This window comes from Oncorhynchus keta, unplaced genomic scaffold (assembly GCF_023373465.1).
Source record: "Oncorhynchus keta strain PuntledgeMale-10-30-2019 unplaced genomic scaffold, Oket_V2 Un_scaffold_16732_pilon_pilon, whole genome shotgun sequence".
Classification (NCBI taxonomy): Eukaryota; Metazoa; Chordata; class Actinopteri; order Salmoniformes; family Salmonidae; genus Oncorhynchus; species Oncorhynchus keta.
Genome location: NW_026290813.1, coordinates 22740 through 291389, shown reverse-complemented (window position 1 = coordinate 291389; position 268650 = coordinate 22740). Strand labels below are relative to the sequence as shown.

The 268650-nt window shown below is 44.9% G+C and overlaps 1 protein-coding gene across 1 annotated transcript; it reads right to left on the bottom strand.

Moving 5' to 3' along the window:
- Positions 1–39652: 39652 nt before the first annotated feature.
- LOC127927650 (contactin-5-like) lies at positions 39653–254301 on the bottom strand. Its single transcript, XM_052514261.1, has 8 exons — positions 254083–254301; positions 230105–230228; positions 191939–192114; positions 142188–142283; positions 110120–110323; positions 59304–59406; positions 47970–48151; positions 39653–39777 (listed from the first exon to the last, which is right to left on the bottom strand). The coding sequence occupies exons 1-8, from the start codon at positions 254246–254248 to the stop codon at positions 39653–39655; spliced, it is 1176 nt and encodes a 391-aa protein (XP_052370221.1). The 5' UTR covers positions 254249–254301.
- Between the last annotated feature and the right edge of the window lie 14349 nt (positions 254302–268650).

The following is a 268650-nucleotide window of genomic DNA, read 5'->3' as shown; positions in this document are numbered from 1 at the left end:
TAGACTGTGGATCTGCTATGAACATGGCTTATTGGCTACAGACTCTGTTCTCCTTTCAGTGACTGACAGTCCGACCGACACATAAGTCCTTTCCAAACTTCCTTTTATGTATGCAGATTTTCAATCCCATTATATTTGAGCTTGGACCTCAGGAATATAGATTAATATTTACAAAGTCATAATTTTTTATAAAAAATGAATTTTTCAATTCAAAAACAAACAGATATTATCTGAATGACATTGGCTGGGAGAAAGGGGGAGAGAGAGGGTCTCTTGGCTCCTGTCTAAGTTGCCTTCCAGTCAGGCAGGAACTCATCAAGGCAAAACAGAATCTTCATAAGAGACTGAAGCTTGGAGACATTCTTCAAATTAGGAAAGAGAGCACACATCCACAAAGGATGGAAGAGGCAGGAAGGAAGACCACATGCTAGTTGGGTATACAGCACTATGCAAATGAAACCAACCTGACAGAGAGAAAATAAATGGCTATGTGATAGAATAACTTGTTTTATTGTTTTATCATCTCATAATAACAATAAGAGAATGGGGATTTTATTAGGTCTGATTTAAGAACAAGGTTTTCTAAGAATGAAATAAATTAAAATGGTATTCGAATACTAATGTGTTTGATAATGTTTATGAAACACTAGATAATTATGCCCACTCTTCTGTCTGTCTGTCTGTCTGTCTGTCTGTCTGTCTGTCTGTCTGTCTGTCTGTCTGTCTGTCTGTCTGTCTGTCTGTCTGAAACTAACAGTGACTTTCCATTAAGGAGACAACAACGCAGAACATTAGCGGAAATCCATGTTAATTACAAACATTCATTAAGTCAGCACAGCTGTCAATGTCTGATAAACACTAACGGATGTAGCTGCTTCCACTCCTCTACCCCTCTACACCCCTGCTCTGCCAGAATGTAACTTCTCGCCCTCCCTGCCTCCACAGAGGTCTTTCTTGCCAATCGTTAATGTCAGAGAATCTTCTGAAAGACATGGAGACGCATCAGTCTTCTGTATATCTCAGTTCAGCTGAAGGAGGATCATCTCTCAAGGCGGTAATGAGAAGCATTATGGACATTTACCTTCGGTATCAGAGATGTATGTCTGTACTTTCAGAAATCAGCCCTCAGACACTGTTCAGTAGGCTGCAACAGATTTCCCTGTGAAAATAGAATTAGCATAATAAAAAAATCCCCATCAGAATCCATCTGTTTAAGATCAGATTTGTTTTATTGGCTGCGTCTCAATCCACGGCCAGATAACATGTTGTCCTTTCGAATATATGGTGGAAGGTGACAGAGTTACAGGGGTGTTTGTTAGACCAGGAGACATCCCGAAAATCGTTTTTTTTCTCGCAAAAACGTCTGTAGCGTCCAAACAGTTTGGGCTACAAACTAGTATGATCCCACTATGGAAAGTTGAGACTCCTTAGGGCTAAGCCTCTTTTTCCACCTGACTGACGTGCCCAAAGTAAACTGCCTAATAGCCAGCATAGTTTCTCATGGAACTAATAGCCAGCATAGTTTCCCATGGAACTCATAGCCAGCATAGTTTCTCATGGAACTCATAGTCAGCATAGTTTCTCCCATGGAACTCATAGCCAGCATAGTTTCCCATGGAACTCATAGTCAGCATAGTTTCTCCCATGGAACTCATAGCCAGCATAGTTTCTCCCATGGAACTCATAGCCAGCATAGTTTCTCATGGAACTCATAGCCAGCATAGTTTCCCATGGAACTCATAGTCAGCATAGTTTCTCCCATGGAACTCATAGCCAGCATAGTTTCTCTCATGGAACTAATAGCCAGCATAGTTTCCCATGGAACTCATAGCCAGCATAGTTTCCCATGGAACTCATAGTCAGCATAGTTTCTCCCATGGAACTCATAGCCAGCATAGTTTCTCCCATGGAACTCATAGCCAGCATAGTTTCTCCCATGGAACTCATAGCCAGCATAGTTTCTCCCATGGAACTCATAGCCAGCATAGTTTCTCCCATGGAACTCATAGCCAGCATAGTTTCCCATGGAACTCATAGTCAGCATAGTTTCCCATGGAACTCATAGCCAGCATAGTTTCCCATGGAACTCATAGCCAGCATAGTTTCTCCCATGGAACTCATAGCCAGCATAGTTTCTCCCATGGAACTCATAGTCAGCATAGTTTCTCCCATGGAACTCATAGTCAGCATAGTTTCTCCCATGGAACTCATAGTCAGCATAGTTTCCCATGGAACTCATAGTCAGCATAGTTTCTCCCATGGAACTCATAGTCAGCATAGTTTCCCATGGAACTCATAGTCAGCATAGTTTCTCCCATGGAACTCATAGCCAGCATAGTTTCTCCCATGGAACTCATAGTCAGCATAGTTTCTCCCATGGAACTCATAGCCAGCATAGTTTCTCCCATGGAACTCATAGTCAGCATAGTTTCCCATGGAACTCATAGTCAGCATAGTTTCCCATGGAACTCATAGCCAGCATAGTTTCTCCCATGGAACTCATAGCCAGCATAGTTTCACATGGAACTCATAGCCAGCATAGTTTCCCATGGAACTCATAGCCAGCATAGTTCCCCATGGAACTCATAGTCAGCATAGTTTCCCATGGAACTCATAGCCAGCATAGTTTCTCCCATGGAACTCATAGCCAGCATAGTTTCACATGGAACTCATAGCCAGCATAGTTTCCCATGGAACTCATAGCCAGCATAGTTCCCCATGGAACTCATAGCCAGCATAGTTTCCCATGGAACTCATAGCCAGCATAGTTCCCCATGGAACTCATAGTCAGCATAGTTTCCCATGGAACTCATAGCCAGCATAGTTTCTCCCATGGAACTCATAGCCAGCATAGTTTCACATGGAACTCATAGCCAGCATAGTTTCCCATGGAACTCATAGCCAGCATAGTTTCTCCCATGGAACTCATAGCCAGCATAGTTTCCCATGGAACTAATAGCCAGCATAGTTTCCCATGGAACTCATAGCCAGCATAGTTTCTCCCATGGAACTCATAGTCAGCATAGTTTCTCCCATGGAACTAATAGCCAGCATAGTTTCTCCCATGGAACTAATAGCCAGCATAGTTTCTCCCATGGAACTCATAGCCAGCATAGTTTCTCCCATGGAACTAATAGCCAGCATAGTTTCTCCCATGGAACTCATAGTCAGCATAGTTTCTCCCATGGAACTCATAGCCAGCATAGTTTCTCCCATGGAACTCATAGCCAGCATAGTTTCCCATGGAACTCATAGTCAGCATAGTTTCCCATGGAACTCATAGCCAGCATAGTTTCCCATGGAACTAATAGTCAGCATAGTTTCTCCCATGGAACTAATAGTCAGCATAGTTTCTCCCATGGAACTCATAGCCAGCATAGTTTCTCCCATGGAACTAATAGTCAGCATAGTTTCTCCCATGGAACTAATAGTCAGCATAGTTTCTCCCATGGAACTAATAGTCAGCATAGTTTCCCATGGAACTCATAGTCAGCATAGTTTCCCATGGAACTCATAGTCAGCATAGTTTCCCATGGAACTCATAGCCAGCATAGTTTCCCATGGAACTCATAGCCAGCATAGTTTCCCATGGAACTCATAGTCAGCATAGTTTCTCCCATGGAACTCATAGTCAGCATAGTTTCTCCCATGGAACTCATAGTCAGCATAGTTTCTTCCATGGAACTCATAGCCAGCATAGTTTCTCCCATGGAACTCATAGCCAGCATAGTTTCTCCCATGGAACTCATAGTCAGCATAGTTTCTTCCATGGAACTAATAGCCAGCATAGTTTCCCATGGAACTCATAGTCAGCATAGTTTCTCCCATGGAACTCATAGCCAGCATAGTTTCTCCCATGGAACTCATAGTCAGCATAGTTTCTCCCATGGAACTCATAGTCAGCATAGTTTCTCCCATGGAACTCATAGCCAGCATAGTTTCTCCCATGGAACTCATAGCCAGCATAGTTTCTCCCATGGAACTCATAGTCAGCATAGTTTCTTCCATGGAACTAATAGCCAGCATAGTTTCCCATGGAACTCATAGTCAGCATAGTTTCCCATGGAACTCATAGTCAGCATAGTTTCCCATGGAACTCATAGTCAGCATAGTTTCCCATGGAACTAATAGCCAGCATAGTTTCCCATGGAACTCATAGCCAGCATAGTTTCCCATGGAACTCATAGTCAGCATAGTTTCCCATGGAACTCATAGCCAGCATAGTTTCCCATGGAACTCATAGTCAGAATAGTTTCCCATGGAACTCATAGTCAGCATAGTTTCTCCCATGGAACTCATAGCCAGCATAGTTTCTCCCATGGAACTCATAGTCAGCATAGTTTCTCCCATGGAACTCATAGTCAGCATAGTTTCCCATGGAACTCATAGCCAGCATAGTTTCTCCCATGGAACTCATAGTCAGCATAGTTTCTCCCATGGAACTAATAGCCAGCATAGTTTCTCCCATGGAACTCATAGCCAGCATAGTTTCTCCCATGGAACTCATAGTCAGCATAGTTTCCCATGGAACTCATAGTCAGCATAGTTTCTCCCATGGAACTCATAGCCAGCATAGTTTCCCATGGAACTCATAGCCAGCATAGTTTCCCATGGAACTAATAGTCAGCATAGTTTCCCATGGAACTCATAGCCAGCATAGTTTCCCATGGAACTCATAGTCAGCATAGTTTCCCATGGAACTAATAGCCAGCATAGTTCCACATGGAACTCATAGCCAGCATAGTTTCCCATGGAACTAATAGTCAGCATAGTTTCTCCCATGGAACTAATAGTCAGCATAGTTTCTCCCATGGAACTCATAGCCAGCATAGTTTCCCATGGAACTCATAGCCAGCATAGTTTCTCCCATGGAACTAATAGCCAGCATAGTTTCTCCCATGGAACTCATAGCCAGCATAGTTTCTCCCATGGAACTCATAGCCAGCATAGTTTCTCCCATGGAACTAATAGTCAGCATAGTTTCTCCCATGGAACTCATAGCCAGCATAGTTTCCCATGGAACTCATAGTCAGCATAGTTTCTCCCATGGAACTCATAGCCAGCATAGTTTCCCATGGAACTAATAGTCAGCATAGTTTCTCCCATGGAACTCATAGTCAGCATAGTTTCCCATGGAACTCATAGCCAGCATAGTTTCTCCCATGGATCTCATAGTCAGCATAGTTTCTCCCATGGAACTCATAGTCAGCATAGTTTCTCCCATGGAACTCATAGCCAGCATAGTTTCCCATGGAACTCATAGCCAGCATAGTTTCTCCCATGGAACTAATAGCCAGCATAGTTTCTCCCATGGAACTAATAGTCAGCATAGTTTCTCCCATGGAACTCATAGTCAGCATAGTTTCTCCCATGGAACTCATAGCCAGCATAGTTTCTCCCATGGAACTAATAGCCAGCATAGTTTCTCCCATGGAACTAATAGTCAGCATAGTTTCTCCCATGGAACTCATAGCCAGCATAGTTTCTCCCATGGAACTAATAGCCAGCATAGTTTCTCCCATGGAACTCATAGCCAGCATAGTTTCTCCCATGGAACTCATAGTCAGCATAGTTTCTCCCATGGAACTCATAGCCAGCATAGTTTCTCCCATGGAACTAATAGCCAGCATAGTTTCTCCCATGGAACTCATAGCCAGCATAGTTTCTCCCATGGAACTCATAGTCAGCATAGTTTCTCATGGAACTAATAGCCAGCATAGTTCCACATGGAACTCATAGCCAGCATAGTTTCCCATGGAACTCATAGTCAGCATAGTTCCACATGGAACTCATAGCCAGCATAGTTTCCCATGGAACTCATAGCCAGCATAGTTTCCCATGGAACTCATAGTCAGCATAGTTTCCCATGGAACTCATAGCCAGCATAGTTTCTCCCATGGAACTCATAGCCAGCATAGTTTCTCCCATGGAACTAATAGCCAGCATAGTTTCCCATGGAACTCATAGTCAGCATAGTTTCCCATGGAACTCATAGCCAGCATAGTTTCCCATGGAACTCATAGTCAGCATAGTTCCACATGGAACTCATAGCCAGCATAGTTTCCCATGGAACTCATAGTCAGCATAGTTTCTCCCATGGAACTCATAGCCAGCATAGTTTCTCCCATGGAACTAATAGCCAGCATAGTTTCCCATGGAACTCATAGTCAGCATAGTTTCCCATGGAACTCATAGTCAGCATAGTTCCACATGGAACTCATAGCCAGCATAGTTTCCCATGGAACTCATAGCCAGCATAGTTTCCCATGGAACTCATAGTCAGCATAGTTTCCCATGGAACTCATAGCCAGCATAGTTTCTCCCATGGAACTCATAGTCAGCATAGTTTCTCCCATGGAACTCATAGCCAGCATAGTTTCTCCCATGGAACTCATAGTCAGCATAGTTTCTCATGGAACTCATAGCCAGCATAGTTTCTCCCATGGAACTCATAGTCAGCATAGTTTCTCATGGAACTCATAGTCAGCATAGTTTCTCCCATGGAACTCATAGCCAGCATAGTTTCTCCCATGGAACTAATAGTCAGCATAGTTTCCCATGGAACTCATAGTCAGCATAGTTTCTCCCATGGAACTAATAGCCAGCATAGTTTCCCATGGAACTCATAGCCAGCATAGTTTCTCCCATGGAACTAATAGTCAGCATAGTTTCCCATGGAACTAATAGTCAGCATAGTTTCTCCCATGGAACTAATAGCCAGCATAGTTTCTCCCATGGAACTCATAGCCAGCATAGTTTCCCATGGAACTAATAGTCAGCATAGTTTCTCCCATGGAACTCATAGCCAGCATAGTTTCTCCCATGGAACTCATAGCCAGCATAGTTTCTCCCATGGAACTCATAGTCAGCATAGTTTCTCCCATGGAACTAATAGTCAGCATAGTTTCTCCCATGGAACTCATAGCCAGCATAGTTTCTCCCATGGAACTCATAGCCAGCATAGTTTCTCCCATGGAACTAATAGCCAGCATAGTTTCTCCCATGGAACTAATAGCCAGCATAGTTTCTCCCATGGAACTCATAGCCAGCATAGTTTCTCCCATGGAACTAATAGCCAGCATAGTTTCTCCCATGGAACTAATAGCCAGCATAGTTTCTCCCATGGAACTCATAGTCAGCATAGTTTCTCCCATGGAACTAATAGCCAGCATAGTTTCTCCCATGGAACTCATAGTCAGCATAGTTTCCCATGGAACTAATAGTCAGCATAGTTTCTCCCATGGAACTCATAGCCAGCATAGTTTCCCCCATGGAACTCATAGCCAGCATAGTTTCTCCCATGGAACTCATAGTCAGCATAGTTTCTCCCATGGAACTCATAGTCAGCATAGTTTCCCATGGAACTAATAGTCAGCATAGTTTCTCCCATGGAACTCATAGCCAGCATAGTTTCTCCCATGGAACTCATAGCCAGCATAGTTTCTCCCATGGAACTCATAGCCAGCATAGTTTCTCCCATGGAACTAATAGTCAGCATAGTTTCCCATGGAACTCATAGTCAGCATAGTTTCTCCCATGGAACTCATAGCCAGCATAGTTTCCCATGGAACTCATAGCCAGCATAGTTTCTCCCATGGAACTCATAGTCAGCATAGTTTCCCATGGAACTCATAGCCAGCATAGTTTCCCATGGAACTCATAGCCAGCATAGTTTCCCATGGAACTCATAGCCAGCATAGTTTCTACCATGGAACTAATAGTCAGATTAGTTTCTCCCATGGAACTCATAGCCAGCATAGTTTCCCATGGAACTCATAGCCAGCATAGTTTCTCCCATGGAACTCATAGTCAGCATAGTTTCTCCCATGGAACTAATAGCCAGCATAGTTTCCCATGGAACTAATAGTCAGCATAGTTTCCCATGGAACTCATAGCCAGCATAGTTTCTCCCATGGAACTAATAGCCAGCATAGTTTCCCATGGAACTCATAGCCAGCATAGTTTCTCCCATGGAACTCATAGCCAGCATAGTTTCTCCCATGGAACTAATAGCCAGCATAGTTTCCCATGGAACTAATAGTCAGCATAGTTTCCCATGGAACTCATAGTCAGCATAGTTTCTCCCATGGAACTAATAGCCAGCATAGTTTCTCCCATGGAACTCATAGCCAGCATAGTTTCTCCCATGGAACTAATAGTCAGCATAGTTTCTCCCATGGAACTCATAGTCAGCATAGTTTCCCATGGAACTCATAGCCAGCATAGTTTCTCCCATGGAACTCATAGTCAGCATAGTTTCTCCCATGGAACTAATAGTCAGCATAGTTTCTCCCATGGAACTCATAGTCAGCATAGTTTCTCCCATGGAACTCATAGCCAGCATAGTTTCTCCCATGGAACTCATAGCCAGCATAGTTTCTCCCATGGAACTAATAGTCAGCATAGTTTCTCCCATGGAACTCATAGCCAGCATAGTTTCCCATGGAACTCATAGCCAGCATAGTTTCTCCCATGGAACTCATAGTCAGCATAGTTTCTCCCATGGAACTAATAGCCAGCATAGTTTCTCCCATGGAACTCATAGCCAGCATAGTTTCTCCCATGGAACTCATAGTCAGCATAGTTTCCCATGGAACTCATAGCCAGCATAGTTTCCCATGGAACTAATAGTCAGCATAGTTTCCCATGGAACTCATAGTCAGCATAGTTTCTCCCATGGAACTCATAGTCAGCATAGTTTCTCCCATGGAACTCATAGCCAGCATAGTTTCTCCCATGGAACTCATAGTCAGCATAGTTTCTCCCATGGAACTCATAGTCAGCATAGTTTCCCATGGAACTCATAGTCAGCATAGTTTCCCATGGAACTCATAGCCAGCATAGTTTCCCATGGAACTCATAGTCAGCATAGTTTCTCCCATGGAACTCATAGCCAGCATAGTTTCTCCCATGGAACTAATAGTCAGCATAGTTTCCCATGGAACTCATAGCCAGCATAGTTTCCCATGGAACTCATAGCCAGCATAGTTTCTCCCATGGAACTAATAGTCAGCATAGTTTCCCATGGAACTCATAGCCACCATAGTTTCCCATGGAACTCATAGCCAGCATAGTTTCTCCCATGGAACTCATAGCCAGCATAGTTTCTCCCATGGAACTAATAGTCAGCATAGTTCCACATGGAACTCATAGCCAGCATAGTTTCTCCCATGGAACTCATAGTCAGCATAGTTTCTCCCATGGAACTCATAGCCAGCATAGTTCCACATGGAACTCATAGCCAGCATAGTTTCTCCCATGGAACTCATAGTCAGCATAGTTTCTCCCATGGAACTAATAGCCAGCATAGTTTCTCCCATGGAACTCATAGCCAGCATAGTTTCCCATGGAACTAATAGCCAGCATAGTTTCTCCCATGGAACTCATAGCCAGCATAGTTTCTCCCATGGAACTCATAGCCAGCATAGTTTCTCATGGAACTCATAGCCAGCATAGTTTCTCCCATGGAACTAATAGCCAGCATAGTTTCCCATGGAACTCATAGTCAGCATAGTTTCCCATGGAACTCATAGCCAGCATAGTTTCTCCCATGGAACTCATAGCCAGCATAGTTTCTCCCATGGAACTAATAGCCAGCATAGTTTCTCCCATGGAACTCATAGCCAGCATAGTTTCTCCCATGGAACTCATAGCCAGCATAGTTTCCCATGGAACTCATAGCCAGCATAGTTTCCCATGGAACTCATAGCCAGCATAGTTTCCCCATGGAACTCATAGTCAGCATAGTTTCCCATGGAACTCATAGCCAGCATAGTTTCCCATGGAACTCAATAGCCAGCATAGTTTCCCATGGAACTCATAGCCAGCATAGTTTCCCATGGAACTCATAGCCAGCATAGTTTCCCATGGAACTAATAGCCAGCATAGTTTCCCATGGAACTCATAGCCAGCATAGTTTCCCATGGAACTCATAGTCAGCATAGTTTCCCATGGAACTCATAGTCAGCATAGTTTCCCATGGAACTCATAGCCAGCATAGTTTCTCCCATGGAACTAATAGTCAGCATAGTTTCCCATGGAACTCATAGCCAGCATAGTTTCCCATGGAACTCATAGCCAGCATAGTTTCTCCCATGGAACTCATAGCCAGCATAGTTTCTCCCATGGAACTAATAGTCAGCATAGTTCCACATGGAACTCATAGCCAGCATAGTTTCTCCCATGGAACTCATAGTCAGCATAGTTTCTCCCATGGAACTCATAGCCAGCATAGTTCCACATGGAACTCATAGCCAGCATAGTTTCTCCCATGGAACTCATAGTCAGCATAGTTTCTCCCATGGAACTAATAGCCAGCATAGTTTCTCCCATGGAACTCATAGCCAGCATAGTTTCCCATGGAACTCATAGCCAGCATAGTTTCTCCCATGGAACTCATAGCCAGCATAGTTTCTCCCATGGAACTCATAGCCAGCATAGTTTCTCATGGAACTCATAGCCAGCATAGTTTCTCCCATGGAACTAATAGCCAGCATAGTTTCCCATGGAACTCATAGCCAGCATAGTTTCCCATGGAACTCATAGTAGTTTCCCCATGGAACTCATAGCCAGCATAGTTTCTCCCATGGAACTCATAGCCAGCATAGTTTCTCCCATGGAACTAATAGCCAGCATAGTTTCTCCCATGGAACTCATAGCCAGCATAGTTTCTCCCATGGAACTAATAGCCAGCATAGTTTCCCATGGAACTCATAGCCAGCATAGTTTCCCATGGAACTCATAGCCAGCATAGTTTCCCATGGAACTCATAGTCAGCATAGTTTCCCATGGAACTCATAGCCAGCATAGTTTCCCATGGAACTAATAGCCAGCATAGTTTCCCATGGAACTCATAGCCAGCATAGTTTCCCATGGAACTCATAGCCAGCATAGTTTCCCATGGAACTAATAGCCAGCATAGTTTCCCATGGAACTCATAGCCAGCATAGTTTCCCATGGAACTCATAGTCAGCATAGTTTCCCATGGAACTCATAGTCAGCATAGTTTCCCATGGAACTCATAGCCAGCATAGTTTCTCCCATGGAACTCATAGCCAGCATAGTTTCTCCCATGGAACTAATAGCCAGCATAGTTTCCCATGGAACTAATAGTCAGCATAGTTTCCATTGGAACTAATAGCCAGCATAGTTCCTCCCATGGAACTCATAGCCAGCATAGTTTCTCCCATGGAACTCATAGCCAGCATAGTTCCACATGGAACTAATAGCCAGCATAGTTTCTCCCATGGAACTCATAGCCAGCATAGTTCCACATGGAACTAATAGCCAGCATAGTTTCCCATGGAACTAATAGCCAGCATAGTTCCTCCCATGGAACTCATAGCCAGCATAGTTTCTCCCATGGAACTCATAGTCAGCATAGTTCCACATGGAACTCATAGCCAGCATAGTTTCCCATGGAACTCATAGCCAGCATAGTTTCCCATGGAACTCATAGCCAGCATAGTTTCCCATGGAACTCATAGTCAGCATAGTTTCCCATGGAACTCATAGCCAGCATAGTTTCTCCCATGGAACTCATAGCCAGCATAGTTTCCCATGGAACTAATAGCCAGCATAGTTTCTCCCATGGAACTAATAGCCAGCATAGTTTCTCATGGAACTCATAGCCAGCATAGTTTCCCATGGAACTCATAGCCAGCATAGTTTCCCATGGAACTCATAGTCAGCATAGTTTCCCATGGAACTCATAGCCAGCATAGTTTCCCATGGAACTAATAGCCAGCATAGTTTCCCATGGAACTCATAGCCAGCATAGTTTCCCATGGAACTCATAGCCAGCATAGTTTCCCATGGAACTCATAGCCAGCATAGTTTCTCCCATGGAACTAATAGCCAGCATAGTTTCTCCCATGGAACTCATAGCCAGCATAGTTTCCCATGGAACTAATAGCCAGCATAGTTTCTCCCATGGAACTCATAGCCAGCATAGTTTCTCCCATGGAACTCATAGCCAGCATAGTTTCTCATGGAACTCATAGCCAGCATAGTTTCTCCCATGGAACTAATAGCCAGCATAGTTTCCCATGGAACTCATAGTCAGCATAGTTTCCCATGGAACTCATAGCCAGCATAGTTTCTCCCATGGAACTCATAGCCAGCATAGTTTCTCCCATGGAACTAATAGCCAGCATAGTTTCTCCCATGGAACTCATAGCCAGCATAGTTTCTCCCATGGAACTAATAGCCAGCATAGTTTCCCATGGAACTCATAGCCAGCATAGTTTCCCATGGAACTCATAGCCAGCATAGTTTCCCATGGAACTCATAGTCAGCATAGTTTCCCATGGAACTCATAGCCAGCATAGTTTCCCATGGAACTAATAGCCAGCATAGTTTCCCATGGAACTCATAGCCAGCATAGTTTCCCATGGAACTCATAGCCAGCATAGTTTCCCATGGAACTAATAGCCAGCATAGTTTCCCATGGAACTCATAGCCAGCATAGTTTCCCATGGAACTCATAGTCAGCATAGTTTCCCATGGAACTCATAGTCAGCATAGTTTCTCCCATGGAACTCATAGCCAGCATAGTTTCTCCCATGGAACTCATAGCCAGCATAGTTCCTCCCATGGAACTCATAGCCAGCATAGTTTCTCCCATGGAACTCATAGCCAGCATAGTTCCACATGGAACTCATAGCCAGCATAGTTTCTCCCATGGAACTCATAGCCAGCATAGTTCCACATGGAACTAATAGCCAGCATAGTTTCCCATGGAACTAATAGCCAGCATAGTTCCTCCCATGGAACTCATAGCCAGCATAGTTTCTCCCATGGAACTCATAGTCAGCATAGTTCCACATGGAACTCATAGCCAGCATAGTTTCCCATGGAACTCATAGCCAGCATAGTTTCCCATGGAACTCATAGCCAGCATAGTTTCCCATGGAACTCATAGTCAGCATAGTTTCCCATGGAACTCATAGCCAGCATAGTTTCTCCCATGGAACTCATAGCCAGCATAGTTTCCCATGGAACTAATAGCCAGCATAGTTTCTCCCATGGAACTAATAGCCAGCATAGTTTCTCATGGAACTCATAGCCAGCATAGTTTCTCATGGAACTAATAGCCAGCATAGTTTCTCATGGAACTCATAGCCAGCATAGTTTCCCATGGAACTAATAGCCAGCATAGTTTCCCATGGAACTCATAGCCAGCATAGTTTCCCATGGAACTCATAGCCAGCATAGTTTCCCATGGAACTCATAGCCAGCATAGTTTCCCATGGAACTCATAGCCAGCATAGTTTCTCATGGAACTAATAGCCAGCATAGTTTCTCATGGAACTCATAGCCAGCATAGTTTCCCATGGAACTAATAGCCAGCATAGTTTCCCATGGAACTCATAGCCAGCATAGTTTCCCATGGAACTCATAGCCAGCATAGTTTCCCATGGAACTCATAGCCAGCATAGTTTCCCATGGAACTAATAGCCAGCATAGCTGTAATGGAGAGTTATACCTGGTAATGCTTCTTTCAGATCTTGGAATGTACTCAAATCAGTACTATCCATGACATCGCCAAGGGTACGGATACAGCATTTTGACCATTGGGGCGATGTGAAAGTAAGTCCTCCAGATCACAAGGCATTGTTGTTAAATAATGGAGTCAGGGCATGCCTGTAAGGTCCTGGGTGTCGTGAGGGTGAAATCAGGCGCAGGATAGCAGAGTTCAATAAAGTGCTTCTTTAACTAAGGCTGTATCTGTGCGGTGGTGGGCACAAAAAACAGTTTGGAATTTAAAAAAAAATAGTTGCCACTTCAAAAGTTATTTTGCTGTTTGAAAACCACATTTCTCCAGAATTTTGTTTAAGGATGGAAGATTGGAGATTGACCGAAAATTGCTTATAGATGAAGAATCGAGATGACTTTTCACCAGAAGGGGTTTCACTATAACAGTTTTGAGTGCAGTGGGGAAAGTGTCTGTGAACAGGGAATGATTAACAATAGCTTGCACTTCAGATATGCAATTAAAAACTGTTTTGTAGAAGGTGGTGGGGATAGGATGGAGAAGGCAGGTAGAAGGTGGTGGGGATAGGATCTAGAAGGCAGGTAGAAGGTGGTGGGGATAGGATCTAGAAGGCAGGTAGAAGGTGGTGGGGATAGGATCTAGAAGGCAGGTAGAAGGTGGTGGGGATAGGATCTAGAAGGCAGGTAGAAGGTGGTGGGGATAGGATCTAGAAGGCAGGTAGAAGGTGGTGGGGATAGGATCTAGAAGGCAGGTAGAAGGTGGTGGGGATAGGATCTAGAAGGCAGGTAGAAGGTGGTGGGGATAGAATCTAGAAGGCAGGTAGAAGGTGGTGGGGATAGGATCTAGAAGGCAGGTAGAAGGCTTAAGTTGTGATGTCAATTTCCTGACCATGTCTATGTCAACCAGGAAAATAAATCCATAGGGTCTTTGCGTGGTAGGCTAGGACACATATCATCAAACTTCTCATTAGGTCTTGCTTGTCTGATACCCAGCCTAATGTTTGCTATCGCTGAAATATGCCGCAAACTCATGACATTTACATGTGGAGGAAAGTTCACATAGGTTTGTGGGGGTAGGATTTATCAGGCCATCAACGGTCAAGAAGATACCTCTCTTGTTAGTGATCAAGTTCGTCAAATGAGACCATATGGCATTTTTAATGGCCTTGTTATATATACACAAAGTTGCTCTCTTAGAATATCATAAAAGACCTGGCAAAATGTAAAGTATGGGCCCCTGAGTGGCACAGCTGTATAAGGCACCATCTCAGTGCAGGAGGTGTCAGTACAGTCCCTGGTTTGAATACATGCTGTATCACATCCGCCTGTGATTGGGAGTCCCATAGGGCGGCCCACAATTGGCCGGGTAGGCCGTCATTGTAAATAAGAATTTGTTCTTAATAACTGACTAGTTGAATAAAATAGTAACACTTTAGGACTAATGAACAGTGACAGTAGGACTAATGTAATGTGACATGTTAGGACTAATGTAATGTGACATGTTAGGACTAATGTAATGTGACATGTTAGGACTAATGTAATGTGACATGTTAGGACTAATGTAATGTGACATGTTAGGACTAATGAACAGTGACAGTAGGACTAATGTAATGTGACATGTTAGGACTAATGTAATGTGACATGTTAGGACTAATGTAAAGTGACAGTAGGAGAAATGAACAGTGACATGTTAGGGCTAACGAACAGTGACATGTTAGGACTAATGTAATGTGACATGTTAGGACTAACGAACAGTGACATGTTAGGACTAATGTAATGTGACATGTTAGGACTAACGAACAGTGACATGTTAGGACTAATGTAATGTGACATGTTAGGACTAATGTAATGTGACATGTTAGGACTAATGTAATGTGACATGTTAGGACTACTGAACTGGGACAACGGCTGGAGTGTCGAAATATAAGGGGGTAAACTACATAAGGTACTACACCCCTCTGCTCCAACCTCTCTGCTCCGACCTCTCTGTTCCGACCTCTCTGCCCCGACCTCTCTGCCCCGACCTCTCTGCCCCGACCTCTCTGTTCCGACCTCTCTGTTCCGACCTCTCTGCCCCTCACCTCTCTGCCCCTCACCTCTCTGCCGCAACCTCTCTGCTGCAACGTCTCTGCTGCAACGTCTCTGCTGCAACCTCTCTGCTGCAACCTCTCTGCTGCAACCTCTCTGCTGCAACGTCTCTGCTGCAACCTCTCTGCTGCAACCTCTCTGCTGCAACCTCTCTGCTCCAACCTCTCTGCTCCAACCTCTCTGCTCCAACCTCTCTGCTCCAACCTCTCTGCTCCAACCTCTCTGCTCCAACCTCTCTGCTGCAACGTCTCTGCTGCAACGCTCTCTGCTGCCACCTCTCTGCTGCAACCTCTCTGCTGCAACGTCTCTGCTGCAACGTCTCTGCTGCCACCTCTCTGCTGCAACGTCTCTGCTGCCACCTCTCTGCTGCAACCTCTCTGTTTCAACCTCTCTGCTCCAACCTCTCTGCTTCAACCTCTCTGCTGTAACCTCTCTGTTCCAACCTCCAACCTCTGCTCCAACCTCCAACCTCTCTGCTCCAACCTCCAACCTCTATGCCCCAACCTCTCTGCTCCAACCTCTCTGCCGCAACGTCTCTGCTGTAACCTCTCTGTTCCAACCTCCAACCTCTGCTCCAACCTCCAACCTCTCTGCTCCAACCTCCAACCTCTATGCCCCAACCTCTCTGCTCCAACCTCTCTGCCGCAACGTCTCTGCCGCAACCTCTCTGCCGCAACCTCTCTGCTGCAACCTCTCTGCTGCAACTTCTCTGCTCCAACCTCCAACCTCAACCTCTGCTCCAACCTCCAACCTCTCTGCTTCAACCTCTCTGCTCCAACCTCCAACCTCTGCTCCAACCTCCAACCTCTCTGCTCCACCCTCCAACCTCTCTGCTCCAACCTCTCTGCTCCAACCTCTCTGCTCCAACCTCTCTGCTCCAACCACTCTTCTCCAATCTCTCTTCTCCAATCTCTCTGCTCCAACCTCTCTGCTCCAACCTCTCTGCTCCAACCTCCAACCTCTCTGCTCCAACCTCCAACCTCTCTGCTCCAACCTCTCTGCCCCAACCTCTCTGCCCCAACCTCTCTGCTCCAACCTCTCTGCTCCAACCTCTCTGCCCCAACCTCCAACCTCTGCTCCAACCTCTGCTCCAACCTCCAACCTCTCTGCTCCAACCTCTCTGCTCCAACCTCTCTGCTCCAACCTCCAACCTCTCTGCTCCAACCTCCAACCTCTCTGCTCCAACCTCAAACATCTCTGCTCCAACCTCTCTGCCCCAAACTCTCTGCTCCAACCTCTCTGCTCCAACCTCTCTGCTCCAACCTCTCTGCTCCAACCTCTCTGCTGTAACCTCTCTGCTCCAACCTCCAACCTCAACCTCTGCTCCAACCTCCAACCTCTCTGCTCCAACCTCTCTGCTCCAACCTCCAACCTCTGCTCCAACCTCCAACCTCTCTGCTCAAACCTCCAACCTCTCTGCTCCAACCTCTCTGCTCCAACCTCTCTGCTCCAACCTACAACCTCTCTGCCCCAACCTCTCTGCTCCAACCTCCAACCTCTCTGCTCCAACCTCTCTGGTCCAACCTCCAACCTCTCTGCTCCAACCTCTCTGCTCCAAACTCCAACATCTCTGCTCCAACCTCTCTGCTCCAACCTCTCTGCTCCAACCTCCAACCTCTCTGCTCCAAACTCCAACCTCTCTGCTCCAACCTCTCTGCTCCAACCTCCAACCTCTCTGCTCCAACCTCTCTGGTCCAACCTCCAACCTCTCTGGTCCAACCTCCAACCTCTCTGCTCCAACCTCTCTGCTCCAACCTCCAACCTCTCTGCTCCAAACTCTCTGCTCCAACCTCTCTGCTCCAACCTCTCTGCTCCAACCTCTCTGCTCCAACCTCTCTGCTCCAACCTCCAACCTCTGCTCCAACCTCCAACATCTCTGCTCCAACCTCTCTGCCCCAACCTCTCTGCTCCAACCTCTCTGCTCCAACCTCCAACCTCTCTGCTCCAACCTCCAACCTCTCTGCTCCAACCTCTCTGCTCCAACCTCCTCTCTGCTCCAACCTCTCTGCTCCAACCTCTCCAACCTCTCTGCTCCAACCTCTCTGCCTCCAACCTCTCTGCTCCAACCTCTCTGCTCCAACCTCTCTGCTCCAACCTCTCTGCTCCAACCTCCAACCTCCAACCTCTCTGCTCCAACCTCTCTGCTCCAACCTCTCTGCTCCAACCTCTCTGCTCCAACCTCTCTGCTCCAACCTCTCTGCTCCAACCTCTCTGCTCCAACCTCTCTGCTCCAACCTCCAACCATTTTAGAGGACTGGGATAAAACAAAAGTGACATTTCCATTTAACCTTTGTGTTGGAAAATAAAATAATTTTAGGGGTTGGTTTCCCACAAACACATTAGCCTAGTTCTGTACTAAAAAGCAAGCTCAATGGATAATCTCCATCGGAAATACTGTTTTAGACCAGGACTAAGCTATATTGTTGTCTGGGAAACTACCCATAAACCTTGTTGCTTCTTTTCAAATTCCATCCATACCTTCTGCTGGGATGAATGCGTCTGTCTCCTCTCCTCCATGTTACTCTAGGCTTGGGAGATGCTCGGGGTTTACACTCCAACAACACGTCCTTCCCCAACGTGGCGATCAGACGGACAGGGTTAAGGCTGAAGACTGGGGGCGATGCTGTGGAACAGGCCAAAGTACAATACTATCAAGTTAAAAGAGACGCAGAACCGTTCAACATGATGGAATATTTTACCAAATAAATATCATAATAATTGTTTTGGTCCATTTAACAATTATCAAGAGCTACAACAAGAGCTACAACAAGAGGTACCTCAAGACAATTTAGAACCAGGAACAGATATAACCCTTGGTTCACTGCAGACCTGTCTGCCCTTGACCAGCACAAAAACATCCTGTGGCGTTCTGCATTAGCATGAAATAGCCCCCGTGATAGGCAACTTTTTAGGGAAGTTAGGAAACAATATACACAAGCAGTTAGGAAAGGCTAGCTTTTTCAAGCAGAAATTTGCATCCTGTAGCACACACTCATAACAGTTCTGGGAAACTGTAAAGTCCATGGAGAATAAGAGCACCTCCTCCAAGCTGCCCACTGCACTGAGGCTAGGAAACACTTTCACCACCGATAAATCCACGAAAATTGAGAATGTCAAAAAGCATTTTTCTATGGCTGGCCATGCTTTCCACCTAGCTACCCCTACCAAGGTCAACTAACTGCCACCCCCCACAGCAACTCACCCAAACCTCCCCAATTTCTCTTTCACCCAAAACCAGATAGCTGATGTTCTGAAAGAGCTGCAAAATATGGACCCCTACAAATCAGCCGGGCTAGACAATCTGGACCCTCTCTTGCTAAAATGATCTGCCAAAATTGTTTCAACCCCTAGCCTGTTTGGTATCGTCTAAGATCCCCAAAGATTGGAAAGCTGCCGCGGTCATCCCCCTCTTCAAAGGGGGAGACACTGTAGACACAAACTGCTACAGACCTATATCTATCCAACCCTGCCATTCTAAGGTCTTCGAAAGCAGCAAAGTTAATAAACAGATCACTGACCATTTCAGCCTCTATGGAGGTGCCACAGGGATCAATTCTCGGGCCGACTCTCTTCTCTGTATACATCAATGATGTTGCTCTTAATGCTAGTGATTCTCTGATCCACCATGCAGACGACACCATTCTGTATACTTCTGGCCCTTCTTTGGACACTGTGCTAACTAACCTCCAGACGAGCTTCAATGCCACACAATGCAATAGGCATCGCCAATCCAAAATTATATCAAGAATCGGCTTCCTATTTTGCAAACAAGGCATCCTTCACTCATGCTGCCAAACATACCCTCGTAAAACTGACCATCCTACCGATCCTCGACATCGGCGATGTCATTTACAAAATAGCCTCCAGCACTCTACTCAGCAAATTGGATGCAGTCTATCACAGTGCCATCTGTTTTGTCACCAATGCCCCATATACTACCCACCACTGCGACCTGTACACTCTCGTTGGCTGGCCCTTGCTACAAACTCGTCACCAAACCCACTGGCTCCAGGTCATCTATAAGTCTTTGCTAGGTAAAGCCCCACCTTATCTCAGCTCACTGGTCACATAGCAGCACCCACCCACAGCACGCGCTCCAGCAGGTATATATCACTGGTCACATAGCAGCACCCACCTGCAGCACGCGCTCCAGCAGGTATATCTCACTGGTCACATAGCAGCACCCACCTGCAGCACGCGCTCCAGCAGGTATATCTCACTGGTCACATAGCAGCACCCACCTGCAGCACGCGCTCCAGCAGTTATATCTCACTGGTCACCCCCAAAGCCAATTCCCCCTTTGGCCGCCTTTCCTTCCAGTTCGAACGAACTGCAAAAATCGCTGAAGCTGGAGACTCATCTCCCTCACTAAGTTCAAGCACCAGCTGTCAGAGCAGCTCACAGATCATTGCACCTGTACACAGCCCATCAGTAGATCGCCCATCCAACTACCTCATCCCCATACTGTATTATTATTATTTGTTTGCTCCTTTGCACCCCAGTATCTCTACTTGCACATTCGTCTGTTGCACATCGACCACTCCAGTGTTTAATTGCTATATCGTAATTACCTCGCCACTATGCCCTATTTTACTGCCTTACCTCCCTTATCTGACTTCATTTGCACACACTGTATATGTCCTTTTTCCTATTGTATTATTGACTGTATGTTTGTTTTACTCCATGTGTAACTCTGTGTTGTTGTACAGTGCCTTGCGAAAGTATTCGGCCCCCTTGAACTTTGCGACCTTTTGCCACATTTCAGGCTTCAAACATAAAGATATAAAACTGTATTTTTTTGTGAAGAATCAACAACAAGTGTGACACAATCATGAAGTGGAACGACATTTATTGGATATTTCAAACTTTTTTAACAAATCAAAAACTGAAAAATTGGGCGTGCAAAATTATTCAGCCCCTTTACTTTCAGTGCAGCAAACTCTCTCCAGAAGTTCAGTGAGGATCTCTATCGCTTTATCTTGGCCAGGTTGCATTTGTAAATGAGAACTTGTTCTCAACTGGCCTACCTGATAAAAATAAAGGTGATCTGGCCTACCTGGTTAAATAAAGGTGATCTGGCCTACCTGGTTTAATAAAGGTGAAATAAAACACATTTAAAAATGAACTACATCAAGAAAAAATATAACATGTTAAGCATCACTTTCTACAGTATGGATAATACAGTATGGATAATACAGTATGGATAATAAAGTATGGATAATACAGTATGGATAATACAGTATGGATAATACAGTATGGATAATACAGTATGCATAATACAGTATGGATAATACAGTATGCATAATACAGTATGGATAATACAGTATGCATAATACAGTATGGATAATACAGTATGGATAATACAGTATGGATAATACAATATAGATAATACAGTATGGATAATAGAGTATGGATAATACAATATAGATAATACAGTATGGATAATAGAGTATGGATAATAGAGTATGGATAATAGAGTATGGATAATAGAGTATAGATAATACAGTATGGATAATACAGTATGGATAATACAATATAGATAATACAGTATGGATAATAGAGTATGGATAATACAGTATGCATAATACAGTATGGATAATACAGTATGGATAATACAGTATGGATAATACAATATGGATAATACAGTATGGATAATAGAGTATAGATAATACAGTATAGATAATACAGTATGGATAATACAGTATGGATAATACAATATAGATAATACAGTATGGATAATACAGTATGGATAATACAATATAGATAATACAGTATGGATAATAGAGTATGGATAATAGAGTATGGATAATAGAGTATAGATAATACAGTATGGATAATAGAGTATGGATAATACAATATAGATAATACAGTATGGATAATAGAGTATGGATAATAGAGTATGGATAATAGAGTATGGATAATACAGTATGGATAATACAGTATGGATAATACAGTATGGATAATACAGTATGGATAATAGAGTATGGATAATACAGTATGGATAATACAGTATGGATAATAGAGTATAGATAATACAGTATGGATAATACAGTATGGATAATACAGTATGGATAATAGAGTATAGATAATACAGTATGGATAATACAGTATGGATAATACAGTATGGATAATACAGTATGGATAATACAGTATGGATAATAGAGTATAGATAATACAGTATAGATAATACAGTATGGATAATAGAGTATGGATAATACAGTATGGATAATACAGTATGGATAATAGAGTATAGATAATACAGTATGGATAATACAGTATGGATAATGCAGTATGGATAATACAGTATGGATAGTTTTACAGTACATGTTCTCTGAGAAATATGCAGTCATAATTATCCAGTCCATAAATACTAAAGTGTTCTACCAGAGATAAAACAAATCCAGGCTAAATGATCAAAATGATTCAACCATCCCTCTCTCATCTTCAACATGTACAGTTAATTACTGCTGCTGTTTCCCCAGGGAATCCTTCTGACCAATCAGATGACTCAAATGTTTTCCAAGCCAACTGATCAAATCATGGACTTAATTGAGTTGACATTTGAAAACGCTGTCTCAAATGACACCCTATTCCCTTTATCAGGCACTACTTGTGGCACTATATAGGAAACACTATTCCCTTCATAGGGCACTACTTTAGGCACTATATAGGAAACCCTATTCCCCTTCATAGGGCACTACTTTAGGCACTAAATAGGAAACCCTATTCCCTTCATAGGGCACTACTTTAAGCACGGTATAGGAGATAGGATGCCATCATTGCGTGCAACGTGTGCCATAAGCGAGGGAACATGTGGAAGGTCACGCAGATGACAGACAGGTTGTTATTTGGTCTCTAATTTGTCAACGTGCTGTAAAATCTTCTGTCAAAACAATTAGTATATAGCATTTACAGTTTCCTGCTGTCACGTCCGTTGGATAGTGTATGTCGAGATAGTTCCCCAAACAATAGACATTTAGATAAATACAATGAAAAACTAAAACATTTCTGACACAGTTTGATTCTCATTTGAAAATATATTGTGTATTTTTCTCTCAGTTTAGTACCAAAATAATTACAAACAATTTCAAACTGTGTCACGAAGCTAACGTATACAATGTGAAACATCATCAGGATCATCTGAGCACAAACGATATGCAGCAGTAGTTGTGCATGCTTCAAGGTCACCCACTTGAGAACTGTCTAAATAGGAGACATTGCTTCAAAGTAAAGTTCTCTGTCTGCATACACTAATGCAGTGAGCAGGGCTCTGGGGCCCAGGGTCTATAAGCTGGGAGGCTTTGTCACCACCGGTTATTTAAAAACTGACTGATGCTTTGGAGGTGACAGAGATGAGGACCTCTCCTAGTCAGCTAGCGCTGGTTCCTGACTGTTGGCCAGCCCCTACCCCTTTCTATCCCTCATGCCATCCATCCCCCTCTCCATCGCTCCCAGCATCCCTCTCTCCATCCATCCCTCCCTCCCTCCATCCCCCTCTCCATCCCTCCCAGCATCCCTCTCTCCATCCCTCCCTCCCTCCATCCCCCTCTCCATCCCTCAGTCTGTCCCCCCCTGTTTCCCCTCTCTTCCAGCAAGCCCCTGCACCATCTACCACCCACTCCATCCCTCCATCCCTCCGTTCCCTCTCTCTTCTCCTAGCATTGACAGAGACCAGTCTGACTGTGGCAGGGATGGCACAGATCCCCTAGGCCATGGAAACCACCAGGGAGAAAACACAGCACTTGCTGTGAGGGAGGGGTAGGAATCTCGATCTCAGTCAAGAGAGAGAGAGGGAGGGAGGAAAGAGGGGGAGGGAGGAGGAGGGGGAAAAGAGGGGGAGTAGGGAGGGAGGAGAGGGGAGTAGGGAGGGAGGGATGGTGGGTAGGCATCTTCCTATCCGCCAAGTGAGAGTTGGGGGAAGGTGGAGAGAGTTGGAGGAGTGAGGGAGGGTGGGGTATGCTGGAGAGGAGAGGAGATGAGAGGGGAGAAGAACACGTATGGTCCCATATTGAAGCTGACAGGGAGAAAATGAGTGTATCAACAGAGAGAAGTGGACAGAGAGAGAGAGAGATGTAGTATGATGGAGAAGTAGACATTTATCATTTCTCTCAGGCCTTTCAATTCACCAGAGACACTGTCACAACTGACGAGCAGAATCTCCAAAGAACTACACTGAACAAAAATATAAACGCAAGCAGCAACAATTTCAAAGATTTTACTGTGTTACAGTTCATATAAGGAAATCAGTCAATTGAAATCAATTCATTAGGACCTTATCTTTGGATTTCAAATGACTGGGAATACAGATATGCATCTGTTGGTCACCTTTAAAAAAGTTATTGAAGCAGCATCTCAAGACATCAGTCAGGAAGTTAAAGCTTGGTCGCAAATGGGTCTTCCAATGACCCCAAGCATACTTCCAAAGTTGTGGCAGAATGGCTTAAGGACAACAAAGTCAAGGTATTGGAGTGGCCATCACAAAGCCATGACCTCAATCCTATAGAAAACTTATGGGCAGAACTGAAAAAGCGTGTGCGAGCAAGGAGGCCTAAAACATGACTCAGTTACACCAGCTCTGTCAGGAGGAATGGGCCAAAATGCACCCAACTTATTGTGGGAAGCTTGTGGAAGGCTACCTGAAACGTTTGACCCAAGTTAAATAATTTGAAGTCAATGCTACCAAATAGTGATTGAGTGTATATAAAGTTCTGACCCACTGGGAATGTGATGAAAATAAATAAAAGCTGAAATAAATCATTATCTCTACGATTATTCTGACATTTCACATTCTTTAAATGAAGTGGTGATCCTAACTGACCTAAGACAGGGGATTTTTACTAAGATTAAATGTCAGGAATTTAAATGTATTTGGCTCAGGTGTATATGGACTTCAACTGTATATACAGGGGGTATGGGTACAGAGTCAACGTGGAGGCTGAAATAATTTGTCTGTAAACAAATGGATAAAACATTACTTGTGTCATGCACAAGGTAGACATCTAACCGACTTGACAAAACTATAGTTTGTTAGCAAGAAATGTGTGGAGTGGTTGAAAAACTTGTTTTAATGACTCCAACTCTGTACGGGTACCCCTGTATAAAGCCTCCACATTGACTCTGTACCGGTACCCCCTGTATATAGCCTCCACATTGACTCTGTACTGGTACCCCCTGTATATAGCCTCCACATTGACTCTGTACCAGAACCCCCTGTTCTTAGCCTCCACGTTGACTCTGTACTGGTACCCCTGTATATAGCCTCCACATTGACTCTGTACTGGTACCCCTGTATATAGCCTCCACATTGACTCTGTACTGGTACCCCCTGTATATAGCCTCCACATTGACTCTGTACTGGTACCCCTGTATATAGCCTCCACATTGACTCTGTACGGGTACCCCTGTATATAGCCTCCACATTGACTCTGTACGGGTACCCCTGTATATAGCCTCCACATTGACTCTGTACGGGTACCCCTGTATATAGCCTCCACATTAACTCTGTACGGGTACCCCTGTATATAGCCTCCACATTGACTCTGTACGGGTACCCCCTGTATATAGCCTCCACATTGACTCTGTACTGGTACCCCTGTATATAGCCTCCACATTGACTCTGTACGGGTACCCCTGTATATAGCCTCCACATTGACTCTGTACGGGAACCCCTGTATATAGCCTCCACATTGACTCTGTACTGGTACCCCTGTATATAGCCTCCACATTGACTCTGTACTGGTACCCCCTGTATATAGCCTCCACATTGACTCTGTACGGGTACCCCCTGTATATAGCCTCCACATTGACTCTGTACTGGTACCCCTGTATATAGCCTCCACATTGACTCTGTACCAGTACCGTAATACCCTGTATATAACCTACACATTGACTCTGTACCAGTACCCCTGTATATAGCCTCCACATTGACTCTGTACTGGTACCCCTGTATATAGCCTCCACATTGACTCTGTACCGGTACCGTAATACCCTGTATATAACCTACACATTGACTCTGTACCAGTACCCCTGTATATAGCCTCCACATTGACTCTGTACCGGTACCCCCTGTATATAGTCTCCACATTGACTCTGTACTGGTACCCCTGTATATAGTCTCCACATTGACTCTGTACTGGTACCCCCTGTATACAGCCTCCACATTGACTCTGTACTGGTACCTCCTGTATATAGCCTCCACATTGACTCTGTACCGGTACCCCTGTATATAGCCTCCACATTGACTCTGTACCGGTACCCCTGTATATAGTCTCCACATTGACTCTGTACCGTAACACCCTGTATATAGCCTCCACATTGAGTCTGTACCGTAACACCCTGTATATAGCCTCCACATTGACTCTGTACCGTAACACCCTGTATATAGCCTCCACATTGACTCTGTACCGGTACCCCTGTATATAGCCTCCACATTGACTCTGTACCGTAACACCCTGTATATAGCCTCCACATTGACTCTGTACCGTAACACCCTGTATATAGCCTCCACATTGACTCTGTACCGTAACACCCTGTATATAGCCTCCACATTGACTCTGTACCGGTACCCCTGTATATGGCCTCCACATTGACTCTGTACCGTAACACACTGTATATAGCCTCCACATTGACTCTGTACTGGTACCCCTGTATATAGCCTCCACATTGACTCTGTACCAGAACCCCTGTTCTTAGCCTCCACGTTGACTCTGTACTGGTACCCCTGTATATAGCCTCCACATTGACTCTGTACTGGTACCCCTGTATATAGCCTCCACATTGACTCTGTACTGGTACCCCTGTATATAGCCTCCACATTGACTCTGTACTGGTACCCCTGTATATAGCCTCCACATTGACTCTGTACGGGTACCCCTGTATATAGCCTCCACATTGACTCTGTACGGGTACCCCTGTATATAGCCTCCACATTGACTCTGTACGGGTACCCCTGTATATAGCCTCCACATTGACTCTGTACGGGTACCCCTGTATATAGCCTCCACATTGACTCTGTACGGGTACCCCTGTATATAGCCTCCACATTGACTCTGTACTGGTACCCCTGTATATAGCCTCCACATTGACTCTGTACGGGTACCCCTGTATATAGCCTCCACATTGACTCTGTACTGGTACCCCTGTATATAGCCTCCACATTGACTCTGTACTGGTACCCCTGTATATAGCCTCCACATTGCCTCTGTACGGGTACCCCTGTATATAGCCTCCACATTGACTCTGTACTGGTACCCCTGTATATAGCCTCCACATTGACTCTGTACCGGTACCCCTGTATATGGCCTCCACATTGACTCTGTACCGTAACACCCTGTATATAGCCTCCACATTGACTCTGTACCGTAACACCCTGTATATAGCCTCCACATTGACTCTGTACCGTAACACCCTGTATATAGCCTCCACATTGACTCTGTACCGTAACACCCTGTATATAGCCTCCACATTGACTCTTACCGGTGCCCCTGTATATAGCCTCCACATTGACTCTGTACCGTAACACCCTGTATATAGCCTCCACATTGACTCTGTACCGTAACACCCTGTATATAGCCTCCACATTGACTCTGTACCGTAACACCCTGTATATAGCCTCCACATTGACTCTGTACCGGTACCCCTGTATATGGCTATGGCCTCCACATTGACTCTGTACCGTAACACACTGTATATAGCCTCCACATTGACTCTGTACTGGTACCCCCTGTATATAGCCTCCACATTGACTCTGTACCAGAACCCCCTGTTCTTAGCCTCCACGTTGACTCTGTACTGGTACCCCTGTATATAGCCTCCACATTGACTCTGTACTGGTACCCCTGTATATAGTCTCCACATTGACTCTGTACTGGTACCCCTGTATACAGCCTCCACATTGACTCTGTACTGGTACCTCCTGTATATAGCCTCCACATTGACTCTGTACCGGTACCCCTGTATATAGCCTCCACATTGACTCTGTACCGGTACCCCTGTATATAGTCTCCACATTGACTCTGTACCGTAACACCCTGTATATAGCCTCCACATTGAGTCTGTACCGTAACACCCTGTATATAGCCTCCACATTGACTCTGTACCGTAACACCCTGTATATAGCCTCCACATTGACTCTGTACCGGTACCCCTGTATATAGCCTCCACATTGACTCTGTACCGTAACACCCTGTATATAGCCTCCACATTGACTCTGTACCGTAACACCCTGTATATAGCCTCCACATTGACTCTGTACCGTAACACCCTGTATATAGCCTCCACATTGACTCTGTACCGGTACCCCTGTATATGGCCTCCACATTGACTCTGTACCGTAACACACTGTATATAGCCTCCACATTGACTCTGTACTGGTACCCCTGTATATAGCCTCCACATTGACTCTGTACCAGAACCCCTGTTCTTAGCCTCCACGTTGACTCTGTACTGGTACCCCTGTATATAGCCTCCACATTGACTCTGTACTGGTACCCCTGTATATAGCCTCCACATTGACTCTGTACTGGTACCCCTGTATATAGCCTCCACATTGACTCTGTACTGGTACCCCTGTATATAGCCTCCACATTGACTCTGTACGGGTACCCCTGTATATAGCCTCCACATTGACTCTGTACGGGTACCCCTGTATATAGCCTCCACATTGACTCTGTACGGGTACCCCTGTATATAGCCTCCACATTGACTCTGTACGGGTACCCCTGTATATAGCCTCCACATTGACTCTGTACTGGTACCCCTGTATATAGCCTCCACATTGACTCTGTACGGGTACCCCCTGTATATAGCCTCCACATTGACTCTCTACGGGTACCCCTGTATATAGCCTCCACATTGACTCTGTACTGGTACCCCTGTATATAGCCTCCACATTGACTCTGTACTGGTACCCCTGTATATAGCCTCCACATTGCCTCTGTACGGGTACCCCCTGTATATAGCCTCCACATTGACTCTGTACTGGTACCCCTGTATATAGCCTCCACATTGACTCTGTACCGGTACCCCCTGTATATAGCCTCCACATTGACTCTGTACCGTAACACCCTGTATATAGCCTCCACATTGACTCTGTACCGTAACACCCTGTATATAGCCTCCACATTGACTCTGTACCGTAACACCCTGTATATAGCCTCCACATTGACTCTGTACCGTAACACCCTGTATATAGCCTCCACATTGACTCTGTACCGGTACCCCCTGTATATAGCCTCCACATTGACTCTGTACCGTAACACCCTGTATATAGCCTCCACATTGACTCTGTACCGTAACACCCTGTATATAGCCTCCACATTGACTCTGTACCGGTACCCCTGTATATGGCTATGGCCTCCACATTGACTCTGTACCGTAACACACTGTATATAGCCTCCACATTGACTCTGTACTGGTACCCCTGTATATAGCCTCCACATTGACTCTGTACCAGAACCCCTGTTCTTAGCCTCCACGTTGACTCTGTACTGGTACCCCTGTATATAGCCTCCACATTGGCTCTGTACTGGTACCCCTGTATATAGCCTCCACATTGACTCTGTACTGGTACCCCTGTATATAGCCTCCACATTGACTCTGTACTGGTACCCCCTGTATATAGCCTCCACATTGACTCTGTACGGGTACCCCTGTATATAGCCTCCACATTGACTCTGTACGGGTACCCCTGTATATAGCCTCCACATTGACTCTGTACGGGTACCCCTGTATATAGCCTCCACATTGACTCTGTACGGGTACCCCCTGTATATAGCCTCCACATTGACTCTGTACGGGTACCCCTGTATATAGCCTCCACATTGACTCTGTACTGGTACCCCTGTATATAGCCTCCACATTGACTCTGTACGGGTACCCCTGTATATAGCCTCCACATTGACTCTCTACGGGTACCCCTGTATATAGCCTCCACATTGACTCTGTACTGGTACCCCTGTATATAGCCTCCACATTGACTCTGTACTGGTACCCCTGTATATAGCCTCCACATTGACTCTGTACGGGTACCCCCTGTATATAGCCTCCACATTGACTCTGTACTGGTACCCCTGTATATAGCCTCCACATTGACTCTGTACCGGTACCGTAATACCCTGTATATAACCTACACATTGACTCTGTACCAGTACCCCTGTATATAGCCTCCACATTGACTCTGTACTGGTACCCCTGTATATAGCCTCCACATTGACTCTGCAGGACCGGTACCGTAATACCCTGTATATAACCTACACATTGACTCTGTACCAGTACCCCTGTATATAGCCTCCACATTGACTCTGTACCGGTACCCCTGTATATAGTCTCCACATTGACTCTGTACTGGTACCCCTGTATATAGTCTCCACATTGACTCTGTACTGGTACCCCCTGTATACAGCCTCCACATTGACTCTGTACTGGTACCTCCTGTATATAGCCTCCACATTGACTCTGTACCGGTACCCCTGTATATAGCCTCCACATTGACTCTGTACCGGTACCCCTGTATATAGTCTCCACATTGACTCTGTACCGTAACACCCTGTATATAGCCTCCACATTGACTCTGTACCGTAACACCCTGTATATAGCCTCCACATTGACTCTGTACCGTAACACCCTGTATATAGCCTCCACATTGACTCTGTACCGTAACACCCTGTATATAGCCTCCACATTGACTCTGTACCGGTACCCCCTGTATATAGCCTCCACATTGACTCTGTACCGTAACACCCTGTATATAGCCTCCACATTGACTCTGTACCGGTACCCCCTGTATATAGCCTCCACATTGACTCTGTACCGGTACCGTAATACCCTGTATATAACCTACACATTGACTCTGTACCAGTACCCCTGTATATAGCCTCCACATTGACTCTGTACCGGTACCCCTGTATATGGCCTCCACATTGACTCTGTACCGTAACACCCTGTATATAGCCTCCACATTGACTCTGTACCGTAACACACTGTATATAGCCTCCACATTGACTCTGTACCGTAACACACTGTATATAGCCTCCACATTGACTCTGTACCGGTACACCCTGTATATAGCCTCCACATTGACTCTGTACCGTAACACCCTGTATATAGTCTCCACATTGACTCTGTACGGGTACCCCTGTATATAGCCTCCACATTGACCCTGTACTGGTACCCCCTGTATATAGCCTCCACATTGACTCTGTACCGGTACCGTAATACCCTGTATATAACCTACACATTGACTCTGTACCGGTACCCCCTGTATATAGTCTCCACATTGACTCTGTCTGTACTGGTACCCCTGTATATAGTCTCCAAATTGACTCTGTACTGGTACCCCCTGTATACAGCCTCCACATTGACTCTGTACTGGTACCTCCTGTATATAGCCTCCACATTGACTCTGTACCGGTACCCCTGTATATAGCCTCCACATTGACTCTGTACCGGTACCCCTGTATATAGCCTCCACATTGACTCTGTACCGTAACACCCTGTATATAGCCTCCACATTGACTCTGTACCGTAACACCCTGTATATAGCCTCCACATTGACTCTGTACCATAACACCCTGTATATAGCCTCCACGTTGACTCTGTACCGTAACACCCTGTATATAGCCTCCACATTGTCTCTGTACCAGTACCCCCTGTATATAGCCTCCACATTGACTCTGTACCGGTACCCCTGTATATAGCCTCCACATTGACTCTGTACTGGTACCCCCTGTATACAGCCTCCACATTGACTCTGTACCGTAACACCCTGTATATAGCCTCCACATTGACTCTGTACCGTAACACCCTGTATATAGCCTCCACATTGACTCTGTACCGTAACACCCTTTATATAGCCTCCACATTGTCTCTGTATCGTAACACCCTGTATATAGCCTCCACATTGACTCTGTACCGTAACACCCTGTATATAGCCTCCACATTGACTCTGTACCGGTACCCCCTGTATATAGCCTCCACATTGACTCTGTACCGTAACACCCTGTATATAGCCTCCACATTGACTCTGTACCGTAACACCCTGTATATAGCCTCCACATTGACTCTGTACCGTAACACCCTGTATATAGCCTCCACATTGACTCTGTACCGGTACACCCTGTATATAGCCTCCACATTGACTCTGTACCGGTACACCCTGTATATAGCCTCCACATTGACTCTGTACCGTAACACCCTGTATATAGCCTCCACATTGACTCTGTACCGTAACACCCTGTATATAGCCTCCACATTGACTCTGTACCGTAACACCCTGTATATAGCCTCCACATTGACTCTGTACTGGTACACCCTGTATATAGCCTCCACATTGACTCTGTACCGGTACCCCCTGTATATGGTCTCCACATTGACTCTGTACCGGCTGTATATAGCCTCCACATTGACTCTGTACCGTAACACCCTGTATATGGCCTCAACATTGACTCTGTACCGTAACACCCTGTATATAGCCTCTACATTGACTCTGTACCGTAACACCCTGTATATAGCCTCCACATTGACTCTGTACCGTAACACCCTGTATATAGCCTCCACATTGAATCTGTACCGTAACACCCTGTATATAGCCTCCACATTGACTCTGTACCGTAACACCCTGTATATAGCCTCCACATTGACTCTGTACCGTAACACCCTGTATATAGCCTCCACATTGACTCTGTACCGTAACACCCTGTATATAGCCTCCACATTGACTCTGTACCGTAACACCCTGTATACAGGCTCACTACTGTTATTATACTGCTGCTCTCACTATTTGTTATTTTTTACTTATCTATGTTTTTAATTTAAACTGGATTGTTGGTTAAGGGCTTGTAAAGTAAGCATTTCACTCCACACCTATCGTATGGGGCGCATATTCGGCGCAAGCCTACCAATGAATATTGCAGAAAAGACAACGCTGTAATAGAAGCCTACCAGTGAATACTGCAGGACAGACAAACAGCTTTAATAGAAGCCTACCAGTGAATACTGCAGGACAGACAAACAGCTTTAATAGAAGCCTACCAATGAATATTGCAGAAAAGACAACGCTGTAATAGAAGCCTACCAATGAATATTGCAGAAAGACAACGCTGTAATAGAAGCCTACCAGTGAATACTGCAGGACAGACAAACAGCTTTAATAGAAGCTACCAGTGAATACTGCAGGACAGACAAACAGCTTTAATAGAAACCTACCAGTGAATACTGCAGGGCAGACAAACAGCTTTAATAGAAGCCTACCAGTGAATACTGCAGCACAGACAAACAGCTTTAATAGAAGCCTACCAGTGAATACTGCAGGACAGACAAACAGCTTTAATAGAAGCCTACCAGTGAATACTGCAGGACAGACAAACAGCTTTAATAGAAACCTACCAGTGAATACTGCAGGACAGACAAACAGCTTTAATAGAAGCCTACCAGTGAATACTGCAGGACAGACAAACAGCTTTAATAGAAGCCTACCAGTGAATACTGCAGGACAGACAAACAGCTTTAATAGAAGCTAACCAGTGAATACTGCAGGACAGACAAACAGATTTAATAGAAGCCTACCAGTGAATACTGCAGGACAGACAAACAGCTTCAATAGAAGCCTACCAGTGAATACTGCAGGACAGACAAACAGCTTTAATAGAAGCCTACCAGTGAATACTGCAGGACAGACAAACAGCTTTAATAGAAGCCTACCAGTGAATACTGCAGGACAGACAAACAGCTTTAATAGAAGCCTACCAGTGAATACTGCAGGACAGACAAACAGCTTTAATAGAAGCCTACCAGTGAATACTGCAGGACAGACAAACAGATTTAATAGAAGCCTACCAGTGAATACTGCAGCACAGACAAACAGCTTTAATAGAAACCTACCAGTGAATACTGCAGGGCAGACAAATAATTTTTGTACAAAACACAAAATATTGTTCACTAGTGTTGTGGTCGTTCAGGATAAATCACCAACATCTTTCTCCTTTCTCCTCCTGTCATCTTTCCCCTTGAGCATCTAACCCTCTAAGTCACTGTTATCCATTCCTCCTCTGAAATAGAGACAAAATAAACTACTCTGGGCTGCCAACCTTCAGTCTGATGCATACAGACATCTCATTGCATATAACCACAAGGCTCTGCATGCATCCCAAATGGAACTCCGTTCCCTAAATAGTGCACTTTTTTTGATCGGAGCCTTATGGACATAGTGCACTATATAAGGAATAGGGTACAATTTGGGACACATCCTCTTTCTTTCTTCTATTCATGGGAACAACTGTTCAGGTTCCATCAGGCTCCATTGATTGCCAATTAGCCTTCTCAACATTTAGTTTTATTCTCGTGTTGCTATCTTTCTCCCTTATCAGGCTGTGGCCTATTTCATGTTGCTATGCCAGTTTCACTGTTTATAGAGTCAAAGAAAAGACTAGGCTTACCTTTGTGGATGAGCAGGCCATTTTAAATGAACCTTTGTGGATGAACAGACCATTTTAAATGAACCTTTGTGGATGAACAGACCATTTTAAATGGACCTTTAAAGAGATTTTATCTTAATTAGAAAAACCTTTATGAATAAAGGTTAAATAAACCTTCCTTTAACATAATGCCAAACACACCAGAAAAGACCTTCCCTTTTACAAACAGCAACAAACCAGAGAGAGCTGGTGGGTACACAGCTGTGGTTGGTTCAGGAAGCAAACTGAAATTACAAGCAAAGAGGAACATTTGAATTTCTGTTTATTTCCTGAATTGACTGAATTGAAATGGAATAGACTCCAACCCTGGTTTGCTGTGGGGCTTTTCCCAGTTCACATTATTCTTTTCTTGTATTAATTTCCATTTAGTACCAATAACTAAAGGCACACATAGTGTTACAAGGAATATAACAACAACAACAACAACAACAGGAGTAAAACAACAGCATACAACTTGAGTTCTGCACGGCAGTAGATGGCTCCGTATTTGTTCTCAAACACTGGTACATCCCAGAGTCAGCCTGTTGGACCTTCTGGAGATGAGCTCTCCATTCACCATCTCCACCCTGCTCTGAAACACAACATACTCCATTCACCATCTCCACCCTGCTCTGAAACACAACACACTGGTACATCCCAGAGTCAGCCTGTTGGACCTTCTGGATGATGAGCTCTCCATTCACCATCTCCACCCTGCTCTGAAACACAACATACTCCATTCACCATCTCCACCCTGCTCTGAAACACAACATACTCTATTCACCATCTCCGCCCTGCTCTGAAACACAACACACTCCATTCACCATCTCCACCCTGCTCTGAAACACAACACACTCCATTCACCATCTCCACCCTGCTCTGAAACACAACATACTGGTACATCCCAGAGTCAGCCTGTTGGACCTTCTGGATAATGAGCTCTCCATTCACCATCTCCACCCTGCTCTGAAACACAACACACTGGTACATCCCAGAGTCAGCCTGTTGGACCTTCTGGATAATGAGCTCTCCATTCACCATCTCCACCCTGCCCTGAAACACAACACACTGCTACATCCCATCAGCCTGTTGGACCTTCTGGATAATCTCTCCATTCACCATCTCCACCCTGTTCTAAAACACAACATACTCTATTCACCATCTCCACCCTGCTCTGAAACACAACACACTGGTACATCCCAGAGTCAGCCTGTTGGACCTTCTGGATAATGAGCTCTCCATTCACCATCTCCACCCTGTTCTAAAACACAACATACTCTATTCACCATCTCCACCCTGCTCTGAAACACAACACACTGGTACATCCCAGAGTAAGCCTGTTGGACCTTCTGGATAATGAGCTCTCCATTCACCATCTCCACCCTGCTCTGAAACACAACACACTGGTACATCCCAGAGTAAGCCTGTTGGACCTTCTGGATAATGAGCTCTCCATTCACCATCTCCACCCTGCTCTGAAACACAACACACTGGTACATCCCAGAGTAAGCCTGTTGGACCTTCTGGATAATGAGCTCTCCATTCACCATCTCCGCCCTGCTCTGAAACACAACACACTCCATTCACCATCTCCACCCTGCTCTGAAACACAACACACTCCATTCACCATCTCCACCCTGCTCTGAAACACAACATACTGGTACATCCCAGAGTCAGCCTGTTGGACCTTCTGGATAATGAGCTCTCCATTCACCATCTCCACCCTGCTCTGAAACACAACACACTGGTACATCCCAGAGTCAGCCTGTTGGACCTTCTGGATAATGAGCTCTCCATTCACCATCTCCACCCTGCTCTGAAACACAACACACTGGTACATCCCAGAGTCAGCCTGTTGGACCTTCTGGATAATGAGCTCTCCATTCACCATCTCCACCCTGCTCTGAAACACAACACACTGGTACATCCCAGATTGGACCTTCTGGATAATGAGCTCTCCATTCACCATCTCCACCCTGTTCTGAAACACAACATACTCTATTCACCATCTCCACCCTGCTCTGAAACACAACACACTGGTACATCCCAGAGTAAGCCTGTTGGACCTTCTGGATAATGAGCTCTCCATTCACCATCTCCACCCTGTTCTGAAACACAACACACTGGTACATCCCAGAGTCAGCCTGTTGGACCTTCTGGATAATGAGCTCTCCATTCACCATCTCCACCCTGCTCTGAAACACAACATACTGGTACATCCCAGAGTCAGCCTGTTGGACCTTCTGGATAATGAGCTCTCCATTCACCATCTCCACCCTGCTCTGAAACACAGCATACTCCATTCACCATCTCCACCCTGTTCTGAAACACAACACACTGGTACATCCCAGAGTCAGCCTGTTGGACCTTCTGGATAATGAGCTCTCCATTCACCATCTCCACCCTGCTCTGAAACACAACATACTGGTACATCCCAGAGTCAGCCTGTTGGACCTTCTGGATAATGAGCTCTCCATTCACCATCTCCACCCTGTTCTGAAACACAACATACTCTATTCACCATCTCCACCCTGCTCTGAAACACAGCATACTCTATTCACCATCTCCACCCTGCTCTGTAACACAACATACTCTATTCACCATCTCCACCCTGCTCTGTAACACAACATACTCCATTCACCATCTCCACCCTGTTCTGAAACACAACATACTCGTCTTATCAAGGGCATATCACATTGGCTGAGTTCCAGGGGACACCCCATTCCCTCTATATGGCACTACTAACATTAATAGACAAGAACAGCTCAAGGACAGAACTACGTACATTTTATTAAAATGTAGACAGTCTACATATCAGTACAAACACACCAACTATCTAGGTCCAATAGGGGAGAGGCGTTGTGTCGAGGTGTTACTGTATCTGTTTACACCCCCCTTGGCATTTTTCCTATTTTGTTGCATTACAACCTGTAATTTAAATATATTTGTATTTGTATTTCATGTAATGGACATACACAGAATAGTCCAAATTGGTGAAGTGAAATGAAAAAAATTACTGTTTCAAAAAATATATAAAAAATAAAGTGGTGTGTGTATATGTATTCACCCCTTTGCTATGAAGCCCCTAGATAAGATCTGGTGCAACCAATTACCTTCAGATGTCACATAATTAGTTAAACAAAGTGTTAAATAAAGTCCACCTGTGTGCAATCTAAGTGTCACATGATCTGTCACATGATCTCAGTATATATTTTTACATTACATTTAAGTCATTTAGCAGACCTCTTATCCAGAGCGACTTACAAATTGGTGCATTCACCTTATGACATCCAGTGGAACAGTCACTTTACAATAGTGCATCTAAATCTTAAAAGGGGGGTGAGAAGGATTACTTATCCTATCCTAGGTATTCCTTAAAGAGGTGGGGTTTCAGGTGTCTCCGGAAGGTGGTGATTGACACCCACCATTGGGGGCCAGAGCAGCGAACAGTTTTGACTGGGCTGAGCGGGAACTGCACCTGTTCTGAAAGGCCCCAGAGTCTGCAACACCACTAAGCAAGAAGCACCACCAAGCAAGTGGCACCATGAAGACCAAGGAGCTAAACAGGTCAGGGACAAAAGTACAGATCAGGGTTGGGTTATAAAAAAATCCGAAACTTTGAACATCCCACGGAGCACCATTACACCCATTATAAAAAAATTGAAAGAATATGGCACCACAACAAACCTGCCAAGCGAGGGCTGCCCACCAAAACTCACAGACCAGGCAAGGAGGGCATTAATCAGAGGCAACAAAGAGACTAAATATAACCCTGAAGGAGCTGCAAAGCTCCACAGTGTAGATTGGAGTATCTGTCCATAGGACCACTTTAAGCTGTACACTCCACAAAAGCTGGGCTTTACGGAAGAGTGGCAAGAAAAGAAATAGCAAACATGTTTGGTGTTCGCCAAAAGGCACGTGGGAGCCTCCTCAAACATATGGAAGAATGTACTCTGGTCAGGTGAGACTATAATTTAGTTACACTATGTCTGGCGCAAACCCAACACATCACGTCACCCGAGAATACCATCCCCACAGTGAAGCATGGTGGTGGCAGCATCATGCTGTGAGGATATTTTTCATCGGCAGGGACTGGGAAACTGATCAGAATTGAAGTAAAGATGGATGGAGCTAAATACAGGGAAATGCTTGAGGGAAACCTGTTTCAGTCTTCCAGAGATTTGAGACTGGGACATAGGTGGCTCTAAAAAGTATGGATTTTTTTAGGGGGGGGGTGAATAGTTATGCACGCTCAAGTTTTCCGTTTTTTGTCTAATTTCTTGTTTGTTTCACAACAAAAAATATTTGGCATCGTCAAAGTGGTAGGCATGTTGTGTAAATCAAGTGATGCAAACCCACCAAAAATCTATTTTAATTCCAGGTTGAAAGGAAACAAAATAGGAAAAATGCCAAGGGGGGTGAATACTTTCACAAGCCATTGTAAACAAAACAACAAATTTCACATTTTGAAAAATCAAAAAACAGATTGACGCTATTTTATATTTTAAATGTCTCTGCTGTGTATTCTAGAACTGGTTATTTTGCTGAAATGATGCTGTGTATTCTAGAACTGGTTAGTTTGCTGAAATGATGCTGTGTATTCTAGAACTGGTTATTTTGCTGAAATGATGCTGTGTATTCTAGAACTGGTTATTTTGCTGAAATGATGCTGTGTATTCCAGACCTGGGTATATTGCTGAAATGATGCTGTGTATTCTAGAACTGGGTATATTGCTGAAATCATGCTGTGTATTCTAGAACTGGGTATATTGCTGAAATGATGCTGTGTATTCTAGAACTGGGTATATTGATGAAATGATGCTGTGTATTCTAGAACTGGTTATATTGCTGAAATGATGCTGTGTATTCTAGAACTGGGTATATTGCTGAAATGATGCTGTGTATTCTAGAACTGGGTATATTGCTGAAATGATGCTGTGTATTCTAGACCTGGGTATATTGCTGAAATGATGCTGTGTATTCTAGAACTGGGTATATTGCTGAAATGATGCTGTGTATTCTAGAACTGGGTATATTGCTGAAATGATGCTGTGTATTCTAGAACTGGGTATATTGCTGAAATGATGCTGTGTATTCTAGAACTGGTTATTTTGCTGAAATGATGCTGTGTATTCCAGACCTGGGTATATTGCTGAAATGATGCTGTGTATTCTAGAACTGGGTATATTGCTGAAATGATGCTGTGTATTCTAGAACTGGGTATATTGCTGAAATGATTCTGTGTATTCTAGAACTGGGTATATTGCTGAAATCATGCTGTGTATTCTAGAACTGGGTATATTGCTGAAATCATGCTGTGTATTCTAGAACTGGGTATATTGCTGAAATCATGCTGTGTATTCTAGAACTGGGTATATTGCTGAAATCATGCTGTGTATTCTAGAACTGGGTATATTGCTGAAATGATGCTGTGTATTCTAGAACTGGGTATATTGCTGAAATGATGCTGTGTATTCTAGAACTGGGTATATTGCTGAAATGATGCTGTGTATTCTAGAACTGGGTATATTGCTGAAATGATGCTGTGTATTCCAGACCTGGGTATATTGCTGAAATCATGCTGTGTATTCTAGAACCTGTGTGTAGTACCTGTGGTGTGATCATGCTGTCCATTCTAGAACTAGGGTATATGGGTCTAAATGATCCCTGTGGCCTTGCACTCCCATGCAGCTGATCTCCACTGTCTTCTGGCTGTCGTTTATGATGCTGATCCACTGGGGGAAGGCTGAGGAGGAGAGAACAGATGAAGTAGGAAGGCATATAATCATGCATGCCTAGAACTGGGTACCAGCATGCACCACACTATGTTGTCCTGACCTGATATTGTGAGAACACTACCAGCATTCACCACACTTATATTGTCTGAAATGATTGCTGTGAGAACACTACCAGCATGCACCAATATGTTGTCCTGACCTTGGTGAGAACACTACCAGCATCCACACTATGTTGTCCTGACCTTGGTGAGAACACTGAAAGCATGCATGTGTATGCTGACACGTGAGCACACTGCCTCATCAATCCCTCTGTCATTCAGACACACAGACACAGCACACAACACATGCACACACATTCACAGACCTGGGTACACACACACACACACACACACACACACACACACACACACACACACACACACACACACACACACACACACACACACACACACACACACACATCATTTTGCACCACACTATGTTGTCCTGACCTTGCAGTATTTAGCCCAGTGTTTAACCCTGCAATGACTGTTATGTTGTCCTGACCCTGCAGCTATTTCCAGTGTTTAACCCTGGCTGACTGTTATGTTGTCCTGACCACTGGGGACAGTATTTAGGAGTGTTTAACCCTGCAATGACTGTTATGTTGTCCTATACCCAGCATGCCTATTTAGCCCAGTGTTTAACCCTGCAATGACTGTTATGTTGTCCTGACCCTGCAGTATTTAGCCCAGTGTTTAACCCTGCAATGACTGTTATGTTGTCCTGACCCTACTGTATTTATCCCAGTGTTTAACCCTGCAATGACTGTTATGTTGTCCTGACCCACAGTATTTAGCCCAGTGTTTAACCCTGCAATGACTGTTATGTTGTCCTGACCCTACAGTATTTAGCCCAGTGTTTAACCCTGCAATGACTGGTATGTTGTCCTGACCCTACAGTATTTAGCCCAGTGTTTAACCCTGCAATGACTGTTATGTTGTCCTGACCCTGCAGTATTTAGCCCAGTGTTTAACCCTGCAATGACTGTTATGTTGTCCTGACCCTACAGTATTTAGCCCAGTGTTTAACCCTGCAATGACTGTTATGTTGTCCTGACCCTGCAGTATTTAGCCCAGTGTTTAACCCTGCAATGACTGTTATGTTGTCCTGACCCTGCAGTATTTAGCCCAGTGTTTAACCCTGCAATGACTGTTATGTTGTCCTGACCCTGCAGTATTTAGCCCAGTGTTTAACCCTGCAATGACTGTTATGTTGTCCTGACCCTGCAGTATTTAGCCCAGTGTTTAACCCTGCAATGACTGTTATGTTGTCCTGACCCTGCAGTATTTAGCCCAGTGTTTAACCCTGCAATGACTGTTATGTTGTCCTGACCCTGCAGTATTTAGCCCAGTGTTTAACCCTGCAATGACTGTTATGTTGTCCTGACCCTACAGTATTTAGCCCAGTGTTTAACCCTGCAATGACTGGTATGTTGTCCTGACCCTGCAGTATTTAGCCCAGTGTTTAACCCTGCAATGACTGTTATGTTGTCCTGACCCTGCAGTATTTTCCCAGTGTTTAACCCTGCAATGACTGTTATTCTTGCCTGACCCTGCAAAACTAAATGAGACTGTTATAACCCTGCAATGACTGCTATGTTGTCCAGACCCTGCAGTTTTAGCCCAGTGTTTAAACCAGGTTCAGTAAACCCCATTAACACCAGGTTCAGTTACCTGAATCAGTAACTGACCAGGTTAGATAACCCAGGTTCATTAACAGCACAGTAATACCACAATAGCACCAGGTTCAGTAACACCACAGTAACACCACAGGTACCAGGGTTCAGTAACAGCACAGTAACACCAGGATCCTAGTAACACCACAGTAACACCAGGTTCATTAACACCAGGTTCAGTAACACCAGGTTCAGAACAGTGGTTAATGTTGGACAATAACACCAGGTTCAGTAACACCACAGTAACACCCGGATCAGTAAAACCAGGTTCAGTAACACCACAGTAACACCCGGATCAGTAAAACCAGGTTCAGTAACACCAGGATAGTAAAATCAGGTTCAGTAACACCACAGTAACACCAGGTAGTAAAACCAGGTTCAGTAACACCACAGTAACACCAGGTATCAGTGTTTAGGTTCAGTAACACCACAGTAACACCAGGATCAGTAAAACCAGGTTCAGTAACACCAGGTTCAGTAACACCAGTAACATCAGGTTCAGTAACAGCACAGTAACACCACAGTAACACGTTGGATCAGTAACACCAGGTTCAGTAACACCACAGTAACACCAGGATCAGTAAAACCAGGTTCAGTAACACTGGACAGTAACACCAGGATCAGTAACACCAGGTTCAGTAACACCACAGTAACACCAGGTATCAGTAAAACCAGGTTCAGTAACACCAGGTTCAGTAACACCACAGTAACACCAGGTTCAGTAACAGCACAGTAACACCACAGTAACACCAGCAGGTAGTGGTTAGGACAGTAACACCAGGTTCAAAAACACTACAGTAACACCAGGTTCAGTAACGTTGGACAGTAACAGCAGGATCCTAGTAACACCAGGTTCAGTAACACCACAGTAACACCAGGATATTTAACACGGTTCAGTAACACTAGCAGTAACCCAGGTTCAGTAACGTTGGACAGTAACACCAGGCTCAGTAACACCACAGTAACACCAGGTTCTAGTAACACCAGGTTCAGTAACACCGGGTTGGACTAGTAACACCAGGTTCAGTAACAGCAAAGTAACAGCACAGTAACAGCACAGTAACACCAGGGTTAGTAACACCACTAGTAATACCAGGTTCAGTAACACCAGGTTCAGTAACAGCATGTTCAGTAACACCAGGTTCAGGTAACACCAGGTTCAGTAACGTTACACCATAGTAACACCATAGTAACACCAGGTTCAGTAACACCACAGTAACACCACAGTAACAACCGGGTTAGTAACACCACAATAATCAAAGGTTCAGTAACAGCACAGTAACACCACAGTTACACCATAGTAACACCATAGACGTGGTTGCTTGGAATTCGGCCTGCTGGCTGGTTTAGCCTAGTGGTTAGACTGTTGGACTTGTTTACCCTGGCCTACTAACTGTTAGCTTGTTAGCACAGGCCTTGGACTAACCAGCAGGAATCCTAGTGGTTAAACACTTGGACCCATATTTACTTTAGCTTTTCAATGTTTTATTTGTTTATACCAAAAGGTTGCAACCTGAATCCCCAATGTGATAAGGAATCGCCATTATTTTTAATTTTCCACTCAAGAACCTCCAGAAGCTAACCAGCTAACTGCTCCAAGCTATTTAGTCATTGTTAGCCACTGCTAACTGTTTTTTAACCTGGATAACACTCGCCAGTCCAGCTTCCCTGCCCCTTCCTGTTTGCCCCCTGGACACTGATCACTTGGCTACATAGCTGATGCGTGCTAGACTGTCCATTAATCACGGTTTTCCATTCTTTTGTTTCTGTTAGTTTGGTCTGATTAGTTACTTGTTTGTTTTATCTGTCGGCCCCAGCCGCACTCAGGCTCTGTGTGTAGTTAATTCTATTTTTCCCCTTTAGTCCTGTTTGTTTGGACTGCCATTTTATGCACCTGCTGTTGTTGTGCTAGCTGATTAGCTGTTGTCTCACCTACTGTTTTAGCTACTGTTTTAGCTAGCTCTCCCAATTCAACACCTGTGATTAGTATGTCTCTCTCAAATGTCAATATGTTGTATCATTTTGTTCAGGTTAGTTATCATTGTTTTAGTTTACAATGGAGCCCCTAGATCCACTCTTCATACCCCTGATACCTCCTTTGTCCCACCTCCCACACATGCAGCTGCACCCATTACAACCAGCATGTCCAGAGATACAACCTCTCTCATCATCACCCAGTGCATGGGCTTACCTCCGCTGTACCCACACCCCACCATACCCCTGTCTGCGCATTATGCCCTGAATATATTCTACCATGCCCAGAAATCTGCTCCTTTCATTCTCTGTCCCCAACGCTCTAGGTGACCAGTTTTGATAGCCTTTAGCCGCACCCTCATACTACTCCTCCTCTCTTCCGCGGGTGATGTGGAGGTAAACCCAGGCCCTGCATGTCCCCAGGCACCCTCATTTGTTGACTTCTGTGATCGAAAAACCTTGGTTTCATGCATGTAAACATCAGAAGCCTCCTCCCTAAGTTTGTTTTACTCACTTCTTTAGCACCAGGTTGCTAACCCTGATGTCCTTGCCGTGTCTGAATCCTGGCTTCAGGAAGCCCAGGTTCAAAACCTGAGATTTCCATAACCCAACTATAACATCTTCCGTTCAAGATAGAACTGCCAAACACCAGGTTGCAGTCTACTGCAGGGATAGCCTGCAAAGTTCATGTCATACTTTCCAGGTCCATACCCAAACAGTTTGAACTACTAATTTTGAAAATTACTCTTCAGAAATAAGTCTTTCACTGTTGCCGCCTGGTTCGACCCCCTCAGCACCCAGCTGCTTTTTTAACCCTGGACACCATTTGTGAATTGATTGCCCCCATCTAGCTTCAGAGTTTGTTCTGTTAGGTGACCTAAACTGGGATATGCTTAACACCCCGGCAGTCCTACAATCTAAGCTAGATGCCCTCAATCTCACACAAATCATCAAGGAACCCACCAGGTACAACCCTAAATCTGTAAACAAGGTTCATAACGTTATCCTGACCAACTGGCCCTCCAAATACACCTCCGTTCTTCAATCAGGATCTCAGCTATCACTGCCTCATTGCCTGTATCCGCTAACAGCCGCAGTCAAACGACCACCCCTCATCACTGTCAAAGGTTCCCTAAAACAGGTTCTGTAAGCAGGCCTTTCTAATCGACCTGGCCCGGGTATCCTGGAAGGACATTGACCTCATCCCGTCAGTTGAGGATGCCTGGTCATTCTTTAAAACAGTAACACCTCACATTTTAGATAAGCATGCTCCGTTCAAAAAATGCAGAACCAAGAACAGATAAAGCCCTTGGTTCACTCCAGACCTGACTGCCCTCGACCAGCACAAAAACATCCTGTGGCGGACTGCAAGTAGCATCGAACAGTCCCCAGGATATGCAACTGTTCAGGTTCAGGAACCAAGTAACACCAGGTTCAGTCAGGAAAGCAAGGCCACCTTCTTCAGGCAGGTTTGCATCCTGTAGCTCCAACTCCAAAAGGTTCTGGGACACTGTGAAGTCCATGGAGAACAAGAGCACCTCCTCCCAGCTTCCCACTGCACTGAGGCTAGGTAACACGGTCACCACCGATAAATCCATGATTATCGAAAACTTCAACAAGCATTTCTCAACGGCTGGCCATGCCTTCCACCTGGCTACTCCAACCTCAGTAACCAACAGCTCCAGTAACCCCACAGCTAACACGCCCAAGCCTCTCCAGGTTCTCCTTTACCCAAATTCCAGATAGCAGATGTTCTGAAAGAGCTGCAAACCTGGACCAGTAACAAAATCAGCTGGGCTTGACAATCTGGACCCTCTATTTCTAACACTACAGAAACTATCCGCCGCCATTGTCACCGCAACCCCTATTACCAGCCTGTTCAACCTCTCTTTCACAATATCGTTCTGAGATCCCCAAGGATTGAAAACAGCAGGTTCAGTCATCCCCCTCTTCAAAGGGGGAGACACCCTGGTTCCAAACTGTTACAGACCTATATCCATCCTGCCCTGCCTTCTAAGGTCTTCCAAAGCCAAGTCAACAAACAGGTCACTGACCATCTCGTAATCCCACCGCACCTTCTCAAATCTGGTTTCAGTAGCAGGTCACGGGTGCACCTCAGCCACACCAAGGTACTAAACAATATCATAACCGCCTTGCGCTAAAAGACAGTACTGGCTGGTTTAGCCTTGCCAAGGCTTTCGACTCGGTCAATCAACATATTCTTAGCGGCAGACTAACTGTAGCCTGGTTTTTCAGATGACTGCCTTGCCTGGTTCACCAATTACTTTGCAGACAGAGTTCAGTGTGTCAAATCGGAGAGCATGCTGACCGGTCCTCTGGCAGTCTCTATGGGGTGCCACAGGGTTCAATCCTCGGGCCAACTCTTTTCTCTGTATATATCAATGATGTTGCTCTTGCTGCAGGCGATTCCCTGATCCACCTCTACGCAGACGACACCATTCTATATACTTCCGGCCCGTCCTTGGACACTGTGCTATCTAACCTCCAAACGAGCTTCAATGCCATACAACACTCCTTCCGTGGCCTCCAACTGCTCTTAAACGCTAGTAAAACCAAATGCATGCTTTTCAACCGTTCACTGCCTGCACCCGCACGCCTGACTAGCATCACCACCCTGGATGGTTCCAACCTTGAATATGTGGACATCTATAAGTACCTAGGTGTCTGGCTAGACTGTAAACTCTCCTTCCAGACTCATATCAAACATCTCCAATCGAAAATCAAAGCAAAAGTCGGCTTTCTATTCCGCAACAAAGCCTCCTTCACTCACGCGCCAAACTTACCCTCGTAAAACTGACTATCCTACCGATCCTCGACTTTGGCGATGTCACCTACAAAATTGCTTCCAACACTCTTCTCGGCAAACTGGATGCAGTTTATCACTGTGCCATCCGTTTTGTCACTAAAGCACCTTATACCACCCACCACTGCGACTTGTACGTTCTCTAGTCGGCTGGCCCTCGCTACATATTCGCCGCCAGACCCACTGGCTCCAGGTCATCTACAAGTCCATGCTAGGTAAAGCTCCGCCTTATCTCAGTTCACTGGTCACGATGGCAACACCCATCCGTAGCATGCGCTCCAGCATGTGTATCTCACTGATCATCCCTAAAGCCAACACCTCATTTGGCCGCCTTTCGTTCCAGTTCTCTGCTGCCTGTGACTGGAACGAATTGCAAAAATCGCTGAAGTTGGAGACTTATCTCCCTCACCAACTTCAAACATCTGCTATCTGAGCAGCTAACCGATCTCTGCAGCTGTACATAGTCTATCGGCAAATAGCCCACCCATTTTTACCTTCCTCATCCCCATACTGTTTTTATTTATTTACTTTTCTGCTCTTTTGCACACCAATATCTCTACCTGTACATGACCATCTGATCATTTATCACTCCAGTGTTAATCTGCTAAATTGTAATTATTCGCCTACCTCCTCATGCCTTTTGCACACAATGTATATAGACTCCACTTTTTTTTTCCTATTGTGTTATTGACTTGTTAATTGTTTACTCCATGTGTAACTCTGTGTTGTCTGCTCACACTGCTATGCTTTATCTTGGCCAGGTCGCAGTTGCAAATGAGAACTTGTTCTCAACTAGCCTACCTGGTTTAATAAAGGTGAAATAAATAAAAAAAAATTAAAAACACCACAGTCACATATTAACGCCACAATCACAGATGAACGCCACAGTCACAGACTAACACTACAGTAACATATTAACACCACGGTAACATATTAACACCACGGTAACATATTAACACCACAGTAACATATTAACACCACAGTAACATATTAACACCACAGTAACATATTAACACCACAGTAACATATTAACACCACAGTAACATATTAACACCACAGTAACATATTAACACCACGGTAACATATTAACACCACGGTAACATATTAACACCACGGTAACATATTAACACCACAGTAACATATTAACACCACAGTAACATATTAACACCACGGTAACATATTAACACCACAGTAACATATTAACACCACAGTAACATATTAACACCACAGTAACATATTAACACCACAGTAACATATTAACACCACGGTAACATATTAACACCACAGTAACATATTAACACCACGGTAACATATTAACACCACAGTAACATATTAACACCACAGTAACATATTAACACCACAGTAACATATTAACACCACAGTAACATATTAACACCACGGTAACATATTAACACCACAGTAACATATTAACACCACAGTAACATATTAACACCACGGTAACATATTAACACCACAGTAACATATTAACACCACAGTAACATATTAACACCACAGTAACATATTAACACCACAGTAACATATTAACACCACAGTAACATATTAACACCACAGTAACATATTAACACCACAGTAACATATTAACACCACAGTAACATATTAACACCACAGTCACAGATGAACAAACAAACAAAAACAACATGTAGCTCCAGTCCTCCTTAACTTACTGTAGATCTGGATGTGTCCTTTGAAAGCTGTTCCTCCCCTGGGGTTCTCCGCTTTACACTCGTAGGTCCCAGTGTCCTCAAGCTGTACATTAGGGATCTCCAGAACAGCCTGGGACTTCCTCAGACGAGCCTTCTTAGGGATGTTACCATTCATCTTCCTCCACGTTATGGTTGGGACGGGACTTGGAGGAAGAGAGTGGAGAGGGTCGATAATATTTACAGCATGTGAACTCATACATAATACATGTGTGATATACAGGACAAGGAGAGCAGAGAGTTGATTGTTGTGTCATGACTAGGAAGAGAAAGTTAATTTGACAACTCCAAAATCTAATTCCAGCCAGACAAGTGGATACATTTACAACCAGAATATAGTAAAGGACAAGCAGAAGAGGAATGTGGAAAGTCGGGGATTCAGTTCCCACGTTGGCACACAGACCTATCCTGGCTATATAAACTGATACTTAATATACCGTATGTGACTGTGTTTTGTGTCCATCTACACACTAAAACACCTCTAAATCATTTACTGTGCCATTATCCAGAGTGACCTTGTCTCTCTGAGTCTCTCTCTGCCCAAATGACCTCCAACTGAGAACGATGTCATTGACTACATGATATATTCAGATCAGGTTACCACCAGCCCAACTAATCATCATGATTTCTATGATTAGTGTGTGTGTGGCTGTTCATCACCCGTTTGTTGATGCTCCTCTATGCCCTTGTGACTTCTCTGCTCTCTCCATGATAGATGGGTTGAACATGTAGCAGGAGAACGTCATACTATACTATATCAGCAAGGCTCTGTGTATGACAGCTCCATTTGACAGCTCTCAGAAAGATGGAAATGTGACACCCCTGGAAATCCCCAGTGCTCCCATCCATCACTCGGCATGAAAATGAAAATGTTACATCGCTTTTTTATCACTTCCAAATTCACAAAGACATTTTAATATCGCTCAGAGTCCCAGTTGCCATGGTCTCTGTGAGTTAGATTCAGAGCACGTTCAGAACTAACCACAGCCGTTACAGCTCAAAATCACTCCTGGACACCATGGACACTAAGGGAGTGAAGGGATGTCTGGACACCATGGACACCATGGGCACGAAAGGATGTCTGGACACCATGGGCACTAAGGGGGTGAAGGGATGTCTGGACACCATGGACACCATAGACACCATGGGCACTAAGGGGGTGAAGGGATGTCTGGACACCATGGGCACTAAGGGGCTGAAGGGATGTCTGGACACCATGGGCACTAAGGGGGTGAAGGGATGTCTGGACACCATGGGCAATAAGGGAGTGAAGGGATGTCTGGACACCATGGACACCATGGGCACGAAAGGATGTCTGGACACCATGGGCACTAAGGGGGTGAAGGGATGTCTGGACACCATGGACACACACTTTGAGATATCAGCTGATGTACAAAGGGCTATATAAATAAATTTGATTTGATTTGATTTGACACCATGGACACCATGGGCACTAAGGGGGTGAAGGGATGTCTGGACATCATGGGCACTAAGGGGGTGAAGGGATGTCTGGACACCATGGGCACTAAGGGGGTGAAGGGATGTCTGGACACCATGGGCACTAAGGGAGTGAAGGGATGTCTGGACACCATGGGCACTAAGGGGGTGAAGGGATGTCTGGACACCATGGGCACTAAGGGGGTGAAGGGATGTCTGAACATCATGGGTTCTAAGGGGGTGAAGGGATGTCTGGACACGGTGTCAGGATGGTAGGTTGGTGGTTGAAGATATCCCTCTAGTAGTGTGGGGGCTGTGCTTTAGCAAAGTGGGTGGGGTTATATCCTTCCTGTTTGGCCTTGTCCGGGGGTGTCCTCGGATGGGGCCACAGTGTCTCCTGACCCCTCCTGTCTCAGCCTCCAGAATTTATGCTGCATTAGTTTATGTGTCGGGGGGCTAGGGTCAGTTTGTTATATCTGGAGTACTTCTCCTGTCTTATCCGGTGTCCTGTGTGAATTCAAGTATGCTCTCTCTAATTCTCTCTTTCTCTCTTTTTTTCTCTCTCTCGGAGGACCTGAGCCCTAGGACCATGCCTCAGGACGACCTGGCATGATGACTCCTTGCTGTCCCCTGTCCACCTGGCCATGCTGCTGCGGCTATGGAACCCTGACCTGTTCACCGGATGTGATACCTGTCCCAGACCTGCTGTCTTCAACTCTCTAGAGACAGCAGGAGCGGTAGAGATACTCTTAATGACCGGCTATGAAAAGCCAACTGACATTTACTCCTGAGGTGCTCACTTGCTGCACCCTCGACAATTACTGTGATTATTATTATTTGACCATGCTGGTCATTTATGAACATTTGAACATCTTGGCCATGTTCTGTTATAATCTTCACCCGGCACAGAAGAGGATTGGCCACCCTTCATAGCCTGGTTCCTCTCTAGGTTTCTTCCTAGGTTTTGGCCTTTCTAGGGAGTTTTTCCGAGCCACCGAGCTTCTACACCTGCATTGCTTGCTGTTTGGGGTTTTAGGCTGGGTTTCTGTAGAGCACTTTGAGATATCAGCTGATGTAAGAAGGGCTATATAAATACATGTGATAAGGGGGTGAAGGGATGAGGGGGTGAAGGGATGTCTGGACACCATGGGCAATAAGGGGGTGAAGGGATGTCTGGACACCATGGGCAATAAGGGGGTGAAGGGATGTCTGGACACCATGGGCACTAAGGGAGTGAAGGGATGTCTGGACACCATGGGCACTAAGGGGCTGAAGGGATGAAGGGATGTCTGGCAACATAGATTGCATCATCTGTGGATCTGTTGATAATATATAATAATAATATATGCCATTTAGCTGACGCTTTTATCCAAAGCGACTTACAGTCATGTGTGCATACATTCTACGTATGGGTGGTCCCGGGAATCGAACCCACTACCCTGGCGTTACAAGCGCCATGCTCTACCAACTGAGCCACAGAAGGACCACATGTGGTGATGTGTTGCGCAAATTGGAGTGGGTGTAGGGTTTCTGGGAAAATTCTGTTGATGTGAGCCATGACCATCCTTTCAAAGCACTTCATGGCTACAGATGTGAGTGCTACGTGTCGGGAGTCATTTAAGCAGGTTACCTTCGTGTTGGTGGGCACAGGAACTATAGTGGTCTGCGTCGGAGCCGGTGTAGTACGATTCGATCTTTGCCTGTTTGATGGTTCGTAGGAGGGCATAGCTGGATTTCTTATAAGCTTCCAGGTTAGAGTCCCGCTCCTTGAAAGTGGCACCTCTACCCTTTAGCTCAGTGCAGATGTTGCCTGTAATCCATGGCTTCTGGTTGGGGTATGTACATACAGTCACTGTGGGGACGTCATCGATTCACTTATTGATGAAGCCAGTGACTGATGTGGTGTACTCCTCAATGCCATCGGAAGAATCCCGGAACATATTCCAATCTGTGCTAGCAAAACAGTCCTGTAGCTTAGCATCTGCTTCATCTGACCACTATTTTAGTGGCCTGGTGCTTCCTGCATTAATTGTTGCTTGTAAGCAGGAATCAGGAGGATAGAAATGTGGTCAGATTTACCAAATGGAGGGTGAGGGAGAGCTTTTTACGCATCTCTGTGTGTGGAGTAAAGGTGGTTTAGAGTTTTCCCCCTCTGGTTGCACATTTAACATGCTGGTAGAAATGAGGTAAAGCAGATGTAAGTTTCCCTGCATTAAAGTCCCCGGCAATAGGAGTGCTGCCTCTGTATGAGCGTTTTCCTGTTAGCTTATGGCCTTTTACAACTCGTTGAGTGTGGTCTTAGTGCCAGCATCTGTTTGTGGTGGTAAATAGACAGCTACGAAGAATATACATAAACACTCTCTTGGTAGATAGTGTGGATTACAGCTTATAATGAGATACTCTTCCTCAGGTGAGCAAAGCCTTGAGACTTCCTCAGATATCGTGCACCAGCTGTTGTTTACCGATATACATAAACCTTCACCCTTGTCTTACCAGAGGCTGCTGTTTTATCCTGCCAATACAGAGTATGACCTGCCAGCTGTATGTTATTCAAGTCATCGTTCAGCCATGACGAGGTGAAACATAAGACATCACTGTACCAAGAGTTATAATGCTCAGAAGGAGAAAACACAGTATTCCCTTTCAGCCAGGAACCAAAACTCCTCCATAGTAAAATGTGAATGTGTTTTCTGCAGCATTCAGTCACATGAGGTCTCTCTAGAGATGAATGCTCGATCAGCTCTTCAATTTCACTTACCATCATATCAACTTAGCCAGGATCACAGTCAAACAGATTTAGCTGATTTGGTAGATCTGATCTGCAAGCCTTCAGTTTGTTCAGTTTCCCAAATATGTTAGTTACATAGACAAGAAGACACATTTTCTTTTCATTACACAGAATGTCAATAAAGCCTTTATTTTTTACATCCATTCCGAATGACAACAGTTCCTCTCCCAATTCAAAAAATCTTTCCAACACTCCCCCTCGATAACCACCAAGCCTCTGTGTGGAATAGAACACTGTCATGCTCTGATCCCGTATCTCCACATAGTTTTGCATGATGTAGTTTATGATGTAGTTTACAATCAAAGTTACCTGTTGCATGTCTGAGACCAGTTTTTTTGCCACCAGTTGCTCTCGGTGTATCCATTATACCTCAGTGGGTGTATCATACAATGCATCCGTATGGCAAAGGGAGACACGGTCATATCCGAACTGTGGAGGGGCCTGCCCGCCGTCCTGTGAATAATGGAGCCCCATCTGTGCAACAGCCAACCATTTGATGCCATGGAATCTGTTTTTTGTCAATATAGTCAAGCAGTAGACTGAACATTAACAATGAACATCCCCCTTGCCGTTTCATGCTGGGGAATCGTTAGACAGAGCAATATGTCCTAGTGAACAGCATCCTACGACATTTATAGCGAATGAAAGTCAATGCATCTCGGCACTCCCAGCTAACGTCCATTTGGAGAGCATAAGGGGGGGAGTTTGAGTCATTTAGTCAGTTTCCTCTTGATTGCTAGCTATAGCATCAATTCATAGTTTCACAGTGTTATCTGACAAATGTATTGATGTGAGTTTCTGATACTCTGCCTCCCCACACATTGTTTTCATCATATCAATTGCAGCCGGTAATATCAAAGTCTCTACAATATCGTGTGGTTTAATAGTGTAGAAGGCTTAGCCATTCACTGTGGGAATGAATCCAGTGCAACGGTCAAGTGTGGCATTTTCCCCTAGTTTTAGAAGACATAAGCATTAATTTCTTGGGGATAGGGGGCAGAGTTTTGCATAAATAGCGTGCCCAATTTCAACTTCCTGCTACTCATGCCAAGAATATAAGATATGCATATTATTCATAGATTTGGATAGAAAACACTCAGTTTCTAAAACTGTTTGAATCATGTCTGTGAGTAAAACAGAATTTATGTAGCAGGGAAAACCCTGAGGACTGTTCTGATTTTTGTTCCCCCTCTATTGATTGCCCCGTCTACAATTTGATTGATTATTAACGTTTAAAAATACCTAACTTTGTATTACAACTTTATAAATGGACATGTTCGATATATATGGATGTAATTAATCAAACAAAATAACCAAATGTGATGTTTATGGGACATATTGGAGTGCCAACAAAAGAAACTTGTCAAAGGTAATGCATATTTTATATTTTATTTCAGCGTTTTGTGTAGCGCCTGCTACGCTAGCTCCTTTGTTTACTGCTGGTGCAGATGGGTGCATGCTATCAGATAATAGCTTACATTTACATTTAAGTCATTTAGCAGACGCTCTTATCCAGAGCGACTTACAAATTAGTGCATTCACCTTATGACATTCAGTGGAACAGCCACTTTACAATAGTGCATCTAAATCTTTTAGGGGGGTGAGAAGGATTACTTATCCTATCCTAGGTATTCCTTAAAGAGGTGGAGTTTCAGGTGTCTCCGGAAGGTGGTGATTGACTCCGCTGTCCTGGCGTCGTGAGGGAGTTTGTTCCACCATTGGGGGCCAGAGCAGCGAACAGTTTTGACTGGGCTGAGCGGGAACTGTACTTCCTCAGTGGTAGGGAGGCGAGCAGGCCAGAGGTGGATGAACGCAGTGCCCTTGTTTGGGTGTAGGGCCTGATCAGAGCCTGGAGGTACTGAGGTGCCGTTCCCCTCACAGCTCCGTAGGCAAGCACCATGGTCTTGTAGCGGATGCAAGCTTCAACTGGAAGCCAGTGGAGAGAGCGGAGGAGCGGGGTGACGTGAGAGAACTTGGGAAGGTTGAACACCAGACGGGCTGCGGCGTTCTGGATGAGTTGTAGGGGTTTAATGGCACAGGCAGGGAGCCCAGCCAACAGCGAGTTGCAGTAATCCAGACGGGAGATGACAAGTGCCTGGATTAGGACCTGCGCCGCTTCCTGTGTGAGGCAGGGTCGTACTCTGCGGATGTTGTAGAGCATGAACCTACAGGAACGGGCCACCGCCTTGATGTTAGTTGAGAACGACAGGGTGTTGTCCAGGATCACGCCAAGGTTCTTAGCGCTCTGGGAGGAGGACACAATGGAGTTGTCAACCGTGATGGCGAGATCATGGAACGGGCAGTCCTTCCCCGGGAGGAAGAGCAGCTCCGTCTTGCCGAGGTTCAGCTTGAGGTGGTGATCCGTCATCCACACTGATATGTCTGCCAGACATGCAGAGATGCGATTCGCCACCTGGTCATCAGAAGGGGGAAAGGAGAAGATTAATTGTGTGTCGTCTGCATAGCAATGATAGGAGAGACCATGTGAGGTTATGACAGAGCCAAGTGACTTGGTGTATAGCGAGAATAGGAGAGGGCCTAGAACAGAGCCCTGGGGGACACCAGTGGTGAGAGCGCGTGGTGAGGAGACAGATTCTCGCCACGCCACCTGGTAGGAGCGACCTGTCAGGTAGGACGCAATCAAGCGTGGGCCGCGCCGGAGATGCCCAACTCGGAGATGGTGGAGAGGAGGATCTGATGGTTCACAGTATCGAAGGCAGCCGATAGGTCTAGAAGGATGAGAGCAGAGGAGAGAGAGTTAGCTTTAGCAGTGCGGAGCGCCTCCGTGATACAGAGAAGAGCAGTCTCAGTTGAATGACTAGTCTTGAAACCTGACTGATTTGGATCAAGAAGGTCATTCTGAGAGAGATAGCGGGAGAGCTGACCAAGGACGGCACGTTCAAGAGTTTTGGAGAGAAAAGAAAGAAGGGATACTGGTCTGTAGTTGTTGACATCGGAGGGATCGAGTGTAGGTTTTTTCAGAAGGGTGCAACTCTCGCTCTCTTGAAGACGGAAGGGACGTAGCCAGCGGTCAGGGATGAGTTGATGAGCGAGGTGAGGTAAGGGAGAAGGTCTCCGGAAATGATCTGGAGAAGAGAGGAGGGGATAGGGTCAAGCGGGCAGGTTGTTGGGCGGCCGGCTGTCACAAGACGCGAGATTTCATCTGGAGAGAGGGGAGAAAGAGGTCAGAGCACAGGGTAGGGCAGTGTGAGCAGAACCAGCGGTGTCGTTTGACTTAGCAAACGAGGATCGGATGTCGTCGACCTTCTTTTCAAAGTGGTTGACGAAGTCATCTGCAGAGAGGGAGGAGGGGGGGAGGATTCAGGAGGGAGGAGAAGGTGGCAAAGAGCTTCCTAGGGTTAGAGGCAGATGCTTGGAATTTAGAGTGGTAGAAAGTGGCTTTAGCAGCAGAGACAGAGGAGGAAAATGTAGAGAGGAGGGAGTGAAAGGATGCCAGGTCCGCAGGGAGGCGAGTTTTCCTCCATTTCCGCTCGGCTGCCCGGAGCCCTGTTCTGTGAGCTCGCAATGAGTCGTCGAGCCACGGAGCGGGAGGGGAGGACCGAGCCGGCCTGGAGGATAGGGGACATAGAGAGTCAAAGGATGCAGAAAGGGAGGAGAGGAGGGTTGAGGAGGCAGAATCAGGAGATAGGTTGGAGAAGGTTTGAGCAGAGTGAAGAGATGATAGGATGGAAGAGGAGAGAGTAGCGGGGAGAGAGAGCGAAGGTTGGGAAGGCGCGATACCTTCTGAGTAGGGGCAGTGTGGGAAGTGTTGGATGAGAGCGAGAGGGAAAAGGATACAAGGTAGTGGTCGGAGACTTGGAGGGGAGTTGCAATGAGGTTAGTGGAAGAACAGCATCTAGTAAAGATGAGGTCGAGCGTATTGCCTGCCTTGTGAGTAGGGGGAAGGTGAGAGGGTGAGGTCAAAAGAGGAGAGGAGTGGAAAGAAGGAGGCAGAGAGGAATGAGTCAAAGGTAGACGTGGGGAGGTTAAAGTCGTCCAGAACTGTGAGAGGTGAGCCGTCCTCAGGAAAGGAGCTTATCAAGGCATCAAGCTCATTGATGAACTCTCCGAGGGGACCTGGACCACATTGATAAATCATTCATTTGTTGGTGTAGAGGGGTAAAGTCACCAGGATCACCATGCCAATGACAGCAATCAGGCCCAAATTAGTGAAGAGACCGGGTCTGCCTCCCAAATGGCACCCTATACCACTATGGGTCCTGGTCAAAAGTAGTGCACTACAAAGTGAATAGGGTATCATTTGGGATGTAGGCAGGGAGAGCAGGTCAAGGTCTACTGCAGTCTGTTTGCTGAGCTCCTGTATAAGTTTTAATAGAATAAAGTCAAGCAGAGGAGATGGGAGAGTAAGCATGCAGTCAGGGCAATGTCTATAGGCTTTGGTAATTACTTATTATTCTAATGTAAATCATTCATTGTAAATGACTGACTCAGACAGCAACCCCTTGAAAGCATTGTAAATAATTACTAGGTCCTTCAGTGGTAGCGTCAGATTAGAGGCTGTTTGCACTCTAGTTGGGAATCGGTTAAGCATTATTCAACACACAACATCATTATAAACAACATAAGAAGTAGGAATGAAACAGGATTATGTTTGGATAGGAACAATTATCTTGCTATGCAAAACAATCCTTTTAAGCTTTGCCTTGGGAGATCAACAAGAGGGTGTAAACATCTTTAACCAACTCTGTTGTTGGTGTGATCGCCTGTCTCTGTCTGTCTGATGCTCTACAGATTTATTCAATTACATGTTTATTTGATATTTGTATTTATTTTCAAAGTGCTGCCTGTTCTACATCCAAAATCCATTAGGGCAACATCAAGCTTTTACAGAATGATCATTATTATCACACAGTATACAGCAGCAGTTAAAACTCCACCCTTCATGTCATGCTGCTTTGTAAACCAAGAAACCAGGCACCGTAGGTGACACTCAGCAGCATAGACAAGTGGTCCTGGTCTCTGTGATGTTGGCCTGTACCGTGCTGACAAATGTGAGTGTGTTTTTCCCTCTTGGCAGTCCGCTGGTGGTGGCTCTATCTTTCACAGCCTTAACCTTGGCTTCCACGCTACACAACAGACATTAAAAACACCCTGCAAACACTGGTTGGCATTACTTTCCATTATCAGAACACATGGCTCCCCAGGGCTCAGTTTCCTCTCCACTCCTGCTTCCACCAGCACGAACAAGCCATCTAGCCGGCCATGATGGCTCAAACTGGTAATACAGTGGCTCAACATCCAGCCTGGAGTGAATGTTAATATAGGAAAGGTTTTTGGCTCTTATAGACATTTACAATAGTGAGTGGATGTGTAGCCGAGTCATAGCCTACACAACAGTGTTCTGTACATGGTCATAAGTCTCATAGCCTTCTCCATGTTTGTATATGGCTCTGAATTGTAGTGTGTTGCTGTTTAGGGTTTGGTTAACCCAGTTTACAAGAAACATAGCAATTAGTATCAGTAGTGTACGGGAATGATTTCATCTAGAAAATGTTTTAATACAACCATTATGAAAATGTATTTAATCAAGCATATTGTTACACTGAATAAGGGATGACAATCAATTAATCTAGTGGTGGTTGTTGATAGTGTTGAATAAGGGATTATAGTAAATTAATCTAGTGGTGGTTGTTGATAGTGTTGAATAAGGGATTATAGTAAATTAATCTAGTGGTGGTTGTTGATAGTGTAGAATAAGGGATTATAGTAAATTAATCTAGTGGTGGTTGTTGATAGTGTTGAATGAGGGATTATAGTAAATTAATCTAGTGGTGGTTGTTGATAGTGTTGAATAAGGGATTATAGTAAATTAATCTAGTGGTGGTTGTTGATAGTGTTGAATGAGGGATTATAGTAAATTAATCTAGTGGTGGTTGTTGATAGTGTTGAATAAGGGATTATAGTAAATTAATCTAGTGGTGGTTGTTGATAGTGTTGAATAAGGGATTATAGTAAATTAATCTAGTGGTGGTTGTTGATAGTGTTGAATAAGGGATTATAGTAAATTAATCTAGTGGTGGTTGTTGATAGTGTAGAATAAGGGATTATAGTAAATTAATCTAGTGGTGGTTGTTGATAGTGTTGAATAAGGGATTATAGTAAATTAATCTAGTGGTGGTTGTTGATAGTGTTGAATAAGGGATTATAGTAAATTAATCTACTGGTGGTTGTTGATAGTGTTGAATAAGGGATTATAGTAAATTAATCTAGTGGTGGTTGTTGATAGTGTAGAATAAGGGATTATAGTAAATTAATCTAGTGGTGGTTGTTGATAGTGTTGAATAAGGGATTATAGTAAATTAATCTAGTGGTGGTTGTTGATAGTGTTGAATAAGGGATTATAGTAAATTAATCTACTGGTGGTTGTTGATAGTGTTGAATAAGGGATTATAGTAAATTAATCTAGTGGTGGTTGTTGATAGTGTTGAATAAGGGATTATAGTAAATTAATCTAGTGGTGGTTGTTGATAGTGTTGAATAAGGGATTATAGTAAATTAATCTAGTGGTGGTTGTTGATAGTGTTGAATAAGGGATTATAGTAAATTAATCTAGTGGTGGTTGTTGATAGTGTTGAATAAGGGATGACAATCAATTAATCTAGTGGTGGTTGTTGATAGTGTTGAATAAGGGATTATAGTAAATTCATATTGTGGTGGTCGTTGATAGTATTGAATGAGGAATGGTAACAACAAGATCTACCAGAGGTTGTTAGAGTGTTGAATGAGGGATGTTGGGGAATGGTTCTACTGGTGGTTGTTGATAGTGTTGACAGATATATGATAGTCAGTGAATCTACTGGGGGTTCTTGCTAGCATTTTACTTAGAATTCCAGTAATGTTCCCAAATTTTCCTAGTTATTCCCACAATGCCTGTTGGAGAGTTCCTGGATTTCCTTTTAATTCCTTCCCATTCCAGGAATCTTCCAGCTGGGATTTCTGGAAAACTGGGGAATTTGAGGAAAGTAACATTAACTCTGTAACACTAAATTCCACCATAACGGAGATATGTGGATGTTCAGAGGATCAAACAGCTTGGATGTTTCTGTACTTACTTCCCCAGGGCGAAACACTCCAGACTCACGGTGACTCCTCTGGCAGCCAGGACAGACTGGGGGAAATGCACCTCGATTTTAGGCTCATATTCTCCCATTATACCTGTAAATCAAAAGATGACAGAAGAGAGAAGTGATATCAAGTTTAGTGATCAGCAGGACATCAAACACCATCCATTCCCCAGCCATGCCATCTCCCCTAGCTAGAAGTTACACAGACAGCGGCTGAAGAAAGACTGTCTGGGACATGTGAGATAAAAATTGTATGTTAACCACACAACAACAACAACCACAACACACACACACACACACACACACACACACACACACACACACACACACACACACACACACACACACACACACACACACACACACACACACACACACACACACACACACACACACACACATCTGGAATCACACCCCCCATCACCACTCTGTGTTGAATCTGTAGTACAGATGTTAAGATGACAAAGACGCAGAAGTGCATTGGGTAGAAATGTACTGATGATGCTTGGCGCCTGGGGTATCCTAGTGTGTGTGCATGTCTGTTTGTGTATTTGTATCTGCCAAGGCAGCAGCTTCTCTTCCTGGGGTTAAGCTAAGTTAAGGCAGTGTGTGTGTGTAGGAGGGTTAACAGGCCTGCTTGGGTCTCGTTACTCATGCGGAACACTAAATAATACACAAGCCTATGTATTACTCTTCTGCTGCTAGCATCCATTACTAACACCTTCTGCTGCTAGCATCCATTACTAACACCTAGCATCCATAACATCTAGCATCCATTACTAACACCTTCTGCTGCTAGCATCCATTAATAACACCTTTCTGGAAAACTGCTGCTAGCATCCATTACTAACACCTAGCATCCATTACTAACACCTTCTGCTGCTAGCATCCATTACTAACACCTAGCATCCATTACTAACACCTAGCATCCATTACTAACACCTAGCATCCATTACTAACACCTTCTACTGCTAGTATCCATTACTAATTACTAACACCTAGCATCCATTACTAACACCTAGCATCCATTACTAACACCTAGCATCCATTACTAACACCTAGCATCCATTACTAACACATCCTGCTGCTAGCATCCATTACTAACACCTAGCATCCATTACTAACACCTAGCGTCCATTACTAAAACATTCTGCTGCTAGCATCCATTACTAACACCTAGCATCCATTACTAACACATCCTGCTCCTAGCATCCATTACTAACACCTAGCATCCATTACTAACACCTAGCATCCATTACTAACACATCCTGCTGCTAGCATCCATTACTAACACCTAGCATCCATTACTAACACCTAGCATCCATTACTAACACCTAGCATCCATTACTAACACCTAGCATCCATTACTAACACCTTCTGCTGCTAGCATCCATTACTAACACCTAGCATCCATTACTAACACCTAGCATCCATTACTAACACCTAGCATCCATTACTAACACCTAGCATCCATTACTAACACCTTCTACTGCTAGTATCCATTACTAACACCTAGCATCCATTACTAACACCTAGCATCCATTACTAACACCTAGCATCCATTACTAACACCTTCTACTGCTAGTATCCATTACTAACACCTAGCATCCATTACTAACACCTAGCATCCATTACTAACACCTAGCATCCATTACTAACACCTAGCATCCATTACTAACACCTAGCATCCATTACTAACACCCATTACTAACACCTAGCATCCATTACTAACACCTAGCATCCATTACTAACACCTTCTGCTGCTAGTATCCATTACTAACACCTAGCATCCATTACTAACACCTAGCATCCATTACTATCACCTTCTGCTGCTAGCATCCATTAATAACACCTAGCATCCATTACTAACACCTAGTATCCATTACTAACACCTTCTGCTGCTAGTATCCATTACTAACACCTAGCATCCATAACACCTAGCATCCATTACTAACACCTTCTGCTGCTAGCATCCATTACTAACACCTAGCATCCATTACTAACACCTAGCATCCATTACTAACACCTAGCATCCATTACTAACACCTAGCATCCATAACACCTAGCATCCATTACTAACACCTTCTGCTGCTAGCATCCATTACTAACACCTTCTGCTGCTAGCATCCATTACTAACACCTAGCATCCATAACATCTAGCATCCATTACTAACACCTTCTGCTGCTAGCATCCATTACTAACACCTTCTGCTGCTAGCATCCATTACTAACACCTAGCATCCATTACTAACACCTTCTGCTGCTAGCATCATTACTAACACCTTCTGCTGCTAGCATCCATTACTAACACCTTCTGCTGCTAGCATCCATTACTAACACCTTCTGCTGCTAGCATCATTACTAACACCTTCTGCTGCTAGCATCCATTACTAACACCTTCTGCTGCTAGCATCCATTACTAACACCTTCTGCTGCTAGCATCATTACTAACACCTTCTGCTGCTAGCATCATTACTAACACCTTCTGCTGCTAGCATCCATTACTAACACCTAGCATCCATAACATCTAGCATCCATTACTAACACCTTCTGCTGCTAGCATCATTACTAACACCTTCTGCTGCTAGCATCCATTACTAACACCTAGCATCCATAACATCTAGCATCCATTACTAACACCTTCTGCTGCTAGCATCCGTTACTAACACCTTCTGCTGCTAGCATCCATTACTAACACCTTCTGCTGCTAGCATCCATTACTAACACCTAGCATCCATAACATCTAGCATCCATTACTAACACCTTCTGCTGCTAGCATCCATTACTAACACCTAGCATCCATAACATCTAGCATCCATTACTAACACCTTCTGCTGCTAGCATCCATTAATAACACCTTCTGCTGCTAGCATCCATTACTAACACCTAGCATCCATAACATCTAGCATCCATTACTAACACCTTCTGCTGCTAGCATCATTACTAACACCTTCTGCTGCTAGCATCCATTACTAACACCTAGCATCCATTACTAACACCTAGCATCCATTACTAACACCTAGCATCCATTACTAACACCTCCTGCTGCTAGCATCCATTACTAACACCTAGCATCCATTACTAACACCTAGCATCCATTACTAACACCTAGCATCCATTACTAACACCTAGCATCCATTACTAACACATCCTGCTCCTAGCATCCATTACTAACACCTAGCATCCATTACTAACACCTAGCATCCATTACTAACACATCCTGCTGCTAGCATCCATTACTAACACCTAGCATCCATTACTAACACCTAGCGTCCATTACTAACACCTAGCATCCATTACTAACACCTTCTACTGCTAGCATCCATTACTAACACCTAGCATCCATTACTAACACCTAGCATCCATTACTAACACCTAGCATCCATTACTAACACCTAGCATCCATTACTAACACCTTCTGCTGCTAGCATCCATTACTAACACCTAGCATCCATTACTAACACCTAGCATCCATTACTAACACCTAGCATCCATTACTAACACCTTCTACTGCTAGTATCCATTACTAACACCTAGCATCCATTACTAACACCTAGCATCCATTACTAACACCTAGCATCCATTACTAACACCTAGCATCATTACTAACACCTAGCATCCATTACTAACACCTTCTACTGCTAGTATCCATTACTAACACCTAGCGTCCATTACTAACACCTAGCATCCATTACTAACACCTAGCATCCATTACTAACACCTAGCATCCATTACTAACACCTAGCATCCATTACTAACACCTAGCATCCATTACTAACACCTAGCATCCATTACTAACACCTAGCATCCATTACTAACACCTAGCATCCATTACTAACACCTAGCATCCATTACTAACACCTAGCATCCATTACTAACACCTAGCATCCATTACTAACACCTAGCATCCATTACTAACACCTAGCATCCATTACTATCACCTTCTGCTGCTAGCATCCATTAATAACACCTAGCATCCATTACTAACACCTAGTATCCATTACTAACACCTTCTGCTGCTAGTATCCATTACTAACACCTAGCATCCATAACACCTAGCATCCATTACTAACACCTTCTGCTGCTAGCATCCATTACTAACACCTAGCATCCATTACTAACACCTAGCATCCATTACTAACACCTAGCATCCATTACTAACACCTAGCATCCATAACACCTAGCATCCATTACTAACACCTTCTGCTGCTAGCATCCATTACTAACACCTTCTGCTGCTAGCATCATTACTAACACCTTCTGCTGCTAGCATCCATTACTAACACCTTCTGCTGCTAGCATCCATTACTAACACCTAGCATCCATTACTAACACCTTCTGCTGCTAGCATCCATTACTAACACCTTCTGCTGCTAGCATCCATTACTAACACCTTCTGCTGCTAGCATCCATTACTAACACCTTCTGCTGCTAGCATCATTACTAACACCTAGCATCCATTACTAACACCTTCTGCTGCTAGCATCCATTACTAACACCTTCTGCTGCTAGCATCATTACTAACACCTTCTGCTGCTAGCATCATTACTAACACCTTCTGCTGCTAGCATCCATTACTAACACCTAGCATCCATAACATCTAGCATCCATTACTAACACCTTCTGCTGCTAGCATCCATTAATAACACCTTCTGCTGCTAGCATCCATTACTAACACCTAGCATCCATAACATCTAGCATCCATTACTAACACCTTCTGCTGCTAGCATCCGTTACTAACACCTTCTGCTGCTAGCATCCATTACTAACACCTTCTGCTGCTAGCATCCATTACTAACACCTAGCATCCATAACATCTAGCATCCGTTACTAACACCTTCTGCTGCTAGCATCATTACTAACACCTTCTGCTGCTAGCATCCATTACTAACACCTTCTGCTGCTAGCATCCATTACTAACACCTAGCATCCATAACATCTAGCATCCATTACTAACACCTTCTGCTGCTAGCATCCATTACTAACACCTTCTGCTGCTAGCATCCATTACTAACACCTAGCATCCATAACATCTAGCATCCATTACTAACACCTTCTGCTGCTAGCATCCATTACTAACACCTAGCATCCATAACATCTAGCATCCATTACTAACACCTTCTGCTGCTAGCATCCATTAATAACACCTTCTGCTGCTAGCATCCATTACTAACACCTAGCATCCATTACTAACACCTAGCATCCATTACTAACACCTAGCATCCATTACTAACACCTAGCATCCATGACTAACACCCAGCATCCATTACTAACACCTTCTGCTGCTAGTATCCATTACTAACACCTTCTGCTGCTAGCATCCATTACTAACACCTAGCATCCATTACTAACACCTAGCATCCATTACTAACACCTAGCATCCATTACTAACACCTTCTGCTGCTAGCACCCATTACTAACACCTTCTGCTGCTAGCATCCATTACTAACACCTAGCATCCATTACTAACACCTAGCATCCATTACTAACACCTAGCATCCATTACTAACACCTAGCATCCATCCACCTTACTCCAACACCTAGCATCCATTACTAACACCTTCTGCTGCTAGCATCCATTACTAACACCTTCCATGCTAACACCTAGCATCCATTACTAACACCTAGCATCCATTACTAACACCTAGCATCCATTACTAACACCTAGCATCCATTACTAACACCTAGCATCCATTACTAACACCTTCTGCTGCTAGTATCCATTACTAACACCTAGCATCCATTACTAACACCTAGCATCCATTACTATCACCTTCTGCTGCTAGCATCCATTAATAACACCTAGCATCCATTACTAACACCTAGTATCCATTACTAACACCTTCTGCTGCTAGTATCCATTACTAACACCTAGCATCCATAACACCTAGCATCCATTACTAACACCTTCTGCTGCTAGCATCCATTACTAACACCTAGCATCCATTACTAACACCTAGCATCCATTACTAACACCTAGCATCCATTACTAACACCTAGCATCCATAACACCTAGCATCCATTACTAACACCTTCTGCTGCTAGCATCCATTACTAACACCTTCTGCTGCTAGCATCCATTACTAACACCTAGCATCCATAACATCTAGCATCCATTACTAACACCTTCTGCTGCTAGCATCCATTACTAACACCTTCTGCTGCTAGCATCCATTACTAACACCTAGCATCCATTACTAACACCTTCTGCTGCTAGCATCCATTACTAACACCTTCTGCTGCTAGCATCCATTACTAACACCTTCTGCTGCTATCCATTACTAACACCTTCATTACTAACACCTAGCATCCATTACTAACACCTTCTGCTGCTAGCATCCATTACTAACACCTTCTGCTGCTAGCATCATTACTAACACCTTCTGCTGCTAGCATCATTACTAACACCTTATGCTGCTAGCATCCATTACTAACACCTAGCATCCATAACATCTAGCATCCATTACTAACACCTTCTGCTGCTAGCATCATTACTAACACCTTCTGCTGCTAGCATCCATTACTAACACCTAGCATCCATACATCTAGCATCCATTACTAACACCTTCTGCTGCTAGCATCATTACTAACACCTTCTGCTGCTAGCATCCATTACTAACACCTTCTGCTGCTAGCATCCATTACTAACACCTAGCATCCATAACATCTAGCATCCGTTACTAACACCTTCTGCTGCTAGCACATTACTAACACCTTCTGCTGCTAGCATCCATTACTAACACCTTCTGCTGCTAGCATCCATTACTAACACCTAGCATCCATTAACATCTAGCATCCATTACTAACACCTTCTGCTGCTAGCATCCATTACTAACACCTTCTGCTGCTAGCATCCATTACTAACACCTAGCATCCATAACATCTAGCATCCATTACTAACACCTTCTGCTGCTAGCATCCATTACTAACACCTAGCATCCATTACTAACACCTAGCATCCATTACTAACACCTAGCATCCATTACTAACACCTTCTGCTGCTAGCATCATTACTAACACCTAGCATCCATTACTAACACCTAGCATCCATTACTAACACCTAGCATCCATGACTAACACCCAGCATCCATTACTAACACCTTCTGCTGCTAGTATCCATTACTAACACCTTCTGCTGCTAGCATCCATTACTAACACCTAGCATCCATTACTAACACCTAGCATCCATTACTAACACCTAGCATCCATTACTAACACATCCTGCTGCTAGCATCCATTACTAACACCTAGCATCCATTACTAACACCTAGCGTCCATTACTAACACCTAGCATCCATTACTAACACCTAGCATCCATTACTAACACCTAGCATCCATTACTAACACCTAGCATCCATTACTAACACATCCTGCTGCTAGCATCCATTACTAACACCTAGCATCCATTACTAACACCTAGCATCCATTACTAACACATCCTGCTGCTAGTATCCATTACTAACACCTTCTGCTGCTAGCATCCATTACTAACACCTTCTGCTGCTAGCACCCATTACTAACACCTGTTGCATCCATTACTAACACCTAGTATCCATTACTAACACCTAGCATCCATTACTAACACCTTCTGGCTATCCATTACTAACACCTTCTGCTGCTAGCATCCATTACTAACACCTTCTGCTGCTAGCATCATTGTTGCTAACACCTTCTGCTGCTAGCACCCATTACTAACACCTAGCATCCATTGAACACCTAGTATCCATTACTGACACCTACATCCATTACTAACACCTAGCATCCATTACTGACTGTACATGTTGAGATATGGGGGACTGACTGTACATGTTGAGATGTGGGGACTGACTGTACATGTTGAGATGTAGGGGACTGACTGTACATGTTGAGATGTGGGGGACTGACTGTACATGTTGAGATGTGGGGACTGACTGTACATGTTGAGATGTGGGGGACTGACTGTACATGTTGAGATGTTGACTGTACATGTTGAGATGGGGGACTGACTGTACATGTTGAGATGTTGGGGACTGACTGTACATGTTGAGATGTAGGGGACTGACTGTACATGTTGAGATGTGGGGGACTGACTGTACATGTTGAGATGTGGGGACTGACTGTACATGTTGAGATGTGGGGGACTGACTGTACATGTTGAGATGTTGACTGTACATGTTGAGATGGGGGACTGACTGTACATGTTGAGATGTGGGGGACTGTACATGTTGAGATGTAGGGGACTGACTGTATGTTGAGATGTAGGGGACTGACTGTACATGTTGAGATGTGGGGACTGACTGTACATGTTGAGATGTGGGGGACTGACTGTACATGTTGAGATGTAGGGACTGACTGTACATGTTGAGATGTGGGGACTGACTGTACATGTTGAGATGTAGGGGACTGACTGTACATGTTGAGATGTGGGGGACTGACTGTACATGTTGAGATATGGGGGACTGAATGTACATGTTGAGATGTAGGGGACTGACTGTACATGTTGAGATGTAGGGGACTGACTGTACATGTTGAGATGTGGGGACTGACTGTACATGTTGAGATGTAGGGGACTGACTGTACATGTTGAGATGTAGGGGACTGACTGTACATGTTGAGATGTAGGGGACTGACTGTACATGTTGAGATGTAGGGGACTGACTGTACATGTTGAGATGTAGGGGACTGACTGTACATGTTGAGATGTAGGGGACTGACTGTACATGTTGAGATGTGGGGACTGACTGTACATGTTGAGATTGAGATGTGGGGGACTGACTGTACATGTTGTGATATAGGGGACTGACTGTACATGTTGAGATGTAGGGGACTGACTGTACATGTTGAGATGTGGGGGACTGACTGTACATGTTGAGATGTAGGGGACTGACTGTACATGTTGAGATGTAGGGGACTGACTGTACATGTTGAGATGTGGGGACTGACTGTACATGTTGAGATGTGGGGGACTGACTGTACATGTTGAGATGTAGGGGACTGACTGTACATGTTGAGATGTGGGGACTGACTGTACATGTTGAGATGTAGGGGACTGACTGTACATGTTGAGATGTAGGGGACTGACTGTACATGTTGAGATGTAGGGGACTGACTGTACATGTTGAGATGTGGGGGACTGACTGTACATGTTGAGATGTAGGGGACTGACTGTACATGTTGAGATGTAGGGGACTGTACATGTTGAGATGTGGGGACTGACTGTTGTTGAGATGTGGGGACTGACTGTACATGTTGTGATGTGGACTGACTGTACATGTTGAGATGTAGGGGACTGACTGTACATGTTGAGATGTGGGGACTGACTGTACATGTTGAGATGTGGGGACTGACTGTACATGTTGAGATGTGGGGGACTGACTGTACATGTTGAGATGTGGGGACTGACTGTACATGTTGAGATGTAGGGGACTGACTGTACATGTTGAGATGTAGGGGACTGACTGTACATGTTGAGATGTGGGGGACTGACTGTACATGTTGAGATGTAGGGGACTGACTGTACATGTTGAGATGTAGGGGACTGACTGTACATGTTGAGATGTAGGGGACTGACTGTACATGTTGAGATATAGGGGACTGACTGTACATGTTGAGATGTAGGGGACTGACTGTACATGTTGAGATGTGGGGGACTGACTGTACATGTTGAGATATAGTGGACTGACTGTACATGTTGAGATGTAGGGGACTGACTGTACATGTTGAGATGTAGGGGACTGACTGTACATGTTGAGATGTAGGGGACTGACTGTACATGTTGAGATGTAGGGGACTGACTGTACATGTTGAGATGTAGGGGACTGACTGTACATGTTGAGATGTAGGGGACTGACTGTACATGTTGAGATGTGGGGGACTGACTGTACATGTTGAGATGTAGGGGACTGACTGTACATGTTGAGATGTGGGGGACTGACTGTACATGTTGAGATATGTAGGGACTGACTGTACATGTTGAGATGTAGGGACTGACTGTACATGTTGAGATGTGGGGGACTGACTGTACATGTTGAGATGTGGGGACTGACTGTACATGTTGAGATGTGGGGACTGACTGTACATGTTGAGATGTGGGGACTGACTGTACATGTTGAGATGTGGGGACTGACTGTACATGTTGAGATGTGGGGACTGACTGTACATGTTGAGATGTTTGGGACTGACTGTACATGTTGAGATGTGGGGACTGACTGTACATGTTGAGATATAGGGGACTGACTGTACATGTTGAGATGTAGGGACTGACTGTACATGTTGAGATGTGGGGACTGACTGTACATGTTGAGATGTAGGGGACTGACTGTACATGTTGAGATGTGGGGACTGACTGTACATGTTGTGATATAGGGGACTGACTGTACATGTTGAGATGTGGGGGACTGACTGTACATGTTGAGATGTGGGGACTGACTATACATGTTGAGATGTGGGGACTGACTGTACATGTTGTGATATAGGGGACTGACTGTACATGTTGAGATGTAGGGACTGACTGTACATGTTGAGATGTGGGGGACTGACTGTACATGTTGAGATATAGGGACTGACTGTACATGTTGAGATGTGGGGGACTGACTGTACATGTTGAGATGTGGGGGACTGACTGTACATGTTGAGATATAGGGGACTGACTGTACATGTTGAGATGTGGGGACTGACTGTACATGTTGAGATGTGGGGACTGACTGTACATGTTGAGATATAGGGGACTGACTGTACATGTTGAGATGTAGGGGACTGACTGTACATGTTGAGATGTGGGGACTGACTGTACATGTTGAGATGTAGGGGACTGACTGTACATGTTGAGATGTAGGGACTGACTGTACATGTTGAGATGTAGGGGACTGACTGTACATGTTGAGATGTAGGGGACTGACTGTACATGTTGAGATGTGGGAACTGACTGTACATGTTGAGATGTGGGGACTGACTGTACATGTTGAGATGTAGGGGACTGACTGTACATATTGAGATGTGGGGGACTGACTGTACATGTTGAGATATGGGGGACTGACTGTACATGTTGAGATGTAGGGGACTGACTGTACATGTTGAGATATAGGGGACTGACTGTACATGTTGAGATGTGGGGACTGACTGTACATGTTGAGATGTGGGGACTGACTGTACATGTTGAGATGTGGGCGACTGACTGTACATGTTGAGATGTAGGGGACTGACTGTACATGTTGAGATGTGGGGACTGACTGTACATGTTGAGATGTGGGGACTGACTGTACATGTTGAGATGTGGGGGACTGACTGTACATGTTGAGATGTTTGGGACTGACTGTACATGTTGAGATGTGGGGACTGACTGTACATGTTGAGATGTAGGGGACTGACTGTACATGTTGAGATGTGGGGACTGACTGTACATGTTGAGATGTAGGGGACTGACTGTACATGTTGAGATGTGGATGACTGTACATGTTGAGATATATGGGACTGACTGTACATGTTGAGATGTAGGGGACTGACTGTACATGTTGAGATGTAGGGGACTGACTGTACATGTTGAGATGTAGGGACTGACTGTACATGTTGAGATATAGGGAACTGACTGTACATGTTGAGATGTGGGGGACTGACTGTACATGTTGAGATGTAGGGACTGACTGTACATGTTGAGATGTGGAGGACTGACTGTACATGTTGAGATATGGGGGACTGACTGTACATGTTGAGATGTAGGGGACTGACTGTACATGTTGAGATATAGGGGACTGACTGTACATGTTGAGATGTGGGGGACTGACTGTACATGTTGAGATATGGGGACTGACTGTACATGTTGAGATGTAGGGAACTGACTGTACATGTTGAGATGTGGGGACTGACTGTACATGTTGAGATGTAGGGGACTGACTGTACATGTTGAGATGTGGGGACTGACTGTACATGTTGTGATATGGGGGACTGACTGTACATGTTGAGATGTGGGGGACTGACTGTACATGTTGAGATGTGGGGACTGACTGTACATGTTGAGATGTAGGGGACTGACTGTACATGTTGTGATATAGGGACTGACTGTACATGTTGAGATGTAGGGAACTGACTGTACATGTTGAGATGTGGGGACTGACTGTACATGTTGTGATATAGGGGACTGACTGTACATGTTGAGATGTTGACTGACATGTTGAGATGTGGGGACTGACTGTACATGTTGAGATGTGGGGACTGACTGTACATGTTGAGATGTGGGGACTGACTGTACATGTTGAGATGTGGGGATTGACTGTACATGTTGAGATGTAGGGGACTGACTGTACATGTTGAGATGTAGGGACTGACTGTACATGTTGAGATGTGGGGACTGTACATGTTGAGATGTGGGGACTGACTGTACATGTTGATTTGTAGGGGACTGACTGTACATGTTGTGATATAGGGAGTGACTGTACATGTTGAGATGTGGGGACTGACTGTACATGTTGAGATGTGGGGACTGACTGTACATGTTGTGATATAGGGAGTGACTGTACATGTTGAGATGTGGGGACTGACTGTACATGTTGAGATGTAGGGGACTGACTGTACATGTTGAGATGTGGGGGACTGACTGTACATGTTGAGATGTGGGGACTGACTGTACATGTTGAGATGTGGGGACTGACTGTACATGTTGAGATGTAGGGGACTGTACATGTTGAGATGTAGGGGACTGACTGTACATGTTGAGATGTAGGGACTGACTGTACATGTTGAGATGTAGGGGACTGACTGTACATGTTGAGATGTGGGGACTGACTGTACATGTTGAGATGTAGGGGACTGACTGTACATGTTGAGATGTAGGGGACTGACTGTACATGTTGAGATGTGGGGACTGACTGTACATGTTGAGATATAGGGGACTGACTGTACATGTTGAGATATAGGGGACTGACTGTACATGTTGAGATGTAGGGGACTGACTGTACATGTTGAGACGTAGGGGACTGACTGTACATGTTGAGATGTAGGGGACTGACTGTACATGTTGAGATATAGGGGACTGACTGTACATGTTGAGATGTGGGGACTGACTGTACATGTTGAGATGTAGGGGACTGACTGTACATATTGAGATGTGGAGGACTGACTGTACATGTTGAGATATGGGGACTGACTGTACATGTTGAGATGTAGGGGACTGACTGTACATGTTGAGATATAGGGGACTGACTGTACATGTTGAGATGTGGGGACTGACTGTACATGTTGAGATGTGGGGACTGACTGTACATGTTGAGATGTGGGGACTGACTGTACATGTTGAGATGTGGGGACTGACTGTACATGTTGAGATGTGGGGACTGACTGTACATGTTGAGATGTAGGGGGACTGACTGTACATGTTGAGATGTGGGGGACTGACTGTACATGTTGAGATGTTTGGGACTGACTGTACATGTTGAGATGTGGGGACTGACTGTACATGTTGAGATATGGGGACTGACTGTACATGTTGAGATGTAGGGAACTGACTGTACATGTTGAGATGTGGGGGACTGACTGTACATGTTGAGATGTAGGGGACTGACTGTACATGTTGAGATGTGGGGGACTGACTGTACATGTTGTGATATAGGGGACTGACTGTACATGTTGAGATGTGGGGACTGACTGTACATGTTGAGATGACTGACTATACATGTTGAGATGTGGGGGACTGACTGTACATGTTGTGATATAGGGGACTGACTGTACATGTTGAGATGTAGGGACTGACTGTACATGTTGAGATGTGGGGACTGACTGTACATGTTGAGATATAGGGACTGACTGTACATGTTGAGATGTGGGGGACTGACTGTACATGTTGAGATGTGGGGGACTGACTGTACATGTTGAGATGTAGGGACTGACTGTACATGTTGAGATGTGGGGGAGATGTTGAGATGGGGGACTGACTGTACATGTTGAGATGTAGGGACTGACTGTACATGTTGAGATGTAGACTGACTGTACATGTTGAGATGTGGGGGACTGACTGTACATGTTGAGATGTGGGGACTGACTGTACATGTTGATTTGTAGGGGACTGACTGTACATGTTGAGATGTAGGGGACTGACTGTACATGTTGAGATGTGGGGACTGACTGTACATGTTGAGATGTGGGGACTGACTGTACATGTTGTGATATAGGGGACTGACTGTACATGTTGAGATGTAGGGACTGACTGTACATGTTGAGATGTGGGGACTGACTGTACACGTTGAGATGTGGGGACTGACTGTACATGTTGAGATGTGGGGACTGACTGTACATGTTGAGATGTGGGGACTGACTGTACATGTTGAGATGTAGGGGATTGACTGTACATGTTGAGATGTAGGGGACTGACTGTACATGTTGAGATGTAGGGGACTGACTGTACATGTTGTGATATAGGGGACTGACTGTACATGTTGAGATGTGGGGACTGACTGTACATGTTGAGATGTGGGGACTGACTGTACATGTTGAGATGTGGGCTACTGACTGTTCATGTTGAGATGTACTGACTGTACATGTTGAGATGTGGGGACTGACTGTACATGTTGAGATGTGGGGACTGACTGTACATGTTGAGATGTAGGGGACTGACTGTACATGTTGAGATGTAGGGGACTGACTGTACATGTTGAGATGTAGGGGACTGACTGTACATGTTGAGATGTGGGGACTGACTGTACATGTTGAGATGTGGGGACTGACTGTACATGTTGAGATGTAGGGGACTGACTGTACATGTTGAGATGTAGGGGACTGACTGTACATGTTGAGATGGGGGGGACTGACTGTACATGTTGAGATGTAGGGGACTGACTGTACATGTTGACTGACTACATGTTGAGATGTGGGGACTGACTGTACATGTTGAGATGTAGGGGACTGACTGTACATGTTGAGATGTAGGGACTGACTGTACATGTTGAGATGTAGGGGACTGACTGTACATGTTGATATGGGGACTGACTGATGTTGTGATATAGGGGACTGACTGTACATGTTGAGATGTGGGGACTGACTGTACATGTTGAGATGTAGGGGACTGACTGTACATGTTGAGATGTGGGGACTGACTGTACATGTTGTGATATAGGGGACTGACTGTACATGTTGAGATGTAGGGGACTGACTGTACATGTTGAGATGTAGGGGACTGACTGTACATGTTGAGATGTAGGGGACTGACTGTACATGTTGAGATGTGGGGACTGACTGTACATGTTGAGATGTGGGGACTGACTGTACATGTTGAGATGTAGGGGACTGACTGTACATGTTGAGATGTGGGCTACTGACTGTACATGTTGAGACTGACTGACTGTCCATGTTGAGATGTAGGGGACTGACTGTACATGTTGAGATGTAGGGGACTGACTGTACATGTTGAGATGTGGGGGACTGACTGTACATGTTGAGATGTGGGGGACTGACTGTGAGATGGGGGACTGACTGTACATGTTGAGATGTGGGGACTGACTGTACATGTTGAGATGTAGGGGACTGACTGTACATGTTGAGATGTGGGGACTGACTGTACATGTTGAGATGTAGGGGACTGACTGTACATGTTGAGATGTGGGGACTGACTGTACATGTTGAGATGTGGGGACTGACTGTACATGTTGTGATATAGGGGACTGACTGTACATGTTGAGATGTGGGGACTGACTGTACATGTTGAGATCTGGGGATTGACTGTACATGTTGAGATGTAGGGGACTGACTGTACATGTTGAGATATAGTGGGGTTGAGATGTGGGGACTGACTGTACATGTTGAGATGTAGGGGACTGACTGTACATGTTGAGATGTAGGGGACTGACTGTACATGTTGAGATGTAGGGGACTGACTGTACATGTTGATATAGGGGATGGGACTGACTGTACATGTTGAGATGTGGGGGACTGACTGTACATGTTGAGATGTAGGGGACTGACTGTACATGTTGAGATGTGGGGACTGACTGTACATGTTGAGATGTAGGGGACTGACTGTACATGTTGAGATGTAGGGACTGACTGTACATGTTGAGATGTGGGGACTGACTGTACATGTTGAGATGTGGGGACTGACTGTACATGTTGAGATGTGGGGGACTGACTGTACATGTTGAGATGTGGGGACTGACTGTACATGTTGAGATGTAGGGGACTGACTGTACATGTTGAGATGTGGGGACTGACTGTACATGTTGAGATGGGGACTGACTGGGGATGTAGGGACTGACTGTACATGTTGAGATGTGGGGACTGACTGTACATGTTGAGATGTAGGGGACTGACTGTACATGTTGAGATGTAGGGGACTGACTGTACATGTTGAGATGTAGGGACTGACTGTACATGTTGAGATGTAGGGGACTGACTGTACATGTTGAGATATGGGGACTGACTGTACATGTTGAGATGACTGACTGTACATGTTGAGATGTAGGGGACTGACTGTACATGTTGAGATGTAGGGACTGACTGTACATGTTGAGATGTGGGACTGACTGTACATGTTGAGATATGGGGGACTGACTGTACATGTTGAGATATAGGGGACTGACTGTACATGTTGAGATATAGGGGACTGACTGTACATGTTGAGATGTGGGGGACTGACTGTACATGTTGAGATGTGGGGACTGACTGTACATGTTGTGATGTAGGGACTGACTGTACATGTTGAGATGTGGGGACTGACTGTACATGTTGAGATGTGGGGACTGACTGTACATGTTGAGATGTGGGGACTGACTGTACATGTTGAGATGTAGGGGACTGACTGTACATGTTGAGATGTAGGGGACTGACTGTACATGTTGAGATGTGGGGACTGACTGTACATGTTGAGATGTAGGGGACTGACTGTACATGTTGAGATGTGACTGTACATGTTGAGATGTAGGGGACTGACTGTACATGTTGAGATGTGGGGACTGACTGTACATGTTGAGATGTGACTGTACATGTTGGATGTACTGACTGTACATGTTGAGATGTAGGGGACTGACTGTACATGTTGAGATGGGGACTGACTGTACATGTTGAGATGGGGGACTGACTGTACATGTTGAGATATAGTGGACTGACTGTACATGTTGAGATGTGGGGACTGACTGTACATGTTGAGATGTGGGGACTGACTGTACATGTTGAGATGTAGGGGACTGACTGTACATGTTGAGATGTAGGGGACTGACTGTACATGTTGTGATATAGGGGACTGACTGTACATGTTGTGATATAGGGACTGACTGTACATGTTGAGATATGGGGACTGACTGTACATGTTGAGATGTAGGGGACTGACTGTACATGTTGAGATGTGGGGACTGACTGGGGACTGACTGTACATGTTGAGATGTAGGGGACTGACTGTACATGTTGAGATGTGGGGACTGACTGTACATGTTGAGATGTAGGGGACTGACTGTACATGTTGAGATGTGGGGACTGACTGTACATGTTGAGATGTGGGGACTGACTGTACATGTTGAGATGTGGGGACTGACTGTACATGTTGAGATGTGGGGACTGACTGTACATGTTGAGATGTGGGGACTGACTGTACATGTTGAGATGTAGGGGACTGACTGTACATGTTGAGATGTGGGGACTGACTGTACATGTTGAGATGTGGGGACTGACTGTACATGTTGAGATGTGGGGGACTGACTGTACATGTTGAGATGTGGGGACTGACTGTACATGTTGAGATGTGGGGACTGACTGTACATGTTGAGATGTAGGGACTGACTGTACATGTTGAGATGTAGGGGACTGACTGTACATGTTGAGATGTTGAGATGTTGAGGGGGGGACTGACTGTACATGTTGAGATGTAGGGGACTGACTGTACATGTTGAGATGTAGGGGACTGACTGTACATGTTGACTGTACATGTTGAGATGTAGGGGACTGACTGTACATGTTGAGATATAGGGACTGACTGTACATGTTGAGATGTGGGGACTGACTGTACATGTTGAGATGTGGGGACTGACTGTACATGTTGAGATGTGGGGACTGACTGTACATGTTGAGATGTAGGGGACTGACTGTACATGTTGTGATATAGGGGACTGACTGTACATGTTGTGATATAGGGGACTGACTGTACATGTTGAGATGTGGGGACTGACTGTACATGTTGAGATGTAGGGGCTGAGATGTGGGGGACTGACTGTACATGTTGAGATGTGGGGACTGACTGTACATGTTGAGATGTAGGGGACTGACTGTACATGTTGAGATGTGGGGACTGACTGTACATGTTGAGATGTGGGGACTGACTGTACATGTTGAGATGTGGGGACTGACTGTACATGTTGAGATGTGGGGACTGACTGTACATGTTGAGATGTGGGGACTGACTGTACATGTTGAGATGTGGGGACTGACTGTACATGTTGAGATGTGGGGACTGACTGTACATGTTGAGATGTAGGGGACTGACTGTACATGTTGAGATATGGGGACTGACTGTACATGTTGAGATGTGGGGGACTGACTGTACATGTTGAGATGTAGGGGACTGACTGTACATGTTGATATATAGGGACTGACTGTACATGTTGAGATGTGACTGGGGGGGACTGACTGTACATGTTGAGATGTGGGGACTGACTGTACATGTTGAGATGTAGGGGACTGACTGTACATGTTGAGATGTAGGGGACTGACTGTACATGTTGAGATGGGGGACTGACTGTACATGTTGAGATGTGGGGACTGACTGTACATGTTGAGATGTAGGGGACTGACTGTACATGTTGAGATGTGGGGACTGACTGTACATGACTGTAGATGTAGGGGACTGACTGTACATGTTGAGATGTAGGGGACTGACTGTACATGTTGAGATGTAGGGGACTGACTGTACATGTTGAGATGTGGGGACTGACTGTACATGTTGAGATGTAGGGGACTGACTGTACATGTTGAGATGGGGGACTGACTGTACATGTTGAGATGTATAGGGACTGACTGTACATGTTGAGATGTGGGGACTGACTGTACATGTTGAGATATAGGGGACTGACTGTACATGTTGAGATGTGGGGGACTGACTGTACATGTTGAGATGTAGGGGACTGACTGTACATGTTGAGATATAGGGACTGACTGTACATGTTGAGATGTGGGGACTGACTGTACATGTTGAGATGTGGGGGACTGACTGTACATGTTGAGATGTAGGGGACTGACTGTACATGTTGAGATGTAGGGGACTGACTGTACATGTTGAGATGTAGGGGGGACTGACTGTACATGTTGAGATGTGGGGACTGACTGTACATGTTGAGATGTGGGGACTGACTGTACATGTTGTGATATAGGGGAGTGACTGTACATGTTGAGATGTAGGGGACTGACTGTACATGTTGAGATGTGGGGACTGACTGTACATGTTGAGATGTGGGGACTGACTGTTCATGTTGAGATGTAGGGGACTGACTGTCCATGTTGAGATGTAGGGGACTGACTGTACATGTTGAGATGTGGGCTACTGACTGTACATGTTGAGATGTAGGGGACTGACTGTCCATGTTGAGATGTAGGGGACTGACTGTACATGTTGAGATGTAGGGGACTGACTGTACATGTTGAGATGTGGGGACTGACTGTACATGTTGAGATGTGGGGGACTGACTGTACATTTTGAGATGTAGGGGACTGACTGTACATGTTGAGATGTGGGGACTGACTGTACATGTTGAGATGTAGGGGACTGACTGTACATGTTGAGATGTGGGGACTGACTGTACATGTTGAGATGTAGGGGACTGACTGTACATGTTGAGATGTGGGGACTGACTGTACATGTTGAGATGTGGGGGACTGACTGTACATGTTGTGATATAGGGACTGACTGTACATGTTGAGATGTAGGGGACTGACTGAGATCTGGGGGATTGACTGTACATGTTGAGATGTAGGGGACTGACTGTACATGTTGAGATATAGTGACTGATATACATGTTGAGATGTGGGGGACTGACTGTACATGTTGAGATGTAGGGGACTGACTGTACATGTTGAGATGTAGGGACTGACTGTACATGTTGAGATGTAGGGGACTGACTGTACATGTTGAGATATAGGGGACTGACTGTACATGTTGTGATATAGGGGACTGACTGTACATGTTGAGATATGGGGACTGACTGTACATGTTGAGATGTAGGGGACTGGCTGTACATGTTGAGATGTGGGGACTGACTGTACATGTTGTGATATAGGGGACTGACTGTACATGTTGAGATGTAGGGGACTGACTATACATGTTGAGATGTGGGGACTGACTGTACATGTTGAGATGTAGGGGACTGACTGTACATGTTGAGATGTGGGGACTGACTGTACATGTTGAGATGTGGGGACTGACTGTACATGTTGAGATGTGGGGACTGACTGTACATGTTGAGATGTGGGGACTGACTGTACATGTTGAGATGTGGGGGACTGACTGTACATGTTGAGATGTAGGGGACTGACTGTACATGTTGAGATATGGGGACTGACTGTACATGTTGAGATGTAGGGGACTGACTGTACATGTTGAGATGTAGGGGACTGACTGTACATGTTGATATATAGGGGACTGACTGTACATGTTGAGATGTGGGGACTGACTGTACATGTTGAGATATGGGGACTGACTGTACATGTTGAGATATAGGGGACTGACTGTACATGTTGAGATATAGGGGACTGACTGTACATGTTGAGATGTGGGGGACTGACTGTACATGTTGAGATGTGGGGGACTGACTGTACATGTTGTGATATAGGGGACTGACTGTACATGTTGAGATGTGGGGACTGACTGTACATGTTGAGATGTGGGGACTGACTGTACATGTTGAGATGTGGGCTACTGACTGTTCATGTTGAGATGTAGGGGACTGACTGTCCATGTTGAGATGTAGGGGACTGACTGTACATGTTGAGATGTGGGCTACTGACTGTACATGTTGAGATGTAGGGGACTGACTGTACATGTTGAGATGTGGGGGACTGACTGTACATGTTGAGATGTGGGGGACTGACTGTACATGTTGAGATGTGGGGGACTGACTGTACATGTTGAGATGTGGGGGACTGACTGTACATGTTGAGATGTAGGGACTGACTGTACATGTTGAGATGTGGGGACTGACTGTACATGTTGAGATGTGGGGGACTGACTGTACATGTTGAGATGTGGGGACTGACTGTACATGTTGAGATGTAGGGACTGACTGTACATGTTGAGATGTAGGGGACTGACTGTACATGTTGAGATGTGGGGACTGACTGTACATGTTGAGATATAGGGGACTGACTGTACATGTTGAGATGTAGGGGACTGACTGTACATGTTGAGATCTGGGGGATTGACTGTACATGTTGAGATGTAGGGGGTACATGTTGAGATATAGTGGACTGACTATACATGTTGAGATGTGGGGACTGAGATGTACATGTTGTTGAGATGTAGGGGACTGACTGTACATGTTGAGATGTAGGGGACTGACTGTACATGTTGAGACTGACTGTACATGTTGGACTGACTGTACATGTTGAGATGTGGGGGACTGACTGTACATGTTGAGATGTAGGGGACTGACTGTACATGTTTAGATGTAGGGGACTGACTGTACATGTTGAGATGTAGGGGACTGACTGTACATGTTGAGATGTAGGGGACTGACTGTACATGTTGAGATGTAGGGGACTGACTGTACATGTTGTGATATAGGGGACTGACTGTACATGTTGAGATATGGGGGACTGACTGTACATGTTGAGATGTAGGGGACTGGCTGTACATGTTGAGATGTGGGGGACTGACTGTACATGTTGTGATATAGGGGACTGACTGTACATGTTGAGATGTGGGGGACTGACTGTACATGTTGAGATGTGGGGGACTGACTGTACATGTTGAGATATAGGGGACTGACTGTACATGTTGAGATGTGGGGACTGACTGTACATGTTGAGATGTGGGGGACTGACTGTACATGTTGAGATGTAGGGGACTGACTGTACATGTTGAGATGTGGGGACTGACTGTACATGTTGAGATGTGGGGGACTGACTGTACATGTTGAGATGTAGGGGACTGACTGTACATGTTGAGATGTGGGGGACTGACTGTACATGTTGAGATGTATGGGACTGACTGTACATGTTGAGATGTGGGGACTGACTGTACATGTTGAGATGACTGTACATGGGGGGGACTGACTGTACATGTTGAGATGTAGGGACTGACTGTACATGTTGAGATATAGGGGACTGACTGTACATGTTGAGATGTGGGGACTGACTGTACATGTTGAGATGTGGGGGACTGACTGTACATGTTGAGATGTGGGGGACTGACTGTACATGTTGTGACTGTACATGTTGAGATGTAGGGGACTGACTGTACATGTTGAGATGTAGGGGACTGACTGTACATGTTGAGATGTAGGGGACTGACTGTACATGTTGAGATGTAGGGGGTACATGACTGTACATGTTGAGATGTGGGGACTGACTGTACATGTTGAGATATAGGGACTGACTATACATGTTGAGATGTGGGGGACTGACTGTACATGTTGAGATGTGGGGACTGACTGTACATGTTGAGATGTAGGGGACTGACTGTACATGTTGAGATGTAGGGGACTGACTGTACATGTTGTGATATAGGGGACTGACTGTACATGTTGTGATATAGGGGACTGACTGTACATGTTGAGATATGGGGGACTGACTGTACATGTTGAGATGTAGGGGCTGGCTGTACATGTTGAGATGTGGGGACTGACTGTACATGTTGTGATATAGGGGACTGACTGTACATGTTGAGATGTAGGGGACTGACTATACATGTTGAGATGTGGGGACTGACTGTACATGTTGAGATGTAGGGGACTGACTGTACATGTTGAGATGTGGGGACTGACTGTACATGTTGAGATGTTGAGGGGGGACTGACTGTACATGTTGAGATGTAGGGGACTGACTGTACATGTTGAGATGTGGGGACTGACTGTACATGTTGAGATGTGGGCTACTGACTGTACATGTTGAGATGTAGGGGACTGACTGTCCATGTTGAGATGTAGGGGACTGACTGTACATGTTGAGATGTGGGCTACTGACTGTACATGTTGAGATGTAGGGGACTGACTGTACATGTTGAGATGTAGGGGACTGACTGTACATGTTGAGATGTAGGGGACTGACTGTACATGTTGAGATGTAGGGGACTGACTGTACATGTTGAGATGTGGGGGACTGACTGTACATGTTGAGATGTAGGGGACTGACTGTACATGTTGAGATGTAGGGGACTGACTGTACATGTTGAGATGTAGGGGACTGACTGTACATGTTGAGATGTGGGGGACTGACTGTACATGTTGAGATGTAGGGGACTGACTGTACATGTTGAGATGTGGGGGACTGACTGTACATGTTGAGATGTAGGGGACTGACTGTACATGTTGAGATATAGGGGACTGACTGTACATGTTGAGATGTAGGGGACTGACTGTACATGTTGAGATGTGGGGGACTGACTGTACATGTTGAGATGTAGGGGACTGACTGTACATGTTGAGATATAGTGGACTATACATGGACTGACTGTACATGTTGAGATGTGGGGACTGACTGTACATGTTGAGATGTAGGGGACTGACTGTACATGTTGAGATGTAGGGGACTGACTGTACATGTTGTGATATAGGGGACTGACTGTACATGTTGAGATGTGGGGGACTGACTGTACATGTTGAGATGTAGGGGACTGACTGTACATGTTGAGATGTAGGGACTGACTGTACATGTTGAGATGTAGGGACTGACTGTACATGTTGAGATGTAGGGGACTGACTGTACATGTTGATATAGGGGACTGACTGTACATGTTGAGATGTGGGGACTGACTGTACATGTTGAGATATGGGGACTGACTGTACATGTTGAGATATAGGGGACTGACTGTACATGTTGAGATATAGGGGACTGACTGTACATGTTGAGATGTGGGGACTGACTGTACATGTTGAGATGTGGGGACTGACTGTACATGTTGTGATATAGGGGAGTGACTGTACATGTTGAGATGTGGGGACTGACTGTACATGTTGAGATGTGGGGACTGACTGTACATGTTGAGATGTGGGCTACTGACTGTTCATGTTGAGATGTAGGGGACTGACTGTCCATGTTGAGATGTAGGGGACTGACTGTACATGTTGAGATGTGGGCTACTGACTGTACATGTTGAGATGTAGGGGACTGACTGTCCATGTTGAGATGTAGGGGACTGACTGTACATGTTGAGATGTAGGGGACTGACTGTACATGTTGAGATGTGGGGACTGACTGTACATGTTGAGATGTGGGGGACTGACTGTACATTTTGAGATGTAGGGGACTGACTGTACATGTTGAGATGTGGGGACTGACTGTACATGTTGAGATGTGGGGGACTGACTGTACATGTTGAGATGTAGGGGACTGACTGTACATGTTGAGATTTGGGGACTGACTGTACATGTTGAGATGTAGGGGACTGACTATACATGTTGAGATGTGGGGACTGACTGTACATGTTGAGATGTAGGGGACTGACTGTACATGTTGAGATGTGGGGACTGACTGTACATGTTGAGATGTGGGGGACTGACTGTACATGTTGAGATGTGGGGGACTGACTGTACATGTTGAGATGTGGGGACTGACTGTACATGTTGAGATGTGGGGACTGACTGTACATGTTGAGATGTAGGGGACTGACTGTACATGTTGAGATATGGGGACTGACTGTACATGTTGAGATGTAGGGGACTGACTGTACATGTTGAGATGTAGGGACTGACTGTACATGTTGATATATAGGGGACTGACTGTACATGTTGAGATGTAGGGGACTGACTGTACATGTTGAGATATGGGGACTGACTGTACATGTTGAGATATAGGGGACTGACTGTACATGTTGAGATATAGGGACTGACTGTACATGTTGAGATGTGGGGGGACTGACTGTACATGTTGAGATGTGGGGACTGACTGTACATGTTGTGATATAGGGGAGTGACTGTACATGTTGAGATGTGGGGACTGACTGTACATGTTGAGATGTGGGGACTGACTGTACATGTTGAGATGTGGGCTACTGACTGTTCATGTTGAGATGTAGGGGACTGACTGTCCATGTTGAGATGTAGGGGACTGACTGTACATGTTGAGATGTGGGCTACTGACTGTACATGTTGAGATGTAGGGGACTGACTGTCCATGTTGAGATGTAGGGGACTGACTGTACATGTTGAGATGTGGGGACTGACTGTACATGTTGAGATGTGGGGACTGACTGTACATGTTGAGATGTGGGGACTGACTGTACATGTTGAGATGTGGGGGACTGACTGTACATGTTGAGATGTAGGGGACTGACTGTACATGTTGAGATGTGGGGACTGACTGTACATGTTGAGATGTGGGGACTGACTGTACATGTTGAGATGTATGGGACTGACTGTACATGTTGAGATGTAGGGGACTGACTGTACATGTTGAGATGTGGGGACTGACTGTACATGTTGAGATGTAGGGGACTGACTGTACATGTTGAGATATAGGGAACTGACTGTACATGTTGAGATGTGGGGACTGACTGTACATGTTGAGATGTAGGGGACTGACTGTACATGTTGAGATGTGGGGACTGACTGTACATGTTGAGATATGGGGACTGACTGTACATGTTGAGATATAGGGGACTGACTGTACATGTTGAGATGTGGGGACTGACTGTACATGTTGAGATGTAGGGACTGACTGTACATGTTGAGATGTAGGGGACTGACTGTACATGTTGAGATGTGGGGACTGACTGTACATGTTGAGATGTGGGGACTGACTGTACATGTTGAGATGTGGGGACTGACTGTACATGTTGAGATGTGGGGGACTGACTATACATGTTGAGATGTAGGGGACTGACTGTACATGTTGAGATGTGGGGACTGACTGTACATGTTGAGATGTGGGGACTGACTGTACATGTTGAGATGTGGGGACTGACTGTACATGTTGAGATGTGGGGACTGACTGTACATGTTGAGATGTAGGGACTGACTGTACATGTTGAGATGTAGGGGACTGACTGTACATGTTGAGATGTGGGGACTGACTGTACATGTTGAGATATATGGGACTGACTGTACATGTTGAGATGTAGGGGACTGACTGTACATGTTGAGATGTAGGGGACTGACTGTACATGTTGAGATATAGGGACTGACTGTACATGTTGAGATGTGGGGACTGACTGTACATGTTGAGATATGGGGACTGACTGTACATGTTGAGATGTAGGGGACTGACTGTACATGTTGAGATGTAGGGGACTGACTGTACATGTTGAGATGTAGGGGACTGACTGTGCATGTTGAGATGTAGGGGACTGACTGTACATGTTGAGATATAGGGGACTGACTGTACATGTTGAGATGTAGGGGACTGACTGTACATGTTGAGATATAGTGGACTGACTGTACATGTTGAGATGTGGGGACTGACTGTACATGTTGAGATGTAGGGGACTGACTGTACATATTGAGATGTGGAGGACTGACTGTACATGTTGAGATATGGGGACTGACTGTACATGTTGAGATGTAGGGGACTGACTGTACATGTTGAGATATAGGGGACTGACTGTACATGTTGAGATGTGGGGACTGACTGTACATGTTGAGATATGGGGACTGACTGTACATGTTGAGATGTAGGGGACTGACTGTACATGTTGAGATGTAGGGAACTGACTGTACATGTTGAGATGTAGGGGACTGACTGTACATGTTGAGATGTAGGGGACTGACTGTACATGTTGAGATCTGGGGATTGACTGTACATGTTGAGATGTAGGGGACTGACTGTACATGTTGAGATATAGTGGACTGACTATACATGTTGAGATGTGGGGACTGACTGTACATGTTGAGATGTGGGGACTGACTGTACATGTTGAGATGTAGGGGACTGACTGTACATGTTGAGATGTAGGGGACTGACTGTACATGTTGTGATATAGGGGACTGACTGTACATGTTGAGATATGGGGACTGACTGTACATGTTGAGATGTAGGGGACTGACTGTACATGTTGAGATGTAGGGGACTGACTGTACATGTTGTGATATAGGGGACTGACTGTACATGTTGAGATGTGGGGACTGACTGTACATGTTGAGATGTAGGGGCTGGCTGTACATGTTGAGATGTGGGGACTGACTGTACATGTTGTGATATAGGGACTGACTGTACATGTTGAGATTTGGGGGACTGACTGTACATGTTGAGATGTAGGGGACTGACTATACATGTTGAGATGTGGGGACTGACTGTACATGTTGAGATGTAGGGGACTGACTGTACATGTTGAGATGTGGGGACTGACTGTACATGTTGAGATGTGGGGACTGACTGTACATGTTGAGATGTGGGGGACTGACTGTACATGTTGAGATGTGGGGACTGACTGTACATGTTGAGATGTAGGGGACTGACTGTACATGTTGAGATGTGGGGACTGACTGTACATGTTGAGATGTGGGGACTGACTGTACATGTTGAGATGTGGGGACTGACTGTACATGTTGAGATGTGGGGACTGACTGTACATGTTGAGATGTGGGGACTGACTGTACATGTTGAGATGTATGGGACTGACTGTACATGTTGAGATGTGGGGACTGACTGTACATGTTGAGATGTGGGGACTGACTGTACATGTTGAGATGTAGGGGACTGACTGTACATGTTGAGATGTGGGGACTGACTGTACATGTTGAGATGTGGGGACTGACTGTACATGTTGAGATGTGGGGACTGACTGTACATGTTGAGATGTGGGGGACTGACTATACATGTTGAGATGTAGGGGACTGACTGTACATGTTGAGATGTGGGGACTGACTGTACATGTTGAGATGTGGGGACTGACTGTACATGTTGAGATGTGGGGGGACTGACTGTACATGTTGAGATGTGGGGGACTGACTGTACATGTTGAGATGTAGGGGACTGACTGTACATGTTGAGATGTAGGGGACTGACTGTACATGTTGAGATGTGGGGGCTGACTGTACATGTTGAGATATATGGGACTGACTGTACATGTTGAGATGTGGGGGACTGACTGTACATGTTGAGATGTAGGGGACTGACTGTACATGTTGAGATATAGGGGACTGACTGTACATGTTGAGATGTGGGGACTGACTGTACATGTTGAGATATGGGGACTGACTGTACATGTTGAGATATAGGGGACTGACTGTACATGTTGAGATGTAGGGGACTGACTGTACATGTTGAGATGTAGGGGACTGACTGTACATGTTGAGATGTAGGGGACTGACTGTACATGTTGAGACGTAGGGGACTGACTGTACATGTTGAGATGTAGGGGACTGACTGTACATGTTGAGATATAGGGAACTGACTGTACATGTTGAGATGTGGGGACTGACTGTACATGTTGAGATGTAGGGGACTGACTGTACATATTGAGATGTGGAGGACTGACTGTACATGTTGAGATATGGGGACTGACTGTACATGTTGAGATGTAGGGGACTGACTGTACATGTTGAGATATAGGGGACTGACTGTACATGTTGAGATGTGGGGACTGACTGTACATGTTGAGATATGGGGACTGACTGTACATGTTGAGATGTAGGGGACTGACTGTACATGTTGAGATGTAGGGGACTGACTGTACATGTTGAGATATAGTGGACTGACTATACATGTTGAGATGTGGGGACTGACTGTACATGTTGAGATGTGGGGACTGACTGTACATGTTGAGATGTAGGGGACTGACTGTACATGTTGAGATGTAGGGGACTGACTGTACATGTTGTGATATAGGGGACTGACTGTACATGTTGAGATATGGGGGACTGACTGTACATGTTGAGATGTAGGGGACTGACTGTACATGTTGAGATGTAGGGGACTGACTGTACATGTTGAGATGTAGGGGACTGACTGTACATGTTGAGATGTGGGGGACTGACTGTACATGTTGAGATATAGGGGACTGACTGTACATGTTGAGATGTAGGGGACTGACTGTACATGTTGAGATATGGGGGACTGACTGTACATGTTGAGATATAGGGGACTGACTGTACATGTTGAGATATAGGGGACTGACTGTACATGTTGAGATGTGGGGACTGACTGTACATGTTGAGATGTGGGGACTGACTGTACATGTTGTGATATAGGGGAGTGACTGTACATGTTGAGATGTGGGGACTGACTGTACATGTTGAGATGTGGGGACTGACTGTACATGTTGAGATGTGGGCTACTGACTGTTCATGTTGAGATGTAGGGGACTGACTGTCCATGTTGAGATGTAGGGGACTGACTGTACATGTTGAGATGTGGGCTACTGACTGTACATGTTGAGATGTAGGGGACTGACTGTCCATGTTGAGATGTAGGGGACTGACTGTACATGTTGAGATGTAGGGGACTGACTGTACATGTTGAGATGTGGGGACTGACTGTACATGTTGAGATGTGGGGGGACTGACTGTACATTTTGAGATGTAGGGGACTGACTGTACATGTTGAGATGTGGGGACTGACTGTACATGTTGAGATTTGGGGGACTGACTGTACATGTTGAGATGTAGGGGACTGACTATACATGTTGAGATTTGGGGACTGACTGTACATGTTGAGATGTAGGGGACTGACTATACATGTTGAGATGTGGGGGACTGACTGTACATGTTGAGATGTAGGGGACTGACTGTACATGTTGAGATGTGGGGACTGACTGTACATGTTGAGATGTGGGGACTGACTGTACATGTTGAGATGTGGGGGACTGACTGTACATGTTGAGATGTGGGGGACTGACTGTACATGTTGAGATGTGGGGACTGACTGTACATGTTGAGATGTAGGGGACTGACTGTACATGTTGAGATATGGGGACTGACTGTACATGTTGAGATGTAGGGGACTGACTGTACATGTTGAGATGTAGGGGACTGACTGTACATGTTGATATATAGGGGACTGACTGTACATGTTGAGATGTGGGGACTGACTGTACATGTTGAGATATGGGGGACTGACTGTACATGTTGAGATATAGGGGACTGACTGTACATGTTGAGATATAGGGGACTGACTGTACATGTTGAGATGTGGGGGACTGACTGTACATGTTGAGATGTGGGGACTGACTGTACATGTTGTGATATAGGGGAGTGACTGTACATGTTGAGATGTGGGGACTGACTGTACATGTTGAGATGTGGGGACTGACTGTACATGTTGAGATGTGGGCTACTGACTGTTCATGTTGAGATGTAGGGGACTGACTGTCCATGTTGAGATGTAGGGGACTGACTGTACATGTTGAGATGTGGGCTACTGACTGTACATGTTGAGATGTAGGGACTGACTGTCCATGTTGAGATGTAGGGGACTGACTGTACATGTTGAGATGTGGGGACTGACTGTACATGTTGAGATGTGGGGACTGACTGTACATGTTGAGATGTGGGGACTGACTGTACATGTTGAGATGTGGGGACTGACTGTACATGTTGAGATGTGGGGGACTGACTGTACATGTTGAGATGTGGGGACTGACTGTACATGTTGAGATGTGGGGACTGACTGTACATGTTGAGATGTATGGGACTGACTGTACATGTTGAGATGTAGGGGACTGACTGTACATGTTGAGATGTGGGGACTGACTGTACATGTTGAGATGTAGGGACTGACTGTACATGTTGAGATATAGGGAACTGACTGTACATGTTGAGATGTGGGGACTGACTGTACATGTTGAGATGTAGGGGACTGACTGTACATGTTGAGATGTGGAGGACTGACTGTACATGTTGAGATATGGGGACTGACTGTACATGTTGAGATATAGGGGACTGACTGTACATGTTGAGATGTGGGGACTGACTGTACATGTTGAGATGTGGGGACTGACTGTACATGTTGAGATGTAGGGGACTGACTGTACATGTTGAGATGTGGGGGACTGACTGTACATGTTGAGATGTGGGGACTGACTGTACATGTTGAGATGTGGGGACTGACTGTACATGTTGAGATGTGGGGGACTGACTATACATGTTGAGATGTAGGGGACTGACTGTACATGTTGAGATGTGGGGACTGACTGTACATGTTGAGATGTGGGGGACTGACTGTACATGTTGAGATGTGGGGACTGACTGTACATGTTGAGATGTGGGGGACTGACTGTACATGTTGAGATGTAGGGGACTGACTGTACATGTTGAGATGTAGGGGACTGACTGTACATGTTGAGATGTGGGGGCTGACTGTACATGTTGAGATATATGGGACTGACTGTACATGTTGAGATGTGGGGACTGACTGTACATGTTGAGATGTAGGGGACTGACTGTACATGTTGAGATATAGGGGACTGACTGTACATGTTGAGATGTAGGGGACTGACTGTACATGTTGAGATGTGGGGGACTGACTGTACATGTTGAGATATAGGGGACTGACTGTACATGTTGAGATGTAGGGGACTGACTGTACATGTTGAGATGTAGGGGACTGACTGTACATGTTGAGATGTAGGGGACTGACTGTACATGTTGAGATGTAGGGGACTGACTGTACATGTTGAGATGTAGGGGACTGACTGTACATGTTGAGATATAGGGGACTGACTGTACATGTTGAGATGTGGGGACTGACTGTACATGTTGAGATGTAGGGGACTGACTGTACATATTGAGATGTGGAGGACTGACTGTACATGTTGAGATATGGGGACTGACTGTACATGTTGAGATGTAGGGGACTGACTGTACATGTTGAGATATAGGGGACTGACTGTACATGTTGAGATGTGGGGACTGACTGTACATGTTGAGATATGGGGACTGACTGTACATGTTGAGATGTAGGGGACTGACTGTACATGTTGAGATGTAGGGAACTGACTGTACATGTTGAGATGTAGGGGACTGACTGTACATGTTGAGATGTAGGGGACTGACTGTACATGTTGAGATCTGGGGATTGACTGTACATGTTGAGATGTAGGGGACTGACTGTACATGTTGAGATATATGGGACTGACTGTACATGTTGAGATGTAGGGGACTGACTGTACATGTTGAGATGTGGGGGACTGACTGTACATGTTGAGATGTAGGGGACTGACTGTACATGTTGAGATGTAGGGGACTGACTGTACATGTTGTGATATAGGGGACTGACTGTACATGTTGAGATATGGGGGACTGACTGTACATGTTGAGATGTAGGGGACTGACTGTACATGTTGAGATGTGGGGGACTGACTGTACATGTTGTGATATAGGGGACTGACTGTACATGTTGAGATGTGGGGGACTGACTGTACATGTTGAGATGTAGGGGACTGACTGTACATGTTGAGATGTGGGGGACTGACTGTACATGTTGTGATATAGGGACTGACTGTACATGTTGAGATTTGGGGACTGACTGTACATGTTGAGATGTAGGGGACTGACTATACATGTTGAGATGTGGGGACTGACTGTACATGTTGAGATGTAGGGGACTGACTGTACATGTTGAGATGTGGGGACTGACTGTACATGTTGAGATGTGGGGACTGACTGTACATGTTGAGATGTGGGGACTGACTGTACATGTTGAGATGTGGGGACTGACTGTACATGTTGAGATGTAGGGGACTGACTGTACATGTTGAGATGTGGGGGACTGACTGTACATGTTGAGATGTGGGGACTGACTGTACATGTTGAGATGTGGGGACTGACTGTACATGTTGAGATGTGGGGACTGACTGTACATGTTGAGATGTGGGGGACTGACTGTACATGTTGAGATGTATGGGACTGACTGTACATGTTGAGATGTGGGGACTGACTGTACATGTTGAGATGTGGGGACTGACTGTACATGTTGAGATGTAGGGGACTGACTGTACATGTTGAGATGTGGGGACTGACTGTACATGTTGAGATGTGGGGGACTGACTGTACATGTTGAGATGTGGGGACTGACTGTACATGTTGAGATGTGGGGACTGACTGTACATGTTGAGATGTAGGGGACTGACTGTACATGTTGAGATGTGGGGGACTGACTGTACATGTTGAGATGTAGGGGACTGACTGTACATGTTGAGATGTAGGGGACTGACTGTACATGTTGAGATGTGGGGGACTGACTGTACATGTTGAGATGTAGGGGACTGACTGTACATGTTGAGATGTAGGGGACTGACTGTACATGTTGAGATGTGGGGGGCTGACTGTACATGTTGAGATATATGGGACTGACTGTACATGTTGAGATGTAGGGGACTGACTGTACATGTTTAGATGTAGGGGACTGACTGTACATGTTGAGATGTAGGGGACTGACTGTACATGTTGAGATGTAGGGGACTGACTGTACATGTTGTGATATAGGGGACTGACTGTACATGTTGAGATATGGGGGACTGACTGTACATGTTGAGATGTAGTGGACTGGCTGTACATGTTGAGATGTGGGGGACTGACTGTACATGTTGAGATGTAGGGGACTGACTGTACATGTTGAGACGTAGGGGACTGACTGTACATGTTGAGATGTAGGGGACTGACTGTACATGTTGAGATATAGGGAACTGACTGTACATGTTGAGATGTGGGGACTGACTGTACATGTTGAGATGTAGGGGACTGACTGTACATATTGAGATGTGGAGGACTGACTGTACATGTTGAGATATGGGGGACTGACTGTACATGTTGAGATGTAGGGGACTGACTGTACATGTTGAGATATAGGGGACTGACTGTACATGTTGAGATGTGGGGACTGACTGTACATGTTGAGATATGGGGACTGACTGTACATGTTGAGATGTAGGGAACTGACTGTACATGTTGAGATGTAGGGGACTGACTGTACATGTTGAGATGTAGGGACTGACTGTACATGTTGAGATGTGGGGACTGACTGTACATGTTGTGATATAGGGGACTGACTGTACATGTTGAGATGTGGGGACTGACTGTACATGTTGAGATGTGGGGACTGACTGTACATGTTGAGATGTGGGCGACTGACTGTACATGTTGAGATGTGGGGTACTGACTGTACATGTTGAGATGTAGGGGACTGACTGTACATGTTGAGATGTGGGGGACTGACTGTACATGTTGAGATGTGGGGGACTGACTGTACATGTTGAGATGTGGGGGACTGACTGTACATGTTGAGATGTGGGGGACTGACTGTACATGTTGAGATGTAGGGGACTGACTGTACATGTTGAGATGTAGGGGACTGACTGTACATGTTGAGATGTAGGGGACTGACTGTACATGTTGAGATGTAGGGGACTGACTGTACATGTTGAGATGTAGGGGACTGACTGTACATGTTGAGATGTGGGGACTGACTGTACATGTTGTGATATAGGGACTGACTGTACATGTTGAGATGTGGGGACTGACTGTACATGTTGAGATGTGGGGGACTGACTGTACATGTTGAGATGTGGGCGACTGACTGTACATGTTGAGATGTGGGGGACTGACTGTACATGTTGAGATGTAGGGGACTGACTGTACATGTTGAGATGTGGGGACTGACTGTACATGTTGAGATGTGGGGACTGACTGTACATGTTGAGATGTGGGGGACTGACTGTACATGTTGAGATATGGGGGACTGACTGTACATGTTGAGATGTAGGGGACTGACTGTACATGTTGAGATGTAGGGACTGACTGTACATGTTGAGATGTGGGGGCTGACTGTACATGTTGAGATATATGGGACTGACTGTACATGTTGAGATGTGGGGGACTGACTGTACATGTTGAGATGTAGGGGACTGACTGTACATGTTGAGATATAGGGGACTGACTGTACATGTTGAGATGTAGGGGACTGACTGTACATGTTGAGATATGGGGGACTGACTGTACATGTTGAGATATAGGGGACTGACTGTACATGTTGAGATGTAGGGGACTGACTGTACATGTTGAGATGTAGGGGACTGACTGTACATGTTGAGATGTAGGGGACTGACTGTACATGTTGAGATGTAGGGGACTGACTGTACATGTTGAGATGTAGGGGACTGACTGTACATGTTGAGATATAGGGGACTGACTGTACATGTTGAGATGTGGGGACTGACTGTACATGTTGAGATGTAGGGGACTGACTGTACATATTGAGATGTGGAGGACTGACTGTACATGTTGAGATATGGGGACTGACTGTACATGTTGAGATGTAGGGACTGACTGTACATGTTGAGATATGGGGACTGACTGTACATGTTGAGATGTAGGGAACTGACTGTACATGTTGAGATGTAGGGGACTGACTGTACATGTTGAGATGTAGGGGACTGACTGTACATGTTGAGATGTGGGGACTGACTGTACATGTTGTGATATAGGGACTGACTGTACATGTTGAGATGTGGGGACTGACTGTACATGTTGAGATGTGGGGACTGACTGTACATGTTGAGATGTTTGGGACTGACTGTACATGTTGAGATGTGGGGACTGACTGTACATGTTGAGATGTAGGGGACTGACTGTACATGTTGAGATGTAGGGGACTGACAGTACATGTTGAGATGTGGGGACTGACTGTACATGTTGAGATGTGGGGACTGACTGTACATGTTGAGATATATGGGACTGACTGTACATGTTGATATGTAGGGGACTGACTGTACATGTTGAGACGTAGGGGACTGACTGTACATGTTGAGATGTAGGGGACTGACTGTACATGTTGAGATATAGGGAACTGACTGTACATGTTGAGATGTGGGGACTGACTGTACATGTTGAGATGTAGGGGACTGACTGTACATGTTGAGATGTGGAGGACTGACTGTACATGTTGAGATATGGGGACTGACTGTACATGTTGAGATGTAGGGGACTGACTGTACATGTTGAGATATAGGGGACTGACTGTACATGTTGAGATGTGGGGACTGACTGTACATGTTGAGATATGGGGGACTGACTGTACATGTTGAGATGTAGGGAACTGACTGTACATGTTGAGATGTAGGGGATTGACTGTACATGTTGAGATGTAGGGGACTGACTGTACATGTTGAGATGTGGGGACTGACTGTACATGTTGAGATGTGGGGACTGACTGTACATGTTGATTTGTAGGGGACTGACTGTACATGTTGTGATATAGGGGACTGACTGTACATGTTGAGATGTGGGGACTGACTGTACATGTTGAGATGTGGGGACTGACTGTACATGTTGAGATATAGGGGAGTGACTGTACATGTTGAGATGATGACTGTACACGTTGAGATGTGGGGACTGACTGTACATGTTGAGATGTGGGGACTGACTGTACATGTTGAGATGTGGGGGACTGACTGTACATGGAGATGTGACTGACTGTACATGTTGAGATGTGGGGGACTGACTGTACATGTTGAGATGTGGGGACTGACTGTACATGTTGAGATGTAGGGGACTGACTGTACATGTTGAGATGTAGGGGACTGACTGTACATGTTGAGATGTAGGGGACTGACTGTACATGTTGAGATGACTGTACATGTTGAGATGTACTGACTGTACATGTTGAGATGTAGGGGACTGACTGTACATGTTGAGATGTAGGGACTGACTGTACATGTTGAGATGTTGACTGTACATGTTGAGATATAGGGGACTGACTGTACATGTTGAGATGTAGGGACTGACTGTACATGTTGAGATGTAGGGGACTGACTGTACATGTTGAGATGGGGACTGGGGATGTAGGGGACTGACTGTACATGTTGAGATGTAGGGGGGACTGACTGTACATGTTGAGATGTGGGGGACTGACTGTACATGTTGAGATGTACATGGGATGTACTGACTGTACATGTTGAGATGTGGGGACTGACTGTACATGTTGAGATGTGGGGACTGACTGTACATGTTGAGATATAGGGGACTGACTGTACATGTTGAGATGTAGGGGACTGACTGTACATGTTGAGATGTGGGGGACTGACTGTACATGTTGAGATGTAGGGGACTGACTGTACATGTTGAGATATAGGGGACTGTTGAGATGTGGGGACTGTGTACATGTTGAGATGTGGGGGACTGACTGTACATGTTGAGATGTAGGGACTGACTGTACATGTTGAGATGTAGGGGACTGACTGTACATGTTGTGATATAGGGGACTGACTGTAGTTGAGATATGGGGACTGACTGTACATGTTGAGATGTGGGGCTGGCTGTACTGACTGTACATGTTGAGATGTGGGGGACTGACTGTACATGTTGTGATATAGGGGACTGACTGTACATGTTGAGATGTGGGGGACTGACTGTACATGTTGAGATATGGGGGACTGACTGTACATGTTGTGATATAGGGGACTGACTGTACATGTTGAGATATGGGGGACTGACTGTACATGTTGAGATATAGGGGACTGACTGTACATGTTGAGATGTGGGGGACTGACTGTACATGTTGAGATGTAGGGGACTGACTGTACATGTTGAGATGTAGGGGACTGACTGTACATGTTGAGATGTAGGGGACTGACTGTACATGTTGAGATGTGGGGGACTGACTGTACATGTTGTGATATAGGGGACTGACTGTACATGTTGAGATGTAGGGGACTGACTGTACATGTTGAGATGTAGGGGACTGACTGTACATGTTGAGATGTGGGGACTGACTGTACATGAGATTGGGGAGATGTACATGTTGGGGGACTGACTGTACATGTTGAGATGTGGGGATGACTGTACATGTTGAGATGTAGGGGACTGACTGTACATGTTGAGATATAGTGGACTGACTGTACATGGTGAGATGTGGGGGACTGACTGTACATGTTGAGACGTAGGGGACTGACTGTACATGTTGAGATGTGGGGGACTGACTGTACATGTTGCCTACAAGACATTTTACAATGCTTGTCCCAAACCACTCTTCTATGTCAATCTCATTCCACACACTTATATGGCTGCAAAGAAGCACTCTTCTTTTAATAAATGTGCAATATTTCACCTGTTTTATTTCACAATATATTCAATTTCAAAAATCTGCAGAGCCAGAGCATTTAAATAATGGAATGCTTTCTGGGTTTTGTGAAAAACACAAATTGTGACTGACTGTTTTATGTCCCAATTGATTTATTAAGCCTAAATGTATTTGTTTTTGTTTTTGATTGCCTTCCTGTTTCTGTCAAGCCGTTCAACCAATTGCATGATACAATCTGTGTGAGCCAGTCAAAGCCCCTTTAAATCCCAGTCTTGATCAAAGTAGACCTTAGTCTTCCTTTGGTCTGTATGACTGCAGTCAACAGGATGAGACGACCTTGGTCAATATGAGTGTTTCACAAACAACTGGATTATTCTCACAGACCTGTGTATGTGCATCTCAACACACAAACACACAGAAACTCACTAAAGTACAGTAACGCACACACACACACACACACACACATTGGAACCATTGGAGAAAATCTAAAATGAACACCAAGAAACGCTTACTGACCCAAATAACATCGTATAGTAAGACAACTAACTAGTGTGGAGATTTTCAACCACCATCAGCATTTTCAACCACTATTCAATTATTTGGTTTAAACATGTGACATTCAACCACTGTTAACATTTTCAACAACTATTAAATTATATAGTTTAAATATGTGATATTCAACCACTATTAATACAATTTTGTTAATAACAAAAACGTACATTTTCCAAACAAACACAATAAATAGACTGAACAACAATATATGTGAAGTGTTGGTGCCATGTTTCATGAGATGAAATAAAAAAATCCCAGAAATGTTCCATACGAACAAAAATCTTCTATCTTTTTGGGTACACATTTGTTTACATCCCTGTTAATAAGCATTTATCGTTTGCCAAGGTAATCCATCCCCCTGACAGGTGTGGCATATCAAAAATCTGATTAAACAGGAGGATCAATACACAGGTGCACTTTGCGCTGGGGACAATATAAGGCCACTCTATTAAATGTGCAGTTTTGTTACACAACACAATGCCATAGATATATCAAGTTTTGAAGGAGCATGCATTTGCCATGCTGTCCACAGGAATGTCCGCCAGAGCTGTTGCAAGATAATTGAATGTTAATTTCTTTATTATAAGTTGCCTTCAACGTCGTTTCAGAGAATTTGGCAGTACGACCAACTGGCCTCACAACCGCACACCACGTGCAACCACGCCTGCCCAGGACCTCCACACTGCAAGATCGTGTGACCAGCCACACCACGTGCCCAGGACCTCCACACTGCAAGATCGTGTGACCAGCATCCCAACAGCTGATGAAACTGTGGGTTTAAAATAAAAATACACCATATGGACACACATACACATGATAGGACAGACACTACACACACTACACATGATAGGACAGACTCTACACACACTACACATGATAGGACAGACACTACACACACTACACATGATAGGACAGACTCTACACACACTACACATGATAGGACAGACACTACACACACTACACATGATAGGACAGACTCTACACACACTACACATGATAGGACAGACTCTACACACACTACACATGATAGGACAGACTCTACACACACTACACATGATAGGACAGACTCTACACACACTACACATGATAGGACAGACTCTACACACACTACACATGATAGGACAGACTCTACACACACTACACATGATAAGACAGACTCTACACACACTACACATGATAGGACAGACTCTACACACACTACACATGATAGGACAGACTCTACACACACTACACATGATAAGACAGACACTACACACACTACACATGATAAGACAGACACTACACACACTACACATGATAGGACAGACTCTACACACACTACACATGATAGGACAGACACTACACACACTACACATGATAGGACAGACTCTACACACACTACACATGATAGGACAGACACTACACACACTACACATGATAGGACAGACACTACACACACTACACATGATAGGACAGACTCTACACACACTACACATGATAGGACAGACTCTACACACACTACACATGATAGGACAGACTCTACACACACTACACATGATAGGACAGACTCTACACACACTACACATGATAGGACAGACTCTACACACATACACATGATAGGACAGACTCTACACACACTACACATGATAGGACAGACTCTACACACACATACACATGATAAGACAGACTCTACACACACATACACATGATAGGACAGACTCTACACACACATACACATGATAGGACAGACTCTACACACACTACACATGATAGGACAGACACTACACACACTACACATGATAGGACAGACTCTACACACACTACACATGATAGGACAGACTCTACACACACATACACATGATAGGACAGACACTACACATGATAGGACAGACTCTACACACACATACACATGATAGGACAGACACTACACATGATAGGACAGACACACTACACATGATAGGACAGACTCTACACACACTACACATGATAGGACAGACTCTACACACACTACACATGATAGGACAGACTCTACACACACTACACATGATAGGACAGACACTACACACACTACACATGATAGGACAGACACTACACACACTACACATGATAGGACAGACTCTACACACACTACACATGATAAGACAGACACACTACACATGATAGGACAGACTCTACACACACTACACATGATAAGACAGACACTCGACACACACTACACATGATAAGACAGACACTCTACACATGATAAGACAGACACTCTACACATGATAAGACAGACACTCTACACATGATAAGACAGACACTCTACACACACTACACATGATAAGACAGACACACTACACATGATAAGACAGACTCTACACACACTACACATGATAAGACAGACACTCTACACATGATAAGACAGACACACTACACATGATAAGACAGACACTCTACACACACTACACATGATAAGACAGACACTCTACACATGATAAGACAGACACACTACACATGATAGGACAGACTCTACACACACTACACATGATAAGACAGACACTCTACACATGATAAGACAGACACTCGACACACACTACGCATGATAAGACAGACACTACACACACTACACATGATAAGACAGACACTACACACACCACACATGATAAGACAGACACTACACACACCACACATGATAAGACAGACACTACACACACCACACATGATAAGACAGACACACTACACATGATAAGACAGACACTCTACACACACTACACATGATAAGACAGACACTCTACACATGATAAGACAGACACACTACACATGATAAGACAGACACTCTACACATGATAAGACAGACACACTACACATGATAAGACAGACACTCTACACACACTACACATGATAAGAAAGACACTCTACACACACCACATATGATAAGACAGACACGCGACACACACTACACATGATAAGACAGACACGCGACACACACTACACATGATAAGACAGACACTACACACACATACACATAAGACAGACACTACACATGATAAGACAGACACTACACACACATAAGACAGACACTACACACACATACACATAAGACAGACACTACACATGATAAGACAGACACTACACACACTACACATGATAAGACAGACACTACACACACTACACAAGATAAAACAGACAGATATGTTGCTTAAAGCTTATTTCTTTACTCAATGTTTTAAATGTTTACTGCATCAGGGATCGCGTTCACAGACGTTTCGGTATTTGACGTCCATCCATGTCTGAGGATGATGGGAGAGGACGTGGACACCGACCACTAGGGGAAACAGTGAGCTCTGTTACCTTCAAGTAGGTTTCGGATTTGCTAGGGTGTTGTGGACGAGGATGGCGGATGGCCGTTAGCATCTGCTTCTGGTGACAATGTTCGAATCCACAGATTGTTGTTTTAAGCCTATCCCAAACCTTAACCATTCAGTGTTAATGCCTAAACATAACCCTAACCTTAAAACAACTTAAAAATTGGACTTTTGAGAAACATGGATGGTTTAATTCTGATGTGCGACTGTGAGACCTAGTTGCATAGATTTGGAAGACATTTTTAGAAAGGAATTTTTTTCTCAGACCTGCAAATGCAACGATATATTCATGCAATGCTTTTACTATAAAGGAAATGTTTCCACCCCTGCTCTTGTCCACAGTGGTCTGCGAACCCACAGCATTCTGGCCCGCAGTCCTGTGTGCTAATCATAATTCCTGCTTTGTCATGTAACGCTTAGAGGATGAAGAACAGTTTCTAAAACTGTCTCAGAAAACTGTTTCTAAAACTCCCAGAAGTGAACTAAAACGGTAGTTCTCTGTAATCCACTTTGTTTTCATGAATATTTTGGATATAAGGGATGGTCACTTGTATTTCTTCAAACATTCAGGGAGGTTTTCATTAGAATATATTTAGCTAGAGTGAGGGCCATTTCGATAGAATATATTTAGTTGAAGTGAGGGCCATCCATTTCAATAGAATATATTTAGCTGAAGTGGGGGCAGAGAGGTCAGATTATCTACATGTAGCCCTTTTATTTTTTTAAAATACAACCCACTAGAAGCTCAGACTGGAGTATAGATTGCAATCAAAACAGTATCAAAATGGATGAGCCATTTATATTAAGCAGTGCCTTGCATAAGTTCCCAACCCCCTGCACGACATTATCTGCAACACTTTTACAACTCCAATGTCTCCTAACAAATTAATCTCCCAGTGGGAGCTGTGTGCTCCCACTCTGACACTCTGTCCCTAACACAGGAACTCATCAATCCTGTCTGTCTGTCTAACTGCCCATCTCTTCCATTCTCCTAATTTCCTCCTGTTGCGTTGTGAAGGGAAGATCCATGACTTTACCGCAGGGGTGTAACAGAGCCCAGATGCAGTGAGGCGGGTTTGATTAAGAGTGTTAGAACCTGGACAGGACAGAGGTGAGGCAACATACAGATCCAGCTTGAGCTTCTAAACCTCTAAGGTAATTACCATCCACTTGCTCTGGGGCACAGATACCAGCATCTCATTGGTCAGCGGCATAGATTGCACGCTCCAATTGGTCAGATTCCAGCAGCTGTGGGCAGACACAGCTTGCAGGCCCCGAGGGGTTCAGAGTAAGGTGTGCCAATGTCATTTTCAGCCTTTTAGACACAGATTCTCAGTACATAAGGCCGAGGCTGAATAAGTGGGTGGCTTACCAAAAACTGTGGCTGTCAAGAAAATGTTTGGTGTAATGGGCTGTACAGCCTTGAATTAGACACGTTTTTGTTCCGGATGAGAGATGCTACCCTTAGTACCCACACTACCCCGAGCACACCCTGTACTCAAGTACCCCTCCTCAAGAACCTCACCAGACCATGATATCTAAACAGGACTGCCAGCCTGTTTACGTGAGCAGGTCCCCTTCTCATTTTCCATCTTTGTAAATGAGAGGAACAATCCAATTTACTATGGTAACTAGTTTAGAATTCTGTACATCTCTAAGGAGCATTTCACAACAACAAGATTATGCAAATCCAGTCAGAAAGAGAGAGGAGCTGGAAGGGACATTGTATCTCATAAATACATCCTGCCACATCAACCACTTCCGCCAACCGCTACCTGCTTTCCGGGCATGAAAGTCCTTTTCATCAAAACGCATTGGGAACCTGGGAACGCATTCTCAATGGTCCTCTGAAACCTTGACAATGACAAGCTCCTGTGATGTGCTAGGTGCTGATGGACGGTCCTCTGAAACCTTGACAAGCTCCTGTGATGTGCTAGGTGCTGATGGACGGTCCTCTGAAACCTTGACAAGCTCCTGTGATGTGCGAGGTGCTGATGGACGGTCCTCTGAAACCTTGACAATGACAAGCTCCTGTGATGTGCTAGGTGCTGATGGACGGTCCTCTGAAACCTTGACAATGACAAGCTCCTGTGATGTGCTAGGTGCTGATGGATGGTCCTCTGAAACCTTGACAATGACAAGCTCCTGTGATGTGCTGAGGTGCTGATGGACGGTCCTCTGAAACCTTGACAAGCTCCTGTGATGTGCTAGGTGCTGATGGACGGTCCTCTGAAACCTTGACAAGCTCCTGTGATGTGCGAGGTGCTGATGGACGGTCCTCTGAAACCTTGACAATGACAAGCTCCTGTGATGTGCTAGGTGCTGATGGACGGTCCTCTGTTTAGTCAAACGTATTAAGACCCTGAGATGAGAGAGCGAGAGACACCTTAATCGAACACCTCTCCTCTCTCCAGGACCACCGTCCCAGCCTAGACCCCTGAGAGGCTTTTATAAAAGACCTAGGATCCCATTTACCACTGACGACCATTGATTCAGTTTATTTTATGCAGGAGAGATGATTTCCCTGATGGCTGGTTTCATCAAAGCACATTGTGTGTGTGTGTGTATTTGTATACTAATGATACAGCTTCCCTGACTATCTATTTAGAGTTTCTATATTGTTCCTGTGCTATTGCCAATTGTGTCCCTCTCTACGGCATGCAGAGCTGCGGCCCTCAGCAAAACAAGAGGAACATCCCCACATCCTTTCAAATGAATATCTGATTTCATGTTTGATAGAGGAAATTATGGTTGAAATGACTAATTATGTATACATTCCAATCAGAACTGACTAGTCCAAATGCTATAATGTACTGTACATGTGAATTTTCTCTCTTGCTCCCTTTTTTGTATATAATGTAGTCAGGAGTTTAGTAACAATGAAGGTCTGTTCCTTAGTTCATTCAGTTGTACAAATCTCCAGGTGGTGGGAACGGGCCATCTCCAGATTGTCGAGAATGTTGATTTATACTGACTGGCCTTGACTTCGTGCTGATAACGCGAAGGCTCAAAAGCTAGGGGGCCCCTCTGCTTGTGAAATAGAACGTTTGGAAAACGCTGACGTCATTTTCAGTTTATAACCTGTGGAAATGAGTGTATGCATTGAGTACTCTCTGGAATTAAACGCTCTTACCTGACTTTTAAGACTGGTCTCAATCTACTTCATACATAATTAATGAACTTACACCTCATTAATGAATTAGAAACCATAAGGAATTATAGAAATTCCACTATCAATGCTTATGTACACATAAGTGTGTGAAATATTAGATCATTTGCAGGTGGCGTACCTGAGTGTTCATGCACTACAGATCTAAATCTGCCATTAGGTTTCCACCTGGGAATCAAGTCATGAAGTCAGTCAATCTGCCATTAGGTTTCCACCTGGGAATCACATCATGATGTCAGTCAATCTTCCATTAGGTTTCCACCTGGGAATCACGTCATGATGACAGTCAATCTGCCATTAGGTTTCAAACCTGGGAATCACATCATGATGACAGTCAATCTGCCATTAGGTTTCCACCTGGGAATCACGTCATGATGACAGTAAATCTGCATTTAGGTTTCCACCTGGGAATCACGTCATGATGATGGTGAATCTGCCATTAGGTTTCCAACCGGGAATCACGTCATGATCAGGTGTTGATGACAGGGAGAGAGAAGACCTGCTCTTTCATTGAGAAGAGGAAGTCAATGTTAAAATGAATGAAAGAGTTTAGAGGTGAAGGAAATCAATCTGACATTTTTCAGTTTCAAAGCTTTCCCTAGGGTCCATCATTAAATCACACCTGGTTTATATAAGGGCATGATAAAGGTTAGAGTCTAACAACACTATTGATCCATACACAGCACTCACACAAACACATGGTTCATGTTCTGGAAATGGCAGGGCTTAGAAGGGTGCAGTGTGTGAAACCAAACACTTGGTAGTGTCACTTCAACCTGGGTAACGTTAAAGAGTTGTCTGGGGCTGATGGGAGTATTGTGTCTGTCTAAAGCTGTAGTCTATAGGGCTGATGGAAATAATATGTTTGTCTAAAGCTGTAGTCCATAGGGCTCGTTTAATGCAGGGAAACTTACATCCACTTTACTAAATGTTTATCAGCATGTTATTAAATGTGATTCCAGAGGGAAAGGAACTCTGGACCACCTTTACTCCACACAGCGACGCGTACAAAGCTCTCCCTCTCCCTCCATTTGGCAAATCTGGACATAATTCTATCCTCATGATTCCTGCTTACAAGCAAAAATTAAAGCAGGAAGCACCAGTGACTCGGTCAATAAAAACGTTTTCAGAGGAAGCAGATGTTAAGCTACAGGACTGTTTTGCTAGCACAGACTGGAATAAGTTCCGGGGAGTACACCACATCAGTCATTGGCTTCATCAATAAGTGCATCGATGACATCATCCCCACAGTGACTGTACGTGCATACCCCAACCAGAAGCCTTGGATTACAGGCAGCATCCACACTGAACCAAAGAGTAGAGCTGCCGCTTTCAAGAAGCAGGACTCTAACCTGGAAGCTTTTAAGAAATCCCTATACCCTCCGACGAACCATCAAACAGTCAAGGCATCAATACAGGACTAAGATCTAATCGTACTGTATCGGATCTGACGCTCGTCGGATGTGGCAGGGCTTGCAAACCATTACAGACTACAAAGGGAATCACAGCCGAGAGCTTCCCAGTGACACAAGCCTACCAGATGAGCTAAACTACTTCTATGCTCGCTGCAAGGCAAATAACACTGAAACATGCATGAGAGCACCAGCTGTTCCAGAAGACTGGGATCACACACTCCGTAGCCAATGTGATTAAGACCTTTAAACATGTCAACATTCACAAGGCCGCTTGGCCAGACGGATAACCAGGACCTGTCCTGCGAGGATGCGCTGACCAACTGGCAAGTGTCTTCACTGACATTTTCAACCTGTCCCTGTCTGAGTCTGTAATACCAACATGTTTTAAGCAGACCACCATAGTCCCTGTGCCCAAGAACACTAAGGTAAGATGCCTAAATTACAACCAACCCATAGCACTTACATCTGTAGCCATGAAGTGCTTTGAAAGGCTGGTCATGGCTCACATCAACACCATCCTCCCAGAAACTCTAGACCCACTCCAATTGGCATACTGCCCCAACAGATCCTCAGATGATGCAATGTCTTTTGCACTTCACACTGCCCTTTCACACCTGGACAAAAGAAACACCTATGTGAGAATGCTATTCATTGACTATAGCTCAGCGTTCAACATCACAGTGCCCTAAAAGCTCATCAATAGGCTAAGGACTCTGATACTAAACACCTCCCTTTGCAACTGGATCCTTTTTAATGGGCCGCCCCCAGGTGGTAAAGGTAGGTAACAACACACCCGCCACACTGATCCTCAACACAGGTGCCCCTCAGGTGTGCATACTCAGTCCCCTCCTGTACTCCCTGTTCACTCATGACTGCATGGCCCGGTACGACTCCAACACCGTCATTAAGTTTGCTGTGATGACACAACAGTGGACACCTGATCACCGACAACAATGAGACAGCCTATAGGGAGGAGGTCAGATACCTGGTGGTAGGCCTGATCACCGACAACGATGAGACATACTATAGGGAGGAGGTCAGAGACCTGACCATGTGGTGCCAGGTCAACAACAGTGGTAGGCCTGATCACCGACAACAATGAGACAGCCTATAGGGAGGAGGTCAGAGACCTGGCCATGTGGTGCCAGGTCAACAACAGTGGTAGGCCTGATCACCGACAACAATGAGACAGCCTATAGGGAGGAGGTCAGAGACCTGACCATGTGGTGCCAGGTCAACAACAGTGGTAGGCCTGAACACCGACAACAATGAGACAGACTATAGGGAGGAGGTCAGAGACCTGGCCATGTGGTGCCAGGTCAACAACTTCCCCCTCAGCGGGACCGAGACTAAGAAGATGATTGTGGACTAGAGGAAAAAGAGGACTGAGCGCGCCCCCATTCTCATTGACGGGGTTGCAGTGGAGCAGGTTGAGAGCTTCAAGTTCATTGGTGTCCACATCACATTACACATCACATCAGATCCTCAAAAGGTTCTACAGCTGCACCATCCTGACTGGTTGCGTCACTGCCTGGTATGGCAACTGCTCTGCATCCGACCGCAAGGCACTACAGAGGGTAATAGCTCCCTGCAATCCAGGACCTCTATACCAGGCTGTGTCAGAGGAAGGCCACCCTAGTCATAGACCGATCTCTCTGCTACTGCACGGCAAGCGGTACCGGAGCATCAAGTCTAGGTTTAAGAGGCTTCTAAACAGCTTCTTTCCCCAAGCCATAAGACTCCTGAACATCTGGTCAAATGGCTGCCCAGACTATTTGCAAAGAGGGTTGAGGAGGGTCCAGGGAGAGGGGTGAGGAGGGTCCAGGGAGAGGGTTGAGGAGGGTCCAGGGAGAGGGGTGAGGAGGGTCCAGGGAGATGGGTGAGGAGGGTCCAGGGAGAGGGGTGAGGAGGGTCCAGGGAGAGGGGTGAGGAGAGTCCAGGGAGGCGGGTGAGGAGGGTCCAGGGAGAGGGGGGAGGAGAGTCCAGGGAGAGGGGGAGGAGGGTCCAGGGAGAGGGGGGAGGAGGGTCCAGGGAGAGGGGTGAGGAGGGTCCAGGGTGAGGGTTGAGGAGGGTCCAGGGAGAGGGGTGAGGAGGGTCCAGGGAGAGGGCTGAGGAGGGTCCAGGGAGAGGGGTGAGGAGGGTCCAGGGAGAGGGGGGAGGAGGGTCCAGGGAGAGGGCTGAGGAGGGTCCAGGGAGAGAGGGGAGGAGGGTCCAGGAAGAGAGGGGAGGAGGGTCCAGGGAGAGAGGGGAGGAGGGTCCAGGGAGAGGGGTGAGGAGGGTCCAGGGAGAGAGGGGAGGAGGGTCCAGGGAGAGGGGTGAGGAGGGTTCATGGGGAGTAGGGAGGATGATCCATTTTGCTGCGCAAAACTTCAACATCAAACAATGAACACTGGGACAATACATTTCAACATCCGAATTTTGGGAATGATGAGAGATGGAATATGGAAAGTTCATTTGTATTTTGTGATCTCATTAAAACTTGTTTAAAGACTTTATAATGAAAACATTGTAACTTGAAGAGCTTTTACACGGTATATATCAGGTTTACATCCTATACGTTGTATAGCAAATATCAAGGAAAAAGAGAATGTTTTTGTGATGATAGGATTGTGATTTTAGACCTCTAATGAGATCATTGTAATTAAGAAACTTTGCCTCGTAACCCAGTGCCCAGGGAGCAAAGAGAGTGTGTCAGCATGATGAAACCCCCCCTTTCTTACCCAAGGGTATAAACCCAAGGGTATAAACCTGAGGGTATAAAAGATTGAGTTAAGAATGAACATATCAGACTAAACGGACCACAAGCTGCAGCTAGGTACACATTAACCCTAACCCCACATTAACCATGACCCTAACCCTAACCCTAACCCTACATTAACCATGACCCTAACCCTAATCCTAACCCTACATTAACCATGACCATAACCCTAACCCTAACCCTACATCAACCATAACCCTAACCCTACATTAACCATAACCCTGAGAATCAACACAGGGTTGAAAAAGACAAAGGAACCTCTAACAATCATTGTTACGGTTGAGTAGCAGTTCTAAGTACTGTATCTTAGAAGGTGAATTTAAGTAGGACCATCCGGTTATTCTCTCAGAATCATCGTCGCCTACACTGCTCTCATCACCACTCTGGGGATCATCAACACGGCTGACTAGCCGTCCTCAGGAGACCACTCTTCCAGAACGAGTTCAAGTAAACAGACAACCAAGAAGAAGGACATTGTGACTTCTTGTGGACAATCAGAGACTTAGACCAGAGAACTAATGAAAAAGCCATCTGAAGAAGAAGGGCCAAGCATCCCGGAGTCGCCTCTTCAATGTTGACGTGGAGACTGGTGTTTTGTGGGTACTCTTTAATGAAGCAGCCAGTTGAGGACTTGCGATGCGTCTGTTTCTCAAACTAGACACTCTAATGTACTTGGTCGTTTGCTCAATTGTGCACCAGGTCCTCCCACTCCTCTTACCTTTCTGGGCAGAGCCAGTATGCGCTGTTCTGTGAAGGGAGTAGTACAAAGCGTTGTACGAGATCCTCAATTTCTTGCCAATTTCTCGCATGGAATATCCTTAACTTCTCAGAACAAGAATAGACTGACGAGTTTCAGAAGAAAATCCTTTGTTTCTGGCCATGTTGAGCCTGTAATCGAACCCACAATTGTAAATGCTCCAGATACTCAACTAGTCTAAAGAAGGCCAGTTTTATTGCTTCTTTAATCAGACAAACAGTTTTCAGCTGTGAAAACATAATTGCGAAAGAGTTTGCTAATGATTAATTAGCCTTTTAAAATTATAAACTTGGATTAGCTAACACAACCTGCCATTGGAACACAGGAGTGATGGTTGCTGATAATGGGCCTCTGTACACCTATGTAGATATTCCATAAAAAAATAATTTGCAGTTTCCAGCTACACCAGTCATTCACAATATTAACAATGTCTACACTGTATGTCTGATCAATTTGAAGTTATTTTAATGGACAAAAATGTGATTTTCTTTCAAAAACAAGGACATTTATAAGTGATCCCAAACTTTTGAACGGCAGTGTAAATTCATGAGTTAATTCGGTAACTCGTTAAACAACTTCTCCCATGGTGCCCCAAATTCCTAATGAGATAATTGTTACATTATTTAATCGGGTAACAATTAAACATAGTAGGTAATTATTCGATAAATAACAGTCATCACATTAATGGGAGTCTCAACAGGGGTGTGAAGGGTGTGAGTCTCACCATCTGTTCTGAGTGTGAGTGGAGTGGGCGGGCTGAGGACCCTGGCGTTGGTCATCGTGTTCTTCACCAGACAGATGTAGCTGCCCACGTCGCTAGGCTGCACCTTGGAGACATACAGGTTGCCCGTTACCTGTGAGATAAACCGCCGGCTGTCCTCGGCAACAAATGACGGGAACTCGTTGAAAACCCAGTTGTAGATAATCTCTAGGGAAGAGAGGACAAAATGAGCTAGACACACACACACACAAGATGAGCTAGAAACACACACACACACACACACACAGTGTGTACTATAACAAATTCCCAAGCTGGCATGAAACAAAACTATGTGTTTCTATCTGTGTGTGTGTGTGTGTGTGTGTGTGTGTGTGTGTGTGTGTGTGTGTGTGTGTGTGTGTGTGTGTGTGTGTGTGTGTGTGTGTGTGTGTGTGTGTGTGTGTGTGTGTGTGTGTGTCCATCATAGTACAGATAAAGACTGTCGTCTGCACGGACACAATCATTTGTTCATCACCGATTCATCTACAATATAATTTTTGCATGAATTTCATAGCTCATTGATTTCAGTGTTTAAAATGTGTACATACTTCAGGTTGTGTGAACCAGACTGATACACCACTGAAGAAAATGTAGGTGTTAATCCCAAATGGCACCCTATTCCTTTTATAGTGCACTACTTATGGTGCCATTAGCGATCTGGGCATAAGTAGTGCACTGTATTGGGAATAGGGTGCCATTTGGGATTCACATTGCAACTCTTTAAATGCTTCACCAATAACTGTTGTGTTAATGAAGCTCTGACTCCTCCAAGGCAAAGCATGTCTGTTATTCTATAGCATGTCTGTTATTCTATAGAATGTCTGTTATTCTATAGAATGTCTGTTATTCTATAGAATGTCTGTTATTCTATAGAATGTCTGTTATTCTATAGAATGTCTGTTATTCTATAGCATGTCTGTTATTCTATAGAATGTCTGTTATTCTATAGAATGTCTGTTATTCTATAGAATGTCTGTTATTCTATAGCATGTCTGTTATTCTATAGAATGTCTGTTATTCTATAGAATGTCTGTTATTCTATAGCATGTCTGTTATTCTATAGAACGTCTGTTATTCTATAGAATGTCTGTTATTCTATAGAATGTCTGTTATTCTATAGAATGTCTGTTATTCTATAGAATGTCTGTTATTCTATAGCATGTCTGTTATTCTATAGAATGTCTGTTATTCTATAGAATGTCTGTTATTCTATAGAATGTCTGTTATTCTATAGAATGTCTGTTATTCTATAGAATGTATGTTATTCTATAGAATGTGTGTTATTCTATAGAATGTCTGTTATTCTATAGAATGTCTGTTATTCTATAGAATGTCTGTTATTCTATAGAATGTCTGTTATTCTATAGAATGTCTGTTATCCAATAGAATGTATGTTATCCAATAGAATGTATGTTATCCAATAGAATGTCTGTTATTCTATAGCATGTCTGTTATTCTATAGAATGTCTGTTATTCTATAGAATGTCTGTTATTCTATAGAATGTCTGTTATCCAATAGAATGTATGTTATCCAATAGAATGTATGTTATCCAATAGAATGTCTGTTATTCTATAGCATGTCTGTTATTCTATAGAATGTCTGTTATTCTATAGAATGTCTGTTATCCAATAGAATGTATGTTATCCAATAGAATGTATGTTATCCAATAGAATGTCTGTTATTCTATAGCATGTCTGTTATTCTATAGAATGTCTGTTATTCTATAGAATGTCTGTTATTCTATAGAATGTCTGTTATCCAATAGAATGTATGTTATCCAATAGAATGTCTGTTATTCTATAGCATGTCTGTTATTCTATAGAATGTCTGTTATTCTATAGAATGTATTGTATGTTATCCAATAGAATGTATGTTATCCAATAGAATGTATGTTATCCAATAGAATGTCTGTTATTCTATAGCATGTCTGTTATTCTATAGAATGTCTGTTATTCTATAGAATGTCTGTTATTCTATAGAATATCTGTTATTCTATAGCATGTCTGTTATTCTATAGCATGTCTGTTATTCTATAGCATGTCTGTTATTCTATAGCATGTCTGTTATTCTATAGAATGTCTGTTATTCTATAGAATGTACTGTTATCCAATAGAATGTACTATATCAATAGAATGTATGTTATCCAATAGAATGTATGTTATCCAATAGAATGTATGTTATCCAATAGAATGTATGTTATCCAATAGAATGTATGTTATCCAATAGAATGTATGTTATCCTATAGAATGTACTGTATGTTATCCAATAGAATGTACTGTATGTTATCCAATAGAATGTATGTTATCCAATAGAATGTATGTTATCCAATAGAATGTCTGTTATTCTATAGAATGTCTGTTATTCTATAGAATGTCTGTTATTCTATAGAATGTACTGTATGTTATCCAATAGAATGTATGTTATCCAATAGAATGTATGTTATTCTATAGAATGCCTGTTATTCTATAGAATGCCTGTTATTCTATAGAATGTATGTTATTCTATAGAATGTGTGTTATTCTATAGAATGTATGTTATTCTATAGAACGTATGTTATTCTATAGAATGTATGTTATTCTATAGAATGCCTGTTATTCTATAGAATGCCTGTTATTCTATAGAATGTCTGTTATTCTATAGAATGAACTGTATGTTATCCAATGTACTGTATGTTATTCTATAAAAATGTCTGTTATTCTATAGAATGCCTGTTATTCTATAGAATGTCTGTTATTCTATAGAATGAACTGTATGTTATCCAATGTACTGTATGTTATTCTATAAAAATGTCTGTTATTCTATAAGAATGTCTGTTATTCTATAGAATGTCTGTTATTCTATAGAATGTCTGTTATTCTATAGAATGTCTGTTATTCTATAGAATGTCTGTTATTCTATAGAATGTATGTTATTCTATAGAATGTGTGTTATTCTATAGAATGTCTGTTATTCTATAGAATGTCTGTTATTCTATAGAATGTCTGTTATTCTATAGAATGTCTGTTATTCTATAGAATGTCTGTTATCCAATAGAATGTATGTTATCCAATAGAATGTATGTTATCCAATAGAATGTCTGTTATTCTATAGCATGTCTGTTATTCTATAGAATGTCTGTTATTCTATAGAATGTCTGTTATTCTATAGAATGTCTGTTATCCAATAGAATGTATGTTATCCAATAGAATGTATGTTATCAATAGAATGTCTGTTATTCTATAGCATGTCTGTTATTCTATAGAATGTCTGTTATTCTATAGAATGTCTGTTATCCAATAGAATGTATGTTATCCAATAGAATGTATGTTATCCAATAGAATGTCTGTTATTCTATAGCATGTCTGTTATTCTATAGAATGTCTGTTATTCTATAGAATGTCTGTTATTCTATAGAATGTCTGTTATCCAATAGAATGTATGTTATCCAATAGAATGTCTGTTATTCTATAGAATGTGTTATTCTATAGAATGTCTGTTATTCTATAGAATGTATTGTATGTTATCAATGAATGTATGTTATCCAATAGAATGTATGTTATCCAATAGAATGTCTGTTATTCTATAGCATGTCTGTTATTCTATAGAATGTCTGTTATTCTATAGAATGTCTGTTATTCTATAGAATATCTGTTATTCTATAGCATGTCTGTTATTCTATAGCATGTCTGTTATTCTATAGCATGTCTGTTATTCTATAGCATGTCTGTTATTCTATAGAATGTCTGTTATTCTATAGAATGTACTGTATGTTATCCAATAGAATGTACTGTATGTTATCCAATAGAATGTATGTTATCCAATAGAATGTATGTTATCCAATAGAATGTATGTTATCCAATAGAATGTATGTTATCCAATAGAATGTATGTTATCCAATAGAATGTATGTTATCCTATAGAATGTACTGTATGTTATCCAATAGAATGTACTGTATGTTATCCAATAGAATGTATGTTATCCAATAGAATGTATGTTATCCAATAGAATGTCTGTTATTCTATAGAATGTCTGTTATTCTATAGAATGTCTGTTATTCTATAGAATGTACAATCCAATAGAATGTATGTTATCCAATAGAATGTATGTTATTCTATAGAATGCCTGTTATTCTATAGAATGTATGTTATTCTATAGAATGTGTGTTATTCTATAGAATGTATGTTATTCTATAGAACGTATGTTATTCTATAGAATGTATGTTATTCTATAGAATGCCTGTTATTCTATAGAATGCCTGTTATTCTATAGAATGTCTGTTATTCTATAGAATGAACTGTATGTTATCCAATGTACTGTATGTTATCCAATGTACTGTATGTTATTCTATAAAAATGTCTGTTATTCTATAGAATGCCTGTTATTCTATAGAATGTCTGTTATTCTATAGAATGAACTGTATGTTATCCAATGTACTGTATGTTATTCTATAAAAATGTCTGTTATTCTATAAGAATGTCTGTTATTCTATAGAATGTCTGTTATTCTATAGAATGTCTGTTATTCTATAGAATGTCTGTTATTCTATAGAATGTCTGTTATTAGTGTGTAACAGTGTGTTTAGGCTTGAACATTACTGGAAAAGATTACCAGTTAACTAATGGGGTGATATATCCAATGTGTATTCACTAGTGTTATTGTGTGATATATCCAAGATGGATTCATTTTTGACGCAATGTTCAGATGAAAACAAATCACTAAATTCACTTGAATGTTGAATGATAAGGAATACATTTCCAATTAAGTACAAGCAAAGGACTGATTGGCACAACTGAGGCAAACTGCTGCAACTAATATACACAAAGGTCATCTAGTAGTTAATAACTTCACAGAAGCATCTTCTCATTGATCAAGAACAGAACAGAACAACTCCCCATACAGAGCCAAAGCCATAAAATTGAAAATAATAACCTTTTTTCACATTCCACTGCATCCAAAGTATTTTCAATTACCTCACTGTTCTAATTTCCCTGTCTCACTGTTCTAATTTCCCTGTCTCACTGTTCTAATTTCCCTGTCTCACTGTTCTAATTTCCCTGTCTCACTGTTCTAATTTCCCTGTCTCACTGTTCTAATTTCCCTGTCTCACTGTTCTAATTTCCCTGTCTCACTGTTCTAATTTCCCTGTCTCACTGTTCTAATTTCCCTGTCTCACTGTTCTAATTTCCCTGTCTCACTGTTCTAATTTCCCTGTCTCACTGTTCTAATTTCCCTGTCTCACTGTTCTAATTTCCCTGTCTCACTGTTCTAATTTCCCTGTCTCACTGTTCTAATTTCCCTGTCTCACTGTTCTAATTTCCCTGTCTCACTGTTCTAATTTCCCTGTCTCACTGTTCTAATTTCCCTGTCTCACTGTTCTAATTTCCCTGTCATCTCCACATGTTAATAGCTTTTAATCCTCCAACACAATCCAAATAATGAAATATAAATCAACCTCTACATTTGCTTCATTTCCCTTTATAAAGTGTATAATTATCCTCACTTTCATAACACCTCTAAATAGTATTACTCATTAAACTCCCAAATATTTAAAAGGGGTAAACTGCATTTCAAACAACAGCAAAGTTACCATCCCACCACTGTTTTGGCACATTTCTGAGGGATGGAGAAATGTAACCACTCTCAAATTCATAGACAGAGCTACGTATGCAAGGACTGACCATCCATGATATCAACATTACAGTTAGAAACATGTTTTGAGGCTATACAGTTGTTGTTGTTTTTTACAATTAGATGGTTTACAAAAAAATAAGCTTATAAAACAAGTTTATAGTTTGAGTTATGATGGGGTACTAGTTAGTCATTTAATAGTTATATTCTTCCAGAATATATGACTGTATATTATTAATATATACCAAAAAAGATATACATGTACACACATATTGCCCCTTTAAACAAGCTTGCAAATATGAAATGGATACTATTCATGACTACGTCAGTCCATCCTCAACCTTCACAAGGCTATGCAGTATCCACAGGATCAAACCTCCATTGTGATAACTTGACATACAAGCCCAGTGTTATGTAGTCAACTCGACATGAAATGCTAAGTATTCATTTATTCAATGTATACCATATTGATCGAGTCAATCAAACGATTCCTGCTACATTCTCTGTACCAAACAATCAATCAACCAAATGTATTTGTAAAGCGCTATTTACATCAGCCAATGTCACAAAGTGTTATAAGGAAACCCAACCGAAAACCTAAACAGCAGAAACCCAGTCTAAAGCCCTAAACAGCAGAAACCCAGCCCAAAACCTAAAGATCAGAAACACAGCCTAAAACCTAAAGATCAGAAACCCAGACTAAAACCCCAAACAGCAGAAACCCAGCCTAAAACCCCAAACAGCAGAAACCCAGCCTAAAACCCCAAACAGCAGAAACCCAGCCTAAAACCCCAAACAGCAGAAACCCAGCCTAAAACCCCAAACAGCAGAAACCCAGCCTAAAACCTAAAGATCAGAAACCCAGCCTAAAACCCCAAACAGCAGAAACCCAGCCTAAAACCCCAAACAGCAGAAACCCAGCCTAAAACCCCAAACAGCAGAAACCCAGCCTAAAACCTAAAGATCAGAAACCCAGCATAAAACCCCAAACAGCAGAAACCCAGCCTAAAACCCCAAACAGCAGAAACCCAGCCTAAAACCTAAAGATCAGAAACCCAGCCGAAAACCCCAAACAGCAGAAACACAGTCGAAAACCCCAAACAGCAGAAACCCAGCCTAAAACCCCAAACAGCAGAAACCCAGCCTAAAACCCCAAACAGCAGAAACCCAGCCTAAAACCTAAAGTTCAGAAACCCAGCATAAAACCCCAAACAGCAGAAACCCAGCCTAAAACCTAAAGATCAGAAACCCAGCATGAAACCCCAAACAGCAGAAACCCAGCCTAAAACCCCAAACAGCAGAAACACAGCCGAAAACCCCAAACAGCAGAAACCCAGCCTAAAACCCCAAACAGCAGAAACCCAGCCTAAAACCCCAAACAGCAGAAACCCAGCCTAAAACCTAAAGTTCAGAAACCCAGCCTAAAACCCCAAACAGCAGAAACCCAGCCTAAAACCCAAACAGCAGAAACCCAGCCTAAAACCCCAAACAGCAGAAACCCAGCCTAAAACCTAAAGATCAGAAACCCAGCATAAAACCCCAAACAGCAGAAACCCAGCCGAAAACCCCAAACAGCAGAAACACAGCTGAAAACCCAAACAGCAGAAACACAGTCGAAAACCCCAAACAGCAGAAACCCAGCCTAAAACCCCAAACAGCAGAAACCCAGCCTAAAACCAAAACAGCAGAAACAGTCTAAAACCCCAAAGACCAGAAACGCAGCCTAAAACCCCAAACAGCAGAAACCCAGCCTAAAACCCCAAACAGCAGAAACCCAGCATAAAACCAAAACAGCAGAAACAGTCTAAAACCCCAAAGACCAGAAACGCAGCCTAAAACCCCAAACAGCAGAAACCCAGCATAAAACCAAAACAGCAGAAACAGTCTAAAACCCCAAAGACCAGAAACGCAGCCTAAAACCCCAAACAGCAGAAACCCAGCCTAAAACCCCAAACAGCAGAAACCCAGCCTAAAACCCCAAACAGCAGAAACCCAGCCTAAAACCCCAAACAGCAGAAACCCAGCCTAAAACCTAAAGATCAGAAACCCAGCCTAAAACCCCAAACAGCAGAAACCCAGCCTAAAACCCCAAACAGCAGAAACCCAGCCTAAAACCCCAAACAGCAGAAACCCAGCCTAAAACATAAAGATCAGAAACCCAGCATAAAACCCCAAACAGCAGAAACCCAGCCTAAAACCCCAAACAGCAGAAACCCAGCCTAAAACCTAAAGATCAGAAACCCAGCCGAAAACCCCAAACAGCAGAAACACAGTCGAAAACCCCAAACAGCAGAAACCCAGCCTAAAACCCCAAACAGCAGAAACCCAGCCTAAAACCCCAAACAGCAGAAACCCAGCCTAAAACCTAAAGTTCAGAAACCCAGCATAAAACCCCAAACAGCAGAAACCCAGCCTAAAACCTAAAGATCAGAAACCCAGCATGAAACCCCAAACAGCAGAAACCCAGCCTAAAACCCCAAACAGCAGAAACCCAGCCTAAAACCTAAACAGCAGAAACCCAGCCTAAAACCTAAACAGCAGAAACCCAGCCTAAAACCCCAAACAGCAGAAACCCAGCCTAAAACCCAAACAGCAGAAACCCAGCCTAAAACCCCAAACAGCAGAAACCCAGCCTAAAACCTAAAGATCAGAAACCCAGCATAAAACCCCAAACAGCAGAAACCCAGCCGAAAACCCCAAACAGCAGAAACACAGCTGAAAACCCAAACAGCAGAAACACAGTCGAAAACCCCAAACAGCAGAAACCCAGCCTAAAACCCCAAACAGCAGAAACCCAGCCTAAAACCAAAACAGCAGAAACAGTCTAAAACCCCAAAGACCAGAAACGCAGCCTAAAACCCCAAACAGCAGAAACCCAGCCTAAAACCCCAAACAGCAGAAACCCAGCATAAAACCAAAACAGCAGAAACAGTCTAAAACCCCAAAGACCAGAAACGCAGCCTAAAACCCCAAACAGCAGAAACCCAGCATAAAACCAAAACAGCAGAAACAGTCTAAAACCCCAAAGACCAGAAACGCAGCCTAAAACCCCAAACAGCAGAAACCCAGCCTAAAACCCCAAACAGCAGAAACCCAGCCTAAAACCCCAAACAGCAGAAACCCAGCCTAAAACCTAAAGATCAGAAACCCAGCATAAAACCCCAAACAGCAGAAACCCAGCCTAAAACCTAAAGATCAGAAACCCAGCATGAAACCCCAAACAGCAGAAACCCAGCCTAAAACCCCAAACAGCAGAAACCCAGCCTAAAACCTAAACAGCAGAAACCCAGCCTAAAACCTAAACAGCAGAAACCCAGCCTAAAACCTAAACAGCAGAAACCCAGCCTAAAACCTAAACAGCAGAAACCCAGCCGAAAACCCCAAACAGCAGAAACACAGCCTAAAACCCCAAACAGCAGAAACCCAGCCTAAAACCCCAAACAGCAGAAACCCAGCCTAAAACCCCAAACAGCAGAAACCCAGCCTAAAACCCCAAACAGCAGAAACACAGCCGTAAACCCCAAACAGCAGAAACACAGCCTAAAACCAAAACAGCAGAAACACAGCCTCAAACCCCAAACAGCAGAAACACAGCCTAAAACCTAAAGATCAGAAACCCAGCCTAAAACCTAAACAGCAGAAACACAGCCTAAAACCTAACGATCAGAAACACAGCCTAAAACCAAAACAGCAGAAACACAGCCTAAAACCTAACGATCAGAAACACAGCCTCAAACCCCAAACAGCAGAAACACAGCCTAAAACCTAAAGATCAGAAACACAGCCTAAAACCTAAACAGCAGAAACCCAGCCTAAAACCCCAAACAGCAGAAACGCAGCCTAAAACCCCAAACAGCAGAAACACAGCCTAAAACCCCAAACAGCAGAAACCCAGCCTAAAACCTAAAGATCAGAAACCCAGCCTAAAACCTAAACAGCAGAAACACAGCCTAAAACCTAACGATCAGAAACACAGCCTCAAACCCCAAACAGCAGAAACACAGCCTAAAACCTAAAGATCAGAAACCCAGCCTAAAACCTAAACAGCAGAAACACAGCCTAAAACCTAACGATCAGAAACACAGCCTAAAACCAAAACAGCAGAAACACAGCCTAAAACCTAACGATCAGAAACACAGCCTCAAACCCCAAACAGCAGAAACACAGCCTAAAACCTAAAGATCAGAAACACAGCCTAAAACCTAAACAGCAGAAACCCAGCCTAAAACCCCAAACAGCAGAAACGCAGCCTAAAACCCCAAACAGCAGAAACACAGCCTAAAACCCCAAACAGCAGAAACGCAGCCGAAAACCCCAAACAGCAGAAACCCAGCCTAAAACCCAAACAGCAGAAACACAGCCTCAAACCCCAAACAGCAGAAACACAGCCTAAAACCCAAACAGCAGAAACACAGCCTCAAACCCCAAACAGCAGAAACCCAGCCTAAAACCCAAACAGCAGAAACACAGCCTCAAACCCAAACAGCAGAAACACAGCCTCAAACCCCAAACAGCAGAAACAGAAACCCCAAACAGCAGAAACAGCCTCAAACCCCAAAACAGCAGAAACACAGCCTCAAACCCCAAACAGCAGAAACAGCCTAAACCCCAAACAGCAGAAACCTAGCCTAAAACCCCAAACAGCAGAAACACAGCCGAAAACCCCAAACAGCAGAAACCCAGCCTAAAACCCCAAACAGCAGAAACGCAGCCTAAAACCCCAAACAGCAGAAACCCAGCCTAAAACCCCAAACAGCAGAAACTCAGCCTAAAACCCCAAACAGCAGAAACACAGCCTAAACCCCAAACAGCAGAAACGCAGCCTAAAACCCCAAACAGCAGAAACCCAGCCTAAAACCAAAACAGCAGAAACACAGCCTAAAACCCCAAACAGCAGAAACCCAGCCTAAAACCAAAACAGCAGAAACACAGCCTCAAACCCCAAACAGCAGAAACGCAGCCTAAAACCCCAAACAGCAGAAACCCAGCCTAAAACCTAAAGATCAGAAACCCAGCATAAAACCAAAACAGCAGAAACACAGCCTCAAACCCCAAACAGCAGAAACCCAGCCTAAAACCCCAAACAGCAGAAACGCAGCCTAAAACCCCAAACAGCAGAAACCCAGCCTAAAACCCCAAACAGCAGAAACGCAGCCTAAAACCCCAAACAGCAGAAACCCAGCCTAAAACCCCAAACAGCAGAAACCCAGTCTAAAACCCCAAAGACCAGAAACACAGCCTAAAACCCCAAACAGCAGAAACCCAGCCTAAAACCCCAAACAGCAGAAACCCAGCCTAAAACCCCAAACAGCAGAAACCCAGCCTAAAACCCCAAACAGCAGAAACCCAGCCTAAAACCTAAATATCAGAAACCCAGCATGAAACCCCAAACAGCAGAAACCCAGCCTAAAACCCCAAACAGCAGAAACCCAGCCTAAAACCTAAACAGCAGAAACCCAGCCTAAAACCTAAACAGCAGAAACCCAGCCTAAAACCTAAACAGCAGAAACCCAGCCTAAAACCTAAACAGCAGAAACGCAGCCAAAAACCCCAAACAGCAGAAACACAGCCTAAAACCCCAAACAGCAGAAACACAGCATAAAACCCCAAACAGCAGAAACCCAGCCTAAAACCCCAAACAGCAGAAACGCAGCCTAAAACCCCAAACAGCAGAAACCCAGCCTAAAACCAAAACAGCAGAAACACAGCCTAAAACCCCAAACAGCAGAAACCCAGCCTAAAACCTAAAGATCAGAAACCCAGCATGAAACCCCAAACAGCAGAAACCCAGCCTAAAACCCCAAACAGCAGAAACCCAGCCTAAAACCTAAACAGCAGAAACCCAGCCTAAAACCTAAACAGCAGAAACCCAGCCTAAAACCAAAACAGCAGAAACGCAGCCTAAAACCCCAAACAGCAGAAACACAGCATAAAACCCCAAACAGCAGAAACCCAGCCTAAAACCCCAAACAGCAGAAACGCAGCCTAAAACCCCAAACAGCAGAAACCCAGCCTAAAACCAAAACAGCAGAAACACAGCCTAAAACCCCAAACAGCAGAAACCCAGCCTAAAACCAAAACAGCAGAAACACAGCCTCAAACCCCAAACAGCAGAAACCCAGCCTAAAACCCCAAACAGCAGAAACCCAGCCTAAAACCTAAAGATCAGAAACCCAGCATAAAACCAAACATAGCTTCTGCGTGCATATCAGCTAGAAAGATGTGTCCAGCCTAAAACTCTGGCCCCCTCCCAGTTAGGGGGAGTGATGAGCTCTAAGCAGAGTCTCACAACTCAATCGCTGGTTGAAAACTGTTTTCTGCCCCTCCCAAAAGATAGAATTTGTAGATAACCCAGCCTAAAACTCACCCACAAACAGGACCAAGCCTGACCTGCCTGAAACCTCCATCCTAGCTGGAGGGGTGCTCTCATCTTATCTGCCAACATAGACAGGGCTCTAACTCCTCAAGCTCCACAATGAAATAGAGGCCAGGCAGCAGGCTATTAGCCAGCCTGCCAGCATAGTGGAGTCTGCCACCCATAGTCAGTGTAAAGCCAGCATCACCATTGAGACCGTGTCTGTGCCTCAACCTAGGTTGGGCAAAACTAAACATGGCGGTGTTCGCCTTATCTCACTAGGATAAAGACCACCTCCATTCCTGTCATTACTGAAAGAGATCATGATACCTCACATCTCAAAATAGGGCTACTTAATGTTAGATCCCAGCCTCAAAGGCAATTATAGTCAATGAACTAATCACTGATCATAATCTTGATGTGATTGGCCTGAAAACATGGCTTAAGCCTGATGAATTTACTGTGTTAAATGAGGCCTCACCTCCTGGCTACACTAGTGACCATATCCCCGTGCATCCCCAAACAGAGGTGTTGCTAACATTTATGATAGCAAATTTCAAAAAAAAAAAAAAAATGACGTTTTCGTCTTTTGAGCTTCTAGTCATGAAATCTATGCAGCCTACTCAATCACTTTTTATAGCTACTGTTTACAGGCCTCCTGGGCCATATACAGCAGAAACTGAGTTCCCTGAAACCCTATCAGACCTTGTAGTCATTGCAGATAATATTCTAATCTTTGGTGACTTTAATATTCACATGGAAAAGTCCACAGACCCACTCAAAAGGCTTTTGGAGCCATCATCGACTCAGTGGGTTTTGTCCAACATGTCTCTGGACCCACTCACTGTCACAGTCATACGCTGGACCTAGTTTTGTCCCATGGAATAAATGTTGTGGATCTTAATGTTTTTCCTCATAATCCTGGACTATCGGACCACCATTTTATTAAACCAAATTGCAGCAAATAATCTGCTCAGACCCCAACCAAGGAACATCAAAAGTCGTGCTATAAATTCACAGACAACACAAAGATTCCATGCCTCAAGACTCCCTCTGCCTACCCAAGGACGCCAGAGGACAAAAATCCGTTAACCACCTAACTGAGGATCTCAATTTAACCTTGATCAGAAACCCAGATGCAGTTGCACCAAAAACTAAAAAAATGTCTCATAAGAAACTAGCTCCCTGGTACACAGAAAATACCCGAGCTCTGAAGCAAGCTTCCAGAAAATTGGAACGGAAATGGCGCCACACCAAACTGGAAGTCTTCCGACTAGCTTGGAAGGACGGAACCGTGCAGTACCGAAGAGCCCTTACTGCTGCTCGATCGTCCTATTTTTCTAACTTAATTGAGGAAAATAAGAACAATCCGAAATTCCTTTTTGATACTGTGGCAAAGCTAACTAAAAGCAGCATTCCCCAAGAGAGGATGACTTTCACTTTAGCAGTGATAAATTCATGAACTTCTTTGAGGAAAAGATTATGATTATTAGAAAGCAAAACGGACTCAGCCTTTAAACCTGCGTATTCCTCCAAACCTCAGTTGTCCTGAGTCTGCACAACTCTGCCAGGACCTAGGATCAAGAGAGACGCCAGCCTTTAGTACTATATCTCTTGACACAATGATGAAAATAATCATGGCCTCTAAACCTTCAAGCTGTATACTGGACCCTATTCCAACTAAACTACTGAAAGAGCTGCTTCCTGTGCTTGGCCCTCCTATGTTGAACATAATAAACGGCTCTCTATCCACTGGATGTGTACCAAACTCACTAAAAGTGGCAGTAATAAAGCCTCTCTTGAAAAGCCAAACCTTGACCCAGAAAATATAAAAACTATCGGCCTATATCGAAAACTTCCATTCCTCTCAAAGATTTTAGAAAGGCTGTTGCAGAAACTCACAGCCTTCCTGAAGACAAACAATGCATACGAAATGCTTCAGTCTGGTTTTAGACCCCATCATAGCACTGAGACGGCACTTGTGAAGGTGGTAAATGACATTTTAATGGCATCGGACCTAGGCTCTGCATCTGTCCTCGTGCTCTAAACCCCAGTGCTGCTTTTGATACCATCGATCACCACATTCTTTGGAAGATTGGAAACCCAAATTGGTCCCCAAACAAGTTCTGGCCTGGTTTAGAACCTTATCTGTCGGAAAGATATCAGTTTGTCTCTGTGAATGGTTTGTCCTCTGACAAATCAACTGTACATTTCGGTGTTCCTCAAGGTTCTGTTTTAGGACCACTATTATTGTTTTCACTATATATTTTACCTCTTGGGGATGTTATTCTAAAACATAATGTAAAATTTCACTGCTATGCGGATGACACACAGCTGTACATTTCAATGAAACATGGTGAAACCCCAAACCCTCGCAGAAACATGTGTTTCAGACATAAAAGTGGATGGCTGCAAACTTTCTACTATTAAACCCCAAAACAGAGATGCTTGTTCTAGGTCCCAAGAAACAAAGAGATCTTCTGTTGAATCTGACAAAATCTTAATGGTTGTACAGTCGTCTCAAATAAAACTGTGAAGGACCTCGGCGTTACTCTGGACCCTGATCTCTCTTTTGAAGAACCATCAAGACCATTTCGAGGACAGCTTTTTTCCATCTACAAACATTGCAAAAATCAGAAACTTTCTGTCCAAAAATGATGCAGAAAAATTAATCCATGCTTTTGTCACCTAGGTTAGACTACTGCAATGCTCTATTTTCCGGCTACCATAAAGCACTAAATAAACTTCAGTTACTAAATACAGCTAGAAACCTGACTAGAACCAAAAAATTTGATCATATTACTCCAGTGCTAGCCTCCAACACTGGCTTCCTGTCAAAACAAACTGATTTCAAACGTTTTACTGCTAACCTAAAAGCATTACATGGGCTTGCTCCTACCTACCTCTCTGATTTGGTCCTGCAGAAACCTACACGTCTAAAACAAAGACAAGACGCAGGCCTCCTAATTGTCCCTAAATTTCTAAGAAACAGCTGGAGGCAGGGCTTTCCAAACTATAGAGCTCCATTTTTAAAACCTGCCTAACCATGTCAGAAACGCAAAACCCTCAACCTTTAAGTCTTTACTGAAGACTCATCTCTTCAGTGGGTCATATGATTGAGTGTAGTCTGGCCCAGGAGTGGGAAGGTGAACCCCAAACTGGAGCAGAAACCCCTTGCTGTCTCTGCCTGGCCCCCCTCTTTCCACTGGGATTCTCTGCCTCTAACCCTAAACAGGGCTGAAACACTGGCCTGGGGCTCTAAACGTGCCGTCCCTGGGGGTGCCACCTGGGTGGGTTGACCACTGTTGTGGTCGGCCTGTCTGCAGAAACCCCCCTTGCCTAAAGATCTTTGTGGGCTATACTCGGCCTTGTCTCAGGATGGTAAGTTGGTGGTTGAAGATATCCCTCTAAAACCTGGGGATGTGCTTTGAAAGTGGGTGGGGTTATATCCTTCCTGTTTGGCCCTGTCCGGGGTGTCCTCGGATGGGGCCACAGTGTCTCCTGACCCCTCCTGTCTCAGCCTCCAGTATTTATGCTGCAGAAGTTTGTGTCACAGGGGCTAAAACAGTTTGTTATATCTGGAGTAACTCCTGTCCTATTCGGTGTCCTGTGTGAAAAGTGTGCAGCTCTAATTCTCTCCTTCTCTCTTTCTTTCTTCTCTCGGAGGACCTGAGCCCTAGGACCATGTCCCAGGACTACCTGACAGAGGACTCCTTGCCCCCAGTCCACCTGGCCATGCTCCTGCTCCAGTTTCAACTGAAACCTGAGCCCTAGGACCGTGCCCCAGGACTACCTGACATGAAGGCCCTTGCCTCCCCCCACCTGGCCATGCTCCTGCTCCAGTTTCAAAACTGTTCTGCCTTACTATTATTCAACCATGCTGGTCATTTATGAACATTTGAACATCTTGGCCACGTTCTGTTATAATCTCCACCCGGCAAGCCAAAAGAGGACTAAAACCCCAAATATGCAGAAATTCTCTCTTTCTTTCTCTCTCTCTCTCGGAGGACCTGAGCCCTAGGACAGTGCCCCAGGACTACCTGACATGATGGCTCCTTGCTGTCCCCATTCCACCTGACTGCTGCTGCCCAGTTTCAACTGTTCTGCCTTAACCCCATGCTGGTCATTTATGAACATTTGAACATCTTGGTCATGTTCTGTTATAATCTCTACCCGGCACAGCCAGAAGAGAAACCCCACATAGCAGTTCCTAAAGGTTTCTTCCTAGGTTTTGGCCTTTCTAGGAGTTTTTCAGCCACCGTGCTTTTACACCTGCATTGCCTGTTTGGGGTTTTAGGCTGGGTTTCTGTACAGCACTTTGAGATATCAGCTGATGTACGAAGGGCTATATAAATAAATTTGATTTGATTTGATTTGATTTTAAAACCCCAAACAGCAGAAACCCAGCCTAAAACCCCAAACAGCAGAAACGCAGCCTAAAACCCCAAACAGCAGAAACCCAAAACCCCAAACAGCCTAAAACCCCAAACAGCAGAAACCCAGCCTAAAACCCCAAAAAAACCCCAAAGACCAGAAAACCCAGCCTAAAACCCCAAACAGCAGAAACCCAGCCTAAAACCCCAAACAGCAGAAACCCAGCCTAAAACCCCAAACAGCAGAAACCCAGCCTAAAACCCCAAACAGCAGAAACCCAGCCTAAAACCTAAATATCAGAAACCCAGCATGAAACCCCAAACAGCAGAAACCCAGCCTAAAACCCCAAACAGCAGAAACCCAGCCTAAAACCTAAACAGCAGAAACCCAGCCTAAAACCTAAACAGCAGAAACCCAGCCTAAAACCCAAACAGCAGAAACCCAGCCTAAAACCTAAACAGCAGAAACGCAGCCGAAAACCCCAAACAGCAGAAACACAGCCTAAAACCCCAAACAGCAGAAACACAGCATAAAACCCCAAACAGCAGAAACCCAGCCTAAAACCCCAAACAGCAGAAACGCAGCCTAAAACCCCAAACAGCAGAAACCCAGCCTAAAACCAAAACAGCAGAAACACAGCCTAAAACCCCAAACAGCAGAAACCCAGCCTAAAACCTAAAGATCAGAAACCCAGCATGAAACCCCAAACAGCAGAAACCCAGCCTAAAACCCCAAACAGCAGAAACCCAGCCTAAAACCTAAACAGCAGAAACCCAGCCTAAAACCTAAACAGCAGAAACCCAGCCTAAAACCTAAACAGCAGAAACCCAGCCTAAAACCTAAACAGCAGAAACGCAGCCGAAAACCCCAAACAGCAGAAACCCAGCCTAAAACCCCAAACAGCAGAAACACAGCATAAAACCCCAAACAGCAGAAACCCAGCCTAAAACCCCAAACAGCAGAAACGCAGCCTAAAACCCCAAACAGCAGAAACCCAGCCTAAAACCAAAACAGCAGAAACACAGCCTAAAACCCCAAACAGCAGAAACCCAGCCTAAAACCAAAACAGCAGAAACACAGCCTCAAACCCCAAACAGCAGAAACGCAGCCTAAAACCCCAAACAGCAGAAACCCAGCCTAAAACCTAAAGATCAGAAACCCAGCATAAAACCAAAACAGCAGAAACACAGCCTCAAACCCCAAACAGCAGAAACCCAGCCTAAAACCCCAAACAGCAGAAACGCAGCCTAAAACCCCAAACAGCAGAAACCCAGCCTAAAACCCCAAACAGCAGAAACGCAGCCTAAAACCCCAAACAGCAGAAACCCAGCCTAAAACCCCAAACAGCAGAAACCCAGTCTAAAACCCCAAAGACCAGAAACGCAGCCTAAAACCCCAAACAGCAGAAACCCAGCCTAAAACCCCAAACAGCAGAAACCCAGCCTAAAACCCCAAACAGCAGAAACCCAGCCTAAAACCCCAAACAGCAGAAACCCAGCCTAAAACCTAAAGATCAGAAACCCAGCATGAAACCCCAAACAGCAGAAACCCAGCCTAAAACCCCAAACAGCAGAAACCCAGCCTAAAACCTAAACAGCAGAAACCCAGCCTAAAACCTAAACAGCAGAAACCCAGCCTAAAACCTAAACAGCAGAAACCCAGCCTAAAACCTAAACAGCAGAAACCCAGCCTAAAACCTAAAGATCAGAAACACAGCCTCAAACCCCAAACAGCAGAAACACAGCCTAAAACCTAAAGATCAGAAACCCAGCCTAAAACCTAAACAGCAGAAACCCAGCCTAAAACCTAAACAGCAGAACCCCAGCCTAAAACCCCAAACAGCAGAAACGCAGCCTAAAACCCTAAACAGCAGAAACACAGCCTAAAACCCCAAACAGCAGAAACCCAGCCTAAAACCCTAAACAGCAGAAACACAGCCTAAAACCCCAAACAGCAGAAACACAGCCGAAAACCTAAACAGCAGAAACCCAGCCTAAAACCCCAAACAGCAGAAACACAGCCTAAAACCCCAAACAGCAGAAACCCAGCCTAAAACCCCAAACAGCAGAAACCCAGCCTAAAACCCCAAACAGCAGAAACACAGCCTAAAACCCCAAACAGCAGAAACACAGCCTAAAACCTAAACAGCAGAAACCCAGCCTAAAACCCCAAACAGCAGAAACCCAGCCTAAAACCCCAAACAGCAGAAACCCAGCCTAAAACCTAAAGATCAGAAACCCAGCATAAAACCCCAAACAGCAGAAACCCAGCCAAAAACCTAAACAGCAGAAACCCAGCCTAAAACCTAAACAGCAGAAACACAGCCTAAAACCTAAACAGCAGAAACCCAGCCTAAAACCCCAAACAGCAGAAACCCAGCCTAAAACCCCAAACAGCAGAAACCCAGCCTAAAACCCCAAACAGCAGAAACCCAGCCTAAAACCCCAAACAGCAGAAACCCAGCCTAAAACCCCAAACAGCAGAAACACAGCCTAAAACCCCAAACAGCAGAAACACAGCCTAAAACCCCAAACAGCAGAAACCCAGCCTAAAACCCCAAACAGCAGAAACCCAGCCTAAAACCCCAAACAGCAGAAACCCAGCCTAAAACCCCAAACAGCAGAAACCCAGCCTAAAACCCCAAACAGCAGAAACCCAGCCTAAAACCTAAAGATCAGAAACCCAGCATAAAACCCCAAACAGCAGAAACCCAGCCAAAAACCTAAACAGCAGAAACCCAGCCTAAAACCTAAACAGCAGAAACCCAGCCTAAAACCTAAACAGCAGAAACCCAGCCAAAAACCTAAACAGCAGAAACCCAGCCTAAAACCTAAACAGCAGAAACCCAGCCTAAAACCTAAACAGCAGAAACCCAGCCGAAAAACCAAAACAGCAGAAACAGTCTAAAACCCCAAAGACCAGAAACCCAGCCTAAAACCTAAACAGCAGAAACCCAGCCTAAAACCCCAAACAGCAGAAACCCAGCCGAAAACCCCAAACAGCAGAAACACAGCTGAAAACCCCAAACAGCAGAAACACAGTCGAAAACCCCAAACAGCAGAAACCCAGCCTAAAACCCCAAACAGCAGAAACCCAGCCTAAAACCAAAACAGCAGAAACAGTCTAAAACCCCAAAGACCAGAAACGCAGCCTAAAACCCCAAACAGCAGAAACACAGCAGAAAACCCCAAACAGCAGAAACCCAGCCTAAAACCAAAACAGCAGAAACAGTCTAAAACCCCAAAGACCAGAAACGCAGCCTAAAACCCCAAACAGCAGAAACCCAGCCTAAAACCCCAAACAGCAGAAACCCAGCCTAAAACCCCAAACAGCAGAAACACAGCCTAAAACCCCAAACAGCAGAAACACAGCCTAAAACCTAACGATCAGAAACACAGCCTCAAACCCCAAACAGCAGAAACACAGCCTCAAACCCCAAACAGCAGAAACACAGCCTCAAACCTAAAGATCAGAATCCCAGCCTTAAACCTAAATAGCAGAAACCCAGCCCAAAACCGCAAAGAGCAGAAACGCAGCCTAAAATCCTAAACAGCAGAAACACAGCCTCAAACCCCAAACAGCAGAAACACAGCCTCAAACCCCAAACAGCAGAAACACAGCCTAAAACCTAAAGTTCAGAAACCCAGCATAAAACCCCAAACAGAAAACACAGCCTCAAACCCCAAACAGCAGAAACACAGCCTCAAACCCCAAACAGCAGAAACACAGCCTCAAACCCCAAACAGCAGAAACACAGCCTCAAACCCCAAACAGCAGAAACACAGCCTCAAACCCCAAACAGCAGAAACACAGCCTCAAACCCCAAACAGCAGAAACACAGCCTCAAACCCCAAACAGCAGAAACACAGCCTCAAACCCCAAACAGCAGAAACACAGCCTCAAACCCCAAACAGCAGAAACACAGCCTCAAACCCCAAACAGCAGAAACACAGCCTCAAACCCCAAACAGCAGAAACACAGCCTAAAACCCCAAACAGCAGAAACCCAGCCTCAAACCCCAAACAGCAGAAACACAGCCTAAAACCCCAAACAGCAGAAACACAGCCTAAAACCCCAAACAGCAGAAACACAGCCTAAAACCCCAAACAGCAGAAACCCAGCCTAAAACCCCAAACAGCAGAAACACAGCCTCAAACCCCAAACAGCAGAAACACAGCCTCAAACCCCAAACAGCAGAAACACAGCCTCAAACCCCAAACAGCAGAAACACAGCCTCAAACCCCAAACAGCAGAAACACAGCCTCAAACCCCAAACAGCAGAAACACAGCCTCAAACCGAAACACAGCCTCAAACCCCAAACAGCAGAAACCCAGCCTAAAACCCTAAACAGCAGAAACACAGGCTGAAACCCCAAACAGCAAGCAATGCAGATGTAGAAGCACTCATGCCTGATTGCACTTCCGACAATCCTACTCCATTTTTATACTCCTGTTCTGTGTTCCAAATGGCACCATATTCCCTATATACAGTAGTACACTACTTTTGAAAAGAGCCTTATGGGCCATAGTCAAAAGTCATACACTATGAAGGGAATATGATGCCATTTGGAACACAGCCATTTTCTGAGTGAGTAAATAGGCTCTAACGGACATGACATAATAGATCTCCTTTTACAACCTGGCAGGCCAAATCATTGTTTAGCACAGATATAAACACTCAGAGCCATGAGGGAGAAGTCCTGCTGAACACTCAGAGCCATGAGGGAGAAGTCATTCTGAACACTCAGAGCCATGAAGGAGAAGTCCTGCTGAACACTCAGAGCCATCAAGGAGAAGTCCTGCTGAACACTCAGAGCCATGAAGGAGAAGTTCTGCTGAACACTCAGAGCCATGAAGGAGAAGTCATTCTGAACACTCAGAGCCATGAAGGAGAAGTCCTGCTGAACACTCAGAGCCATGAAGGAGAAGTCCTGCTGAACACTCAGAGCCATGAAGGAGAAGTCCTGCTGAACACTCAGAGCCATGAAGGAGAAGTCTTGCTGAACACTCAGAGCCATGAAGGAGAAGTCCTGCTGAACACTCAGAGCCATGAAGGAGAAGTCCTGCTGAACACTCAGAGCCATGAGGGAGAAGTCATTCTGAACACTCAGAGCCATGAGGGAGAAGTCATTCTGAACACTCAGAGCCATGAAGGAGAAGTCCTGCTGAACACTCAGAGCCATGAAGGAGAAGTCCTGCTGAACACTCAGAGCCATGAGGGAGAAGTCATTCTGAACATTCAGAGCCATGAAGGAGAAGTCCTGCTGAACACTCAGAGCCATGAGGGAGAAGTCATTCTGAACATTCAGAGCCATGAAGGAGAAGTCCTGCTGAACACTCAGAGCCATGAGGGAGAAGTCATTCTGAACATTCAGAGCCATGAAGGAGAAGTCATTCTGAACACTCAGAGCCATGAGGGAGAAGTCATTCTGAACATTCAGAGCCATGAAGGAGAAGTCCTGCTGAACACTCAGAGCCATGAGGGAGAAGTCATTCTGAACATTCAGAGCCATGAAGGAGAAGTCCTGCTGAACACTCAGAGCCATCAAGGAGAAGTCATTCTGAACACTCAGAGCCATGAAGGAGAAGTCATTCTGAACATTCAGAGCCATGAAGGAGAAGTCCTGCTGAACATTCAGAGCCATGAAGGAGAAGTCATTCTGAACACTCAGAGCCATGAAGGAGAAGTCCTGCTGAACACTCAGAGCTATGAAGGAGAAGTCATTCTGAACACTCAGAGCCATGAAGGAGAAGTCCTGCTGAACACTCAGAGCCATCAAGGAGATGTCCTGCTGAACACTCAGAGCCATGAGGGAGAAGTCATTCTGAACATTCAGAGCTATGAAGGAGAAGTCCTGCTGAACACTCAGAGCCATCAAGGAGAAGTCCTGCTGAACACTCAGAGCCATGAAGGAGAAGTCCTGCTGAACACTCAGAGCCATGAAGGAGAAGTCCTGCTGAACACTCAGAGCCATGAGGGAGAAGTCATTCTGAACACTCAGAGCCATGAAGGAGAAGTCCTGCTGAACACTCAGAGCCATGAAGGAGAAGTCTTGCTGAACACTCAGAGCCATGAAGGAGAAGTCCTGCTGAACACTCAGAGCCATGAAGGAGAAGTCCTGCTGAACACTCAGAGCCATGAGGGAGAAGTCATTCTGAACACTCAGAGCCATGAGGGAGAAGTCATTCTGAACACTCAGAGCCATGAAGGAGAAGTCTTGCTGAACACTCAGAGCCATGAAGGAGAAGTCCTGCTGAACACTCAGAGCCAACACTGAGGCCATGAGGGAGAAGTCATTCTGAACACTCAGAGCCATGAGGAGAAGTCATTCTGAACACTCAGAGCCATGAAGGAGAAGTCCTGCTGAACACTCAGAGCCATGAAGGAGAAGTCCTGCTGAACACTCAGAGCCATGAGGGAGAAGTCATTCTGAACATTCAGAGCCATGAAGGAGAAGTCCTGCTGAACACTCAGAGCCATGAGGGAGAATTCATTCTGAACATTCAGAGCCATGAAGGAGAAGTCCTGCTGAACACTCAGAGCCATGAGGGAGAAGTCATTCTGAACATTCAGAGCCATGAAGGAGAAGTCATTCTGAACATTCAGAGCCATGAAGGAGAAGTCATTCTGAACACTCAGAGCCATGAGGGAGAAGTCATTCTGAACATTCAGAGCCATGAAGGAGAAGTCATTCTGAACACTCAGAGCCATGAGGGAGAAGTCATTCTGAACATTCAGAGCCATGAAGGAGAAGTCCTGCTGAACACTCAGAGCCATGAGGGAGAAGTCATTCTGAACATTCAGAGCCATGAAGGAGAAGTCCTGCTGAACACTCAGAGCCATCAAGGAGAAGTCATTCTGAACACTCAGAGCCATGAAGGAGAAGTCATTCTGAACATTCAGAGCCATGAAGGAGAAGTCCTGCTGAACATTCAGAGCCATGAAGGAGAAGTCATTCTGAACACTCAGAGCCATGAAGGAGAAGTCCTGCTGAACACTCAGAGCCATGAAGGAGAAGTCATTCTGAACACTCAGAGCCATGAGGGAGAAGTCATTCTGAACATTCAGAACTATGAAGGAGAAGTCCTGCTGAACACTCAGAGCCATGAAGGAGAAGTCCTGCTGAACACTCAGAGCCATCAAGGAGAAGTCCTGCTGAACACTCAGAGCCATGAGGGAGAAGTCATTCTGAACATTCAGAGCTATGAAGGAGAAGTCCTGCTGAACACTTAGAGCCATGAAGGAGAAGTCCTGCTGAACACTCAGAGCCATCAAGGAGATGTCCTGCTGAACACTCAGAGCCATGAGGGAGAAGTCATTCTGAACATTCAGAGCTATGAAGGAGAAGTCCTGCTGAACACTCAGAGCCATGAAGGAGAAGTCCTGCTGAACACTCAGAGCCATGAGGGAGAAGTCATTCTGAACATTCAGAGCTATGAAGGAGAAGTCCTGCTGAACACTCAGAGCCATGAAGGAGAAGTCCTGCTGAACACTCAGAGCCATGAGGGAGAAGTCATTCTGAACATTCAGAGCTATGAAGGAGAAGTCCTGCTGAACACTTAGAGCCATGAAGGAGAAGTCCTGCTGAACACTCAGAGCCATGAGGGAGAAGTCATTCTGAACATTCAGAGCTATGAAGGAGAAGTCATTCTGAACACTTAGAGCCATGAAGGAGAAGTCCTGCTGAACACTCAGAGCCATCAAGGAGATGTCCTGCTGAACACTCAGAGCCATGAGGGAGAAGTCATTCTGAACATTCAGAGCTATGAAGGAGAAGTCCTGCTGAACACTCAGAGCCATCAAGGAGATGTCCTGCTGAACACTCAGAGCCATGAAGGAGAAGTCTTGCTGAACACTCAGAGCCATGAGGGAGAAGTCATTCTGAACATTCAGAGCTATGAAGGAGAAGTCCTGCTGAACACTCAGAGCCATCAAGGAGAGGTTCTGCTGAACACTCAGAGCCATCAAGGAGATGTCCTGCTGAACACTCAGAGCCATCAAGGAGATGTCCTGCTGAACACTCAGAGCCATGAAGGAGAAGTCTTGCTGAACACTCAGAGCCATGAAGGAGAAGTCGTTCTGAACATTCAGAGCTATGAAGGAGAAGTCCTGCGGAACACTCAGAGCCATCAAGGAGATGTCCTGCTGAACACTCAGAGCCATGAAGGAGAAGTCCTGCTGAACACTCAGAGCCATGAAGGAGAAGTCTTGCTGAACACTCAGAGCCATCAAGGAGAGGTTCTGCTGAACACTCAGAGCCATCAAGGAGATGTCCTGCTGAACACTCAGAGCCATGAAGGAGAAGTCTTGCTGAACACTCAGAGCCATGAAGGAGAAGTCCTGCTGAACACTCGGAGCCATGAAGGGAAAGTCCTGCTGAACACTCAGAGCCATCAAGGAGAAGTCCTGCTGAACACTCAGAGGCATCAAGGAGAAGTCTTTAGCTCTATAGACCTAGACGTTGACTTATTCATCATACTGTGTTCAAACTGTTTTCAATCTTTTTTTCTCTCAGTGAACATCTGTGCAGTGGCTGATTTCTCCCCTCTCCACCATGACATGCATTCTGGCATGGAGGTATAGAGGCATGGAGGAGGGGATGGGGGAGGTGGAAAGAGAGAGTTGAGGAGAAGAGAGGAAGGGAGAGGAGAGCAGTCGTGTGTATCCATGGATTCCAAAAATAAAATAAAAAAACATAAAATAAACGATCTTTCGTCTCTCTGTGTTTCATAATTTTCCTTCAATTCACAAGAGGCTGAATGTATCCCACTGAAGAAAGCATCTGAGCAAAACAGTGCACCTCTCTCTCCTTAAGTGTAGCCTATCTATCTGATGTTGTCTGATCAAACATATGAACTTTTTTCCGCTGTAACATTGAATGCAAGGGAAGCCAGCGAGCATTTGGCATCCCTTGATAAAAAAATATATAATAATAATAGCCAATCAACGTTGAGTTTAGGGTTGTTATGGTGACCGTATTACTGCCACACCAGCGGTCACAAGTCCTAACCACAGTTAAATTCCACATGACTGTTTAGTCACTGTAATCAGGCTTCTCCAATCTCTGATGCTGCTGATGGTAATTAGTAGCTTACCAAAAGGCTAACTGTCTGGTACTCAGAACTCTATTGTCCCACGAATTACTGACATCAATGCAAATGTAACCGAAAATCAAATCAAACACTTCATAAGAGCCCATGAGCTCATGTTTGCGCAACATTTCTATAGGCTATGCAATTGCACAAGAAAACAGAGTGATGGCCTCTATTAACAAGAGGAGGATCCCATCAGCGTTCTATAGGTTAGGCCTTCTTTATTTATTTGTCAACTTTCTTAATATTAAGCACATTGCTTTTCTTTACAACAGGAGTATAGCCTACCAGGCTGGCATGAAAATTAACCATGGCAAAAGCGTCCTCCATTCGCTATTTAAATGCATAGATGAAAAGTAACTGGCATACACAGGCGGTGCGTGAGTTTCAAATTTGGGGAAGATAATTTTCTCCATAAAAATGCACCATTAATTATAAAACATTACGTGCATAATCACATTTGCAGTTACTTTAGATCAAGGACATCAACCACCCAAGCCACGGCCTGTTCACACCGCTATCATCCAGAAGGCGAGGTCAGTAAAGGTACATCAAAGCTGGGACCGAGAGACTGAATGACAGCCGTCAGACTGTTAAACATCCATCACTAGCACATTAGAGGCTGCTGCCTATATGCATAGACTAGGAATCACTGGCCACTTTAAGTAATGGAACACTAGTCACTTTAATAATGTTTACATATCTGGCATTACTCATCTCATATGTATATACTGTATTCTATACTTTGCTACTGTATCTTAGTCCGTTCCGCTCTGACATCGCTCGTATGTACAGTTCAATAGATATTATGTGAACCCTTTGGAATTACCTGAATTTCTGCATAAACTGGTCATTCAGTTTGATCTGATCTTCATTTAAGTCACAACAATAAAATAACACAGTCCGCTAAAACTAAAAACACAAACAATTATACTTTTTCATGTCTTTATTGAACACACCGTGTAAACATTCACAGTGCAGGGTGGGAAAAGTTTGTGAACCCGAGGATCCTGACCCTCCTTTGGCAGCAATAACCTCAACCAAACGTTTTATGTAGTTGCGGATCAGACCTGCACAACAGTCCGGAGGAATTTTGGACCATTCCTCTTTACAAAACTGTTTCAGTTCAATACTATTCTTGGGATGTCTGGTGTTAACAGCTTTCTTGAGGTCATGCCACAGCATCTCAAATCGGGTTGATGTCAGGACTGGGCCACTCCAGAAGGCGTATTTTCTTCTGTTGAAGCCATTCTGTTGTTGATTTACTTCTGTGTTTTGTGTCGTTGTCCTGTTGCATCACCCAACTTCTGTTGAGCTTCAATTGGCGAACAGATAGCCTTACATTCTCCTGCAAAATGTCTTGGGAAGTAATTTTTTTCTGTTGATGATCACAAGCTGTCCAGGCCCTGAGGCAGCAAAACAGCCCCAAACCATGATGCCCCCTCCACCATACTTTACAGTTGGGATGAGGTTTAGATGTTGGTGTGCTGTGCCTTTTTTTCTCCACACATAGTGTTGTGTGTTCCTTCCAAACAACTCAACTTTAGTTTCATTTGTCCACAGAATATTTTGCCAGTAGCGCTGTGGAACATTCAGGTGCTCTTTTCTCAAACTTCAGACAGTAATGTTTTTTTTGTACAGCAGTGGATTTTTCCGTGGTGTCCTCCCATGAACACTATTCTTACTTAGTGTTTTACCTATCGTAGTTCCGTCAACAGAGATGTTAGCATGTTCCAGAGATTTGTGTGTCTTTAGCTGACACTCTAGGATTCTTCTTAACCTCATTGAGCATTCTGCGCTGTGCTCTTTCAGTCATCTTTGCAGGACGGCAACTCCTAGGGAGTTTAGCAACAGTGCTGAACTTTCTTCATTTACAGTGAGGGAAGAAAGTATTTGATCCCCTGCTGATTTTGTATGTTTGCCCACTGACAACGAAATGATCAGTCTATAACTTTAATGGTAGGTTTATTTGAACAGTGAGAGACAGAATTACAACAAAACATCCAGAAAAACGCATGTCAAAAATGTTAGAAATTGATTTGTATTTAATGAGGGAAATAAGTATTTGAACACTCTGCAAAACATGACTTAGTACTTGGTGGCAGAACCCTTGTTGGCAATCAGAGGTCAGACGTTTCTTGTAGTTGGCCACCAGGTTTGCACACATCTCAGGAGGGATTTTGTCCCACTCCTCTTTGCAGATATTCTCCAAGTCATTAAGGTTTCGAGGCTGACGTTTGGCAACTCGAATCTTCAGCTCCCTCCACAGATTGTCTATGGGATTAAGGTCTGGAGACTGGCTAGGCCACTCCGGGACCTTAATGTGCTTCTTGTTGAGCCACTCCTTTGTTGACTTGGCCGTGTGTTTTGGGTCATTGTCATGCTGGAATACCCATCCACGACCCATTATCAATGCCTTGATTTGACGGTACATGGCCCCGTCCATTGTCCCTTTGATGCGATGAAGTTGTCCTGTCCCCTTAGCAGAAAAATACACCCAAAGCATAATGTATCCACCTACATGTTTGGCGATGGGGATGGTGTTCTGGGGTCACAGGCAGCATTCCTCCTCCTCCAAACACGGTGAGTTGAGTTGATGTCAAAGAGCTCCATTTTGGTCTCATCTGACCACAACACTTTCACCCAGTTTTCCTCTGAATAATTCAGATGTTCATTGGCAAACTTCAGACATACATGTATATGTGCTTTCTTGAGCAGGGGGACCTTGCGGGCACTGCAGGATTTCAGTCCTTCACGGCGTAGTGTGTTACCAATTGTTTTCTTGGTGACTGGGGTCCCAGCTGCCTTGAGATCATTGACAAGATCCTCCCTTGTAGTTCTGGGCTGATTCCTCACCGTTCTCATGATCATTGCAACTCCACGAGGTGAGATCTTGCATGGAGCCACAGGCCCGAGGGAGATTGATTTTTCCATTTGTGAATAATTGCACCAACTGTTGTCACCTTCTCACCAAGCTGCTTGGTGATGGTCTTGTAGCCCATTCCAGCCTTGTGTAGGTCTACAATCTTGTCCCTGACATCCTTGGAGAGCTCTTAGGTCTTTGCCATGGTGGAGAGTTTGGAATCAGATTGATTGATTGCTTCTGTGGACTGGTGTCTTTTATACATGGTAACAAACTGAGATTATAAGCACTTCCTTAAAGAGCGTGCTCCTAATCTCAGCTCGTTACCTGTATAAAAGACACCTGGGAGCCAGAAATCTTTGATTGAGAGGGGGTCAAATACTTATTTCCCTCATTAAGATGCAAATCAATTCATAACATTTTTGACATGCGTTTATCTGGATTGTTGTTGTTATTCTGTCTCTCACTGTTCAAATAAACCGGTACAATTATAGACTGATCATTTCTTTGTCAAATAAACCGTTACAATTATAGACTGATCATATCTTTGTCAGTGGGCAAAAATCAGCAGGGGTTCAAATCCTTTTTTCCCTCACTGTATAGACCATTTGTCTTACTGTGGTCTGATGGACTGATGGACATCATGGCATTTAGATATACTTTTGTAAGCCTTTCCATCTTTATGCAAGTCATCCATTCTAAATCTTAGGTCTTCTGAGATTTCTTTTGGAGAAGTCGTTAGCCTAGGGGTTCAAATGCTTTTTTCAGCCTACACTGTGAATGTTTAAATGATGTATTCAATATAGACAAGAAAAATATAATACTTTGTGTGTTATTAGTTTAAGCACACTGTGTTTGTCTATTGTTTTGACTTAGATGAATATCAGATCAAATTTTATGACCAATGTGTGCAGAAATCCAGGTAATTCCAAAGGGCTAACATACGTTTTCTTGCCACTGTATATAGTGTTAATTCATTCCTACTTATATTTGTGTGTATTTTGTATATGTTGTGTAATCTGTTAGATATTACTTGTTAAAACTAACACTAAAAGTGTATGACAGAGTCATAGACCGTCATGAAAGATAGGAGGATGGATTTGGCATTTCTCTATAAGTACTGTGTCAACATTTTGTTTTCTACTTGCACTCACAGACACACACACATAAATCAGTCCCTTGGACAGCCACATCATTTGATTGGACTAAATTGTTTTTGGTATATTTACGTTGTCACTCTATTAAACTAAGCATAAGTGATTTGATGATGTTGAAATGTTGAAGTTGAAATGGTGCTGGCAGCTCCTGTTTTCTAAATCAATAGTTGTTTAGTAAAAAAAAATGGAAAGATGAACTTGCTTGACCATGCTGTAGGTCATGTAACTGTTTGTTACATACAATATGCTTTGTGGACTCCACCGGACAGATGTTGTTCTCTGGTTTTATGATGAAATAAAGGTGTGGTTGAATTTATTCTGCCACTGTGTTTTCTTACTGTCTATGCATTTAGGAGATGAGATGAGATGAGAGTAAGAGGAGAGTAAGAGGAGAGTAAGAGGAGAGGAGAGGAGAGTAAGAGGAGAGTAAGAGGAGAGGAGAGGAAGAGGAGAGGAGAGGAGAGGAGAGGAGAGGAGAGGAGAGGAGAGAGGAGAGGAGAGAGAGGAGAGGAGAGGAGAGGAGAGGAGAGGAGAGGAGAGGAGAGGAGAGGAGAGGAGAGGAGAGGAGAGGAGAGGAGAGGAGGGAGAGGAGAGGAGAGGAGAGGAGAGGAGAGGAGAGGAGAGGAGATGAGATGAGATGAGATGAGATGAGATGAGATGAGATGAGATGAGATGAGATGAGATGAGATGAGATGAGATGAGATGATGAGATGAGATGAGATGAGATGAGATGAGATGAGATGAGATGAGATTAAGAGGAGATTAAGAGGAGATTAAGAGGAGATTAAGAGGAGAGTAAGAGGAGATTAAGAGGAGAGGAGATTGAGATGAGATGAGATGAGATGAGATGAGATGAGATGAGATGAGATTAAGAGGAGAGGAGATTGAGATTGAGATGAGATGAGATGAGATGAGATGAGATGAGATGAGAGGAGAGGAGAGGAGAGGAGAGGAGAGGAGAGGAGAGGAGAGGACAAGAAGAGATGAAGAGGGAGAGTAAGAGGAGAGGAGAGGAGAGGAGAGGAGAGGAGAGGAGAGGAGAGGAGAGGAGAGGAGAGAGATGAGATGAGATGAGAGATGAGATGAGATGAGATGAGATGAGATGAGATGAGAGGAGAGGAGAGAGAGAGATGAGATGAGATGAGATGAGATGAGATGAGAGAGATGAGATGAGAGAGAGAGATGAGAGGAGAGAGAGAGGAGAGAGATGAGATGAGATGAGAGAGATGAGAAGAGAGGAGAGGAGAGGAGAGGAGAGGAGAGGAGAGGAGAGGAGAGAGAGATGAGAGAGAGAGAAGACAAGAAGAGAGGAAGAGGGAGAGAGGAGAGAGGAGAGGAGAGGAGAGGAGAGGAGAGGAGAGGAGAGGAGAGGAGAAGGAGAGAGGAGAGGAGAGGAGAGGAGAGGAGAGGAGAGGAGAGGAGAGGAGAGGACAGGAGAGGAGAGGAGAGGAGGAGAGGAGAGGACAGGAGAGGAGAGGAGAGGAGAGGAGAGGAGAGGAGAGGAGAGGAGAGGAGAGGAGAGGAGAGGAAAAGGAGTGGAGAGGAAGAGGGAGTGACCTGGCTGTCCATAAACAGATGAAAGATCTTAATTTGATCTCTATTTTGTGTATTTGAGTTTCAAAAAGGCTTCTAAAGTTAATAATTTCCACTTTTTGACGTGATTTTCCCTAACAAAAAATGGATCAACCCTTAAAACAATGTTGATGAATTATAATCCACATGATCATTCACCTTTCCTGTTTCTGCAGGATTATTTTCCTATTGTACCAAACTGGCTCAAATGAAGATCCTACATTGGTATATAGCTGATTAAAGCAGTATGTGATGATGAAGATATCTTGTGACAATACACATGCACCTGCATCATCTGCCTGTTTGGGATGCTGAGGCTAAATAATCATACCTGGTGAATGAGGGGGTGAAGTATACATGAGCAGGGTTAGGGGTTAGGGGTCAGGGGCCAGGGTCTCAGGGTCTTACCTGGTGAATGAGGGGGTGGAGTACACATGAGAAGGGTTAGGGGTTAGGGGTCAGGGGTCAGGGTCATACCTGGTGAATGAGGGGGTGGAGTATACATGAGAAGGGTTAGGGGTCAGGGTCTTGTCCTGGTGAATGAGGGGGTGGAGTATACATGAGAAGGGTTAGGATCTTACCTGGTGAATGAGGGGGTGGAGTATACATGAGCAGGGTTAGGGGTTAGGGGTCAGGGGTCAGGGTCTTACCTGGTGAATGAGGGGGTGGAGTATACATGAGAAGGGTTAGGGGTCAGGGTCTTGTCCTGGTGAATGAGGGGGTGGAGTATACATGAGAAGGGTTGGGGGTTAGGGGTCAGTGGTCAGGGTCTTACCTGGTGAATGAGGGGGTGGAGTATACATGAGCAGGGTTAGGGGTTAGGGGTCAGGGGTCAGGGTCATACCTGGTGAATGAGGGGGTGGAGTATACATGATAAGGGTTAGGGGTCAGGGTCTTGTCCTGGTGAATGAGGGGGTGGAGTATACATGAGAAGGGTTAGGGGTCAGGGTCTTACCTGGTGAATGAGGGGGTGGAGTATACATGAGAAGGGTTAGGGGTCAGGGTCTTACCTGGTGAATGAGGGGGTGGAGTACACATGAGCACCACTCCTTGTCCTTCCCTTACAGACACGCCTCCTCTCGTCCTCCCACTGAAGGACTCCAGATCTGCAACATACAGCATTTACAGTTACCAGACTATTCTGTACACACAGTTACCAGACTATAATATACACACAGTTACCAGACTATAATATACACACAGTTACCAGACTATAATATACACACAGTTACCAGACTATAATATACACACAGTTACCAGACTATAATATACACACAGTTACCAGACTATAATATACACACAGTTACCAGACTATTCTGTACACACAGTTACCAGACTATAATATACACACAGTTACCAGACTATAATATACACACAGTTACCAGACTATAATATACACACAGTTACCAGACTATAATATACACACAGTTACCAGACTATAATGTACACTAGTTACCAGACTATTATGTACATACAGTTACCAGACTATTCTGTACACACAGTTACCAGACTATAATATACACACAGTTACCAGACTATAATGTACACACAGTTACCAGACTATTCTGTACACACAGTTACCAGACTATTCTGTACACACAGTTACCAGACTATAATGTACACACAGTTACCAGACTATAATATACACACAGTTACCAGACTATAATGTACACACAGTTACCAGACTATTCTGTACACACAGTTACCAGACTATTCTGTACACACAGTTACTAGACTATAATATACACACAGTTACCAGACTTTAATGTACACACATTACCAGACTATAATGTACACACAGTTACCAGACTTTAATGTACACAGTTACCAGACTATAATGTACACACAGTTACCAGACTATAATGTACACACAGTTACCAGACTATTATGTACACACAGTTACCAGACTATTCTGTACACACAGTTACCAGACTATAATATACACACAGTTACCAGACTATAATGTACACACAGTTACCAGACTATAATATACACACAGTTACCAGACTATAATATACACACAGTTACCAGACTATAATATACACACAGTTACCAGACTATTATGTACATACAGTTACCAGACTATTCGTACACACAGTTACCAGAATATTATGTACACACAGTTACCAGACTATTATGTACAAACAGTTACCAGACTATTATGTACACACAGTTACCAGACTATAATATACTTACCAGACTACTGTACACAGTTACCAGACTATAATATACACACAGTTACCAGACTATAATATACACACAGTTACCAGACTATTCTGTACACACAGTTACCAGACTATAATATACACACAGTTACCAGACTATAATATACACACAGTTACCAGACTATTCTGTACACACAGTTACCAGACTATTCTGTACACACAGTTACCAGAGTGAGGGATAGAGCTGTCCCAAAAAGCTTTGTAGCCAACGTAACACATGACTTCTATTGGAAACCCAACTGCACTGCCGTGAAAGAGTAAACGTTTTAAAGTTACTGTTTGAAGGTGCAATCTACAACCTGAACGAGTTATTCTGTCTGTCCCCATAGGAAAACCCTTTGAAGAACCCTTTTTGGTTCCAAATATAATATTTTTGAGTTCCATGTAGAACCATTTACACAGAGGGTTCTACATGGGTTATCCTATGGGGACAGCCAAACAACCCTTTTGGAACCCTTTTTTCTAAGAGTGCAGTCAGTGTGTGTCCAAAATGGTACCCTATTCACTATACAGAGCACTACTTTGGACCAGAGTGTGGGAAGCATAACCAATGGAAAGATGTCAACTGGTTGACCCATGACAGAACTGTAATATAACTGGTTGATCCATAACAGAACTGTAATATTACTGGTTGACCCATAACAGAACTGTAATATAACTGGTTGATCCATAACAGAACTGTAATATAACTGGTTGATCCATAACAGAACTGTAATATAACTGGATGATCCATAACAGAACTGTAATAATATATATAATAATAATAATAATATATGCCATTTAGCAGACGCTTTTATCCAAAGCGACTTACAGTCATGTGTGCATACATTCTACGTATGGGTGGTCCCGGGAATCGAACCCACTACCCTGGCGTTACAAGCGCCATGCTCTACCAACTGAGCTACAGAAGGAATATTACTGGTTGATCCATAACAGAACTGTAATATAACTGGTTGATCCATAACAGAACTGTAATGTAACTGGTTGACACATACCAGAACTGTAATATAACTGGTTGACCCATAACATAACTGTAATATAACTGGTTGTGTAATATAACTGGTTGATCCATAACAGAACTGTAATATAACTGGTTGATCCATAACAGAACTGTAATATAACTGGTTGATCCATAACAGAACTGTAATATAACTGGTTGTGTAATATAACTGGTTGATCCATAACAGAACTGTAATATAACTGGTTGATCCATAACAGAACTGTAATATAACTGGTTGATCCATAACAGAACTGTAATATAACTGGTTGATCCATAACAGAACTGTAATATAACTGGTTGATCCATAACAGAACTGTAATATAACTGGTTGTGTAATATAACTGGTTGATCCATAACAGAACTGTAATATAACTGGTTGACCCATAACAGAACTGTAATATAACTGGTTGTGTAATATAACTGGTTGATCCATAACAGAACTGTAATATAACTGGTTGACCCATAACAGAACTGTAATATAACTGGTTGATCCATAACATAACTGTAATATAACTGGTTGTGTAATATAACTGGTTGATCCATAACAGAACTGTAATATAACTGGTTGATCCATAACAGAACTGTAATATAACTGGTTGATCCATAACAGAACTGTAATATAACTGGTTGATCCATAACATAACTGTAATATAACTGGTTGTGTAATATAACTGGTTGATCCATAACAGAACTGTAATATAACTGGTTGATCCATAACAGAACTGTAATATAACTGGTTGACCCATAACAGAACTGTAACATAACTGGTTGATCCATAACAGAACTGTAATATAACTGGTTGTGTAATATAACTGGTTGAGTGTCTGTCAGGTGTTAGGTGTTGAGTGTCTGTCAGGTGTTTAGTGTTGAGTGTCTGTCAGGTGTTAGGTGTTGAGTGTCTGTCAGGTGTTAGGTGTTGAGTGTCTGTCAGGTGTTGAGTGTCTGTCAGGTGTTTAGTGTTGAGTGTCTGTCAGGTGTTGAGTGTCTGTCAGGTGTTGAGTGTCTGTCAGGTGTCAGGTGTTGAGTGTCTGTCAGGTGTTGAGTGTCTGTCAGGTGTTGAGTGTCTATCAGGTGTTAGGTGTTGAGTGTCTGTCAGGTGTTGAGTGTCTGTCAGGTGTTAGGTGTCTGTCAGGTGTTAGGTGTTGAGTGTCTGTCAGGTGTTAAGTGTTGAGTGTCTGTCAGGTGTTGGGTGTTGAGTGTCTGTCAGGTGTTAAGTGTTGAGTGTCTGTCAGGTGTTGAGTGTCTGTCAGGTGTTGGGTGTTGAGTGTCTGTCAGGTGTTGAGTGTCTGTCAGGTGTTGAGTGTCTGTCAGGTGTTAAGTGTTGAGTGTCTGTCAGGTGTTAAGTGTTGAGTGTCTGTCAGGTGTTGAGTGTCTGTCAGGTGTTGAGTGTCTGTCAGGTGTTGAGTGTCTGTCAGGTGTTAGGTGTTGAGTGTCTGTCAGGTGTTGAGTGTCTGTCAGGTGTTGAGTGTCTGTCAGGTGTTGAGCGTCTGTCAGGTGGTGAGGGTTGAGTGTCTGTCAGGTGTTGGGTGTTGAGTGTCTGTCAGGTGTCAGGTGTTGAGTGTCTGTCAGGTGTTGAGCGTCTGTCAGGTGGTGAGGGTTGAGTGTCTGTCAGGTGTTGGGTGTTGAGTGTCTGTCAGGTGTTGAGTGTCTGTCAGGTGTCAGGTGTTGAGTGTCTGTCAGGTGTTGAGTGTCTGTCAGGTGTTGAGTGTCTGTCAGGTGTCAGGTGTTGAGTGTCTGTCAGGTGTTGAGTGTCTGTCAGGTGTTGGGTGTTGAGTGTCTGTCAGGTGTCAGGTGTTGAGTGTCTGTCAGGTGTTGACTGTCTGTCAGGTGTTAGGTGTTGAGTGTCTGTCAGGTGTTGACTGTCTGTCAGGTGTTGAGTGTCTGTCAGGTGTTGAGCGTCTGTCAGGTGGTGAGGGTTGAGTGTCTGTCAGCTGTTGAGTGTCTATTGAGTGTTGAGTGTCTGTCAGGAGTTGAGTGTCTGTTGAGTGTTGAGTGTTGAGTGTCTGTTGAGTGTTGAGTGCCTGTCAGGTGTTGAGTGTCTATTCAGTGTTGAGTGCCTGTCAGGTGTTGCGTGTCAGTCAGGCATGGGGAATAGGGACAAGGCCTCTAAATTGTCAGATTCTATGTAATAATAGTATGGGAATAATAATGTATTATATTTTGTAAAGTGGTTTCTTGCATCAAACAACACTCCCATTCCCCAGGCGCTCTCATTTGTTAACTTCTGTAAGCGTAAAAGCCTTGGTTTCATGCATGTTAATATTAGAAGTTTGTTTTATTCACAGATTTAGCACACTACGCCAACCCGGATGTCCTAGCCTTGTCTGAATCCTGGATTAGGAAGGTCACCAAAAATCCTGATATTTCCATCCCAAACAACAACATGTTCCGACAAGAGAGAACTGCCAAAGGGGGCGGAGTTGCAATCTATTGCAGCTATACTATCCAGGTCTGTGCACAAACAATTCACGCTTCTACTTTTAAAAATCCACCTTTCTAGAAACGAGTCTCTCACCGTTGCCACTTGTTATAGACCCCCTACAGCCCCCAGCTGTGCCATGGACACCATAAATGAATGAATCGTCCCCCATCTATCTTCAGAGTTGATACTGTTAGATTACCTAAACTGGGACATGCTTAACACCCCGGCATTTCTTACCTCAATCGCACACAAATGATCAATGAACCTACCAGGTACAACCCTAAATATGTAACCATGGGCTCCCTCTTCAATATCATCCTGACCAACTTGCCCTCTAAAAACACCTCTGCTGTCTTCAAACAGGATCTCAGCGATCACTGAGTAATTGCCTGCGTGCGTAATGGGTCAGCGGTCGATCATCAATGTCAAACGCTCCCTAAAACACTTCAGCGAGCAGGCCTATCTAATCGACCATGCCCGGGTATCCTGGAAGGATATTGACCTCATTCCGTCAGTAGAAGATGCCTGGTTGCTCTTCAAAAGTGCCTTCCTCACCACCTTAAATAAGCAAGCCCCATTCAAAAAATAGTTAGAACTAAGAACAGATATAGCCCTTGGTTCACCCCAGACTTGATTGCCCTTGACCAGCACAAAACCATCCAACTTTAAATAATGCCGCTATATATGTTTACATGTACATAGTATGAACTGTAGAGACTGGTTCAGCTATACATAGTGTGATCTATAGAGACTGGTTCAGCTATAGAGACTGGTTCAGCTATAGATAGTGCGATCTATAGAGACTGGTTCAGCTAAAGAGACTGGTTCAGCTATACATAGTGTGATCTATAGAGACTGGTTCAGCTATAGATAGTGTGATCTATAGAGACTGGTTCGGCTATACATAGTGCGATCTATAGAGACTGGTTCAGCTAAAGAGACTGGTTCAGCTATACATAGTGTGATCTATAGAGACTGGTTCAGTATACATAGTGTGGTCTATAGAGACTGGTTCAGCTATACATAGTGTGATCTAGAGACTGGTTCAGCTATAGAGACTGGTTCAGCTATAGATAGTGCGATCTATAGAGACTGGTTCAGCTAAAGAGACTGGTTCAGCTATACATAGTGTGATTTGTAGAGACTGGTTCAGCTATACATCGTGTGGTCTGTAGAGACTGGTTCAACTATACATAGTGTGATCTGTAGAGACTGGTACAGCTATACATAGCGTGATCTATAGAGACAAGTTCAGCTATACATAGTGTGATCTATAGAGACTGGTTCAGCTATACATATTGTGGTCTGTAGAGACTGGTTCAGCATACAAAGTGTGCTCTATAGAGACTGGTTCAGCTATACATAGTGTGGTCTGTAGAGACTGGATGGGCTATAGAGACTGGTTCAGCTATACATAGTGTGATCTAAAGAGACTGGTTCAGTATACATAGTGTGATCTAAAGAGACTTGTTCAGTATACATAGTGTGATCTAAAGAGACTGGTTCAGCTATACATCGTGTGGTCTGTAGAGACTGGTTCAACTATACATAGTGTGATCTGTAGAGACTGGTTCAGCTATACATAGTGTGATCTGTAGAGACTGGTTCAGCTATAGAGACGGGCTCAGCTATACATAGTGTGATCTATAGAGACTGGTTGTATCTATACATAGTGTGATCTGTAGAGACTGGTTCAGCTATCCATATTGTGGTCTGTAGAGACTTGTTTTGTATACATAGTGTGATCTATATAGACTGGTTCAGCTATAGAGACTGGTTCAGGTATACATAGGGTGATCTATAGAGACTGGCTCAGCTATACATAGTGTGATCTATAGAGACTGGTTCAGCTATAGAGACTAGTCAGCTATACATCATGTGATCTGTAGAGACTGGATTCAGATATACATAGTGTGATCTATAGAGACTGGTTCAGCTATACATAGTGTGATCTAGAGACTGGTTCAACTATATATAGTGTGATCTATAGAGACTGGTTCAGCTATACATAGTGTGATCTAGAGACTGGTTCAGCTATACATAGTGTGATCTATAGAGACTGGTTCAGCTATACATAGTGTGGTCTATAGAGACTGGTTCAGCTATAGAGACTGGTTCAGTATACATAGTGTGATCTATAGAGACTGGTTCAGCTATACATAGTGTGATCTATAGAGACTGGTTCAGCTATACATAGTGTGATCTATAGAGACTGGTTCAGCTATACATAGTGTGATCTAGAGACTGGTTCAGCTATAGAGACTGGTTCAGTATACATAGTGTGGTCTATAGAGACTGGTTCAGCTATACATAGTGTGATCTATAGAGACTGGTTCAGCTATACATAGTGTGATCTATAGAGACTGGTTCAGCTATACATAGTGTGATCTATAGAGACTGGTTCAGCTATACATAGTGTGATCTGTAGAGACTGGTTCAGCTATACATAGTGTGATCTATAGAGACTGGTTCAGTATACATAGTGTGGTCTATAGAGACTGGTTCAGCTATACATAGTGTGGTCTATAGAGACTGGTTCAGCTATACATAGTGTGATCTAGAGACTGGTTCAGCTATAGAGACTGGTTCAGTATACATAGTGTGAACTATAGAGACTGGTTCAGCTATACATAGTGTGATCTATAGAGACTGGTGCAGCTATAGAGACTTGTTCAGCTAAACATAGTGTGATCTATAGAGACTGGTTCAGTATACATAGTGTGAACTATAGAGACTGGTTCAGCTATACATAGTGTGATCTATAGAGACTGGTTCAGCTTTAGAGACTGGTTCAGTATACATAGTGTGATCTATAGAGACTGGTTCAGCTATACATATTGTGGTCTGTAGAGACTGGTTCAGCTATACATAGTGTGATCTGTAGAGACTGGCTCAGCTCTACATAGTGTGATCTGTAGAGACTGGTTCAGCTATCCATATTGTGGTCTGTAGAGACTTGTTTTGTATACATAGTGTGATCTATAGAGACTGGTTCAGCTATACATAGTGTGATCTATAGAGACTGGTTCAGTATACATAGTGTGAACTATAGAGACTGGTTCAGCTATACATAGTGTGAACTATAGAGACTGGTTCAGCTATACATAGTGTGATCTATAGAGACTGGCTCAGTTCTACATAGTAAAGAGGAGAGATCAAAAACAAAGCTTTCCTTAAAAATATAAAATGGCTCCTGCAGTGAGAAGAAAAGCTAGTATACCTGGAGCCCTGGAAAGTTAGAGGCAATATTAATATTAGACACACATTTTGTAGCTACATTTTATTTAACAATTCATGAAGGTTAGCATATCCATTTTGAAGCATTATGAAGAGTACTGGGTCCCCACCGACAAAAACAATATTAAAATGTTTTTCATTTTGATTGAATCATTCTCAAGAGGCTTAACAGTGAACAAGAATGTCAGTGTTTAGGCTACCATCTTCCGCAGCAGCTCACTATGTGAAACCTAAGAAATGTTGAGTAGGGTTGAAAAATGTTTTACTACAATGTGCTCTGCTAGAGTGAAGGAATGGAAAGCCTTTATCTGAATAGCACTGCCACTGTGGTGGCTATGAACTGATCAGCTTCTGGCTGTGTCTTAAATGGCAAGCTGTTCACTCTATAGTTCACTACTAATGACCAGAGCCCTATGAGGTTAAAGCACTATATCAGGAATAGGGTGCATGTGGGACACCAGTGACTCACATAAATAAATAAAGTATCACCATGAGGATTGGGTGTTGAGGAGAGGCTGTACCAAAGGGTTGAGGAGAGGCTGTACCGAAGGGTTGATGAGGGGCTGTAACGAAGGGTTGAGGAGAGGCTGTACCGAAGGGTTGAGGAGAGGCTGTACCGAAGGGTTGAGGAGGGGCTGTAACGAAGGGTTGAGGACAGGCTGTAACGAAGGGTTGAGGAGAGGCTGTACCGAAGGGTTGAGGAGAGGCTGTACCGAAGGGTTGAGGAGGGGCTGTAACGAAGGGTTGAGGACAGGCTGTACCGAAGGGTTGAGGAGAGGCTGTACCGAAGGGTTGAGGAGAGGCTGTACTGAAGGGTTGAGGAGAGGCTGTACTGAAGGGTTGAGGATGGGCTGTACTGAAGGGTTGAGGATGGGCTGTACTGAAGGGTTGAGGAGAGGCTGTACCGAAGGGTTGAGGAGAACCTGTACTGAAGGGTTGAGGAGGGGCTGTACTGAAGGGTTGAGGAGGGGCTGTACTGAAGGGTTGAGGAGGGGCTGTACCGAAGGGTTGAGGAGGGGCTGTACTGAAGGGTTGAGGAGGGGCTGTACCGAAGGGTTGAGGAGAACCTGTACTGAAGGGTTGAGGAGGGGCTGTACTGAAGGGTTGAGGAGAGGCTGTACTGAGGGGTTGAGGAGAAGTTGTACCGAAGGGTTGAGGAGGGGCTGTACCGAAGGGTTGAGGAGAACCTGTACTGAAGGGTTGAGGAGGGTTGTAACGAAGGGTTGAGGAGAGGCTGTACTGAAGGGTTGAGGAGAGGTTGTACCGAAGGGTTGAGGAGGGGCTGTAAACGAAGGGTTGAGGAGAGGCTGTACTGAAGGGTTGAGGAGAGGCTGTACCGAAGGGTTGAGGAGAGGCTGTACTGAAGGGTTGAGGAGAGGCTGTACCGAAGGGTTGAGGAGAGGCTGTACTGAAGGGTTGAGGAGAGGCTGTACTGAAGGGTTGAGGAGAGGCTGTACCGAAGGGTTGAGGAGAACCTGTACTGAAGGGTTGAGGAGGGGCTGTACCGAAGGGTTGAGGAGGGGCTGTACCGAAGGGTTGAGGAGGGGCTGTACTGAAGGGTTGAGGAGGACCTGTACTGAAGGGTTGAGGAGAGGCTGTACTGAGGGGTTGAGGAGAGGTTGTACCGAAGGGTTGAGGAGGGGCTGTACCGAAGGGTTGAGGAGAACCTGTACTGAAGGGTTGAGGAGGGGTTGTAACGAAGGGTTGAGGAGAGGCTGTACTGAAGGGTTGAGGAGAGGTTGTACCGAAGGGTTGAGGAGGGGCTGTAAACGAAGGGTTGAGGAGAGGCTGTACTGAAGGGTTGAGGAGAACCTGTACTGAAGGGTTGAGGAGGTTGTACCGAAGGGTTGAGTAGCGGCTGTAACGAAGGGTTGAGGAGAGGCTGTACCGAAGGGTTGAGGAGAGGCTGTACCGAAGGGTTGAGGAGAGGCTGTACTGAAGGGTTGAGGAGGGGCTGTACTGAAGGGTTGAGGAGAGGCTGTACCGAAGGGTTGAGGAGGGGCTGTACTGAAGGGTTGAGGAGGGGCTGTACTGAAGGGTTGAGGAGGGGCTGTAACGAAGGGTTGAGGAGGGGCTGTACCGAAGGGTTGAGGAGGGGCTGTACCGAAGGGTTGAGGAGGGGCTGTACTGAAGGGTTGAGGAGGGGCTGCAATGAAGGGTTGAGGGGAGGCTGTACTGAAGGGTTGAGGAGAGGCTGTACTGAAGGGTTGAGGAGGGGCTGTACTGAAGGGTTGAGGAGAGACTGTACTGAAGGAGTGAGGAGGGGCTGTACTGAAGGGTTGAGGAGAGGCTGTACTGAAGGGTTGAGGAGAGGCTGTACTGAAGGGTTGAGGAGAGGCTGTACTGAAGGGTTGAGGAGGGGCTGTACTGAAGGGTTGAGGAGGGGCTGTACTGAAGGGTTGAGGAGAGGCTGTACCGAAGGGTTGAGGAGGGGCTGTACTGAAGGGTTGAGGAGGGGTTGTACTGAAGGGTTGAGGAGGGGCTGTACTGAAGGGTTGAGGAGAGGCTGTACTGAAGGGTTGAGGAGAGGCTGTACCGAAGGGTTGAGGAGGGGCTGTACTGAAGGGTTGAGGAGAGGTTGTACTGAAGGGTTGAGGAGGGGCTGTACTGAAGGGTTGAGGAGAGGCTGTACTGAAGGAGTGAGGAGAGGCTGTACTGAAGGGTTGAGGAGGGGCTGTACTGAAGGGTTGAGGAGAGGCTGTACTGAAGGGTTGAGGAGAGGTTGTACCGAAGGGTTGAGGAGAGGCTGTACTGAAGGGTTGAGGAGGGCTGTAACGAAGGGTTGAGGAGAGGCTGTACTGAAGGGTTGAGGAGAGGCTGTACTGAGGGGTTGAGGAGAGGCTGTACTGAGGGGTTGAGGAGAGGTTGTACCGAAGGGTTGAGGAGGACCTGTACTGAAGGGTTGAGGAGAACCTGTACCGAAGGGTTGAGGAGAGGCTGTACCGAAGGGTTGAGGAGGGGCTGTACTGAAGGGTTGAGGAGGGGCTGTAACGAAGGGTTGAGGAGGGGCTGTACCGAAGGGTTGAGGAGGGGCTGTACTGAAGGGTTGAGGAGGGGCTGTACCGAAGGGTTGAGGAGGGGCTGTACTGAAGGGTTGAGGAGGGGCTGCAATGAAGGGTTGAGGGGAGGCTGTACTGAAGGGTTGAGGAGAGGCTGTACTGAAGGGTTGAGGAGGGGAGAAGAGAGTCAAATGTGTTGAGCGGCTGACTACAGCTTTATTTCCTTTCTTTTTATTACAATACCCTCTCATGTGTCTCTGGACCAATCAGATCTCTTTTTATTGCAATAACCTCTCATGTTTCTCTAGACCAATCAGATCTGTTTTTATTGCAATAACCTCTCATGTTTCTCTAGACCAATCAGATCTCTTTTTATTACAATACCCTCTCATGTGTCTCTGGACCAATCAGATCTCTTTTTATTACAATACCCTCTCATGTGTCTCTGGACCAATCAGATCTCTTTTTATTGCAATAACCTCTCATATTTCTCTGGACCAATCAGATCTCTTTTTATTGCAATACCCTCTCATGTTTCTCTGGACCAATCAGATATCTTTTTATTGCAATAACCTCTCATGTTTCTCTGGACCAATCAGATCTCTTTTTATTACAATACCCTCTCATGTTTCTCTGGACCAATCAGATATATATTTTTTGCAATAACCTCTCATGTTTCTCTGGACCAATCGGATCTTTGCAATGTAAAGTCATGTTTCTCTGGACCTATCGGATATATCTGTAATGTGAAAGTCAAGTCAGGAGATAAATATGAATGTGTTAACAATGCAACAACCATGGATGTGTTATTAGATAAGAATGGAAGAGAATAATTACGCCATTTGAATAAGTATCTGCCAATCTACTGACTGGTTCTCTGAAGACTAGTCCATAGCCTGAACAGTGCTCAAAGCATAACCTCATTATTATTCAATATGGACAATCAGTATGAAAAAGGTAAGGGCATAAAAGACAGAATATTCATGGCTCAGTATGCGTCTCTGTTAACCCCATTGTTCAGTTGTGGTTCATTTTCCTTGAGATCATGTGATCTTACCTGTGTCTGCATTCACAGAATGCAGAATCACTTTCATCTACATCTTAATGGACAATAGACTAGTGGAGATAGAACCTGCTATTGCTCTGATGTCAATGGAGCTGACTAGACCTATTTCTACTGTAGTTATAGAGCCCACAGTGACAAAATACCTGACTCGTATCCTCATAGAGGCCGTGGAATGGGGGAGACAGAGGGAGAGCGAGAGAGAGGGGGAGGGAGAGAGAGAGATAGAGGGAGAAAGAGAGAGAGGGTAGGATCTCAATCGGGAGTCAGATCACATGTCTCCCCTCCCTCTCCTCTCCATCTCTCCCCTCCCCTCCCTCTCCCTCTCCACTCCATCTCCTCCCTCTCCTCCCTCCCATCCATCTACTCCATCTCCTCCCCTCCATCCCCTCCCTCTTCTCCCCCCTCCTTCTCTTCCCTCTCCTCACTCCCCCCCATCTCCTCACTCCCCCCTCCATCTCCTCCATCTCTCCCCTGCATCTCCTCCATCCATCTCCTCCCTCCCCTCGGGCTGCTACTACTGCTTTTGATGCAATCAGGAAGTTTGACAGCCTGCCGCCCCAGCCTCCTCCAACCTCCAATCTAGATCCCTGGAAGTGCTGAAGAAATGCTTCTAGCTACAGTACAAATCAAATTGTATTTGTAACATGCGCCAAATACAAATGCTTACTTACAAGCCCTTGACCAAAAATGTTAGATTTAAGAAAATAAGTACTAAATAAACTAAAGTCAATGTAAATAGTCTGGTGGCTGTTTGGGGTGGAAGCTGTTAAGGAGCCTTTTGGACCTAGACTTGGCGCTCTGGTACCACTTGCCTTGTGGAAGCAGAGAGAACAGTCTATGACTAGGGTGGCTGGAGTCTTTGACAATTTTTTCTTCTGATTGCAGGAAGCTTGGTCCATTGACGTACTAGGCTGTACACACTACTCTCTGTACTGCCTTGCTGTCGGAGGCCGAGCAGTAGACATACCAGTGATGCAACCAGTCAGAACGGTCTTGATGCTGCAACTGTAGAACTATTTGAGGATCTGAGGACCCATGCCAAACATTTCCAGTCTCCTGAGGGGAAATAGGCATTGTCTTGGTGAGTTTGGACCATGATAGTTTGTTGGAAATGTGGACACCAGCTCTCGACCTGCTCCACTACAGCCCTGTTGATGTGAATGTGGATCGGCCCCCCTTTATCTGTAGTCCACTATCACGTCCTTTGTCTTGCTCATATTGAGGGAGAGGTTGTTGCCACGTCTCTGACTTCCTCCCCTCAAACTTAATGATGGTGTTGGAGACGTGCTTGGCCACACAGTCGAGGGTGAACAAAGAGTACAGGAGCGGACTAAGCATGCAAACCTGAGGGCCCCCCCTGTTGAGGATCAGCGTGGTAGATGTGTTGTTGCCTACCCTTACCACCTGGTGGCAGCCAGTCAGGAAGTCCAGGATCCAATTGCAGAGGGAGGTGTTCAGTAATAGGGTCCTTCGCTTAGTGATGAGCTTTGAGGGCCCTATGGTGTTGAACGATGAGCTGGAGTCAATGAACAGCATTCTCACGTAGGTGTTCCTTTTGATAGGGCAGTGTGGAGTGCAATATAGATTGCATCATCTGTGGGTCTAGGGGCAATATGTTGGGTAATATGCAAATTAAAATGGGTCTAGGGTTTACGGGAGTATGGTGTCGATGTAAGCCACAACCAGCCTTTCAAAGCACTTCATGGCTACAGATGTGAGTGCTACGTGTCGGGAGTCATTTCAGCAGGTTCTAGGCGTTCTTGGGCACAGGGACTATGGTGGTCCGCTTGAAACACGTAGAAATTACAGACTCGGTCAGGGAGAGGCTGAAAATGTCAGTGAAGACACTGGCCAGTTGGTCAGCGCATGCTCTGAGTACACGTCGTGGGAGTTCGTCTGACCTGTTTAAAGGTCTTGCTCACACCGGCTACAGAGAGCATGATCACACAGTCGTCTGGAACATCTGGTGCTCTCATGCATGTTTCAGTGTTGCTTGCCTCGAAGTGCGCATATGAGTAATTCAGCTTGTCTTGTAGGCTCGTGGCACTGGGCAGCTCACAGCTGGGCTTCCCTTTGCATGCCCTGCCACACCTGATGAAAATCAGATCCGGTGTAGTAGGATTCAATGTTAGTCCTGTATTGACACTTTGCCTGTTTGATGGTTCATCGGAGGGTGAAGTGGGATTTCTTATAAGCGTTCGGGTTAGTGCGGATGTTGCCTGTAATCCATGGCTTCTGGTTGGGGTTACGTATTGTCACTGTGATGTCATCGAAGCACTTATTGATGAAGCCGATGACTGAGGTGGTGTACTCTTCAATGCCATGGGATGAATCCCGGAACATATTCCTGTCTGTGCTGGTAAAACTGTCCTGTAGCTTAGCATCTGCGTCATCTGACCACTTCCGTATTGAGTGAGTCACTGGTACCTTCTTGCTTTAGTTTTTGCTTGTAAGCAGGAATCAGGAGGATATAATTATGGTCACATTTGCCAAATGGAGGACAAGGGAGAGCTTTGTACGCGTCTCTGTGTGTCAAGTAAAGGTGGTGTAGATTTTTTTCCCCATATGTGACATACTGATAGAAATGAGGTAAAACAGATTTCAGATTTTCATTAAGGTCCCCGGCCACTAGGAGTGCCGCCTCTGGATGAGCATTTTCTTGTGTGCTTGTTGAGTGCGGTCTTAGTGCCAGCATCGGTTTGTGGTGGTAAATAGACGGCTACCAACCCAGGCCCTGCATGTCCCCAGGTACCCTCATTTGTTGACTTCTGTGATCGAAAAAGTCTTGGTTTTATGCATGTCAACATCAGAAGCCTCCTCCCTAAGTTTGTTTTACTCACTGCTTTAGCACACTCTGCTAACCCTGATGTCCTTGCCGTGTCTGAATCCTGGCTCAGGAAGGCCACCAAAATTCAGAGATTTCCATACCCAACTATAACATCTTCCGTCAAGATAGAACTGCCAAAGGGGGCGGAGTCGCAGTCTACTGCAGAGATAGCCTGCAAAGTAATGTCATACTTTCCAGGTCCATACCCAAACAGTTTGAACTACTAATTTTGAAAATTACTCTCTCCAGAAACAAGTCTCTCACTGTTGCCGCCTGCTACCGACCCCGTCAGCTCCCAGCTGTGCCCTGGACACCATTTGTGAATTGATCGCCCCCATCTAGCTTCAGAGTTTGTTCTGTTAGGTGACCTAAACTGGGATATGCTTAACACCCCGGCAGTCCTACAATCTAAGCTAGATGCCCTCAATCTCACGCAAATCATCAAGGAACCCACCAGGTACAACCCTAACTCTGTAAACAAGGGCACCCTCATAGACGTCATCCTGACCAACTGGCCCTCCAAATATACCTCCGCTGTCTTCAACCAGGATCTCAGCGATCACTGCCTCATCGCCTGTATCCGCCACGGAGCCGCAGTCAAACGACCACCCTCATCACTGTCAAACGCTCCCTAAAACACTTCTGTGAGCAGGCCTTTCTAATCGACCTGGCCCGTGTATCCTGGAAGGACATTGACCTCATCCCGTCAGTTGAGGATGCCTGGTCATTCTTTAAAAGTAACTTCCTCACCATTTTGGATAAGCATGCTCCGTTCAAAAATGCAGAACCAAGAACAGATACAGCCCTTGGTTCACTCTTCACTCCAGACCTGACTGCCCTCGACCAGCACAAAAACATCCTGTGGCGGACTGCAATAGCATCGAATAGCCCCCGTGATATGCAACTGTTCAGGGAAGTCAGGAACCAATACACGCAGTCAGTCAGGAAAGCTAAGGCCAGCTACTTCAGGCAGAAGTTTGCATCCTGTAGCTCCAACTCCAAAAAGTTCTGGGACACTGTGAAGTCCATGGAGAACAAGAGCACCTCCTCCCAGCTGCCCACTGCACTGAGGCTAGGAAACACGGTCTCCACCGATAAATCCATGATTATCGAAAACTTCAATAAGCACTTCTCAACGGCTGGCCATGCCTTCCGCCTGGCTACTCCAACCTCGGCCAACAGCTCCGCCCCCCCCGTAGTTCCTCACCCAAGCCTCTCCAGGTTCTCCTTTACCCAAATCCAGATAGCAGATGTTCTGAAAGAGCTGCAAAACCTGGACCCGTACAAATCAGCTGGGCTTGACAATCTGGACCCGCTATTTCTGAAACTATCTGCCGCCATTGTCGCAACCCCTATTACCAGCCTGTTCAACCTCTCTTTCATATCGACTGAGATCCCCAAGGATTGAAAGCTGCCGCAGTCATCCCCCTCTTCAAGGGGAGACACCCTGGACCCAAACTGCTATAGACCTATATCCATCCTGCCCTGCCTATCTAAGGTCTTCGAAAGCCAAGTCAACAAACAGGTCACTGACCATCTCGAATCCCACCGTACCTTCTCCGCTGTGCAATCTGGTTTCCGAGCCGGTCACGGGTGCACCTCAGCCACACTCAAGGTACTAAATGATATCATAACCGCCATCGATAAAAGACAGTACTGTGCAGCCGTCTTCATCGACCTCGCCAAGGCTTTCGACTCTGTCAATCACCAAATTCTTATCGGCAGACTCAACAGCCTGGGTTTTTCGGATGACTGCCTTGCCTGGTTCACCAATTACTTTGCAGACAGAGTTCAGTGTGTCAAATCAGAGGGCATGCTGTCCGGTCCTCTGGCAGTCTCTATGGGGGTGCCACAGGGTTCAATTCTCGGGCCGACTCTTTTCTCTGTATATATCAATGATGTTGCTCTTGCTGCGGGCGATTCCCTGATCCACCTCTACGCAGACGACACCATTCTATATACTTTCGGCCCGTCATTGGACACTGTGCTATCAAACCTCCAAACGAGCTTCAATGCCATACAGCACTCCTTCCGTGGCCTCCAACTGCTCTTAAACGCGAGTAAAACCAAATGCATGCTTTTCAACCGATCGCTGCCTGCACCCGCATGCCCGACTAGCATCACCACCCTGGATGGTTCCAACCTTGAATATGTGGACATCTATAAGTACCTAGGTGTCTGGCTAGACTGCAAACTCTCCTTCCAGACTCACATCAAACATCTCCAATCAAAAATCAAATCCAGAGTCGGCTTTCTATTCCGCAACAAAGCCTCCTTCACTCACGCTGCCAAGCTTACCCTAGTAAAACTGACTATCCTACCGATCCTCGACTTCGGCGATGTCATCTACAAAATGGCTTCCAACACTCTACTCAGCAAACTGGATGCAGTCTATCACAGTGCCATCCGTTTTGTCACTAAAGCACCTTATACCACCCACCACTGCGACTTGTATGCTCTAGTCGGCTGGCCCTCACTACATATTCGTCGCCAGACCCACTGGCTCAGGTCATCTACAAGTCCATGCTAGGTAAAGCTCCGCCTTATCTCAGTTCACTGGTCACGATGGCAACACCCATCCGTAGCACGCGCTCCAGCAGGTGTATCTCACTGATCATCCCTAAAGCCAACACCTCATTTGGCCGCCTTTCGTTCCAGTACTCTGCTGCCTGTGACTGGAACGAATTGCAAAAATCGCTGAAGTTGGAGACTTTTATCTCCCTCACCAACTTCAAACATCAGCTATCCGAGCAGCTAACCGATCGCTGCAGCTGTACATAGTCTATAGGTAAATAGCTCACCCTTTTTCACCTACCTCATTCCCATACTGTTTTTATACTGTTTTTATTTATTTACTTTTCTGCTCTTTTGCACACCAATATCTCTACCTGTACATGCCCATCTGATCATTTATCACTCCAGTGTTAATCTGCAAAATTGTATTATCCGCCTACCTCCTCATGCCTTTTGCACACATTGTATATAGACTGCCCATTTTTTTCTACTGTGTTATTGACTTGCTAATTGTTTACTCCATGTGTAACTCTGTGTTGTCTGTTCACACTGCTATGCTTTATCTTGGCCAGGTCGCAGTTGCAAATGAGAACTTGTTCTCAACTAGCCTACCTGGTTAAATAAAGGTGAAATAAAAAAATAAAAAATAAAAAAAACAAGAAAATAGATGAGAACTCTCTTGGTAGATAGTGTGGTGAACAGCATTCATGATGTACTCTACCTCAGGAAAGCAAAACATAGAGACTTACTTAAAATTGGACCACCAGCTAATGACACAGACACACACCATCACCCCTTAATATTAGGCCACCAGCTGTTAATGACACACACACACCACCACCCCTTAATATTAGGCCACCAGCTGTTAATGACACAGACACACACCACCACCCCTTAATATTAGGCCACCAGCTGTTAATGACACACACCACCACCCCTTAATATTAGGCCACCAGCTGTTAATGACACACACCACCACCCCTTAATATTAGGCCACCAGCTGTTAATGACACAGACACACACCACCACCCCTTAATATTAGACCACCAGCTGTTAATGACACACAGACACACACCACCCCCCCTTAATATTAGTCCACCAGCTGTTAATGACACAGACACACACCACCACCCCTTAATATTAGACCACCAGCTGTTAATGACACACAGACACACACCACCACCCCTTAATATTAGGCCACCAGCTGTTAATGACACACACCACCACCACCCCTTAATATTAGACCACCAGCTGTTAATGACACACACCACCACCCCTTAATATTAGACCACCAGCTGTTAATGACACAGACACACACCACCACCCCTTAATATTAGACCACCAGCTGTTAATGACACACACCACCACCCCTTAATATTAGACCACCAGCTGTTAATGACACACAGACACACACCACCACCCCTTAATATTAGGCCACCAGCTGTTAATGACACAGACACACACCACCACCCCTTAATATTAGACCACCAGCTGTTAATGACACACACCACCACCCCTTAATATTAGACCACCAGCTGTTAATGACACACACCACCACCCCTTAATATTAGGCCACCAGCTGTTAATGACACACACCACCACCCCTTAATATTAGGCCACCAGCTGTTAATGACACACACCACCACCCCTTAATATTAGACCACCAGCTGTTAATGACACACACCACCACCCCTTAATATTAGACCACCAGCTGTTAATGACACAGACACACACCACCACCCCTTAATATTAGGCCACCAGCTGTTAATGACACACACCACCACCCCTTAATATTAGACCACCAGCTGTTAATGACACAGACACACACCACCACCCCTTAATATTAGGCCACCAGCTGTTAATGACACACACCACCACCCCTTAATATTAGGCCACCAGCTGTTAATGACACAGACACACACCACCACCCCTTAATATTAGACCACCAGCTGTTAATGACACAGACACACACCACCACCCCTTAATATTAGGCCACCAGCTGTTAATGACACACAGACACACCCACCACCCCTTAATATTAGGCCACCAGCTGTTAATGACACAGACACACACCACCACCCCTTAATATTAGGCCACCAGCTGTTAATGACACACACCACCACCCCTTAATATTAGGCCACCAGCTGTTAATGACACAGACACACACCACCACCCCTTAATATTAGACCACCAGCTGTTAATGACACAGACCACCACCCCTTAATATTAGACCACCAGCTGTTAATGACACACACCACCACCCCTTAATATTAGGCCACCAGCTGTTAATGACACAGACACACACCACCACCCCTTAATATTAGACCACCAGCTGTTAATGACACAGACCACCACCCCTTAATATTAGGACACCAGCTGTTAATGACACACACCACCACCCCTTAATATTAGGCCACCAGCTGTTAATGACACAGACACACACCACCACCCCTTAATATTAGGCCACCAGCTGTTAATGACACACACCACCACCCCTTAATATTAGACCACCAGCTGTTAATGACACACACCACCACCCCTTAATATTAGACCACCAGCTGTTAATGACACACACCACCACCCCTTAATATTAGGCCACCAGCTGTTAATGACACACACCACCACCCCTTAATATTAGACCACCAGCTGTTAATGACACACACCACCACCCCTTAATATTAGACCACCAGCTGTTAATGACACACACCACCACCCCTTAATATTAGGCCACCAGCTGTTAATGACACACACCACCACCCCTTAATATTAGACCACCAGCTGTTAATGACACACACCACCACCCCTTAATATTAGGCCACCAGCTGTTAATGACACACACCACCACCCCTTAATATTAGGCCACCAGCTGTTAATGACACATAGACACACACCACCACCCCTTAATATTAGGCCACCAGCTGTTAATGACACACACCACCACCCCTTAATATTAGGCCACCAGCTGTTAATGACACATAGACACACACCCCTTGTCGTACAGGACGTAGCTGTTCTGTCTGCCGATGGAAAGTAAAACCCAGCCAACTGTATTTTATCCATGTCATAGTTCAGCCACAACTCGGTGAAACATAAGATATTACAGTTTTTAATGTCCCGTTGGTAGGATAGTCTCGAACAGCATTCATCTAGTATATTCTCCAATGATTGCATGTTGGCCAATAGGACAGATGGTAGAGGCGGGTTACCCACTTGCCGAATAATTCTCACAAGGCACCCGGATCGGTGTCCCTTGTATCTACGTCTTTTCTTCACACGACTGATGGGGATTTGGGCCTGGTCCAGGAGCAGCAGTTTATCTGGTCCAGGAGCAGCAGTTTATCTGGTCCAGGAGCAACAGTTTATCTGGTCCAGGAGCAGCAGTTTATCTGGTCCAGGAGCAGCAGTTTATCTGGTCCAGGAGCAGCAGTTTATCTGGTCCAGGAGCAGCAGTTTATCTGGTCCAGGAGCAGCAGTTTATCTGGTCCAGGAGCAGCAGTTTATCTGGTCCAGGAGCAGCAGTTTATCTGGTCCAGGAGCAGCAGTTTATCTGGTCCAGGAGCAGCAGTTTATCCTTTGCGTCCTTCGAGACTTTAGAGATGCTTCTAGCTACAATACACTGGATAGAAAGGAGAGCAGTGGAGTTCAACACACTAGAGTAGCACAGATTCTTAGCAGAGTCAAGTAGATAAGTAGCAACAGGAAAACCCTCAATAAGGGACTGCTAATGGACAAGCCTTTTACAGTATGACACCTGACCTTCCTCCTCAATAAGGGACTGCTAATGGACAAGTATTTTACAAGATGACACCTGACCTTCCTCCTCAATAAGGGACTGCTAATGGACAAGCCTTTTACAGTATGACACCTGACCTTCCTCCTCAATAAGGGACTGCTAATGGACAAGCCTTTTACAGTATGACACCTGACCTTCCTACTCAATAAGGGACTGCTAATGGACAAGCCTTTTACAGTATGACACCTGACCTTCCTCCTCAATAAGGGACTGCTAATGGACAAGCCTTTTACAGTATGACATCTGACCTTCCTACTCAATAAGGGACTGCTAATGGACAAGCCTTTGACAGAATGACACCTGACCTTCCTCCTCAATAAGGGACTGCTAATGGACAAGCCTTTTACAGAATGACACCTGACCTTCCTCCTCAATAAGGGACTGCTAATGGACAAGTATTTTACAGTATGACACCTGACCTTCCTACTCAATAAGGGACTGCTAATGGACAAGCCTTTTACAGTATGACACCTGACCTTCCTCCTCAATAAGGGACTGCTAATGGACAAGTATTTTACAAGATGACACCTGACCTTCCTCCTCAATAAGGGACTGCTAATGGACAAGCCTTTTACAGTATGACACCTGACCTTCCTCCTCAATAAGGGACTGCTAATGGACAAGCCTTTTACAGTATGACACCTGACCTTCCTCCTCAATAAGGGACTGCTAATGGACAAGCCTTTTACAGTATGACACCTGACCTTCCTCCTCAATAAGGGACTGCTAATGGACAAGCCTTTTACAGTATGACACCTGACCTTCCTCCTCAATAAGGGACTGCTAATGGACAAGCCTTTTACAGTATGACACCTGACCTTCCTCCTCAATAAGGGACTGCTAATGGACAAGTCTTTTACAGTATGACATCTGACCTTCCTACTCAATAAGGGACTGCTAATGGACAAGCCTTTTACAGTATGACACCTGACCTTCCTCCTCAATAAGGGACTGCTAATGGACAAGCCTTTTACAGTATGACACCTGACCTTCCTACTCAATAAGGGACTGCTAATGGACAAGCCTTTTACAGTATGACACCTGACCTTCCTCCTCAATAAGGGACTGCTAATGGACAAGCCTTTTACAGTATGACACCTGACCTTCCTCCTCAATAAGGGACTGCTAATGGACAAGCCTTTTACAGTATGACACCTGACCTTCCTCCTCAATAAGGGACTGCTAATGGACAAGCCTTTTACAGAATGACACCTGACCTTCCTCCTCAATAAGGGACTGCTAATGGACAAGCCTTTTACAGTATGACACCTGACCTTCCTCCTCAATAAGGGACTGCTAATGGACAAGCCTTTGACAGAATGACACCTGACCTTCCTCCTCAATAAGGGACTGCTAATGGACAAGCCTTTTACAGAATGACACCTGACCTTCCTCCTCAATAAGGGACTGCTAATGGACAAGCCTTTTACAGTATGACACCTGACCTTCCTCCTCAATAAGGGACTGCTAATGGACAAGCCTTTTACAGTATGACACCTGACCTTCCTACTCAATAAGGGACTGCTAATGGACAAGCCTTTTACAGTATGACACCTGACCTTCCTCCTCAATAAGGGACTGCTAATGGACAAGCCTTTTACAGTATGACACCTGACCTTCCTACTCAATAAGGGACTGCTAATGGACAAGCCTTTTACAGTATGACACCTGACCTTCCTCCTCAATAAGGGATTCCACATTCTCAAGCATATTATGGATACAATAAAATAAATCCACCCAGTTTTATGTCATGCAATATGATTTTTGTTTTCACAAACTATGTCGTAACTGATACAATGTATCTTACCACAAAGTGATTACCAAGCAACACTAATAACAATTAAACCAACAACCCACCAAATTTGGACACATTAGAGAAGCACAGAGTTCTGTGGTTCTGTCTAAACTTCACATGCATGAAGGTGAATACATTCATTAGCACACTTCAGAAAGATTATATGGTCTTACTGTTTTCTTATTCTAAAACATTCCCCTACAAGATGTTTCATCGTAAATCACAGGTTTTACTGTGGGTGGTCTGTTAACACGCAAGATTCAATGCATAAGATTTTAACATGGACAAACCTTGAGATTCACAGAGATTGAAAAATGGTGGCCATTCATTATGCCGAGAGGGAGAGAGAGATTATTGTAATAAATAGGGAATAGCTTGCCATTTGGGACACATGACAAGAAGTAAGACGATGTCACGACTTCCTCCGAAGTTGGCTCCTCTCCTTGTTCGGGAGGCGATCGACGTCAACGGCTTTCTAGCCATCACCACTCCATTTCTCATGTATCCATTTGTCTTGTTTCCATACACACCTGGTTTCAATCTACTTGTATTTAACCCTCTGGTTCTCATCATGTTTTGTGTGTAATTGTTTTCATGTTAAGTGGTGTTAGTTTACGCGCTCTACTTTTATGTTCCGTTTTTTGAGCTCGTTTGATTTATGTGGTGCTCTCGTTTTTGGAACTATAATAAAAGTGCGCCTGTTCATTATAATCTGCCGTCCTCCACCTGTCTTCGCCTCCAATACACCTTTGACAGACGAACATACTTCACTAATAAATACTCCAGGAGGAAGAAAATCATGTTTTTAAGAGATCTGATCAACTTTCAACAGATTATATAAGATAACGCTGATGCGTTGTAATAGGACTGTATAAAGTTGTTGGGAAGACACAAGGTCACACACACACACACACACACACACACACACACACACACACACACACACACACACACACAGATGCACACACACACACACACACACACACACACACACACACACACACACACACACACACACACACACAGATGCACACACACAGGACAACACACACACACACACACACACACACACACAGATGCACACACACAGATGCACACACGCAGGACAACACACACACACACACACACACACACACACACACACACACACACACACACACACACACACACACACACACACACACACACACACACACACACACACACACGCAGGACAACACACACACACACACACACACACACGCAGGACAACACACACACACACACACACACACACACACACACACACACAGATGCACACACGCAGGACAACACACACACACATGGAAAAAACACACTGGCATACAAAGGCGAGCGCACAGACACCAGCACACACAGACGCAGATGCACACTATTCCTCCCTATTCCTCCCTATACCTCCCTATTCCTCCCTATAACTCCCTATTCCTTCCTATTCCTCCCTATTCCTCCCTGTACCTCCCTATACCTCCCTATTCCTCCCTATAACTCCCTATAACTCCCTATACCTCCCTATACCTCCCTATACCTCCCTATACCCCCTATAACTCCCTATAACTCCCTATACCTCCCTATTCCTCCCTATAACTCACTATTCCTCCCTATTCCTCCCTATACCTCCCTATTCCTCCCTGTGCCTCCCTGTTCCTCCCTGTACCTCCCTGTTCCTCCCTGTACCTCCCTGTACCTCCCTATACCTCCCTATAACTCCCTATACCTCCCTATACCTCCCTATACCTCCCTATTCAACCCTGTACCTCCCTATACCTCCCTATACCTCCCTATTGGTCCCTACTCCTACCTATACCTCCCTATTCCTCCCTATTGGTCCCTACTCCTACCTATACCTCCCTATTCCTCCCTATTCCTCCCTATTCCTCCCTATTCCTCCCTATTCCTCCCTATTCCTCCCTATTCCTCCCTATTCCTCCCTATACCTCCCTATTCCTCCCTATACCTCCCTATTCCTCCCTATAACTCCCTATACCTCCCTATACCTCCCTATACCTCCCTATTCAACCCTGTACCTCCCTATACCTCCCTATTGGTCCCTACTCCTACCTATACCTCCCTATTCCTCCCTATTGGTCCCTACTCCTACCTATACCTCCCTATTCCTCCCTATTCCTCCCTATTCCTCCCTATTCCTCCCTATTCCTCCCTATTCCTCCCTATACCTCCCTATTCCTCCCTATTCCTCCCTATTGGTCCCTACTCCTACCTATACCTCCCTATTCCTCCCTATTCCTCCCTATTCCTCCCTATTCCTCCCTATTCCTCCCTATACCTACCTATTCCTCCCTGTACCTACCTATTCCTCTCTATACCTCCTTATTCCTCACTACCCCTCCCTATACCTCCCTCTTCCTCCCCATAACCCCTGTACCTCCCTGTTCCTCCCTACACCTCCCAATTCCTTCAGGACAGGGGCGTTAGCTACTATAGTCACGCGCGAGCAGCTAGCTAGCAGCGATGATCCGATGCAAAGGTCCAGAGCTTACAGCAAGGATCCGGTTGAGTAGTGGAATTCTAGCCGTGTTGGGGAAGAGTCTGGGAGGAATCAGCTGTGTAACCGAGTGATCACTGAGCGGGCTGGGAGGTGGGCCTGGCTCATAGCTAGCTTCGGGGCTGGGCCACTCGGTGGCAGCTAGCTAGCTGTGATGATCAGGAGTAATGGTCCAGGGCTTACAGCAGAAATCCGGCGTTGTGGTGGAGAAAACAGTCCGATACCGGCAGGCTGGCAAGTGTTATCCAGGCTAAGAGCGACTGGAGTCTGTGCCGAAGGTAAAGGCCGCTAGCAGTGGCTGACAATGACTAAATAGCTAGTAGCTAATTAGCTGGTTAGCTTCTGATGGCTAGCTTCTGATAGAGGTTCTGATGGCGAGCTTCTGATAGAGGTTCTGATGGCGAGCTTCTGATGGAGGTTCTGATGCGAGGTTCTGATGGAGGTTCTGATGCGAGCTTCAGATAGAGGTTCTGAAGGCGAGCTTCTGATGGAGGTTCTGATGGCGAGCTTCTGATAGAGGTTCTGATGCGAGCTTCTGATGGAGGTTCTGATGCGAGCTTCTGATGGAGGTTCTGATGCGAGCTTCAGATAGAGGTTCTGATGGCGAGCTTCTGATGGAGGTTCTGATGGCTAGCTTCAGATAGAGGTTCTGATGGCTAGCTTCAGATAGAGGTTCTGATGGCGAGCTTCTGATGGAGGTTCTGATGGCTAGCTTCAGATAGAGGTTCTGATGGCGAGCTTCTGATGGAGGTTCTGATGGCTAGCTTCAGATAGAGGTTCTGATGGCTAGCTTCAGATAGAGGTTCTGATGGCTAGCTTCAGATAGAGGTTCTGATGGCTAGCTTCAGATAGAGGTTCTGATGGCGAGCTTCTGATAGAGGTTCTGATGGCGAGCTTCAGATAGAGGTTCTGATGGCGAGCTTCTGATGGAGGTTCTGATGGCTAGCTTCAGATAGAGGTTCTGATGGCGAGCTTCAGATAGAGGTTCTGATGGCGAGCTTCTGATGGAGGTTCTGATGGCTAGCTTCAGATGGAGGTTCTGATGGCTAGCTTCAGATATAGGTTCTGATGGCTAGCTTCAGATAGAGGTTCTGATGGCTAGCTTCTGATAGAGGTTCTGATGGCGAGCTTCAGATGGAGGTTCTGATGGCTAGCTTCAGATGGAGGTTCTGATGGCTAGCTTCAGATAGAGGTTCTGATGGCGAGCTTCTGATGGAGGTTCTGATGGCTAGCTTCAGATAGAGGTTCTGATGGCTAGCTTCAGATAGAGGTTCTGATGGCTAGCTTCTGATGGAGGTTCTGATGGCGAGCTTCTGATGGAGGTTCTGGCTAAAAGGTCTGAAAAATAGCAGATCCGTATCACATTGGGTGAAGCGGGTTACCGGAAGGTATATTCAATTTAAAAATTGAAAAGAGTTAAATAAATATATTGAAATATATACAAAAATTGACAAAAAATACAAAATGTAGAGAAGAGAATGATAAACCACGTCTGCACTGCTACGCCATCTTGGATCATATTGGATTAGAAATATATGGAAACATATGCTGTCATTGTGTTAGATTGGATTTGACCATGCAGTGTAGAGGTCATCCTGTAGTTACAGGAGGATAAAGGAGGCCCTGTATCAAATCACCTCATGGCAAGACAGCGTTGTCAACCCTAAACCCACACAGACAAGACAAAGTGAACGGTGGAGAACCAGTCACACATCGCCATGGTTTTAGGCAAATCTGAGTGTTCCTCCGAGTAGAGGGCAGGAAGGAAGGACGATAACAAGCCCACCAAAACCCTTTTCTTCAGCTCAGTAAACACGGACTGCGTAATAGCCAAACAGTTGTTACTATAAGAACCACCAAAACCCTTTTCTTCAGCTCAGTAAACACGGACTGCGTAATAGCCAAACAGTTGTTACTATAAGAACCACCAAAACCCTTTTCTTCAGCTCAGTAAACACAAACTGTGTATTAGCCAAACAGTTGTTAGTATAAGAACCAATGTATCACTTTTCACCTGGATCTATGACCCCTTAAACAACAACATACAGTCTCTCTGGACTAAAACCTAATTATGATAAGTGTACAATATTAACAGTATTGGATCTTTAAAAAATACAACTTTTACATTACCCTGCAGTTTACCTACAAAATGAGCTGATGGTGAATTAGACATACTCGGTATTCATATCACAAAATATATAACTGAGCTCTCCACCATGCATTTCAATAGAAAACTTGTAAAAAATAGACAAGATCCTGCAACTATGGAGAGGTAAATACCTGTCTTTTTATGTATAAATAGCCCTGATTAAATCCTTAGTCATATCTCAGTTTACTCACTTACTTATGGCGCTGCCTACTCCTGGTGATTCATTTTTCAAATCATATGAGCAAAACATATTTCTCTCTATCTGGGAAGCTAAACCAGACAAAATAAAGTGTGCATATCTGTATAATGAATATGAACTGGATGGGTTGAGATGATTAAATATAAAAGCACTAAACCTCTTTAGAAGCTTCACTCATTCAAAAGTTTTACTTGAACCCTACATGGTTCTCAAGTAGATTACTAAGAAAAGCTCATCCATTGTTTGAAAAAGGCCTTTGTGCAGTGTGCAGATTTTCATGTCTAATTTTCGATTAATTGAAAATTGTACTTTTTTCAAAGTAACTCTCTTTTTCAAACAAGCATTGCAGAGCTGGCTACAATTTCAATGTCATCCCCCTGAAAAGATAGAACAAATATTCCCCCTGAAAATATGTAATATTTATATAAATGTGCTGGTTGATAAATACCCGTATTTAGGGGAAAGATGTTTGAAAATGGTATTCTGTTCTTAAATTATATTGTAAATTGTAATGGAAGAGTTATGTCCTTCATGGAGTTATCAGAATTGTACGGGAAGGTCTGCTCAATCCAAGAGTACAACCAATTGATTACAGCATTACCCCAAATATGGAGGAGGCAGGTGGCAGTGGGAGGAGGTAGGGAACTGGTCTGTCTGCCCAATATAAAGGATCAATACTGGAGGAGGAGGCGGGAAACTGGTCTGTCTGCCCAATATAAAGGATCAATACTGGAGGAGGAGGCGGGGAACTGGTCTGTCTGCCCAATATAAAGGATCAATACTGGAGGAGGCGGGGAACTGGTCTGTCTGCCCAATATAAAGGATAAATACTGGAGGAGGCGGGGAACTGGTCTGTCTGCCCAATATAAAGGATAAATACTGGAGGAGGCGGGGAACTGGTCTGTCTGCCCAATATAAAGGATCACAACTGAGGGAGGAGGGTGGCAGTGGGAGGAGGTAGGGAACTGGTCTGTCTGCCCTATATAAAGGATAAATACTGGAGGAGGCGGGGAACTGGTCTGTCTGCCCAATATAAAGGATCAATACTGGAGGAGGCAGGGAACTGGTCTGTCTGCCCAATATAAAGGATCAATACTGGAGGAGGCAGGGAACTGGTCTGTCTGCCCAATATAAAGGATCAATACTGGAGGAGGTAGGGAACTGGTCTGTCTGCCCAATATAAAGGATCAATACTGGAGGAGGAGGGTGGCAGCGGGAGGAGGGAGGGAACTGGTCTGTCTGCCCAATATAAAGGATCAATACTGGAGGAGGCAGGTGGCAGCGGGAGGAGGGAGGGAACTGGTCTGTCTGCCCAATATAAAGGATCAATACTGGTGGTGGCAGCGGGAGGAGGTGGGGAACTGGTCTGTCTGCCCAATATAAAGGATCACAACTGGAGGAGGAGGGTGGCAGTGGGAGGAGGTAGGGAACTGGTCTGTCTGCCCAATATAAAGTAGTTCAAGACTAGTCATTCAACTGAGACTGCTCTTCTCTGTATCACGGAGGCGCTCCGCACTGCTAAAGCTAACTCTCTCTCCTCTGCTCTCATCCTTCTAGACCTATCGGCTGCCTTCGATTGTCACGGTTCATGAATCCACTGTCTCTCTCTCTCTCTCTCTCTCTCTCCCGTGTTTGTGTGGGCGTGGTTCCCAATCTCGGCCTGATTGTCTGCGCCAGCTGGAACCACTTATCTTCCCTTTATATGTTCTGTAACCAGTGTTTCTTGTTGTCAGATCGTTGTTACTTCCCTGAGGTTGTGTCGTGTGTCTGTGCTCTTCTCTCGCCGTCCTTGTGTGGATTATCTGCTGTGCTCCTTCCTACCCATCCGGACACACTCCCCTGGATTTCTCAGCACGCTATCATTGGAAGATGCGCCCTAGTCCCTGGGTCGGATTCCGTCTAAGTACAGTCTGTCGGTCCTGTTGCTGTTGTAAACTGTATTCATTAAACCATCGTTGCTTGCATCTTGCATCCGCCTCTGTGTTGTCACAGAACGATCTGACCAGACCATGGATGCAGCGAGTTCAACGAGTCTGACCGAATTCATTTCCCGCAGTATCACGAGAATGGATCAACAAGAGGAGAACATCTCCAGCACCGGTCAGGCAGTACAAGCCCTTGCGACGCAGGTAGCCCAGCTGATCCAACAATTACACCATCTGAGGGGTTCCGCCACGCCACCTACACCGGCAGTTCAACCCGCCCCGCCAGAGCCGGATTCCCAGCTAGAGCCACGGCTACCGACACCAGAGGGTTATTCAGGTGATCCTGACTATTGCAGAGCCTTTCTTACGAGATGTTCCATGCATTTCGTTGCAGCCACGGACCTTCAACCGTGAACAGTCTAAGGTAGCATTCGTACTCACACTGCTATCAGGCAAAGCGGCCCTTTGGGGAACGGCGGTGTGGGCAAACCAGGACCCATGCTGCACCTCTTTCCAGACACTCTCCGAGGAGATGAGAAGGGTCTTCGATCGGGCCGTGGCGGGTAGGGAGGCGGCCAGACTACTCGCTGACCTTCGCCAAGGAGACCGTTCAGTATCGGAATACTCCATCCAATTCCGCACTCTGGCCGCAGAGTGTCAGTGGAACGAGGAGGCGCAGTGGGACATGTTCCTGCATGGGCTGGAGGACCGGATCCAGAAGGAGATTTATGTTCTGGACCTTCCCAGGAGTTTAAACGGACTAGTGGAACTAGCCTTGAGGGTCGACGCTCGTCTGAGTCGTATTGGCCGCCGAGCATGCCCTAACAGACCGTATAACGACACGGAGGGCGGGCATGCCAGCGGCGGGAACACGGCCAGTTCAGCCTCCGCTCACGAACCCATGCAGCTGGGGAGAGCTCGCCTCTCCCGGGAAGAGAGGGAGAGGCGGAGATCCCAAGGACTCTGTCTCTACTGTGGTAGAGCGGGCCACTTTATCCACTCCTGCCCGGTAAAAGATCAGGCCCGGTAGTAAACATGAGGCTACTATCGGGTGGTGTCACCACAGAGAAGACCTCATCATCTACTCTCCTCCCGGTAAGACTAAGATGGGCCACCCACACACGACACCCAAGCCTTACTGGACTCAGGAGCAGAGGGTAATTTCATGGACTTCAAGCTCGCTCACAAACTCCAGATTCCTATCACCTCACTCACGCACAAGATATCCGTCAACGCTCTCAATGGTCAAGAACTCCCCAACATTTCTCACACCAATATATGCCATTTAGCTGACGCTTTTATCCAAAGCGACTTACAGTCATGTGTGCATACATTCTACATATGGGTGGTCCCGGGAATCGAACCCACTACCCTGGCGTTACAAGCGCCATGCTCTACCAACTGAGCCACAGAAGGACCACTGAACCTATCACACTCATCACTTCTGGCAATCACACTGAGACACTATCATTTCTACTCATGGACTCACCCCTTGCACCATTAGTCCTCGGCCACCCTTGGCTCACCCAACACAACCCCAGAGTTGACTGGGGTCATAACTCTATATCCATGTGGAGTAACAAGTGTCTTGAGTCCTGTTTAGTGTCTGCCTGTTCGTCTGTGTCTGATTCTGTGTTTCTAGAGGAGGCAGTGGATTTGTCTAACGTGCCCGTTGAATACCTCGACCTGAAGGAGGTGTTCAGTAAGTCCCGTGCTGCTCCTCTTCCTCCGCATCGTCCCTATGACTGTGCAATAGAATTATTGCCAGGTGAGTCTCCGCCTAAAGGCAAGTTATATTCACTCTCTGTTCCTGAGAGGGAGGCTATGGAGAGATACATCTCTGATTCTCTGGCATCTGGATTCATTCGTCCTTCCTCTTCTCCAGCGGGGGCGGGGTTCTTCTTTGTGGGGAAGAAGGACGGATCTCTGCGTCCTTGCGTTGATTACCGTGGGTTGAATAACATCACAGTGAAGAATACCTATCCCTTACCGTTGATGTCCTCAGCCTTTGAAAGGTTACAGGGAGCATCCGTGTTCACTAAGTTGGATTTACGTAATGCATATCATTTGGTTCGCATAAGGGGGGCGAATGGAAGACCGCGTTTAACACCCCCAGAGGGCACTTCGAATATTTGGTCATGCCTTTTGGGCTATCCAACTCCCCAGCGGTTTTCCAGGCACTCGTCAATGACGTGCTGAGAGATATGATTGATCAGTTCATATATGTTTACCTGGATGACATACTGATTTTTTCTTCTTCTCTCCAGGAACACGTTCAGCACGTCAGACGAGTGCTTCAGAGGTTGTTGGAGAATGGACTTTTTGTCAAGACGGAGAAATGCATTTTTCATGCACAATCCGTTCCATTCCTAGGTTACATCGTCTCGACTGAAGGTATTCGCATGGATCCTGACAAGGTTAAGGCTGTGGTGGATTGGCCAAGCCCAGATTCCCGTAAGGCCCTACAGAGGTTTCTGGGATTCGCCAATTTCTACCGGCGTTTCGTTCGCAACTTTAGTCAGATAGTCGCTCCTCTTACCGCCTTAACCTCCCCCAGAGTGACGTTCAGGTGGTCCGATACAGCCGAGGCTGCATTCGCCAAACTCAAGAGCCGCTTTGTTTCGGCTCCCATCCTCATAGCTCCCGATCCCTCGCGTCAGTTCGTAGTAGAGGTGGACGCTTCAGAGGTGGGGGTAGGTGCGGTACTTTCCCAACGTTCCTCTTCTGACGACAAGATGCACCCTTGTGCGTTCCTTTCCCATCGGTTATCACCTGCGGAACGCAACTACGACATTGGCAACAGAGAGTTGTTGGCAGTGAAGTTAGCACTGGAGGAGTGGCGCCATTGGTTAGAGGGTTCGGGGTACCTTTTATAGTTTGGACCGATCACAAAAATTTGGAATATATCAGAACCGCCAAGCGACTCAACTCCAGGCAGGCGCGGTGGGCACTCTTTTCGGACGTTTTGACTTCTCTCTCTCGTATCGCCCGGGTTCCAAGAATGTCAAACCCGATTCCCTTTCTCGCATTTTTGACCATTCCGAACGCCCATCCACTCCCGAGTGCATCCTACCCGGGACCCTAGTAGTATCCACACTCACATGGGAGGTTGAATCGAGGGTCAAAACGGCCTTAGAAGGGGTCACGCCTCCGCCCGGTTGCCCGCCTAATCGGTTGTTTGTGCCGGAGGGTGTCGGTCCGATGTTATTTGGTGGGGGCATTGCTCCAACGTAGCGTGTCATCCAGGAGTCAGCCGCACTAGCTTTTGGTTAAGCAACGCTTTTGGTGGCCACTGATGGCTCGTGACATTCACAGTTTTGTCTTGGCTTGCTCGGTTTGTGCCACTGGGAAGACTTCTAATCGACCCCCAGATGGGTTACTCCAACCGCTGTCGGTCCCTTCGAGACCCTGGTCCCACATCGCGCTAGATTTTGTTACCGCCCTCCCGCCCTCCCAGGGCAAGACGGTGGTGTTGACCGTGGTGGACCGGTTCTCGAAGGCAGCTCATTTTATTCCCTTGCCTAAATTACCATCTGCCAAGGAGACAGCAGTAGCTGTCGTCGATCACGTCTTTCGCTTACATGGCCTGCCGATGGACGTAGTTTCTGACAGGGGGCCCCAATTTGTGTCCAAGTTTTGGCAAGAGTTTTGTAGGTTACTGGGAGCGAGTGTCAGCCTGTCTTCAGGGTTTCATCCCCAGAGCAACGGTCAAACGGAGAGGGCCAACCAAGATTTGGAGAGAGTGTTGCGATGTTTGGTTTCTAAGAATCCCTCTTCCTGGAGCCAACAACTCTCTATGGTTGAGTACGCTCACAATTCGTTGCCAGTGGCAGCTACGGGTCTCTCTCCGTTTGAGTGTAGTTTAGGTTACCAGCCACCTATCTTTCCCAGTACGGAGTCCGAGGTCACTGTTCCTTCCGCTCATGCTTTCATCCAGAGGTGCCGTCACGCATGGAGCAGAGCCCGTGAGACTCTTCTCCGGGTGGGGGCGCGCACCAAGGCTAAGGCCGATCGCCACCGGTCGAAGCCTCCGGTATACGTCGTTGGCCAAAGAGTGTGGCTTTCTACTAAGAACATTCCACTCCGATCCGTTTCGAACAAGCTTGCCCCCAAATTTATCGGCCCGTTCAAAGTCATCAGGATCATTAGTCCGGTGGCGGTCCGGCTCAAGCTTCCTCCAGCGTATAGGAGAATTCATCCTACCTTTCATGTGTCTAAAATAAAACCTGTGTTTCAGGCACGCATTAACCCGCCGGTCCCGGTTCCCCCGCCGCCACGACTTGTTGATGGGGAACCCACCTTTTCTGTCAATCGTATTTTGGACTCTAGAAGGAGGGGACGCGGATTCCAGTACCTGGTGGACTGGGAGGGTTACGGCCCGGAGGAGAGAAGTTGGGTACCTGCTAGGGACATTCTGGATCACTCCCTTATCGATGATTTCAATCGACAGGTAAATTCGCCTGGGAACGCCAAGAGGCGTTCCTAGGGGGGTATTGTCACGGTTCATGAATCCACTGTCTCTCTCTCTCTCTCTCTCTCTCCCGTGTTTGTGTGGGCGTGGTTCCCAATCTCGGCCTGATTGTCTGCGCCAGCTGGAACCACTTATCTTCCCTTTATATGTTCTGTAACCAGTGTTTCTTGTTGTCAGATCGTTGTTACTTCCCTGAGGTTGTGTCGTGTGTCTGTGCTCTTCTCTCGCCGTCCTTGTGTGGATTATCTGCTGTGCCCCTTCCTACCCATCCGGACACACTCCCCTGGATTTCTCAGCACGCTATCATTGGAAGATGCGCCCTAGTCCCTGGGTCGGATTCCGTCTAAGTACAGTCTGTCGGTCCTGTTGCTGTTGTAAACTGTATTCATTAAACCATCGTTGCTTGCATCTTGCATCCGCCTCTGTGTTGTCACATCGATACTGTGAACCATCAGATCCTCCTCTCCACCCTCTCCGAGTTGGGCATCTCCGGCGCGGCCCACGCTTGGATTGCGTCCTACCTGACAGGTCGCTCCTACCAGGTGGCGTGCCGAGAATCTGTCTCCTCACCACGCGCTCTCACCACTGGTGTCCCCCAGGGCTCTGTTCTAGGCCCTCTCCTATTCTCGCTATACACCAAGTCACTTGGCTCTGTCATAACCTCACATGGTCTCTCCTATTATTGCTATGCAGACGACACACAATTAATCTTCTCCTTTCCCCCTTCTGATGACCAGGTGGCGAATCGCATCTCTGCATGTCTGGCAGACATATCAGTGTGGATGACGGATCACCACCTCAAGCTGAACCTCGGCAAGACGGAGCTGCTCTTCCTCCCGGGGAAGGACTGCCCGTTCCATGATCTCGCCATCACGGTTGACAACTCCATTGTGTCCTCCTCCCAGAGCGCTAAGAACCTTGGCGTGATCCTGGACAACACCCTGTCGTTCTCAACTAACATCAAGGCGGTGGCCCGTTCCTGTAGGTTCATGCTCTACAACATCCGCAGAGTACGACCCTGCCTCACACAGGAAGCGGCGCAGGTCCTAATCCAGGCACTTGTCATCTCCCGTCTGGATTACTGCAACTCGCTGTTGGCTGGGCTCCCTGCCTGTGCCATTAAACCCCTACAACTCATCCAGAACGCCGCAGCCCGTCTGGTGTTCAACCTTCCCAAGTTCTCTCACGTCACCCCGCTCCTCCGCTCTCTCCACTGGCTTCCAGTTGAAGCTCGCATCCGCTACAAGACCATGGTGCTTGCCTACGGAGCTGTGAGGGGAACGGCACCTCAGTACCTCCAGGCTCTGATCAGGCCCTACACCCAATCAAGGGCACTGCGTTCATCCACCTCTGGCCTGCTCGCCTCCCTACCACTGAGGAAGTACAGTTCCCGTTCAGCCCAGTCAAAACTGTTCGCTGCTCTGGCCCCCCAATGGTGGAACAAACTCCCTCACGACGCCAGGACAGCGGAGTCAATCACCACCTTCCGGAGACACCTGAAACCCCACCTCTTTAAGGAATACCTAGGATAGGATAAAGTAATCCTTCTCACCCCCCTTAACAGATTTAGATGCACTATTGTAAAGTGGCTGTTCCACTGGATGTCATAAGGTGAATGCACCAATTTGTAAGTCGCTCTGGATAAGAGCGTCTGCTAAATGACTTAAATGTAAATGTAATAAAGGATCAATACTGGAGGAGGTGGGTGGCAGCGGGAGGAGGTGGGGAACTGGTCTGTCTGCCCAATATAAAGGATCACAACTGGAGGAGGAGGGTGGCAGCGGGAGGAGGTAGGGAACTGGTCTGTCTGCCCAATATAAAGGATCAATACTGGAGGAGGCAGGTGGCAGCGGGAGGAGGTAGGGAACTGGTCTGTCTGCCCAATATAAAGGATCACTACTGGAGGAGGAAGGGAACTGGTCTGTCTGCCCAATATAAAGGATCAATACTGGAGGAGGAGGGTGGCAGCGGGAGGAGGTAGGGAACTGGTCTGTCTGCCCAATATAAAGGATCAATCCTGGAGGAGGCAGGGAACTGGTCTGTCTGCCCAATATAAAGGATCAATACTGGAGGAGGCAGGGAACTGGTCTGTCTGCCCAATATAAAGGATCAATACTGGAGGAGGTAGGGAACTGGTCTGTCTGCCCAATATAAAGGATCAAACCTGGCAGAGGAATAAAAATAGCATAAATATGAAAGTTTAATTTGAGGACCAGGATGTTGACAACTGAGCCGTGCAGATTGCAAAAGAGTTGGGAAGAGATTTTTAATGTAGCGATTCCATGGTTTGAGTTGATATATATAATTACTCAAGATTCAAGACTTCATGCTTTTCAGCTAAAATTATTATGTAGAATTCTTGCCACCAACAAAATGTTGAAGATTTGGGGCATAAAATCATCAAAGCTCTGCAAATTATGTTGGGAGGATACAGAATCAATAGACCGTTTATTTTGGTATTGCCCTCAGGTAGCCTGTTTCTGATCTCATTTTCAGGAATGGCTTAAAATTGACCCTCGAAATAGTACTGTTAGGAGATCTGGAGAGACCGGGTTAGTCAATTACTAATATACTAATTCACTTAGTATTTATCGTCAACTCGCAATCTGTGGACTCAATTCGATTAGATATATTGAAATAGTATAATAATATAATAATAATAATAATATAATAATATAATAATAATATATGCCATTTAGCAGACGCTTTTATCCAAAGCGACTTACAGTCATGTGTGCATACATTCTACGTATGGGTGGTCCCGGGGATCGAACCCACTACCCTGGCGTTACAAGCGCCATGCTCTACCAACTGAGCTACAGGACCACTGAGCCTGGAGGTATGTTAAACAACACAGCATAGTTGGAAGATATATGTTGCAAGAAATCCGAAGAGGTTGGCCAGCAGAGATAGGTGGGATGGGCTGAGGGAGGCTGAGGGTTGGTATGTGGAATTGGAGACAACTGGGAGTGGAGTCGCTGGGCGGGGGATAGAATGAAGGTCAAAGATAAAAGTATAAAAAGGTAAGTTTGTCACGACTTCTGCCGAAGTTGGTCCCTCTTCTTGTTCGGGCGGCGTTCGGCGGTCGTCGTCACCGGCTTTCTTGTCACCACCGATCCATGTTTGTTTTTCGTTTTGTTTTGTCTTCATTATACACCTGGTTTCCTTTCCATAATCAATGTTCGTTATTTAACCCTCTGGTTTCCCTTTGTTTTGTGCGTGATTGTCGTTGTCATGTGGTTTTGTTATTTTGTGCTCTGGATATTTGTGTTTTTCCTTGTTGGAACACATACCTGTGTCCTGCACCTGACTCCGCCTCCATTCACCGAATCGCTGACAACGTTTGAATGACCAAGAGGGCAGTGTTTAAAAAAAAAAATGTACCTTTATTTTACTAGGCAAGTCAGTTAAGAACAAATTCTTATTTTCAATGACGGCCTAGGAACAGTTGGTTAACTGCCTGTTCAGGGGCAGAACGACAGATTTGTACCTTGTCAGCTCGGGGATTCGAACTTGCAACCTTTCGGTTACTAGTCCAACACTCTAACCACTAGGCTACCCTGCCGCCTCTACACTCTAACCACTAGGCTACCCTGCCGCCTCTACACTCTAACCACTAGGCTACCCTGCCGCCTCTACACTCTAACCACTAGGCTACCCTGCCGCCTCTACACTCTAACCACTAGGCTACCCTGCCGCCTCTACACTCTAACCACTAGGCTACCCTGCCGCCTCTACACTCTAACCACTAGGCTACCCTGCCGCCTCTACACTCTAACCACTAGACTACCCTGCCGCCTCTACACTCTAACCACTAGACTACCCTGCCGCCCCATACCGTTTGCCGGCTGATGCCGTGCAGGTGCACTCTCATTCAAATGCACACGTACACGGACACACACACACATGTAAATAGTGCCAGACATGAAGTCAAACATGTATAGTTGATGTTATGATTTTAGTTTTTCCTTTGTTTTTTGCTGTTGTTCTCTGTTTTCCTTTGTCTTTTTATTTGTTCTGATTAGTTCATTCTCTTGGTTGTTGGTAGATTGGGGGGTTATTGGAGGTGGGGAATGGAATCATTATAATTATTTTGGGTGATCATGGAGGGCTGGCCGTTGAAAGCTTGGGCTGGTGGCTGATGGATTGCTGATTTGGCTCCCCGTTTTTGGCCTTGTGGGAGATCTGTCGACGTGCCCTTGAGCAGGGCATTGACCCAGGATGCTTCTGTGTGTCTCTCTGAAAGGCTCTGAAAGGCTCTGAAAGGCTCTGAACGGCTCTGAAAGGCTCTGAAAGGCTCTGAAAGGCTCTGAAAGGCTCTGAACGGCTCTGAAAGGCTCTGAACGGCTCTGAAAGGCTCTGAAAGGCTCTGAAAGGCTCTGAAAGGCTCTGAAAGGCTCTGAAAGGCTCTGAAAGGCTCTGAACGGCTCTGAACGGCTCTGAACGGCTCTGAAAGGCTCTGAAAGGCTCTGAAAGGCCCTGAAAGGCTCTGAAAGGCTCTGAAAGGCTCTGAAAGGCTCTGAACGGCTCTGAAAGGCTCTGAAAGGCTCTGAACGGCTCTGAAAGGCTCTGAAAGGCTCTGAAAGGCTCTGAAAGGCTCTGAACGGCTCTGAAAGGCTCTGAAAGGCTCTGAACGGCTCTGAAAGGCTCTGAAAGGCTCTGAAAGGCTCTGAACGGCTCTGAAAGGCTCTGAAAGGCTCTGAACGGCTCTGAACGGCTCTGAAAGGCTCTGAAAGGCAGTCTGTTGGATGACAGCTGTGTTGTAGTTATTGAGCAGCTTCACTGCATGTATATTGTATGTTTTGGATATTTAATAAAAAGAAAAGAAAAGAACATACAGTACCACCATATGTTCCACTGGCTTAGAAAATAGGAGAATAAGCTCCCTGAAGGCATGGTGGTAAGGTTATTATGGCCTGCTCTCCTGCAGAAACTGGAAGCTAAACTAACAATGTGTTTCTCCAGCGAGCAGAGCACAGTTGCTCCTGGGCTCGCGGTCGGTATTCTTCCTTGGCTTGTGAGGATGTTTTGGAGCCTGGCCAGAGAATTACTGAAGAAAGAAATGGTGCCTGCTTCCCAAATGGCACCCTATTCCTACACCCTATACCCAGCGTGCTCTGGCCAAAAGTAGTGCACTATATAGAGAATAGGCTGCCGCTTTCTGCTGCTTCCATTCACCCATCACCCCAAGCTAGGGACACTTCACCACCAGTGATAACAGCAGCTACCCAGTGGCACTGGATCCCAACACAGCACTGCATGTCTGAACATCAGGTATATGTCCCAAATGGCACCCTATTCTCTATATAATGAACACCGTTTGACCAGGGCCCATTGGGATCTGGTCAATGGTCCCTGGTCAAATAGACCCTGTATGGTTTCAGGGTTAAATACACACACAGCGGTGAACTAAAGCTGGTTACAAATGGCGGGAATTTTCTCTATATAGTGAACTACTTTTGACCAGGGCCCATAGGGATCTGGTCAAGGGGCCCTGGTCAAAAGGGAAGTGGTTGCCATTTGGGACTTAACCTTAGTTTAGCCACTGATTGTGTATTTTGCCCTGAAACCATACAATGTCTATTTTGAAGTCAAATAGAGAGTAGAGCTTTACGCCAATCACATGCATTTGGAAGTAGAATCATCTCGTAGCAGAGAATAACCACAACGTTGTTTTTTATCATGCCAGAGGTAGGCTACTGAGAATATGTTTTTGTATTCACCTCATCATAACTATTCTGAAATCTTTAAGGGTCTGCATTTAGTAATACTCCTCGATAGGCTGAGAGCTACTTTTTAGGACATTTCAGGGACTGATAATTTCAGCATAGGAGATAATACTTTGAGAAGAGGAGATATGGAGCGATCAGAGAGAGATATCAGAGAGAGAGATCAGAGAGAGATATCAGAGAGAGAGTGATCAGAGAGAGATATCAGAGAGAGAGATCAGAGAGAGATATCAGAGAGAGAGTGATCAGAGAGAGATATCAGAGAGAGAGATCAGAGAGAGAGTGATCAGAGAGAGATATCAGAGAGAGAGATCAGAGAGAGATATCAGAGAGAGAGATCAGAGAGAGATATCAGAGAGAGAGTGATCAGAGAGAGAGATCAGAGAGAGATATCAGAGAGAGATATCAGAGAGAGAGTGATCAGAGAGAGATATCAGAGAGAGATATCAGAGAGAGAGATCAGAGAGAGATATCAGAGAGAGAGTGATCAGAGAGAGATATCAGAGAGAGAGATCAGAGAGAGATATCAGAGAGAGAGTGATCAGAGAGAGATATCAGAGAGAGAGATCAGAGAGAGATATCAGAGAGAGAGATCAGAGAGAGATATCAGAGAGAGAGTGATCAGAGAGAGATATCAGAGAGAGAGATCAGAGAGAGATATCAGAGAGAGATATCAGAGAGAGAGTGATCAGAGAGATCAGAGAGAGATATCAGAGAGATCAGAGAGAGATATCAGAGAGATCAGAGAGAGATATCAGAGAGATCAGAGAGAGATATCAGAGAGATCAGAGAGAGATATCAGAGAGATCAGAGAGAGATATCAGAGAGAGATATCAGAGAGAGAGTGATCAGAGAGATCAGAGAGAGATATCAGAGAGATCAGAGAGAGATATCAGAGAGAGATCAGAGAGAGATATCAGAGAGAGATCAGAGAGAGAGATCAAATAGGGATCACAAAGAGATCAGAGAGAGAGAGAGCAATCTGAGAGAGCAAGAGAGATCAGAGATAGAGTGAGACTTGAGATATCAGAGAGAGAGATCAGAGAGAGAGATCAGAGAGAGAGATCAGAGAGAGATATCAGAGAGTGATCAGAGAGATCAGAGAGAGATATCAGAGAGATCAGAGAGAGATATCAGAGAGATCAGAGAGAGATATCAGAGAGATCAGAGAGAGATATCAGAGAGATCAGAGAGAGATATCAGAGAGATCAGAGAGAGATATCAGAGAGAGAGTGATCAGAGAGATCAGAGAGAGAGTGATCAGAGAGATCAGAGAGCTATCATAGACAGAGAAAGAGCAGAGATATCATAGACAGATAGAGATCAGATAAAGAGAGATCAGAGAAAGAGAGATCAGAGAGATAAGCGAGAGATCAGATAGGGATCAGAGAGAGAGATCAAATAGGGATCACAAAGAGATCAGAGAGAGAGAGAGCAATCTGAGAGAGCAAGAGAGATCAGAGATAGAGTGAGACTTGAGCTTAATAAGAGAGAGATCAGAGATATATCAAAGAAAGAGATAAGAGAGAGATCAGAGAGAGATCATAGAGGGATCATAGAGGGATCAGAGTTATCAGAGAGTGATCAGAGAGATCAGAGTGAGATCAGAGAGAGATCAGAGTGAGATCAGAGAGAGATCAGAGAGGGATCAGAGTGATCAGAGAGATCAGAGAGAGATCATAGAGGGATCATAGAGGGATCAGAGTGATCAGAGAGTGATCAGAGAGATCAGAGAGGTCAGAGTGAGATCAGAGAGAGATCATAGAGGGATCATAGAGGGATCAGAGAGGTCAGAGAGAGATCAGAGAGAGAGAGATTAGAGATAGTTCCAAGAGGGATCATATAGTTTAGAGAGGGATCCGAGAGGGACCATTGAGAGAGAGGGATCAGAGAGAGAGCGATAGAGATAGAAAAGAGATACAATTGAATTCAGATATGTACATACACCTGAGCCAAATATATTTAAACTCAGTTTTTCACAATTCCTGACATTTAATCCTGGTAAAAATCCATCCCCTGTTTTAGGTCAGTTAGGATTACCACTTTATTTTAAGAATGTGAAATGTCAGAATAATAGTAGAGAGAATGATTTATTTCAGCTTCTATTTCTTTCATCACATTCCCAGTGGGTCAGAAGTTTACATACACTCAATTAGTATTTGGTAGCATTGCCTTTAAATGGTTTAACTTGGGTCAAACGTTTCAGGTAGCCTTCCACAAGCTTCCCACAATAAATTGGGTGAATTTTGGCCCATTCCTCCTGACAGAGCTGGTGTAACTGAGTCAGGTTTGTAGAGTTAACTGGCTCTCATGAGGACCGCTACAGGAATGGAAGACCCAGAGTTACCTCTGCTGCAGAGGATAAGTTCATTAGAGTTAGGAGCCTCAGGAATTGCAGCCCAAAGAAATGCTTCACAGAGTTCAACATGCAAATCTCAACATCAACTGTTCAGAGGAGACTGCGTGAATCAGGCCTTCATGGTCGAATTGCTAAAAAGAAACCATTACTCTAAAGGACACCAATAAGAAGAAGAGACTTGTTTGAGCCAAGAAGAAACATGAGCAATGGACATTAGACTGGTGGAAATGTGTCCTTTGGTCTGGAGTCTAATTTGGAGATTTATGGTTCCAACTGCTGTGTCTTTGTGAGAAGCGGTGTGGGTGAATGGATGATCTCTGCATGTGTATTTCCCACCGTAAAGCATGGAGAAGGGGGTGTTATTGCGTGGGGGTGCTTTGCTGGTGACACTGTCTGTGATTTACTTAGAATTCAAGGCACACTTAACCAGCACGGTTACCACCGTATTCTGCAGTGATACGCCATCCATCTAGTTTGGGCTTAGAGGGACGATCATTTATTTTCCAACAGGACAATGACCCAACACACCTCCAGGCTGTGTAAGGGCTATTTTTACCAAGAAGGAGAGTGATGGAGTGCTGCATCGGATGACCTGGCCTCCACAATCCCCCGACCTCAATCAAATTGAGTTGGTTTGGGATGTTGGACAGCAGAGTCAAGGAAAAGCAGCCAACAAATGATCAGCATATGTGACCTGATTCAGGAAACTAGGCGTATGTCACAAGTCATGACTTCACAAGTCACAACATGAATCTTCTTTTTTTTGGTGCCTTTTAATATCTAACTTATATGCCATCTGTAAATACAAATAAAATCGTTACATTATTAGCCTATAGTGGTTGCTCATTTAAGAGTTGCGTCATACTACGGCACACCTAGCGGGTTGCTGCATCATTCTGTGGCACGTCATTTAATTGTCAGCTATTTTCTCTGTTACTGCAAGTTATTGCTAGTTCGATCACCAGAGGGAATCTTTGAGAAGCATTTGATAGTATTCCATATTGGCATTACCAGAGAATTTAAAACATTTTTTGTAATAACATAGTATATGGGATTGATTTTAAGAAATGTGGCTTTTTAATTGGATTAATATTATGCTGTTTGTATTGAGAATTTTTTAAAAACAAAACACACAGGGTTTCTGTTAGGATGGAATGGAAATATGGTGCTGTACAACGTGGCAACGTGACGGTCAGGATTAGGCTACAGAATTTTAGCATTATTTTATTATCGAAATGTATTTATTTGTTTATTAGGCTTCTGTGCAGTCTACACTACAGACTGTAGTGAACCTTGGAAAGTGCCTAATTCTGTACATAAGGGAGAGCAGGTCATGTCTGCACTACAGAATGCAGGGCATGTGGGAGTCCGGGATGCAGGGAATGCGGGAGACCGGGATGCAGGGAATGAGGGAGACTGGGATGAAGGGAATGCGGGAGTCCGGGATGCAGGGAATGCGGGAGTCCGGGATGCAGGTAATGCCGGAGACCGGGTTGCATGGAATGTGGGAGACCGGGATCCAGGGCGCGGGAGACAGGGAATGCGGAAGACCGGGATGAGGGAGACTGGGATGAAGGGAATGCGGGAGTCCGGGATGCAGGGAATGCGGGAGACCGGGATGCAGGGAATGCGGGAGTCCGGGATGCAGGGAATGCGGGAGTCCGGGATGCAGGAGACCGGGTTGCATGGAATGTGGGAGACCGGGATCCAGGGCGCGGGAGACAGGGAATGCGGAAGACCGGGATGCAGGGAATGAGGGAGACTGGGATGAAGGGAATGCGGGAGTCCGGGATGCAGGGAATGCGGGAGACCGGGATGCAGGGAATGCCGGAGACCGGGATGCAGGGAACACGGGAGACCGGGATGCAGGGAACACGGGAGACCGGGATGCAGGGAACACGGGAGACCGGGATGCAGGGAATACGGGAGACCGGGATGCAGGGAATACGGGAGACCGGGATGCAGGGAACACGGGAGACCGGGATGAAGGGAACACGGGAGACCGGGATGCAGGGAACACGGGAGACCGGGATGCAGGGAATATGGGAGACCAGGGTTTGCAGGGAACACGGGAGACCGGGATGCAGGGTACACGGGAGACCGGGATGCAGGGTACACGGGAGACCGGGATGCAGGGAATACGGGAGACCGGGATGCAGGGAATACGGGAGACCGGGATGCAGGGAATACGGGAGACCGGGATGCAGGGAATACGGGAGACCGGGATGCAGGGAACACGGGAGACCGGAATGCAGGGAACACGGGAGACCGGGATGCAGGGTACACGGGAGACCGGGAGACAGGGAATACGGGAGACCGGGATCCAGGGCACACAGGAGACCGGGATGCAGGGAATGTGGGAGACCGGGATGCAAGGAAAGCGGGAGATTGAGATGCAGGGCTCGCGGGAGACCGGGATGCAGGGAACACGGGAGACCGGGATGCAGGGAATACAGGAGACCGGGATGCAGGGAATACGGGAGACCGGGATGCAGGGAACACGGGAGACCGGGATGCAGGGAACACGGGAGACCGGGATGCAGGGTACACGGGAGACCGGGATGCAGGGTACACGGGAGACCGGGATGCAGGGAATACGGGAGACCGGGATGCAGGGAATACGGGAGACCGGGATGCAGGGAACACGGGAGACCGGAATGCAGGGAACACGGGAGACCAGGATGCAGGGTACACGGGAGACCGGGAGACAGGGAATGCGGGAGACCGGGATCCAGGGCACACAGGAGACCGGGATGCAGGGAATGTGGGAGACCGGGATGCAAGGAAAGCGGGAGATTGAGATGCAGGGCACGCGGGAGACCGGGATGCAGGGAATGCCGGAGACATGGGATGCAGGGAATGCGGGAGACCGGGATGCAGGGAACGCGGGAGATCGGGATGCAGGGAATGCGGGAGACCAGGATGCAAGGGATGCAGGAGACCGGGATGTAGGGAACGCGGGAGATCGGGATGCAGGGAATGCGGGAGACCGGGATGCAGGGAATGCGGGAGACCGGGATGCAGGACACGCGGGAGCCCGGGATGCGGGAGACTAGAGTTATTTCACAGTTGTGATGTCTTACTATTATTCTACAAAGTAGAATGGCACTGTGATAGACTACATCCAGTTTGCTGAGTAGAGTGTCGGAGGCTATTTTGTAAATGACATCGCCGAAGTCAAGGATCGGTCGGATAGTCACTTTTACGAAGGTATGTTTGGCAGCATGAGTGAAGGAGGCTTTGTTGGGAAATAGGGAGCCAATTGTAGATTCAATTTTGGATTGGAGATGCCTAATGTGAGTCTGGAAGGAGAGTTTACAGTCTAACCAGACACCTAGGTATTTGTAATTGTCCACATATTCTAAGTCAGAACCGTCCAGAGTTGTGATGCTAGTTGGGCGCGCGGGTGCGGGGAGCAATTGGTTGAAGAAAATACATTTAGTTTTAGTGTTTTGGTTAAAACGTCGGTCACATTTGGTTAAAACTCAACAAAGGAACCATCCTTAGTGACAATGATTTATATATAGGTGTGATGTATTCTTCTCCCTCAGATTCATCTTACTGTGACGAACAGTTTTATGATAATCTCCAAAGAGAGACCAACCAGTTTCAAGCTGAGGGAAGTGTGCTTTTGTGTAGAGATTTTAATGCTAGAACAGGTTCTGAAAATGAAATTACATTTTATTTGTCATTTGTGCTGAATGCCCCTCCTCAGTAAAAGTCACATGCAGCCCGCAGTTTGCCAATTGGCACCTAAACGACTCTCTGACCATGAGAAACAATATTCTCTGGTCTGATGAAACCACGATTGAACTCTTTGGCCTGAATGCCAAGCGTCACGTCTGGAGGAAATCTGGCACCATCCCTGTGGTGAAGATGAACGGAGCAAAGTAAAGAGAGATCGTAGATGAAAACCTGTTCCAGAGAGCTCAGGACCTCATACTGGGGCAAAGGTTCACCTTCCAACAGGACAACGACCCAAAGCACACAGCCAAGACGACAAAGGAGTGTCTTCGGGACAAGTCTCTGAATGTCCTTTATTGGCCAAGTCAGAGCCCGGACTTCAACCCGATCAAACATCTCTGGAGAGACCTGAAAATAGCTGTGCAGCGACACTCCCAGTCCAACCTGACAGAGCTTGAGCGGATCTGCAGAGAAGAAGGGAGAAACTCCCCACATACAGGTGTGCCAAGCTTGTAGCATCATACCCAAGAAGACCGAGGCTGTACTCACTGCCAAAGGTGCCTTAACAAAGTACTGTGTAGGGTCTGAATACTTATGTAAAAATTATACTTCTGTTTTTATTTTTAATACATTTGCTAAAATAAAATATAAAAACGTTTTTATTTGTCATTATGGGGTATTGTGTGTAGATTGATGAGGACAAAATAATATTTAATCAATTTTAGAATAAGGCTGTAATGTAACACAATGTGGAAAAAGTCAAGGGGCCTAAATACTTTCAGAATGCACTGTATACATATATATATACATATATATATATTAACAAAGGGCTTTCCAAGAGTCCATCTTGTAGAGTGGAGAGAATTATATATACTTTTTTTAAATATATATATATATATTTATATATTTATATATATTATATATATTTATATATATATATATATATATATATATATATATATATATATATATATATATATATATATATATATATATATATATATATATATATATATATATATATTTATTTATTTATTTATTTATTTATTTATTTATTTATTTATTTATTTATTTATTTATTTATATATATATATATATATATATATATATATATATATACAGTGGGGGAAAAAAAGTATTTAGTCAGTCACCAATTGTGCATGTTTTCCCACTTAAAAAGAAGAGAGAGGCCTGTAATATTCATCATAGGTACACTTAAAAAAATGACAGACAAAATGAGAAAAAAAAATCCAGAAAATCACATTGTAGGATTTTGTAGAATTAATTTATTTGCAAATGATGGTGGAAAATAAGTATTTGGTCAATAACAAAAGTTTATCTCAAGACTTTGTTATATACCCTTTGTTGGCAATGACAGATGTCCAACATTTTCTGTAAGTCTTCACAAGGTTTTCACACACAGTTGCTGGTATTTTGGCCCATTCCTCCATGCAGATTTCCTCTAGAGTAGTGATGTTTTGGGGCTGTTGCTGGCCAATACGGACTTTCAACTCCCCCCAAAGAGTTTCTATGGGGTTGAGGACCTTGAAGGACCTTGAAATGATTCTTACAAAGCCACTCCTTTGTTGCCCGGGCGGTGTATTTGGGATCATTGTCATGCTGAAAGACCCAGCCACGTTTCATCTTCAATGCCCTTGCTGATGGAAGGAGGTTTTCACTCAAAATCTCATGATACATGGCCCCATTCATTCTTTCCTTTTCACGGATCAGTCGTCCTGGTCCCTTTGCAGAAAAACAGCCCCAAAGCATGATGTTTCCACCACCATGCTTCACAGTAGGTATGGTGTTCTTTGGATGCAACTCAGCATTCTTTGTCCTCCAAACACGACAAGTTGAGTTTTTACCAAAAAGTTATATTTTGGTTTCATCTGACCATATGACATTCTCCCAATCTTCTTCTGGATCATCCAAATGCTCTCTACTTCAGATGGGCCTGGACATGTACTGGCTTAAGCAGGGAGACACGTCTGGCACTGCAGGATTTGAGTCCCTGGCGGCGTAGTGTGTTACTGATGGTAGGCTTTGTTACTTTGGTCCCAGCTCTCTGCAGGTCATTCACTAGGTCCCCCCGTGTGGTTCTGGGATTTTTGCTCACCGTTCTTGCGATCATTTTGACCCCACGGGGTGAGATCGTGCGTGGAGCCCCAGATCGAGGGAGATTATCAGTGGTCTTGTATGTCTTCCATTTCCTAATAATTGCTCCCACAGTTGATTTCTTCAAACCAAGCTGCTTACCTATTGCAGATTCAGTCTTCCCTGCCTGGTGCAGGTCTACAATTTTGTTTCTGGTGTCCTTTGTCAGCTCTTTGGTCTTGGCCATAGTGGAGTTTGGAGTGTGACTGATTGAGGTTGTGGACAGGTGTCTTTTATACTGATAACAAATTCAAACAGGTGCCATTAATATAGGTAACGAGTGGAGGACAAATCAAAATCAAATCAAATCAAATGTATTTGTCACATACACATGGTTAGCAGATGTTAATGCGAGTGTAGCGAAATGCTTGTGCCATTAATACAGGTAACGAGTGGAGGACAGAGGAGCGAGCCTCTTAAAGCAGAAGTTACAGGTCTGTAAGAGACAGAAATCTTGCTTGTCTGTAGGTGACCAAATACTTATTTTCCACCATAATTTGCAAATAAATTCATAAAAAATCCTACAATGTTATTTTCTTAATTTCTTTTCTCATTGTGTCTGTCATAGTTGAAGTGTACTTATGATGAAAATTACACGCCTCTCTCATCTTGTTAAGTGGAAGAACTTGCACAATTGGTGGCTGACTAAATACTTTTCTGCCCCAATGTATATGGGGGAATGAAAATTAAGCAGACAATTTACATTGATGGGAGCCAATCTATCTGCAACATTAAAGCTGATCTACCCACCCAAAATAAATAAAGTCAAATAATAATAGAGATGGAAGAAGAGGAGCGTCTATGTGGTCACCGACACAGGGAGGTACAATGTGCTTTCTCCTCTACTGTGAGAAATACTACCAACTAAGATCATTTTTCTTCAAGACAATATCTCAATCAATCCTCAACTTCTGTGCATTTACCAATGACATAAAGCTGGGAATTATTGTGGGAGAGGAAGAAACCGCAAATATTACTGCTCGATATGTATTAGTCAGAGGGACATCCCATGACCATTTATTCCCTATAGTATTAACATTGTATATAACTAACATGTCATACATAGTGGAACCATCCTCCATGTATATTTTATTGTTTATTTATTAGCAATTCACCATTTTTTATAAACATATGTTTCATTTAATTCGACCTAAGATTCCACAATACAACAGCAGTTCATTTATCCTCATTGCATTGTACTGTATTTACTGAAATGCTGTACCACTGTACTGCTTTGGCAATATCTACAAATTGTATTTAATGCCGATAAAACATTCTGAATTTGAATTTGAGATCAGAGAGAGATCAAAGAGAATGACTAGAGAGAGACCAGAGATGGATAAGAGAGATATCAGAGAGAGATCAAAGAGAATGACTAGAGAGAGACCAGAGATGGATAAGAGAGATCAAAGAGAATGACTAGAGAGAGACCAGAGATGGATAAGAGAGATATCAGAGAGAGATCAGAGAGAATGACTAGAGAGAGACCAGAGATGGATAAGAGAGATATCAGAGAGAGATCAAAGAGAATGACTAGAGAGAGACCAGAGATGGATAAGAGAGATATCAGAGAGAGATCAGCGAGAGATCGGCGAAAATTAAAAAGAGAGAGAGAGAGAGAGAGATCATAGAGAAGGTCGGAGAGAAAGTCTGAGAGAGATCCGAGAGCGATCAGAGAGAAATACTCACAGGTAAACTGTAGCAGTGCATCCCGACTCAGGACCGTCCCGTAGCTGTTCTCTGCCTTACACTGGTATCTCCCATAGTCCGCCGTCTCGCTGGCGTTGGTTATTATCAAGTTGCCGTCGATCAAGCTGTAACGGTAAACTGCCTCAATATCCACTTCTGTTCCATTGATAAACCAACTGCAGAGAGACAAAGATCACATACATGTCTTTACACAAAAAGGTAAACAATATGATGTTTTGATTTGAATGAATATGAACAGATAGAGATGGAAAAGGGTTTATTGTTACATCCACCAGATAGGTTGTTTACAGGGTCAGCCATAGTAGTATGATAGGTTGTTTACAGGGTCAGCCATAGTAGTATGATAGGTTGTTTACAGGGTCAGCCATAGTAGTATGATAGGTTGTTTACAGGGTCAGTCATAGTAGTATGTCAGGTTGTTTACAGGGTCAGCCATAGTAGTATGACAGGTTGTTTACAGGGTCAGCCATAGTAGTATGACAGGTTGTTTACAGGGTCAGTCATAGTAGTATGACAGGTTGTTTACAGGGTCAGTCATAGTAGTATGACAGGTTGTTTACAGGGTCAGTCATAGTAGTATGACAGGTTGTTTACAGGGTCAGTCATAGTAGTATGTCAGGTTGTTTACAGGGTCAGCCATAGTAGTATGTCAGGTTGTTTACAGGGTCAGCCATAGTAGTATGATAGGTTGTTTACAGGGTCAGTCATAGTAGTATGACAGGTTGTTTACAGGGTCAGCCATAGTAGTATGATAGGTTGTTTACAGGGTCAGCCATAGTAGTATGATAGGTTGTTTACAGGGTCAGCCATAGTAGTATGATAGGTTGTTTACAGGGTCAGCCATAGTAGTATGATAGGTTGTTTACAGGGTCAGTCATAGTAGTATGATAGGTTGTTTACAGGGTCAGCCATAGTAGTATGATAGGTTGTTTACAGGGTCAGTCATAGTAGTATGTCAGGTTGTTTACAGGGTCAGCCATAGTAGTATGACAGGTTGTTTACAGGGTCAGCCATAGTAGTATGACAGGTTGTTTACAGGGTCAGTCATAGTAGTATGACAGGTTGTTTACAGGGTCAGTCATAGTAGTATGATAGGTTGTTTACAGGGTCAGCCATAGTAGTATGATAGGTTGTTTACAGGGTCAGTCATAGTAGTATGACAGGTTGTTTACAGGGTCAGTCATAGTAGTATGATAGGTTTGTTTACAGGGTCAGTCATAGTAGTATGATAGGTTGTTTACAGGGTCAGCCATAGTAGTATGATAGGTTGTTTACAGGGTCAGTCATAGTAGTATGATAGGTTGTTTACAGGGTCAGTCATAGTAGTATGATAGGTGTTTTACAGGGTCAGCCATAGTAGTATGATAGGTTGTTTACAGGGTCAGTCATAGTAGTATGATAGGTTGTTTACAGGGTCAGTCATAGTAGTATGATAGGTTGTTTACAGGGTCAGTCATAGTAGTATGATAGGTTGTTTACAGGGTCAGTCATAGTAGTATGATAGGTTGTTTACAGGGTCAGTCATAGTAGTATGATAGGTTTGTTTACAGGGTCAGTCATAGTAGTATGATAGGTTGTTTACAGGGTCAGTCATAGTAGTATGATAGGTTGTTTACAGGGTCAGTCATAGTAGTATGATAGGTTTGTTTACAGGGTCAGTCATAGTAGTATGATAGGTTGTTTACAGGGTCAGTCATAGTAGTATGATAGGTTGTTTACAGGGTCAGTCATAGTAGTATGATAGGTTTGTTTACAGGGTCAGTCATAGTAGTATGACAGGTTGTTTACAGGGTCAGTCATAGTAGTATGATAGGTTTGTTTACAGGGTCAGTCATAGTAGTATGATAGGTTGTTTACAGGGTCAGCCATAGTAGTATGATAGGTTGTTTACAGGGTCAGCCATAGTAGTATGATAGGTTGTTTACAGGGTCAGTCATAGTAGTATGATAGGTTGTTTACAGGGTCAGTCATAGTAGTATGATAGGTTGTTTACAGGGTCAGTCATAGTAGTATGATAGGTTGTTTACAGGGTCAGTCATAGTAGTATGATAGGTTGTTTACAGGGTCAGTCATAGTAGTATGATAGGTTGTTTACAGGGTCAGCCATAGTAGTATGATAGGTTGTTTACAGGGTCAGCCATAGTAGTATGATAGGTTGTTTACAGGGTCAGTCATAGTAGTATGATAGGTTGTTTACAGGGTCAGTCATAGTAGTATGATAGGTTGTTTACAGGGTCAGTCATAGTAGTATGATAGGTTGTTTACAGGGTCAGTCATAGTAGTATGATAGGTTGTTTACAGGGTCAGTCATAGTAGTATGATAGGTTGTTTACAGGGTCAGTCATAGTAGTATGACAGGTTGTTTACAGGGTCAGTCATAGTAGTATGATAGGTTGTTTACAGGATCAGTCATAGTAGTATGATAGGTTGTGTCATGATGTTGCCCTGTTGGTGGAGGTTTATGACCCCCATAAATACATTTCCTCCTTTTCTCTCCACAGTACAAATGAACTCAAAGGAAAGCCCTTTGTTAAAATAGAGAGAATGGTAACATAAAAAGGTTGGGGGGAAAAAACAATATTTCTGTAATCCAACTAGTTGAAAGTGTCCGTTGGTACTTAAAGAATATGATGTCAGATCAGTTGGTGTTTGGGACATTAAATCTGATGATAGGACAACATAAATTGTATATTGGAAAGTCACATTCTAGTTATCAGATTCACATTGCACTGTTGTGAAATTTAAATGTTTAAATATGAAACTTCTTGAAAAGATTAAATGTAATTTTAGCTTCTAAATGAGAGAATTGTTTTCATAAAGTAAACTATGCTCCCTCAGTGGCCACACCCAAGTGAACAGACATTGGTTGAGAACTATGAAACACACCCTAATCTTCCACAATACAAAAACCTGTTGACGGAAGTGAACTTCTTTAGGATAGGGGGCAGCATTTTCACTTTTGGATGAATAGCGTGCCCAGAGTAAACTGCCTCCTACTCAGTCCCAGATGCTAATATATGCATATTATTAGTATTGGATAGAAAACACTCTGAAGTTTCTAAAACTGTTTGAATGATGTCTGTGAGTATAACAGAACCTATATGGCAAACCTGAGAAAAAATCCAAACAGGATGTGGGAAATCTGAGGTTTGTAGTTTTTGATACACAGTGGGATATGGGTTATTTTGCCTTCCTAAGGTCTCCACTAAAGATGGATTCTATACTTAGTTTGACAAGTTTCCTCGACCTGTAATAAAACTTTTTGAACTTTTAGTCCGACTGGACCTGAATGCGCATTTGGTTTTGTTTTCCAAATGCGCTAACAAAAGAAGCTATTTTACACAAATTATCGAACAAAACAAACATATTGTGGAACACCAATTCCTGGGAGTGCATTCTGATGAAGATCATCAAAGGTAAGTGTATATTTATAATGCTATTTTTGACTAATGTTGACTGGGCGACATGGCAGATATTTATTTTGGCTGGTTTGGGCTCTGAGTGCCGTACTCAGATTATGCTTTTTCCGTAAAGTTTTTAAAAAATCTGACACAGCGGTTGCATGAAGGAGAAGTTTATCTAAAGTTCTATGCATAACACTGCAATTTTCATCAACATTTATAATGATTATTTCAGTGAATTCATGTGGCTCTCTGCACAATCACCGCATGTTTTAGAACTACTGAACGAAACGCGCCAATGATGGGGCGGCAGGGTAGCCTAGTGGTTAGAGTGTTGGACTAGTAACCGGAAGGTTGCAAGTTCAAACCCCCGAGCTGACATGGTACAAAGCTGTCGTTCTGCCCCTGAACAGGCAGTTAACCCACTGTCATAGGCTGTCATTGAAAATAAGAATTTGTTCTTAACTGACTTGCCTGGTAAAATGATAAATGAGATTTTTTGATATAAATATGCACTTTATCGAACAAAACATACCTGTATTGTGTAACATGAAGTCCTATGAGTGTCATCTGATGAAGACATCAAAGGTTAGTGATACATTTTATCTCTTTGTGACTCTTTGGCTGGAAAAATGGCTTGGTTTTTCTGTGGCTTGGAGGTGACCGAACTTAATCTTTTGTGGAGCTTTCGCTGTAAAGCATTTTTGAAATCAGACACTGTGGCTGGATTAAGGAGAATTGTATCTTTAAAATGGTGTACAATACTTGTGAGATTTCTGTTGATTTGTATTTGGCGCCCTGCAATTTCATTGGTTGTTGGCGCGGGGTTCGGCTATCATAGTAGTATGATAGGCTGTTTACTAGGTCAGCCATAGCAGTATGATAGGTGTTATCGATAATTTTTTTAAGCTGTTTCGCAGCAAATCACTGCCGTCCTGAAGACAAACAATGTATAGGAAATGCTTCAGTCTGGTTTGAGACCCAATCATAGCACTGAGACTGCACTTGTGAAGGTGGTAAATGACATGTTAATGACAATCAGCCCGAGGCTCTGCATCTGTCCTCATGCTCCTAGAACTTAGAGCTGCTTTTGACACCATCGATCAGCACATTCTTTTGGAGTGATTGGAAACCCAAATTCATCTACACTGACAAGTTCTAGCCTGGTTTAGATCTTATCTGTCGGAAAGATATCAGTTTGTCTCTGTGGATGGTTTGTCAACTGTACATTTCGGTGTTCCTCAAGGTTCCGTTTTAGGACCAATATTGTTTTCACTATATATTTTACCTATTGGTGATTGGTAATTCAAAAACATAATGTTAACTTTCACTGCTATGCGGACGATACACAGCAGTACATTAATGAAACATGGTGAAGCACCAACATGCCCCTCCCTGGAAACCAGGGTTTCAGACATAAGTAAGTGGATGGTGGCAAATGTTTTACTTTTAAACTCTGACAAAAAAGAGATGCTAGTTCTAGGTCCCAAGAAACAAAGAGATATTCTGTTGGTTCTGACAATTAATCTTGATGGTTGTACAGTCGTCTCAAATAAAACTGTGAAGGACCTCAGCGTTACTCTGGACCCTGATCTCTCTTTTGACGAACATAGCATTATTCCATCTAAATCTGAAATTTTCTGGAACTTTCTGTCCAAAAATGATGCAGAGAAATGTATCCATGCTTTTGTCATTCCTAGTTAAGACGACTGCAATGCTCTACTTTCAGGCTACCAAGACAAAGAACTAAATACACTTCAGTTAGTGCTAAACACGGATACTAGGTACAGGGTTAGAGACAGAGACAGAGTCATACCTGTATACAGGTACAGGGTTAGAGACAGAGACAGAGTCATACCTGTATACAGGTACAGGGTTAGAGACAGAGACAGAGTCATACCTGTATACAGGTACAGGGTTAGAGACAGAGACAGAGTCATACCTGTATGCAGGTACAGGGTTAGAGACAGAGACAGAGTCATACCTGTATGCAGGTACAGGGTTAGAGACAGAGACAGAGTCATACCTGTATACAGGTACAGGGTTAGAGACAGAGTCATACCTGTATACAGGTACAGGGTTAGAGACAGAGACAGAGACATACCTGTATACCGGTACAGGGTTAGAGACAGAGTCATACCTGTATACAGGTACAGGGTTAGAGACAGAGACAGAGTCATACCTGTATACAGGTACAGGGTTAGATACAGAGACAGAGTCATACCTGTATACAGGTACAGGGTTAGAGACAGAGACAGAGTCATACCTGTATACAGGTACAGGGTTAGAGACAGAGACAGAGTCATACCTGTATACAGGTACAGGGTTAGAGACAGAGTCATACCTGTATACAGGTACAGGGTTAGAGACAGAGTCATACCTGTATACAGGTACAGGGTTAGAGACAGAGTCATACCTGTATACAGGTACAGGGTTAGAGACAGAGACAGAGTCAAACCTGTATACAGGTACAGGGTTAGAGACAGAGACAGAGTCATACCTGTATACAGGTACAGGGTTAGAGACAGAGACAGAGTCATACCTGTATACAGGTACAGGGTTAGAGACAGAGTCATACCTGTATACAGGTACAGGGTTAGAGACAGAGTCATACCTGTATACAGGTACAGGGTTAGAGACAGAGTCATACCTGTATACAGGTACAGGGTTAGAAACAGAGACAGAGTCAAACCTGTATACAGGTACAGGGTTAGAGACAGAGACAGAGTCATACCTGTATACAGGTACAGGGTTAGATACAGAGACAGAGTCATACCTGTATACAGGTACAGGGTTAGAGACAGAGACAGAGTCATACCTGTATACAGGTACAGGGTTAGAGACAGAGTCATACCTGTATACAGGTAAAGGGTTAGAGACAGAGTCATACCTGTATACAGGTACAGGGTTAGAGACAGAGTCATACCTGTATACAGGTACAGGGTTAGAGACAGTCATACCTGTATACAGGTACAGGGTTAGAGACAGAGACATACCTGTATACAGGTACAGGGTTAGAGACAGAGTCATACCTGTATACAGGTACAGGGTTAGAGACAGAGACAGAGTCATACCTGTATACAGGTACAGGGTTAGAGACAGAGACAGAGTCATACCTGTATACAGGTACAGGGTTAGAGACAGAGACAGAGTCATACCTGTATACAGGTACAGGGTTAGAGACAGAGACAGAGACATACCTGTATACAGGTACAGGGTTAGAGACAGAGACAGAGTCATACCTGTATACAGGTACAGGGTTAGAGACAGAGTCATACCTGTATACAGGTAAAGGGTTAGAGACAGAGTCATACCTGTATACAGGTACAGGGTTAGAGACAGAGTCATACCTGTATACAGGTACAGGGTTAGAGACAGAGTCATACCTGTATACAGGTACAGGGTTAGAGACAGAGACATACCTGTATACAGGTACAGGGTTAGAGACAGAGTCATACCTGTATACAGGTACAGGGTTAGAGACAGAGACAGAGTCATACCTGTATACAGGTACAGGGTTAGAGACAGAGACAGAGTCATACCTGTATACAGGTACAGGGTTAGAGACAGAGACAGAGTCATACCTGTATACAGGTACAGGGTTAGAGACAGAGACAGAGACATACCTGTATACAGGTACAGGGTTAGAGACAGAGTCATACCTGTATACAGGTACAGGGTTAGAGACAGAGACAGAGTCATACCTGTATACAGGTACAGGGTTAGAGACAGAGTCATACCTGTATACAGGTACAGGGTTAGATACAGAGACAGAGTCATACCTGTATACAGGTACAGGGTTAGAGACAGAGACAGAGTCATACCTGTATACAGGTACAGGGTTAGAGACAGAGACAGAGTCATACCTGTATACAGGTACAGGGTTAGAGACAGAGTCATACCTGTATACAGGTACAGGGTTAGAGACAGAGTCATACCTGTATACAGGTACAGGGTTAGAGACAGAGTCATACCTGTATACAGGTACAGGGTTAGAGACAGAGACAGAGTCATACCTGTATACAGGTACAGGGTTAGAGACAGAGACAGAGTCATACCTGTATACAGGTACAGGGTTAGAGACAGAGTCATACCTGTATACAGGTACAGGGTTAGAGACAGAGACAGAGTCATACCTGTATACAGGTGCAGGGTTAGAGACAGAGACAGAGTCATACCTGTATACAGGTACAGGGTTAGAGACAGAGTCATACCTGTATACAGGTACAGGGTTAGAGACAGAGACATACCTGTATACAGGTACAGGGTTAGAGACAGAGACAGAGTCATACCTGTATACAGGTACAGGGTTAGAGACAGAGACAGAGTCATACCTGTATACAGGTACAGGGTTAGAGACAGAGACTGAGTCATACCTGTATACAGGTACAGGGTTAGAGACAGAGACAGAGTCATACCTGTATACAGGTACAGGGTTAGAGACAGAGACAGAGTCATACCTGTATACAGGTACAGGGTTAGAGACAGAGACAGAGTCATACCTGTATACAGGTACAGGGTTAGAGACAGAGTCATACCTGTATACAGGTACAGGGTTAGAGACAGAGTCATACCTGTATACAGGTACAGGGTTAGAGACAGAGACAGAGTCATACCTGTATACAGGTACAGGGTTAGAGACAGAGACAGAGTCATACCTGTATACAGGTACAGGGTTAGAGACAGAGACAGAGTCATACCTGTATACAGGTACAGGGTTAGAGACAGAGACAGAGTCATACCTGTATACAGGTACAGGGTTAGAGACAGAGACAGAGACATACCTGTATACAGGTACAGGGTTAGAGACAGAGACAGAGTCATACCTGTATACAGGTACAGGGTTAGAGACAGAGACAGAGACATACCTGTATACAGGTACAGGGTTAGAGACAGAGACAGAGTCATACCTGTATACAGGTACAGGGTTAGAGACAGAGTCATACCTGTATACAGGTACAGGGTTAGAGACAGAGACAGAGACATACCTGTATACAGGTACAGGGTTAGAGACAGAGACAGAGTCATACCTGTATACAGGTACATGGTTAGAGACAGAGACAGAGTCATACCTGTATACAGGTATAGGGTTAGAGACAGAGACAGAGTCATACCTGTATACAGGTACAGGGTTAGAGACAGAGTCATACCTGTATACAGGTACAGGGTTAGATACAGAGACAGAGTCATACCTGTATACAGGTACAGGGTTAGAGACAGAGACAGAGTCATACCTGTATACAGGTACAGGGTTAGAGACAGAGACAGAGTCATACCTGTATACAGGTACAGGGTTAGATACAGAGACAGAGTCATACCTGTATACAGGTACAGGGTTAGAGACAGAGACAGAGTCATACCCGTATACAGGTACAGGGTTAGAGACAGAGTCATACCTGTATACAGGTACAGGGTTAGAGACAGAGACAGAGTCATACCTGTATACAGGTACAGGGTTAGAGACAGAGTCATACCTGTATGCAGGTACAGGGTTAGAGACAGAGACAGAGACATACCTGTATACAGGTACAGGGTTAGAGACAGAGACAGAGTCATACCTGTATACAGGTACAGGGTTAGAGACAGAGACAGAGTCATACCTGTATACAGGTACAGGGTTAGAGACAGAGACATACCTGTATACAGGTACAGGGTTAGAGACAGAGACAGAGACATACCTGTATACAGGTACAGGGTTAGAGACAGAGACAGAGACATACCTGTATACAGGTACAGGGTTAGATACAGAGACAGAGTCATACCTGTATACAGGTACAGGGTTAGAGACAGAGACAGAGTCATACCCGTATACAGGTACAGGGTTAGAGACAGAGTCATACCTGTATGCAGGTACAGGGTTAGAGACAGAGACAGAGACATACCTGTATACAGGTACAGGGTTAGAGACAGAGACAGAGTCATACCTGTATACAGGTACAGGGTTAGAGACAGAGACAGAGTCATACCTGTATACAGGTACAGGGTTAGAGACAGAGACATACCTGTATACAGGTACAGGGTTAGAGACAGAGACAGAGTCATACCTGTATGCAGGTACAGGGTTAGAGACAGAGACAGAGTCATACCTGTATACAGGTACAGGGTTAGAGACAGAGACAGAGACATACCTGTATACAGGTACAGGGTTAGAGACAGAGTCATACCTGTATACAGGTACAGGGTTAGAGACAGAGACAGAGTCATACCTGTATACAGGTACAGGGTTAGAGACAGAGACAGAGTCATACCTGTATACAGGTACAGGGTTAGAGACAGAGTCATACCTGTATACAGGTACAGGGTTAGAGACAGAGACAGAGTCATACCTGTATACAGGTACAGGGTTAGAGACAGAGACAGAGACATACCTGTATACAGGTACAGGGTTAGAGACAGAGACAGAGTCATACCTGTATACAGGTACAGGGTTAGAGACAGAGACAGAGTCATACCTGTATACAGGTACAGGGTTAGAGACAGAGTCATGCCTGTATACAGGTACAGGGTTAGAAACAGAGACATACCTGTATACCGGTACAGGGTTAGAGACAGAGACAGAGTCATACCTGTATACAGGTACAGGGTTAGAGACAGAGACAGAGTCATACCTGTATACAGGTATAGGGTTAGAGACAGAGACAGAGTCATACCTGTATACAGGTACAGGGTTAGAGACAGAGTCATACCTGTATACAGGTACAGGGTTAGATACAGAGACAGAGTCATACCTGTATACAGGTACAGGGTTAGAGACAGAGACAGAGTCATACCTGTATACAGGTACAGGGTTAGAGACAGAGACAGAGTCATACCTGTATACAGGTACAGGGTTAGATACAGAGACAGAGTCATACCTGTATACAGGTACAGGGTTAGAGACAGAGACAGAGTCATACCTGTATACAGGTACAGGGTTAGAGACAGAGTCATACCTGTATACAGGTACAGGGTTAGAGACAGAGACAGAGTCATACCTGTATACAGGTACAGGGTTAGAGACAGAGACAGAGTCATACCTGTATACAGGTACAGGGTTAGAGACAGAGTCATACCTGTATACAGGTACAGGGTTAGAGACAGAGACAGAGTCATACCTGTATACAGGTACAGGGTTAGAGACAGAGTCATACCTGTATACAGGTACAGGGTTAGAGACAGAGACAGAGTCATACCTGTATACAGGTACAGGGTTAGAGACAGAGTCATACCTGTATACAGGTACAGGGTTAGAGACAGAGACAGAGACATACCTGTATACAGGTACAGGGTTAGATACAGAGACAGAGTCATACCTGTATACAGGTACAGGGTTAGAGACATAGTCATACCTGTATACAGGTACAGGGTTAGAGACAGAGTCATACCTGTATACAGGTACAGGGTTAGAGACAGAGACAGAGTCATACCTGTATACAGGTACAGGGTTAGAGACAGAGACAGAGTCATACCTGTATACAGGTACAGGGTTAGAGACATAGTCATACCTGTATACAGATACAGGGTTAGAGACAGAGACAGAGTCATACCTGTATACAGGTACAGGGTTAGAGACATAGTCATACCTGTATACAGATACAGGGTTAGAGACATAGTCATACCTGTATACAGATACAGGGTTAGAGACAGAGACAGAGACATACCTGTATACAGGTACAGGGTTAGAGACAGAGTCATACCTGTATACAGGTACAGGGTTAGAGACATAGTCATACCTGTATACAGATACAGGGTTAGAGACAGAGACAGAGACATACCTGTATACAGATACAGGGTTAGAGACAGAGACAGAGACATACCTGTATACAGGTACAGGGTTAGAGACATAGTCATACCTGTATACAGATACAGGGTTAGAGACAGAGACAGAGACATACCTGTATACAGATACAGGGTTAGAGACAGAGACAGAGACATACCTGTATACAGATACAGGGTTAGAGACAGAGACAGAGACATACCTGTATACAGGTACAGGGTTAGAGACAGAGACAGAGACATACCTGTATACAGGTACAGGGTTAGATACAGAGACAGAGTCATACCTGTATACAGGTACAGGGTTAGAGACAGAGACAGAGACATACCTGTATACAGATACAGGGTTAGAGACAGAGACAGAGACATACCTGTATACAGATACAGGGTTAGAGACAGAGACAGAGACATACCTGTATACAGATACAGGGTTAGAGACAGAGACAGAGACATACCTGTATACAGGTACAGGGTTAGAGACAGAGACAGAGTCATACCTGTATACAGGTACAGGGTTAGAGACATAGTCATACCTGTATACAGATACAGGGTTAGAGACAGAGACAGAGACATACCTGTATACAGGTACAGGGTTAGATACAGAGACAGAGTCATACCTGTATACAGGTACAGGGTTAGAGACAGAGACAGAGTCATACCTGTATACAGGTACAGGGTTAGAGACAGAGACAGAGTCATACCTGTATACAGGTACAGGGTTAGAGACGGAGACATACCTGTATACAGGTACAGGGTTAGAGACAGAGACAGAGTCATACCTGTATACAGGTACAGGGTTAGAGACATAGTCATACCTGTATACAGGTACAGGGTTAGATACAGAGACAGAGTCATACCTGTATACAGGTACAGGGTTAGAGACAGAGACAGAGTCATACCTGTATACAGGTACAGGGTTAGAGACAGAGACAGAGTCATACCTGTATACAGGTACAGGGTTAGAGACAGAGACATACCTGTATACAGGTACAGGGTTAGAGACAGAGACAGAGTCATACCAGTATACAGGTACAGGGTTAGAGACAGAGACATACCTGTATACAGGTACAGGGTTAGAGACAGAGACAGAGTCATACCTGTATACAGGTACAGGGTTAGAGACAGAGACAGAGTCATACCTGTATACAGGTACAGGGTTAGAGACAGAGACATACCTGTATACAGGTACAGGGTTAGAGACAGAGACAGAGTCATACCTGTATACAGGTACAGGGTTAGAGACGGAGACATACCTGTATACAGGTACAGGGTTAGAGACAGAGACAGAGTCATACCTGTATACAGGTACAGGGTTAGAGACATAGTCATACCTGTATACAGGTACAGGGTTAGATACAGAGACAGAGTCATACCTGTATACAGGTACAGGGTTAGAGACAGAGACAGAGTCATACCTGTATACAGGTACAGGGTTAGAGACAGAGACAGAGTCATACCTGTATACAGGTACAGGGTTAGAGACAGAGACATACCTGTATACAGGTACAGGGTTAGAGACAGAGACAGAGTCATACCAGTATACAGGTACAGGGTTAGAGACATAGTCATACCTGTATACAGGTACAGGGTTAGAGACAGAGACAGAGTCATACCTGTATACAGGTACAGGGTTAGAGACATAGTCATACCTGTATACAGGTACAGGGTTAGAGACAGAGACAGAGACATACCTGTATACAGGTACAGGGTTAGAGACAGAGACAGAGACATACCTGTATACAGGTACAGGGTTAGAGACAGAGTCATACCTGTATACAGGTACAGGGTTAGAGACAGAGACATAGTCATACCTGTATACAGGTACAGGGTTAGAGACATAGTCATACCTGTATACAGGTACAGGGTTAGAGACAGAGACAGAGTCATACCTGTATACAGGTACAGGGTTAGAGACAGAGACAGAGACATACCTGTATACAGGTACAGGGTTAGAGACAGAGACAGAGACATACCTGTATACAGGTACAGGGTTAGAGACAGAGTCATACCTGTATACAGATACAGGGTTAGAGACAGAGACAGAGACAGAGACATACCTGTATACAGGTACAGGGTTAGAGACAGAGACAGAGTCATACCTGTATACAGGTACAGGGTTAGAGACAGAGACAGAGTCATACCTGTATACAGGTACAGGGTTAGATACAGAGACAGAGTCATACCTGTATACAGGTACAGGGTTAGAGACAGAGACAGAGTCATACCTGTATACAGGTACAGGGTTAGAGACAGAGACAGATTCATACCTGTATACAGGTACAGGGTTAGATACAGAGACAGAGTCATACCTGTATACAGATACAGGGTTACAGACAGAGACAGAGTCATACCTGTATACAGGTACAGGGTTAGAGACATAGTCATACCTGTATACAGGTACAGGGTTAGAGACAGAGACAGAGTCATACCTGTATACAGGTACAGGGTTAGAGACAGAGACAGAGACATACCTGTATACAGGTACAGGGTTAGAGACAGAGACATACCTGTATACAGGTACAGGGTTAGAGACAGAGTCATACCTGTATACAGATACAGGGTTAGAGACAGAGACAGAGACAGAGACATACCTGTATACAGGTACAGGGTTAGAGACAGAGACAGAGTCATACCTGTATACAGGTACAGGGTTAGAGACAGAGACAGAGTCATACCTGTATACAGGTACAGGGTTAGATACAGAGACATAGTCATACCTGTATACAGATACAGGGTTAGAGACAGAGACAGAGTCATACCTGTATACAGGTACAGGGTTAGATACAGAGACAGAGACATACCTGTATACAGGTACAGGGTTAGAGACAGAGTCATACCTGTATACAGGTACAGGGTTAGAGACATAGTCATACCTGTATACAGATACAGGGTTAGAGACAGAGACAGAGACATACCTGTATACAGATACAGGGTTAGAGACAGAGACAGAGACATATCTGTATACAGATACAGGGTTAGAGACAGAGACAGAGACATACCTGTATACAGGTACAGGGTTAGAGACATAGTCATACCTGTATACAGATACAGGGTTAGAGACAGAGACAGAGACATACCTGTATACAGATACAGGGTTAGAGACAGAGACAGAGACATACCTGTATACAGATACAGGGTTAGAGACAGAGACAGAGACATACCTGTATACAGGTACAGGGTTAGAGACAGAGACAGAGACATACCTGTATACAGGTACAGGGTTAGAGACAGAGACAGAGTCATACCTGTATACAGGTACAGGGTTAGAGACAGAGACAGAGACATACCTGTATACAGATACAGGGTTAGAGACAGAGACAGAGACATACCTGTATACAGATACAGGGTTAGAGACAGAGACAGAGACATACCTGTATACAGATACAGGGTTAGAGACAGAGACAGAGACATACCTGTATACAGGTACAGGGTTAGAGACAGAGACAGAGTCATACCTGTATACAGGTACAGGGTTAGAGACATAGTCATACCTGTATACAGATACAGGGTTAGAGACAGAGACAGAGACATACCTGTATACAGGTACAGGGTTAGAGACAGAGACAGAGTCATACCTGTATACAGGTACAGGGTTAGAGACAGAGACAGAGTCATACCTGTATACAGGTACAGGGTTAGAGACAGAGACAGAGTCATACCTGTATACAGGTACAGGGTTAGAGACAGAGTCATACCTGTATACAGGTACAGGGTTAGAGACAGAGTCATACCTGTATACAGGTACAGGGTTAGAGACAGAGACAGAGTCATACCTGTATACAGGTACAGGTTAGAGACAGAGTCATACCTGTATACAGGTACAGGGTTAGAGACAGTCATACCTGTATACAGGTACAGGGTTAGAGACAGAGACAGAGTCATACCTGTATACAGGTACAGGGTTAGAGACAGAGACATACCTGTATACAGGTACAGGGTTAGAGACATAGTCATACCTGTATACAGGTACAGGGTTAGAGACAGAGACAGAGTCATACCTGTATACAGGTACAGGGTTAGAGACAGAGACAGAGTCATACCTGTATACTGGTACAGGGTTAGAGACAGAGACAGAGTCATACCTGTATACAGGTACAGGGTTAGAGACAGAGACAGAGTCATACCTGTATACAGGTACAGGGTTAGAGACAGAGACAGAGTCATACCTGTATACAGGTACAGGGTTAGAGACATAGTCATACCTGTATACAGGTACAGGGTTAGAGACAGAGACAGAGTCATACCTGTATACAGGTACAGGGTTAGAGACATAGTCATACCTGTATACAGGTACAGGGTTAGAGACAGAGACAGAGTCATACCTGTATACAGGTACAGGGTTAGAGACAGAGACAGAGTCATACCTGTATACAGGTACAGGGTTAGAGACAGAGACAGAGTCATACCTGTATACAGGTACAGGGTTAGAGACAGAGACAGAGTCATACCTGTATACAGGTACAGGGTTAGAGACAGAGACAGAGTCATACCTGTATACAGGTACAGGGTTAGAGACAGAGACAGAGTCATACCTGTATACAGGTACAGGGTTAGAGACATAGTCATACCTGTATACAGGTACAGGGTTAGAGACAGAGACAGAGTCATACCTGTATACAGGCACAGGGTTAGAGACAGAGTCATACCTGTATACAGGTACAGGGTTAGAGACAGAGACAGAGTCATACCTGTATACAGGTACAGGGTTAGAGACAGAGACATACCTGTATACAGGTACAGGGTTAGAGACAGAGACAGAGTCATACCTGTATACAGGTACAGGGTTAGAGACATAGTCATACCTGTATACAGGTACAGGGTTAGAGACAGAGACAGAGTCACACCTGTATACAGGTACAGGGTTAGAGACAGAGACAGAGACATACCTGTATACAGGTACAGGGTTAGAGACAGAGACAGAGACATACCTGTATACAGGTACAGGGTTAGAGACAGAGACAGAGACATACCTGTATACAGGTACAGGGTTAGAGACAGAGTCATACCTGTATACAGATACAGGGTTAGAGACAGAGACAGAGACAGAGACATACCTGTATACAGGTACAGGGTTAGAGACAGAGACAGAGTCATACCTGTATACAGGTACAGGGTTAGAGACAGAGACAGAGTCATACCTGTATACAGGTACAGGGTTAGAGACAGAGACATACCTGTATACAGGTACAGGGTTAGAGACAGAGACAGAGTCAAACCTGTATACAGGTACAGGGTTAGAGACAGAGACAGAGTCATACCTGTATACAGGTACAGGGTTAGAGACAGAGACAGAGTCATACCTGTATACAGGTACAGGGTTAGAGACAGAGACAGAGTCATACCTGTATACAGGTACAGGGTTAGAGACAGAGTCATACCTGTATACAGGTACAGGGTTAGAGACATAGTCATACCTGTATACAGGTACAGGGTTAGAGACAGAGACAGAGTCATACCTGTATACAGGTACAGGGTTAGAGACAGAGACAGAGTCATACCTGTATACAGGTACAGGGTTAGAGACAGAGACAGAGTCAAACCTGTATACAGGTACAGGGTTAGAGACAGAGACAGAGTCATACCCGTATACAGGTACAGGGTTAGAGACAGAGACAGAGTCATACCTGTATACAGGTACAGGGTTAGAGACAGAGACAGAGTCATACCTGTATACAGGTACAGGGTTAGAGACAGAGTCATACCTGTATACAGGTACAGGGTTAGAGACATAGTCATACCTGTATACAGGTACAGGGTTAGATACAGAGACAGAGTCATACCTGTATACAGGTACAGGGTTAGAGACAGAGACAGAGTCATACCTGTATACAGGTACAGGGTTAGAAACAGAGTCATACCTGTATACAGGTACATGGTTAGATACAGAGACAGAGTCATACCTGTATACAGGTACAGGGTTAGAGACAGAGACAGAGTCATACCTGTATACAGGTACAGGGTTAGAGACAGAGACATACCTGTATACAGGTACAGGGTTAGAGACAGAGACAGAGTCATACCTGTATACAGGTACAGGGTTAGAGACGGAGACATACCTGTATACAGGTACAGGGTTAGAGACAGAGACAGAGTCATACCTGTATACAGGTACAGGGTTAGAGACATAGTCATACCTGTATACAGGTACAGGGTTAGATACAGAGACAGAGTCATACCTGTATACAGGTACAGGGTTAGAGACAGAGACAGAGTCATACCTGTATACAGGTACAGGGTTAGAGACAGAGACAGAGTCATACCTGTATACAGGTACAGGGTTAGAGACAGAGACATACCTGTATACAGGTACAGGGTTAGAGACAGAGACAGAGTCATACCAGTATACAGGTACAGGGTAAGAGACATAGTCATACCTGTATACAGGTACAGGGTTAGAGACAGAGACAGAGTCATACCTGTATACAGGTACAGGGTTAGAGACATAGTCATACCTGTATACAGGTACAGGGTTAGAGACAGAGACAGAGACATACCTGTATACAGGTACAGGGTTAGAGACAGAGACAGAGACATACCTGTATACAGGTACAGGGTTAGAGACAGAGTCATACCTGTATACAGATACAGGGTTAGAGACAGAGACAGAGTCATACCTGTATACAGGTACAGGGTTAGAGACATAGTCATACCTGTATACAGGTACAGGGTTAGAGACAGAGACAGAGTCACACCTGTATACAGGTACAGGGTTAGAGACAGAGACAGAGACATACCTGTATACAGGTACAGGGTTAGAGACAGAGACAGAGACATACCTGTATACAGGTACAGGGTTAGAGACAGAGTCATACCTGTATACAGATACAGGGTTAGAGACAGAGACAGAGACTGTATACAGGTACAGGGTTAGAGACAGAGACAGAGTCATACCTGTATACAGGTACAGGGTTAGAGACAGAGACAGAGTCATACCTGTATACAGGTACAGGGTTAGAGACAGAGACAGAGTCATACCTGTATACAGGTACAGGGTTAGAGACAGAGACAGAGTCATACCTGTATACAGGTACAGGGTTAGAGACAGAGACAGAGTCATACCTGTATACAGGTACAGGGTTAGAGACAGAGACAGAGTCATACCTGTATACAGGTACAGGGTTACAGACAGAGACAGAGTCATACCTGTATACAGGTACAGGGTTAGAGACAGAGTCATACCTGTATACAGGTACAGGGTTAGAGACAGAGACAGAGTCATACCTGTATACAGGTACAGGGTTAGAGACAGAGACAGAGACATACCTGTATACAGGTACAGGGTTAGAGACAGAGACATACCTGTATACAGGTACAGGGTTAGAGACAGAGTCATACCTGTATACAGATACAGGGTTAGAGACAGAGACAGAGACAGAGACATACCTGTATACAGGTACAGGGTTAGAGACAGAGACAGAGTCATACCTGTATACAGGTACAGGGTTAGAGACAGAGACAGAGTCATACCTGTATACAGGTACAGGGTTAGATACAGAGACATAGTCATACCTGTATACAGATACAGGGTTAGAGACAGAGACAGAGTCATACCTGTATACAGGTACAGGGTTAGATACAGAGACAGAGACATACCTGTATACAGGTACAGGGTTAGAGACAGAGTCATACCTGTATACAGGTACAGGGTTAGAGACAGAGACAGAGACATACCTGTATACAGGTACAGGGTTAGAGACAGAGACAGAGTCATACCTGTATACAGGTACAGGGTTAGAGACAGAGACAGAGACATACCTGTATACAGATACAGGGTTAGAGACAGAGACAGAGACATACCTGTATACAGATACAGGGTTAGAGACAGAGACAGAGACATACCTGTATACAGATACAGGGTTAGAGACAGAGACAGAGACATACCTGTATACAGGTACAGGGTTAGAGACAGAGACAGAGTCATACCTGTATACAGGTACAGGGTTAGAGACACAGGGTACAGGGTTAGAGACAGAGACAGAGACATACCTGTATACAGGTACAGGGTTAGAGACAGAGACAGAGTCATACCTGTATACAGGTACAGGGTTAGAGACAGAGACAGAGTCATACCTGTATACAGGTACAGGGTTAGAGACAGAGACAGAGTCATACCTGTATACAGGTACAGGGTTAGAGACAGAGACAGAGTCATACCTGTATACAGGTACAGGGTTAGAGACAGAGTCATACCTGTATACAGGTACAGGGTTAGAGACAGAGACAGAGTCATACCTGTATACAGGTACAGGGTTAGAGACAGAGTCATACCTGTATACAGGTACAGGGTTAGAGACAGTCATACCTGTATACAGGTACAGGGTTAGAGACAGAGACAGAGTCATACCTGTATACAGGTACAGGGTTAGAGACAGAGTCATACCTGTATACAGGTATACAGGGTACAGGGTTAGAGACAGAGACAGAGTCATACCTGTATACAGGTACAGGGTTAGAGACAGAGACAGAGTCATACCTGTATACAGGTACAGGGTTAGAGACAGAGACAGAGTCATACCTGTATACAGGTACAGGGTTAGAGACAGAGACAGAGTCATACCTGTATACAGGTACAGGGTTAGAGACATAGTCATACCTGTATACAGGTACAGGGTTAGAGACAGAGACAGAGTCATACCTGTATACAGGTACAGGGTTAGAGACAGAGAGTCATACCTGTATACAGGTACAGGGTTAGAGACAGAGACAGAGTCATACCTGTATACAGGTACAGGGTTAGAGACAGAGACAGAGTCATACCTGTATACAGGTACAGGGTTAGAGACAGAGACAGAGTCATACCTGTATACAGGTACAGGGTTAGAGACAGAGACAGAGTCATACCTGTATACAGGTACAGGGTTAGAGACAGAGACAGAGTCATACCTGTATACAGGTACAGGGTTAGAGACAGAGACAGAGTCATACCTGTATACAGGTACAGGGTTAGAGACAGAGTCATACCTGTATACAGGTACAGGGTTAGAGACAGAGACAGAGTCATACCTGTATACAGGTACAGGGTTAGAGACAGAGTCATACCTGTATACAGGTACAGGGTTAGAGACAGAGACAGAGTCATACCTGTATACAGGTACAGGGTTAGAGACAGAGTCATACCTGTATACAGGTACAGGGTTAGAGACAGAGACAGAGTCATACCTGTATACAGGTACAGGGTTAGAGACAGAGTCATACCTGTATACAGGTACAGGGTTAGAGACAGAGACAGAGTCATACCTGTATACAGGTACAGGGTTAGAGACAGAGACAGAGACATACCTGTATACAGGTACAGGGTTAGAGACAGAGACAGAGACATACCTGTATACAGGTACAGGGTTAGAGACAGAGACAGAGACATACCTGTATACAGGTACAGGGTTAGAGACAGAGTCATACCTGTATACAGATACAGGGTTAGAGACAGAGACAGAGACAGAGACATACCTGTATACAGGTACAGGGTTAGAGACAGAGACAGAGTCATACCTGTATACAGGTACAGGGTTAGAGACAGAGACAGAGTCATACCTGTATACAGGTACAGGGTTAGAGACAGAGACATACCTGTATACAGGTACAGGGTTAGAGACAGAGACAGAGTCATACCTGTATACAGGTACAGGGTTAGAGACAGAGACAGAGTCATACCTGTATACAGGTACAGGGTTAGAGACAGAGACAGAGTCATACCTGTATACAGGTACAGGGTTAGAGACAGAGACAGAGTCATACCTGTATACAGGTACAGGGTTAGAGACAGAGTCATACCTGTATACAGGTACAGGGTTAGAGACATAGTCATACCTGTATACAGGTACAGGGTTAGAGACAGAGACAGAGTCATACCTGTATACAGGTACAGGGTTAGAGACAGAGACAGAGTCATACCTGTATACAGGTACAGGGTTAGAGACAGAGACAGAGTCAAACCTGTATACAGGTACAGGGTTAGAGACAGAGACAGAGTCATACCCGTATACAGGTACAGGGTTAGAGACAGAGACAGAGTCATACCTGTATACAGGTACAGGGTTAGAGACAGAGTCATACCTGTATACAGGTACAGGGTTAGAGACATAGTCATACCTGTATACAGGTACAGGGTTAGATACAGAGACAGAGTCATACCTGTATAAAGGTACAGGGTTAGAGACAGAGACAGAGTCATACCTGTATACAGGTACAGGGTTAGAGACAGAGTCATACCTGTATACAGGTACATGGTTAGATACAGAGACAGAGTCATACCTGTATACAGGTACAGGGTTAGAGACAGAGACAGAGTCATACCTGTATACAGGTACAGGGTTAGAGACAGAGACATACCTGTATACAGGTACAGGGTTAGAGACAGAGACAGAGTCATACCTGTATACAGGTACAGGGTTAGAGACAGAGAGAGTCATACCTGTATACAGGTACAGGGTTAGAGACAGAGACAGAGTCATACCTGTATACAGGTACAGGGTTAGAGACATAGTCATACCTGTATACAGGTACAGGGTTAGATACAGAGACAGAGTCATACCTGTATACAGGTACAGGGTTAGAGACAGAGACAGAGTCATACCTGTATACAGGTACAGGGTTAGAGACAGAGACAGAGTCATACCTGTATACAGGTACAGGGTTAGAGACAGAGACATACCTGTATACAGGTACAGGGTTAGAGACAGAGACAGAGTCATACCAGTATACAGGTACAGGGTAAGAGACATAGTCATACCTGTATACAGGTACAGGGTTAGAGACAGAGACAGAGTCATACCTGTATACAGGTACAGGGTTAGAGACATAGTCATACCTGTATACAGGTACAGGGTTAGAGACAGAGACAGAGACATACCTGTATACAGGTACAGGGTTAGAGACAGAGACAGAGACATACCTGTATACAGGTACAGGGTTAGAGACAGAGTCATACCTGTATACAGATACAGGGTTAGAGACAGAGACAGAGTCATACCTGTATACAGGTACAGGGTTAGAGACATAGTCATACCTGTATACAGGTACAGGGTTAGAGACAGAGACAGAGTCACACCTGTATACAGGTACAGGGTTAGAGACAGAGACAGAGACATACCTGTATACAGGTACAGGGTTAGAGACAGAGACAGAGACATACCTGTATACAGGTACAGGGTTAGAGACAGAGTCATACCTGTATACAGATACAGGGTTAGAGACAGAGACAGAGACAGAGACATACCTGTATACAGGTACAGGGTTAGAGACAGAGACAGAGTCATACCTGTATACAGGTACAGGGTTAGAGACAGAGACAGAGTCATACCTGTATACAGGTACAGGGTTAGATACAGAGACAGAGTCATACCTGTATACAGGTACAGGGTTAGAGACAGAGACAGAGTCATACCTGTATACAGGTACAGGGTTAGAGACAGAGACAGAGTCATACCTGTATACAGGTACAGGGTTAGATACAGAGACAGAGTCATACCTGTATACAGATACAGGGTTACAGACAGAGACAGAGTCATACCTGTATTGGGGTACAGGGTTAGAGACATAGTCATACCTGTATACAGGTACAGGGTTAGAGACAGAGACAGAGTCATACCTGTATACAGGTACAGGGTTAGAGACAGAGACAGAGACATACCTGTATACAGGTACAGGGTTAGAGACAGAGACATACCTGTATACAGGTACAGGGTTAGAGACAGAGTCATACCTGTATACAGATACAGGGTTAGAGACAGAGACAGAGACAGAGACATACCTGTATACAGGTACAGGGTTAGAGACAGAGACAGAGTCATACCTGTATACAGGTACAGGGTTAGAGACAGAGACAGAGTCATACCTGTATACAGGTACAGGGTTAGATACAGAGACATAGTCATACCTGTATACAGATACAGGGTTAGAGACAGAGACAGAGTCATACCTGTATACAGGTACAGGGTTAGATACAGAGACAGAGACATACCTGTATACAGGTACAGGGTTAGAGACAGAGTCATACCTGTATACAGGTACAGGGTTAGAGACAGAGACAGAGACATACCTGTATACAGGTACAGGGTTAGAGACAGAGACAGAGTCATACCTGTATACATTTACATTACATTTAAGTCATTTAGCAGACGCTCTTATCCAGAGCGACTTACAAATTGGTGCATACACCTTATGACAACCAGTGGAACAGCCACTTGCATCTAAATCTTGTTGGGGTGAGAAGGTGAGAAGGATTACTTACCCTTACTTACCCTTAGACCCTAGATCCTATCCTTACCCTATCCTAGGTATTCCTTGAAGAGGTGGGGTATACAGGTACAGGGTTAGAGACAGAGACAGAGACATACCTGTATACAGATACAGGGTTAGAGACAGAGACAGAGACATACCTGTATACAGATACAGGGTTAGAGACAGAGACAGAGACATACCTGTATACAGATACAGGGTTAGAGACAGAGACAGAGACATACCTGTATACAGGTACAGGGTTAGAGACAGAGACAGAGTCATACCTGTATACAGGTACAGGGTTAGAGACATAGTCATACCTGTATACAGATACAGGGTTAGAGACAGAGACAGAGACATACCTGTATACAGGTACAGGGTTAGAGACAGAGACAGAGTCATACCTGTATACAGGTACAGGGTTAGAGACAGAGACAGAGTCATACCTGTATACAGGTACAGGGTTAGAGACAGAGACAGAGTCATACCTGTATACAGGTACAGGGTTAGAGACAGAGTCATACCTGTATACAGGTACAGGGTTAGAGACAGAGTCATACCTGTATACAGGTACAGGGTTAGAGACAGAGACAGAGTCATACCTGTATACAGGTACAGGGTTAGAGACAGAGTCATACCTGTATACAGGTACAGGGTTAGAGACAGTCATACCTGTATACAGGTACAGGGTTAGAGACAGAGACAGAGTCATACCTGTATACAGGTACAGGGTTAGAGACAGAGACATACCTGTATACAGGTACAGGGTTAGAGACATAGTCATACCTGTATACAGGTACAGGGTTAGAGACAGTGACAGAGTCATACCTGTATACAGGTACAGGGTTAGAGACAGAGACAGAGTCATACCTGTATACTGGTACAGGGTTAGAGACAGAGACAGAGTCATACCTGTATACAGGTACAGGGTTAGAGACATAGTCATACCTGTATACAGGTACAGGGTTAGAGACAGAGACAGAGTCATACCTGTATACAGGTACAGGGTTAGAGACATAGTCATACCTGTATACAGGTACAGGGTTAGAGACAGAGACAGAGTCATACCTGTATACAGGTACAGGGTTAGAGACAGAGACAGAGTCATACCTGTATACAGGTACAGGGTTAGAGACAGAGACAGAGTCATACCTGTATTCAGGTACAGGGTTAGAGACAGAGACAGAGTCATACCTGTATACAGGTACAGGGTTAGAGACAGAGACAGAGTCATACCTGTATACAGGTACAGGGTTAGAGACATAGTCATACCTGTATACAGGTACAGGGTTAGAGACAGAGACAGAGTCATACCTGTATACAGGCACAGGGTTAGAGACAGAGTCATACCTGTATACAGGTACAGGGTTAGAGACAGAGACAGAGTCATACCTGTATACAGGTACAGGGTTAGAGACAGAGACATACCTGTATACAGGTACAGGGTTAGAGACAGAGACAGAGTCATACCTGTATACAGGTACAGGGTTAGAGACATAGTCATACCTGTATACAGGTACAGGGTTAGAGACAGAGACAGAGTCATACCTGTATACAGGTACAGGGTTAGAGACAGAGACAGAGTCATACCTGTATACAGGTACAGGGTTAGAGACAGAGACAGAGACATACCTGTATACAGGTACAGGGTTAGAGACAGAGACAGAGACATACCTGTATACAGGTACAGGGTTAGAGACAGAGTCATACCTGTATACAGATACAGGGTTAGAGACAGAGACAGACAGAGACATACCTGTATACAGGTACAGGGTTAGAGACAGAGACAGAGTCATACCTGTATACAGGTACAGGGTTAGAGACAGAGACAGAGTCATACCTGTATACAGGTACAGGGTTAGAGACAGAGACATACCTGTATACAGGTACAGGGTTAGAGACAGAGACAGAGTCAAACCTGTATACAGGTACAGGGTTAGAGACAGAGACAGAGTCATACCTGTATACAGGTACAGGGTTAGAGACAGAGACAGAGTCATACCTGTATACAGGTACAGGGTTAGAGACAGAGACAGAGTCATACCTGTATACAGGTACAGGGTTAGAGACAGAGTCATACCTGTATACAGGTACAGGGTTAGAGACATAGTCATACCTGTATACAGGTACAGGGTTAGAGACAGAGACAGAGTCATACCTGTATACAGGTACAGGGTTAGAGACAGAGACAGAGTCATACCTGTATACAGGTACAGGGTTAGAGACAGAGACAGAGTCAAACCTGTATACAGGTACAGGGTTAGAGACAGAGACAGAGTCATACCTGTATACAGGTACAGGGTTAGAGACAGAGACAGAGTCATACCTGTATACAGGTACAGGGTTAGAGACAGAGACAGAGTCATACCTGTATACAGGTACAGGGTTAGAGACAGAGTCATACCTGTATACAGATACAGGGTTAGAGACAGAGTCATACCTGTATACAGGTACAGGGTTAGAGACAGAGACAGAGTCATACCTGTATACAGGTACAGGGTTAGAGACAGAGTCATACCTGTATACAGGTACAGGGTTAGAGACAGAGACAGAGTCATACCTGTATACAGGTACAGGCTTAGAGACAGAGACACAGTCATACCTGTATACAGGTACAGGGTTAGAGACAGAGTCATACCTGTATACAGATACAGGGTTAGAGACAGAGTCATACCTGTAACCAGGTACAGGGTTAGAGACAGAGACAGAGTCATACCTGTATACAGGTACAGGGTTAGAGACAGAGACATAGTCATACCTGTATACAGGTACAGGGTTAGAGACAGAGGCAGAGTCATACCTGTATACAGGTACAGGGTTAGAGACAGAGTCATACCTGTATACAGATACAGGGTTAGAGACAGAGTCATACCTGTATACATGTACAGGGTTAGAGACAGAGACAGAGTCATACCTGTATACAGGTACAGGGTTAGAGACAGAGTCATACCTGTATACAGATACAGGGTTAGAGACAGAGTCATACCTGTATACAGGTACAGGGTTAGAGACAGAGACAGAGTCATACCTGTATACAGGTACAGGGTTAGAGACAGAGACATACCTGTATACAGGTACAGGGTTAGAGACAGAGACAGAGTCATACCTGTATACAGGTACAGGGTTAGAGACAGAGACATACCTGTATACAGGTACAGGGTTAGAGACAGAGACAGAGTCATACCTGTATACAGGTACAGGGTTAGAGACAGAGACATACCTGTATACAGGTACAGGGTTAGAGACAGAGACAGAGTCATACCTGTATCCAGGTACAGGGTTAGAGACAGAGACAGAATCATACCTGTATACAGGTACAGGGTTAGAGACAGAGACAGAGTCATACCTGTATACAGGTACAGGGTTAGAGACAGAGATAGAGTCATACCTGTATACAGGTACAGGGTTAGAGACAGAGACAGAGTCATACCTGTATACAGGTACAGGGTTAGAGACAGAGACAGAGTCATACCTGTATACAGGTACAGGGTTAGAGACAGAGACAGAGTCATACCTGTATACAGGTACAGGGTTAGAGACAGAGACAGAGTCATACCTGTATACAGGTACAGGGTTAGAGACATAGTCATACCTGTATACAGGTACAGGGTTAGAGACAGAGTCATACCTGTATACAGGTACAGGGTTAGAGACAGAGACAGAGTCATACCTGTATACAGGTACAGGGTTAGAGACAGAGACAGAGTCATACCTGTATACAGGTACAGGGTTAGAGACAGAGTCATACCTGTATACAGGTACAGGGTTAGAGACAGAGACAGAGTCATACCTGTATACAGGTACAGGGTTAGAGACAGAGACATACCTGTATACAGGTACAGGGTTAGAGACAGAGACAGAGTCATACCTGTATACAGGTACAGGGTTAGAGACAGAGACAGAGTCATACCTGTATACAGGTACAGGGTTAGAGACAGAGTCATACCTGTATACAGGTACAGGGTTAGAGACAGAGACAGAGTCATACCTGTATACAGGTACAGGGTTAGAGACAGAGTCATACCTGTATACAGGTACAGGGTTAGAGACAGAGTCATACCTGTATACAGGTACAGGGTTAGAGACAGAGACAGAGTCATACCTGTATACAGGTACAGGGTTAGAGACAGAGACAGAGTCATACCTGTATACAGGTACAGGGTTAGAGACAGAGTCATACCTGTATACAGATACAGGGTTAGAGACAGAGTCATACCTGTATACAGGTACAGGGTTAGAGACAGAGACAGAGTCATACCTGTATACAGGTACAGGGTTAGAGACAGAGTCATACCTGTATACAGGTACAGGGTTAGAGACAGAGACAGAGTCATACCTGTATACAGGTACAGGGTTAGAGACAGAGTCATACCTGTATACAGGTACAGGGTTAGAGACAGAGACAGAGTCATACATGTATACAGGTACAGGGTTAGAGACAGAGACAGAGACATACCTGTATACAGGTACAGGGTTAGAGACAGAGACAGAGTCATACCTGTATACAGGTACAGGGTTAGAGACAGAGACAGAGTCATACCTGTATACAGGTACAGGGTTAGAGACAGAGTCATACCTGTATACAGGTACAGGGTTAGAGACAGAGACAGAGTCATACCTGTATACAGGTACAGGGTTAGAGACAGAGACAGAGTCATACCTGTATACAGGTACAGGGTTAGAGACAGGGTCATACCTGTATACAGGTACAGGGTTAGAGACAGAGACAGAGTCATACCTGTATACAGGTACAGGGTTAGAGACAGAGACAGAGTCATAACTGTATACAGGTACAGGTTTAGAGACAGAGTCATACCTGTATACAGGTACAGGGTTAGAGACAGAGACAGAGTCATACCTGTATATAGGTACAGGGTTAGAGACAGAGACAGAGTCATACCTGTATACAGGTACAGGGTTAGAGACAGAGACAGAGTCATACCTGTATACAGGTACAGGGTTAGAGACAGAGTCATACCTGTATACAGATACAGGGTTAGAGACAGAGTCATACCTGTATACAGGTACAGGGTTAGAGACAGAGACAGAGTCATACCTGTATACAGGTACAGGGTTAGAGACAGAGTCATACCTGTATACAGGTACAGGGTTAGAGACAGAGTCATACCTGTATACAGGTACAGGGTTAGAGACAGAGACAGAGTCATACCTGTATACAGGTACAGGGTTAGAGACAGAGACAGAGTCATACCTGTATACAGGTACAGGGTTAGAGACAGAGACAGAGACAGAGTCATACCTGTATACAGGTACAGGGTTAGAGACAGAGTCATACCTGTATACAGGTACAGGGTTAGAGACAGAGTCATACCTGTGTACAGGTACAGGGTTAGAGACAGAGACAGAGTCATACCTGTATACAGGTACAGGGTTAGAGACAGAGACAGAGTCATACCTGTATACAGGTACAGGGTTAGAGACATAGTCATACCTGTATACAGGTACAGGGTTAGAGACAGAGTCATACCTGTATACAGGTACAGGGTTAGAGACAGAGTCATACCTGTATACAGGTACAGGGTTAGAGACAGAGACAGAGTCATACCTGTATACAGGTACAGGGTTAGAGACAGAGACAGAGTCATACCTGTATACAGGTACAGGGTTAGAGACAGAGTCATACCTGTATACAGGTACAGGGTTAGATACAGAGACAGAGTCATACCTGTATACAGGTACAGGGTTAGAGACAGAGACAGAGTCATACCTGTATACAGGTACAGGGTTAGAGACAGAGACAGAGTCATACCTGTATACAGGTACAGGGTTAGAGACAGAGACAGAGTCATACCTGTATATAGGTACAGGGTTAGAGACAGAGACAGAGTCATACCTGTATACAGGTACAGGGTTAGAGACAGAGACAGAGTCATACCTGTATACAGGTACAGGGTTAGAGACAGAGTCATACCTGTATACAGGTACAGGGTTAGAGACAGAGACAGAGTCATACCTGTATACAGGTACAGGGTTAGAGACAGAGTCATACCTGTATACAGGTACAGGGTTAGAGACAGAGACAGAGTCATACCTGTATACAGGTACAGGGTTAGAGACAGAGACAGAGTCATACCTGTATACAGGTACAGGGTTAGAGACAGAGTCATACCTGTATACAGATACAGGGTTAGAGACAGAGTCATACCTGTATACAGGTACAGGGTTAGAGACAGAGACAGAGTCATACCTGTATACAGGTACAGGGTTAGAGACAGAGACATAGTCATACCTGTATACAGGTACAGGGTTAGAAACAGAGACAGAGTCATACCTGTATACAGGTACAGGGTTAGAGACAGAGTCATACCTGTATACAGATACAGGGTTAGAGACAGAGTCATACCTGTATACAGGTACAGGGTTAGAGACAGAGACAGAGTCATACCTGTATACAGGTACAGGGTTAGAGACAGAGACAGAGACATACCTTTATACAGGTACAGGGTTAGAGACAGAGTCATACCTGTATACAGATACAGGGTTAGAGACAGAGTCATACCTGTAACCAGGTACAGGGTTAGAGACAGAGACAGAGTCATACCTGTATACAGGTACAGGGTTAGAGACAGAGACATAGTCATACCTGTATACAGGTACAGGGTTAGAGACAGAGGCAGAGTCATACCTGTATACAGGTACAGGGTTAGAGACAGAGTCATACCTGTATACAGGTACAGGGTTAGAGACAGAGTCATACCTGTATACAGATACAAGGTTAGAGACAGAGTCATACCTGTATACAGGTACAGGGTTAGAGACATAGTCATACCTGTATACAGGTACAGGGTTAGAGACAGAGTCATACCTGTATACAGGTACAGGGTTAGATACAGAGACAGAGTCATACCTGTATACAGGTACAGGGTTAGAGACAGAGACAGAGTCATACCTGTATACAGGTACAGGGTTAGAGACAGAAACAGAGTCATACCTGTATACAGGTACAGGGTTAGAGACAGAGACAGAGTCATACCTGTATATAGGTACAGGGTTAGAGACAGAGACAGAGTCATACCTGTATACAGGTACAGGGTTAGAGACAGAGACAGAGTCATACCTGTATACAGGTACAGGGTTAGAGACAGAGTCATACCTGTATACAGGTACAGGGTTAGAGACAGAGACAGAGTCATACCTGTATACAGGTACAGGGTTAGAGACAGAGTCATACCTGTATACAGGTACAGGGTTAGAGACAGAGACAGAGTCATACCTGTATACAGGTACAGGGTTAGAGACAGAGACAGAGTCATACCTGTATACAGGTACAGGGTTAGAGACATAGTCATACCTGTATACAGGTACAGGGTTAGAGACAGAGTCATACCTGTATACAGGTACAGGGTTAGAGACAGAGACAGAGTCATACCTGTATACAGGTACAGGGTTAGAGACAGAGACAGAGTCATACCTGTATACAGGTACAGGGTTAGAGACAGAGTCATACCTGTATACAGGTACAGGGTTAGAGACAGAGACAGAGTCATACCTGTATACAGGTACAGGGTTAGAGACAGAGACATACCTGTATACAGGTACAGGGTTAGAGACAGAGACAGAGTCATACCTGTATACAGGTACAGGGTTAGAGACAGAGACAGAGTCATACCTGTATACAGGTACAGGGTTAGAGACAGAGTCATACCTGTATACAGGTACAGGGTTAGAGACAGAGACAGAGTCATACCTGTATACAGGTACAGGGTTAGAGACAGAGTCATACCTGTATACAGGTAAAGGGTTAGAGACAGAGTCATACCTGTATACAGGTACAGGGTTAGAGACAGAGACAGAGTCATACCTGTATACAGGTACAGGGTTAGAGACAGAGTCATACCTGTATACAGATACAGGGTTAGAGACAGAGTCATACCTGTATACAGGTACAGGGTTAGAGACAGAGACAGAGTCATACCTGTATACAGGTACAGGGTTAGAGACAGAGTCATACCTGTATACAGGTACAGGGTTAGAGACAGAGACAGAGTCATACCTGTATACAGGTACAGGGTTAGAGACAGAGTCATACCTGTATACAGGTACAGGGTTAGAGACAGAGACAGAGTCATACATGTATACAGGTACAGGGTTAGAGACAGAGACAGAGACATACCTGTATACAGGTACAGGGTTAGAGACAGAGACAGAGTCATACCTGTATACAGGTACAGGGTTAGAGACAGAGACAGAGTCATACCTGTATACAGGTACAGGGTTAGAGACAGAGTCATACCTGTATACAGGTACAGGGTTAGAGACAGAGACAGAGTCATACCTGTATACAGGTACAGGGTTAGAGACAGAGACAGAGTCATACCTGTATACAGGTACAGGGTTAGAGACAGGGTCATACCTGTATACAGGTACAGGGTTAGAGACAGAGACAGAGTCATACCTGTATACAGGTACAGGGTTAGAGACAGAGACAGAGTCATACCTGTATACAGGTACAGGTTTAGAGACAGAGTCATACCTGTATACAGGTACAGGGTTAGAGACAGAGACAGAGTCATACCTGTATATAGGTACAGGGTTAGAGACAGAGACAGAGTCATACCTGTATACAGGTACAGGGTTAGAGACAGAGACAGAGTCATACCTGTATACAGGTACAGGGTTAGAGACAGAGTCATACCTGTATACAGATACAGGGTTAGAGACAGAGTCATACCTGTATACAGGTACAGGGTTAGAGACAGAGACAGAGTCATACCTGTATACAGGTACAGGGTTAGAGACAGAGTCATACCTGTATACAGGTACAGGGTTAGAGACAGAGTCATACCTGTATACAGGTACAGGGTTAGAGACAGAGACAGAGTCATACCTGTATACAGGTACAGGGTTAGAGACAGAGACAGAGTCATACCTGTATACAGGTACAGGGTTAGAGACAGAGACAGAGTCATACCTGTATACAGGTACAGGGTTAGAGACAGAGTCATACCTGTATACAGGTACAGGGTTAGAGACAGAGACAGAGTCATACCTGTATACAGGTACAGGGTTAGAGACAGAGACAGAGTCATACCTGTATACAGGTACAGGGTTAGAGACAGAGTCATACCTGTATACAGGTACAGGGTTAGAGACAGAGACAGAGTCATACCTGTATACAGGTACAGGGTTAGAGACAGAGACAGAGTCATACCTGTATACAGGTACAGGGTTAGAGACAGAGTCATACCTGTATACAGATACAGGGTTAGAGACAGAGTCATACCTGTATACAGGTACAGGGTTAGAGACAGAGACAGAGTCATACCTGTATACAGGTACAGGGTTAGAGACAGAGACATAGTCATACCTGTATACAGGTACAGGGTTAGAAACAGAGACAGAGTCATACCTGTATACAGGTACAGGGTTAGAGACAGAGTCATACCTGTATACAGATACAGGGTTAGAGACAGAGTCATACCTGTATACAGGTACAGGGTTAGAGACAGAGACAGAGTCATACCTGTATACAGGTACAGGGTTAGAGACAGAGACAGAGACATACCTGTATACAGGTACAGGGTTAGAGACAGAGTCATACCTGTATACAGATACAGGGTTAGAGACAGAGTCATACCTGTAACCAGGTACAGGGTTAGAGACAGAGACAGAGTCATACCTGTATACAGGTACAGGGTTAGAGACAGAGACATAGTCATACCTGTATACAGGTACAGGGTTAGAGACAGAGGCAGAGTCATACCTGTATACAGGTACAGGGTTAGAGACAGAGTCATACCTGTATACAGGTACAGGGTTAGAGACAGAGTCATACCTGTATACAGATACAGGGTTAGAGACAGAGTCATACCTGTATACAGGTACAGGGTTAGAGACATAGTCATACCTGTATACAGGTACAGGGTTAGAGACAGAGTCATACCTGTATACAGGTACAGGGTTAGATACAGAGACAGAGTCATACCTGTATACAGGTACAGGGTTAGAGACAGAGACAGAGTCATACCTGTATACAGGTACAGGGTTAGAGACAGAGACAGAGTCATACCTGTATACAGGTACAGGGTTAGAGACAGAGACAGAGTCATACCTGTATATAGGTACAGGGTTAGAGACAGAGACAGAGTCATACCTGTATACAGGTACAGGGTTAGAGACAGAGACAGAGTCATACCTGTATACAGGTACAGGGTTAGAGACAGAGTCATACCTGTATACAGGTACAGGGTTAGAGACAGAGACAGAGTCATACCTGTATACAGGTACAGGGTTAGAGACAGAGTCATACCTGTATACAGGTACAGGGTTAGAGACAGAGACAGAGTCATACCTGTATACAGGTACAGGGTTAGAGACAGAGACAGAGTCATACCTGTATACAGGTACAGGGTTAGAGACAGAGTCATACCTGTATACAGATACAGGGTTAGAGACAGAGTCATACCTGTATACAGGTACAGGGTTAGAGACAGAGACAGAGTCATACCTGTATACAGGTACAGGGTTAGAGACAGAGACATAGTCATACCTGTATACAGGTACAGGGTTAGAAACAGAGACAGAGTCATACCTGTATACAGGTACAGGGTTAGAGACAGAGTCATACCTGTATACAGATACAGGGTTAGAGACAGAGTCATACCTGTATACAGGTACAGGGTTAGAGACAGAGACAGAGTCATACCTGTATACAGGTACAGGGTTAGAGACAGAGACAGAGACATACCTGTATACAGGTACAGGGTTAGAGACAGAGTCATACCTGTATACAGATACAGGGTTAGAGACAGAGTCATACCTGTAACCAGGTACAGGGTTAGAGACAGAGACAGAGTCATACCTGTATACAGGTACAGGGTTAGAGACAGAGACATAGTCATACCTGTATACAGGTACAGGGTTAGAGACAGAGGCAGAGTCATACCTGTATACAGGTACAGGGTTAGAGACAGAGTCATACCTGTATACAGATACAGGGTTAGAGACAGAGTCATACCTGTATACATGTACAGGGTTAGAGACAGAGACAGAGTCATACCTGTATACAGGTACAGGGTTAGAGACAGAGTCATACCTGTATACAGATACAGGGTTAGAGACAGAGTCATACCTGTATACAGGTACAGGGTTAGAGACATAGTCATACCTGTATACAGGTACAGGGTTAGAGACAGAGACAGAGTCATACCTGTATACAGGTACAGGGTTAGAGACAGAGACATACCTGTATACAGGTACAGGGTTAGAGACAGAGACAGAGTCATACCTGTATACAGGTACAGGGTTAGAGACAGAGACATACCTGTATACAGGTACAGGGTTAGAGACAGAGACAGAGTCATACCTGTATACAGGTACAGGGTTAGAGACAGAGACATACCTGTATACAGGTACAGGGTTAGAGACAGAGACAGAGTCATACCTGTATACAGGTACAGGGTTAGAGACAGAGACAGAATCATACCTGTATACAGGTACAGGGTTAGAGACAGAGACAGAGTCATACCTGTATACAGGTACAGGGTTAGAGACAGAGATAGAGTCATACCTGTATACAGGTACAGGGTTAGAGACAGAGACAGAGTCATACCTGTATACAGGTACAGGGTTAGAGACAGAGACAGAGTCATACCTGTATACAGGTACAGGGTTAGAGACAGAGACAGAGTCATACCTGTATACAGGTACAGGGTTAGAGACAGAGTCATACCTGTATACAGGTACAGGGTTAGAGACAGAGACAGAGTCATACCTGTATACAGGTACAGGGTTAGAGACAGAGACAGAGTCATAGCTGTATACAGGTACAGGGTTAGAGACAGAGACAGAGTCATACCTGTATACAGGTACAGGGTTAGAGACATAGTCATACCTGTATACAGGTACAGGGTTAGAGACAGAGTCATACCTGTATACAGGTACAGGGTTAGAGACAGAGTCATACCTGTATACAGGTACAGGGTTAGAGACAGAGACAGAGTCATACCTGTATACAGGTACAGGGTTAGAGACAGAGACAGAGTCATACCTGTATACAGGTACAGGGTTAGAGACAGAGTCATACCTGTATACAGGTACAGGGTTAGAGACAGAGACAGAGTCATACCTGTATACAGGTACAGGGTTAGAGACAGAGTCATACCTGTATACAGGTACAGGGTTAGAGACAGAGACAGAGTCATACCTGTATATAGGTACAGGGTTAGAGACAGAGTCATACCTGTATACAGGTACAGGGTTAGAGACAGAGACAGAGTCATACCTGTATACAGGTACAGGGTTAGAGACAGAGTCATACCTGTATACAGGTACAGGGTTAGAGACAGAGACAGAGTCATACCTGTATACAGGTACAGGGTTAGAGACAGAGACAGAGTCATACCTGTATACAGGTACAGGGTTAGAGACAGAGTCATACCTGTATACAGATACAGGGTTAGAGACAGAGTCATACCTGTATACAGGTACAGGGTTAGAGACAGAGACAGAGTCATACCTGTATACAGGTACAGGGTTAGAGACAGAGTCATACCTGTATACAGGTACAGGGTTAGAGACAGAGACAGAGTCATACCTGTATACAGGTACAGGGTTAGAGACAGAGTCATACCTGTATACAGGTACAGGGTTAGAGACAGAGACAGAGTCATACCTGTATACAGGTACAGGGTTAGAGACAGAGACAGAGACATACCTGTATACAGGTACAGGGTTAGAGACAGAGACAGAGTCATACCTGTATACAGGTACAGGGTTAGAGACAGAGACAGAGTCATACCTGTATACAGGTACAGGGTTAGAGACAGAGTCATACCTGTATACAGGTACAGGGTTAGAGACAGAGACAGAGTCATACCTGTATACAGGTACAGGGTTAGAGACAGAGACAGAGTCATACCTGTATACAGGTACAGGGTTAGAGACAGAGTCATACCTGTATACAGGTACAGGGTTAGAGACAGAGACAGAGTCATACCTGTATACAGGTACAGGGTTAGAGACAGAGTCATACCTGTATACAGGTACAGGGTTAGAGACAGAGACAGAGTCATACCTGTATACAGGTACAGGTTTAGAGACAGAGTCATACCTGTATACAGGTACAGGGTTAGAGACAGAGACAGAGTCATACCTGTATATAGGTACAGGGTTAGAGACAGAGACAGAGTCATACCTGTATACAGGTACAGGGTTAGAGACAGAGACAGAGTCATACCTGTATACAGGTACAGGGTTAGAGACAGAGTCATACCTGTATACAGATACAGGGTTAGAGACAGAGTCATACCTGTATACAGGTACAGGGTTAGAGACAGAGACAGAGTCATACCTGTATACAGGTACAGGGTTAGAGACAGAGTCATACCTGTATACAGGTACAGGGTTAGAGACAGAGACAGAGTCATACCTGTATACAGGTACAGGGTTAGAGACAGAGTCATACCTGTATACAGGTACAGGGTTAGAGACAGAGACAGAGTCATACCTGTATACAGGTACAGGGTTAGAGACAGAGACAGAGTCATACCTGTATACAGGTACAGGGTTAGAGACAGAGACAGAGTCATACCTGTATACAGGTACAGGGTTAGAGACAGAGACAGAGTCATACCTGTATACAGGTACAGGGTTAGAGACAGAGACAGAGTCATACCTGTATACAGGTACAGGGTTAGAGACAGAGTCATACCTGTATACAGGTACAGGGTTAGAGACAGAGACAGAGTCATACCTGTATACAGGTACAGGGTTAGAGACAGAGTCATACCTGTATACAGGTACAGGGTTAGAGACAGAGTCATACCTGTATACAGGTACAGGGTTAGAGACAGAGACAGAGTCATACCTGTATACAGGTACAGGGTTAGAGACAGAGTCATACCTGTATACAGGTACAGGGTTAGAGACAGAGACAGAGTCATACCTGTATACAGGTACAGGGTTAGAGACAGAGTCATACCTGTATACAGGTACAGGTTTAGAGACAGAGTCATACCTGTATACAGGTACAGAGTTAGAGACATAGTCATACCTGTATACAGGTACAGGGTTAGAGACAGAGACAGAGTCATACCTGTATACAGGTACAGGGTTAGAGACAGAGACATACCTGTATACAGGTACAGGGTTAGAGACAGAGACAGAGTCATACCTGTATACAGGTACAGGGTTAGAGACAGAGACATACCTGTATACAGGTACAGGGTTAGAGACAGAGACAGAGTCATACCTGTATACAGGTACAGGGTTAGAGACAGAGACAGAGTCATACCTGTATACAGGTACAGGGTTAGAGACAGAGTCATACCTGTATACAGGTACAGGGTTAGATACAGAGATAGAGTCATACCTGTATACAGGTACAGGGTTAGAGACAGAGACAGAGTCATACCTGTATACAGGTACAGGTTTAGAGACAGAGACAGAGTCATACCTGTATACAGGTACAGGGTTAGAGACAGAGACAGAGTCATACCTGTATACAGGTACAGGGTTAGAGACAGAGACAGAGACATACCTGTATACAGGTACAGGGTTAGAGACAGAGTCATACCTGTATACAGGTACAGGTTTAGAGACAGAGTCATACCTGTATACAGGTACAGGGTTAGAGACAGAGACAGAGTCATACCTGTATACAGGTACAGGGTTAGAGACAGAGACAGAGACATACCTGTATACAGGTACAGGTTTAGAGACAGAGTCATACCTGTATACAGGTACAGGGTTAGAGACAGAGACAGAGTCATACCTGTATACAGGTACAGGGTTAGAGACAGAGACATACCTGTATACAGGTACAGGATTGCCTCTGGCTTCACAGCTCATCATCACTTTCTTCTCCTCAGAGTGCAACGGAAAGATGGCGTCATCTGGTTCCTGGACAAACACTGGCCCAAACTCTTCACTCTCTAAAACACGGAGAAGACAGAAGAGTTTGAGGGAGATACACACGTTGAAGAAGGTCGCCACCGAAACGTCTGAGGGTTTTAGGAGTTACACCAACACTACATAATTCAGTGTTAAATCAGATGATTTTAGAGAGAGTTACAACACTACATAATTCAGTGTTAAATCAGATGATTTTAGAGAGAGTTACAACACTACATAATTCAGTGTTAAATCAGATGATTTTAGAAGAAGTTACAACACTACATAATTCAGTATTCAATCAGATGATTTTAGAAGAAGTTACAACACTACATAATTCAGTGTTACTTCAGATGATTTTATAGGGAGTTACAACAGTACTGAATTATTCTATTACCAGAGATAGACGTGGTGTCGCTAACTGAGCAATGGGCTGATATTCCGATTCTGAACGGAGAACATCACCTTCCTACATTATCTCACCCTATTCCTGACATAGTGCACTACTTTTGAACAGGTCATCTCTGTTTGAATTTCTACCTTACTCTAATTTTCCTGATTTGAGGGCAAACTCACCACTGTTTTTCCTTCTACTTCCAGCTCAATATGAATCAGCTCAATATGAATCAGCTCAATATGAATCAGCTCAATATGAATCAGCTCAATACGAATCAGCTCAATATGAATCAGCTCAATACGAATCAGCTCAATATGAATCAGCTCTATTTGAATCAGCTCAATACGAATCAGCTCAATATGAATCAGCTCAATACGAATCAGCTCAATATGAATCAGCTCTATTTGAATCAGCTCAATACGAATCAGCTCAATACGAATCAGCTCAATATGAATCAGCTCAATATGAATCAGCTCAATATGAATCAGCTCAATATGAATCAGCTCAACATGGAACCAAAAATCTAAAATTTGGACTCACCAGACCAAAGGACAGATTTCCACCAGTCTAATGTCCATTGTCCAAGTTTCTTTTCAACCTTTATTTAGCTAGGCAAGTCAGTTAAGAACAAAATCTTATTTTACAATGACGGCCTACTCCGGCCAAACCCACCCCTACCTCTGGCGGGGTTGGGCCAACTGTGTGCCGCCCTATGGGACTCCCAATCATGGACGCTTGTGATACAGCCCGGGAACAAGCCAGGGTCTGTAGTGACGCCTCTAGCACTGAGATACAGTGCCTTAGACAGCTGCGCCACTCAGAAGCCTGGCCCATCCAAGTATCTTCTTCTTATTGGTTTCTATGCAGCAATTCGACCATGAAGACCTTATTCACTCCTCTGAACAGTGTCTGTTGCAATTTCTGATGCTAGTAACTCTAATGAACTTATCCTCTGCAGCAGAGGTACTCTAGGTCTTTCTTTCCTGTGGCGGTCCTCATGAGAGCAAGTTTCATCAAAGCGCTTGATGGTTCTTGCAACTGCACAAAAGTTCTTGACATTTGGCGTATTGACTGACCTTCATGTCTTAAAGTAATGATGGACTGTCGTTTCTCTTTGCTTATTTGAGTTGTTCTTGCCATAATATAGACTTGGTCTTTTACCAAATAGGGCGATCTTTTGTACACCACTCCTACTTCTTCAGAACACAACTAATTGGCTGAAACGCATTAAGAAGGAAGGAAATTTGTTTAACACTTTTTTGGTCACCACATGATTCCATAATGTGTTATTTCATAGTCCTGATGTCTTCACTATTAATCTACAATGTAGAAAATAGTACAAATAAAGAAAAACCCTTTAATGAGTAGGTGTGTCCAAACTTTTGACTGGTGCTGTATATTATACTACCTGGTACTGTATATTATACTACCTGGTACTGTATATTATACTACCTGGTACTGTATATTATACTACCTGGTACTGTATATTATACTACCTGGTACTGTATATTATACTACCTGGTACTGTACATAAAGTGTAATACTGGGATGCAAAATCAAAATATTGCACGTTTCAACTCTATTTCCAATACGGTACAGGTGGTCTTCTTTTTTTAAAGCCCATAATCATGTGTCTGAGGTTTAAACTTTGGATTCAAAGTAGATTTGTTTAAGACTACCAATAATCACTCTGTGTGACCCTGATTTAGCCCACCGCAATAAAAAGAAGGGTCTTCTGACAAAAATGGCCTTGGTTTTTGTCACTCGGAGGACATGTCATCTCAGCAGCCTGTTGTCAGTGCAGATCCATGAGGGAAATACAAGTCTCACTAGAGTTATACATCAGTCAGGAGAATAGATCAATAAAGGAAAAGGAAGATCCATCTAACTGTCCTCTGCTCAATCTAACTGTCCTCTGCTCAATCTAACTGTCCTCTGCTCAATCTAACTGTCCTCTGCTCAATCTAACCGTCCTCTGCTCAATCTAACCGTCCTCTGCTCAATCTAACCGTCCTCTGCTCAATCTAACCGTCCTCTGCTCAATCTAACTGTCCTCTGCTCAATCTAACTGTCCTCTGCTCAATCTAACTGTCCTCTGCTCAATCTAACCGTCCTCTGCTCAATCTAACCGTCCTCTGCTCAATCTAACCGTCCTCTGCTCAATCTAACCGTCCTCTGCTCAATCTAACCGTCCTCTGCTCAATCTAACCGTCCTCTGCTCAATCTAACCGTCCTCTGCTCAATCTAACCGTCCTCTGCTCAATCTAACCGTCCTCTGCTCAATCTAACCGTCCTCTGCTCAATCTAACCGTCTTCTGCTCAATCTAACCGTCTTCTGCTCAATCTAACTGTCCTCTGCTCAATCTAACTGTCCTCTGCTCAATCTAACTGTCCTCTGCTCAATCTAACTGTCTTCTGCTCAATCTAACTGTCTTCTGCTCAATCTAACTGTCTTCTGCTCAATCTAACTGTCCTCTGCTCAATCTAACTGTCCTCTGCTCAATCTAACTGTCTTCTGCTCAATCTAACTGTCTTCTGCTCAATCTAACTGTCTTCTGCTCAATCTAACTGTCTTCTGCTCAATCTAACTGTCTTCTGCTCAATCTAACTGTCTTCTGCTCAATCTAACTGTCCTCTGCTCAATCTAACTGTCCTCTGCTCAATCTAACTGTCCTCTGCTCAATCTAACTGTCCTCTGCTCAATCTAACTGTCTTCTGCTCAATCTAACTGTCTTCTGCTCAATCTAACTGTCCTCTGCTCAATCTAACTGTCCTCTGCTCAATCTAACTGTCCTCTGCTCAATCTAACCGTCCTCTGCTCAATCTAACTGTCCTCTGCTCAATCTAACTGTCCTCTACTCAATCTAACCGTCCTCTACTCAATCTAACCGTCCTCTGCTCAATCTAACCGTCCTCTGCTCAATCTAACCGTCCTCTTACCAATCTAACCGTCCTCTGCTCAATCTAACCGTCCTCTGCTCAATCTAACCGTCCTCTTCTCAATCTAACCGTCCTCTGCTCAATCTAACCGTCTTCTGCTCAATCTAACTGTCCTCTGCTCAATCTAACTGTCCTCTGCTCAATCTAACTGTCCTCTGCTCAATCTAACCTTCCTCTGCTCAATCTAACTGTCCTCTGCTCAATCTAACTGTCCTCTGCTCAATCTAACTGTCCTCTGCTCAATCTAACTGTCCTCTGCTCAATCTAACTGTCCTCTGCTCAATCTAACTGTCCTCTGCTCAATCTAACTGTCCTCTGCTCAATCTAACCGTCCTCTGCTCAATCTAACTGTCCTCTGCTCAATCTAACCGTCCTCTGCTCAATCTAACCGTCCTCTGCTCAATCTAACTGTCCTCTGCTCAATCTAACCGTCCTCTGCTCAATCTAACTGTCCTCTGCTCAATCTATCTGTCCTCTGCTCAATCTATCTGTCCTCTGCTCAATCTAACTGTCCTCTGCTCAATCTAACTGTCCTCTGCTCAATCTAACCTTCCTCTGCTCAATCTAACTGTCCTCTGCTCAATCTAACCGTCCTCTGCTCAATCTAACCGTCCTCTGCTCAATCTAACCGTCCTCTGCTCAATCTAACCGTCCACTGCTCAATCTAACCGTCCACTGCTCAATCTAACCGTCCACTGCTCAATCTAACCGTCCACTGCTCAATCTAACCGTCTTCTGCTCAATCTAACCGACCTCTGCTCAATCTAACTGTCCTCTGCTCAATCTAACTGTCCTCTGCTCAATCTAACTGTCCTCTGCTCAATCTAACTGTCATCTGCTCAATCTAACCGTCCTCTGCTCAATCTATCAACAGCCAGGGAATCTAAATCCTGTCGTACATCAGGTCAGGGTGATGGTGTTATCAACAGCCAGGGAATCTAAATCCTGTCGTACATCAGGTAAGGGTGACGGTGTTAACAACAGCCAGGGAATCTAAATCCTGTCGTACATCAGGTCAGGGTGACGGTGTTAACAACAGCCAGGGAATCTAAATCCTGTCGTACATCAGGTCAGGGTGACGGTGTTAACAACAGCCAGGGAATCTAAATCATGTCGTACATCAGGTCAGGGTGACGGTGTTAACAACAGCCAGGGAATCTAAATCCTGTCGTACATCAGGTCAGGGTGACGGTGTTATCAACAGCCAGGGAATCTAAATCCTGTCGTACATCAGGTAAGGGTGACGGTGTTATCAACAGCCAGGGAATCTAAATCCTGTCGTACATCAGGTCAGGGTGACGGTGTTAACAACAGCCAGGGAATCTAAATCCTGTCGTACATCAGGTCAGGGTGACGGTGTTATCAACAGCCAGGGAATCTAAATCCTGTCGTACATCAGGTCAGGGTGACGGTGTTAACAACAGCCAGGGAATCTAAATCCTGTCGTACATCAGGTCAGGGTGACAGTGTTAACAACAGCCAGGGAATCTAAATCCTGTCGTACATCAGGTCAGGGTGACGGTGTTAACAACAGCCAGGGAATCTAAATCCTGTCGTACATCAGGTAAGGGTGACGGTGTTATCAACAGCCAGGGAATCTAAATCCTGTCGTACATCAGGTCAGGGTGACGGTGTTAACAACAGCCAGGGAATCTAAATCCTGTCGTACATCAGGTCAGGGTGACGGTGTTATCAACAGCCAGGGAATCTAAATCCTGTCGTACATCAGGTAAGGGTGACGGTGTTATCAACAGCCAGGGAATCTAAATCCTGTCGTACATCAGGTCAGGGTGACGGTGTTAACAACAGCCAGGGAATCTAAATCCTGTCGTACATCAGGTCAGGGTGACGGTGTTATCAACAGCCAGGGAATCTAAATCCTGTCGTACATCAGGTCAGGGTGACGGTGTTAACAACAGCCAGGGAATCTAAATCCTGTCGTACATCAGGTCAGGGTGACAGTGTTAACAACAGCCAGGGAATCTAAATCCTGTCGTACATCAGGTCAGGGTGACGGTGTTAACAACAGCCAGGGAATCTAAATCCTGTCGTACATCAGGTAAGGGTGACGGTGTTATCAACAGCCAGGGAATCTAAATCCTGTCGTACATCAGGTCAGGGTGACAGTGTTAACAACAGTCAGGGAATCTAAATCCTGTCGTACATCAGGTCAGGGTGACGGTGTTAACAACAGCCAGGGAATCTAAATCCTGTCGTACATCAGGTAAGGGTGACGGTGTTATCAACAGCCAGGGAATCTAAATCCTGTCGTACATCAGGTCAGGGTGACGGTGTTAACAACAGCCAGGGAATCTAAATCCTGTCGTACATCAGGTCAGGGTGACGGTGTTAACAACAGCCAGGGAATCTAAATCCTGTCGTACATCAGGTCAGGGTGACAGTGTTAACAACAGCCAGGGAATCTAAATCCTGTCGTACATCAGGTAAGGGTGACGGTGTTATCAACAGCCAGGGAATCTAAATCCTGTCGTACATCAGGTAAGGGTGACGGTGTTATCAACAGCCAGGGAATCTAAATCCTGTCGTACATCAGGTCAGGGTGACGGTGTTAACAACAGCCAGGGAATCTAAATCCTGTCGTACATCAGGTCAGGGTGACGGTGTTATCAACAGCCAGGGAATCTAAATCCTGTCGTACATCAGGTCAGGGTGACGGTGTTAACAACAGCCAGGGAATCTAAATCCTGTCGTACATCAGGTCAGGGTGACGGTGTTATCAACAACCAGGGAATCTAAATCCTTCCTAACCCTAACCCTTCACAGAAGTAGAACATGTAGTCCATTGTTCAACAACAATATAAAATAATTCCCGCAGCGATGTGACAGTGACTTTGAGATTGAAATGAGAAAGTCAGAGTGACAGAAGAAAATCACCAATGCTTCTCTTCCGGGTCGAGGTTGCTAAGTTGAGACAATCACAGATAACAAGGGTAATTTCCTTGGAGTGAGAAGAAAATCATTGCCTGAGGCATTCCCTGTGTTTGAGTGCTCAATCAACCATCCACAACTTCAAAACAATACCTTTACACTGCATCCTACTTTCTTCTTATTGTTATTATTATTATTATTATTATTACTAATATTATTACTACTATTATTGTTATCATTATGATTGTTAGTATTATTATTGTTGTTATTATTATTGTGATTATTATGATTACTATTGTTATGATAAGTATTGTTATTATTGTGGATTATCTAGATTATTGTTACTATTATTATTGTTATTATTATTTTTGACGTTTATTATTACTATTATTATCGATATTTTTCATATTATTCATAGTATCATTATTATTGTTATTACTATTATTAGTAGTATATTATTGTTGCTATTATTACTACTATTACTGTTATTATTATTATTGTTATTATTCATATTCTTCTTCTTCTTAGTATTATTATTATTATTATTATTGTTGTTGTTATTATTATTATTATTATTATTATTATTATTATTATTATTGTTATTATTATTATTATTATTATTATTATTATTATTATTATTATTATTATTATTATTATTGTTGTTATTATTATTAACTAGCCTGAAATACAAACACCACACGAGTTGATCTAAATGGAAACATTTCTTCTGGTCCTTTCTACATAATACAAGCTACAAGACAAGACAACACTGTCGGCCTTGGCTGGACATTATTGGGGAAGTAGAGTCTCCACTTGGATTACTGGCCATTAATCCTTTGCATCAAATTGGGTTATTAAAATCAGATAGCTAGCAGTGATGTGAGTTGAGTTCCAGTCAGGAGATTGTGCTTAAAGACATGGAGATGAGAGGAGTGGTGCACCATAAATATAACTATATTCCCTTTATAGTGCTGGGATCTGATACTATATTCCCTTTATAGTTCTGGGCTCTGGTACTCTATTCTCTGTATAGTGCTGGGATCTGGTACTATATTCCCTTTACAGTTCTGGCTTCTGGTATTCTATTCTCTGTATAGTGATGGGATCTGGTACTATATTCCCTTTATAGTTCTGGGCTCTGGTACTATATTCCCTTTATAGTGCTGGGCTATGGTACTATATTCCCTTTATAGTTCTGGGTTCTGGTACTCTATTCCCTTTATAGTGTTGGGCTCTGGTACTCTATTCCCTTTATAGTTAAATGGCATATATTATTATTATATTATTATAGTTCTGGGCTCTTGTACTCTATTCCCTTTATAGTTCTGGGCTCTGGTACTCTATTCCCTTTATAGTGTTGGGCTCTAGTACTCTGTTCCCTTTATAGTGTTGGGTTCTGGTACTCTATTCCCTGTATAGTGCTGGGCTCTGGTACTCTATTCCCTTTATAGTTAAATGGCATATATTATTATTATATTATTATAGTTCTGGGCTCTTGCACTCTATTCCCTGTATAGTGCTGGGCTCTGGAACTCTATTCCCTTTATAGTGCCGGGCTCTGGAACTCTATTCCCTTTATAGTGCCGGGCTCTGGTACTCTATTCCCTTTATAGTGTTGGGCTCTGGTTTTCTATTCCCTTTATAGTTCTGGGCTCTGGTTCTCTGTTCCCTTTATAGTTAAATGCTCTGGTACTCTATTCCCTTTATAGTTCTGGGCTCTGGTACTCTATTCCCTTTATAGTTCTGGGCTCTGGTACTCTATTCCCTTTATAGTGTTGGGCTCTGGTTCTCTGTTCCCTTTATAGTTAAATGCTCTGGTTCTCTATTCCCTTTACATTTACATTTAAGTCATTTAGCAGACGCTCTTATCCAGAGCTGGGCTCTGGTACTCTATTCTCTGTATAGTGCTGGGATCTGGTAGTATATTCCCTTTATAGTTCTGGGTTCTGGTATTCTATTCTCTGTATAGTGCTGGGATCTGGTACTATATTCCCTTTATAGTTCTGGGCTCTGGTACTATATTCCCTTTATAGTGCTGGGCTATGGTACTATATTCCCTTTATAGTTCTGGGCTCTGGTACTCTATTCCCTTTATAGTGTTGGGCTCTGGTTCTCTGTTCCCTTTATAGTTAAATGCTCTGGTTCTCTATTCCCTTTATAGTGCTGGGCTCTGGTACTCTATTCTCTGTATAGTGCTGGGATCTGGTAGTATATTCATTCCCTTTATAGTTCTGGGTTCTGGTATTCTATTCTCTGTATATTGCTGGGATCTGGTACTATATTCCCTTTATAGTTCTGGGCTCTGGTACTATATTCCCTTTATAGTGCTGGGCTATGGTACTATATTCCCTTTATAGTTCTGGGTTCTGGTACTCTATTCCCTTTATAGTGCTGGGCTCTGGTACTCTATTCCCTTTATAGTTAATGCTGTCAAGTCCCCACTAACAGGAAGCTAGCAGTCAAGGAGTAACGCTGTCAAGTCCCCACTAACAGGAAGCTAGCAGTCAAGGAGTAACGCTGTCAAGTCCCCACTAACAGGAAGCTAGCAGTCAAGGAGTCAAGGAGTAACGCTGTCAAGTCCCCACTAACAGGAAGCTAGCAGTCAAGGAGTAACGCTGTCAAGTCCCCACTAACAGGAAGCTAGCACATCATCATACTGTCTCTCGTCTCTAGGCATTGACCCCACATCTTCCTGTCTCTAGACATTGACCCCACATCCTCATGTCTCCAGTCTCTAGTCATTGACCCTACATCATCCTGTCTCTAGTCTCTGGTCATTGACCCCAAATCATCCTGTCTCTAGTCTCTAGTCATTGACCCCACATCATACTGTCTCTAGTCATTGACCCCACAACATACTGTCTCTAATATCGGGTCATTGACCACACATCATACTGTCTCTAGTCGCTAGTCATTGACCCCACATCATCCTATCTCTAGTCTCTGGATATTGAACCCAAATCATCCTGTCTCTAGTCTCTAGTAATTGACCCCACATCATACTGTCTCTAGTCATTGACCCCACATTATAGAGTCTCTAGTCTCTGGTCATTGACCCCACATCATACAGTCTCTAGTCTCTGGTCATGGATCCCACATCATCATGTCTCTAGTCTCTAGTCATTGACCCCACATCATACTGTCTCTAGTCATTGACCCCACATCATCCTGTCTCTAGTCATTGACCCCACATCATCCTGTCTCTAGTCTCTGGTCATTGACCCCAAATCATCCTGTCTCTAGTCTCTAGTCATTGACCCCACATCATACTGTCTCTAGTCATTGACCCCACAACATACTGTCTCTAATATCGGGTCATTGACCACACATCATACTGTCTCTAGTCGCTAGTCATTGACCCCACATCATACTGTCTCTGGTCATTGACACCAAATCATCCGGTCTCTAGTCTCTAGTCATTGACCCCACATCATAATGTCTCTAGTCATTGACCCACATCAACCTGTCTCTAGTCTCTGGTCATTGACCCCAAATCATCCTGTCTCTAGTCTCTAGTCATTGACCCCACATCATACTGTCTCTAGTCATTGACCCCACATCATCCTGTCTCTAGTCTCTGGTCATTGACCCCAAATCATCCTGTCTCTAGTATCTAGTCATTGACCCCACATCATACTGTCTCTAGTCATTGACCCCACAAAATACTGTCTCTAATCTCTGGTCATTGACCACACATCATACTGTCTCTAGTCGCAAGTCATTGACCCCACATCATACTGTCTCTAGTCTCTGGTCATTGACCCCAATCATCCTGTCTCTAGTCTCTGGTCAATGACCCCACATCATATAGTCTCTAGTCTCTGGTCAATGAACCCACATCATATAGTCTCTAGGCTCTAGTCATTGACCCCACATTATAGAGTCTCTAGTCTCTGGTCATTGACCCCACATCATACAGTCTCTAGTCTCTGGTCATGGATCCCACATCATCATGTCTCGAGTCATTGACCCCACATCATACTGTCTCTAGTCGCTAGTCATTGACCCCACATCATAGTCTCTAGTCATTGACCCCACATCATACTGTCTCTCGTCTCTAGGCATTGACCCCACATCTTCCTGTCTCTAGTCATTGACCCCACATCCTCATGTCTCCAGTCTCTGGTCAATTACCCCACATCATCCTGTCTCTAGTTTCTGGTCATTGACCCCACATCATACTGTCTCTAGGCATTGACCCCACATCATACTGTCTCTAGTCTCTGGTCATTGACCACACATCAAACTGTCTCTAGTCTCTGGTCATTGACCACACATCAAACTGTCTCTAGTCTCTGGTCATTGACCCCACATCATACTGTCTCTGGTCATTGACCCCACATCATCCTGTCTCTAGTCTCTGGTCATTGACCCCACATCATACTGTCTCTAGTCATTGACCCCACAACATACTGTCTCTAATGTCTGGTCATTGACCACACATCATACTAGTCGCTAGTCATTGACCCCACATCATCCTGTCTCTAGTCTCTGGATATTGAACCCAAATCATCCTGTCTCTAGTCTCTAGTAATTGACCCCACATCATACTGTCTCTAGTCATTGACCCCACACCATACTGTCTCTAGTCTCTTGTCATTGACCCCACATCATACTCTCTCTAGACTGTAGTCATTGACCCCACATCATATAGTCTCTAGTCTCTGGTCAATGACCCCACATCATATAGTCTCTAGGCTCTAGTCATTGACCCCACATTATAGAGTCTCCAGTCTCTGGTCATGGATCCCACATCATCATGTCCCAAGTCATTGAGCCCACATCATACTGTCTCTAGTATCTGATCATTGACCCCATATCATACTGTCTGTAGTCTCTGGTCATTGACCACACATCATACTGTCTCTAGTCTCTGGTCATTGACCCCACATCATACTGTCTCTAGTCAATGACCCCACATCATACTGTCTCTAGTCATTGACCTCACATCATCCTGTCGTTAGTCTCTGGTCATTGAGCCCAAATCATCCTGTCTCTAGTCTCTGGTCATTGACCCCACATCATACTGTCTCTAGTTATTGACCCCACATCATACTGTCTCTAGTCATTGACCCCACATCATCATGTCTCTAGTCATTGATACCAAATCATCCTGTCTCTAGTCTCTTTTTTAAATTTTTTTTTAAATTTCACCTTTATTTAACCAGGTAGGCTAGTTGAGAACAAGTTCTCATTTGCAACTGCGACCTGGCCAAGATAAAGCATAGCAGTGTGAACAGACAACACAGAGTTACACATGGAGTAAACAATTAGCAAGTCAATAACACAGTAGAAAAAATGGGCAGTCTATATACAATGTGTGCAAAAGGCACGAGGAGGTAGGCGAGTAATACAATTTTGCAGATTAACACTGGAGTGATAAATGATCAGATGGTCATGTACAGGTAGAGATATTGGTGTGCAAAAGAGCAGGAAAGTAAATAAATAAAAACAGTATAATAACAGTATGGGAATGAGGTAGGTGAAAATGGGTGAGCTATTTACCTATAGACTATGTACAGCTGCAGCGATCGGTTAGCTGCTCGGATAGCTGATGTTTGAAGTTGGTGAGGGAGATAAAAGTCTCCAACTTCAGCGATTTTGGCAATTCGTTCCAGTCACAGGCAGCAGAGTACTGGAACGAAAGGCGGCCAAATGAGGTGTTGGCTTTAGGGATGATCAGTGAGATACACCTGCTGGAGCGCGTGCTACGGATGGGTGTTGCCATCGTGACCAGTGAACTGAGATAATGCGGAGCTTTACCTAGCATGGACTTGTAGATGACCTGGAGCCAGTGGGTCTGGCGACGGATATGTAGTGAGGGCCAGCCGACTAGAGCATACAAGTCGCAGTGGTGGGTGATATAAGGTGCTTTAGTGACAAAACGGATGGCACTGTGATAGACTGCATCCAGTTTGCTGAGTAGAGTGTTGGAAGCCATTTTGTAGATGACATCGCCAAAGTCGAGGATCGGTAGGATAGTCAGTTTTACTAGGGTAAGCTTGGCAGCGTGAGTGAAGGAGGCTTTGTTGCGGAATAGAAAGCCGACTCTTGATTTGATTTTTGATTGGAGATGTTTGATGTGAGTCTGGAAGGAGAGTTTGCAGTCTAGCCAGACACCTAGGTACTTATAGATGTCCACATATTCAAGGTCGGAACCATCCAGGGTGGTGATGCTAGTCGGGCATACGGGTGCAGGCAGCGATCGGTTGAAAAGCATGCATTTGGTTTTAAGAGCGTTTAAGAGCAGTTGGAGGCCACGGAAGGAGTGCTGTATGGCATTGAAGCTCGTTTGGAGGGTCATTGACCCCACATCATACTGTCTCTAGTCTCTTGCCATTGACTCCACATCATACTGTCTCTAGTCTCTGATCATTGACCCCACATCATACTGTGTGTAGTCATTGACCCTACATCATACTGTCTCTCGTCTCTAGTCATTGACCCCACATTATATTGTCTCTAGTCTCGAGTCATTGACCCCTCATCATATTGTCTCTTCTCTGGTCATTGACCCCATATCATACTGTCTCTAGTCTCTAGTCATTGACCCCACATCTTCCTGTCTCTAGTCATTGACCCCACATAATACCTGTCTCTAGTCTCTGGTCATTGACCCCACATCATACTGTCTCTAATCTCTGATCATTGACCCCACATCATACTGTCTCTAGTCTCTGGTCATTGACCCCACATTATATTGTCTCTAGTCTCGAGTCATTGACCCCTCATCATATTGTCTCTTCTCTGGTCATTGACCCCATATCATACTGTCTCTAGTCTCTAGTCATTGACCCCACATCTTCCTGTCTCTAGTCATTGACCCCACATAATACCTGTCTCTAGTCTCTGGTCATTGACCCCACATCATACAGTCTCTAGTCTCTGGTCATGGATCCCACATCATCATGTCCCAAGTCATTGAGCCCACATCATACTGTCTCTAGTATCTGATCATTGACCCCATATCATACTGTCTCTAGTCATTGACCCCACATCATACTGTCTGTAGTCTCTGGTCATTGACCACACATCATAATGTCTCTAGTCAATGACCCCATATCATACTGTCTCTAGTCTCTAGTCATTGACCCCACATCTTCCTGTCTCTAGTCATTGACCCCACATAATACCTGTCTCTAGTCTCTGGTCATTGACCACACATCATACTGTCTCTGGTCTCTGGTCATTGACCCCACATCATGCTGTCTCGAGTCATTGACCCCACATTATCCTGTCTCTAGTCTCTGGTCATTGACCCCACATCATACTGTCTCTCGTCATTGACCCCACATCATACTGTCTCTAATCTCTGATCATTGACCCCACATCATACTGTCTCTAGTCTCTGGTTATTGACCCCACATTATATTGTCTCTAGTCTCGAGTCATTGACCCCTCATCATATTGTCTCTTCTCTGGTCATTGACCCCACATCATACTGTCTCTCGTCATTGACCCCACATCATACAGTCTCTAATCTCTGATCATTGACCCCACATCATACTGTCTCTAATCTCTGGCCATTGACTCCACATCATACTGTCTCTAATCTCTGATCATTGACCCCACATCATACTGTCTCTAGTCTCTGGTTATTGACCCCACATTATATTGTCTCTAGTCTCGAGTCATTGACCCCTCATCATATTGTCTCTTCTCTGGTCATTGACCCCACATCATACTGTCTCTAGTCATTTACCCCACATAATACTGTCTCTAGTCTCTGGTCATTGACCCCACATCATACAGTCTCTAGTCTCTGGTCATGGATCCCACATCATCATGTCCCAAGTCATTGAGTCCACATCATACTGTCTCTAGTATCTGATCATTGACCCCATATCATACTGTCTCTAGTCATTGACCCCACATCATACTGTCTGTAGTCTCTGGTCATTGACCACACATCATACTGTCTCTAGTCTCTGGTCATTGACCCCACACCATACTGTCTCTGGTCATTGACCCCACATCATAATGTCTCTAGTCAATGACCCCATATCATACTGTCTCTAGTCTCTAGTCATTGACCCCACATCTTCCTGTCTCTAGTCATTGACCCCACATAATACCTGTCTCTAGTCTCTGGTCATTGACCCCACATCATGCTGTCTCGAGTCATTGACCCCACATCATACTGTCTCTCGTCATTGACCCCACATCATACTGTCTCTAGTCTCTGGTCATTGACCCCACATCATGCTGTCTCGAGTCATTGACCCCACATCATACTGTCTCTCGTCATTGACCCCACATCATACTGTCTCTAATCTCTGATCATTGACCCCACATCATACTGTCTCTAGTCTCTGGTTATTGACCCCACATTATATTGTCTCTAGTCTCGAGTCATTGACCCCTCATCATATTGTCTCTTCTCTGGTCATTGACCCCACATCATACTGTCTCTAGTCATTTACCCCACATAATACTGTCTCTAGTCTCTGGTCATTGACCCCACATCATACAGTCTCTAGTCTCTGGTCATGGATCCCACATCATCATGTCCCAAGTCATTGAGTCCACATCATACTGTCTCTAGTATCTGATCATTGACCCCATATCATACTGTCTCTAGTCATTGACCCCACATCATACTGTCTGTAGTCTCTGGTCATTGACCACACATCATACTGTCTCTAGTCTCTGGTCATTGACCCCACACCATACTGTCTCTGGTCATTGACCCCACATCATAATGTCTCTAGTCATTGACCCCACATCTTCCTGTCTCTAGTCATTGACCCCACATAATACCTGTCTCTAGTCTCTGGTCATTGACCACACATCATACTGTCTCTGGTCTCTGGTCATTGACCCCACATCATGCTGTCTCGAGTCATTGACCCCACATTATCCTGTCTCTAGTCTCTGGTCATTGACCCCACATCATGCTGTCTCGAGTCATTGACCCCACATCATACTGTCTCTCGTCATTGACCCCACATCATACTGTCTCTAATCTCTGATCATTGACCCCACATCATACTGTCTCTAGTCTCTGGTTATTGACCCCACATTATATTGTCTCTAGTCTCGAGTCATTGACCCCTCATCATATTGTCTCTTCTCTGGTCATTGACCCCACATCATACTGTCTCTAGTCATTTACCCCACATAATACTGTCTCTAGTCTCTGGTCATTGACCCCACATCATACTGTCTCTAGTCTCTGGTCATTGACCCCACATCATACTGTCTCTGGTCATTGACCCCACATCATACTGTCTCTCGTCTCTAGGCATTGACCCCACATCCTCATGTCTCCAGTCTCTGGTTAATGACCCCACACCATCCTGTCTCTAGTTTCTGGTCATTGACCCCACATCATAATGTCTCTAGTCATTGACCCCACATCATCCTGTCTCTAGTCTCTGGCCATTGACCCCACATCATTGTCTCTAGTCATTGACACCACATCTTCCTGTCTCTAGTCATTGGCCCCACATCCTCATGTCTCCAGTCTCTGGTCATTGACCCCAAATCATCCTGTCTCTTGTCTCTGGTCATTGACCCCACATCATACTGTCTCTAGTCATTGACCCCACAACATACTGTCTCTAATCTCTGGTCATTGACCACACATCATACTGTCTCTAGTCGCTAGCCATTGACCCCACATCATCCTGTCTCCAGTCTCTGGTCATTGACCCCAAATCATACTGTCTCTAGTCATTGACCCCACACCATACTGTCTCTAGTCATTGACCCCACATCATACTGTCTCTAGACTCTAGTCATTGACCCCACATCATATAGTCTCTAGTCTCTGGTCAATGACCCCACATCATATAGTCTCTAGGCTCTAGTCATTGACCCCACATTATAGAGTCTCTAGTCTCTGGTCATTGACCCCACATCATACAGTCTCTAGTCTCTGGTCATGGATCCCACATCATCATGTCTCAAGTCATTGACCCCACTTCATACTGTCTCTAGTCTCTGGCTATTGGCTCCACATCATCCTGTCTCTAGTCTCTGGCCATTGACCCCACATCATTGTCTCTAGTCATTGACCCCACATCCTCATGTCTCCAGTCTCTGGTCATTGACCCCAAATCATCCTGTCTCTTGTCTCTGGACATTGACCCCTTATCATACTCTCTAGTGACTGACCCCACATCATACTGTCTCCAGTCTCTGGTCATTGACCCCAAATCATCCTGTCTCCAGTCTCTGGTCATTGACCCCACATCATACTGTCTCTAGTCATTGACCCCACATCATCCTGTCTCTAGTCATTGACAACACATCATCCTGTCTCTAGTCATTGACCCCAAATCCTCATGTCTCCAGTCTCTGGTCATTGACCCCAAATCATCCTGTCTCTAGTCTCTGGTCATTGACCCCTCATCATACTGTCTCTGGTCATTGACCCCACATCATACTGTCTCTAGTCATTGACCCCGCATCATCCTGTCTCTAGTCTCTGGTGATTGACCCCACATCATACTGTCTCTAGTCATTGACCCCACATCATCCTGTCTCTAGTCTCTGGTCATTGACCCCACATCATACTGTCTCTAGTCATTGACTCCACATCATCCTGTCTCTAGTCTCTGGTCATTGACCCCACATCATACTGTCTATAGGCTCTGGTAATTGACCTCACATCATACTGTCTAGTCATTGACGCCCACATCATACTGTCTCTAGTCATTGACCCCACATCTTCCTGTCTCTAGTCATTGACCCCACATCATACTGTTTCTAGTCATTGACCACACATCATACTGTCTCTAGTCATTGACCCCACATCATCCTGTCTCTAGTCTCTGGTCATTGACCCCACATCATACTGTCTCTAGTCTCTGGTCATGGATCCCACATCATCATGTCTCGCTCGAGTCATTGACCCCACATCATACTGTCTCTAGTCTCTGGCCATTGGCTCCACATCATTCTGTCTCTAGTCTCTAGTCATTGACACCACATCATACTGTCTCTAGTCATTGACCCCACATCATACTGTCTCTCGTCTCTAGACATTGACCCCACATCTTCCTGTCTCTAGTCATTGACCCCACATCCTCATGTCTCCAGTCTCTGGTCAATGACTCCACATCATCCTGTCTCTAGTTTCTGGTCATTGACCCCACATCATACTGTCTCTAGTCATTGACCCCACATCAATCTGTCTCTAGTCATTGACCCCACATCATACTGTCTCTAGTCATTGACCCCACATCATCATGTCTCCAGTCTCTGGTCATTGACCTCAAATCATCCTGTCTCTAGTCTCTCGTCATTGACCCCACATCATACTGTCTCTCGTCTCTGGTCATTGACCACACATCATACTGTCTCTAGTCTCCGGTCATTGACTCCACATCCTACTGTCTCTAGTCATTGACGCCCACATCATACTGTCTCTAGTCATTGACCCCACATCATACTGTTTCTAGTCATTGACCCCACATCATCCTGTCTCTAGTCTCTGGTCATTCTCCACACATCATCCTGTCTCTGGTCGTGGATCTGACAAGTTCTTCGTAGACACGACAGGCCTTGTGTTTTTTTTCTCTTTGTAATCTACTATGACTTTATCAACATGTTTAAAATCTCCTGGAATCATCGTATCTTTTCCAGATGGGATTTACAAAGCACTACAATGTCTATATCATTTCAGAAGCAGATCAGCATCCAGACAGACCATCCTGCAATAATAATTCTAAAAGTACAAAATAACATTTGGTGAACAAGGGAATTTAAAAAAATATATATTGTTATTTCACCTTTATTTAGCCAGGTAGGCCAGTTGAGAACAAGTTCTCATTTACAGCTGCAACCTGGCCAAGAAAGCAAAGCAGTGCAACAAAAACAACACAAAGTTATATATAAACAAACGTACAGTCAATAACACAATAGAAACATATTTGTACAGTGTGTGCAATTGTAGAAGAGTAGGGAGGTAAAGGCAATAAATAGGCCATAGAGGCAAAATAATTACAATTTAGCATTAACACTGGAGTGATAGATGGGCAGATAATGATGTGCAAACAGAGATACTGGAGTGAAAAAGAGCAAGAGGAAAAATAACAATATGGGGATGAGGTAGTTGGTTGTAATATTTACAGATTCGATGTGTACAGGTACAGAGATCGGTAAGCTGCTCTGATAGCTGATGCTTATAGTTACCGAGGGAGATATACAGTAGGGCAAAACATTATTTAGTCAGCCACCAATTGTGCAAGTTCTCCCACTTAAAAAGATGAGAGATGCCTGTCATTTTCATCATAGGTACACTTCAACTATGACAGACAAAATGAGAAAAGACATTCAGAAAATCACATTGTAGGATTTTTTATGAATATATTTGCAAATTATGGTGGAAAATATGTATTGTATTGTACCTACGATGAAAATTACAGGCCTCTCTCATCTTTTTAAGTGGGAGAACTCGCACAATTGCATGCATTTAGTTTAACTAGCATTTAAAAGTTGCAGGCCACGGAAGGAGTGTTGCATGGCATTGAAACTCGTTTGGAGGTTTGTTAACACAGTGTCCAAAGAAGAGCCAGATGTATACAGAATGGTGTTGTCATGACATTGCCCTCTTTGGGTACAGCAAGCCCCATCCCCCTCTCCCTGCCTCCCCCTTGCCTCCTTCAACTAGGCTGCTGTGGTCAGAGAGAGTTCCTAAATTCCTGAGGAGAGGATCTCATCATGGCCACACAGTATAGAGGTAGAGTGAAGTTTCATAGAGAACAAAGGAATTTCTTCCACCTCACAGAACTTGAGGTTCGAACAATGTTTACGTTCCGGAGAAAGTATAAAAGATCGGTGAAGAATCCAGCTACGAACTGGTCCGTTTGATATAACTCGGGGAAGCTCATGGGAGACGGTGTGGCCACATTACCATAACGCTGTTTATATAATAGCCTCAGATATGAGGTTTACATCTAATTGTTGTATAAGATGAATGAGTGAGTATGATGCTGTTTGTAAAATGGTGTAATGTGATTTTGGACTGTTTAATGAAGGAAACTCCAATTCCCTTTTGAGTTGAACTAAATCAGAGGACCGGCCATGAGCCCAGTTAGGGTCAGCCATCCTGGGACAGCCCTTTTCTGCAATTTCGAATAAAACCCAACTCTCAGAAGACCATGTTTCTCTCAATCACTGGAGTACAAAGGTTGCAGACCATTGCTGAATCTTTTAACCATACCACGTGGTTAAACTATTAGACTAACGATACTGACAGAATAAGAACAAGTCTTTGATATTAATTACTAGTCTGCAGCTAGGAATTCGCTGTCATTGAAAGCGAAGAACGACAACCGCCAAAACATCCATTCTATAATGAAACTAATGAATGTCACTTTGAACGATCCATCCTAACCACAGAGAGAGAGAGAGAGAGAGAGAGAGAGAGAGAGAGAGAGAGAGAGAGAGAGAGAGAGAGAGAGAGAGAGAGAGAGAGAGAGAGGACGAAAACTCTCCAACAGCGATCAAGACGTCAGACTGTGTAAATATATGGTGGGGAGAACAAGTATTTGATAGGATTTTGCAGGTTTTCCTACTTACAAAGCATGTAGAGGTCTGTAATTTTTTATCATAGGTACACTTCAACTTTGAGAGACGGAATATAAAACAAAAATCCAGAAAATCACATTGTGTGATTTTTAAGTAATTCATTTGCATTAACAGGATTTCTGTTTGAAAAAGCTAGCCTCAGCTTTCCTAACTGGCTGTGTATATTGGTTCCTGACTTCCCTGAAAAGTTGCATATCACGGGGGCTATTCGATGCTAATGCAGAACGCTACAGGATATTTTTGTGCTGGTCAAGGGCAGTCAGGTCTGGGGTGAACCAAAGGCTATATCTGTTCTTAGTTCTATATTTTTGTAGACCTTGTGCAGGTCTAAGATGGAGAGGAAAGCACTTTTAAAGAGCAACCAGGCATCCTCTACTGACGGGATGAGGTCAAAATCCTTACAGGATACCCGGGCCTGTATCCTATAAGGCAGGAGACAATGACGCAGGGATAGCTGAGATCCTGGTTGAAAACATGCAGGCAAAGAGGCAGTGATCGCTGAGATATTGGTTGAAGACAGCAGAGTTTTATTTAGAGGGCAAGTTGGTCAGGTTGATATCTAAGATGGTTACGGATTTAGGGTTGTACCTGGTAGGTTCCTCGATAATTTGTGTGAGATTGACCAATATAGAAACCATGTGTTTGTTCTAGCTGTAGTCAGTCACAGACCAATATAGAAACCATGTGTTTGTTCTAGCTGTAGTCAGTCACAGACTAATATAGAAACCATGTGTTTGTTCCAGCTGTAGTCAGTCACAGACCAATATAGAAACCATGTGTTTGTTCTAGCTGTAGTCAGTCACAGACTAATATAGAAACCATGTGTTTGTTCCAGCTGTAGTCAGTCACAGACTAATATAGAAACCATATGTTTGTTCTAGCTGTAGTCAGTCACAGACCAATATAGAAACCATATGTTTGTTCTAGCTGTAGTCAGTCACAGACCAATATAGAAACTATGTGTTTGTTCTAGCTGTAGTCAGTCACAGACCAATATAGAAACAATGTGTTTGTTCCAGCTGTAGTCAGTCACAGACCAATATAGAAACCATGTGTTTGTTCCAGCTGTAGTCAGTCACAGACAAATATAGAAACAATGTGTTTGTTCCAGCTGTAGTCAGTCACAGACCAATATAGAAACCATGTGTTTGTTCCAGCTGTAGTCAGTCACAGACCAATATAGAAACCATGTGTTTGTTCTAGCTGTAGTCAGTCACAGACCAATATAGAAACCATGTGTTTGTTCTAGCTGTAGTCAGTCACAGACCAATATAGAAACCATGTGTTTGTTCTAGCTGTAGTCAGTCACAGACCAATATAGAAACCATGTGTTTGTTCTAGCTGTAGTCAGTCACAGACCAATATAGAAACCATATGTTTGTTCTAGCTGTAGTCAGTCACAGACCAATATAGAAACCATGTGTTTGTTCTAGCTGTAGTCAGTCACAGACCAATATAGAAACCATATGTTTGTTCTAGCTGTAGTCAGTCACAGACCAATATAGAAACCATATGTTTGTTCTAGCTGTAGTCAGTCACAGACCAATATAGAAACCATGTGTTTGTTCTAGCTGTAGTCAGTCACAGACCAATATAGAAACCATGTGTTTGTTCTAGCTGTAGTCAGTCACAGACCAATATAGAAACCATGTGTTTGTTCTAGCTGTAGTCAGTCACAGACCAATATAGAAACAATGTGTTTGTTCCAGCTGTAGTCAGTCACAGACTAATATAGAAACCATATGTTTGTTCTAGCTGTAGTCAGTCACAGACCAATATAGAAACAATGTGTTTGTTCCAGCTGTAGTCAGTCACAGACCAATATAGAAACCATGTGTTTGTTCCAGCTGTAGTCAGTCACAGACCAATATAGAAACAATATGTTTGTTCCAGCTGTCGTCAGTCACAGACCAATATAGAAACCATATGTTTGTTCCAGCTGTCGTCAGTCACAGACCAATATAGAAACCATGTGTTTGTTCTAGCTGTAGTCAGTCACAGACCAATATAGAAACCATGTGTTTGTTCCAGCTGTAGTCAGTCACAGACCAATATAGAAACCATGTGTTTGTTCTAGCTGTAGTCAGTCACAGACCAATATAGAAACCATGTGTTTGTTCTAGCTGTAGTCAGTCACAGACCAATATAGAAACCATATGTTTGTTCTAGCTGTAGTCAGTCACAGACCAATATAGAAACCATGTGTTTGTTCTAGCTGTAGTCAGTCACAGACCAATATAGAAACCATGTGTTTGTTCCAGCTGTCGTCAGTCACAGACCAATATAGAAACCATATGTTTGTTCCAGCTGTCGTCAGTCACAGACCAATATAGAAATCATGTGTTTGTTCTAGCTGTAGTCAGTCACAGACCAATATAGAAACCATGTGTTTGTTCTAGCTGTCGTCAGTCACAGACCAATATAGAAACCATGTGTTTGTTCTAGCTGTAGTCAGTCACAGACCAATATAGAAACCATATGTTTGTTCTAGCTGTAGTCAGTCACAGACCAATATAGAAACAATGTGTTTGTTCCAGCTGTAGTCAGTCACAGACCAATATAGAAACCATGTGTTTGTTCTAGCTGTAGTCAGTCACAGACCAATATAGAAACAATATGTTTGTTCCAGCTGTCGTCAGTCACAGACCAATATAGAAACAATGTGTTTGTTCCAGCTGTAGTCAGTCACAGACCAATATAGAAACCATGTGTTTGTTCCAGCTGTAGTCAGTCACAGACCAATATAGAAACCATGTGTTTGTTCTAGCTGTAGTCAGTCACAGACCAATATAGAAACCATGTGTTTGTTCTAGCTGTAGTCAGTCACAGACCAATATAGAAACCATATGTTTGTTCTAGCTGTAGTCAGTCACAGACCAATATAGAAACCATATGTTTGTTCCAGCTGTAGTCAGTCACAGTTTGCCTCCCTGGCTCCTAGAAATAAATACTTCAATTTTTGACAAATCCATATTCTCTCTTCCTACAGTGACACGATTCCAGGGAGTCCAGGGAGGGACAGATATTGCCATGATCCCTCAATTTCATAGAGGGCAGGAACCGGGTCACTACATACTATCCACAGCCTATGATGGATAGGTGGGATTCATTTCCGGACTGACCGGGGATGCATCCAAAATGGCACCCTATTTCCCATTGAGTGTACTCCTTTCGACCAGAGCCCTGGTAAAAAGTAGTGAGCATTAGTCAAATTAGTGCACTATATAGGGAACAGGATGCCATTTCGGATGCATCCCAGGGTCTAACCAGGCATCCATGGCCATGCAGTCTGAAGGGCAGGCAGAGACAGGGACGGAGCACCCCAATGGAGCTGTAGTAGTAACATCTGACTCTCACCCTGTGGAGGTGAATTTAAAAAAGTATACAACAACATGTACATTGGGGCACCAGACTATAGCGCTTAAATGCATTAATCAAAACTCTTGTTTTCAAAGTGGTCCTCGACTGGGTTCATGTATTATTTCAAATCATTAAACAACTTTTAGCATTTGATTGAACTTTTGCCAAAGTTCCCGATGGGAAGGGGTTGTATTTCCTGGACTTGTGAGCATTTCACTGTTAGTCTACACCTGTTGTTTACCAAGCATGTGACAAATACATTTGATTTGACCAGTCCATTGGTTCCATTGTGACAGGAAAACTCAATCAAACTATGTTAAAGTTATAGAAATAGATTTGGTGTGGCTAAAGTATAGTATAATACAATGGAACAAATGCAATACTCCAGGAAAAGCAAACCCTTACGATCTGGTATCTTTCTGATTTAGAAGATTCCACAACTATTATATCCAGGTCTAACTGATGATAGCACAGTAACTGCAGTCAACTGTGGTATTTTGGGCGTAGTAATTGCAGAATAACTGCAGTTATACTGCACTGTAACTGCAGTCCACTACAAAATTATTGCAGTAAGAAAATGATGTAGTTTTGGATGCAGTATTTGAAGCATACTGCAGTTATACTGCACTCTGACTACAATTATATTACAGTGTACTGCAGTTATATTACACTCTGACCGCAATCTTTTTTCGTAAGGGACTGACTGATGTTGGCTACTGTATTTCTCCTGGGAGCTGAACAGACTCAGGGTTAGGGTTGGTCTGACTGACCTTGGCTACTATATTCCTCCTGGGAGCTGAGCAGACTGAGGGCAGACAGGTGATGGTTGGAGAAGGATGCCGGCCAGTCAGGAGTCAAAATCCCTACACCGTGGTCATGTCCATGTCGAAGCTGTGGCCGTGAACTTATCAGTGACGACGAGCTGTCCGGTTTCATTCTCAACACTGCTGCGTATGATACTTGCCTCCATGCTACAGTTTTGGAAAAATCTGCAACACATAGAAGGAGGGAACATGAAGTGAGTTACATTTGCATGGCTTATTTACCTAACACTGTGCAACATACAGTGTATATTTTTCTAAAAAGTTTTTCTAAATACTGTGCGTCACAGGCTGATCAGTTTCTGACAGAGACCATATGGTCAGAATGTTGTTGATACCTTGTGGGCACAACTAGCAGTAAGTAGATATTATTTTATTTCTCTCGAGAGATTGACAACAGTCATAAAATAATTGAAGTACTTCTTTCCAAGGCAGACGGGGACATCTCTCCTCCACCAGTCACATCTCTCCTCCACCAGTCACATCTCTCCTCCACCAGTCACATCACCAGTCACATCTCTCCTCCACCAGTCACATCTCTCCTCCACCAGTCACATCTCTCCTCCACCAGTCACATCTCTCCTCCACCAGTCACATCTCTCCTCCACCAGTCACATCTCTCCTCCACCAGTCACATCTCTCCTCCACCAGTCACATCTCTCCTCCACCAGTCACATCTCTCCTCCACCAGGCACATCTCTCCTCCACCAGTCACATCTCTCCTCCACCAGTCACATCTCTCCTCCACCAGTCACATCTCTCCTCCACCAGTCACATCTCTCCTCCACCAGTCACATCTCTCCTCCACCAGTCACATCACCAGTCACATCTCTCCTCCACCAGTCACATCTCTCCTCCACCAGTCACATCTCTCCTCCACCAGTCACATCTCTCCTCCACCAGTCACATCTCTCCTCCACCAGTCACATCTCTCCTCCACCAGTCACATCTCTCCTCCACCAGTCACATCTCTCCTCCACCAGTCACATCTCTCCTCCACCAGTCACATCTCTCCTCCACCAGTCACATCACCAGTCACATCTCTCCTCCACCAGTCACATCTCTCCTCCACCAGTCACATCTCTCCTCCACCAGTCACATCACCAGTCACATCTCTCCTCCGCCAGTCACATCTCTCCTCCGCCAGTCACATCTCTCCTCCACCAGTCACATCACCAGTCACATCTCTCCTCCGCCAGTCACATCTCTCCTCCACCAGTCACATCTCTCCTCCACCAGTCACATCTCTCCTCCACCAGTCACATCTCTCCTCCACCAGTCACATCTCTCCTCCACCAGTCACATCTCTCCTCCACCAGGGACATCTCTCCTCCACCAGTCACATCTCTCCTCCACCAGGCACATCTCTCCTCCACCAGTCACATCTCTCCTCCACCAGTCACATCACCAGTCACATCTCTCCTCCACCAGTCACATCTCTCCTCCACCAGTCACATCTCTCCTCCACCAGCCACATCTCCCCTCCACCAGCCACATCTCTCCTCCACCAGTCACATCTCTCCTCCACCAGTCACATCTCTCCTCCACCAGTCACATCTCTCCTCCACCAGTCACATCACCAGTCACATCTCTCCTCCACCAGTCACATCTCTCCTCCACCAGTCACATCACCAGTCACATCTCTCCTCCACCAGTCACATCTCTCCTCCACCAGTCACATCACCAGTCACATCTCTCCTCCACCAGTCACATCTCTCCTCCACCAGTCACATCTCTCCTCCACCAGTCACATCTCTCCTCCACCAGTCACATCTCTCCTCCACCAGTCACATCTCTCCTCCACCAGTCACATCACCAGTCACATCTCTCCTCCACCAGTCACATCTCTCCTCCACCAGTCACATCTCTCCTCCACCAGTCACATCACCAGTCACATCTCTCCTCCACCAGTCACATCTCTCCTCCACCAGTCACATCACCAGTCACATCTCTCCTCCACCAGTCACATCTCTCCTCCACCAGTCACATCTCTCCTCCACCAGTCACATCTCTCCTCCACCAGTCACATCACCAGTCACATCTCTCCTCCACCAGTCACATCTCTCCTCCACCACTCACATCTCTCCTCCACCAGTCACATCTCTCCTCCACCAGTCACATCTCTCCTCCACCAGTCACATCTCTCCTCCACCAGTCACATCTCTCCTCCACCAGGCACATCTCTCCTCCACCAGTCACATCACTCCTCCACCAGTCACATCTCTCCTCCACCAGTCACATCTCTCCTCCACCAGTCACACTCACCAGTCACATCTCTCCTCCACCAGGCACATCTCTCCTCCATCAGTCACATCTCTCCTCCACCAGGCACATCTCTCCTCCACCAGTCACATCACCAGTCACATCTCTCCTCCACCAGTCACATCTCTCCTCCACCAGTCACATCTCTCCTCCATCAGTCACATCTCTCCTCCACCAGTCACATCTCTCCTCCATCAGTCACATCTCTCCTCCACCAGTCACATCACCAGTCACATCTCTCCTCCACCAGTCACATCTCTCCTCCACCAGTTACATCTCTCCTCCACCAGTCACATCTCTCCTCCACCAGTCACATCTCTCCTCCACCAGTCACATCTCTCCTCCACCAGTCACATCTCTCCTCCACCAGTCACATCTCTCCTCCACCAGTCACATCTCTCCTCCACCAGTCACATCTCTCCTCCACCAGGCACATCTCTCCTCCACCAGGCACATCTCTCCTCCACCAGTCACATCTCTCCTCCACCAGTCACATCTCTCCTCCACCAGGCACATCTCTCCTCCACCAGTCACATCTCTCCTCCACCAGTCACATCACCAGTCACATCTCTCCTCCACCAGTCACATCTCTCCTCCACCAGGCACATCTCTCCTCCACCAGTCACATCTCTCCTCCACCAGTCACATCTCTCCTCCGCCAGGCACATCTCTCCTCCACCAGGCACATCTCTCCTCCACCAGGCACATCTCTCCTCCACCAGGCACATCTCTCCTCCACCAGTCACATCTCTCCTCCACCAGTCACATCTCTCCTCCACCAGTCACATCTCTCCTCCACCAGTCACATCTCTCCTCCACCAGTCACATCTCTCCTCCACCAGTCACATCTCTCCTCCACCAGTCACATCTCTCCTCCACCAGGCACATCTCTCCTCCACCAGTCACATCTCTCCTCCACCAGTCACATCTCTCCTCCACCAGTCACATCTCTCCTCCACCAGTCACATCTCTCCTCCACCAGTCACATCTCTCCTCCACCAGGCACATCTCTCCTCCATCAGTCACATCTCTCCTCCACCAGGCACATCTCTCCTCCACCAGTCACATCACCAGTCACATCTCTCCTCCACCAGTCACATCTCTCCTCCACCAGTCACATCTCTCCTCCATCAGTCACATCTCTCCTCCACCAGTCACATCTCTCCTCCATCAGTCACATCTCTCCTCCACCAGTCACATCACCAGTCACATCTCTCCTCCACCAGTCACATCTCTCCTCCACCAGTTACATCTCTCCTCCACCAGTCACATCTCTCCTCCACCAGTCACATCTCTCCTCCACCAGTCACATCTCTCCTCCACCAGTCACATCTCTCCTCCACCAGTCACATCTCTCCTCCACCAGTCACATCTCTCCTCCACCAGTCACATCTCTCCTCCACCAGTCACATCTCTCCTCCACCAGTCACATCTCTCCTCCACCAGGCACATCACCAGGCACATCTCTCCTCCACCAGTCACATCTCTCATCCACCAGTCACATCTCTCCTCCACCTCTCTCCTCCACCAGTCACATCTCTCCTCCACCAGTCACATCACCAGTCACATCTCTCCTCCACCAGTCACATCTCTCCTCCACCAGTCACATCTCTCCTCCACCAGTCACATCTCTCCTCCACCAGTCACATCTCTCCTCCACCAGTCACATCTCTCCTCCACCAGTCACATCTCTCCTCCACCAGTCACATCTCTCCTCCACCAGTCACATCACCAGTCACATCTCTCCTCCACCAGTCACATCTCTCCTCCACCAGTCACATCACCAGTCACATCTCTCCTCCACCAGTCACATCTCTCCTCCACCAGTCACATCACCAGTCACATCTCTCCTCCACCAGTCACATCTCTCCTCCACCAGTCACATCACCAGTCACATCTCTCCTCCACCAGTCACATCTCTCCTCCACCAGTCACATCACCAGTCACATCTCTCCTCCACCAGTCACATCTCTCCTCCACCAGTCACATCTCTCCTCCACCAGTCACATCACCAGTCACATCTCTCCTCCACCAGTCACATCTCTCCTCCACCAGTCACATCACCAGTCACATCTCTCCTCCACCAGTCACATCTCTCCTCCACCAGTCACATCTCTCCTCCACCAGTCACATCTCTCCTCCACCAGTCACATCTCTCCTCCACCAGTCACATCACCAGTCACATCTCTCCTCCACCAGTCACATCTCTCCTCCACCAGTCACATCTCTCCTCCACCAGTCACATCTCTCCTCCACCAGTCACATCACCAGTCACATCTCTCCTCCACCAGGCACATCTCTCCTCCACCAGTCACATCACTCCTCCACCAGTCACATCTCTCCTCCACCAGTCACATCTCTCCTCCACCAGTCACATCTCTCCTCCACCAGTCACATCTCTCCTCCACCAGGCACATCTCTCCTCCATCAGTCACATCTCTCCTCCACCAGGCACATCTCTCCTCCACCAGTCACATCACCAGTCACATCTCTCCTCCACCAGTCACATCTCTCCTCCACCAGTCACATCTCTCCTCCATCAGTCACATCTCTCCTCCACCAGTCACATCTCTCCTCCATCAGTCACATCTCTCCTCCACCAGTCACATCACCAGTCACATCTCTCCTCCACCAGTCACATCTCTCCTCCACCAGTTACATCTCTCCTCCACCAGTCACATCTCTCCTCCACCAGTCACATCTCTCCTCCACCAGTCACATCTCTCCTCCACCAGTCACATCTCTCCTCCACCAGTCACATCTCTCCTCCACCAGTCACATCTCTCCTCCACCAGTCACATCTCTCCTCCACCAGGCACATCTCTCCTCCACCAGGCACATCTCTCCTCCACCAGTCACATCTCTCCTCCACCAGTCACATCTCTCCTCCACCAGGCACATCTCTCCTCCACCAGTCACATCTCTCCTCCACCAGGCACATCACCAGTCACATCTCTCCTCCACCAGTCACATCTCTCCTCCACCAGGCACATCTCTCCTCCACCAGTCACATCTCTCCTCCACCAGTCACATCTCTCCTCCGCCAGGCACATCTCTCCTCCACCAGGCACATCTCTCCTCCACCAGGCACATCTCTCCTCCACCAGGCACATCTCTCCTCCACCAGTCACATCTCTCCTCCACCAGTCACATCTCTCCTCCACCAGTCACATCTCTCCTCCACCAGTCACATCTCTCCTCCACCAGTCACATCTCTCCTCCACCAGTCACATCTCTCCTCCACCAGTCACATCTCTCCTCCACCAGGCACATCTCTCCTCCACCAGTCACATCTCTCCTCCACCAGTCACATCTCTCCTCCACCAGTCACATCTCTCCTCCACCAGTCACATCTCTCCTCCACCAGTCACATCTCTCCTCCACCAGGCACATCTCTCCTCCACCAGTCACATCTCTCCTCCACCAGGCACATCTCTCCTCCACCAGTCACATCACCAGTCACATCTCTCCTCCACCAGTCACATCTCTCCTCCACCAGTCACATCTCTCCTCCATCAGTCACATCTCTCCTCCACCAGTCACATCTCTCCTCCATCAGTCACATCTCTCCTCCACCAGTCACATCACCAGTCACATCTCTCCTCCACCAGTCACATCTCTCCTCCACCAGTTACATCTCTCCTCCACCAGTCACATCTCTCCTCCACCAGTCACATCTCTCCTCCACCAGTCACATCTCTCCTCCACCAGTCACATCTCTCCTCCACCAGTCACATCTCTCCTCCACCAGTCACATCTCTCCTCCACCAGTCACAGTCACTCTCTCCTCCACCAGTCACATCTCTCCTCCACCAGGCACATCTCTCCTCCACCAGGCACATCTCTCCTCCACCAGTCACATCTCTCCTCCACCAGTCACATCTCTCCTCCACCAGGCACATCTCTCCTCCACCAGTCACATCTCTCCTCCACCAGTCACATCACCAGTCACATCTCTCCTCCACCAGGCACATCTCTCCTCCACCAGGCACATCTCTCCTCCACCAGCCACATCTCTCCTCCACCAGTCACATCTCTCCTCCGCCAGGCACATCTCTCCTCCACCAGGCACATCTCTCCTCCACCAGGCACATCTCTCCTCCACCAGTCACATCTCTCCTCCACCAGTCACATCTCTCCTCCACCAGGCACATCTCTCCTCCACCAGTCACATCTCTCCTCCACCAGTCACATCTCTCCTCCACCAGTCACATCTCTCCTCCACCAGGCACATCTCTCCTCCACCAGTCACATCTCTCCTCCACCAGTCACATCACCAGTCACATCTCTCCTCCACCAGTCACATCACCAGTCACATCTCTCCTCCACCAGTCACATCTCTCCTCCACCAGGCACATCTCTCCTCCACCAGTCACATCTCTCCTCCACCAGTCACATCACCAGTCACATCTCTCCTCCACCACTCACATCTCTCCTCCACCAGGCACATCTCTCCTCCACCAGTCACATCACCAGTCACATCTCTCCTCCACCACTCACATTTACATTTAAGTCATTTAGCAGACGCTCTTATCCAGAGCGACTTACCAATTGGTGCATTCACCTTATGACATCCAGTAGAATAGTCACTTTACAATAGTGCATCTAAATCTTAAAGGGGGGTGAGAAGGATTACTTATCCTATCCTAGGTATTCCTTAAAGAGGTGGGGTTTCAGGAGTCTCCGGAAGGTGGTGATTGACTCCGCTGTCCTGGCGTCGTGAGGGAGTTTGTTCCACCATTGGGGCACCAGGCACATCTCTCCTCCACCAGGCACATCTCTCCTCCACCAGTCACATCTCTCCTCCACCAGTCACATCTCTCCTCCACCACTCACATCTCTCCTCCACCACTCACATCTCTCCTCCACCAGTCACATCTCTCCTCCGCCAGTCACATCTCTCCTCCGCCAGTCACATCTCTCCTCCACCAGTCACATCTCTCCTCCACCAGTCACATCTCTCCTCCACCACTCACATCTCTCCTCCGCCAGTCACATCTCTCCTCCACCAGTCACATCTCTCCTCCACCAGGCACATCTCTCCTCCACCTGGCACATCTCTCCTCCACCAGTCACATCTCTCCTCCACCAGTCACATCACCAGTCACATCTCTCCTCCACCAGTCACATCTCTCCTCCACAGGCACATCACCAGTCACATCTCTCCTCCACCAGTCACATCTCTACTCCACCAGTCACATCTCTCCTCCACCAGGCACATCTCTCCTCCACCAGTCACATCTCTCCTCCGCCCGAGTCACATCACCAGTCACATCTCTCCTCCACCAGGCACATCTCTCCTCCACCAGTCACATCTCTCCTCCACCAGGCACATCACCAGTCACATCTCTCCTCCACCAGTCACATCTCTCCTCCACCAGTCACATCTCTCCTCCACCAGTCACATCTCTCCTCCACCAGTCACATCACCAGTCACATCTCTCCTCCACCAGTCACATCTCTCCTCCACCAGGCACATCTCTCCTCCACCAGGCACATCTCTCCTCCACCAGTCACATCTCTCCTCCACCAGTCACATCTCTCCTCCACCAGTCACATTTACATACATTACATTTAAGTCATTTAGCAGACGCTCTTATCCAGAGCGACTTACAAATTGGTGCATACACCTTATGACAACCAGTGGAACAGCCACTTGCATCTAAATCTTGTTGGGGGGGAGAAGGATTACCTACCCTTACTTACCCTATCCTAGGTATTCCTTGAAGAGGTGGGGTTTCAGGTGTCTCCGGAAGGTGGTGATTGACTCCGCTGTCCTGGCGTCGTGAGGGAGTTTGTTCCACCATTGGGGGCCAGAGCAGCGAACAGTTTTGACTGGGCTGAGCGGGAACTGTACTTCCTCAGTGGTAGGGAGGCGAGCAGGCCAGAGGTGGATGAACGCAGTGCCCTTGTTTGGGTGTAGGGCCTGATCAGAGCCTGGAGGTACTGAGGTGCCGTTCCCCTCACAGCTCCGTGGCGAGCACCATGGTCTTGTAGCGGATGCGAGCTTCAACTGGAAGCCAGTGGAGAGAGCGGAGGAGCGGGGTGACGTGAGAGAACTTGGGAAGGTTGAACACCAGACGGGCTGCGGCGTTCTGGATGAGTTGTAGGGGTTTAATGGCACAGGCAGGGAGCCCAGCCAACAGCGAGTTGCAGTAATCAAGACGGGAGATGACAAGTGCCTGGATTAGGACCTGCGCCGCTTCCTGTGTGAGGCAGGGTCGTACTCTGCGGATGTTGTAGAGCATGAACCTACAGGAACGGGACACCGCCTTGATGTTAGTTGAGAACGTCAGGGTGTTGTCCAGGATCACGCCAAGGTTCTTAGCGCTCTGGGAGGAGGACACAATGGAGTTGTCAACCGTGATGGCGAGATCATGGAACGGGCAGTCCTTCCCCGGGAGGAAGAGGAGCTCCGTCTTGCTGAGGTTCAGCTTGAGGTGGTGATCCGTCATCCACACTGATATGTCTGCCAGACATGCAGAGATGCGATTCGCCACCTGGTCATCAGAAGGGGGAAAGGAGAAGATTAATTGTGTGTCGTCTGCATAGCAATGATAGGAGAGACCATGTGAGGTTATGACAGAGCCAAGTGACTTGGTGTATAGCGAGAATAAGAGAGGGCCTAGAACAGAGCCCTGGGGGACACCAGTGGTGAGAGCGCGTGGTGAGGAGACAGATTCTCGCCACGCCACCTGGTAGGAGCGACCTGTCAGGTAGGACGCAATCCAAGCGTGGGCCGCGCCGGAGATGCCCAACTCGGAGAGGGTGGAGAGGAGGATCTGATGGTTCACAGTATCGAAGGCAGCCGATAGGTCTAGAAGGATGAGAGCAGAGGAGAGAGAGTTAGCTTTAGCAGTGCGGAGCGCCTCCGTGATACAGAGAAGAGCAGTCTCAGTTGAATGACTAGTCTTGAAACCTGACTGATTTGGATCAAGAAGGTCATTCTGAGAGAGATAGCGGTAGAGCTGGCCAAGGACGGCACGCTCAAGAGTTTTGGAGAGAAAAGAGAGAAGGGATACTGGTCTGTAGTTGTTGACATCGGAGGGATCGAGTGTAGGTTTTTTCAGAAGGGGTGCAACTCTCGCTCTCTTGAAGACGGGAGGGACGTAGCCAGCGGTCAGGGATGAGTTGATGAGCGAGGTGAGGTAAGGGAGAAGGTCTCCGGAAATGGTCTGGAGAAGAGAGGAGGGGATAGGGTCAAGCGGGCAGGTTGTTGGGCGGCCGGCCGTCACAAGACGCGAGATTTCATCTGGAGAGAGAGGGGAGAAAGAGGTCAGAGCATAGGGTAGGGCAGTGTGAGCAGAACCAGCGGTGTCGTTTGACTTAGCAAACGAGGATCGGATGTCATCGACCTTCTTTTCAAAATGGTTGACGAAGTCATCTGCAGAGAGGGAGGAGGGAGGGGGGGAGGATTCAGGAGGGAGGAGAAGGTGGCAAAGAGCTTCCTAGGGTTAGAGGCAGATGCTTGGAACTTAGAATGGTAGAAAGTGGCTTTAGCAGCAGAGACAGAGGAGGAAAATGTAGAGAGGAGGGAGTGAAAGGATGCCAGGTCCGCAGGGAGGCGAGTTTTCCTCCATTTCCGCTCGGCTGCCCGGAGCCCTGTTCTGTGAGCTCGCAATGAGTCGTCGAGCCACGGAGCGGGAGGGGAGGACCGAGCCGGCCTGGAGGATAGGGGACATAGGGAGTCAAAGGATGCAGTAAGGGAGGAGAGGAGGGTTGAGGAGGCAGAATCAGGAGATAGGTTGGAGAAAGTTTGAGCAGAGGGAAGAGAAGATAGGATGGAAGAGGAGAGAGTAGCGGGGGAGAGAGAGCGAAGGTTGGGACGGCGCGATACCATCCGAGTAGGGGCAGTGTGGGAAGTGTTGGATGAGAGCGAGAGGGAAAAGGATACAAGGTAGTGGTCGGAGACTTGGAGGGGAGTTGCAATGAGGTTAGTGGAAGAACAGCATCTAGTAAAGATGAGGTCAAGCGTATTGCCTGCCTTGTGAGTAGGGGGAAGGTGAGAGGGTGAGGTCAAAAGAGGAGAGGAGTGGAAAGAAGGAGGCAGAGAGGAATGAGTCAAAGGTAGACGTGGGGAGGTTAAAGTCGCCCAGAACTGTGAGAGGTGAGCCGTCCTCAGGAAAGGAGCTTATCAAGGCATCAAGCTCATTGATGAACTCTCCGAGGGAACCTGGAGGGCGATAAATGATAAGGATGTTAAGCTTGAAAGGGCTGGTAACTGTGACAGCATGGAATTCAAAGGAGGCAATAGACAGATGGGTAAGGGGAGAAAGAGAGAAAGACCACTTGGGAGAGATGAGGATCCCGGTGCCACCACCCCGCTGACCAGAAGCTCTCGGGGTGTGCGAGAACACGTGGGCGGACGAGGAGAGAGCAGTAGGAGTAGCAGTGTTATCTGTGGTGATCCATGTTTCCGTCAGTGCCAAGAAGTCAAGGGACTGGAGGGAGGCATAGGCTGAGATGAACTCTGCCTTGTTGGCCGCAGATTGGCAGTTCCAGAGGCTACCGGAGACCTGGAACTCCACGTGGGTCGTACGCGCTGGGACCACCAGGTTAGGGTGGTCGCGGCCACGCGGTGTGGAGCGTTTGTATGGTCACATCTCTCCTCCACCAGTCACATCACCAGTCACATCTCTCCTCCACAGGCACATCACCAGGCCCATCTCTCCTCCACCAGTCACATCACCAGTCACATCTCTCCTCCACCAGGCCCATCTCTCCTCCACCAGTCACATCACCAGTCACATCTCTCCTCCACAGGCACATCACCAGGCCCATCTCTCCTCCACCAGTCACATCACCAGTCACATCTCTCCTCCACCAGGCACATCACCAGGCACATCACCAGTCACATCTCTCCTGCGCCAGGCCCATCTCTCCTCCACCAGTCACATCACCAGTCACATCTCTCCTCCACCAGGCACATCTCTCCTCCACCAGTCACATCACCAGGCCCATCTCTCCTCCACCAGTCACATCACCAGTCACATCTCTCCTCCACCAGGCACATCTCTCCTCCACCAGTCACATCACCAGGCACATCTCTCCTCCACCAGTCACATGTATGGTCTTTTCTGTATTGACCTCAGAGATCACTGTTTAACAGCCTGTGTTTGTAATGGCTGCTCAGTGAAACGTTATATTTGATCCTTTATTTAACTAGGCAAGTCAATTAAGAAAAAAATTATTTACAACGAAGGCCTACCAAGAGGTAAAAGGCCTCCTGTGGGGACTGGGGATGGGATTAAAAATAAAATTGTAAGACAAAACACATATCGTGACAATAGAGACACCCCCACACTACATAAAGAGAGGCCTAAGACAACAACACAGCATGGTAGAAACACCACATGACAACACAGCATGGTAGAAACACAACATGGTAGAAACACCACATGACAACACAGCATAGTAGCAACACAGCATGGTAGAAACACAGCATGGTAGAAACACAGCATGGTAGAAACACAGCATGGTAGAAACACAGCATGGTAGAAACACCACATGACAACACAGCATGGTAGAAACACAACATGGTAGAAACACCACATGACAACACAGCATAGTAGCAACACAGCATGGTAGAAACACAGCATGGTAGAAACACAACATGGTAGAAACACCACATGACAACACAGCATAGTAGCAACACAGCATGGTAGAAACACAGCATGGTAGCAACACAGCATGGTAGAAACACCACATGACAACACAGCATAGTAGCAACACAGCATGGTAGCAACACAGCATGGTAGAAACACAGCATCATAGCACAGCAGTATCAGCACACCTCAACTCCCCAACCATACTCCACATGAACAACACAATGGAATAAATCACGGTTCACCAGAAGAGATTTACAAAAAACCTTAGTAAAAGGTGACCCTTTTAGCTAATTAAGATAAGGATTGTTTTGATAATTGAATTAATTGAATGTAACATTATTTTTAGATTCAAGACCAATTGAAAAAGTCAGTTCTGACACATCAATAAAGAAAAACAGAACAAGCCACTATGTTTGTACGAGTGGAAATAATATCATATATAATAAATATATTTGCCATTTAGAAAAACACTTTAACCTAAGCATCTATCGTACATATAGGTAGTCCCAAGAATTGAACCCACTATCCTGGTGTTGCAAACCCCATGCTCTACCAACTGAGCTACAGAGGATAACAATAAAAGTAAATGAGAAGAAAAAAAAGAATGATACTGCATGCAGGGGGGAAAAGACTGCAAAGAATGAGCGTCTAATCAAAGAGACTGAAAGGTTGAGAGAATGTCTAATCAAACTGACTGAAAGGTTGAGAGAATGTCTAATCAAAGAGACTGAAAGGTTGAGAGAATGTCTAATCAAAGAGACTGAAAGGTTGAGAGATTGTCTAATCAAACTGACTGAAAGGTTGAGAGAATGTCTAATCAAAGAGACTGAAAGGTTGAGAGAATGTCTAATCAAAGAGACTGAAAGGTTGAGAGATTGTCTAATCAAACTGACTGAAAGGTTGAGAGAATGTCTAATCAAAGTGACTGAAAGGTTGAGAGAATGTCTAATCAAACTGACTGAAAGGTTGAGAGAATGTCTAATCAAACTGACTGAAAGGTTGAGAGATTGTCTAATCAAACTGACTGAAAGGTTGAGAGAATGTCTAATCAAACTGACTGAAAGGTTGAGAGAATGTCTAATCAAACTGACTGAAAGGTTGAGAGAATGTCTAATCAAACTGACTGAAAGGTTGAGAGAATGTCTAATCAAACTGACTGAAAGGTTGAGAGAATGTCTAATCAAACTGACTGAAAGGTTGAGAGATTGTCTAATCAAACTGACTGAAAGGTTGAGAGAATGTCTAATCAAACTGACTGAAAGGTTGAGAGAATGTCTAATCAAACTGACTGAAAGGTTGAGAGAATGTCTAATCAAACTGACTGAAAGGTTGAGAGAATGTCTAATCAAACTGACTGAAAGGTTGAGAGAATGTCTAATCAAAGAGACTGAAAGGTTGAGAGAATGTCTAATCAAAGAGACTGAAAGGTTGAGAGATTGTCTAATCAAACTGACTGAAAGGTTGAGAGAATGTCTAATCAAAGAGACTGAAAGGTTGATCAGATTGTCTAATCAAACTGACTGAAAGGTTGAGAGAATGTCTAATCAAACTGACTGAAAGGTTGAGATAATGTCTAATCAAACTGACTGAAAGGTTGAGAGAATGTCTAATCAAACTGACTGAAAGGTTGAGAGAATGTCTAATCAAACTGACTGAAAGGTTGAGAGAATGTCTAATCAAACTGACTGAAAGGTTGAGAGATTGTCTAATCAAAGAGACTGAAAGGTTGATCAGATTGTCTAATCAAACTGACTGAAAGGTTGAGAGAATGTCTAATCAAACTGACTGAAAGGTTGAGAGATTGTCTAATCAAACTGACTGAAAGGTTGAGAGATTGTCTAATCAAACTGACTGAAAGGTTGAGAGAATGTCTAATCAAAGAGACTGAAAGGTTGAGAGAATGTCTAATCAAAGAGACTGAAAGGTTGATCAGATTGTCTAATCAAACCGACTGAAAGGTTGATCAGATTGTTTACCCAGGGGTTCTCCCTTTCAGATAAAGTATGTTAAAAGATCATAACGGTGAGCTGCTGTCTGCTCTGGAAAAAAACTAGCGCTCTCTGAAAATGTAAAGGAGACCATTACTCTACATCCTCATAATTGCATTAAGGCTTAATCAACATGCATTGGGTATTTCATATACCAGGAAACTTGAACGAGGAAGGGAGAGCGAGAATCCATTTAAAATTAAAGATGTCTTTGCGTTTGACAGTGGGATAAGCAGAGAATTTGTTACTTGAACAGGAGCCAATTAATTACCTGCTGCACACAGAGCTAACTGACAGCTTCATTAAATAGTGCCCGCAAAACACCAGTCTCAACGTCAACAGTGAAGAGGCGACTCCGGGATGCTGGCCTTCAAGACAGAGTTCCTCTGTCCAGTGTTTGTTATTTTTCCCACCTTAATCTTCTATTTTTATTGGCCAGTCTGAGATATGGCTCATTCTTTGCAACTCTGCCTAGAAGGCCAGCATCCTGGAGTCACCTCTTCACTGTTGACGTTGAGACTGGTGTTTTGCAGGTACTATTTAATGAAGCTGTCTGTTGAATACTTGTGAGGTGTCTGTTTCTCAAACTAGACACTCTAATGAGCATCTCCTCTTGCTCAGTTGTGCACCGGGGCCTCCCACTCCTCTTTCTACTCTGG

Coding starts and splice junctions, on each gene's coding strand:
- LOC127927650 (XM_052514261.1), bottom strand. CDS start 254,248: ATGAAACCGGACAGCTCGTCGTCACTGATAAGTTCACGGCCACAGCTT. Junction 59,407..110,119: donor ACTCACACTCAGAACAGATG/GTGAGACTCACA, acceptor TTTGATTTACAG/GTATAATGGGAGAATATGAG. Junction 48,152..59,303: donor GAGTGTTTCGCCCTGGGGAA/GTAAGTACAGAA, acceptor TCTTCCTCCAAG/TCCCGTCCCAACCATAACGT.